This window comes from Lissotriton helveticus, chromosome 10 (genome assembly GCF_964261635.1).
Source record: "Lissotriton helveticus chromosome 10, aLisHel1.1, whole genome shotgun sequence".
Lineage (NCBI taxonomy): Eukaryota > Metazoa > Chordata > Amphibia > Caudata > Salamandridae > Lissotriton > Lissotriton helveticus.
Window position 1 is genome coordinate 1,210,669,671 of NC_136071.1, and position 283,151 is coordinate 1,210,952,821.

At 44.3% G+C, this 283,151-nt stretch overlaps 1 protein-coding gene across 1 annotated transcript; it reads left to right on the forward strand.

The window, feature by feature from the left end:
• Positions 1–70,183: 70,183 nt before the first annotated feature.
• On the forward strand, positions 70,184–242,263 carry LOC144784216 (vomeronasal type-2 receptor 26-like). The gene is made up of 4 exons (XM_078662870.1): positions 70,184–70,987; positions 144,120–144,347; positions 172,282–172,408; positions 241,356–242,263. Exons 1-4 carry the CDS (start codon positions 70,184–70,186, stop codon positions 242,261–242,263), a joined length of 2,067 nt encoding a protein of 688 aa, XP_078518996.1.
• Positions 242,264–283,151: the final 40,888 nt, after the last annotated feature.

The window sequence follows — 283,151 nt, forward strand, 5'->3', positions numbered from 1 at the left end:
GGGTCGGCCTGCTGTCTTAGTCGCCGATATGCCAGAATATCAGATTCTTATCGATCACTTTATGTTGCAGGAGTAGAAAACACAACAACCCTTGACCATTTATCTTTACTGCGTTCCTGCGTATTATACCTTTTACCCTTCATGTAATTCGAATGCTTTATTTCACTTGCCTTTTACTGATTCTAAAACAGTGACTATTATTAAAAACTTTACCAATGTAAATACTACTACCATGTTTTCTTTTAAAAACCTTTATTGTGAAAATGTCAGTATACAAATACGGGCCTATAACCACGTGGGCCGGCCACGGAGCAAACTGTAATCGTATATGATGAGTAGACATTTACACTGTAGAGGAACGTAACGGGCGGGCCATTAGGTTGCAAGAACTAAGGTGTCTAACAGTTGCGGAATCGGTGGACGTACATTTTATAATTAAAATACGACAGGGCCAGTTACAATAAAATTATCTAGATATACATTTGCGGGCAAGTACCATGGCTGACGTTAATTCGAACTTTCAATAGTACAGTAATCAATAACACATCAGAACTTAATATCAATAGGGATGTCGAAATATTCAATCAATTCTCGTCCCCGCCCGCCATGTGCTTCAAAACTGCATACGTATCTCGTGATTTCAATATTCTGCAACCAGTACACAACAAGGAGTTACGACTCCCATTTATTCTGGCGCCATTTTGGGCGAGGACGGGCAGGTCCAGGATATAGTCAAAATGTCTCTACCAACCATCGACTATGATGATGTTCATATGCTGTATTTATTAGAGTAACACTCATCTGTCCACATGAAATTAATTTGCCACAATCTAAACATGTCATTTTAATCTTTCCAAAGTTCTTCTAAATATTTGGGACCGTTTCCCTTGCCTCTGATGCTGTCAGTGCCAGTTCTTTGATGAATGTACTGGCAGGTCGGGGGTTCTCCTCCAAATCTCTCTTTTATGCAGCACTATAATTAATCGGTGCCACCTCTCCATATGACGATGCATGGTATAGTTACCATAACTATATTTTTTTTCGATTCCTCTGGAGAGTACATCGTGGCAGATGAAGCGTGTAACGTACCGGGAATTTACCTTTTTTGCATGTAGAGGAAAGGAAAAAAAATTCGAGCGTCCGAGTTCTAAGGTGTCCCAGGGCCATTTCAGTGGACCAGGCCCAAATCCAAAGGACAGGCCGCCATTTTGAGAGTCCTGTTGCAGACGCCTGTCGCTGTAGCATCAAGAGCGGCCGAAACTCAGCTGAATGGCAACTGAAACGGTAAAGGGGCGCCCCACTACAGCAGACGAGCCTCCACCTGGGAAGGCCCGTTCACACCGCCTCCCCCCCCCCCCCTTCGGGCACCCCACGCCGTTATTCGGAGCAGGATTGTAGGATGGCCACACCAATGCGGCAACTTGCTAGACACCACCTCGGTGCCAGCCGAATCTCAGCGCCTTGTGGTGTCTTCTATTCAGAAAATATTGTTGTGCTGCCTTCGACCTATCGCCGCAAGTGCGCATGCAACTCAGCTGCATAGCTTGCTAGACACCACCTCAGTGCCATCCGGATCTTGGCGCGTTGCGCTGCCTTTGGCCCCATTCGCACATCGGTCCGCTACTGACGCCACCTCACAGGCCAACGGAGCGCCCCACGCCCACTTTCAGCATTGTAGAATGGCCACACCAGTGCGGCAACTTGCTAGACACCACCTCGGTGCCATCCGGATCTTGGCGCGTTGCGCTGCCTTTGGCCCCATTCGCACATCGGTCCGCTACTGATGCCACCTCACAGGCCAACGGGGCGCCCCACGCCCACTTTCAGCATTGTAGAATGGCCACACCAGTGCGGCAACTTGCTAGACACCACCTCGGTGCCATCCGGATCTTGGCGCGTTGTGCTGCCTTCGGCCTATTCGCACATCAGTCCGCTACTGACGCGAACTCACAGGCCAACGAGGCGCACCACGCCGACTTTCAGCATTATAGGATGGCCACACCAGTGCGGCAACTTGCTAGACACCACCTCGGTGCCATCCGGATCTTGGCGCATAGTGAAGCTGCAGCAGCTGCAAATAAGCTTCAGACAGTGTTACAACCGCTGCTCAGAACTCTCAACTATGACACCACCTCGGTGCCATCCGGATCTTGGCGCGTTGCGCTGCCTTTGGCCCCATTCGCACATCGGTCCGCTACTGACGCCACCTCACAGGCCAACGGGGCGCCCCACGCCCACTTTCAGCATTGTACGATGGCCACACCAGTGCGGCAACTTGCTAGACACCACCTCGGTGCCATCCGGATCTTGGCGCGTTGTGCTGCCTTCGGCCTATTCGCACATCGGTCCGCTACTGACGCTGCCTCACGTGCCAACGGATTTTCTACGCTTTTTATACCCTATGCCGCATAACAGGTCATGTGACTTGTTTATAAAACTTTTCATTGGTTCATTTTACTTTTGGTTTCCTAGTGATGCAAGGCTTGATCATATGACCTAAAAATAACACTTTTCATTGGATGAAAACTTTTTTTTTCCCCAAACGATGAAAGCCCCACCTTGTTTCTGGATGTTTCAGACTGAAGCTGGCGTCAGCATGAAAGCACCACCATCTCGTGGCTCCGTCGTGGTCATTCCGCGAGCAATCATGGCAGCCGCTCCCCACCGGAAGCCTGCAGGAGTCGGGGGCCCCCAAGACTTTTGTACAATCCTCAAGGCTGAGGGAACGCTTTCGAGAATGGGGTCCAAGACCTAGCAGACTAGCGTCCGATTTCCAAGGTGTCCCAGGGCCATTTCAGTGGACCAGGCCCAAAAAGGAAAGAGCCTGCCGCCATTTTGAGAGTCCTGTGGCAGCCGCCTATCGCTGCACCGCAAGAGTGGGCGCAACTCAGCTGAATGGCGGATTTTGACACAGTGGACCAAAAGCGGACGGAATGGCAACTGAAACGGTAAAGGGGCGCCCCACTACAGCAGACGAGCCTCCACCTGGGGGCCCGTTCACGCCGCCTCACCCCCCCCCGGGGCGCCCCACGCCGGTATTCGGAGGGCGGCAACTTACTGGACAACACCTTGGTGCCATCGTTCTAATGCCTTGGAACTATTCGCACAACAGACCGCTACTGATGACCCACCCCCGCGACGCCCCACGCCGGATACCGAAATCAGTGCGGCACCCAGGCAACATCACCTGGGTGCCGTCCAGAAATCTGGACGTTGTGCTGCCTTGGAACTATTCGCACAACAGACTGCTACTGATGACCCACCCCCCGCGACGCCCCACGCCGGATACCGAAATCAGTGCGGCACCCAGGCAACATCACCTGGGTGCTGTCCAGAAATCTGGACGTTGTGCTGCGTTGGGACTATTCGCACAACCGACCGCTACTTCCTTCTTTTTCCCTAAAAATGTTTAAATGTTTTTACTGTTTTTGTTTTGTTGTATATATTTATAAGTTATTAAAGTTTTATAATCCTACTACTTTGTTGGAGTGCTATATATTTTTAATGTGACACATAATTGTAAAAACTTTGATGTACAAAGAGGCATCCCTGGAATCTTCCGCTTCAGGCTCGGTCCCCTCCCCAATCACAATACAGAATGGTTTTCAGATAGTAGGAACGCGTGTGGTGTGACGGATCTCATCGGGTGTGGGCCTTGATCTACTATAACTCCTTTGAAGAGGGGTGATTCTTTACAGCTGGGGCCATAAACTACATCTGCAGGGCTAGCTGATAGCCTGGACAATCGGACACAGAGGAAGAGGAGTGTCAGAGGGTGCGGTAGTGAATAGGGCGAAAGGGAGGTGTCGGACAGGCACAGGGTGTGATTCTCAGGGAAGAGCAGCGCAGATGGGGGGAGGTTTATTGCCCATGCGTAAGACAGAGAGCCGGGGTGACCAGTGCCTGGGAGAGATGCTTGCGAGGGTGGGGAGCCATGCTAAGGATCGACAGCGTGCAGAGAGTGGGTCTGGTCAAGGCATCTAAAATGGCTGCCGTGCATGACAAAAGTGTGGCTTTTGAAAAAAGGCAAGATGGCGCAGACAATGTTTATCAACACTTCCTGATTTCCTTCGAATCGAACGTTAACAGACGTTATCTCTACCACACTACCGGTCCCCCTGGGATTAAACGCCGAGATGGTAGGGACTGCATCCCGTGGAGATAGGCCGAGACGTCACTCAGCAGAAAAAAAAGAACTTCGCCACAACCTCATAAATTAAAAATAAAAATGAATAATGTCTCAAACAATTTTTGATTTCTAAATATAAATTTATTCTTCTGAATTTTCATAATTTGAAAGAACTAGTAACATGTCCTCATCAGGAATTTCCTCTTCAATCATCTCATCAGGAATCTCCTCATGAAAAGTCTGCAATAATGATTCTTGTAACTCTATGGTCTCCAAACATTCGATAAATTCGCCGTCAAGAGATTGATCAAAAAAATCATTCAAGTCATCTCCTCCTTGTGAGAATATTTCATTATTGGTGCTGTCAATTTCAATAAATGTAGTGGATAATTCAAAAGAAATTGCCACGGTCTCTTCATTGTGATCCATTTTATTTTGAAATTGCTTGCTGTAAATTGCAGAAAAAAATAATCACTTTCATTTATCGTTTTTAGTAATACATAATATAAAACTAACTTTATCAAGTATTTAGTATAACAGAAGGACTGTAAATAAATAACAGAAAACATTTTTCAAATTATCTTAAAGTGTACAACATAGTTCCCCTTACAAATTAACAACTCACCTTTTTGAAAGTAGGAGAAGCGTTAGTACTGTGTAAATCAAACACCAGAAATTGAGCACCAAAAATTCCTCACAAATGTACCTCAGACAGTAGTATCACAAAATGGCTGTGGTTTCCTCTCATTTTAGATATATACATAACCAATTAACTTTCATCACACACAAATACAAAACCAAAGTAACATTTTAATTGGTTCTAAATTTCAACACTTTCAAATGTGTTTTCCCCATGCAATTTTCCATAGGACATTTAGATATGTCTACAGCCTGAATGGCTGAACGGAATTACACCAAACTTGGCAAAATGGTACATCAAACCTAGGGGGTCAGGGAGGATCTACTATGCCCCCTTATGGTCATTTGCCCCTTCGCTTTGGCCTCCTCTTGTCTCTCGATCCTACCGAGAGACAAGATGGCGGCCGCTACGGACTGTTTGGAATGTTTACAGACGCCGGAGAACCAATCAGCTTCGCTTCACAAAGCTCCGTAACGCGAAAAGTACGCGAAGCGGAGCGCTGCCCGGTACGCTGTCACAGATATATATCTTTTTTTGAACGTTAATTTCTCAAAATCCACTGGAGCACATATATTGAGACCTAGCAAAGGCACATCGGGCTACCAATCCCTACAATTTTGCCAAGTTTCGTGCAAATCCATTCAGCCGTTCGATTATTATTATTTTATTTTTTTTTGCCCCGCGGGGCCCTTTTAAAACCTCCACATCAAACCTAGGGGGTCAGGGAGGATCTACTATGCCCCCTTATGGTCATTTGCCCCTTCGCTTTGGCCTCCTCTTGTCTCTCGATCCTACCGAGAGACAAGATGGCGGCCGCTACGGACTGTTTGGAATGTTTACAGACGCCAGAGAACCAATCAGCTTCGCTTCACAAAGCTCCGTAACGCGAAAAGTACGCGAACTGGAGCGCTGCCCGGTCCGCTGTTACAGATATATATCTTTTTTTGAACGTTAATTTCTCAAAATCCACTGGAGCACATATATTGAGACCTAGCAAAGGCACATCGGGCTACCAGTCCCTACAATTTTGCCAAGTTTCGTGCAAATCCATTCAGCCGTTCGGGCTAAAAGTGAGGCCAACCGCCCTATGGAAAACTCAATGTTAAAAACACGTTTTGGGACCCCCTTTTTTCTCGGCCCCCCCTTGACGAAACCCCCCCTAATTTTCAGGGGCTGCTCAGAAACAGAATGTTCCATTTTCCTGAAAATTTGAAGCCAATTCCGTCCACAAACGCCCAAATTATTAGACATAGAATTTACAAAAATCCCATAGAGAAAAAATCCTAACTATATATACCTACTGGCGACCGCCAGTAGGTAATATATATAGGTAATATATATATATATATATATTACCTACTGGCGGTCGCCAGTAGGTATATATAGTTAGGATTTTTTCCCTATGGGATTTTTGAAAATTCTATGTCTAATAACTTTGGCGTTTGTGGACGGAATTGGCTGAAATTTTCTGGAAAATGGAACCTTTTGTTTCTGAGCAGCCCCTGGAAATTTGGGGGGGGTTCGTCAAGGGGGGGGCCGAGAAAAAAGGGGGGTCCCAAAACGTGTTTTTAACATTGAGTTTTCCATAGGGCGGTTGGCCTCACTTTTAGCCCGAACGGCTGAATGGATTTCCACGAAACTTGGCAAAATTGTAGGGACTGTTAGCCCGATGTGCCTTTGCTAGGTCTCAATATATGTGCTTCAGTGGATTTTGAGAAATTAACGTTCAAAAAAAGATATATATCTGTAACAGCGGACCGGGCAGCGCCCCGGTTCGCGGACCTTACGCGTAACGGAACTTCGCGTAGCGAAGCTGATTGGCTCTCTGGTGTCTGTCAACATTCTAAACAGTCCGTACCGTCCGCCATCTTTTCTCTCGGTAGGATTGAGAGACAAGAGGAGGCCAAAACAAAGGGGGAAATGACCATAAGGGGGCATAGTAGATCCTCCCTGACCCCCTAGGTTTAATGTGGAGGCTTTAAAAGGGCCCCGCGGGGCAAAAAAAAACAATTTTATTTTTTGTTTTTTTGCGTGGGTAGCGCCCGGTTCGCGAACCGGGAAGCGTTCTGGGCAGCGTACTATAATGAAAAATGAATGATAGACTTTTCAAATACTGTATGTTAATTGATTGTTGATTTTGTTGATTATTTTTTATTTTTTTTATTTTTTAAGCAATTATTTATTATTGTGATTGTGTTTCAAAATTTAATAACATTTCTAACATTTAACTAGTTTATGAATTACATATAAAATGATTAAAGACTCAAACAATTTTTTTATTTTACATACAATTTTATTTTTCAGATTGTTTTTCAAAATTTAAAAGAACGTCTAGCATTTGACTGTCCGATATGTCCTCTTGTTGAGTGAACATAAGTTCCCACATTTGACCGTCATCATAATGGAGTAAATGATCGACAGATTCTACACATTGAAGTAATTCATAGTCCCGTGACTCATCCATGAACTCTAAGTCATCAATGGGTTCCATAACTTGTTCATTGTTGCTGTCCAGAACAATTTTGAAGGAAACATTCTGCTCACCTTCCATTTTATTGCTGTAATTTGCATAAAAAATAAATATATCAGTAGTGATAGGGCACTGTTGGGTTTAAGTTCAGACAGGTACTTGTGAGTTTATAACAGAGAAGTAATCTATTGGCACTGTATGGTTTCAGGCGTGAAGTAGTACTATTAAAAAGTGCCTGTGAAGAAGCCTAAGTAAATTCATAATTAATAATAATAATAATAAAGGGGCTTGTAAAGCGCCTGGTGACGCCATCCCGGCGTGTCCCCGCGCTGTGGAAAAAAGAGTCAAGGCCAGGAGATGGACTTACAGGGAAAACATATGGGTTTTCAGAAGTTTTCTGAAGGTGGTTTCTGAATCCGCTAGTCTGATGCTTATAGGGAGCAAGTTCCATTCTTTGGCGGCCATTACACGAAAGGAGCGGCCCCCCATTCTGGCTTTCTTAACACGGGGAATTTTCAGCAAACCGGTTCCCCCAGAACGGAGAGTTCTGTTAGGCTCATAGGGGATAGCCAGATCAGTCATGTAAGGGGGAGCTGTATGTGAGATGATCCTGTGGCACATGAGAAGTGCTTTAAATAGGACTCTCTTCTTTATGGGAAGCCAATGCAAAGTGGCTAGGGCAGGTTTAGAAGCGGCTCTTTTTGGAAGTCTGAGGACTAGGCGTGCTGCAGTATTTTGGAGTACTTGGAGTCTCCTGATGTTTTTCTGCGTTGTTCCGAGCAGAAGCACATTGCCATAGTCCATCCTCGAGGTCACAAGAGCTTGGGTCATAGTGCGCCTGGCTTCATGGGGGAGAAGGTCTAGGGTGCGATTTAGGGTCTTCATAACACCAAAGCATTTCCCTACCATTTTATGCACATGGCTGTCAAAGGAAAGTCTGGGATCAACCCAGATCCCCAGATTCTTGGCTGCTTGGCAGGGGGTGGGTAACGGCCCCAGACATGATGGCCACCACTCCTTGGTCCAGCTCGTGTCCCTGCCTCCAATTACCAAAACCTCTGTTTTTGAGCCATTGAGTTTCAGGCAGTGCTGGGTCATCCATCCTGCCAATGCCTGCATGCAGGTTTTAAAGTTGTCGGCAGCACTGCAGGGGGGTTGGGACAGGGAGATGAGAAGTTGGGTATCGTCGGCATATGAAACTAGTTCAATGCCGAACGATTGAACCACTTCAGCCAGGGGGGCCATGTAAAGATTGAACAGGGTGGGGCTCAGGGCAGAGCCCTGAGGTACCCCCTGTTCTAAGGCTATGCTATCCGAGAGGTACGTGCCTCTCTGAACCTGGAAGCAGCGGCTGGTGAGGAACGCTTTCAACCAGCCCAATGCTTCCTGGGTGACCCCGGCTTTGTTCAGACACTGCAGCAAGATGGAATGTGCCACAGTGTCGAACGCGGCACTAAGGTCCAGCATAATTAGTGCCATGGTCTGGCCCTTATCAGCGCCGGCCCGTAAGGTTTCCATCGCTCTCAACAGGGCGGTTTCAGTAGAATATCCTGACCTAAACCACATAATTATACCACAGAAACCAAAATCAATCCATAATTATAATAAAGATGCCTTTCTCAATGTCTAACTCTTACAGAGGGATATTATATAACTATCTGAAAATGTTTTCAAATTTATAAAATAATATCTCACCTTCTAAAAACAAGTTTAAGTTGTGAGTGAAAATGATCTTGCAATGTAATTCAGGAAGTAGTAGTCAAAATGGCTGTGTTTCTCTCTCTTTCTTTATATATATTCAGGTACATAACCAATCAAATGTCAGGTAAAAAAAGTAGAAAATGAAAGTAACATTTTAATTGGTTGTCAATTCCAACACTTCATATGTGTTTTGAGAAGTAATTTACCTCAGGGTATTTAGAGAGGTCTACAGGCTAAATGGCTAAATGGAATTCCAATCAAATTTGTGAAAATGGTAGGGATTGGTATGTAGTATGAGCTAATCTATATTTGGTGAAATTGTCTCCAGTCGCTTTTCTGTAAACTACTTTCCCACCTCTTTTGATGGTGCGCTTCCCAGGGAGCGACCCGGTACGCGAACTGTTGAGCGCCCCGGTTCGCAAACCTTAAGCGTTACGGGAGTCCACCATTTTGTGTTTCGGTCGAATTAAGATACAAGATGGAGGGCAAATAATGTTCAGAATGGGTAGAAGGGGGCACGGTAGACTTATTTTGACCCCCTAGGTTTTCTGAGGGTGGCTGAGGAGGCTTATATGTGCGAAAAAAAACCATTTTTTAAAAATATTTCGCGAGGTTAGCTCCCGGTTCGCGTACCGGGTAGCGCCCCAGGGAGCGTACTTTGTTGAAAATTAGTGAAAAATGTTAGAGTAAAATAATAATTGTGAGTGATCAGATGTAGGGTAGCTCTGAGAAGAGCTTTTGGGTTTATGGTACATTTAGGTACTTATAAGTAGGTACCAATGCACAGTCTTAAATTCAGAATGAAAATTCTGTTGCCCTCATCTGAGAAGTGAACTCCATCTCCTCTGTAGAAATCTTGCATGTAGTAACGCAAGTTATTGTTGTACATGGAGCCCATTCCATGGCCTCTCATGTAAGCTGAAACAGATTTGTTTACATGCTTCCTCGACTTCTCAATTTGTGGACAAAATTGGTTTGACCACCTCCATTTCTGTCTTTGGCATATATTTGAATATACCAAGGCAGTTTGAGGAAAAAGTGCCATCAATTGCTCAAAGGTGTCCTTTAAAAGCATTTCCAGACCTACCCCAGTCAAAGTGCCCAAATCATTACCTCCACAGTGCACAATTAACAGGTCAGGTTTTGGCAAATGCATAAAGGTTTTCACCAATGGTATCAATTGGTGACATTTTAATCCTCTGTGGCCAAACCACTTAATTTCCACATCTTGTAAATTGAGGTTAGGTAACTTTCTGTTCTTAGCATACCTGTGAGCCCAGTGGATATAACTATGTCCAACAATCCAGACAGAAAACATGGTGAGAGAAGGTTCTGCTGCAGTCAGATGAAGTGTGGCAATGAAATGGCAGTTGAAAAAATGAGAGTTTAAAATGAAAAAAACTGTGGAGTTTCTGTGTTAATGAAGCAGTAACAGTGATTGGTGGATTTTGATTGCTGAAAACAGAAAGTTAGGGTGCATGGATGAGTTCTTTGAAAGATGTATTTTGAATGGTCAATAAAAAATCATTAAATGAAAGATTGCAGTGGATACGCAGGTGCACTGAGAGTTCAGAGTTCAATTGCAACATTGTTGTGTGAACTTGCAAACACCAGAGGTCTTCCAAGAGGTGGTTGCCATGCAGAAAAGGCATGAAATGGCAGAGGGGGGAAGGGTTTTCATTTGAAAAAAAGTGAGGGAAGAGTTTTGATTGGGTGACATGAGAGATATGTGTGAAGAATTACAGCATTTCTGTGCTTTTGATAGCTGCAGACTCTGGAGTGCATACCTTTTGCTCTGCTGAAGACAAATTGGTGTGTTTCTGAGACTGTTTTCAAACTCAAAGTATTTGCTAAGGTGAGAAAATATTTCTTTAATTTAGATAGAGAATAGTGTGCTTTAAGGAGAAAATTATGAAGAAAGTTGTGTTTTTCAAATGTTGCTTTGTCTCAAGTATTTTACAAATAGATTTTGTTTCTTTGAGAAAATGTAATTGGAGAAAATGTGAAGTATTAGTACTGACAGGGTGTTTTTCTGCATAGGAGCTGTGGAGTCTTTTCAAATTATGACTTGAAAATCGTTTTTGAGGAAAATGAATGGTTATAATATTTCTGACAAGGACATAATGGTGTATGCTTCTTTATAATGCAATTGACTGTCTCTGATGTTATTTTTCCCATTTTAATGTAAGACCTTTCTCTGTGGCGCAAATTGCTTGTAAATATGCTCCCACCTGTGCATGGCAAATTTAGATTTTGAATGTTTGTGTTACATAGCCATGTTAAAAGTGATACAAACATGCTGCAAAGGCAATCAAAAAACGCTTTTATGTGTCTTAAGGACATTTTAAGTAATTTTCCCATGTGCAGTGTTTTGAAATTATGATTTGAAAATCGTTTTTGGGGAAAAGGAATTGTTTTTAAATTTATGACAAGGACATAATGGTGTATGCTTCTATATAAGGCAATTGACTGTCTCTGATGTTATTTTTCCCATTTCAATGTAAGACCTTTCTCTGTGGCGCAAATTGCTTGTAAATATGCTCCCACCTGTGCATGGCAAATTTAGATTTTGAATGTTTGTGTTACATAGCCATGTTAAAAGTGATACAAACATGCTGCAAAGGCAATCAAAAAACGCTTTTATGTGTCTTAAGGACATTTGATGTCATTTTTCCCATATTACATTAAAAGACCTTTCTCCGTGGGGCACATTCCTTGTAAATATGGTTACACTTGTGCATGGTAAATTTAGATTTTGACTGTTTGAGTTACATAACCATGTTAAAAGTGACCCAAAAAAATTGCAAAGGCTTTCAAAAAACACTTTCATGTGTCTTAAGGACATTTTAAGTCATTTCCCTGTGGGCAGTGTTTTCAAATTATGACTTGAAAATCGTTTTTGAGGTAAAGGAATGTTGTTAAAATTTATGTGCGCCATATGCCCTCAAATTTCTTTTTCAGGGGTGCAGCAGGGTGTTCTTGAGACACCCCTGCACCTTTGGAAAAATTCCTAATTTGCGATGAGCTAATTGCTAATTGCAAATTGCACCTTCATTCCTATGGGCATCCTGGCCCATGGAAATGAATGGGTAATTTGCAATTAGCAATTTGCTCATCGCAAATTAGGAATGGTAAAGAATCGCTATTTATTCCTTAAAATTCGCTACTTTGGAAATGCAAAATAGTTTGATGATACATATGGCGGTTGATCTCTAACAAGATAAGAAGCTTAGGGATACATTTATGATGACTGGCGCAATGAAGTGGACATCACTTACTTCATTGGTAGAGCTTTACATGTATTATCTCCTCTGTATTCTTCATCAAGCGTAACTTTAATCTGCAATCCTGAGTAGGCCTCACCTTAAACAAACCTCTGGATAGGCCACACCTTATCGTCATCATGAATTAATCATTTAAAATGCTAGGGACAGATTTATGATAGGTGTATGCCTCTTTTGCGCCACTTACAAAACACTGCCCATGGGGAAATGACTTAAAATGTCCTAAAGACACATGAAAGTGTTTTTTTAAAGCCTTTGCAATTTTTTTGGGTCACTTTTAACATGGCTATGTGACTCAAACAGTCAAAATCTAAATTCACCATGCACAGGTGGGGGCATATTTACAAGGAATGTGCTCCATGGGGAAAGGTCTTATAATGTAATATGGGAAAAATGACATCAGAGACAGTGAAATGCCTTATAAAGAAGCATACACCATTATGTCCTTGTCATAAATTTACAAACCATTCCTTTTCCCTAAAAACGATTTTCAAATCAAAATTTGAAAACACTGCACATGTGGAAATGACTTAAAATGTCCTTAATTCAAAATTTGCTATTCCTTATTTTGCGATTGCACTGAAGGATTTGCAAATTTTGCGATTCCTTAAATGCAATGTATCAAACAAAAAATATGTAAAAAATGACATTAAGGATTTGGAAACTACCACCAACTTCTAGTTTGTGGTAATTTGCGAATTCTTTTCAAAAAGCTTTTTTTCCAAAAAACAAAAGGTGCCATATGACACCAATACATGCCCTTAGGGCATGTATGTGCGCCATATGCCCCCAAATTTCTTTTTCAGGGGTGCAGCAGGGTGTTCTTGAGACACCCCTGCACCCTTGAAAAAATTCCTAATTTGCGATGAGCTAATTGCTAATCGCAAATTGCACCTTCATTCCTATGAGCCTCTTAGCCCATGGAAATGAATGGGTAATTTGCAATTAGCAATTTGCTCATTGCAAATTAGGAATGGTAAAGAATTGCTATTTATTCCTTAAAATTTGCTATTTAGGAAATGCAAAATAGTTTGATGATACATATGGCGGTTCATCTGTAACAAGATAAGAAGCTTAGGGATACATTTATGATGACTGGCGCAATAAAGTGGACATTACTTACTTCATTGGTAGGCCTTTACATGTATTATCTCCTCTGTATTCTTCATCAAGCGTAACTTTAATCTGCAATCCTGAGTAGGCCTCACCTTAAACAAACCTCTGGATAGGCCATACCTTATCGTCATCCTGGATTAATCATTTAAAATGCTAGGGACAGATTTATGATAGGTGTATGCCTCTTTTGCGCCACTGTGCGTCACTTTTATGATGCAGCGGCGGTGCAAAAGATTTGCTATGAGGCGACAAAATTACAAATTGATGCATTTAGGCAGATGTGTCATGGTGTAAAAAAAACGTGCCACATGAAACCGATGCAGCAGTGATGCAAAAAATGCACCATGTTGCAAGACAGGCCTCACTTGGGGCCATATGTATCAAGCTAATTAGCATTCGCAAAGATCAAAATTCTGCGAATTTCGGCCTTTGCGAATGCTAATTAGACAAATGGTATGTATCTAACAAGTTTGATGCAAAATAAGGAATAGCAATATTTGCTATTCCTTATTTTGCGATTGCACTGAAGGATTTGCAAATTTTGCGATTCCTTAAATGCAATGTATCAAACAAAAAATATGTAAAAAATGACATTAAGGATTTGGAAACTACCACCAACTTCTAGTTGGTGGTAATTTGCGAATTCTTCTCAAAAAGCTTTTTTTCCAAAAAACAAAAGGTGCCATATGACGCCAATACATGCCCTTAGGGCCTGTATGTGCGCCATATGCCCCCAAATTTCTTTTTCAGGGGTGCAGCAGGGTGTTCTTGAGACACCCCTGCACCCTTGGAAAAATTCCTAATTTGCGATGAGCTAATTGCTAATCGCAAATTGCACCTTCATTCCTATGAGCCTCCTAGCCCATGGAAATGAATGGGTAATTTGCAATTAGCAATTTGCTCATTGCAAATTAGGAATGGTAAAGAATTGCTATTTATTCCTTAAAATTCGCTATTTAGGAAATGCAAAATAGTTTGATGATACATATGGCGGTTCATCTGTAACAAGATAAGAAGCTTAGGGATAGATTTATGATGACTGGCGCATCACCAGGGATGTGCCAGTCATCCTGCGCCGCTGTTCCGCCACCCATGGTGTGCTGCATTTACAATGCGGCGCAGCATGGGGCAAAAATGGCACAGATGCGTGACGTATCTGTGCTGTAAAGGTGGCGCATTGCTGGAGTTGTATCGCAAGTGCGATGCAGCTCCAGCAAGGCTCAGGGGTGCCCCATCTCCACAATGTTGCGTCAAGACCTATGCCTGCTTAAAGCAGGCGCAGGGTTTTGACGCAGCTTTCTCCTATCTGATTGTAAATGCGGCACACCATGGGTGGCAGAGCAGCAGTGCACGTTAACTGGTGCATGCCTGGGGATGTGCCATTTAACATAAATCTGCCCCTTTACATTTAAGTATGTGCAGGGGACACAGAGTCGGTGAGGCTTATCCAAGGTTAAGAAGAGATGAGTCCTGTTCACTGAAAAATTAGACATAGGCTTCACCTGCTCAGAATCGCTGGACATGGCAAAATAATAGCTGCAAAATGTTACTCTTGTTAAACAATTTTACTATTATAATCTCTGAGATTTGTCTCTTACTCTGCAACATCTCATTGTTGTTATCCCTTCTTTAAAGATAAAGACAACATCAACATGAGCGATAATCTGCAATCAGTTGATTTTGACCTCATCATTGAACTTGTAATTGAAACATCAGTGGATGTTGATCCCTTGGATGATTTAAATCCTGAGGATGAAGAAGAACGTGATGAGGATGCAGATTTGTCCGAATTATATGACATAGGGTGGGAAGCTGACCTGCTTGATGCTATGGAACTATAAACATTTATTTTTAAAATTTATAATAAATAAAAAGTAAAAATGTAAACCGTTTAATTTAAAAATAAAGACACCTTCAAAAACAGGTTATGTGTAGTGTCTTCAATAAAATATTAAAATATGCTCATAAAATTAGATCAGATTCACATATAAGATAGCACAGGTAACATGAATATAAATTCCATTTCTTTTCTGCTATTTCTGTATTCTAAAATTGCCATGCACTAAAAAATCTTATATGTAAAAATGTAAAGTAGTGTTTTAAGTTTTTGATTACTGTTATTGATGTACTGTTGGGTAATAGTGGTTAATAACATTTTTTAATATATTTTACCACAGATTCAACTGCAGATCATTTCAACATTTCACCATGCCAACGAAAGAAAGACTGAGAAAGGCTGCAAAAAGTCAAAGACAGCAGGTGATTGAAAAAAAGCAGCAGTCCTCTAACAAAAAGATTTGTCAAGTCAACAAGAAAGCACCGGGTAAGAGTACAAAAACATTCATAAGAAATATTTGCAGTAAAAAAAATATTACTACAGAAAATGTTTCAGTCCAGAAAAAGAGAAGCAATTCAAATGGAAAGGAAAGGCCAATCAAAAATGTTACTGCTAGAGCAAGAGATAACTCTGTGCATGATAGTAGAAGGAAACAACAGTTTAGGGACATTCGTAAACGAATGTTCCGCAACAGGATAATTGGCAATTTGTTAAAAAATATTAAGAAAGGTCAACAGAAAGTGGTTTTTTATAAGAGAAAAAAAAAAGTTGAGAAAGTTATTGATCAGGCATTTGAAATTAAACGTAAGTTATTTATTTTGATAATCAATAGAATTAGGAAGCTAAACAAGACAATTTATGATTTCAAAAGAAATAGTAGATGGAAGAGAATAGTTAATCGTAGTAATTTTTGTGAAGTTTTTTCTGGAGAATGGATGCATAGTTCAAGCTGTGAGGCATTTTTTAATGAGGAGAGTTATTTCCAGGATAATGATTTGGTGCATGCAGTTGACACCAGTGGTCGTGCTTATGAAGTGAAAGATGGTTGTCCAGTTGAAAAAGAAAAACTTGTGACAACAGAGGCAGAAGAGGTGTTAGGTAATGAGGTTTTAGGAAGACGTGCTAAGGGTCCTGTGTACACCTGGAAGTGTAGTAGTATTTGCAGTGTGCGACAGGATTCCATCAATTTGCTTTGTGATTTTGTACGGTCATTTAATAAGAAAAGTTTGAAGCAGAAAATAAGGTTGTTGCAAGAATTAGATCCTTGCAGAGTGAGAGAAGTGACAGGTTTGCATGGTCATTCACTGGCTTGTCTTTCCAGGAGAGTATGCCAGAGTGTTTTTCATCATTTCAGGATGCTAGCAGTGCATCATAATAAAGTGAGAAAATTAGTTAGAATGTTGTATTATGCTAAGAGTCCAGCAATTATGCTTAAAAAATTATGTGCTGCTCTTTTGCATGGTTCTGAAATAGATGTGAAGAATATATGTGAAGAAATTGAGTTTTGTTACTTTGGAAGTAAAGAGGAGAATGTTGAAATTGACCAAGAAGAAGCGGGTAATGTGGAAGATAGTGTACAGGTTTCCAGTACAGATAATTTCCAGAGGCCAAAATTTGAGAGGCCAAATTTCACTTGTGTGTGTTGTCGACGCACTTATTATAAGAATCAGACTAAGTTAGTGGATTTATATGCAAAAAGTGAAAGGGAAAATAATAGTGAATGGAAGGATTTCGCAACATACTTGATGGTAGAAAATTGTTTTGATTTGGGATTGGATCAACGTGTGTGTACTTATTGTTGTAGCAAATTAAATCAAAACCAGATGCCTGCTAGAGCAGTTCATAATAATCTGGAATTGGTTGAGATTCCTTCTGAATTGAAGGATTTAAATACTTATGAATCTATTTTGATTCAAAGTATCCATCCCTTTCAGGCTATTGTAAGAATGGAGCCAAAGACAGGGAAATTGCCTCCATCATATTTACAGAGAGGATTAAAGGGAAGAGTTGTTTATTTGCCTCTAGATTTGAAGAAAAACATTAACACAATTGGAGTAGAAAAAGTGGACGAGGAACCTCTGGTTATCTTAGTTAATGGGGTTCCGACAAAGAATAAGAAAATATGGCAAGATTTAGTAGATGTTAGGAAAGTCAAAAAGGCAACATTGTATTTGAAAAAAATAATAAGTACTATAAGAATGTATATATTGCAGAAGAGGAAGTAAGTGAAGAAGAGGATAGCAATTTGTGTGCTGGTCAAATTGAGAAAGTAGAAACTTCTACTAGTGAAGAAATATATGAACATTATAGTGTTCATCCTTTGCATTCCAAGGAAGTAATGGGGAATGCTATTGAGTTGTTTCAAATGAAACAAGCCAAAGGGAGTCCCATTAGTGTTTGGGAGGAAAGTTTGGAAGCTCGTGTTTCCCACAGCTTTTTCCAACAGGTCAGGGAGGAAGATATGATGAGCGACCTCATCAAATTCCTGCTTCTGAATACCGGACTTTGCGATTGTATGCAGGAGATGCTAGGTTTCGACAATGCATTCCTTATTTGTTTCATCTCCTGTTTGAAAGCGATCTGTCTGGACTGTCATATGCAGTGAACCACATCTTGAAAAGTGGTATACACATGCAAAACATCTCGGCAAGTGACTTTATGGATAAAGTCAATGTCCAAGACAGTATTTTGGATTCTCACCTGATTAATCTCATGGCGTGTCAGCGTGGTACTAATGAGTACTGGTACCGTCGTCATGGTGATTTAAAATCTATGCTGAGGAACTTAGGAACTCCCACATGGTTCCTCACTCTGAGCTGTGCCGAGTATGGCTGGGAAGACTTACTTGAATTTCTACGAGAGGCAAATGCTAACGTAGAAAACATCGAATTCAAGACACCCGGAGAACTGTGCTCTTTGGATCCAGTCAATGTATGTAGGTACTTCAATCATAGATTTGAAGCTATGATGTCTTTCATCATGAATAAGAAGAATCCACCTCTTGGAGAGGTGTTGGATTTCTTCTGGAGAAAGGAGTACCAAGCAAGAGGTGCTCCTCATATACATATGTTGCTGTGGATCAAGGATGCACCTAAATTTGGAACGGATCCAGAAGACTCAGTGATGAGTTTTATACAACAGTATTCTACGTGTGCTGTTCCAAACGCAAAGGAGAAGAAAAGCCTAAGAGAAAAAGTTCTGCGTTTCCAAAGCCATCGATGTGGAAAGTACTGTCGTCGTAAATTCCAAAACAAGGACAAGTTTTACACCAAATGTCGTTTCGATTTTCCACGACCGGTGATTTCTAAAGGAAGAGTAAACAGTTTGATGTCTTCGCTGCGACATAATGTGATGAAGAAATCACCTAAAAACACATACAATTTGAAGAGGAACGAAGAGTCCAAGTACATCAACGACTACAACCCGGTGATTTTGTCCATGTGGAATGCTAACATGGATATACAGTTTGTGGCTGATAACTGTATGGCTGTGGCTCGGTATGTGACGTCTTACATCACCAAAAAAGAGAAGACAGAATTGAAGGATATGTGGGAGGACATTTCCCATGAAAAGAGCCTCAGCAAGAAGTTGTACAGTTTCAGTCTGAAGATGTTGTCGCATCGAGAAATCGGAGCGTACGAATGTTCTGACCGGTTGTCTTCAGCAAGTCTCTATGCCAAGTCCAGGAGTATCATTTGGGCGAGTCTTGGTCTTGCTGCAACGCGTAATCGAGTTCTCAAACCTGTGCGGGAAATTGAGTATTTGGCGGAAAAGGAGCCAAACAGTACCGACATTTTGAAGACCAACATGTTGGATACATATTATCCAAATCGAAGTATTCACCTCGAGAATGTTTGTCTGTATGAGGTTCTTCAAAATTACATATTCAAGAGGAACATCAAAGAAGATACTGAGAAAGGAGTGTATGCTGTAATAGGAAGTGAGGGATGTCTGGTCAAGCAAAGAAAATGCCACTTGGTAAACCATCGAAAATTGAGTGACGAATCTCCTGAAAAAAAGGAGTTTTTCTATTTAGCACTTTTGCAACTTTTCAAGCCTTGGCGTGCAGAAGAGGAACTGCTTGGAGATTTTCTCTGTTACGAAGACTCTTTCAATGCCGCCAAGGAGACCATAGAATGTCCTGCTTTTCCCAAATATGTACAAATGTTGAATGCGGAAATTGAGCAGGAAGCAATGATTGCAGCCGAGATTGCCAGAGACAGTTCTCAGGACAGTCAGAGTTCTGCTTCATTGAGTCAGGATCCACTAGGAGGACCTGTTATCGAAAATGAAGCTGCCACTGCTATGAATGAAGTGGAAAGAGCCATGGCACATGCTCAGGAGGATGCGGTTAACTTAGAAGAGTTGGAAAGACAACTCAACGTTGAGCAGAGGAAAATATATGACGAAGTTACCATGCAAATTGATCATGGATTAAGTCATGACAAGAAAGAGTGCTCATGTACGTCGTTGAAGCCTGTCCGACTGTACGTGAGTGGAGAAGCGGGAACTGGAAAAAGTTTCCTCATTAAAGCAATTTCATGCTATTTGCAGGAAAGGACAGAGTCATCGCTGTCTTGTGTTGTCACCGCTCCAACTGGACTGGCAGCACATAACATTAAAGGGATTACTTTACATCGTTTACTGATGCTGCCAGTGGAGCATGACAACAAATTACAATATCACAAGCTATCTGGAGATGCTTGTTTTGAAGTTTCAAGAATCTTGAGGAAAATGAAACTTCTTATCATTGACGAAGTAAGCATGGTTTCCAATGTCATGCTTGCCTTTGTGCATTTGAGAATGCAAGAAGTTTGTGGAAAAGTAAAATTCTGCCATGTTCTGTGTCCCTACGTGTCATCCATCATATGTTATGTGTGCATGATTAAATATGCATATGTATTCCCCATGTTCGATTCAAGACGCAATTATAGTTGTGTCCACCTCTAGTATGCCAGTTTCCAGTCTTCGTGAATACTACGAATATCAGGCCTATGTAAAGCTACGTTGCCACGTTTCCCAGTGTGCACGTTATTTCATTGAAAAGTCCCCGTTTCTAGGCCTCAAAAAGGGCCCGGACATCAGATTCAGCTCCTGTCTCCTGAACCCTCGCTGAGGAGCGATCCAGCCCCCACCTGTATCCTCGACCCTTCACTTACTTCCTGCCTTGCAGTGCCCGGTTCAGCCTGGCTTTGCTTCTGAGCCTGCCAAGAGTATGTTATGGTTCCAGTTATCAGTTCAGTCCTCCTTCTCTGCATTCCTGAGCTACTGAATCGCATCAATAGTTCCGTCATTGTCTAGCCTATACGGCTCTATGTAAGAGAAATACTGTATTTAATGGTCATTTAATACTCTTCATCACGCACTACATGTAGAATAATGCATGCTTCAGTCTTAGAGTCCGTTAGCCTTTCCCCCTCATGACTTCTAGTTTATATCAACATGTTCCCTAAACATCAGATACTAGATACTGCTTGGGTACATGTCGCCCTGACTCTCCAGACTTCAGTCTCTGCTCCTAGCACAGAGTTCATAGCCCCCAGCTTCTCCTGGTAACACGTCATTGCCAAGTTTGCGCACACCACCAGGTTAGAGGTCCCGGCTCCTTAGGTAGCCCCCTCCAATGTTTCCGCCCATTCATGACATATTCTGTTACGTTTGCATCACATGTCTATGTATACGCCCAGTTACACCTACTTTCTCCCTTATCTTTCGCGACTGCTACGCGTCACACCTATTGCTCCACCCACTGTTACGCCTATTGCAATGTAATGCTATGTGTTTGCGTTATGTATATATGCTCATGTATTGTTATTAAAAGCCAGCGCGCTCATCCCAGATCCAGCCCCGGCAGCTGCCGGGCCACGCTAGTCCAATCCGGCCCCCCCTGGCGGGCTTTGTCATCCTATTCCTGTGCAGGTTGTCCTGTTCCTGTCCTTATGCTGTATTAAACCTGCAAGAAACTCCTACTACCTCGAATCTTGACTCTTATTTATTGAGCTATCTGTTATTCATCTATACATCCAAAAATAGGGTATTATTTATTTATTTACCACATAATGGCGCCCGAATAGGGACTTGCCCTTTCCCCACGCGTCGGTGAAGCCACGCCGACCCCCTGACCCTCTGCAGTCGTGACGGAACTCTTCTGCGCAACGGCAGATATTTCTGCTCAAGTATCCCTCAGGCCCACGGAGGAGACGGAGGAGGCGGTCCAGCATCCAGACGAGACGGTGGAGGAACGCGGCGAGTCCCGACCAGAGCCCAAGCCGAGAGTCCAAGGTCCGAGGTATCCGGAGGTCCACCCGTAACTGAAGTCCGAAGTCCGTCGTCGTCGAAGCAGTCTAATCCAGTCCGAGGCCTTCCGTTCTTGCTGCCCGGTGAGTACCATTACTGGGGTAGTATCTAGACAGGGTCAATCTAATTGACTCTGGTCCGTGGGTTGGTGGGACCCAGACACACAAACGAAGTGTCCACTTCGGTGGATACGGGTCCTGACGTGTCTCTTTATGAGACCGGTAAGTTTCGTACTGTTTCAGCAGTGCATCTAGTTCCTGTTCTAGTCAGTTCAGTTCTCGAGAAAATTCATGCATTCTGTTTCCCTGAGTCAGTATTTCCGTATTCCAGGTGGTATCCTGTTCGAACTGTTATTTATAATGTTCTTTATGTATTTTAATGTCGTGGTATGAATGGGGAATAAGTATCGTGTTTATTGTGTATTGTACTGTGTCCAGATTATAGTTCAGTCATGCCGCTGTTTTCAAAATTACGTCAGTTAAAGACTAGAAAAGGTCTGCTGGAAGCAGCAGTTCCTGTCCCGCCTAGGGACAGTCCAGGTCACTTTATGTATCAGAAGCATGGCATAAGCGCCATATTATATCTAGATTTATGGGTAGAGTATACCAAGGAGCTAGAAGAAAAGTATAGATGGCCTGTATCAGGTACGTGGGATGCCGAGTGCATTATGAGAGTAGAAGAGGCATTATGGAAAAAGAAAGCCAGACAATCACAGAAGGATGCCATCGAGCTATGGCGTAAAGAAGCTCATAAAAGAACCGAAAAAGAAATCAGAAAGTCAGAATTAAGTAGAGAATCTTCAGAACGAGCACAAGAAAAAGAATTAATCGAGATAGGTGAACGAGTTAGAACTGAGCAATCAGACAGACAGAGGAATGCCCTCATTAAGGGTATGTACCCTCTTCTTGCCGAAGGCTTGCCAAAAGCGACCCCGGAGACATCTAGCAACTTTCCGCCACCATTGGTTCCGACCAAGCTACGTCACAAACCGACCGCAGCTGATATTTTTATTTCGTCCTATCTGGACGACACAGTCCCTGAATATGCAAATCCTGTCCGCGCTCTGCCAGTCCCTGTAAATCAGGTACTTCCCGCTCCTCCAGACACCGGGGCACCCCATGCAGTACCTGCTACTGTGCCCCCGGTCCAGCCAACATTTCAATTTCCCACTCTGCCACGAAGAGTATCAGTCGACGATTCTAGTTTAGGGGTCGCAGGAGGAGGTCCTCCTCAAACCCCGCCGCCACACAAACGTTTATCAGCAGTCGAATTACATGCTCAAGCATCACAGCGTACGCCCAAGTGCAATAAGTCCATTGCAGAAATCAGGCGAGCCCTTAGCGAATGTGGCTATGATCCAGTTCCAGGCGAGAATAATATGGTTTTATATTCAGTACGCATAAGGAGGGTGGCCGAGTATCTAGTCACCCTGCCGAATATGAAACAAGATCTAGACAGAATATATCGTTTCATCCGTACAGGGGATGATCCAGAAAGTATTGGCGAGGCTATGTCTCAAAGGAAAGCTGAGATCCAGCGCATGATATTAAGGTTTTTTATTAACTGTCTAATAAGAGAACAAGATTACCCGTCTAAAGACCCGGACGAAATGAAAATTCTAACAAAGTGGAGTGATAATATAGCCGAGGGTAAGCACAATACCATCAGTGCTATGGAGAGTATGTACAAGAAAATCCGTAGAGAAATAATAAAGATACACGACCAGCGTAAAGCAATACAAGTAAGCGAGAAAGAAAGTAACTCTGATACTGAAGAGATAGACGACGAGAATTCTGCCAGAATAGCGTATGTAGGAAATCTAGATTTCCAGATCGCCATTTACGTCTAGAACCCAAGTCCACTTTTCACCATCCAGTACCAGATCAAGTTTCTCTAGAACAAGTGTTTCAAGCTACCGATCACATTCTGAAATCACGAATCGGTTACAGTGAGTTAAGTACTATGCGTGAACAAGAACTAGCCCGATCAGCAGTCCGATGGACTACTGATTCTACCACTTTTCCAGACGAAATAGTGGCACAAATGTTCCTGAAAATGCCCCCAGCCGAGCAGCGACTGGTGGGTATGTATATGATCCAGCACCTCATTACTCTGTATGAGGGTCAACATTCTGATCCAGGTCCGTTACATGATATTCTGAACGAGTTACTCCAGTATAGATGGAGAGGTCTAGGTACCGATTTAATTAGTGTCATTCTAGAACAGCGCCACAAATATAGAACGTTCTTGAACCCGCATTTTGTTCATGTCTCACCCCCAGAGAGTAAACCATTTTACATAGAAAGACAGAACCCGTTACGAGAAGTGCATCCAGTTAAGGCAGAGGATGGTGAAATGCAACGAGTGTTTGTTTACACCCCGATTACAAAGATGGAACTCCTTGAGATGAAGAAATTAATTCCCTGTCATGACAAAGATCCAGCAGGGTTCCATAGAGAATTGAAAGACATGCTCCGTATGGGAGAATACACTTATCCAGATATAATAAAAATGTTAAAAGTTCTGTTACCCGCAGGGGTGTATGAAAAGCTCAAAGAAAAAGAATGGGAGGTGGGAGAGAAAAAGATAGATTGGACAGTTCTAGAAGCTGAAGACAAGTCACGTGTACCAGGTACCGGTCTCGGAGATAAATGTAAAGAATTACCTGAATTATTGATTCAAGTTTTACCTAGATTATTAACAACGAAAAAGGAAGACTGGGATGCAATCTCAGCCTGTAAACAGAAACAAGATGAAGATATTAGTGATTTTTATTCTAGATTTGAAAAATGTTTTAGTATTAACAGTGGTCTCAAGACGAGTAGTGAGTCATACCCTCACCTTTTTGTTACTAAATTAGTCGAGAATTCAAGTCCACCAATTAAAAATCGAGTTCTGAAAGTCGAAAGTACCTGGCAAGCTAATACCCCGTCCCAGATGCTCCAGATGCTCCAGTATCACCAGAATAGAATCAGAGAAGAGCAAGAACACGAAAGAAAACGTATGAAAGACACGAAAATGAAAGTGCTAGTTGCACAATCCGTTCCTCAAGACAGTCAGAAGAGGGGTCCGAATCAAGCCAGTCATCCTGCAGCTCCCGTTAAAGGGAACTGCAACTATTGTAAACAGCCAGGTCATTTCATAAACGAGTGTGCAGTTCTGAAACACAACATAGCTACTGGTAAAACTAAAGAAAGACCACGTCCGCCTAGACAAGAACAAGTTTCACAGACTCCTCAGTCACAGAATGCACCACAGACAGTTACAGTACCGCAGCCTATTGCTGCAACACAGCATGTTACATCGCAGATGTACCAGTATGCACAGTCTGAGTATCCAGAGTATCAGCAGTACTCATGAAACAGCCTAGAGAGGGAGGTAGGCTTGCCTCTCATCGAGATACCTGTAGATCAAGAAGGTCCCTATGTTCACAGTCAAGTATTAGGGAAAGATAGAAAGTTTTTGATTGATACAGGGGCAAGTAGGACCACAATTAGTCATGCCGAAGTTCCAGGGGCTCCGCTCTCAGGCTCTAGAAATGTTTCCCTTGGATTTTCAGGAAAGCCTATCGTAAATGAGATCTCAAAGTCAGTTACTCTAGAAGTAGGTCCATTGTCCCGCACTACTGATCTGTTACTTACTAAGTCATGTCCAGAAAACCTATTAGGCATTAAAACACTGAAAGAATTAGGTGCAGTTATATGCTGTTCCCCAGAGGGAATACGATTGTTCCTACGTGACTTTAAGGGTCACTATGTATTACGAGATTTTGATCCCAGACTGTCTAATGTCCCGCAGCATCTATGGGCGCAAGGTCCAACTGATGTAGGTTACATGCAAATCACACCCCATCGTGTGACTCTCAAACCAGGTGTAGTGTTACCACGAATCAGACAGTATAGATTGCCACCTGAGGCTGTAGCAGCCTTATCCAAAATTGTTGACGAGCTCAACGCTCAAGGAGTAGTTGTAGAAACTGACTCCAATGTATGCAACTCTCCGATCATTCCAGTCATGAAACGTACTGATCCAAATGCACCCCCAGTATATCGATTAGTGATTGACCTACGAGAACTTAACAAATGTATTATTCCGCAATATCCAGTTGTTCCAGATATCTCTTCCCTATTGACAGCTATTGATTCTGAAGCCATGTTCTTTACAGTAATAGACCTTAAGAATGCATTTTTAGTGTCCCCATTCATCCAGACAGCCAGTTTCTTTTCGGATTCTGTTTAAATGGAAGGAGCTATATGTTTACACGAGCTCCTCAAGGGTTCACAGAAAGTCCTAGTATTTACAGTCAAGCACTTAAGAGACAACTTGATAATGTTCACATGCCAACTAACACTGCCCTGCTCCAGTATGTCGATGATCTACTGATCACAGCCCGTTCTGAACGTGACTGCGAGCGAGCGTCACTGACGGTTCTGTATTTCCTAGCCGAGATGGGGCACAAGGTGTCCCCTTCGAAGCTTCAATTCTGTGTCCAGCAAGTGGTCTACTTAGGACACTTACTGTCCAAGAGGGGTAGGCAGTTGACATCAGACCGTATCCAGTTGATAGCGAGTCTTCCTCAGCCCAGGACCCAGAAGGAGGTACGTGCTTTTATTGGCCTTACTTCTTATTGTAGACAATGGATTCCGCAGTATGCATTTCTAGCCAAGCCACTGATACAGTTAACGACACAGGAGGCAGCCGCACCGACTGTTCTCCCTTGGACATCTGAACATACACTTAGTTTCAATGAGTTAAAGAAAGCCCTATGCCAAGCTCCAGTCCTAGCTACACCGAACTACAGTAAGCCTTTTACACTTTTCGTTACTGAACGCGAAGGTACAGCATTATCTGTTCTTACACAAGATCAAGCAGGACAATACAAGCCATGTGCTTATTTTTCTAGCACATTAGATCCAGTCGCCCAGGCTTTGCCTGCGTGCCTCAAGTCAGTTGCAGCCACAGCACTAGCTATCAGACAAAGTGATTCCATAGTCTTAGGACATTCCTTGACAGTACAAGTTCCACACTCCGTGGAAGTCCTTTTAAATCGAACACAAACTCAGCACTTGACAATTGCACGTTTAACAGGTTATGAACTGACACTGTTCCAGCCTCACATAGAAATCAGACGCTGCAACATCCTTAATCCTGCTACACTGTTGCCATCAGTTAATTCAAATTCTGCCGCACACGACTGTGTGGAAGTAGTCAACATTACGACAAAGCCAAGACAAGATCTGACAGATATTCCATTACCAGATCCCGACCTGACACTTTATGTGGATGGTTCATGTATGAGAACAAGTACAGGAGAACTAGTCGCCGCGTATGCAGTGACTACTGACACTGAAGTTATTGAGACACACCGCATTGACATCCTGTCCGCTCAAGCAGCAGAGCTAGTTGCTCTGACACAAGCCTGTATACACGCCAAGAACCTGAAAGTTAATATTTACACAGATTCACGCTACGCATTTGGAGTCGTCCACGACTTTGGAGTGCTCTGGCAGGAGAGAGGTTTCATGACTTCTCATGGAACCAAGATTCAGCATGGTCTCCTTATTCAAGCTCTGTTAGATGCAATACATTTACCGACATCCATTGCTATCATGAAATGCAAAGCACATACGAAAGTCACTGACATTATTTCCCAAGGTAATGATCTAGCAGATCGCACAGCCAAGCTTACAGTACAGACTCCAGACATTCAAGTTAATCCGACACAGACACATACTCCAGGTCCGACTACATGTATGACAGTTAAGGACCCTACACAAGATGTCATAGACATACAGTTACATGCTACTCCCGAGGAAATCAAGAAGTGGTCCGAACAAGGAGGGGTCCAGACAGATCAAGGATGGTTAACGAAGGGTAGAGCCACATGGTTTCTCCCCGACTCCATGGTTCAAGTCATTATTAATACCGCACATAGTCCAGCACATTTAGGAGAAAAAGCAATGTTAGACAGTATCCAGAACATTTGGTTCAACAAGCATTTACGAGCTGCAGCCAAGCAGAAAGTCCGTACCTGTATGATATGTTGTCAGTTTAATCCAGGTAAAAGTGTCCCGGTGGAACAAGGTGGATTCCAGCCTCCTGACCACCCTTTTGAGGTCCTCCAGATGGATTATATTCAGATGGAGCGATGTCGAGGTTTCAAGTATGTCCTTGTAGTTGTATGCGCTTTGTCCAGGTGGACAGAAGCATATCCAGTCCCAGATTACACAGCCGCGACCACTGCCAAGCAGTTGGTTCGTGAGTTCTTCCCTCGTTATGGACTCCCTAGAGTCGTATATTCTGATAACGGCCAGCCATTCTCATCTGAGTTGATGAAGCACGTTTCCCTGTTGTTAGGGTACCAGTGGAAGTTTCATTGTGTACGCCATCCTGAAGCAGCCGGTCTCGTAGAGAGGCATAACCAGACTCTGAAAATCCGAATCGCAAAAATATGTAAAGAAAAGGGTGTGGACTGGCTAGTAGCTCTGCCAGTTGCTTTGTTTTATATGCGCATGGTCGCACATTCCAGATCAGGTCTGTCCCCGTATGAGGTCGTATTCGGCCGCCCCCCAAATATGTGGGGTACTCCTAGACCCCGAAGTATTACCGATGTTTCAAGTAATATGCTGACAGATTACCTAGCTTCCTTGATGTCTGCCCTCAACTCATGTCGTTCACAGGTTGCCGCCGCATTTCCAGACAATACCGAGGTGGCACCGCATGAAATCGTTCCAGGATCCATGGTGATGGTCCGCAACTTTGACAGATCAAGTCCGCTGGAGCCCCGCTGGAAGGAGCCCCGACAAGTCCTCCTCACCACCCGTACAGCCGTGAAGTTGGAAGGACGCAAAGGCTGGGTGCACCTTTCTCATATTAAACTTTTTAATGGACTGAAACCCGTCTTAAAGAACATTTCCCAGGATTTAAAGGATTGCCAAAATATTGTTCTCAAGGACTGTCCCGCAAATGACATTGTTACTGCACCCCCCCTGTTAGAGAAAACTCCGCAGCAGGAGTTCAAGCTAAAACTCCGGTCTAGTAAAATAAGTCAGTCAGTTTGATTGTATAAGTCCTCCCCTAGGTGAAACGGTTAGACTGTTTCTGACATGTATAAAATAGACCCCCATAGTGAGAGAGTCAGTCAAAACTCAATCCGATGTATCGTTTTTCTAAGTTTCATATTATTTCTCAGCATTATGATTTCCTGCACCAGTTATGCGTTCTATCTGTATCTTCCAGTTCCTCATGTGAATAAGTCTGCTAATGTTACAGTAGAGCACACGTTTAGTGATCTGCCTCCTCATGAATTCTCTTACCGCCTCGCTATGCGCAATAATACTTTTATCCGCATGTTACATTATTCACACCAGACCAGCAATGCCACTAATTGTTGGGTGTGTGGTCGACTCCCCCCTTTTCAGACACCGAAGGGAGTTCTGCCACTCTTTCCTTATCCTTTTTCACATAATGGTTCGTGTGGAGCATGGTCCACGTTAACGTCATCCTCAACAGATATGACTTTTAATAACAATACATGTTTCCCAGACAAGCAAGGTCTCCCCCACAGAACAGGTTTAGATCTAGAAAATGAAGTGTACAATTTAGGTAACTATTCGTCGAATTTCATGGTCCTGAATGTTCAGTCTGATACCACTCCAGACTTACCTGCTATGTCAGTACTACCAGTTAAAGGCGAATTATGTATCCGAAAGAATGGTTCCGTACATGTAGGCCATAGTGATTGTACTACTATCGTCAAGTATAGTGACAGTGGGAAATCTATTTTCAAAGCTTCACGTCATTCTTATTTTGTTTGTGGTCAGACCGCATATGTTCGTCTGCCCCTCGATTGGGAGGGAACCTGTTACATTGTCTTCCTACTGCCACCTGTTTTTCTAGCCCCACCTGATTACCATAGGAATTCCCACCTAGTACATACTAGACACAAGAGAGACCTCCCGATTGTCGATTATACTGAAACTGCTCTAGAACAATATATAGATATCAATAAAGGTGTCTTCCCTTATTTAGGTACTGTCGTGAATAGTAAACTGATACGTAGATTAACAAGAACCTTTGAAGCAGTAGTGATCGAGACTGCTTCTGCTCTAAGTAACTTAACCGAAGAGCAATCCTTTATGAGAATTGTCGTGCTCCAGAATCGTCTCGTCCTTGACGTCATACTGGCCGATAGGGGCGGGGCCTGTAGAGTCATCGGATCTAGTTGCTGCATTTTCATTCCTAATAACGCACCGTCTGTTTATTCAGCTATAACCAGACTCCATAAAATTGCCCATATGTTACATCAAGATCCAGGCACCTGGACATGGTCCGGTTGGTTCTGGAATATAATTTCCGCATGGGGATGGAAAATATTGTCCTTTCTAGGTATTGCAGTAGCGATCATATTCAGCTGCTGCCTCTGTATACAATGTGGCCCTGCGATTTGCGGCATTTGTGCTACCTCTTGTATTCCTAGTCCCAAGCCCCGTTCTAAATCCCGTTCCAAGACAATTCGAGATGAGCAAATGATACTGTATGAAATGATAGATGGTATCATGAATATTGATGTTTCCTGATGGAAACGTAGTGACAAGGAGGGAATGTGGAAAAGTAAAATTCTGCCATGTTCTGTGTCCCTACGTGTCATCCATCATATGTTATGTGTGCATGATTAAATATGCATATGTATTCCCCATGTTCGATTCAAGACGCAATTATAGTTGTGTCCACCTCTAGTATGCCAGTTTCCAGTCTTCGTGAATACTACGAATATCAGGCCTATGTAAAGCTACGTTGCCACGTTTCCCAGTGTGCACGTTATTTCATTGAAAAGTCCCCGTTTCTAGGCCTCAAAAAGGGCCCGGACATCAGATTCAGCTCCTGTCTCCTGAACCCTCGCTGAGGAGCGATCCAGCCCCCACCTGTATCCTCGACCCTTCACTTACTTCCTGCCTTGCAGTGCCCGGTTCAGCCTGGCTTTGCTTCTGAGCCTGCCAAGAGTATGTTATGGTTCCAGTTATCAGTTCAGTCCTCCTTCTCTGCATTCCTGAGCTACTGAATCGCATCAATAGTTCCGTCATTGTCTAGCCTATACGGCTCTATGTAAGAGAAATACTGTATTTAATGGTCATTTAATACTCTTCATCACGCACTACATGTAGAATAATGCATGCTTCAGTCTTAGAGTCCGTTAGCCTTTCCCCCTCATGACTTCTAGTTTATATCAACATGTTCCCTAAACATCAGATACTAGATACTGCTTGGGTACATGTCGCCCTGACTCTCCAGACTTCAGTCTCTGCTCCTAGCACAGAGTTCATAGCCCCCAGCTTCTCCTGGTAACACGTCATTGCCAAGTTTGCGCACACCACCAGGTTAGAGGTCCCGGCTCCTTAGGTAGCCCCCTCCAATGTTTCCGCCCATTCATGACATATTCTGTTACGTTTGCATCACATGTCTATGTATACGCCCAGTTACACCTACTTTCTCCCTTATCTTTCGCGACTGCTACGCGTCACACCTATTGCTCCACCCACTGTTACGCCTATTGCAATGTAATGCTATGTGTTTGCGTTATGTATATATGCTCATGTATTGTTATTAAAAGCCAGCGCGCTCATCCCAGATCCAGCCCCGGCAGCTGCCGGGCCACGCTAGTCCAATCCGGCCCCCCCTGGCGGGCTTTGTCATCCTATTCCTGTGCAGGTTGTCCTGTTCCTGTCCTTATGCTGTATTAAACCTGCAAGAAACTCCTACTACCTCGAATCTTGACTCTTATTTATTGAGCTATCTGTTATTCATCTATACATCCAAAAATAGGGTATTATTTATTTATTTACCACAAGTTCTCAAAACAGAGTATGATGTGTTATTTGGTGGCAAACACATCATTGTTTTTGGAGATCTTCTGCAGCTGACACCAGTGAAAGGGCAACCTGTGTTCAAAATGCTCACGCATGAAGATACGAGGAAGTGCCTAGGCAGCATTGGCAACGTCAATATATGGTTAAACTTCAATTATGCTGAACTGCATGAAAATATGCGTCAGGCGAAGGATGAAGTTTACAAGACTATTCTACAAGATGTTAGAATTGGAAAAGTGACCGAGCATGGGAAAGAAGCTTTACATGCACGATTACTGTCAAATTTATATCCAGAACAAGATGTTGTGCCTGAGAATATTTTTCAGAAAATTACTGAGAAGAAATCTGGAATATGTTTGATGCCAACTCTTGCAGAATGTGCCAAATTCAACAACAAAATGTTGCATTTAGAAAAGCAAGAGATTGTGAAACTGGAAGCTATTGACAGAGTAGAGCATATGGGATCAACAATTATTTTGTCTGAGAATCTGAAAACAAAATTGGATTCATTAGAGAAGAGTATATCTAAAACTGCAGGTTTTGAAAAGACTCTGAATGTGTGCTTGAACTGCCGTATAATTTTAAGAAGGAATTTACATGTTGAAAGAGGTCTGGTAAATGGATCAATGGGTAATGTTGTTGATTTTGTAAAATACAGAAATAGAGATGGAATTGAATTTTTAAAAATTAAATTTGATGGCATTGAGGAAGTACAGCTAATTGGTCGTTGCTCTGCTAGATTTTTGCTTGTAAAAGACTTATATGTTCGCCGTAAGCAGTTTCCTGTTTGCTTGGCATATGCGGTGACAATCCATAAATCGCAAGGTTTAAGTGTAGACAGTGCATTGGTGAATATTGGCAGTTCTGTGTTCAAGGAGGGTATGGCATATGTGGCATTGTCACGAGTTAGAACTTTATCGGGATTGTACTTGATTGAGTGTGATGTCACAAGCATTTGTGCAGATCTAGATTGTGTTAAGGAATACAATAGGTTAAGAAGAGAGTATGCGCCACATTTGCCTCAATATCCTTTGTTTGAGAAACGTGTGGTAGGCCGGAAACGAAGAAATGTAACCAATACTGGGGAGGTTGTAGCAAAAAGACGAAAAGTCGATGAACCTGAAATTATAAGCAGAAACAAAAAGAATTCTGTTGAAGATGTTGTTGGTTTTCAATTTGAAAACAGTTCTGGTGTCAACTGCTATGCTAATGTAGTGGTTAATGTTTTGTTTTCTCTAGAAAATGTAAAAGAAGAGATTGTGGTCAATTCTGATCAAAGATTTTGCAGTTTGTTAAATTCTGTGTTAGAGAAATGTAGCACTGATACAACAAACATAGAAAGTGTGTCTGAAATTCGAAATCTGTTAGACAGATGTTCAGGCCAAACACAATTCTCTCAAAATATTCAGCAAGATTGTCAGGAGTTTTTAATGTATATGCTTGATGTATTGCATGCTGAAGGTGTAGATGTAGATCAGCTGTTTGGGCTTTCTTATCAATGGCAGCATGACTGCGAGAACTGTATGGTATCAAGTACTACTAGTGTAGACTCAGAAAGATTTATATATTTAACTTTGCCAGACAGTAAATCAGTCTCCTTTAATAAGCTAGTAAAAGCAGCTGATCACAACATGGAGTGTAGCCAATGTAAATCTGAAATTATGTCCACATTATTTATACGAACATATGGCCAGTATGTCATTTTAATGTTCCAACGATGTAGGCCTGATGGAACAAAATTGACAACTTTAATTAAAAATTTTGTGGCTTCGCAGTTGTCAATATCAGGAAGGACTTTTGTAACTGCAGCAATTATATATCATGACGGTCCTTCAATAACATCAGGACATTACACAGCTTATTTAAAGTCTAGAAATGGCTGGTCATTTTGCAATGATTCTGTTTTAATTTTCAAAAAAAAATTGCCGTATGACCTTAAAAACTCTTACCTGGTGTTTTTAAAACCAAAATTTTAGGGAAAGAATCTCGGGATGTGCTCTGTGGAATTTCAAGAAGTTCTAATGGCTCCTACACGATTTGGCCTTGAGGATAAGTGTAGTTCAGAGACATAACTTCTAACCATAAGACTGGACGTCATGGAGAAATAAGTGCACTTTGAATGAGTTCAGAAAAACTATTTCTTTTTATAAGCTAATTGAAGCAGCCAATCAAAACATAGAGTAGAGGGAATGTAAGTCTGCAATGCTGTCTACTGTTTTACATTGCTTTGTGATTAAAAGTGATGTAGAGAATTAAATAATTGTAGTAGTCATAGAGGTAGTGTAAGTTTGCTTCATAGTAAGCAGTATCAGTGTCATAGGAAATGTAGAACATGACTGAGCAAGAAGGGGAAGATATTACTATTCCAGGATTGTGAAAATGATCTTCAACATTTTAATTCTGAAAGTTGCAGAAATGCCAAATGACGGGATTGGCTTACAAGAAATCCAAGAGTTATAAATGGCTCTGACAAGATTTGGCTTTGTGGAAACTTGTGGTAGAGAGCAAGAAGTCATTTATTGCATGTAACATGTTTTTAAAAACGATGGAGGTTTTCTTTCAGAAAGTGGCGGGCTGAAAGTAATAACAGCACAACAGAGTGTAAGCTGTTCATAGGACATCCTTTGACGTCATGGAAAGTAAGTTAACTTTAAGGAGTTCTGAATTCTGATTTGCTATGTTGTATGGGTTTTTTAAACACAATCATTTTGATTGTGTTTTTTTTCCCCGCTGTTATATGATGAATACCTTCAAGTCACTGTTTTTAGTGAATTTTGATACATTCTGAGAACAGCAAAAATAAACCATTTAACATGTATAATTAATTCTGTACTGTTTGCATTTATGATGTATATGTAGAACTGTGTAGGAGGCATGGAGAAGGTGAGGCTTCTGTAAGTGTCAAAGTTGTTGCATGCAGTGCTGCACTTCTGCGTACTCTTTCATATGCTGGACTACATCTGCACAATGAGATACCTAAGCAAAGGAAACACAAGTGATGTGATTGTGAAATGAGCAAAAGAAATTGCACGTATTTCAATTACATCCCCTTTGTTTCCTATCATTACGAATCACATTGTGCAGATCAAGTTTAGGTCTGTCCAGGGAAACAGAGGAGGTTTGGCCTTTGTTCAAGAGTGCAGTGGACATGACTCACTTCATTGGTAGACCTTCACATGTATTATGTCCTCTATTCTCTTCAACAACTCGAAATTTCATCTGCAACCCTGAGTAGGCCTCACCTCCAACAAACACTCACTGTTGGATTCACTCTAGAATCAGAAATTACCTAGGTGCTTGTCGGTTGACTTGCACCATCCGTCATTAGAAGACCAGACGATTCACATACCTTATTAAAAGGTGAGCTTAAGTAATAAAGGCATTCCCCCTTTTTATCTTTTTACACTGACACACAATGGGCCCTGACCCTATGTTATTTACATTAATAGGCTGTCCAACCATTATCCAGTCCTGTTGAAGACCCGCCCTAGATGCGCATAAATCAGCACATTGGCCCCAGGGTCGAAACTTCGACGTTCTATGTCATATATCCATGTGCACAAAGATCAACGGGACAAAGGTAATAATTTGTACCTCCTGTTACTATTGTGTTGTATATATTGGATATTCTGAAAAATTGTTTTTTTACGTTTACTTATATTTTGTTCTGTCACTTGTTTTACCCAGTCACCAGTCACGACCTAGACACCTTATGTATTTACATCCCATGTTTGTGTTTACATATATTCTGGAGAGCATATCTGATTTATTACAGAAACAACATATTTGAATATATCAAATGCCTAAACATACAAGTTGATTGTGTTTTCTCCCTTTTGTTTGTGGTCAGTTTACAATGATTGTATATATCCTTTGTGGGATATATGGCTATTTTCATGTATTGAGTACTTTCGTGAATTAACTATTGTTGTCCGACAGAACCATTGTTTTTCGTTTAATTACCCGCCCAGGTTGTGAGGTTTAGAGGGTCACCCCATTATACTTAATGGGATGCGGAGGATGTGGGCTGTACCACTGCAGTGCTGGGGACAGGGGTACTTTGTGTACCACTACCAGATAGAAGGTCTCCCTCTTCTTCTTCCTGTTAGACCGTGAGTGGATCTTCTAATACTTCCCCACCAACATTAATGGTTCCTGCTTATATGCTTCGAAGGTGGTCCTCCCACTTGATTGCGTGGTGTTTTTTCAAATGGGTCATTTGGCCTCCGGTACCATAGTTTGTACCAAGCTTACCACGACTAACAGAGGAATGACAAATGGAGCATATAGCAATGTTGTCCTCATTTGCGCTAACAGTAAAGAAGTCCCACACTGGGGAGATTAACTTTTGTCTCCTGCTAGAGGTGCCACTTCCAATGCCGGATGAACTGGAGGATGTGTGTTGATTTTCACTATGTGGCTGCGCAGTAGTACCACTACCTACTTCTGCTGAGGTGGAGCTTGTGCTGGATGTGGGAGGCTGCCGGTCCTTTGCTAATGTAAAAATGGAAGCTGGAGGTCATTTTGGTGTTGCCTGTATTGGAGGTATGCGTGCTACATCCCTACTAGTCGCAGCTGTTCGCGATAGGGTGAAAATGTTGGTCTCCATTCCTCGGGGCCAGGAGTAATGCTTGTGATGACTGGGTCTGACTCATCATCATCATTATCCTGCTGTTCTACATCAACCTCCATAAGTGTAAGGCTTGCTGGAACCTTCCTTTTCCATAGCCTGCTCTTGGGATGTCTCTCCCTCTCAATGGAGATTCCGACCAACTGGCATCCAACTTTGCGGATGGTTTGAGGGCAGTTGCTAGCTGGCTAACGACCAACTGCTTACAGCTCAACGCCCTAAAAACCGAGGTGATGGTACTGGGTAAACAGCCAGATCTGTGGGGTGCAAATTGGTGGCCTAAGGAGTTAGGACTCCCCCCAAAACCGGTGTCTGAATTAAAGAACCTTGGCGTCTGGCTGGATTCCAAACTTACCTTCTCATGTCACACTAAGAAGGTGGCATCTATGTGCTTCGGCATTTTACGTGGGTTGAGGCCTATCCTCAAATTTTTTGATGCCCCCACTCGCCAGATGGTAGTTCAAGCGAGTGTACTATCTAGACTTGACTACGCAAGCTCACTGCTTCTGGGCGCTAATCAGGCGGAAGTCCTGCGGTTTCAACGGGTCCAGAATGCGGCAGCTAGGGCCCTGGTAGGCCTTCCACGGTTCTGCTCATCCCGCAGTACAATTGCTAAACTACATTGGCTGCCAGTCATCAGACGCATTGAATTTAAAGCATCATGCTTTGCTTTTAAAATCTTGAAATCTGATACTCCTGCCATTCTTCAGCACCTCCTGACTCCCTACACCCCTTCGCGCAGTCTGCGCTCTGCTGGCCAAAATTTGGCATCTATTCCCCGATTTCGCAAATGCAGATTGGGTGGACGATCGTTTATGGTGCTGGCCGCCAAATTGTGGAATGCACTTCCAGTCCACATTCGCTCTTTAGAAAACCTTCTTGCTTTTAGGAAAGCTATGAAAACTCATCTTTTCCCACTCCCCTATTAGCTTCCTACTTTGTTGTTTGTTATGTTCCTTTTCAGATATAGCGCCAGGACGCCCCTTTGCTGGGGCAGCTGTGCGCTCAAAAATACATTTAACATAACATAACATAACATCATGGTCAGATTGTTGTGGCTCCCAATTGAGATCTAGATCATCAGAAGGGATGCTTGGCGAAGAACTCAATGGACTAACCCTCCTTTTCCTTGGTGGGGATTTGGAAGACAATAGATCTCCTGCATAAGTGGCTTCCTCTTCTTCTTGCTCTGCATGAGGCTCAATTTCCTGAACTGCCCCGACTTCGGGAGGAACAACAACTACTATTGCGGCCGGTGGTTGTGTTTGTTTTTGTTGAACCTCTACTATTGCGGGCGGTGATTGTGGTTGTTGTTGTTGAACATCTACTATTGTGGGCGGTGGTTGTGGTTGTTGTTGAACATCTACTATTGCGGGCGGTGGTTGTTGTTCACCACTTTTCTGCTGTGTTCCCTCTTGCGTTGATTGTGTACTACTTTGAGATAGCGATACGTTTATGTCAGGCTCAGTATCACTGCTTTCCACCATTAGGCTGGCTACCTCTTCCACACTCATCTGCTTGTGCCTGGGTTGGTGGTTTGGGCCCACTGCTGCGGAGGTGCTGGCCCCAGCTTGCACCCCGGACACCGCTGCTGCAGGCGTACTTTTCTTTTTCCTAAAAAAGGTTTTGGGGTCAACACCAGACCTAAGTGTCACTTCCTTCTTCTTCTCAGCAACTTTCTTGGTCTTGGTGGACCTGGTACCTGCTTTCTTTGGGCCCATCTTCTTCAGATGTCAGCAGCAGCACTCAGTTGCACAAGTTGCAGAGATGTCTGGTCAGGTGAGTCACACCACATGTGACGTAGAACAGAAGGACGTCCGTCTGGCAGTACAATGGCCGATGAATGATGACAGCACCACCTCCTCCTCAGTCTTTTGTGCACCTACAAGCAAAGAAGGCAGAAGAACATCAGTCAAATGTGGAATTTTTTTAGCTTTAATTTTAATTACTAGTATTATTAGTACACTCAGTAAGAGTAAGAATAGCAATGAACGAAAATACAAATATAGTGGAAATGGAACTTGTTTATCCTTAATTTGTGCATCATGTCGGATGGATGCAGCATCAGTGAACTGCAGCAGATTGCAATGGGGATGTAAACAATTGTAAGCCAACAGGAACAATGGAAAGACACACAGGCCTATGTGGCAAAAACAAATCAGCACACTACTACTACCATCACCACAGCTCACAGCCACATGGGCACTCATCACAGGCACATGGGTAAAGCCCAGAAAACAATAAACTCAAGCAGGCCTATATATCCCTATATGGCCAGAAAAAGGAGGATGCCTGTTACAAATCACAGCTTAATGTAAAAAAAAATCCCAATGGCTAAAAGGTTGGAAAGTTACACAACAACAACACATACAAAGGCATTTATTAACACACACCCAAAAAGTTAATTACACCCCAAGCACCACATTTGGAAATTCAATCCAATGCCATCCATGCCCTAAATGATGTTAAAATTCAAAAGACAAAATGGAAACAGCTACATCAAGCACCCCCGCTGACTACCTGTGGGACTCTAGGCCTACTGGCAGAATAGCCCACAAGTTTGGAGGCCTATGGCAAAAGCACGATGAAAGGTCACACAAAGTGGCCGCCACCACATGGCCTGGCCACCCCCAACAACATGAAAAGAAAGAGAAGACAGACAATACATGCCTATGGCAAAAATACAATGCTTTGCTTCACAAAATGGCCGCCCCACCAGCTCACCCTCAAACAACAAAGTGCATAGAAGACAGAAACAGGATGTGGTCCATGCTCCAAAAACTAAAACCAAATGACAACCTGAGGACATTTTTTAGCAAAATGAACAGAATCAACATTTTCAAGAAGGTTTTATGCAACTGGAAACATATTGCTCGCGAGATTGCAAATTCGGCGTGTTTGGCAGCACGAATTGTCCAAAACATCGTTATCGCATGCCTGAGCACACAGATTGAGCACGCGAAGAAGACAAAAACTGTAAGGTTGCGTTGTCTCACTGTGCAAACTTACCAAAACTAAGCGAGCTGAAATCCTAGGGTTACCTAGTAGGCGGAAAAATCCATATTATTCAACACACACCCAAAACCTGCAATTCAACACCAAAAAAACATTTTGCAAATCAATCCAAATCCATCCATGCCGTACATGATGTTACACTTACAACTTAAACAAACACCACAAGAACAGTTGATAAACTTTCATGCACCCATGAGTACTCTAGTAGTACCCTTGGGCCTACTGGCAGAGTAGGCCACAAGTTTGGGGGCCTATGGCAAAAACACAGTGGCTGGTCCCACAAAATGGCCGCCACCACATGGACAGGCGCTCACAAAAAAAAAGAAAAGGAATCAAAATAAGAAAGGAATAAAAAACAGACAAAGCAGGCCTATGGGAAATGCACAATGCCTGGCTTCACCGAATGGCCACCACCCCCATGGTCAGCCCACCAACAAGAGAGTACATACAATATAAACTCAAGCAGGCCTATATCCCTATATGGCCAGACAAAGGAGGATACCTGTTATTTTATTTACACATCACAGCTGAATGCAAACAATTAAATCCACATGGCTAAAAAGTTTGTCAAGTTACACAAAAACAACACATACAATAAAGGCATTTATAACACACACCCAAAACGTGAATTACACCCCAAACACCACATTTGGAAATTCAATCCAATGCCATCCATGCCCTAAATGATGTTAAATTCAACATACAATGGAAACAGTTACATCAAGCACCCCCGCTGACTACCTCTGGGACTCTAGGCCTACTGGCAGAATAGACCACAAATTTGGAGGCCTATGGCAAAAGCACAATGGAATGTCACACAAAATGGCCACCACCACATGGCTTGGCCACCCCCAACATCATGAAAAGAAATAGAAGACAGACAATAAATGCCTATGACAAAAGGACAATGCTTGGCTTCACAAAATGGCCACTCTGCCACCCACATGGTCAGCCCACCCTCAAACAGCAAAGTACATAGAGGACAGAAACAGGAAGTGGTTCATGCTCCAAAAACTACAACCAAATGACAACCTGAGGAGTTTTTTTAGCAAAATGAACAGAATCAACATTTTTCGAGAAGGTTTTATGCAACTCGAGACATATTGCACACATGATTGCAAATTCAGAGTGTTCGGCAGCGCGAATTGTACAAAATGTCGTTATCGTGTGCCCAAGCATGCAAATTGAGTACACGAACAAAACAAAAACTGTAAGGTCGCGTTGTCGCACTGTGCAAAGTTACCAAAACTACACGAGCTGAATTCCTAGGTTAACTTACTGTCCGAAAGTGCCATATTATTTAACACACACCCAAAACCTGAAATTCCACACCAAAAATCACATTTTGAAAATCAATCCAAAGCCATCCATGCCATACATGATGTTACAAATTAAAGATACACCACAAAAACAGTTGATTAACTTTCATTCACGCATGATGGATCCAGTAGTACCTCTGGGCTACTGGCAGAGTAGGCCACAAATTTGGAGGCCTATGGCAAAAGCACAATGGAATGTCACACAAAATGGCCACCACCACATGGCTTAGCCACCCCCAACATCATGAAAAGAAAGAGAAGACAGACAATAAATGCCTATGACAAAAGCGGAATGCTTGGCTTCACAAAATGGCCACTCTGCCACCCACATGGTCAGCCCACCCTCAAACAGCAAAGTACATAGAGGACAGAAACAGGAAGTGGTTCATGCTCCAAAAACTACAACCAAATGACAACCTGAGGAGTTTTTTTAGCAAAATGAACAGAATCAACATTTTTCGAGAAGGTTTTATGCAACTCGAGACATATTGCACACATGATTGCAAATTCAGAGTGTTCTGCAGTGCGAATTGTACAAAATGTCGTTATCGTGTGCCCAAGCATGCAAATTGAGCACACGAACAAGACAAAAACTGTAAGGTCGCGTTGTCGCACTGTGCAAAGTTACCAAAACTACACAAGCTGAATTCCTAGGGTAACTTACTGTCAGAAAGTGCCATATTATTTAACACACACCCAAAACCTGAAATTCCACACCAAAAATCACATTTTGAAAATCAATCCAAAGCCATCCATGCCATACATGATGTTACAAATTAAAGATACACCACAAAAACAGTTGATTAACTTTCATGCACGCATGATGAATCCAGTAGTACCTCTGGGCTACTGGCAGAGTAGGCCACAAGCTTGGAGGCCTATGGCAAAAGCACAGTGGCTGGAAGCACAAAATGGCCGCCACCACATGGCCAGGCCACCCACATAAAGTAAATACAATGAACACAAGCAGGCCTACACTAACTACATGAACTACTAGGGTTACCTATTGGCTGAAAAAAGCCAACATTTAATTACACACAAAAACTGAAATTCCACTACAACAGAGTTTGCAATTGAATCCAATGCCATCCATGATGTTTAAAAACTTGAAATTTACCAGACACCACAGAAACATGGTTGGACCCATGGGTACCTCTAGGCCTACTGGATGAAATTTCAAATAAATACAACTTGGCCCCTCATGAAAGTACAGGCCTCCCTCAATAATAATTTTGAACAAGGATTGAAAAGCCCAGAAAACAGTAGTTAAAAAAAGCCCAAATCAAACAAACATGTACACCAATTCTCCAACTTACTTGTAAAAGAAAATTTCAAACCCAAAAGTCCTCAATAAATCCAATCAAATGCTATGATGCAGCAGCCATACACAAAAAGTGATCCTTCCAGCTCCAAATCCAAATGAAAGTGAACAGCACATGGACAAAGCACTGGGAGGAGCCTGGTGGACAGGAACAGGAAGTTGGGGACTCAGGGGCACTTCCTTACTCTTGAAAAAAAGAGTAGAAACAAAAAGAGGACTCCTTGCACAAAGAAATACAGCCAAATCACAATCTGAGGGGTTTTCCTGAGCAAAATGATCATTTTTTAGAAGGTTTTATCATGCTTGAGAGATTTTCTGTGACAGATTGCAGTTTCTGCGTGTTCGAAAACACGATCTTACCAACATGGCGCCGCAAGGAAGATCGCGCGTCCTAATGACGTGATCTCGTGTCCGAATGATGTGATTGAGTTCGCACAGTCGCCCGGGAATGTGCGGCCGGATTCCAAACATCGTGGCGCACACGACCAGGAGAGAAAATAGAGAAGGCAAACGCAGAACCACTGTAAGTCATTACCGCACACGCAAGAACGCTATTGAGCGCACGAGGAAGAAAAACTACTACGCTACGCTGTAGATTGCAAAGTAGTTGACAACTTTGAGCTCACTGCGATGCGCGAAGTTGTCGCTACTTCGCAGACTCCGCGAATGGAGTGTAGTACAACGCCCAGGGTTACACAAGAACCCTTCCCTTCCTGCCCTGGTTCAAGCCTCAGTACGGGAGGTTTTGCAGTTCTTTGTGTGAAGACAGGCTAAGCCCTATTCATGTGCAAGTGTCATCTCCTCCCTGCCATCTTGCTCAGGAAGACCCATCAGCCTGGTAATGGACCATCAAAATGTGAGTGACACACCTCAGCTCTCTTTGTGTGTGACTGCTTAGAGGTAATACACAAAACCCAGCTGTCACCCACCCCAGACGTATCTTCAGAGACAGTCAGAGGCACAGAATGTCTAAAATAAGAAAATGTCACCTTTCTAAAAGTGGCACTTTCAAGACTTATAATTTAAAAACTAACGTTACCATAAGTTTGTGATTCTAAAATGTGAGTCTAGAGACACCAAACTTTAAATATCCATCTTGTCCCAAATGGAAATTATACTTATAAGATTTAATAATTGTATCCCAATGTTAACCTATGTGGAATGCAGACCCTCCAGTAGTGAAAAATTTATTTTATATTTTTTCACTATCAGGACGTTTAAAAGTTAAACGTACACATCCTAATGTTTAAATACAATACTAGGCCTGGGCGGTAAATTCCGTTCCGCTCGCGGAATTTGCGGAATTTGGGTAATTTAGCGTTCCGCGGAGAACGCAAACTTGGCCAAAATTCTGCGTTCTGCGACTTCACGAAATGTTTTGCTTGTTCGCGTTCTCAAATGCGTGTTTGTAAGATATTTCCCCCCAAGCATGTAAACAGCGATTGCGAACAGTAAAAACCCATTGCGAATTAGCAATTCTGCGTGTTCATGGAATTTTTGCGTGTTTGCAGAGATTTTTAACAGTTTCGCTGAGATTTGCGTAACGCGATCATGCAAATTCCTCCCACCCCTATACAATACCCACCCTGCTGTTGGGGCAGTCAACAGCCTACTTTTGGTATGACTAATATATATCAGAAAGGAAGATTTAGGCCTGGCAAGTACATAATCTTGCCATGTCGACATGGCAGTTTAAACTGTACACACAGACTCTGCAATGGCAGGCCTGAAACATGTTTAAAGAGCTACTAAAGTGGCTGGTACAATCATTGCTGTGTAGCATTTAATTTTCAGGCCTTGGGCACGTGTAGTGCACTTTTTAGGGACTAATAAGTAAATTAAATATACTAATTATGGATAAGCCAATGTTACGTTGTTTTAGAGATAGAGCATCTGCACTTTAGCACTGTTTAGCAGTGGTAAAGTTCCCACAATCCTAAAGCCTGCAAAAATGAAGTCAGAAAAACAGGAGGTCAAAAAGCAAAAAAGTCAGTGAAAATTAGATCAAGGATTCCAGGCTAACATGTGTCCCCCTCAGCTGAAAATGGGGAGAGGTACACGACTCTAGGGGAGTTCTCTTTACTAAGGCAGAAGAACCTGAAGAGATGGTTAGTATTTTAGTGATCTATTCCAGGATGATGTTCCACCGTAAAGTCCATTCCCTGTAAGAGGTTGGACCACCTCAAAAGTTTAGGATTCTCGCTCCTCATCTGCATTAACCATCTGAGGGGCCCGTGGTCTGTCTGAACCTGGAAGTGAGTGACAAACAGGCATGGCTTTAGCTTTGTCAGTGCCCAGATCACAACAAAGGATTCCCTTTCAATTGCACTCCACCTCTGTTCCATGAGAAGTAGCCTTCTGCTACAGGTTGATCTAGGCCCTGTTCACTTATTTGTGACAGCACCGCCCCTACACCTACCATACTCTGAGGCACTTGTCTGAATAAAAAATTCCGATTAGACGCCAGGAGCCTTGAGCATGGGTGCTATTCACATGGCCTCCTTCAGGGTGTCAGAGACTTTCTGGAACGCCTCTCTCCAGATCACCTGATGGGTCTGCTTCCTAAAAGTCAGCTCTGTAAAGGGGGTAGCAATGGTGTGAATCTCCTGTAATACCTATGGAGGCTTAAAAAGACTCTCACCTCTGTTTGGGTCTTGGGGGTTTCCTATTAGGAATTGTCTCTAGCTTGGCATAGAGGGGCTGCTCCTTGCCATCTTGCAATTGGTGACCCAAGTAGACCAGAGCTCCCTGCCCTGTCTGGCACATAGTGACCTTGAAAATCACGCCTGCCCTCTGCATAGCCTGAAGCACTTCCTTGAGGTGACACAGGTACTCCTCCCAACTGGAGCTGAAGACCGCAATGGCGTCTAAGTAGACAGCATTGAAGTTCTCCAAACCAGCCAGGACCTGGTTGACCAAACCCTGGAAAGTGGCAGGGGTGTTCTTTAACCGAAGAGCTTGACTCGGAACTGGAAGAGCCCTTTTGGACATTCTGATTCTATGCCAAGTCTCCGCTATGCCCACTACCACTTTTAATCTAACTTTCTTGAAATATTTTGGATCGGCATAGTTAAACATTAAACCGCTTTGTGCTCCTTTTTCTTTACTTAACATCTCTTTAAACATTCTACCTATCCCTGTATTCATAGGGGTATCTACTAACATCCTTCCATTTTTCAAAACAAATGCCCACACGTAAATTAACAAATCTGGAAGAGCAAAACCCCCCTTCACTAACCTCCTTCTAAGCTTTTTCCAGGCTGGTCGGGGAACTTTAGATGCCCAGATAAAAGAGCTAATTTCACCTTGCAGTTTTATCAACCATTCTTTCTTAAAGGGTAAAGGGATTATTTCAAACAGAAAATTTAGCTTCAGAAGAACCACCATCTTCACCAAATTTACTTGCCCAAATAGTGTAAATGGGAGTTGCATCCAACCTCGTAGACTAGCACTAATTTCCTTTTTAACACTATCAAAGTTTGCCTTAGTGCCTAAGTGAGTTCTGTGATGTTCTGGATTATCCTGACTCCTAAGTATCTCATTTCTTTTTTTTATTCGATGCCCTCTGTCTCCATTTGAGGAAGGCCTCAGATGCGTACTGAGGGTCCTGTCCTACCTTCCAGTTCGTTATTTTCAGAAGACAACTCATGGTTTGTTATAAATTGGTTGTATAAATTACAATATCAGCATACAGCCCAATTTTCCTGCTCCAATGATAGAATTTAAAAGGCAGTATACCCTCACAGCTCCTTATTTTCCTCACCAGTGGCTCAATATAAAGATAAAACAAAGGTGGGGACAGGGGGCACCCTTGTCTTGTACCCTTCATAATACGCACCTGCTGTGTCATACCCTGTGAACCAGTACTCTAACCACCGGAGCAATATATATACCTTTTAACGTTCTGCAAAATTTTCCCCCCAAATTAAGATATTTGAGTAGGGTCTGCAGATATTCCCAGTTAACACGATCAAATGCTTTGGCAGCATCTAATGCTATTACTGTCAGCGGAAGATTGTAAGCCGTAGCCATGTTTATGGAGCCAATAAGAGAAAATGTCAGCTCTTTCAATGCTCTTTCTCTAATAAAACCCTTCTGATCTTCGTGAACCATATTCGACATAATACCATTTAACCTCCCTGCTATGACCTTTGTAAACAGCTTGGGCCTGTATGAGTCAGCATTTTTAATGACTTTCCAGGCTTAGGAATCAAAGCTATATTAGCCTTTTTCCAAGAGTCTGGTATAGCAGAGCCTGAAAGGAAGACAGCATTAAAGAGCTGCCTCATAGCAGGTATTATGGCACTGGCCAAAGTTCTATAAACCTTCACCGGAACGCCATCTGGCCCTGGAGCCTTTGCCTTTTTGCCCCCTCTAATGACCTCCTCCAACTCTTTAACAGAGATCTCCCTGTTAGACACCTCCAGCACTTCCTCCTCTCGAAATATCAGATCTTCCTTATTTACCCCCCCAAAGTGTCTATAGAATGCTGAAGCAATTTCTCTATCACTGAGGAGCACACCTGAAACTTCACATCTGATTTTTTTACTCAAACTTCTGACCTGATCAGTTTTTGCCTTCCAAGCTAGAAGCTTGCTACAGCCCTCGCCATATTCAAAATGTGCTAGCTGGCTGGACTCCCATTTCTCCTTGACTCTATCTCTCTGAACTCCTGTTAGATTCACTTTTAAATGTAATATTTCGTCCATCTCCTTTTTATGGCTCCCTGCAATAATCAAAACCTCTTCCAGCCCCCGAATCTGTTCTTCTAAATCCAACACCTTTCGATGATAGATTCACCTTTTCGCTGCTGCCAAAACACCTAGTCTTCCTTAAGTAGGCCTTATAGGCCTTACAGGCATCTCATACATTCCCAATCTTAGCTGAGCCTTGAATCCTTTAAAAAAATTCCTGGGATTCCTCTTACAAATTTCCATCGTCTCATCTTCAGACAACATCCCGAGATCCAGCCTCCATATTGAACTAGTAATCCCCTCTCCCACCCTCATCCGAAGAAAGATAGCTGAATGATCTGATAGGCGACTCCAATATGTTTAACCTCCAAAACAGAATCTTTCACTGCGCGGTTTTTGTAACATGTGAAACCCATACAGGAGCCTACCTCACATCTCCATTTATCACAGAGACCTCACTGCGCCATCAAGCCTCTCGCCCTATCTGACATCTTGGGGTTTACAGCCGCTCTACTGTTCAAAGACCTTTCTAAGTTATGGTCCAAAACTGTTTTAAAGTCTCCTGCCTTAATCATATGACCAGAGAAACTCAAAAGTTAATTTGCTATTTCATCCAACTGACCTGTGTCTTCCTGATTTGGACCATAATAACCCACCAGATGGAGATCTGCCCAAGAACACTTAGCTTAACTATTAGCCACCTTCCTGTAATACTTGAAACATTGCCTTCTATCAACATATTCAGCCCATACTTAACTAGTACAGCAGCCCCTTTGGTAACTGCTGCCTGCCTCGTGTAAATTGCATGTGCAACCCATCTCTGCGCCTTAAAGAGTGCCCTGCTGTTGTCCTCTGTCAAGTGTCTCCTGTAGAATAATGATTTGTGCAGGAGAGTCCTTCCGAGACTGCATTATTTTATCTCTCTTACTCTTCACCCGAAGACCGTTTACATTCCACAACATCATTTTTTTAAATTTGTTTTTATTGAAATTTTAAAGACAAACCATAAGAATAAAGACAAAAAGCAATACATATCTGAAAGGAATAAACAAGACAATAAACAGTAAAAACAAATGCATATATCTAATATCACCACTGTTGGATCAAAGAAACAATACTGATAAAGAGGGGATGGGGGGGCAATAAGCAGACAGGCAGGGAAAAGCGCCTTAGGTGGTGAAGCAACTCTGTGGTGAGAAGGCAATATAGCACTTAGTTGTAGTGGGGTGTCAGACCGTCGTGTAGATCAGTTACAGCCAGAAAAGGGGGATCAGCAACAATGGGCAACATCCACGAGTGTATGCATGGAATGAAAACAACCCTTGACAGCAATTAGTCTTCGGAAGCATTACGATCAGTCATTTGGCGTGCATTGTATTGAGCAAAAAGACCCCAGAAACTCTTCGGGTGATTGCTCGGTGGCCTCAAATAAACCTCTGATTCAGTCTGACAATATATTATATCTCGCTCCCATTCCACCAGCGTGGGCAGTGGCTCTCTCATCCATCTCATCGCCAGTCTGCACTTGGATAAGAGGAGACCTAAAGCAACCAATGTACGCATTACCTTTTTAAGAGGTTTAGTGTATCCTAGCAAGGCTAACAATGCATCCGGGGATAGGGGTGATCCAATGATGTCGCTGAGTTTATGAAAGATCGAAGCCCAATACTGCTCTACTGGTGAGCAGATCCAAGCCAGATGGAAAAACCCGCCTGGGGGGGCGTCACACTTCTCATAGCTGTCAGTTTTCTGTAATCCAAAAGGGCACAGGCACAATGGGGAATGATAAACCCTATTCAGAAACTTAAAATGGGCATGCCGATGTCTACCATTTATTGAAATTTGATGAGTTACTGTGCAACAGTAGAACCAGACATCGTCCGAAATAGGGGAGTCGATGTCTGATTGCCACGCTTGTCTAGCTTTGTTTAGGGGGGTATCTTTGTGGCAAGAGACAGGAGTATTGAATTTGGAGATCAGCTTGCTCGGGCTCTGGGTGCCCAAAAGTAGAGTTGGAGGGGGAATGTCCAAGGGTTCCTGAAGGTCCTCACCGAGGACCGCCTGCAAGGCGTGACAAGTTCTAAAAAAATGAAATTTTGTCAGGGCTGTGTGTACTTCGGTAGTACCCGCTACCTCCCTTCATGTGCGCACCCGCCCACCACGAAATAGGTGTCCCATAGACTGTATATGCAACTTGTTAAGGAAGTTAGGGATGCCCCTATCCGAGCTAGGTGGGGTAACTCTCGGGCCCATGTACCCAACTATAAGCGTGCAAGGCCTGAGCAGCTCTGTAATACAATTCCATGTTCGGGGCGTTTAATCCCCCAGAGGAACATAAGAGCATTAGCCTGTCCAACGCCACCCTCGGGGTACCACCCGCCCATGCTAGTTTAGTCATTAATGAGCGGGAGGACAATAGGTATATTAACAAAGAGGAAAAGTAGGCGTGGGAGGACCACCATTTTCATCAGTGCGATACAGCCCGTCAAAGAGAGAGGAAGACGTATCCAGCTATCAATGTCATCTGTGAGTTTCTCTTTCGCTGTCCCATAATTGGCCCTCAAGACCTGAGTGGATTTGGGTGCCCAGATATCGCACAGGTTCTGTAGTCCACTGCAGCGGATATTCTAACGTGAATTGCTGCCTCGCAGGTGTCAAGGGGAATATGAGAGACTTATCCCAGTTAATCAATAGTCCCGAAAGGCCCCCAATGCGGAGGACTTCCGGATTACCGGAGATAGATTGACTTTGGGGTCCCTAACATATAGGAGGGTGTCATCAGAGTACGCAGCTGTAATGAGCTGATATTGGGGGAAGCGCAGTCCCCTGTGATTGTGGTATTCTCGTAAAGCCTGCAGCAGTGGTTCAGCTGCGACCACGTATAATAGCGGAGACAGCGGGCACCCCTGACGGGTGTCCCGGGAAATTGGGGGGCATATTACCAACGATTAGCGATATTTATCGCTAACGAGGCTTTGCAACAAATGTTTTATCGCTAAGCATTGCCGGAAATTATCGCAGAGATAACTTGCTATTAGCAAGGTTTATCTCAGAAGGGATAAAAATCCTCGCGCTAACTGCCAAATGAGAGATTATCGCTGGAAAACTAACGATAATCTCTCGAAGTTTGGTGTTAGCTTGATGATAGGGGCTCACAAACTTAGCCATGATATCCACCTTCCATAGGATATCATGGCTAAGTCAGGAAAATACCATGTGTAAAAAAAGCAGCGCTAACCGCGGTTAGCGCTGCTTTTTTTTATCACTAACAGTGTTAGCGAAATCCTTGATAATAGGAGAAATGTCGCTTAACAACATTTCTCCTATTATTTTTCTCTGGAACGCCCCCTTTGCATCTCATTAGAGATGCAAGGGGAAGCGTAGAGAAAAAGGGTTCTAACATGCAAATTTGCGTGTTAGCACCCTGTTGCTGAGAGGGAGATCATTTTATCTCTGCTTTCTTGGCTTTTAAAGGCAAAAAAGCGGCGATAATTCCCTTGATAATATGCCCGTTGGAACTTATCCGACACTGCATCGCCGGCTCAGACTCTGGCCACAGGAGCGTGATACAGTCCTGAAATCAACTGCAGGTATACTCCGCCAGTACAGCCTTCATAAATTTCCATTCGATTGAATCAAAGGCCTTTTCAGCATCAAGAAAGACTGCCGTGGCCTTGAACTCCGGCTTCACATGCTGCAGGGTGCCAAAGACAGTGTGGTATATAAATAAATAATACCGGATCTAGGTTTTACTGGACATAGCAATAACAGATAGCTCAATAAATAAGAGTCAAGATTCGAGGTAGTAGGAGTTTGCAGGTTTAATACAGCATAAAGGACAGGAACAGGACAACCTGCACAGGAATAGGAGGACAGGGCCCGGCAGCTGCCGGGGCTGGATCTGGGATGAGCGCGCTAACGTTTAATAACATTACATAGGTATATATACTAAAACAGTTGCATTACAGTGAATTACAATAGGCGGAGCAGTGGGTGTGGTCAATAGCAGTCGCGAAAGATAAGGGTGAAAGTGAGTGTAACAGGAGGTGTATACATAGACATGTGATGTAAACGTAACAGAATATGTCATAAATGGGGCGGAAACATGGAGGGGGCTACCTAAGGAGCCGGGACCTCTAACCTAATGGTGCGCGTAAACTGGCAATGACGTATTACTAGGAGAAGCTGGGGGCTATGAACTCTGTGCTAGGAGCAGAGACTGAAGTCTGGAGAGTCAGGGCGACATGTACCTAAACAGTATCTAGTATCTGATGTTTAGAGAACATGTTGATAGAATCCAAAAGTTATCGGGGTAAGGGCTAACAGACTCTAAGACTGGAGCATGCATTATTCTACATGTAGTGCGTGTTGAAGAATATTAAATGACCATTAAATGCAATATTTCTCTTACATGGAGACGTAAAGGCTAGACAATGACGGAAACTATTGATGCGATTCAGTAGCTTAGGAATGCAGAGAAGGAGGACTGGACTGATAACTAGAATCATAACATACTCTTGGCAGACTCGTAGGCAGAGCCAGGCTGAACCGGGCACTGTGAGGCAGGAAGTAAGTGAAGGGTCAGGAATACAGGTGGGGGCTGTATCGCTCCTCAGCGAGGGCTCAGGAGACAGAAGCTGAATCTGGTGTCCAGGCCCTTTTGAGGCCTAGAAACGGGGACTTTACAATGAAATAACGTGCACACTGAGAAACGTGGCAACGTAGCTTTACATAGGCCTGATATTCGTAGTATTCACGAGGACTGGGAACTGGCATACTAGAGGTGGACACAACTATAATGGCGTCTTTAATCAAACATGGGGAATACATATGCATATTAATCATGCACACATAACATAAGATGGAGGACACGTAGGGACACAGAACATGGCAAAATTTACTTTTCCACATTCCCTCCTTGTCACTACGTTTCCATCAGGAAACATCAATATTCATGATACCGTCTATCATCTCATACAGTATCATTTGCTCGTCTCGAATTGTCTTGGAACGGGATTTAGAACGGGACTTGGGACTAGGAATACAAGAGGTAGCACAAATGCCGCAAATCGCGGGGCCACATTGTATACAGAGGCAGCAACTGAATATGATCGCTACTGCAATACCTAGAAAGGACAATACTTTCCATCCCCAGGCGGAAATTATATTCCAGAACCAACCGGACCATGTCCAGGTGCCTGGATCTTGGTGTAACATATGGGCAATTTTATGGAGTCTGGTTATAGCTGAATAAACAGACGGCGCGTTATTAGGAATGAAAATGCAGCAACTAGATCCGATGACTCTACAGGCCCCGCCCCTATCGGCCAGTATGACGTCAAGGACGAGACGATTCTGGAGCACGACAAATCTCATAGCAGATTGTTCTTCGGTTAAGTTACCTAGAGCAGAGGCAGTCTCATTCACTACTGCTTCGAGGGTTCTGGTTAACCTACGGATTAACTTACTATTCTGGACAGGTCCTATAAAGAAGAAGAAACCTTTGTTGAAATCTGTATACTGTTCTAGAGCAGTTTCAGTATAATCGACAATTGGGGACTCGATCTCCCTTCTATGTCTAATGTGTACTAGATGTGTGTTTCTATGATAATCAGACGGGGCTAGGAAAACTGGTGGCAGTAGGAAGGCAATGTAACAGGTTCCCTCCCAATCGAGGGGCAGACGAACATATGCGGTCTGACCACAAACAAAATAAGAATGATGTGAAGCTTTGAAAATAGATTTCCCACTGTCACTATACTTAATAATAGTAGTACAATCACTATGTCCTACATGTGCGGAACCATAATTTCGGACACATAATTCGCCTTTGACTGGTAGTACTGAAATAGCAGGTAAGTCTGGAGTAGAATCAGACTGAACATTCAGGACCATAAAATTCGAAGAATAATTACCCAAATTATAAACTTCATTTTCTAGATCTAACCCTGTTCTGTGGGGAAGACCTTGTTTGTCTGGAAAACATGTACTGTTAAGAAAAGACATATCTGTTGAGGATGACGTTAACGTGGACCATGCTCCACACGAACCATTATGTGAAAATGGATAAGGAAAGAGTGGCAGAACTCCCTTCGGTGTCTGGAAAGGGGGGAGTCGACCACACACCCAACAATTAGTGGCATTGCTGGTCTGGTGTGAATAATGTAACATGCGGATAAAGGAATTATTACGCATAGCGAGACGGTAAGAAAGTTCATGAGGAGGCAGATCACTAAACGTGTGCTCTACTGTAGCAATAGAAGACTTATTTAAATGGTAAACTGGAAAATACAAATAAAATGCATAACTGGTGCAGGTAGTCATAAGGCTGAAAAACAATATGAAACTTAGAAAAATGATACATCGGATTGAGTTTTGACTAACTCTCTCACTATGGGGGTCTATTTTATACATGTCAGAAACCGGTCTAACCGTTTCACCTAGGGGAGGACTTAGACAATCAAACTGGCTGACTTATTTTACTAGACCTTAATTTTTGCTTATACTCCTGTTGCGGAGTTTTCTCTAACAGGGAGGGTTCAGTAACATTGTCTTTTGCGGGACAGTCCTTAAGAATAGTACTTTGGCAATCCTTAAAATCCTCGGAAATGTTCTTTGAAACAGGTTTCAGTCCATAAAACTTCTTTATATGCGATAGATGCACCCAGCCTTTTCTCCCCTCCAACTTCACGGCTGTACGGGTGGTGAGGAGGACCTGTCGGGGTTCTTTCCAGCGAGGCTCCAGCGGACTTGAACGATCAAAGTTCCTGACCAAAACCATGCATCCAGGAACGATTTCATGCGGTGCCACCTCGGTATTGTCTGGAAATGCGGCGGCAACCTGTGAACGACAAGAGTTGAGGGCAGACATCAAGGAAGCTAGGTAATCTGTCAGCATATTACTTGAAACATCTGTAATACTTCGGGGTCTAGGTGTACCCCACATGTTAGGGGGGCGGCCGAATACGACCTCGTACGGGGACAGACCTGATCTGGAGTGTGCGACCATGCGCATATAGAACAAGGCAACTGGCAGAGCTACTATCCAGTCTACACCTTTCTCTTTACATACTTTTGCAATTCGGATCTTCAGGGTCTGATTATGTCTCTCTACGAGACCGGCTGCTTCAGGATGGCGTACACAATGGAACCTCCACTGGTACCCTAACAACAGGGAAACGTGTTTCATCAACTCAGATGAGAATGGCTGGCCGTTATCAGAATATACGACTCTAGGGAGTCCATAACGGGGGAAGAACTCACGAACCAACTGTTTGGCAGTGGTCGTGGCTGTGTAATCTGGGACTGGATATGCCTCTGTCCACCTGGACAAAGCGCATACAACTACAAGGACATACTTGAAACCTCGACATCGCTCCATCTGAATATAATCCATCTGGAGGACTTCAAAAGGGTGGTCAGGGGGCTGGAATCCACCTTGTTCCACCGGGACACTTTTACCTGGATTAAACTGGCAACATATCATACAGGTACGGACTTTCTGCTTGGCTGCAGCTCGTAAATGCTTGTTGAACCAAATGTTCTGGATACTGTCTAACATAGCTTTCTCTCCTAAATGTGCTGGACTATGTGCGGTATTGATAATGACTTGAACCATAGAGTCGGGGAGAAACCATGTGGCTCTACCCTTCGTTACCCATCCCTGATCTGTCTGGACCCCTCCTTGTTTGGACCATTTCTTGATTTCTTCAGGAGTAGCATGTAACTGGATATCTATGACATCTTGAGTGGGGTCTTTAACTGTCATACAGGTAGTCTGATCTGGAGTATGTGTCTGTGTCGGGTTAACTGAAATGTCTGGAGTCTGTGCTGTAAGCTTGGCTGTGCGATCTGCTAGATCATTACCTTGGGAAATAGTGTCAGTAACTTTCGTATGTGCTTTGCATTTCATGATAGCAATGGATGTCGGTAAATGTATGGCATCTAACAGAGCTTGAATAAGGAGACCATGCTGAATCTTGGTTCCATGAGAAGTCATGAAACCTCTCTCCTGCCAGAGCACTCCGAAGTCGTGTACAACTCCAAATGCGTAACGTGAATCTGTGTAAACATTAACTTTCAGGTTCTTGGCGTGTATGCAGGCTTGTGTCAGAGCAACTAGCTCCGCTGCTTGAGCAGACAGGGTGTCAATACGGTGTGTCTCTATAACTTCAGTGTCAGTAGTCACTGAATACGCGGCTACTAGTTCTCCTGTACTTGTTCTCATACATGAACCATCCACATAAAGTGTCAGGTCAGGGTCTGGTAATGGAATATCTGTCAGATCTTGTCTTGGCTTAGTCATAATGTTAACTACTTCCACACAGTCGTGTGTGGCAGAATTCGAATTAACTGATGGTAACAGTGTAGCAGGATTTAGAACGTTGCAGCGTCTGATTTCTATGTGTGGCTGGAACAGTGTCAATTCATAACCTGTTAAACGTGCAATTGTCAAGTGCTGAGTCTGTGTTCGGTTTAAAAGAACTTCCACGGAGTGTGGAACTTGTACTGTCAAGGAATGTCCTAATACTATGGAATCACTTTGTCTGATAGCTAATGCTGTGGCTGCAACTGACTTGAGGCACGCAGGCAGAGCCTGGGCTACAGGATCTAATGTGCTTGAAAAATAAGCACAAGGCTTGTATTGTCCTGCTTGATCTTGTGTGAGAACAGATAATGCTGTACCTTCGCGTTCTGTGACGAAAAGTGTAAAAGGCTTACTGTAGTTCGGTGTAGCTAGAACTGGAGCTTGGCATAAAGCTTTCTTTAACTCATTGAAACTAAATGTATGTTCAGATGTCCAAGGGAGGACAGTCGATACGGCTGCCTCCTGTGTCGTTAACTGTATCAGTGGTTTAGCTAGAAATGCATACTGAGGAATCCATTGTCTGCAATAAGAAGTGAGGCCAATAAAAGCACGTACCTCCTTCTGGGTCTTGGGCTGAGGAAGACTCGCTATTAACTGAATACGGTCAGGTGTCAACTGCCTACCCCTCTTGGACAGTAAGTGGCCTAAGTAGATCACTTGCTGTACACAGAATTGAAGCTTCGAAGGGGACACCTTGTGCCCCATCTCGGCAAGGAAATACAAAACTGTAAGTGATGCTCGCTCGCAAGCACGTTCAGAACGGGCTGTGATCAGTAGATCATCGACATACTGGAGCAGGGCAGTGTCAGTTGGCATGTGAATATTGTCTAGTTGTCTCTTGAGTGCTTGACTGTAAATACTAGGACTTTCTGTGAAACCTTGAGGAGCGCGTGTGAACATATAGCTCCTTCCATTTAAACAAAATCCGAAAAGAAACTGGCTGTCTGGATGAATGGGGACACTGAAAAACGCATTCTTGAGATCTATGACTGTGAAAAATGAGGCTTCGGAATCAATGGCTGTCAATAGGGAAGAAATATCTGGGACAACTGGGTACTGGGGAATAATACATTTATTGAGTTCTCGAAGGTCAATCACTAATCGATATACTGGAGGTGCATTCGGATCAGTACGTTTCATGACTGGAATGATCGGAGAATTACATACATTGGAGTCAGTTTCTACAACTACTCCTTGAGCCATGAGCTCGTCAATAATTTTGGATAAGGCTGCTACAGCCTCAGGTGGCAATCTGTACTGTCTGATTCGTGGTAACACTACACCTGGCTTGAGAGTCACACGATGGGGTGTGATTTGCATATAACCAACATCAGTTGGACCTTGCGCCCATATATGCTGCGGGACATTAGACAATCTCGGATCAAAATCTCGTAACACATAGTGACCCTTGAAGTCACGTAGGATCAATCGTATTCCCTCTGGGGAGCAGCAAATAACTGCACCTAATTCTTTCAGTGTCTTAATGCCTAATAAATTTTCTGGACATGACTTTGTAAGTAACAGGTCAGTAGTGCGGGACAGTGGACCTACTTCTAGGGTAACTGGCTTAGATATCTCGTTTACAATAGGCTTTCCTGAAAATCCAAGGGAAACATTTCTAGAGCCTGAGAGCGGAGCCCCTGGAACTTCGGCGTGACTGATGGTGGTCCTACTTGCCCCTGTATCAATCAGAAACTTTCTGTCTTTCCCTAATACTTGACTGTGAACATAGGGACCCTCTTGATCTACAGGAATCTCGATGAGAGGCAAGCCTACCTCCCTCTCTAGGCTGTTTCATGAATACGGTTGATACTCTGGATACTCAGACTGAGCATACTGGTACATCTGCTGTGTAACATGCTGTGTTGCAGCAATAGGCTGCGGTGCTGTAGCTGTCTGTTGTGCATTCTGTGGCTGAGAAGTCTGTGAAACTTGTTCTTGTCTAGGCGGACGTGGTCTTTCTTTAGTCTTACCAGTAGCTATGTTGTGTTTCAGAACTGCACACTCGTTTATAAAATGACCTGGCTGTTTACAATAATTGCAGTTCCCTTTAACGGGAGCTGCAGGATGACTGGCTTGATTCGGACCCCTCTTCTGACTGTCTTGAGGAACAGATTGTGCAACTAGTACTTTCATTTTCGTGTCTTTCATACGTTTTCTCTCATGTTCTTGCTCTTCTCTGATTCTATTCTGGTGGTACTGAAGCATCTGTAACATCTGGGACGGGGTATTAGCTTGCCAGGTACTTTCGACTTTCAAAACTCGATTCTTAACTTGTGGACTTGAATTCTCGACTAGTTTGGTAACAAAAAGATGAGGGTATGACTCGCTACTTGTCTTGAGGCCACTGTTTATACTAAAACATTTTTCAAATCTAGAATAAAAATCACTAGTGTCTTCGTCTTGTTTCTGTTTACAGGCTGAGATTGCATCCCAGTCTTCCTTTTTAGTTACTAATAATCTGGGCAAAACTTGTATTAACAGTTCAGGTAATTCTTTACATTTATCTCCAAGACCGGTACCTGGTACTCGTGCCTTATCTTCAGCTTCTAGAACTGCCCAATCGATCTTTTTCTCTCCCACCTCCCATTCTTTTTCCTTGAGTTTCTCATATACCCCTGCGGGCAACAGGACCTTTAACATTTTAATTATATCTGGATACGTGTATTCTCCCATACGGAGCATGTCTTTTAATTCTCGGTGGAACCCTGCTGGATCTTTATCATGACAGGGAATTAACTTTTTCATCTCTAAGAGTTCCATCTTTGTAATTGGGGTGTAAACAAACACTCGTTGCATTTCACCTGCTGTTGTCCTAACTGGGTGTACTTCTCGTAACGGATTCTGTCTGTCTATGTAAAACGGTTTACTCTCTGGGGGTGAGACATGAACAAAATGCGGGTTCAAAAACATACTATATTTGTGACGCTGTTCTAGAATGACACTAATTAAATCGGTACCTAAACCTTTCCATCTATACTGGAGTAACTCGTTCAGGACATCGTGTAACGGACCTGGATCAGAATGTTGACCCTCATACAATGTAATGAGGTGCTGGATCATATACATACCCACCAGTCGCTGCTCGGCTGGGGGCAATTTCAGAAACATTTGTGCCACTATTTCATCTGGAAAAGTGGTAGAATCAGTAATCCATCAGACTGCTGATCGGACTAGTTCTTGTTCATGCATAGTACTTAACTCACTATAACCGATTCGTGATTTCAGAATATGATCGGTAGCTTGAAATACTTGTTCTAGAGAACCATGTTCTGGTGCTGGATGATGAAAAACTGACTTGTGTTCTAGGCGTAAATGGCGATCTGGAAATCTAGATTTTCCTACATACGCTATTCTGGCGGGATTCTCGTCCTCTACCTCTTCCGTAGGAGAGTCACTCTCTTTCTCGCTTACTTGTGCTTCTTTACGTTGGTCATGTAACCTTATTATTTCCTTATGAATTTTCTTGTACATACTCTCTATACTACTGATAGTCTTGTGCTTACCCTCGGCTATATTATCACTCCACCTTGTCAGGATTCTCATTTCGGCTGGATCTTTAGTCGGGTAATCTTGTTCTCTTATTAGACAATTAATCAGAAACTTTAATATCATGAGCTGGATTTCAGCTTTTCTCTGAGACATGGCCTCGCTAATACTCTGTGGATCATCCCCTGTACGGATGAAACGATATATTCTGTCTAGATCTCCTTTCATATCCGGTAGGGTGTCCAAATACCCGGTCACCCGTCTGACACGTACGGAATATATAACCGTACTATCATCACCTGTAACTGGATCATAGCGGCATTCAGTGAGAGCTCGTCGGATATCTGCAACGGACTGATATCTGGGCGTACGCTGTAACGCACATTCATGTAACTCGGCCAACGTTCTACGTTGGTGTGGTGGCGGGGTACCAGGAGGACCTCCTCCTGCGGCCCCTAAACTGGAATCGCCGACTGATACTCTTCGTACTGGCGCGTCGGGAAATTGAAACGTAGGCTGGACCGGGGGTACCGTAACAGGTACTCCGGTGTCTGGAGGAGCAGGAATTGCCTGATTCACAGGGACTGGCAGAACAGGATTTGCATATTCTGGGACTGTGTCGTCCAAATAGGACGAGATGAAAATATCAGCTGCGGTCGGTTTGTGACGTAGCTTGGTCGGAACTAAGGGTGGCGGAAAATTACTGGATGCCTCCTGGGTCGCTTTTGGCAAGCCCTCGGCAAGAAGAGGGTACATACCCTTAATAAGGGCATGCCTCTGTCTATCTGACTGTTCGGTTTTAACTCGTTCACCTATCTCGATTAATTCCCTTTCTTGGGCTCGTTCCAAGGATTCTCTACTTAGTTCTGACTTTCTGATTTCTTTTTCGGTTCTTTTATGAGATTCTTTGCGCCATAACTCGATGGCATCTTTCTGTGACTGTCGTGCTTTCTTTTTCCATAATGCTTCTTCTACTCTCATGATGCACTCGGCATCCCACGTACCTGATACAGGCCATCTATACTTTTCCTCTAACTGTTTGGTATACTCTACCCATAAATCTAGATACAATATGGCACTTATGCCATGCTTCTGATACATAAAATGACCTGGACTGTCCCTAGGCGGGACAGGAACTGCTGCTTCTAGCAGACCTTTTCTGGTTTTTAACTGACGTAATTTAGATAATAACGGCATGACTGAACTGTAACTTAGACACAATACGTAATTACAATACACAATGAACACGATAATTACTCCACATTCATACCACGACATTAAAATACATGAAGAACATTTAAAATAACAGTTCGAACAGAATACTACCTGGGATACGGAAAACAGAATATATGAATTTTCTCGAGAACAGAACTGACTAGAACAGAAACTAGATGCACTGCTGAAACAGTACGAAACTCACCGGTCTCATAAAGAGACACGTCAGGACCCGCATCCACCGAAGTGGACACTTCGTTTTGTGGGTCTGTGTACCACCAACCCACGGACCAGAGTCAATTAGATTGACCCTGTCTAGATACTACCCCAGCAATGGTACTCACCGGGCAGCAAGAACGGGAGGCCTCGGACTGGACTGGACTGCTTCGACGCCGGACGGACGAACTTCGGACTTCTGTTACGGGTGGGCCTCCGGATACCTCGGACCTTGGACTCTCGGCTTGGGCTCTGGTCGGGACTCGCCGCGTTCCTCCACCGCCTCGTCTGGATGCTGGACCGCCACCTCCGTCTCCTCCGTGGGCCTGAGGGATACTTGAAGCAGAAATATCTGCCGGTGCGCAGAAGAGTTCCGTCACGGCTGCAGAGGGTCAGGGGTCCGGCGTGGCTTCACCGGCGCGTGGGGAAAGGGCAAGTCCCTGTTCGGGCGCCATTATGTGGTATATAAATAAATAATACCGGATCTAGGTTTTACTGGACATAGCAATAACAGATAGCTCAATAAATAAGAGTCAAGATTCGAGGTAGTAGGAGTTTGCAGGTTTAATACAGCATAAAGGACAGGAACAGGACAACCTGCACAGGAATAGGAGGACAGGGCCCGGCAGCTGCCGGGGCTGGATCTGGGATGAGCGCGCTAACGTTTAATAACATTACATAGGTATATATACTAAAACAGTTGCATTACAGTGAATTACAATAGGCGGAGCAGTGGGTGTGGTCAATAGCAGTCGCGAAAGATAAGGGTGAAAGTGAGTGTAACAGGTGGCGTATACATAGACATGTGATGTAAACGTAACAGAATATGTCATAAATGGGGCGGAAACATGGAGGGGGCTACCTAAGGAGCCGGGACCTCTAACCTAATGGTGCGCGTAAACTGGCAATGACGTATTACTAGGAGAAGCTGGGGGCTATGAACTCTGTGCTAGGAGCAGAGACTGAAGTCTGGAGAGTCAGGGCGACATGTACCTAAACAGTATCTAGTATCTGATGTTTAGAGAACATGTTGATAGAATCCAAAAGTTATCGGGGTAAGGGCTAACAGACTCTAAGACTGGAGCATGCATTATTCTACATGTAGTGCGTGTTGAAGAATATTAAATGACCATTAAATGCAATATTTCTCTTACATGGAGACGTAAAGGCTAGACAATGACGGAAACTATTGATGCGATTCAGTAGCTTAGGAATGCAGAGAAGGAGGACTGGACTGATAACTAGAATCATAACATACTCTTGGCAGACTCGAAGGCAGAGCCAGGCTGAACCGGGCACTGTGAGGCAGGAAGTAAGTGAAGGGTCAGGAATACAGGTGGGGGCTGTATCGCTCCTCAGCGAGGGCTCAGGAGACAGAAGCTGAATCTGGTGTCCAGGCCCTTTTGAGGCCTAGAAACGGGGACTTTACAATGAAATAACGTGCACACTGAGAAACGTGGCAACGTAGCTTTACATAGGCCTGATATTCGTAGTATTCACGAGGACTGGGAACTGGCATACTAGAGGTGGACACAACTATAATGGCGTCTTTAATCAAACATGGGGAATACATATGCATATTAATCATGCACACATAACATAAGATGGAGGACACGTAGGGACACAGAACATGGCAAAATTTACTTTTCCACAACAGTACGGATATTCTGCGTGAGTTTGCGAACAGGAATGAACCCGGCTTTCTCAAGTCCAATCAGTTGAGGGAGAAGCGGGGATAGATGGTTTGCAAGAATGTTGGCGTATAATTTGGTTTCGATGTTCAGGAGCGAAAGGGGGCGGATGAGCATTTACGTGAACCTTTATTGGGTTTTAAGAGAGTTATAATCAGCGCCTCACACATGGTAGGGGGCATAGAACCATCAGCAGCAATGTCATGAAATGATGTGATAAGATGGAGAATAAGAATGTCACTGAAGCTTTTATAAAATGCTTTTATAAAATGCTTTTATAAAATGCGACCGTTAAGCTCTCCATACAAGGGCACTCCCTTCACGTATGGAACCAATGCAAGCCAAACCTCAGCTACCTCAATAGGTCGCAGCAAGAATTCACGATGCCAGTTCTGCAACCATGGGAGTTGTATGTATTCCAGGTAGTTAGCTATGTCCTCATCGCTAGGGGAGAGCTTAAAACTGTACAGATCTTGAGATTAGGAACAAAATTGTGCACTGATTGAAGCATTCTCTGTCAGCAAGAAACCGTCCTCGTCCTCAATCTCAACGACTGCCCCAGCTCCTGCCCAGTGCCATGCTATTGCCGCCAGTACCGAGCCCGGGGGATCAGGTAAACCATAGGTTCTGGCAGATGCGTATTTGCCCATATGTTTGATTTCCCGATCGGCTTCCTCGTGGAATTCAGCTAGAGTGGACTTAAAATGTTCCCTAACTGCCGTGTCATCAGCACTGGTCCGCCGCGTCTTAAGGTCGGCCAGACGAGACTCTAGGAAAGTTGAGTGGTCCCAGATAGCACAAAGTACTCCTGCATGTTTACTGATAGCTACTCCTCGGATATATAGCTTAAACGCCTCCCATACCGTAGCAAAGGAGTCAACCGTGCCCACTTTATTAGTAAAGAATTCAGAGATAGCTTTTTGCAGGTCAGAGCGGAAAACAGTGTCCAATAAGGAGTAAGGGGGGAATCGCCATAAAAATAGGGGAAGGGTGAGGGGAGGGGCAGCAAGAGAAAACAAAACTGGGTAATGATCCGAGAAGGTGCGGGGAAGGACTGAGCAGTCTAACACCCTAGGAATCAAGTCGCGTGAGATAAACCAATAGTCAATGCGGGAATAAACGTCATGTGGTGCTGAATAGTGCGTATACCCTCCCTGGATCTGCGAATGCGACCTCCAGACATCCACTAAATGTAATTGCAGGGTGACATCTAACACAGCTTTAGCAGAAGCAGAGAGCGGGCGGGGAGGTCTTCGTGACCGGTCAAGAGCTGTGTCCATGATGCAGTTAAAGTCACCACCCCAGATAATCAGAAGGGAGCTGTGGCTCTGGAGTGATGTGAACAAGGATCTGTAGAAGCTGGGGTCATCATAGTTAGGGCCGTACGTGTTAACTATTAAGAATTCCCATAAAGGGCCATAATACTGTGATACTGTGTATCTGCCCGCTGTGTCTGTATGCAAAGGTTCGAGTCGGAGGCCTGCTTTAGGATTAATCCATGTTAAGACCCCCCTGGAGTGTGAAGTAAAATAAGCCGCATGGGAGGTGTTCGCTAGCCCGTGCTTTGCAGGGAGGGCTCCGCCCGGACGCAGGTGCGTCTCCTGCAGCAGTGCTATGTCTATTTCCCTGCGTTTCAGGTATGTGATGATATTACACACTTTGCGACCATCGTTTAGGGCCCTCACATTCCAAGTTAAAAAAGTTAGGCACCGCAGCGCTTCAGCTTTAAGTTGCATCTATGACATGAGGTGTACGTAAACGGAGTGAAGAACAACTATACAGGGGTAAGCCTCGCCCACCACCCACCACATACTGTAAATGAAAAAAGATGATCAAAGCATAAAATGTCAAGCAATAAATTAAAACAGTACATAAACACACACCGCCCCCGTCCTACGCCCTGCATAGCCCAACACTGCAGAGGCAAGCCATCACCCACCCAACCCTCACTAAGAAGGAAATCAAATGTGAGGGAGTCCCACCCACCTCTCCCATGAAACACCCGACAACAAAAAGTAAAACAGCAGTTTACGCAGTGGGGCGGATGTTACCCGGGTACACAAACTGAACCAAACACCGCATGCAAATACTAATCCCACAACAGCTTATCTGTAATTACTTAAGAGCAAGGAGTGTGCAGAACAACTCTGTTTTAGGGAAAGCAAGATATCGGTAAGGAGGCAAGTCTCCCAAGAACTGGCCGATGTCCAGGCCCCACATCACGAGTACCCAGAGGGGCATATTAATAAGCAACTCCAAAACCGAGAAGATAACTCAAATCAGGGTAACATGTGGTCATGTACATATCTCTTGCCACAGGGCCCAGTGAGCCATTAGAAACTGCTGCAACCAGACTAGAAACCATTGACTATAAGAGTAAGATAACAGTATTACAAACAAAGGAGATATCACCAGGTACTCAGTCATTGTCATCCATAGTTCCAGCGTCTGCATTCGATGGTGAGGAGGCTCGTTGAGTGTTCCGACACTTGTTGGCCCTTTCCCATTCTCAGAGGGCCTTCTGAAGGGATTGCAGGTCTTGATATATACCCGGCTTCCCATCAAAGAGGACTTTCAGTCTGGCGGGATAGAGCATAGCGTATTCGATGTGATGGTCCCGCAGTTTACATTTCATTGGAATGAACTGCTGCCTCACCTCCTGTACTATTAGGGTGAAGTTGGGAAACAGAGAAATGTCTGATCCTTCATACCGTGGGGGACCCAGCTCACGTGCCTTCCTCAGTGCAGCATCCCTGTCCCGATAGTTCAGGAGTTTTGCAATTATAGGGCCAGGCGGGGCTCCTGGCTGGGGTCGAGGGCCAAGCGACTGGTGCACCCTCTCAACCACAAAGAGATGAGAGAATGTTTCTGCGCCTAGAAGGGAGGTCAGAAGGCGCTCCACTTATTGCTCCATGCCCCCTTTGGCAGTGGACTCCGCCAGGCCCATGATGCGCAGATTTCTGCGGCGCGACCGGGCCTCAAGATCCTCAGCTTTGTCTAGGAGGGCCATGAGGGCGTGTTCTATCTGCTTCTGCATTTCTCCTGCGTCCATCTGGGCCTCCTCCACCTCGTTATGCAGCGCTCCGCCATGTACAGGCACTCAGAGTGTTTGTCGAGAAGCTCGGAGACTCGGTCCATTTGGTATGCCAGCGAGTCTATCTTGGTGTCAATAGCAGTCAGGCCCTGTTGCATGTAGGTAATGATCTGTTTAATGTCCCCCACCGGGTCATCTGTCGCAGCGTCCGTTTGTGAAGGGGGGCCCCCTTCCGCTCCCTCCTCATTGTGCCTGGACTTGTGTTGCTTGAATTGAAGCTTAGGCTGGGTCCTATCAATTTTCCCCATGTCGCCAGGTGGAGCAGGTAGGTACTCGCTACAATAGAGATATTAGGGACCCCAACGCACCAGGGAAGTTCTCCGCTCCATGGCCAGCCGCCCAGACCCAAAGTTAGAGGGGCAACTCAGGGTTCCGGTGTAGTCTGAGGCAAAGGCGGAAGAGGGCCGACGGTGGTGGGGAGGGCAGTATCTGTGACAGCAGCAGCCACAAGGGAACCAATGCCAGTAAAGTCCGCCCACTATGGCTCAGTCATCTCGAACAGTGTGAATTCCAGCTACCACCGCACCCCCAGGTGGGCAGACGGTGAGGGCAGGCACCAGGAAGACCCCGAATCCACCCCAGGAGCTGTGGAGCAACCCGGCTCACAGCGCGAGGACCACATACCTTTCAGCAGGCCCTCCAAGCTGGTATTCAAAATGGCCGCTCCTTCGGCTCCGGGGAAAAATGCAGGCTAGAAAGCCACAGAACAGGCGGAGCCTGGCCACAGGAAGCCCCAGCAGGCAATGAGGAGCCGCCGCCGCCCCCGCCATGTGCCCCTCCGCGGCACCGCCGCCGATGTCACAGATGGAAGCACATCCGCAGAGGCGCCCAGTGCGGCACCAGGGAGCGCGGCCCAGGGGTCAGGAGCACCAGGCAATCCCAAACTTTAGCCTGGGGATGTGCAAGCTGCACCACACCCTGATCACCGGGCTCTTGCAGGTCTCTGTAGACAGGCACTCGGTTGCAGGCGGGTGCTAATTTTTGGATCGCTGTCAGCCAGGGGACAAGTCCCTACATCCAGTAAGTTGCTGCTGCCTAATTTATGACAGATTGTGAGGATATGGTGGCGGTGTACAGCGGAACTCTAGCGGAATGCAGCCATCTTCCGGCCGGGCAAGCTCCGCCCCCCCACGACAGAATGTTTAACTCCTTAAATCCATTCCCTGTCACCTCCTAAAAACCCTCTCCACCCACAAACTATTGATGAAAACCAGACAAATTAGGCATTTTTTACCCCTAAACCCCCCTCCCTGTGCAGCCTACACCGCACCCCCCTTGGAAAACCCTAACAAACTTCCCATGGCAAAAGCCCGATGAGTTACCCTTCAGCGTGCAACGGACTTACATACACACCTATACACTCTCATACAAATTTGAAACATACACAAAGTAGTAAATCTTTATCTATAAAATATACCACATAACCTAGAGACCCATCTTACTGCTTCCAAAAATGTGAACTCTTAACGATTCCCAGCCTCGAGCTGTTCAATGAAGCTATCGATCTCCTCAACAAACCGAAAGGAGTGCTTCTTATTATTCAACATCACTGCAAGCACCTAGCTTCCTTAGCGGCCCAATTCTTTTCCCCAGCTCCCACTGCCTATTAGCTGTTACTACTGACAGATCTGATCTTACTTCAATTCTTACTCCATCCACCTGCAACACTTTCTTCTTCAGAACTTTAGCTAGCATCTTTTCCTTCAAGCAATAAGTTAGGAAATTAACAAGAATTCTCCTAGGCTCAGATCTATTCGTATTTAACCTAAAAGGGTCTCTATGTATCCTCTGAATGTCTCTGGTAATTTCCTCCTCAGTCTCTTCCAGCTGAAGCTCACTTTTCAGCAACTGAACGACAAAGCTTATAATATCTTCTCCTTCTTTACCCTTGGGAACTTATAAATAAGTGTGGGCGCAAAATCCGTTCCGCTTGTAGATTTTGCGGATTTTCGGCAATTTCGCGATCTGCAAATCTCGCGAAATTGCCGAAAAATTTGCGCATCCGCTCGCGGGCAGATTTTGGGCAGTTAAATAGAGGTATCGCACAAACCGGTGGCGTCTTCTTGGATAAATATGAAGGGCAGGGTTCATTCTGGCACGATGCTCCTGTCACAAAAATTAAACCTCAACAGGAAGCACTTACAGATATAAATAAAGCAGGTGCCCGAGTTGAAGCTCAAGTTCAGTTCCAAAAACAATCGTGAGCTTTGTCGAGGCTGGGCAGGTGTGCTTTCTCCCCATATCTACCGTTGAAAATTAGCTGTGATGCTGGATAGAGGCCTTTGCATCTTTCACTTTCACAAGCGCAATCCCCTTGCAGTTCCTGTGCCCAGGAGCTTCTTTCTCCTCATCTGCTGCTCTGATCGGTCTCTGACCTTTAATACACACAAGAGGCAAGTGAACTTGCATAGAAGCCCTGCCCGTTTGGCCCCGCCCACACACTAGCGGTGTGCACCGTATTCCCGCCATTTACCCACTATGATGGACAGCCCACTCAAGGGACCCCTGTGCCCTTCTGCACGATGGCATAGTAACACACACATGGTCACTGGAGACAACTCTTCTAGCACTTTACGCAGCTGTAGTGTAGGAAAAGCACTATACATTTACCCAACGAGGTAGCACTTACTGATTAGCCAGTAGACAGTGGGAAACAGTCTATTTGTGCAAATCCGCGAGTTTGCTAATATTTTCACGAAATCGCCGATTTTTTGGCAATTTCGCGCAAATTTGCGGAAATTCGCCCATACTTACTTTTAAAACCTTCAAATTGTTCCTACTTTGAAAGTTTTCCACTCTTTCCTTGTGCTCTCTCCCCCTAGCTCTAAGCCCTTTGATCTCTTCCCTGTTAGTCTGTATCTCCTCCTTTAGGTCCCTAACTTCGCCCTCTACCGCCAATGTTCTTCCACTCAGGTCATCCATTTTTTTCTCTAACAACTCACATGCAGACCTGATGCCTTTCTGATTCAGCTCTGAAGTCTTGAATCTTCCTCGCATCTCAAGGGTAAGAGTTTTGAGCAATGTACCATTAGAAAGATCGCGACTCCCTGAGGCTGCTCCCTCTTCCCCTAGAGCCTCGTGCCCCAATCTATAGTCCTTCCCGGGCACTGACTCTCTTTGTACCTCGTCCGGTACCTGCGATTTCCCTCCTTCTTCCGAAATAGACTCCGCTGGAGGATTAAAACTACCTTCTGGATCATTCACACTAACTTCATCCCTTGTGGCTCCCACTACCTCCCCCATCTCAACAGACAGCACTTGAATTCGGTTTGGGCTTAAATGTGCAGACCAGTCTTCCAGATTTGTTATCTCCTCCGGGCTGCCCCCACCTCCTGAATAATCACTATACTTCTGTTTTTGTTGAAGGTCCGCCACTGCTGCTGACATGGGATTAAAATGCCTTAAAACAAGTCCTACGGGTCGGTGTCACCTTAATCTTGCACTCCACAGAACTCCCTCTTGCCAGTTTGGTAGGTACCTTGGTCACCTTACTGCACCATCGGCCCATGGGCTTCACCACCTTCACCTCCTCCACCACCTTCTTCACACCTGCTCTTTTCCAGACCTAGGCGAAAGATCCATCAACTCCAGGACCTAAAAACGGTGTAAAAAACTTGGGTGTCTGGATGGATGCTAACCTTAGCTTCCAGACACACACCAAAAAGGTGGCTGCAACCTGTATAGGTCTCCTGAGAAACCTTAGGCCTATACTCGGATTCTTTGACTCTAAGGTTCGCCAGCTGATTGTCCAGGCAACCATCTTGTCACGCCTGGACTATGCGAACATCCTTCTACTAGGAGCAAACAAAGCAGAAACGGCTAGGTTCCAACGAATCCAGAACGCGGCGGCGAGAACGCTGGTCGGTCTCCCACGCAGATGCTCAGCCAGAGCCACCATCCGCAAACTCCACTGGTTGCCTGTGGAACACAGAATTAAATTTAAAGCGCTCATCACGATCTTTAAAATCGTCAAACTGGGAAACCCCCCGTTGCTGCGAAACCTGGCCTGCCCCTATGTCCCTGGCCGTAAACTACGCTCCTCTAGCCAACTTCTCTTGGAAGTTCCCAGAATTAAGCTCTGTCGTACTGGAGGCCGATCCTTTAGGGTTCTCGGTCCCAAAATATGGAACGATCTTCCTCTCAGCATACGCTCCATAGACTGTCTCTCTGTCTTTCGCAAGACAATCAAGACCTTCCTTTTCCCCCCTCCCTAGTGCATTTCTAATTCCCCTCCCCCTCCCTGTCCTGTACGGTGTGTGTCTGTCTTTCAGCGCCGGGACGCCCCATTGCTGGGGTAGCTGTTGCGCTTCACCAAACCCAGAATAGAATAGAATAGAATAGGAAATCCGCTGCACCCCCTCTCGCCGCACTTCTCAGTGAATACCTTGAAGAACCAGTAAGTAGCCCGGCCACCTCACCAACACTACATCCACTCTTTCCATTTGTCCCCTGCTCCTGGGCTGTTTAAAGAAAATGGGCAAACTGTACCTCAGCGTTTTTAGAACACAATGAATGCTCCACTCAACTCCTACAAGCATGCTCCTCGCTGGCCCCACTAGGCCAACTGGCTCCTCGACTGCTACCTCCAAGGAGGACCCTGGCAGCAGCACAATGCCCCCTCCGTAACTCCAGTGCTGCTCTCCATCATGGGTGCTCCGCCGTGTCCCAGACTCTGTCTCCAGCCTTGCTGCCTCGCTGATCCACACTCGGCTCCAGGAGCTCTCTACCTCAGTGGAAGCTCCCATAGCTCTCTGGAACGCTCAAAACCCCATAAGTTCTCGCTGAATCACAAATTTAGTACTCGGTTAATACCGCATAAACCGGCAACTACCACCGCTTTCACCACCGCTCGCCATCCGAATCGCATCACCTTCACCGCACGCCTCCAGGTGAAGTGGGGGCAAGAAGTTCTTGTGTAACTTCTCCACTCTATCTGAGTTCCGAGGTCATGGAGAGCTCTGTGTTGTTAGGAAGAACCTGCATAGGGGAAGTCCATGTGCCAATGCTTGAGGACAGATATGCCTTTGGCCTGCCAACAGCACGCCCGCTGGGTGCCCTGTACATGTGTCCAAAGCCCATCTCCCAATACATAGGGTGGGATACACGGTGTGCAAAATAAACTACAACTACCATGATGGTATCTAGTGGGAGTGCTTCTGGCAGGGATAACAATAGATGCCCATTGGAAAATGCCTTGCTTCAGGCAAATGTGCAACAGTCTATCAGCAGCTGGTTATTTTATGTAGCAACTGATTTTTAAATAAAAGTGGACTTGATCTAGCTCGTAATTTTCAAGTGCAGATTTTTAGTGCCGAGGGCAAGATTTCCAGCAATTCACTTAGCAGGGATTTTTAAGGCTGTATCATTAGCACAGGTGAAAACAGCATACAGCACAATCAAACAAAAATGTTAAAAAAAAACATGATGTGGATTAGTTTCTGCGGGGTGTCCATTTCACCGTTAGGAGGTAGAAGACATCTGGTACTGGAATGAGAAAGCACTTTGGAACTGAAGGGATTTGTTGTAGGCGCATAAACTGCAGCACTTCTGTGAAAAAACACCCATTGCTTTGTACAGTGTCTCATAGCTCATGTCTATGTCTTCCTCAGATCAGCTATGGTGCCATGGATCCAGTCTTCAATGACAAAAATCAGTTCTCATCCTTTTACAGCTCTGTCCTGAATGAGAGCTCTGAAGCATGGGCCATCAGCCTCTGATACTCTTTAGTGGAGGGTGGTGCAATATGTCTCATAGCTCATGTCTATGTCTTCCTCAGGTCAGCTATGGTGCCATGGATGCAATCTTCAGTGACAGACATCGCTTCCCATCCTTTTACCGCACTGTCCCCAATGAGATCCACGAGGCAAGTGCCATCGCCCGGCTGCTCCAGCACTTCGGATGGACCTGGGTTGGGATCCTGATATCAGATGATGAGAGCGGCAGGAGGGCTGGTGAGGAGCTGGAGAGAGAGATCAGCAACAGTGGGGGCTGTGTGGCCTTCTTACTAAGAGTCCGCAAGTCCTGGGACCTTGAGCAGGAACAGATTTCTAAAACAATCAGTGTTTCTTCTGTCAATGTGGTGATACTTCACTGTTCACATGCTTACATGTTACCAGGCCTCCTATACCACTTGCAAGGTCTGCCTACTATAGTTTGGATCACTTCAGCAGTCACATCACATCTGAAAGATTTTATAAATTACTATGGAATGGATATTTTCAGTGGTGCACTGGAATTTTCCATTCCTAAGGGACAGATTCCTGGACTGACAGAATTCTTGTACAGTGTGAACCCTTTACATTTCTCAGACAATGACATGTTTGTGTGGTATTGGGTGCTAACATTCTATTGTTCTCCTGATTTACTGAATAGGACTTTTGCCTATGAAGCCTACTACCCTCATTGTACAGGGAACGAGACAATGAGAGATTTGGACCCCCTTATGTACGATGCTTACAATTTCTACATTACTTACAGTGTTCACACTGCGGTCTACGCCGTGGCTCACGCCTTACACAACATGATCTCATCCAGGGCCCACTCAGGACATCCCTCAGAGAGTGAAAGTCTAGAGAAGGACTTCCAACCATGGCAGGTAGGAGAGTCACTTTCTAATTCTAAATATATATGTCAATCAAATATAATATGACACACATAGAGCACATTTGATGTCATTCCCCGAGAGGTAAACTCATTTCCTCATTAGGCATTTTGTACGGTGTTGTTTGTCAGTATGAAGTCACTTCTGAGCCCCTGTCCCAACTAGTAAGGATAGGTTTATAATTTAAATACAGTTTGCAGCTATTCATCAAGCCTTTGATTTAAACAATTCCAAAGGCTTGATATGAGATTACTGTACAGTACAAAGCTGCATTTGTGTTTTAAAATAGTCCTAAAGTACGGAATGCTAGTGCTTTGAGCTACTTTGTTTGAATGAGGCAGCCCACCAATCCATAGATTTTGATGCAAATCACTATTTTTTGAGAATGATAAACACAACTTTTAACACAAAATGTTTGCCTGCATGAAGAAGGAATAAGGTTTAAGGAACCTTTTCTTTTCTCAGACCTCTTTCAACTTCGCATGTGTGAACTGTACAAATAGAAACTTCAAAAAGTGTTCAACTTGGCAAAAGCACAGTGTTTTTTACAGGAACAGTCTCCTTCCAATATACACTATACTTAACATTAAGCACACGCTCTCTCTAGTTTAAGAGCGTGTATATTGGCACAAGGCATCCTAAATTTTGGTACCACATTGGGAGAGAGGAACAGCACCAAATAGTTGTACCTTTGGTACAATTCTGCCCCCTACATTTAGCACAATACAACGTTGGTTGCTAAGAATACGCCTATAACATTTTATTCCTCAATATTGTTTATAATATTTATATTTATTTTAATAATGTTGGTAATTTAGAGTCTTCTTTGGAACAGGAGAAGGGCATTGGTGCAAGCTTAACTCAGACAAGACATAGGTTGTCATCTTCAGGACCAAGCCATTCCGTGGAGTGACACTTGGCAGTCCACCACACTCAGCACCCTCCCCAGGCTGCCCATCCAGGAAGATGCCTCTTCAAACATGACACACACATCTACAGAGCCCACCTCAAGTCCGGACCCATGTACATCAACAACTGCCTGACATTCCACAAATTGACCATAGAGCTCTGATCCTCCTCTCTCGCCTTGGCCCACATACCCCACATCTGTTGGAGATGCTGCAGTTGCCACTCCTTCTCCTACCTCACCACAAAGTCCTGGAACAACCTCCCACTCCACCTGCATGCCTCCTCAACTTCAGGAAACAGCTCAAGACCTGACTCTTCAAATGCCACCACACTCCAACCAAGGCTCGCAGTCCCCAGTGCCTGGAGACCTCCCAAGGTGACAGCCACACTCTACAAGACCCTCTGATTGATTGATTGATTGATTGATTGAGTGATTGATCAAGGCTCTTGACTCCTAATATGCTTCTGCACATATTGCTGGGTGAAATGTGAAGTTGTGAGGTGTAGATGTGTTGAAAGAAGGAGTAAGATGCTGACCGGCAGGTATCCCAGGCCTTTGCAACCGACGCACGCCACGACCGCACCAACGCCCCCCTCCACCACCCTCCGCGCCTGGACCCAGATCAACACAGAAGACACCATCAGCACGATGAACTCTATCCACTCCGGATCTCCGACCGACCCCTGCCCTCACCACGTCTTCAACAAGGCCGACGCTGTCATCGCACCCCACCTGCGGGACATCATCAACACCTCCTTCTATACCGCCACCTTCCCGGAGAGCTGGAAGCACGCCGAACTCAGCGCTCTACTAAAGAAACCATCAGCGGACCCCACCGAACTCAAGAATTACCGCCCCATCTCGCTCCTCCCGTTTCCAGCCAAAGTCATCGAGAAGACCGTCAAGAGACAGCTGGCCGCCTTCCTCGAGATGAATGGATCCCTCGACCCCTCACAGTCGGGCTTCCGAGCCAACCACAGCACAGAGACCGCCCTCATCGCTGCCACCGACGACATCCGAGCCCTGATGGACAACGGAGAAACAGTGGCCCTCATCCTCCTAGACCTCTCCGCGGCATTCGACACTGTCTGCCACCGCACCCTAGTGCAGCGCCTCAGCAACATCGGAATCCAGGAGAAGGCACTGGAATGGATCATCTCCTTCCTCGACGGAAGAACACAAGTCAGAGGCCACCGGAATCATCTGCGGCGTCCCTCAAGGATCCTCGCTGAGCCCCACCCTCTTCAACGTCTACATGAGCCCCCTCGCGGCCATCCACGCCAACACAACCTCAACATCATCTCCTACGCCGACGACACCCAGCTGATCCTCTCCCTGACCAACGACCCCGCCGCCGCCAGAGCCAACCTGCACGAAGGGATGAAAGACGTAGCCGAGTGGATGACGACCAGCCGCCTGAAACTGAACTCGGACAAGACGGAAGTCCTCATCCTGGGCTCCTCGCCCTCCGCCTGGGACGACTCCCGATGGCCCCCCGCCCTGGGCACCGCACCCAAACCGACAGACCACGCACGCAACCTGGGCTTCATCCTGGACTCCTCCCTCTCCATGACCAGACAGGTCAACGCCGTCTCCTCGTCGTGCTTCAACATCCTGCGCATGCTACGGAAGATCTTCCGGTGGATCCCCACCGAGACCAGGAAGACGGTCACCCAAGCCCTCGTCACCAGCCGACTGGACTACGGCAACGCCCTCTACGCCGGAACCACCGCCAAGCTCCAGAAGAGACTCCAGCGGATCCAGAACGCCTCGGCCAGACTCATCCTCGACATCCCACGACACAGCCACATCTCCGGACATCTGAGAAACCTGCACTGGCTCCCCGTCAACAAAAGAATCACCTTCCGTCTCCTCACCCACGCACACAAAGCCCTACACGATCAAGGCCCGAGCTACCTCAACAACCGCATCAACTTCTACGCTCCCAAACGCCACCTCCGATCAGCCAGTCACGCCCTCGCCGCCGTCCCCCGCATCCGAAGAACGACAACAGGAGGAAGGTCCTTCTCCTACCTGGCCGCCAAGACCTGGAACTCCCTCCCTCCCGACCTGCGCCTGACCCAAGACCACCTCTCCTTCAGGAAGAAGCTCAAGACCTGGCTGTTCGAGCAGTAGCAGCACCCCCCCCCCCAAGCGCCTTGAGACCCTCCGGGTAAGTAGTGCGCTCTATAAATGTCATTGATTGATTGATTTGTTCTAGTAGCTAATATGATCAAATCTATAACTTTTTAATAGATATTTGATTCTGCCAGTGATCTGCTTTCAAGGCGTCTTTCTTGTGATCTTGGTCCTGAAGGATCAGGCATTCTAGGAACTTGATTTATACAGTTCTGAGGTTGCTCAATGAGCTGCTTAAATAGACACAGCAGAACAAACTTTTTCTGAAGCATGGATCCTTGCATGTTGACATCTGAGAGCACAATATTGATGTGAGCATGACATGGGCTACAAAGCAGCGATCTGCTTTGGAAGTGCTTCCTAGGCTCTTATCTTTCTGAGACATCGCTGGTGGAGTTCCCATTTAAACGTGTGCTATAGATTATATAGCAATAACCAAACTCGCTCATCTATTCACTGCAGTGGACAGCTAAAGGAGGCTAATGGGAGTGTGAGGTTAGCTGCGATGTTGCCTCCACATCCCTGGCGGAGTAACATCTGCCTGATTTGTCAATCCTGCCCACCTACCTGGCTGGTATCTCTAAGCCTACTATAGAGGGAGCCCATCAGCAGCTTCTCTGTAGGCTAAATGAATTGTTAAGCAGGTGCTATCTTGTTTCGAATCCTGCTCAGCATGGCAGTCTATATTAGATAAACAACCCAAAAGTGGGAGTTTGAGTAAAACAAACAGTCAACGAGCCTGATAAAGAGTGAGAATTCTTCCTGCACTTTGGGGTTAGTTGATGGATTTCCTTTCTGGGACCATCATGCTTCCCATGGAGGCCTGACGAAAGGAAATCTAATGCTTATAGCCTCAACCTAATGAAGGGTTCAAACACATATATGACAAGTCTAGAGGAGCCAGCTGAAGCTCTACTAGTAGAAACTCAGATGTTCGCTCACCCCTTAACATGGTACCGAAACAGTAAATTTGGCAGATGAGTGAACTGGCAACTCATGGCTGTTTATTTGCTTCTCCAAACTTTAAATGGCACCGCTAGTTCACAAAAATACTTGTTAACTTGTTAGCTCACTCACCAGGACACTCATACTACTGCCCTCTATCCTTCCACACTGATTCACTCACTCTCCTAGATTCTCAATCATCTGATCACTCACTTACTTTCTTCTCACTGACTCACTTTGCTCACTTTATTTGTTACCCACAATATGTCTAGAAATGAACCCTTCAGTCTGATCAAATCAGCTTATACTATGCCTGCAGCGTTTGAGACTTTTGGAAGTCGAAAGGAGGAGGAGACTTTCAAGTTATGTTTCATCAGCAGACTACGAATCTTGATGTTATCTGTGAGAACAGTGCCAAGCAGTTCCATGTGAAATTTGAAGATAACATTGGCCTGCATGGAAGACTGGGTACCCAATGTGTGATAGGGATCTTTTAAGACATGGAGGTACCCATGTGAACAACCCTGTGTTGGGTAGAAAGATAGGAGGAGAACCAATTAAGGACACTGCTTCTGAATCCCATTCGATATTTCAGGATGTCAAAGGCAGCTAAGGAGTCTAACAATATCAGCAGGAGAGGTCATCTTCAAATGATGTTAATAGGGCATTGGCTCAATGTGTAAAGGAGCAGTGTTGGTGCAGCCATGTGATTTGAAACCAGTCTGGCACTTATGGTTGGTAATCCTCCCCTCCCTCCTCTAAGGCTTTTACATAATTCACGACATTGCCCTTTCTGCCTGGTTTCCCCCATTTCTTTTAAAATAATGCTGCTGATTTTTAACAGTGCACACTAAGGCAATTATGTCCAGTGTGTGTGCTATGGCTCTTAAAACATGATAAATTGTCTAAATCCTACTTGACATATGCAGCTCCCAATATACCAATGGCTTGGGAAAGGTAAATTATTGCTCGCGGGCTGCAGCACAGCTTGTTGCATGCACTAATTTGCATCCTTTACATTTGTAGGGGAACTTGTCAAAATAACCCTTTTTGACTGCTAAAAACCTTACTTTTGAAAATTAAACGTCACCTCTAAGTAGGCCATTTAGCCCACAAGACAGAGTACCTGGTATTTAAAAGTGGAACATGCAAGGGTTTAATATTTGCATCTTATTACAGTGAATAGCCCCAAAACCTTGTTTCATTATTATGGCTGCACCTTTCCTATAAGAAAATACCACAGCTAAAATAAAGGCATAATGCTAAAACGTTTGAATTAGGGGAAGCTACAGAGCTACTTAAACAGCTATTTTTAATATGTAATAAAAAATCTAATTCAGTGGTGAAGTTGATTTTTTAATAAGTATTTAGGAAAAGTGATTTTCAAAAGGTTACCTTTAACCTGCCTAAGTCTTTAGTAGGTTAATTAGCATTACCCTACTGGCAGATGGCTTGCCCATGTCTTCCCTTAATGAGGTCTGAAAACAGCTCCCAGAGAGCAAACAAAAGCTTTGGCTTTGTTGAGAGGATATATTTTGATGAGTAAGGTGACTCATTCCCTCTTAGGAAGTTCAGCCAGAAGAATCTAAGAACTTAATAATATGAAATGGTGCACATCAGCGAGTTTGGCCGTTGGGTCAACCACCAACTGTATGGCTGTTCATTAGCTTTTCCAAACTCTAAATGACACCCTCATCACACACTTACTTATCAACATGGTAACTCACTTACCTGACATCTCAATTACTACCCTCCAGCCTACCTCACTGATTCACTCACCGTTATATGCTCCATCATTTGATCGCTCATTCAATTTCCACTCACTGACTGAATGTCTTGCTTGATTTTTTTACCCTCAACATGTCTTGAAATTAGCCCTTCAGTTGGATAAAACAAACTCAGTTGTGCACAAAGGGTAGAGTTCAGTGTTGACACTCAAAGGAGTTTGCTTCTATCCAGGGCCATGAAGGGATCTTTCAAACCTGCATGGGCAGTGTGTGAAAAATAAAAGTGCTTACAGTATCTTCCATGCCATCAGTCCCTACTCACCCTAAGACCAAGTGGACCCAATGGCTGCCAAAGCTGTCAATGTTCTGGCTGGGGGAATTATTTCATACTGAGATCAACAGATCAACATGGCCTCCATAGCAACTTTATAGACTCGCCCAGAGAAGAGCAGAAACAGGTTAAAGAATGGCCACTGCAGATGTCCAACATGTACCCCAGTGTGAGACCAAAATCAAAAAGTGCGGCTTAATCAAAAGAGAAAGAGAGAGCAGGAGAAAGAGAGAGAGTACATTGAAGTTGAATTGTAGTTGTAATGTTTTCAAAACAACCTCTGATTAAAGTAAAACATATCATGCAACATATTATTGTGCTACAGGTGAGTCATACTAAGGAGTTAGAGATTCATAAATATTGTCAGCAACTATTACTTTGCTTTCACCAAGAAAAGCACACAGATTGAAGTTCAATACTGGTATACGATGGGAGAGTTCTGAACAAGCTCGCTTAGTTCTGCTTCTCAAAAACAGTCATACAGGTCATATTGTTTATCTAATATACTCACTTTGACAAACACTCATATATGTAGGTATACATGCATGTATGTATGTACGTATGTTGTATTTCTTTATTGCAAACCTACCCAAAAGACAGTGGAGCACTGTACAAGGGCATATCCAAGCATGACGTCAATAACTGATAGAAGAGGTGGCAGGTGTGTGGACTGTTACTGCATTGTGATGTAGGGTTCTTTAAATATGAGATTCATCAACTCTTTCCTTTGTGCATAGATGAAAAAGACCTGTTGTCTTTTTTTCTTCTTTGCACTTCTTAATCTGTAGTTTAATGGTGTCCTGGACGCAGGTGTGCTACCATCCACCAGAGATGCTGAGATTATGTCAGATGCACCAACCTGAGATATCCTGAACCCAGCAGGAGAAATGATTGTAATTATTCTACCACGCAGGTCACTGTTATGTGGACTGCATTTCTGATAGCCTGTGTCACAATGAAGAGAATGGGACAAAATAACAAAGAAATATGACGATGTCCATTGGTTCAATGGACACCCTTACCTATGGTTAAAGTAATAAGAGGTGAGCGTTGAGGATGTGGAGCACACTATCATATAAAGGTAAACATAAACATAATTACCCACAGATCTTCACACCCAATGCAAGCACTCCACTGTGCATCCACCCCACTCATTCCAGTGTCTGTATTACGTTTTCATGCAACCCCTTCAGCAGGTAGCAGAGGAACTTTGCTCAGGAAGATGACAGTTTGTTGCACTCCGTTGTCACTGAATAATCACATGAAGGAGTGGAGCTCTTCTCGAATCCAAAAGTGCTGTGGGGCAGCTCTCACACGTGTTCCAAAATAATGAACTGGCCAGACCTGGACATTGTAGGAAGCTGGGCATATGGGGCCCGATTCACAGAACTAACTTAAGACAAAATCCTAAACTTACTATTTTTGGTATTCACAGAAGTGAGGATTTTGTCTTAAGTTTGTCTTAAGACAAACTTAAGACCGACTTAAGACAGACTTAAGACAAACTTAAGACAAAATCCTAACTTAAGTCTGTCTTAAGACAAACTTAAGACAAAATCCTAACTTCTGTGAATACCAAAAGTAGTAAGTTTAGGATCTTGTCTTAAGTTAGTTCTGTGAATCGGGCCCGAGATGCTGAGGGCAGTGTGATATGTGCTAGCAGTTCCAATCCTGTATATACAGACTTGTTACATTTGCCTAGAACTGCTGTAGCAAGATTCTATTGTAAGGCATTAAAGATGCCCCCTTGGGATTGTGTGACTGGCAGTGTGACTTACTGTACAGTTTGAGATGCACCGATGTTCACTATAGGTCCGTTGCACAGGATGTCATGCATACATCCACTGCAGACTCATGAAACAGGATGAAGACGTACACTGCAGACTTTGTAATATGTTTATCGAGGGACCTGTATTGATACTCCTATTTTCTGACCCTTGTCCGGTTATTATTCACTAATGTCCATACAACGGCACAGAAACCCGTTTTCAGATTAAGTCATAGCGCATGCTGTCACGTTAAGCAAGCACTATTCCTCCAGCCCCCTAGAAAGCACACCGAGTTCTCTAAACAAACCAAGCCTCCAGCAGACCTGGGAAATCCCCGCTGCCATTGTTTTGATTTCGTTCGAGAACTTCTGTAAAGACTGTAAGAACGACCAGTTCTTAATGACATCCTTACTGACGTCTCATGTCCATCCTTACGTCAAACTCGGCACCTTTCAGGTATAAATATACCGACGCTGCCCTAAGCAAAGACACGGTGGTGATGAGCTTGGAGCAGTGACTACTTGCCGGAGAGCCCAGCTGATGCAGGAAGCCCACGGACGCTGCCCCTCCCTTTTGACGCGCTGAGAGAGACGCTGTCTTTTCTCCTGCCGAGAAATCCAGCCTCCGGCGTTTCGAGCTTGCCCTCGCGGGTAACTGGGATACCGAGTCCTGAGAAAGAGATACCAGCCCTCCAGCCTTCTAAATCCCAGGTACTGAACTGACTAACCCCGTACAGAGAATTCTTGAGTCAGATTCTTGGCAAAACAAACGTAACTTAAACTGCTACTTACTTACTCCCTCCCACGTATTAGGCTTAGGTCAGGTACACCGGGGTAGGCGTAGTTAGAAGCACCAGTTGAGTACGATTAGTCAATGTATATATGTATGTATATCTTTTATCCATTTTAAAGTATCATATGGCTAAGAAACCATATCAATGCTTTTACAGTATTGTTTTATAATCCTGCTTTTACTGTATGCACTTTACTTAACTATAAGTATTGCAATTGTAGCGATTCATTTCTCTTGTATGAGAAAAGAGACTGATCAATAAATAACACCTTTTTATTGAACACGCCCGTCTCTTCTTTTCTCTACAATCTGGTGAAACTAAGTATGCACGTATTGACTGAGTAAAATAACTGTCTTTTGTTTTCACACGACTCTAGAGATATACTCTTGATTAGGGAGAGCAAGGTTGTCATGTTCTATGGTTGTCAGAAACTAAATCCCTTCTTGTCTATCCAGGGAGGTTAAACTCCTCCTTGCCTATTCGAGAAAGTTTCCAGTGAACTCTGAACTAGCTGGCACACAAAACTTTAAGTCTAATATCGTCAGTATAAGACCTAGTTAACCTCTGTCCTACGTCTATACTATTGAAGATATTATTCCATTGCGCAGAGCCTATTGGGAAAATAGGAACTACACTACATGGCGCCCAACGGTTTAGATAGGCGATTAATCTAACGCAAGACATTAGAGTAACTTAGTCGTGCTTTTTCACACAGACCCTTTCTCCCATAATACTCCAAAGACGTCTGGAGTGGGTCAAAGGTTAAAATCCGCCAAACTTAGTAGGAGGAGACTCCTATGTACGGTTTTTGGTTTATTCAACGTTGAAGGATACAGTGTTCCAAAATATTGTGCACCTCATCTTTGTTTCCTTGGAAACCTGATCTGCAACAAAAAACCTTCCTGTCAGTAAAATGTCAGACAGTGAAGTAGAAAGGGAGACAGCTAGAATGAATGTCTGACATAATATCGACAGACAGAATATCTACATACAAAAATATCGACACAAAAATATCGAAATCAAAAATATCGAAGTTATATCTACACAATGGTAAGTACAAAAATATCGAAAAAATAATATCGTAGTACAAAAATATCGAAATTAAAAATATCGTTTTTTTAAATGTATTAATAATAATGTAAAAATAATTTTAAAATACATATAATTTAACAAATATTAAATAAAAACATTAAAACATAATTAAAAAATTAAAAGTAAAACATATACATTTAAAATAAATTAAAAACTTAATAATTTAATGTAATTTTATTTTTTTTAATTTCATTTAATTGATTTAAAATAAATTTAAATTTATTTTATTTTTACGCCTGTACCCCAAAAACCCAAAACTGACCCTGAACCCTAAAAATACCCCTGTACCCCAAAAACCCAAAACTGACCCTGAACCCTAAAAATACCCCTGTACCCCAAAAACCCAAAACTGACCCTGAACCCTAAAAATACCCCTTTACCCAAAAACTGAAAACTGACCCTGAACCCTAAAAATACCCCTTTACCCAAAAACTGAAAACTGACCCTGAACCCTAAAAATACCCCTTTACCCAAAAACTGAAAACTGACCCTGAACCCAAAAAATACTCCTTTACCCAAAATTAATTAACATTATTTAATTACCAATTAATTATTAATTAAAAATATATACAAACATATATTAATTAATTAATTATTATTAAATTACTTCCCACCCTATTCCCCTATAAACCCACAACCCGCTCTAATACTAAAACGCAAAATGTTAACAAAATTACTAATTTTCAAACATACATTTCTAAACATATTTAGCAAACATATAAACAACAAAATAAAATACATAACACTAAACAACAAAATTTCGATATTACTAACATACATACCTTAATCTCGATATTCTGTCTGTCGATATTATGGCACATCGATATACTATACCATCGATATTAAAACATCGATATTATTGTATATCGATATTTTAATTTCGATATTTTGTCTGCCTACCAGCTAGAATAGCAGCTCAACTCCTAGCGGATGACACAAGTCTCCTGCAGACTGAACCGGGTGCAATACTCATCCCGGTCAACATAAGAAAAACTATAACTTTAAAACTTATAGAAAATGGACTAACATCGAGAGGTGGTACTGTCATATTCGTAATTGAGGCACATGAATATCGGCAGACAGAGGTATTCTATTCATGGATAAACTTTCCAGCAGCAAACGCTGTAACAAAGGAATTCCACTATTACAAGATAGAGGAACCTCCGGATGAGTACACTCCTTTCGAGGAGATGGAAATACCACTAAAATACCAAGAGCACCTGCTCTGGTTTAAAGGCGCCCTAAAACATAATAATCACATCACCAGGCTCGGTCCACTAGGTAGACCAGGAGCAACATGGCCGGTTCTAGCCAGCTACACATCACATCTTGACATTAATAGAATGTCAAGCGAAGAATTCTTAGTTAAAAAAAAAGAATTAACACAGGCATATAGAGACTTAGTTCAATTGGCAACTGAGGATATAAGTTTACTCCAGAAATTGAAAGAAACATATATAGCAGAACAGCCATTTGAACTTGCCAGAATCATAGAAAAATCCTATGAAGAACTAGGAAGAGATAGTTTAGGTGGAAAACCAGTGAAACCCCAACTAACTGAAAATCCTGAAAAGGTATTTATTAAAAATATTCTTAACACTTAAAAAAGAGCTGGAATGTAAATAAACAATCCACTCCCAAAGAAAAAAGATTCCAGTCCAGAGGAAGGTTTCCTCGGCGGAGAGAAAGATCTCCGGACCAAGGACACAAGTCTCCCCAAAGGGAGCCCTCTGAGAAAAGATACAACCTTAGAAATAGGGATAATTTAAAGAAACCTGATAGATATCAAGATATTGATACACGTCCCTCTCGATCTTTTCAGACTTCCTCGCAGAAATCGGAAAGAAGCGGACGGTCAGAACACAGGGAAGAGCACGTCAAGTCCAAAGACAAGGAACCTGCTCATCAAAGTAAAAAATTACAATTTCCAAAGAAGAAGGTAGCCAGTATTAAAGTAATCAAACATGCTGAGGATACTGAGGACACAGCTGAAAAACGGAGAATGGGCTCAGACAATGCTAGACAGCGCAGCAGAAGTAAGCATAGCTCGCAAGATCCTGATGAATCATCTGGAGACAGTGGACACGAATGAATACATTCAGGTGGAAACTGCAGATACCAGAGTTAGCAAACCTCATAAAATATACAAAATAACATTGCGTATAGAGGGAGATAAGACTAGGAAAATAAGGGGTCTATTTTGGGATAATCTCTCCAAAGGCTATGATATCCTTCTAGCTGAAAAAGACTGGCCACCGGAGTTTGTCAGGGAGTGCCCTCAAGGCGAAGAAGTGATTATGCCTGCCTTCTCAAATCACATTTCAACTCATAAAAAAAATTTATATGCAAGAAAGTGGGCAGTAGCCCAAGCTCCTGCATTATATAAAAATCATGTAGGATGGGATGAGGACTCTCCTCCTCACAAAATCCAGTTACAATCTCAACCTACTGCACAGAGGCAGTACCCAATTAAGCAAGAAGCTAAAAAACAGGTCAGGGAGATCTTAGATCAACTTGAATACCAGGGGGTGATTGAAACTTGCACCTCACAAATGAACAATCCTTTGTTTCCTGTCTCCAAGCCAGAGGATTCATATCGTCTAGTTTTGGACTACAGACACCTAAACTCATGTTGCAAAACTTTTGCAGTACAAAACTCACATAGTGCAGCACTAATGAATAGCATAGTGCATCTATCTAACAGATGATGACTTGGATACTCACTTGAAAAGAGTGAACACCATCATACTTGGGTTCGCAGCAGAGGGTTACAAATTCAACTTCAGAAAGTCAAGAATTGCCCATCTAACTGTCCTTTTTTTAGGATATGATTTATCAAGTGAAGGCAAAAGCCTGGCTGACAATTTCTTAGAGAAATGTGCTGTAATCCAAGCACCAAGAACGCTGAAAAACTTACAATCAATTCTAGGTTTCCTGAATTTCGGAAGAACTTACATTATAAATTACGCAGAGAGGGTTAAACCCCTCTACGACTTAATAAGACCAGATTTTAAAAGAATCATTTGGACTCAAAAACACACAGAAATTTTGAGATCATTACAAACAGACATGTTAACTAAAACAAAACTGCAAACACGTGATAACACACACAACCTTGTAATCCGAGTCATCCCAGGAAGATGCGGATTCACATACCTAACCTCTAATGAGGGAGAAACTGTACCAATAGCATACAAATCTCATTTGTACACAGAAGCTGAAAAAAAGTTCAGCATTAAGGAAAACATTGTTCATGCGGTTCAAACAGCTGTAGCAAGAGAAAAAAACCAAGCTGACGGCAGACGTATTATAGTCAGATCAGCAGAATCAGCTTTTGAGGCATTAACAAGCCCATGTAATTTACCTACTATGGCACTAAATCCAAAATGGATACAATGGGAAAATTCTCATGCTACAGACAAAGTAAAATACTATTTTGATCCGGAAATTAAAAAATTAAAAAATCTAGAATATGAAAGAGAATATCCTCTGCCAATCGACATTCTGCCCATACGAAAGTACGCCTGTGTAATATATACAGACGGACATGCTCAACCCTCAGTTTGGGGAAAGCAAGCCCACAACGCCACATGCGAGATTGTAAAAGACGTGTTGCGCGGAGGTAAATTAAGACCTCTGTTAACAAAAACACACTCAGTGGAAAATAATTCAGAACAACAAACTGAAATAATAGCGTTAAAAATGGCGCTGGATAATGCCAATCGCGAATTCCCAACACTAATAGTGTGCGATTCGTATTACTGCGTCAAAACATACAATAACGATTTACAGAAATGGATTCAGAACGGTTACAAAGATGACACAGGTGCCACAATAAAGCAAAAAGCGCTTTGGGAACAAATAGTTCTTTTACAGAAAGAACTACCAAAGACTCGGGGGCGTGGCTTGGACGCCGTGCGGGATGGCCGGCTAGGTGAGGAGCTCCTCCGCGCCGGAACATCTCCTTCTACTTTTCCTGCTGTAAGGGAGACCGGACTTCTTCCAAAACACTGGAATTCGAGACCTGAGCGTACCGTCAACATGAGGTGTGTTTTCTCAACTTCTACTCACCAGCCTTAAGGACTTTTCTACGGCTTTGAATTTCAAGCTGCCGGGAGCTGCCGGGACCCGCCATTTTGGAACCTGCCTCAGTGCCGGCGGTTTCCTTTCGGATTTGCTCTCCTTCTACTTTTTTGTAGATACCGGCCTCACACCATCGGTATCCATGGAACCTGGACCCTGGAGGTGAGCTTTTGGGCGCATTTGGATTATTTATGCCCCTCTTCCTCCTCAGGTCGCTCTGCCTTTCTACTATGCGTCCGCCATTTTGTGACAATCGCGGCTGATTGCGAGCCGCGGTTTCTGTTCCGCTCCTCACACTTTCTTGCCGACTACAATGTTTTTCTGCTATTTACCGTCTCATACCCTGCTCTGATCTTTACGGCCCGCACATAGACTTGCCACATGTTATATTTTATGACGTGCGCTTTTCCAGTGTCACCGCGCTACTCCTGAGGCACTGCAATTCTAATTGCCACCTCACGTCATAACATTGTTTCTCCTGCAAAAGCCGTATTTACTGCCTTATTGATTCTGGTGACTGTTTCCTACCCATCGGCCCTACCATAATAACTGACTGAGCACCCTGGCTACGAAGCGTTTGTCACTGACACGTCTAATTGTGCCTGCTTTTATCACTGAAGATGGTGTTGTGAAAGATCCTTTCATTCTGAATGAACGCCTTTTCATCTGTTGACCTGCAGTAATTTCATCACTACTACGCATAGTCTAACAGTTTCAGGGCACAGTTGTCATCATCGAATCATCATCGAATGGGTCTCATTCCTATAGCTAATGTATACTATTAAGATTTTTATCTCATACTAAAGACATCTTCTGTCAGATTTTTCCGGAATGTTGGTTCCCTCTTGGTAAGCATACTGGATTGCGCTGCTCACATGACTATAGAGCAGGCCCTCCAGTTGTCAACTACAATGGCGATTCTTTTCTAATCAATCCTCAACAGTAATGTGCAGACCAGTCTAAACTGAATATTCAGGATCACCAGCTCACTCTTGTTCTCAGTGTCTCAGCTTTCTACTTTTCCATCCAGACTCCCTTACATATACTATTTCCGGCAGTACTTTTCTGACTTATTCTCCCCTATGGTGAATCTGCGCAAGTCCAAATTTGTCTTCAAAGCCTCTGCAGATACTCCTGTACATTCTTCCACCTTGGATACCTCCTCACGTTCAGTCGTGATGGCGACTTCCTCTTCTCAACGTGCAGCTTCAGGCCAACCACCAGCGAACAGATCATCACCTTCTACATCAACCTCCAAAAGACTTAAGCAAAACTCTCCTACACCGGATTCTCCTCCTTCGCACTCCATTGACTTAATTCTGGAAGAAATCCGTGCGTTGCGTCCATTCATTGAGGAAACAAACAAAGATATGCAACTCTTAAAGGACAAATGGGAGGTCATGGATACTCGTATCTCCTCCATGGAACAGCAGTTTCCTGAGATTCAGTCCAACTCACGACGCATTGACTCGTTGGAAAAGACTGTCCTCTCTTTACAGCGTCATACAGAGGATTTGGAGAATCGTAATAGACGGAACAACCTCCGTATTTATGGTTTGCCGGAAACTCTTGAGGGGGATGACCCTGTCAATTATTGGACATGCCACCTTCCACATCCCTCAGCATTGAAAGAGCACATAGACTTGGGGCACGCTCATCAACATCTACTAAACCTCATGGTGTCATCATCCTTTTTCTGAGATTTACAGACCTGCTGTCCATTCTTTCTGCCGCCAGAACCAAAAAACATCTATCTTGGCAAGGTCAACGTGTCTATATCTCCCAGGATGTCTCTTCTGCCACTGCTGCACGACGAAAGGAATTCCTGGCTCTGCGTCCCTCTCTGCGCTCTCTTGGAGCCCGATATGGCTTGTTCCACCCATGTACATTCAGAGTCACCCATCAGAACAAGTCTTGGGGCCAGATGTAGGAGCCCTAATACCGGCCGGAAACGGCCGATTTCGGCCGTTTCCGACCGGTATTAGGGTTTTCAGATGTAGGGGGTATATATACCGATTCTGTAATTACAAATGTAGGTGGCACACTTTACAGTGCCACAGGCCCTTAAGAGTCGGTATTTTACCACACAATCCTATTGTGTGGTAAAATACCGAATTCAGGTGTGCATGCACATCTGTGCATGCATACCTGTGCAATGTGACACACAGACATGCCCTTAGGGCATGTATGTGTGCCACATGGCACACAAGCCTGTACTTGGGGTGCTAGAGGGTGTCAAAGTGACACCCCCTGCACCCTTGCAGGATTCGGTATTTACTGATTCTGTAAATACAGAATCGGTATTTCCCATTGATTCCTATGGGCTTCAAAGCCCATAGGAATCAATGGAAAATACTGATTCTGTATTTACTGAATCGGTAAATACCGAATTTTACAGATTCGGTAATTCGGATTTTAAAATTACCTACATCTGCCCCCTTCCCATTTACAGACTCTTAAATACCGAATCGGTAAAATTCGGTATTTAACCACATCGATGCTGTGCATTTTCCCGCTGTGTGCTGGAAAATGCAAAAACAAATGTTCCATGACGAGCTGGGCTCGTCATCAGCGTGGCAGGAGGCTACCTCATGACGAGCCCAGCTCGTCATGAGCGTGGAAGGGGTTAAGAGTCTGTAAATGGGAATTACCTACATCTAGCCCTTGGTCTTTTCAAGATCCTAATGAACTCCGTAATTTTCTTCTTTTGCATGACAATGATGGAATGGAATCTTCGCCTTCAAATAGTGGCTGATGCATGTTGTTATTTATCTTGATAGCTGTTTCCTGTTTTTCGCTATGAATGGTCTTTCGCTGTTATCCTCCCATTCTACCTGCTTCTACTTTGTTCTTAATCTTACTAATTCCTTGTTACTTCTCTCCATTTGTTCCTCCGGTTTTTCTCTCTTTCTCTGCATTACTTCTGACTTATTTTATATTGCTTAGAATATATATATTATGTTCCTGAGTTAACTGTTGTTCTCTCTTTTCTTCCCCATGCAGATATGTCTCGGTTTCCCCCTTCACCATGTGTCATCCCTTGTACCCCTGTGAGATTTCGGTGTGGTTGTGCTTCTGATCCTGGTTTAGCCGTCTTGCCCTGCGTCACCACTTCCCCACCTCCATTGTGTACCCCCCCACCCCCTTCAGGTATGTTTCTTGCAGTCATCCTTCTGGATTTGTACTGTCTTCTATGTATTCTCTCTTTTCTTTCCTCTTCCCCCTTCTCAGATCCCTTTCCTTTTTCTCCGCTTCTCATGTTCCCACCTATTTTTCATTCTACTCTCTCACTAGTTGTGATAGTTCTTTCCCTCTCTGATTTGACTTATTGCATGTACAGTATATTTTTGCACATGTTGTTTTTGAACAGTTTTATACGTTTTCATATTTAAAGTTATTTCATGGAATGTGAAAGGATTTAATCATCCTATTAAGCGGCAGAGAGTACTTTCCCACCTCTCCTCTTACAACCCTGATATTGTCCTCATTCAAGAAACCCATCTTTCTGATGCTGAATCTTTGAAACTAAAAAGACTTTGGGTGGGCAATGTTTTCTTTTCACCTGCCTCTCATAAAAAGAATGGTGTTGCTATCCTAGTTCACAAACGTCTCAAATGTAAAGTACTCCTTGAGGAGAGGGATGAAGAGGGTCGTTGGGTTCTCGTTAAATTACTTATCAATGCTATTCCGATTACTTTATTGAATGTTTATGGTCCTACATGCTGTGACTCTTCTTTTTGGCCCTCGATCACAGCAAAATGTATCCAATACAAAGATGATTCCTTTTTACTAGGCGGAGATTGTAACCAGATTGTTGACCCCTTTTTAGACCGTAGGTCTTCTGTTCGTTTCTCCCCTCACAAGCCCCACAAGCAGTTCCTTGATACTATCTCTCAGGTTCATCTCGTAGACTCATGGAGGATCACACACCCAGAAACCATGGATTTTTCCTTTTTCTCTCCCCCACATGCTTCCTTTTCCCGCCTGGATTACATCTTCCTCTCTTCCTCCTTATCTCAAAACCTTCTCTCCTCTTCCATTGAACCTATTGTCATTTCTGATCATGCTCCTATTATTACTATCTTTGATCTTCTTCCTCCTGCTCCTAAATCCTCTCGTTGGCGTTTCAACTCCTCTCTTCTCACTGATCCTCTTTTCTCTTCCTCCTTTCGCTCTTTCACGTCAGAATTTTTCCAAATCAACTCTACTCCTGATACCCCTCTGCATATCCTTTGGGACTCCTTTAAAGCCACGGCCCGCGGCTTCATTATCGACTTTGTCTCCAAAAAAAAGAAAGCATTCCTTCAGAAACGCAAGGTCGCCCAAACACATATTAAGTCACTAGAACACCAATTTTATACCTCCTCTCCAAATCAGATGTCTCCTGAACTTCTTCGATCTAAAATTGCCTTTAACAAACTCACTACAGATTCAGCCTCTTCCTATCTCCTCCGAAGTAGTGCTCGTTACTATGGCGGTCGTAACAAATCAGGTAAACTGCTTGCTAATTATCTAAAATCACGAAAAGAACGAACTATTATTGATTCTATTTATTCCCCTTCTAACACTCTTTTACATACAGACAAAGACATTTTGGAACAATTTCAATCTTTCTATGAATCTTTATATTCCCCTGAAAATCCCCCTACCCCAGATCTTCTTCAATCATACTTTGATCGTTTGCCTACGCCTGATACCTCCCAGCTCAACTTTTCTACTCTAGACTCTGACCTTAGCCTCTCTGAATTGTCCACTGCATTGACGTCTCTCACCAAAGGCAAGACCCCCGGCCCCGATGGCTTCCCGGTTGATTTTTATCTGCATTTTTCCGACATTCTCTTACCTCATCTTCTCCTCCTTTTTCAGTCTTTTTGTTCCGAGGGCCTGGCTCAAGGCTCCTTCCAAGACGCTACTATATGCCTCATCCCTAAAGAAGGACGGGATCCTAAATTTTGTAAAAATTATCGGCCAATATCTTTAGTCAACGTAGATTATAAACTGTTTGCTAAACTTTTAGCTCTTCGCCTTGATCCCCTTATGCCACACCTCATAGGGAAGGAGCAACGTGGCCTTGTTAAAGGTCGCCTCACTTCGGATAACTCCAGACTACTCCTCAATGTCCTTAGTAAAGCCTCCTCACTATCTATCCCTCTTGCAGCCATCTCAGTTGATGCTGAAAAGGCTTTTGACCGAGTTGATTGGTCCTTTTTGATAGCTTCACTGAAGTGGCATGGTTTTGGCCCGAAATTCATTTCCTATATTTCCTTAATCTATTCTATGCCCAAAGCATCTGTTTTAGTCAATGGTAAACTTACTTCACCCTTTACACTTAAACGCGGTGTCCGCCAGGGTTGTCCTCTTTCCCCTCTTTTGTTTATCCTGGCTCTTGAACCCCTTTTGACCTCCATTCGCAATAATCCTTCCATTTCTGGCTTTCCGTACGGACCCCACCAACTTAAACTATCTGCATATGCTGATGACATACTTCTATTTATTTCTGACCCTACTACCTCGGTCCCTTCCTTATTAGCTGAATTTGAGAACTTTTCTTTGGTCTCCGGTTATAAAATAAATTCGGATAAGACAGAGATTCTCCCCTTAACTAAATTCTGCCTTCCACACTTCTTTTCTTCCACTGGTTTTGCTTGGAATAGTAAGAAAATAAAATATCTTGGTGTCCTTTTTTCCAACTCTATTTCCTCTTCTGTCCAGCTTAACATGAATGCAGTTCTATCTAGGATAGACGCTCTACTTTCATCCTGGAATCCCCTTTTCCTCTCTTGGTGGGGTCGTCTTGACTCCATCAAAATGATGACTGCCCCAATTTTAATTTATTTACTTTCCATGCTCCCTATCCATATCCCGGCTCTTTACTTTCGTCGTATTGACTCTGTCTTGTCCAAGTTCCTCTGGTAACAGAAAAAAGCACGAATATCACTCTCATTCCTTCGTAAACCCAAAATTAATGGTGGAACTAATTTCCCGGATTTCCGTCTTTACCACAAATCTTTTTCCCTCCGTCAAGCATCTCGTTGGCTGTCACAGGACATTTCCCTTTTTTCACCTCTTTGGCTTTCTGTTGAACGTGACCTGTTACTCCCTTATTCATTTCAGGAAGTTCTCCATTTTACCGCTAAAGCTCCATGTCTTCTCCCCCCTTTCTTTAGGCACACTTCCTCTCTTTTACGACCCTTGGTATCCACTGCCCCTATTTCTCGTGAATCCTTTCTGTTATTACCCATCTGGTATAATTCACTCATTCTCCTACGAAACAGACCCATTGCCTGGCCTACCTGGAGGTCGAGGGGTATTGTCTGGGTCCACCATCTTTTCGATGGTTCATCTCCTCGTTCCTTTCCTCAATTTCAATCCTTCTTCCACTGCCCTGCCTCCTTTGCAAAGAAATATTTCATTCTTATGGAAACTGTTCTTGACCGATACTACTCTCTTGAATCGGACATCTCACCCTCATCATCCTCTTCTCTACTTACACTTCTATCCAATGTTCCTAAGGCCTCTCTTATCTACAGATATTTCTCTGCTCCTGACCCTGATCGCCCCAAATCAAAACTGGAACTCTCTTGGGAAAAAGATCTAAATTCCACATGGCCGATTTGTCTTTGGGATAAAGTCTGGGCTAAATCTCTGAAAACTTCCCGCAATGCCTCTCTTACTCAATCCCTCTTTTTCTTCTATCATAGACTCTATCTTTCTCCCCTCTCCCTGTCTCGCTTTCTCTCCTCTTCTAGTGCTAATTGCTGGACCTGCAATGCTACTAATGCGGATTCCTTTCATCTTTTCTTTCTCTGCTCTTCAGTTCGTCTCTTTTGGACACAGGTGTGGACTCGTATTTCTCATATCTTTCACCTCTCTATCCCTTTCTCAGCCTCTTTGGTATTTCTGGGGAGTCTTTCGGAATCTCTTGACCTTCCTTCACACTCACGTGGTCTCTTAGACCTCATGCTTGCCCTTGCACTCCTACACATTTCTTCTAATTGGAAGTCTCTAAACAACCTTTCCATACTATGTTGGTGGAACTTACTTTGTCACTCCCATAGGCTTGATGTTGCCTTTGCAGCCTCTTGCAAACCCTCTTGTAATGTTGACTTGTACTGGTTACCCCTTACTCTCCATTTGGATCAATCTGCCAAAAAGAAGCCCTCTACGTTCTCCTCTGCCAATTTTAAGCCCCCTTGAATACTTGTACTCCTGCTTATAAGTACATTCCTTCATCTTTCACTTATGCTGTTTTATTAGCTTCATGCATATTTTCTCTAATGCCCTTAGGCCACGTATTTGCTGTTATTTGTGCATTTACTGTACTTTATTGTGATTGCTGTTTATGGAGAAGTGTGGCTCAGGGGTTAGAGGCAGCAGACCCGGAAGCTGAGATCGGTCCTGGACCAGGGTTCAATTCCCGCCTCGGCGGGTCTTGGGCTAAAAATTCCACGGACTCGATAATTCTCGCCCCGGTGCCTCCTCGACTCACGGGTTCACACTCTGCGACTCTGGGCAATAGCTTGCTTAATCTCCACAACGGCCCCTCGCGGCGGGATGCCTGACTTTCACCTTGTGGATACCCTGATATCTCACAGGGGAATACCAGGACGGGTTCCCTATGCAAGCGCCGGGACACCCACTGCGGGTAGCTGTGCGCTATATAAGCTCAACTACATTTACATTTACATTTACATTTACATTATTGCAATTTTTCCATTTATGACTTATTAATAGGTTTTTACTCATCCCCCTCCCCCCTCCCCCCTTTTCCCTCCCTCTCTTAAAATTTAAAATGCTTTGTCCCTCATTTGTGCCATCGGCTTTATTATGATTATCTCCTCATATTTCCTCTTCCTCATTTATTTATGCCGATGTCACCTTGCTGTACTGATTATTTATTTTAATAAAGCTTTCAAACATAAAAAAAAACCTACCAAAGACTCATGTGATACATTCACTGAGTCATCAGCGTGATGGCGTTCACGTTGCAGGGAATTCATTGGCTGAGACAGCCACAGCGGAAACAACTAAATCGGCTTCCGTAGCTACAAAAAAGCGTTCCGAAAAATACATTGACGGGGATACAATGCTGGCGGTGAAAACGTCATCAAAAGGCGACTGCTCAGCGCTACCTATCAACTATCCACTCAATTATACATACATAATCGATCCAAACTCCGTTCCTTTTGCTCAAATCCCTGGAGTGGGAGATAGAGTAATTCCAAACACGAACAGGAGAGTCTTGTTAATAGCAGACGCACATATGGGTGAGGGTCTTAGACACCTTAAGCTTAAGGATTCTCTGGAAGAATTACAATCAATATACTGGTGGCCAGAAATGAGCCTGCAACATCACATATTTTCAAAAAACTGCCCAGACTGCAACAGAGATCGCAGTGGCGAGAGAGACGGTATATTACCATGGCGTTTCGCTCCAGATTGGATTAACAATAAAAACAAAAAACCCAGTATGAATAATGCGTCATATTAACAAGTAGAGACTATTTTCACTTATAATGTAGACCCCAGCTCTCGGCTGACGTCTGAACTGTTATGAAAAGATTTGCGGGTCTATAATGGCATATACGCTAGGAGCATGCTACGATCTGACCAATGTCTTGCCTTTAGCTCTCGAGCTTATAGGGGGGGCATGGCCAGCATGAGCATTGCATTGCGGCACTCTTCTCACTTCCTTCCTGAGGGAAACGGGATGGTGTAAAGAAAAAACCAAGGTATAGAGCAATCTATAATGGCAAAGGTATTAGGTTCGGGAGCTGGGTGGGTCAAACATTTAATAAGTGTCCAACGTAGTCTTAATAATCTGCCAAGAAATTCTCTGAGAGGTCTCAGTCCGTACGAACTATTGTTTGGGACTAGAATGTTAATCCAGGACCTCGATAGTCAAACTTCAGTGGTGAAAAATAAATGCTTTGATATCAAAGATTGTTTGGCTATTTTACAGGACTTAAATGAAAAAAGAAAAGACCTGAGCAACATAAAGTTGAACCAACAGCCAACAGCCACTGAAGAGAAACCACCTGTCCCAGCAAGGCCTGTCTGGATACCAAAAATCGGGGATCTGGTCAGAGAGAAGATCACGGTAAAGAAGGAATTTGGGCCTTCTTACAGAAAAGCAGTACCTGTCTTGTCTGTCAACGGAACAAGATCAGTAGTATTACCGCCCCTTGCTGGTAAAAAGGAGAACCGAGTTGTATCCATTGACCTGGTTAAACCACACTCATGTGGCCGATAACAAGTAGTAGACAAAGTGGACTCCCAAGAAGTAGTAGAACACCAAAGTTTGCTACAAATACAGAGGTTCAAACTGAGAGACTAATCACATTTGATAAACCTACAGTGATTCAACAAGGACTATGCAACAAAGCCATGGAACTTAAACCTCTTGAAACCCAAATCAAAGCTTCTCATCAAGAAACACCAACCTACAATTATGTAACTGCAGACTATTCTAATGAAACAAAGCAAATTCCAAAAGCAAAAAGGAATCCTGAAGCAATTGAAACAATTGACAGAATAGCATCAGGCTACTTCATCAACTTCGATGATTTTTCTGAGGATCCAAGTGAACCTGGGTAACAACCAACAACAAAAACTTTTAAAGACAAAGCAAAGGAACTCTTTCATCAACTAAAAGAAACCTATCTGATTTCTCCATGGATTGAACTTTGGGTGGCACTAGGTGTATTCATCCTCATACTTTGGCTCATCATGGTACTATGCTTGGGACATTTTATTGAGGGAAAATATGTTACAATGGACACAGCAAGTCAGAAAATCAACTTGGTCCTGAAACCTCACAAGTCTTCACACATCGAGAAAAGAGAACTTTCTTCAGTAAACTTCACAGCCAATCCTATACCCGGTGGGGTAGCATGGGACAAAACTGATTACGAAATCTATGGTCCGGTCAAGTTCCTGAAGTATCCTCATCAATTCAAGATTTCATTGAGTGACTTTGTAAAACCAAGCACATTCGCTGATGACTGGGACTTTGAAAGTATTAATGATATGATGTCAGATCTAGTGATGTCAGCTAAATGTACAGAACATGATTATTTGCAAGGTTCATCTAATTATGACCAGATGTATTGTTACAACCACTATGGTAACCATTATCTGCATAAATCTGCTCAACCTAGAAATGTTTTAAATTATAACCAATGAGAACATTGTGCAACTCCACCAAAAGGCAGTTCATACTTTTTAGGGTTTAACACAAGTAATGCAGAAACATTTTATTTTAGAATGTTAAATAAGACAGGAATGAAAACCATGCTTACAAACACAAAGTTAATCTATTCAGAGACATTTTTTGAAAAAATGAAATCATTCGGTTTTGATTTCTGGAACAATAATATTGAAACGAAAACGATCTGGGGTACAAAAGATTGGCAAGTGCAAGGTATAGAATCATTATTTAGAGCCTGCATGATCCCAGAACAAATTATATTTTTGAATGATACAATTCAACAGACAACCTGTCTTGGCCTAGCCAAAATTAAAGACTTGAACAAACCGTCTATTCCAAAACCAATACCTGATAGTAATAGCACTACAGATGTTGAGATTGACGTATCCCATATTTTAAACCAAAACAGAACACATCCTGATTGGAAAAAAAATGGTTGATCTGACCCACAGACTCAAATAACTGTCAAGATAGATTCCTGAACAAAATACAGGGGTTCACAATGACCAGGCCAGACCCTAGATACTCTCAGAGACAGCATCCAGGGATTGTAACTACTTACAGTGTAGGGAAACTCTGCCTCGAATGGCTATAAACATCCACACTGGTTGAAATTAAGCAACACTTGACTTTACTTAAAGAAGGTGCTGACTTGCGTGATTTCATTATGGGACCACGCAAACAGCGTCAAAAACGTTTCATAGCGGCCTCTATATATGCAGCTTACAATGAAGCTTGGAAAGAAACTCAAATTGAGACAGCAGAGAAAATACGGGAAATTGACCGTGTTAATTTGGAAAAATCACTTTCTGTTGTGCACAATGGGTTAATGACTCTGTCTTCCAGAATATATTCACTGGACAGTATTGTGTCATCTGCAATCGATATAATAGAGCAAGACTTACTGATGTTGCAACACGGTCAGTCCCAATTACGTTCTATTGTACAGCTTGGCTGGACGTTACAAAATCTGCCTTCAGGCTACGTGCCTTGGCGTTTAATCAACACAACGTCATTATTCAGTATCTTTAACCTTACTGATACACAAATCAGCTTGGCTCAAAAGGGTGCAGATTATACAATTCTAAGCATTGAAAAACTTGAGAGATTACCATTGACAATGTCAGAACGACCTGTCATTGAATGGATAATACATGGAATCATAACTAGTCCAATAACAACTTTCCAGTTTCGATACTGCCAAAAAAATATACAGGCAGGCCAGTATGAAAGGTTGGGTAAAGGATACATTAATTCAACATGGAACTTACCTTATACACACATATGTTACAGTAATAAAGGACAGAGTGTATTTCTTAGTGGTAATAATTGCGAAAAATCACTAAGTGGTATACTTCTGTGTCAGGGTATAAGTTTGCATGGGGCCTGTGAAGGGACTTCAAATAACCTTTCATGTCACCAGCTAGGCACACCTGCAACACAAATAGAACCATTCTTTAGAAGACTTTATAATGGGAGTTACATTCTAATTGTAGATCACAGATGTTGTGGCTTAATGCCAGGAAAACCTTATCTCATAAGCGTGAGCTCCATGGTCACTTGTTGTGAGAGAGTATTGTTTCCAAATGACGCTCCAGACAGGGAGGCAAACATTTGGCCCAGTTTGAATAGCTCTTCTATTCGAATTGATACTTTAAGCAGAATGAAGACTGTGCTCCTACAGACGCCAGTTCACTTGACGTCATCAAAAGAAACGTATGATCTCCAAGTTGCAAGGACAACGACAGAGATACATGCATTGTTATCAACAAATTGCCCCCTACACTTCGCAGAAATGCTAAGCGAAATCTTAAATATTTCTGCTACAAATGGTATCGCGAGTGTATTTAAGACCGTTTTTGGGGACTGTTAACACCATTCAAAGCAGTCCTGGGTATTTTTCCTAATTTCGTCCATTCCATCTTTGGCAGACTTCCACTCCTGTTGGGACTCGTAGCAGGCATTTTATTTTTGCTACTCCTGCTTCGTTATGGCAAGCCATGTCACAGACAAGTCTCCAGCAACAATGGAAGAAACGATCCTAGCTATACGCTACCGGGACCGCATAACTAAAGTCCTTGGATTAGCCCGGCTAAGAGATCTGAATATGACTTGGTTTCTTTCGTTCAGACCGATATGGCAGAATTGTGTTATGCCTGTATTGAGGTGCATGCTATCCGGCGAAGAATGCGTGTTGGACACCTGTCTTACACTACAATCAGAAGTACCATTGGATGCAGATACTTTGTTGGGTCCAGTAAAGACTCATGCATTGTGCTGTCCCCAGCGGCTACCTATCCTGATGACGGCATTCGTGGAGACTTCACCACTACGATTGAAGAGTAGTGAAGTACAGGATGAAAGCAGCATCAACCAGGTACGACCTTCTGTAAGCAATGCTGATCGAAACATCACTGAAAGCGAACATGCACATGACTGCATGGTAGCGACATTTTCCAACTTGGTCGAACTTTCACCAGAAGCGGTAGACTGTTTTTTCGAGAGTCTGTCTGAAATGATGTTTTCACCAGAACAGAGAGAATGACTTTAAGCAAAATTGCACACAACGTTCTCTGAACTCTGAATTTGGCCTTCAGCTTTGAAAAAACAAAGCAACTGTGAAATATTTTTTTCTCTTCTCCCCTGAAAAGCGAAAACTTTTTCCCAATCCAAAATATTTACCTTTTTGGCACTTATCTTCTGCTTAAAGTAGACCTATTCTTAGAGAACAGAGCTTCTATTTTTAGGAACTCTAGAGACAATACATTACCTCAACCTTTAGCATATGTACAAGTAACTGTATTTATATGTGATGAAGTGGTCTCGCAATTTTTTTCTGTATTAAGAGCCATTTCATGTGTTATTTTCGCAAATCATTCATGCTGATTTAAAATGTGCATCCTTCTTTGAATGATTACACTGCTTGAATGCATACAGTACCTATACTCATTTTCGTGTATTTCGAATGAGCCATTTTTCGAATACAAAAAATTTATTTTGGGGTGGTTCGGTATACACATGCACTATTAGTTATGTTTACTATTGCTTAGGTTAGTAAATAGGGACATAAAAGCGTGGAGTGGGTGTAGTATGTTTATCTAGGGACCTGTATCGAAACTCCTATTTTCTGACCCTTGTCCGGTTATTATTCACTAATGTCCATACAACAGCACAGAAACCCGTTTTCAGATTAAGTCATAGCGCATGCTGTCACGTTAAGCAAGCACTATTCCTCCAGCCCCCTAGAAAGCACACAGAGTTCTCTAAACAAACCAAGCCTCCAGCAGACCTGGGAAATCCCCGCTGCCATTGTTTTGATTTCGTTCGAGAACTTCTGTAAAGAATGTAAGAACGACCAGTTCTTAATGACATCCTTACTGACGTCTCATGTCCATCCTTACGTCAAACTCGGCACCTTTCAGGTATAAATATACCGACGCTGCACTAAGCAATGGAGCAGTGACTACTTGCCGGAGAGCCCAGCTGATGCAGGAAGCCCACGGACGCTGCCCCTCCCTTTTGACGCGCTGAGAGAGACGCTGTCTTTTCTCCTGCCGAGAAATCCAGCCTCCGGCGTTTCCAGCTTACCCTCGCGGGTAACTGGGATACCGAGTGCTGAGAAAGAGATACCAGCCCTCCAGCCTTCTAAATCCCAGGTACTGAACTGACTAACCACGTACAGAGAATTCTTGAGTCAGATTCTTGGCAAAACAAACTTAACTTAAACTGCTACTTACTTACTCCCTCCCACGTATTAGGCTTAGGTCAGGTACATCGGGGTAGGCGTAGTTAGAAGCACCAGTTGAGTACGATTAGTCAATGTATATATGTATGTATATCTTTTATCCATTTTAAAGTATCATATGGCTAAGAAACCATATCAATGCTTTTACAGTATTATTTTATAATCCTGCTTTTACTGTATGCACTTTACTTAACTATAAGTATTGCAATTGTAGCGATTCATTTCTCTTGTATGAGAAAAGAGACTGATCAATAAATAACACCTTTTTATTGAACACACCCGTCTCTTCTTTTCTCTACAATCTGGTGAAACTAAGTATGCACGTATTGACTGAGTAGAATAACTGTCTTTTGTTTTCACACGACTCTAGAGATATACTCTTGATTAGGGAGAGCAAAGTTGTCATGTTCTATGGTTGTCAGAAACAAAATCCCTTCTTATCTATCCAGGGAGGTTAAACTCCTCCTTGCCTATTCGAGAAAGTTTCTAGTGAACTCTGAGCTAGCTGGCACACAAAAGTTTAAGTCTAATATCGTCAGTAGAAGACCTAGTTAACCTCTGTCCTACGTCTATACTATTGAAGATATTATTCCAATGCGCAGAGCCTATTGGGAAAATAGGAACTACACTACAACTTGTGACACATAATAATTTGCTGATGTTTTCTGCAGAATCGTGACTTAGTATCTACTATATGCCATTATCATGAAGCTGCTCTGAAGATGCAACCGAGGCTGCACAGACTCCAGATTGCCTAGCATCTGAGAGCAGGCGGGGAGTGCCTTTATAGTCCCGGTCCAATTAGGATGACTGCTAAGTGGGGGATTAATTTCCTAGTTGTATAATTACAAGGCTCATACTATAACATGTTCTGGGTGACTAATTTCCTGATTGTATAATCATCAGGCCCAGTCTGGGTGACTAATTTCCTGATTGTATAATCATCAGGCCCAGCCTATAACCAGCCTATAATGCAATGGTGTCACTATAAGAACTACACACAAACTATATGAGGTTAGAGCCCACAAATACTTGACACAAATGCATATGGGTTATAAATGTGGGTTTATGGAGAGCACATCCACCAAGATCGTACAGCACCTGTTCAGGCATGCGCATCATGACAAGCATCATATGTGGTGTTGTATGTACCCAAGACAGCTTGTCTGCATGATAAGTGCGGGTGCTGGTTATGAAGGGTATGTAAATGATGGATATGGTTTTCAAGAGTAGGTGGGCAGCCAAGGGAAGCTTGTGGAGATTCATCATGATTGGGTGATGTGATTATATTTCTAAAGACCATGGATGAGGCATGATGCATTTATTGAATGCCCTTAATGGGTGTCAGTGTGGAGTCTAGAAGGTCATGGAGTAGTCCATCACCACTATCCATATGTGAGAGTGTGCAGACTTGAACAGCTATTCTGAAGTCACATTCTGGAAGACATGGTTTTATTTACTTTAGACGAGAGAGCTGGTAGCAGGTCAGGATTCGATGTCTGAGGCATTGGCCTTTCTCTTCGGTTCTCTCAAATGTCTTTGGTAGTGATTGAGGGCTGTCTTGAATGCGGTCTTGCCAGTCATACCTTTGCTGGTGTGCCATCTCCTTTCCAGTTGTTTCAGTGTACCCGATAGCCTGCTTGGTGGATCTTTTGTGGTTGTTGTTGTTGATGGGAGAGATGCTGTGGAGCACTTGGTGATTGATTACTAAAGTTTCTGAATTTTTGGTCTAGGTTGTTGGAGGAGATGGAGTGGGTGGTGTTGGAGGCATTGATCACTTGTCCTTTAAGACTTTGTTCCAGCTGGAGTGGGGGGTGTTAGGTAGACTGGGGCGAAGTTCAGCGAGTTGGTGATGCTGAAGTGAGTTTCATGGTGTGGTTGTACCTGATGCAGTCACTGATAGTGAAGATGGGGTCTAGCATGGGGTCTGCAGTGTGAATGGAGTCATGGTTGAGTTGGGTTAGTCTGATCTTATTTATGTTGGTAGTGTTAATGTTATTGTGGTCATCAAGATGGTAGCTGTAAGAGTCCATGGCAAGGGAGGAAATGAAGTCAGCAATGAAGTTTCAGAAGGCTGGATGTGGTCCTGGATTATGGTATGTGAAGGTGCCCCTAGTTCTACTGTCTGTTTGGAGTCAGAAGTTGAGGTATTCCATGGCTGGGATGATGTTGTAGTTTGTGGCGGTGCATTTGATGGTTTCCTTGTGCATGATTGTGATCCCTACATCAGGTGTGTTGATGTGGTCATGGTGGGGGATCTTGCATCCTTTGGGTATTGTGGTGTTGATGTTGGGAGCAGAAGTGGGGTTGAGTCAGGCCTCAGGTCAGAAGAGGACATTTGGTGTAAGGGTGGAGATGAGGCCCCAAAGTTCAGTACTGTGTTTGCATAATGAGTGTGTGTAGAGAAAGGCTCTTACAAGGTGGTGTTTTTGTTCAGGTGGTGTCTGTGGTGTGCTCAGGGTGGGGCTGGTCAGTGAACTGGTCTGTGTGCTATGGCATGTGAAGTGGCCTTGAGTGAAGGTAAAAGATGCTACAGTGGAGTGTGGGTCAGCACAGTGGCCTTGTTTGTTATGGTGTCCAGGGTTGAGGATGTATAGTTCAGTGATGGTGTATCTTCAGGGGCAGGAGGGCCAGGGGTCATGGCGCTGGGCATGGTCCACATGCGAACAGATACAGAGGGGCTTACCTTTGGAGTACCTTTACCATACCAGCTGCATGCCCTCTGCACGCATCTGCTGAGCGGTTGCACTGTGGTCTGCATTAAGTAGGTCCTGGTGTGGGCAGGGCTTCTGCTTGCGGGAAGAACGGTGTGCAGGAAAACTCAGGTAGAGGCTGTATCACTGGATCAGGCTGGGACAAGGAGCAACTGTGCTGTCTGGGAGGTTAAAGTCACCCAAAATGGTAGTGTGGACATGTCAGATGGATCAGGGGGTGAGGAGATGTGAGAATTGGTAAATGTAGTCCTTGTTCTGCCTGTGAGGTCTAAAGAAGACATGGAAGGCACTATGAGTTGCAGAGAGTGAGAAATGGCATGTCAGTAGCTATATGGAGTTGAGTGTTATTTGCTTGCCAAGGAAATAGGCACAGATTATTTGTTATCTTGTAAGTTTAAAAAGTAGAGAGGTACTTTCCCAAGGTCCTGGGATGCCTTGAAGAGTCCACTGAAAAGGGAAGAGCCAGAAAGTGATATCAATTCCTGTACAGATGGATAATAGGAACTCCAGTGATGTCACTTCCTGTGCAGATTTCTAATAGTAAATGCAGTGTTGTCACTTTCTTTGATGATGGATGATGGGAAATGAATTCCTCTTGCCTGGTATCTTCTTTTATCAATGGTTTTGATGAGACACCAGTGATGTCACCTCCAGTGTGGATGGATGATGGTGAATCCAGTGATAATGGATAATGGAAACCCAAGTAATGTCTCACTTCCTGTACAAATGGATGATGGGAAAAAATGTGTGATGCATGGTGGACTGTGATGCATGACTTGGTATTTTGGGTGATTTTGTGCTTCCTTGCTCAACTGTGGGCGAACAAAGCATAACCAAGGAGATGATGGGCGGAGCGCTGAAACTTTTCAGACACTCACCCCCAGTCACAGACCTGGTTTGAATCCATCATCATTATTTTGCTCGCTTTGCCACCCTAGTTTGTACCCAGCCATATGCAAATCAGTCTTGACCGTGTGCCTCATAGGAGCAGTCCAGCCCGAACAGCCAGGCTAGGTCATCCCTGGACCGTAAAAAAGAATCCTGGTACCACTCTCAGAGTAACACTTCTCATCATCCAGGCTAACTTGAATCCAGTGACAAAGTTATCAAGCGACCCATGTCTGGGCATAGTAAAGGACTGGACTTTTTAACAGTACCAGCGGTGCCAGGGAACAACACCTATAACCTTCATGGGATACCTGTTTCGGCGCACAAACTACAGAGACACGGGACACTTCCTTCGGCGTCAAAGATTCAAGGTTTATTTACTGCAGGGAACACAGAAGTCACAACAAGTACAACACGTGCAACTTGGGGAGACTGCTTCAAATTGGTTCTGTGGATCGCTCCTTTTATACAAAATTAACTCATAGGACAACATGGTACACAAAAGTTTACAACCTGGTTCCCATAATTATCCCTCAGAGGGGTCGCTTTGGTCACTTTGGTACACATAAGGTCCGGAACATAAGTGCGGAAACATTTGGCGGTTCCCAACTGTAAAAACCCATCTTCCCAACATTAGTGAATTCCAATCGGCAGTAAAACAGATTGAAATAGGGACAAAGACAGGTGCAGAGGGAGATGGAGACAGTGGGGAACTCGAAAAGGGTGTAAAAGGGGAGGTATCGGGAAACACGAGATACAGGCATCAAAGGGACGTGCCTAATGAGATGCACGGCTGAGACAATAAACCGGACTGCAAGATGAGCCTCGAGCGGGGCCATCTGCCTTACAGTATCATCCCCCTCATCGTAAAAGATATTTACAAAGTACATGTGTCTTCCACAAATATCCTGAGAGTCCCAGGGTGACGAAGCGGACAGTGTCCGTTCGCTGGCTACTTGAGGGCAAGAGACAAAATGGATGCCGTATCTAAGATGGAACCCGTGGGTACAGATGAAAAACCCACATATCAAACGAACGGTTTAAGTTAGCACAGCGAAACTGCGCACACTTACTAAACTCGTCATTTGCGGTTCTTAGATACCAGACTCGACCATATTCGTGCGAGTCGAAAACATCACTTAAAATTGTCACGGAACCTCAGACGCTCCTTTTGCCCTCATGTAGGCAAGCACTAGTCGGAATCATATTCGATATTCATCAGACCCTCGAGATGTTGCTGTAGCATAGCTCTGTCCAATCGAGACCCTTTGGTAACAGGTGGCTGTCTCATACACGTTGTAGCACAGAGGTCACATAAGGCAGGACCGCACTGCACGCAAAGGCAACACGTGAACAGGAACACTACAACGACTCCAATGATCGTCAGAATTTTCCAACCCCAAGTCGACATCAGGCCCCAAAACCATCCAAGTAGCGTCCAATCCCCTACATCCACGTGTATGGATTCGGAGATCTTATGCAACTTCGAGATGGCTTGATAGACAGTCGGAGCGTTATCAGGAATGAAAATACAGCAGCTCGAATGGATCACCTTACATACCCCACCTCGATCTGCTAAGATCACATCTAAAACCATACGGTTTTGTAACGTCATAAGTCTATCCGCCTGAAGTTCTGTGGTGATATTACCAAGGGCACTGGCAGTAATATTAGCTGTCGATTCTACCACTCGAGTCAACTGTCTCAGGTTCCTACTATTAACCATAGGTCCCCAAAATGGGAGGAAACCCTTGAAAAAGTCTCCTGCCTCTTGACCGGCAGTATCCTCTTCGCTAATTACGCCTCTCACAACTCTAGTTTTGTGATAATCTGCATCTACAGTAAATGTCGGAGGCAACAAGTTTGCGATAAAACATGAGCCCATGAAGTCAGAGGGCAACCATGCATACGCACGATCATGACAAATAAAGTATGTACCCTTGGCAGCCAAAAACACAGGGGACGAGACCATTGGCAAAATATAATTTTCAGTGCAAGCACTCTCTCCAAGTCGGGCTTTCGATCTACGGCCGCGACCTATTAAACAAAAATTGCCAGTGTGGGGTACGACCCATATCGGAGGCGAGCTTTTAAGCTGTTTTTCACCAGTGAACACACTATATTCGCCTCTACTTAGGACCCTATAGGCTTGTACCTCTTCTTCAGGGATAAGCGAGGGATCATAGATATCGCTATCTAAATCCTCTATTGCTATAGACAAAGATTTTTGGTACGAGGTAGGACCAGAGTAGGGGGAACGTGGTTCTCGAATGGGGTGGAAACCCAGTGCGCTTCGAAACATTGTTTGAAATGCTCGAGCAGACCCTTGGGAGCTATACGGTAACACCAGATATGGAATTCCCTTATCCGTAGTATGTGGCATCAACCCACACACCCAACAATTAGTAGTGTTAACCACTAACTGATGCTGATGAAGGAGCTGAATAAAGGAATTGTTGCGGAATTCTGCACGTCTAGCCTGCTCGTGTTCAGGTAAGATGTGAAAAGAATGAGGAGAAACAGTGGAGGTGAGTTTAAAGTCAGGGGTAGGAGTAGGTATGATAGAGGGCAAGAAGTAAGACATTGTGTAATACACTCCACCCGCCAATAACGCAGAAACAGTCACAAACAGTACGAATATTTGGAACACACAACATTTGGTACGACTGAGTTGCTGCAGCTTGAATCTTTGTGCTTGAGCTCTTTCCAAGTCCATCAGCTTTGAAAATGCCATTTCCTATGACCGTCCGCAACGTTTCTTGACGCACTTCGTTCTGTGTAGCAATAGTCAATTCCTAGGAGTTCCCAGGAACCGACGGTCTTTAACCTAGCGTCAAGACCTACTAACCAGGAGGAAGTACACGCGCGGCCCTACGGCCTTTATTTCATATATATATATATATATATAAAAACAATGTCTCTCAGCTGTGGAAACAAAAATGTAAGGAACAAAGCTCAATGAATATGTACGAAATAATTATAATAGAATGAGTGTTCAAACTGATCATGGAAAACGGGATAATGCATTTGTCAAGGGACAGAACGGGTTTTTTTATTAGTCTTTAGTGCTGGATCTCAAAAAATATCGGGTTTTCCCAGGACGTGTCTGTTCGTTAAACAAAAGATCCGTTGAAGGGACAACGCCCTGTTGATCAGCTGAATGTTCTGGTCTTGAGTCTTCTGATGACAAGTGTTCAATAATGCCTTTTTGCTGCACTGAGGATTCTACGACAGGTTGTGCGTCGCTGAAAGGTACAAACGCCGGCAATCCTTCGGTTTCAGTTGATGCAATGCCTTTCCTTACCCACGAGTCTGCTGGCAACGGAATGGGGACTTTCTTGGTATGGGTGGCATGCACCCAATTTGTCCGCCCCTCAAGACGAACTGCAGTTCTCGTGGCAAGGAGGACCTGATAGGGTCCAGTGAACCTGGGATCCAAATTGTTCTTGCGTGAAAAATTCCGCGTTACCACCCAATCTCCGGGCTGGAGCTGGTGGCCTGGACCCTCCGTCTGTGTCGGCAATGCTTCGTGAACCTGTTGGTGAATTAACCTCAGTTTAGCAGTCAAGTCATGAAGATAATCGATCAACATTGGATACTCAAGATCACAAAAGGCACCCGGTCTAGGGACCCCCCAAACATTGGCAGGACGACCGAACACTATTTCATAGGGACTGAGCCCTACTCGGGAGTGTACAGTTGCCCTTGTTGACAGTAATGCTAAGGGTAAAGCGTCAGGCCACGAAAGACCTGTCGTAGCCTGAATCTTTGCTAGTTTTAGTTTAAGGGTGCCATTGTACCCTTCAACCAAACCGGCTGACTGAGGATGATTGGCACTATGAAATTTCTGTACAATCCCTAACCCGCGACACACACTCTTCATCACGCTCCCAACAAACTCACTTCCGTTGTCTGACCACACAACCCGAGGCATTCCGTAGCGGGAAAAATACTCTTTGAGTAAAATTTTTGCCGTGGATAAAGCCGTATTATCCTTAAGGGGGTAGGCCTCAATCCACCTAGAAAATGCACACACCACAACCAGCACATACTTCAAATTATTACATCTCTCCATGTGGATAAAGTCCAACTGGATAACTTCGAAAGGGTACGCAGGAGGGGCAAAATGGCCAGGTGGAGTGGGAGTGCCCTTACCAGGATTGTGCATCAAACACACCATACAATTCTTAACCAAGCGTTCAGCACATTTCGTAATACCATCATTCTTCCACACAGGAAACAGCAATTTACAGATACCTTTCGCGCTAATATGTGCTAACCCATGTGTCATAGTCACAACAGCCAGCACATATGCATCAGGCAACATCCATCTTTTCTGTTCCGATAAGTCAGTCCAACAACCATTCGCATCCAACTTTCCCGTACTTTCTTTCCACTTCGCCTTTTCAGTCTCGGTGGCCTCATTCTGAATTGCTTTCACACTCTCGATAGTGTTCTCACACATACTTGATTCTGCAGGCCACCTAACCGAACTCGTCACATACATTCGAGTGCTAAGGTTCCGGGCAGTCTCCTTAGCAGTCTCATCCGCAAACGCATTACCACGACCAACATCATCCGTCACCTTACGATGCGCACTACATTTAACAATTGCCACTTGCTTAGGCAACGTAAGTGCATCCAAAAGATCATTTACAAGCTGTCCATGTTGAATCTTCGTACCATGTGACGTAAGGAATCCTCTCTCTCTCCACAGTCGTCCAAAACTATGTGCCACACCAAACGCATACTGGCTATCTGTAAACACATTCACCCGTTTATCCTTAGACAACACACACGCTCTCGTCAAAGCAATTAACTCAGCAGCCTGAGCCGAATTCTGACTTAATCTTGCACTTTCCACAATTGTTTTCAATGTAACTACAGCATACGCAGTCGTCACATCACCGTTCGGTAACTTGAAACAAGAACCATCCACATACAAAGTACCATCGGGATCTGTCAATGGAGTATCTTTTAGGTCAATGCGACCCTTAGTTTCCTCTTCAGTTTTGAGATAGCATTCATGTACTGCTTCACCACTTGATTCTGTGTCGATCGGCAGCAATGTTGCTGGATTCAACACATTACATCGTTTTATCCGTATATGACTGGCCAGCAACGTCAACTCATATCCAGACAATCTTGCGCTCGTCAGATGTTGAGTTTTCGTTCGGTTCAATAGAGTGTCGACTGCATGCGGAACCATTACCGTGAGCATATTATCCATGACTAGACCTGCGGACTGTCGAATGGACGCCGCAGCTGCCGCTGTTGCCCTTAAGCAACTTGGCAAAGCTCTTGCTACTGGGTCTAAAGTCGAAGAAAAATAGGCACATGGGCGTTGCTTACCACCAAAAGACTGTGTCAAAACACTCAATGCGCAACCATCCCTCTCGTGAACGTATAGTGTAAACGGCTTACTGTAGTCAGGGGTACCCAACACAGGAGCCGAACAAAACGCATCACGCAATTCCGAAAAACTTTTCTGACATTCTTCAGACCAGGGTACTGGGGATGAAACATCTTTGCATGTAAGGGCTATCAATGGTTTCGCTAACAATGAAAAATTTGGAATCCATTGTCTGCAGTAGGACGAAATACCTAAAAAGGCACGAACATCTCTTTGGGTTTTTGGCACAGTCATTCGGGAAATCGCTGCAATTCTCTCTGGGGTCAACCTTCTCCCTTCTTTTGACAATAAGTGACCTAGATAGGTAACTTCTTGACAACAATACTGTAGCTTTGAAGGCGATACCTTGTGGTGCAAGTCATGTAGATAGTGCAATAATGATACTGTAGCCGTTTTGCAAATGGCCTCCGTATCAGCTGCCACTAAAAGATCGTCAACGTATTGAATCAAAGCTGCACCTTTAGGCAATACAAAGGCATCAAGCTGACCTTTAAGTGCTTGGCTGTAGATTGACGGACTCTCACAGTAGCCCTGTGGAGCGCGTTTTAGCCTAAAACTGCGACCTCCTAATGAGAATCCGAACAGGTCTCTGCTTTCCTCTGCAATCGGAATGCTAAAGAAAGCATTCTTTAGATCGATCACTGTGAACCAGGAGGCAGATGCCGGAATCATTGTTAATAAGGCTGTAATGTCAGGGACCACAGGAAATTGCGGAACCACTATTTTGTTTACCTCTCTCAAATCTATTACAAAACGATACACAGGAGGTTTAGTTGGGTCAGTTCGTTTCAGAATTGGTAATACAGGGCTATTGCACACGTTTCCATGCGTTTCTTCAACAACACCTTTTCCAATGAGATCATGAACGATTGCTAACAGCGCTCGTTCGCCCTCAAGAGAAATACGATATTGAGGTAAACGCGGTAATCGCGCATTTTGTTTTAATTGAATCACATAGGGTGGAATGTCTAACAGGCCCACGTCATTGGGACCTGTGGCCCATAGAGACGCAGGGAGGGAACTCAATTCCGATGGGAATTTACCAACCGATAAATACATAGGAGAGATCACTCTCCGTCCCAATGTAAGTTCCACTCCTTCGGGGGAACAATACAATGTTGCATATAATCGTTTCAACAAATCCAGACCCAAAAGATTTTCACCACAACCTGTAGATAGAATCAGTGGAGCGGTTAGCTCACAAGGCCCAATCATAAGAGGCAAAGGATTAGAGACTGGGTTACTAACAGGGGCGCCAGAGAATCCAACGGAAACATTCGTTAAGCCAGACAAAGGTGCGCCAGGGAGTTTTGAATGCATGATGGAACTTTTCGTCGCACCAGTGTCTAACAGAAAAGGCTCAACTACACCCGATGTAGCCACTGCAACGTAAGGCCCACTCTGATCGACCGGAACTGACACTACTCCCTCTCTTTGTCGTTGGCTGTCCTAGTAATGGTCATTTACAACAGTCTCGTGCTCTACGTAATAATCATCCACATTATACTGTGCAGATCGAACTGACCCCGCATTTCGCTGGTCAAAGTAATTATTTGCATCTGATTGATTTTGATAACGATCACTCTGATTGTGGGATGAACCACGACCTCTACCACGTGGTGCCTGTTGAGGACCACCACCACGGTTTCCACGTGTCGACACACCATTCAGGCGGTCCCGTAAGGCAAGACAATCATATTTTAGGTGTCCCTCTTTCCTACAATATGCGCACTGATTATACCCAAGTGAAGATCTGGAATCAAAGTTGTCAGAGCGCGGCTGTGTCCTATCGGGCTGTGCTCGCGGTCGATACTGCTGTTGTGCATCATTTTGGTTTGATCGTGGAGGGTATGCTTGTTGCAACAAAACCTTTGTTTTGAGTTCTTTCGTTTTCTTTTCTACACGATCACTTTCTTCCTTTTCCCTATTCTCATAATACTGAGCCGTTGCTAGTATTTGCGCAGGGGTTGAAACTGCCCACGCACTTTCTGAATTCTTTAATTTGTTGCATAGCTCAGGCAGCAAATTTGACACAAATTTGTCAACGAATAACCGCTGACCTCCCTCAGCGCCCATGTCCTGGCCGCTGTGGTCGACAAATGCTTCCTCAAACCTTGTAAAGAAATCCGAGACACTCTCGTCTTTCTTTTGTTTACAAGCTGATAACTTATCCCAGTTCACCTTCATCGCTGGCATGAGAGTTTTCATGAGCGTAATGATTTTCTGAGGTAAATCCAAGATCAACTGTTCAGGTTTAGCCCCACCGACTTGTAATGCATCAGCTGCTAGTAGTGCAGCCCAATCACCCCCTAATTCAGCTGCGTGATTGGCTTGACGAATTTTAGCCCAAACTGGTTGCGGTACAACATTGCCAAACAACATGTCGATGTCGGCAATATTCATAATAGAAGCTTCTATTAGTTGTGATAACTCCTTATAATAACCAGCCGGATTTTTACGCGGATCGGGTAAGGATTGCTTCACTTGCAAAACTTCCGATCGTTTCCATGGAAGATGTATCCACACCCTTCGAAAATGCGGTAGCACCACAGGGTTCGCATTAGGATCACCAGGCACCCACAGTGGCGGAACTTCTCTCATGGGATACTGACCAGGAACCGCTTTCCAGTTCTCAGTGGTATCATCTAATGATATCCGAGAATGTGCTGTGGGTCTGAATGCTAATAAGCGTTCCACTGCACGTCGTACATCGTCTCCTATAATCATACCGTTCGAAAAGTGACTCTGAAGTTCAATTATGTCGGACGGTACATCATCTACATCATTATTGTACCATTCTTCCCTCAAAAAGTTACACATTTCCTCAAATACGAATCTCTGTGTAGGCTCATTAAACTGAGAAAACGTATCAAAGACTACACGTGGAGTGTAATTAGCAGGATGTCTTATCCACTTATGTGCCATTGTTACTAACGTCTCTTTCTCCCTACCACTAGGGATCTGACTCCGTCTCTGAGGAGTGTCAGATGAATCAGACGAAAATAACGGACCAGAAAGAGGTGAATAAAGGGTAGCAACAGAGTTAGGAACACGCTTACGAACAGAAGGAGAAAGAAAAACAGGGGCAACAACACTAGAGGTGAAGGAAGGCATAGTAGGAACGGACAAGGTAGTTGGAGTAGCAGAAACAACAGTCTGCAAAGGTACAGGTACGGGAGCAGTAGGAACGAGGACAGGTGGTGGAACAAACGTAGGGTTAACAGCGGGCTGGCCCGCAGCCGCTGGAGCAATAAGAGGAACAACAGGAGCTACAGGAGCAGTAGCACCCTGTACATAAGGAGGTGGTGATTTCATCAAGTATGATAACAAGGAATCCTCCTTCAAATCTTCTTCTTTCTTTTCTAGATTATTCGGTAAAACTGGGTAACATTTATCTATTTTCATGTGATGCAATCTAGTAGCAATTTCCATATCTTTTTCTTCTTTGTCTTGTCTACATTCTTTTATAGCTTGCATTATCGGAACAAACTCTTGCTTTTTATCTTTTTTAAGTTGTTTGATTTCTTTCTGTTTGGCCTCTTTACGCCATATCCGAAAGGAATCAAACATAGCTGGCCTAGCTTTCTTTAAAAATAATTTAGCCTCAAGATTATCTAAAATCGAAAGTTCAAAAGTTCCGTGTGGTGGCCATCTAAGGTCACCATCTTTCTTTGTATAGCGGATCCACTAATCATTATATATTATAGGACCCACCCCATGTCGACTATAAAGATCATGTATCGGAGTTCCAACTGGAGGTATCGGACATGAGTCCTCCAACCGGGAATCCATTGCGCAACATTTGAAAATACGAAACAAATCACTATGGCTAGGCATCGTGCACACTAACCTAGTATCAAACTTCAAGGATTACCTAAGCAATAAAACCTCGTGTAAGTCAAAACCCTCGGTTTTTGGCAATTGCAACTGTCAAATAATACTAAGGACCAATACTAAGAACCACAAATGCAATGGAACCATGCAACACAACAAAGCCTTAAGGCTATCACGAAGCTCGGAGAGCTAACCACAAAGCCCGAGGAGGCTATTACAAAGCTCAGTGAGCTATTACCACAAAGCCTTAAAGGCTAACCACAAAGCTTTCAAAAAAAAAAACTAGAACAACCACTAAGGACTGGGAGCGACCCACAAATACTTAACTCAGAACTTCAATGGCGTCACCAGGAAGGCCCGTCTATCGTCTCGCTTGTACATAAGGTCTACGCCGGGCGTCGAAGACAGGTCGACAGTCAGGGCATCGGTCCGTTGCCGCCGTCAGGAGGCGGGAATCTTCGCAGGGAAAAACTTCGGGCCACTTATTTCGACAACAGGATCGATGAAGCGGGGTGCACCTTCCCTCGGAGATTTCACACGAAGTTCCTCACGATCATCAGGCTTTGGACCGGACCGGTACCGCTGAAGTCGCCCCACGTTGGGCGCCAACTGAAGGACTGGACTTTTTAACAGTACCAGCGGTGCCAGGGAACAACACCTATAACCTTCATGGGATACCTGTTTCGGCGCACAAACTACAGAGACACGGGACACTTCCTTCGGCGTCAAAGATTCAAGGTTTATTTACTGCAGGGAACACAGAAGTCACAACAAGTACAACACGTGCAACTTGGGGAGACTGCTTCAAATTGGTTCTGTGGATCGCTCCTTTTATACAAAATTAACTCATAGGACAACATGGTACACAAAAGTTTACAACCTGGTTCCCATAATTATCCCTCAGAGGGGTCGCTTTGGTCACTTTGGTACACATAAGGTCCGGAACATAAGTGCGGAAACATTTGGCGGTTCCCAACTGTAAAAACCCATCTTCCCAACATTAGTGAATTCCAATCGGCAGTAAAACAGATTGAAATAGGGACAAAGACAGGTGCAGAGGGAGATGGAGACAGTGGGGAACTCGAAAAGGGTGTAAAAGGGGAGGTATCGGGAAACACGAGATACAGGCATCAAAGGGACGTGCCTAATGAGATGCACGGCTGAGACAATAAACCGGACGGCAAGATGAGCCTCGAGCGGGGCCATCTGCCTTACAGTATCATCCCCCTCATCGTAAAAGATATTTACAAAGTACATGTGTCTTCCACAAATATCCTGAGAGTCCCAGGGTGACGAAGCGGACAGTGTCCGTTCGCTGGCTACTTGAGGGCAAGAGACAAAATGGATGCCGTATCTAAGATGGAACCCGTGGGTACAGATGAAAAACCCACATATCAAACGAACGGTTTAAGTTAGCACAGCGAAACTGCGCACACTTACTAAACTCGTCATTTGCGGTTCTTAGATACCAGACTCGACCATATTCGTGCGAGTCGAAAACATCACTTAAAATTGTCACGGAACCTCAATAGCCTGCCAATTTAAGGCAAACAAAGCAAAGACAAGGATATGATGGATGGAGTGCTAAAGTTTTTCAGACACCCACACCCAGTCACGGATATAGGTTAAATCCATCATCGTTCTTTAGCTCACTTTGCCATCCCAGTTTGGACCCAGCCATATGCAAATCAGTCTTGCCACTGTGCTTCATGGGAACAGTCCTGTAGTATCAGGAAAAGGGGATAGCCTTATTACTCCGCATGCATCCGGGCATATATAATCTTATAAATACAAAAAATAATGCATCGGAATGAATACTATAGTCACTTTTACATGGATAGGACAATATTAGTGAATCCTTCCAAGGAACCAAATCCTCACAATTATTTAAAATAAATGCATGTCACCAATACAAACTGTAGTTCTCAAAAATGATTTTTTATATATACATATAATTAGAAAAGGTGCATCCTCTATACATAATTTCAACAAAAAAACCATCCCTTATTACCCTGCTCACTACTAGAGATGCAACTCATATGTACTCAAAAGCATTCTGATTAGAGATCGCCCCTTCTTATCTTTGGAAAGTACATCAATGGACAACAATTCATGAGTCCTTCTTAACCTATTCGTACTTCTCACACATTTTTTTGCGAATATTTCAATTTATATTGGGCCTCTCCGGAAAAGGTAGACGCGTTTCAGCCCGACATATCTTGGGCCTCATCAGGACACCTATAATATACAAAATGCATTCCATTTATATATATACACACCTCACTATATGATTATAACTTACACAGATTATGTCTACACGACCTTAGTGCACACTCAACTGGTGTATACATTAAATTTACAAACAGTTCATCAATGATTTCTCGGAGGAGCAGTCCGTAATTCTTTCTACATGTGCAAATCAAATCAACTCAAACCAATTTTGCAACTCTATTATAAGGTGAACATGCTAAACCCATTCATTATACCTGTGTACCAGTTCTAAAGTAAAAAGTGAAGGATTAAGAGTAAAAACCTTAACCCAAATTCCAAAGGGTCTTCACTGTGCTCTCATCACTTATTACTTCTATATCTCTTATTGGCTCTTTTTAAAGATAGGCAGAGCTGAACTAACGATCCTCCAGTCGCCACGCCTAGTCTGGTGTTGTCAAAAAAGTGGTGCTGCCCACTATAGATTCTATAAGGATAATTATAATCAATTAAGGATGTTTGTATAATTAATGTTGACCATTCTAATAATCAGAAATCTACGTCTTCAAGATTCTTAGTTGAACCCACTGTGGGCATAGGATCTCACCAAGGAAGCGAGTTATTTTCAGAGGTTAGAAGCCCCTCCGCACAGGCCCTACTTTAATAATGGACAAGATGAATTTCATCCTATTCTTTTGCCCCAATAATGTTCAAGAGAGTCAAGAAAGTCAGCCTATCATGGCTCAATACCTTGTCAGGGGGCGGATCCGGATCTGGTTATAAACTTTAGGGTCTCTCTGTATTTATATGCAACCTGGCTCTGGTGTGGATTTCTTTAACTCCATGCGGAATAAGGAGACAAATAAAGGCATACAGCCCGCGGTATCTCTTATCTACACAGTATATACTTCTGTGTCCTTCCTGTGGCCTCAAATATAGGTTTTACCTCATGTCTTTCCAGCGTGCTTCCGAATGTTTTAAAGGGTTAAAGGTTCAACATCCGCGGCTTCTAAACAGATGCAACTTGTTTCCTTTTTCTTGTATCTAGACAGAACAAGGGACCTTATTCAAAATCTATCAGGCGGACGATTCTTTAGTTCATATCTTGCAAAATACTGTCTACGACTCACCTTTAAATGACCCCGCTCTGACCTCGGTAGCCATGATCCCGGCATTCCAGCGCTCGTAAGGAACCCACGTGACCGGGCTGCAGCATTTCCACGTAATTAAAAACACTATGGGCCTCATTTATGAGGCCTTGCGTAAGTTTTGCGCTTCCTATGCGTCAATTTTTGTAACGCATCGGTGGCGTAAAACATGCGTCCTGTTGCGCTCTATTTACAAAGTGACGCCTCTAAGCAGATGCGTCACTTTGTAAACCCTTGCGCTACATTATACCTGCGCAAAAAGCCTCATAATAGTGACACAGTGAAATCTATTTCACTGCGTCACTTTTAGGACGCTGTTGCGTCAAAATCTTGTGCCTGCCTCAGAGCAGGCGTAAGGCTGACGCAGGCCCTTTCACATGGGTCTTGCCCCTTGTGAAAGGACGCATTGCTGGAGTTGAGTCACTTTTGTGACACACTCCAGTAATGCGCCACTTTTGCGCTTACAGATACGTCAGAAATACTGACGTATCTGTAACTCCTTGCGACATGATGCGTCATACTGTAAATATGACGCATCAGGTATGTCGCAAGGAGGGCGCACTGAGAAGTGACGCATCGCTGCTTTCGCAGCGATGCGTCATTTCTCATAAATGAGGCCCTATATCCGTTTAAGCCTTCATGCAGCCGTAGCGCGGGAAGCACTCCACTGCGATGGTTTATTACAGACATATTATTATTGATCACAATCAAACAAAATCATGTCGATAGTTATTTACCCACAACTATCAAGAAAAATCGCTTCAAATGGGAAAAGATCCAGCTGGTGGGTTTAGCGAACTGAACTTAAGCAACTGGTGACCACCCCCCTTAAAGTTACTAATAATACCACTAATAGTAACAAGAATAAATCCGAAAAAAGTAATGATGATTCATAAATAATCAAAGTAGGAAATATGCAGTAAAAAAAAAAAAGTGTAAAGTGAAAATATGCAATTAAAAAACTACTATACCCAGGTGAAAACGACAACCAACACTGTGCATAATCACTTCCTGCAGCTCCTCACAATCTATTGTTTCTCAGACCTGACCTTCAGGGTACACATGTTCCTGTGACGAGAGAATGACACAAAAACTGCCATTAAATCACACATAATGTTATCGATCTTGATAAACATTCTTATACAGCTTCCACATCTGGATCCAATAGATTTCATAAATTGTTCTATAAGCGACCACATTCCATCGCCTCTGGGAGCGGTATGATGTTTCTCGAATCATTTTGCTTCTAGATTACTGAGGTTCTCCTGCATTTCTTCTTTTCTTATATTTTGTAGAGTCATTAAAACAGACCAACGTATATCATTCTCAGTCTGGTTCTCTGCCTGAACGTGGTGTACCAATGGGGCCCTGGCGTTTTACACTTAATTCTAGATTTATGTTGTAGGATCCTATGTTTGACCGGTTGGATTTTTGACCAATATAAACTTTTCACAAGGGCATATTACACAATAAATCGCATTCTTTTTATTGCAATTGGAAAAAGTTTGCTGTATGTGTTTCTGCCATTTATATAGACTTCTTTTGAATCTGTCGTCAATCGACAGCAGCACAATGTTGACATCTATATCGCCCCACCACCGGAGGCAAACTCAGGAAACTCCTTGGGGCAGATTTACAATAACTGGCGCATCCCCGCATATCAGCAGGGATGCGCCAGTTATTGTGCGCCGCAGCTCCGCCACCCATGGTGCGCCGCATTTACAATGCGGCGCACCATGGGGCAAAAACGGCACAGATGCGTGACGCATCTGCGCCGTAAAGGCGACGCATTGCTGGAGTTGCGTCGCAAGCGCGATGCAGCTCCAGCAATGCTCTGGGCGGCCCTATTCTTACGATGCTGCGTGAAGCCTTGCGCCTGCTTCAAGAAGGCGCAGGGTTTTGACGCAGATTGGACCCAAAAGTGACTGAGTGAAATCTTGTAGATTTCACTCAGCCACTTTTAGGAGGCGTTCCTGCGCAGGAACACCCCCCCCCGTGCAGGAAAACCTTCTTCTGGCGCAGGTATTTACAACGTGACACATCTCCCAGATGCGTCACGTTGTTAATACCCCGCACCATGGCGCATCTTTTGCACCGCCGCTGCGTCACAAAAGTGACGCAACGGCGACGCAAAAGAGGTGCAAAGGGCTTGAAAATCTGCCCCCTTGTGTCTTTTTTAGGGGGATCACTGTTCCTTGTTGCTCGCACTAATTGATGACACAGATTTCTTCCTTTTTTAAAAGCAAATAAAGGTTTGGGAATTTCCAACCGTTCTACTAGTTTCCAATTTTTTAGAATAATCTTCTTGATTTTATTTGCTTTGGGCCCATATGTTAATACACAGGTTAGAGGGGCAGTCTTTCGGCGTAGTTTATGAGTCAATAAATCCCCTCTAGGTGTATAACAGGCTCTTTTGAGTGCAGCTTCGACTATCTTTTTCCGATATCCTCGATTTAGCAATTTTGTTTTTAATGTTTCTGCATTTTTAGAGTAATCCTTCTTTTTCGTACAATTTCGCCTAATACGGAGAAATTGTCCATAGGGAAGGTTCTCTTTTAAACTGCGTGGATGTCCGCTAGAAATATTGCAACAATGTATTTCTGTCTGTTGGTTTTGTATACAACTAACATCTAGATGAATATTAATATGTATAATCCATACATCCAGAAAATCGAGTTTTTGATTGTCTTTGGATACAGTACATTTTAAATCATTAGACCTCATATTCAACCATCTATGGAATTCCATCAGTGTGTTGTCATCACCTTCCCAAATCATAAAGATATCCTCTATATAGCGACATCAAAACCCAATTTGCGACTTAAAAGGGCTGGTGTCGCCATATATCCATACCTTTTCGAATTCCTCCATCACAAGATTGGCAATTTCTGGTGAAAAACTGCATCCCATCGCTACTCCTTTTACTTGTACATAGAGAGCGTTCTTGAAGTTAAATACATTATTCTTGAGACACAATGTTGTTAAAGCTACTATGAAATCTGTAGGCACCTGATGTGGTCGTTCTATTTGATCATTACAGCTAGTGCCTCGTCTTGTGGTATATTAGTATACAGTGATTCCATATCAAAGGATACTAAAAGCTGTTTGTCTTTATCATAAGGTAATTGTTCTATTTTGGATATCAGGTCCATTGTGTTCCTCGCATAGGATCTTGTTTCTTTACCTAATGGTATCAGAAACGTGTCGATATATTTCGCAAGCGGCTCTAATAAAGAGCCACAGGCTGACACAATTGGTCTACCAGGAGGACTTTCAATATGTGTATGTATTGTAGGCAATACATATATATTTGGTGTCTTATATGTATCGGTATTTAAAAACTAAAACTTATTTTTGCATATCGAGCCTTCTTCTAATGCATCAGGAGTCAACTCTAATATTTGTGATTTTAACCTTCTGGTGGGTTCTCTGCCAAAGATCTATAATGTTTAGGATTAGATTGTTGTTTCATGACTTCTTTATCATAAGCATTTGTATCCAAAAGTACAATCCCTCCCCCCTTATCCACTGGCTTTATACGTATAGCCGCATTTTCAGACAAGAATTTAAGGGCCTTGAGTTCTTTTCTTGTAAACAATCTAACTTTCATAAAATCAAGTCTTCAAAGTGCAATATTTGAGATGGCATTAAGGCACGTTCTGGGCAGAAGGTAGACTTGTTCCTTAGTCCACTGACATCGATCTGTTCTCTTGATTTTCTTTCTAGAAAAATAACTCCCTTCCTTGGTGAGATCCTATGCCCACAGTGGGTTCAACTAAGAATCTTGAAGACATTGACCCATTATATAATGTAGTCAGCTTTGTAGATTTCTGAGTATTAGACTGGTCAACATGAATTACACAAACATCCTTAATTGATTATAATTATCCTTATAGAATCTATTGTGGGCAGCACCACTTTTTTGACTATACCGGACTAGGTGCGGCGAGAATCGTTTTTCAGGTCTGTCTATCTTTAAAAAGAGCCAATAAGAGATATAGATGTAATAAGTGATGAGAGCACAGCGAAGACCCTTTGGGTTAAGGTGTTTACTGTTTATTCTTCACTTCTCACTTTAGAACTGGTACACACATAAGAAGGACTCATGAATTGTTGTCCATTGATGTACTTTCCAAAGATAAGAAGGGGCGATCTCTAATCAGAATGCTTTGAGTACATATGAGTAGCATCTCTAGGAGTGAGCAGGGTAATAAGGGATGTTTTTTAGTTGAAATTATGTATAGAGGATGTACCTTTTCTAATTATATGTATATATAAAAAATCATTTTTGAGAACTACAGTTTGTATTGATGACATGCATTTATTTCAAATAATTGTGAGAATTTGGTTCCTTGGAAGGATTCATTAATATTTTCCTATCCATGTAATGGTGACCATGGTATTTATTCCAATGCATTATCTTTTGTATTTATGAGTTCATGATAACAGTCCAGCCAGAACTGCCAAGCCAGGTCTTCCCTGGACCAGAAACAAGCATCCTGGGACCGGTTTTGGGGTAACACCCCGCATCAACCAGGCTAGCTTGAATCCAGTTGCGAAGCAAGCAAGGGACACACGTCTGGGTATACCCAGCCAAAGTACAAACGCAAGCCAAGGAAATGTTTGAAGGATCACTGAAACATTTCAGAGACTCATCACCAGTCACAGATCTGGGTTGAATCCATCATCATTCTTTAGCTCTCTTCGCCACCCCAGTTCAGACCCATTCATATGCAAATCAATCTTGACCCTGACCTCAGGGGAACAGTCAGGCCCGAACTGCTATGCCAGGTCTTCCCTGGACTGAAAACAAGAATCTGGGGGTCTGGTTTTGGGGTAACAACCCTTATCAGCCAGGCTAGCTTGAATCCAGTGGCAAAGTGAGCAAGGGACCCACGCCTGGGCATGCCCTGCCAATTAAAAATGCACATACGGGGTGTACTATGGACAATAAATTATGCCAGGCATGTATTGTTGAAAATATTGAGCTAAGTGCACTGTGACACCTCAAAGGGCACATAAAGGAGCCTGAGAGAGGTAAAGGGGGTCTGCTGTTTCCCTCTCAATGTACAGATGCAGCAAGTTATATGGGCCATAAAGCCAGTAGAGAGCATGCAAACTCTGAGCTGCCCTATAGTATAGCTCCAGCTCTGATGTATTCAACCCCCCCATATTTATATGCAAAGTAAGAATGTCCCACTTAACCCTGGGTTTTTTACCAGCCCAGGCCAACCTAATAATTAGTGAGCATTGGGTAGCAATTAATGACCTCACGAGTAACATTGCAATATTATGAAACAGGAACCTAGGAAGTATAACCCCTGTCATTAGGGCTATACGCCCCATTAACCCCTTGGCCGCAGCGCTAATTCCGCCACAGCCCGGGGTGGGGTGAGCACGGCGCCGCTATGCTCGCGAAGGAACCATGGCATCATGAGTCACGGGCAGGCTGTGCTCATGATGGCGTGGTTCCGTCATGGCCCCGCCCGCTCATTAATGCTGCGTGGGCGGAGTGGCAGCCGCATGACGGAAACATGCCATCATGAGTACCCGTGTCCCGTGGCTCATTACGGCGGGGTTCCATCATAAGCGGGCAAGGGGTTAAAAATACTGGCACCCTGATCCAGCAATCAACATCAGTCTCTAGTTTGTGAACCTCGGTGCCATAGTTATCATTCATTACTATTTCCGGGTCAATATGTATTTGGATGCCAAGGTACCGCACTGAGTCAGATTTCCATTGCAAGGGAAATTCAAATGTTGAGGGACTCATGGATGGAGTGAGAGGAAATATTATCGTGTTCTCCCAGATAAAGCACAATCCAGAAAGGCCATCAAAACAAGTCACCTCACTGAGAACAGGAGAAAGATTCATCTCTAATTTCTGAATTTACAACAAAGTGTCTTTCGCATAATCTTATATGATGAGGTGGTAACCAGGAAAATGCATCCTTTTTGGCCTTGATATTCTCTCAAAGCACAGGCCAGTAGTTCTGAATTATTCATTTGTAGCAAAGGTGATAATGGGCAGCCCTATCGTGTACCTATAGTAATCATAAGGGGTCTGTAACCAAAATACCAATGCAAACCCAAGGGCTCATATTTAGCACATTCACTAATTTCAGAAATATTTCCCTAACTTCAATGAAGCGCAGGACAGTCCTCATAAAGACCCATTCAACGAAGTCGAACGCCTTTTTGGCATCTAAAAAAATGGTAGGTGCCTTTACCTCAGGGTCAACGCGTTGTATTACAAAGAATAGGGTTCTAAAATTAACCTTTATGCTATGGCCTGGCATGAAGCCTGTTTGGGGCTGATTATAAATGGGACCAGTGAAGCTAGTCTATTTGCCAAGATTTTAGCAAAAATCTTGTGTTAACATTTAAAAGTGACAGTGATTTATAGGAGAAACATAGGTTGAATTGCTTACATGGTTGTAGTATTTCATAGTATTTCATTAGGAATTAAATATATATTTGTATAGTCACTATGATGTATTAGAATGTTAGGTATGTAAGATAGTTTCCAGGCTTAGAGGATTCTGAGCTTGTGGAATGTTGATTTTAGCAATAAAAAACAATGGAGAGAAAATCATGGCCAATTTTCATCACGACATGTTGATTATTAGTAACTGGATGACAACTAACTGTCTCAAGTTAAATTCCAATAAAACGGAAGTAATGATATTCGGAAAGCTTTCTCCTAATTGGCCAGGAGCATGGTGGCCCACTGAATTGGGCCCTCCGCCCATACCAGTCACCAAAGTAAAAAACCTAGGAATACTCCTGGACGATAAACTAACATTTGCTGCACATGCAAACTCCATCGTCTCAACCTCTTTTTACAAGCTTAAATCCATCAAGAAAATCCTTCCCTTCCTTCCCCCCAACTCAGGTAAAACATTGGTCACTGCTTTTGTCATGTCATCCCTTGACTATTGCAACGGACTTTTCATCAATGCCCAACACAAAGTTATTCATAAACTACAGTCTGTACAAAACGCAGCTGCAAGAATGCTTTCTGGTACCCCAAAGTTCAAACCAATCGCCCAAGTGATCAAAGACTACCACTGGTTGGCGGTAAAAAATCGAATTAAATTTAAGGCACTCTGCATAGCCTATAAAGCCTCCGGCAAACTAGGGCCCCATTTCCTCTTGAAATCCTTGGCATGCTATACCCCCAATAGAGCACTACAATCTATGAATGCCTTGCTGATGACCGTGCCCCGGACTAAAACAGCTTCGTGGGGTGACCGCCGTTTTACTGTCGCTACAGCTAAACTGTGGAACTCCCTTGATATGGACATTAGATCTTGCCCCACTCTCAATGTTTTCAGAAGAAAAATAAAAACCTGGTTATTTAACCAATAATTTTCATTGCCATTTCTCTGGTCTGCCTCCGTTCACAGCTCCGAGACGCCCTTGGGCATTTGTTTGCACTTAATAAATTTCATAAATAAATGTTTTAATGTGATTTGAAGCTCCCAAATGGCTTGTGGTGTATGGGATCTTCCTCCCAGAATAAACTGCATTTGATCTGCCTTCCTGTGTCCACATCATCATTAACTGGATTACTTCACTGGCGTAGTCAGCAGTTGATGGGTGGAGAAGATTTCAACTCGAGTCTTGATGAGACTTTACAATTTTCTACTTAATTCTCATCAAACAATAAGCTGTGTCTCATCTGAAACAATTTGGAGGACTTTAAAACGTTTTGGAGAACTTTAAATCATTTGAACTATTATTATTCCATCACTTGAATATAGTTTAATTGGTTTTGAATCGTTTCTACGCCTAATATGAAAATAATAGATGGAAATATTTGTTAGCAGAACTTTGGTCTGGATGGATTCAATTGTACATCTATGAACTTCTTCATTTTGATAAGACCGACATTTTATTGAAGTTGATTTATCAGCGTTCTTAACAGTTTCTTCAAAATCATTCTTAATTGAATATGACTGTTTGATGCTCAAAACTTGTCTAAAAAGGCTGAAGCTTCGCATGCTTTGTAAGGATGGAAGATGAATTAATTTGTCATTTATTATCGTCATTTTATAAGTTTGCATGTGAATTGAGCTGTGTACAGAGCAACCGATTCAACCGTCTTGGGTCGCTTAAGATTTGAATGTACACTACTCACCTCGTGCTGATCTCCTCGTGCTCTTATTTTTTTTTCTTTCGTCAGCAATGGTTCTTCACGGTGTGAGTCATTCCTCTTCAAACATTGGCTACGTTCTCTCTGCTAGCGTCCCATTGAAGGTCAGGTTATTTCCTCTAATCGCTGCTAGCGTCATCACGCATTGCAGGGAACCATTGTGATTTTCCTAAAGTTACCTCAGGCTCTTTTCTCTAATACCATCTGTGACATCATCATGCACTGATTAGAAACTATCGTAAGTTCGTCAAGCAATTTTTACAGTTACTGGGCTGCAGCGGAAGAATGATAAAAATACATTTTTCTTATTAAAACTGGAATCGGTCTTCGTTTAAAAATAAACAATACTGTTTTATACCTTGGTGTATTTGTGATACTTTTATATTTTGGTGATTATTTCAGCGTGCACTACAAGGATGATGCTGCAGTGACACGCACACTATTTTACAGCGTGCACCAACAGATAGTACTGTGTAATAAGTTGATGTGATTTGTGTCTCCTTACATTTTTGTGGTTATTACAGCGTGCACTACAAGAATGATACTGCAGTGAAATGTACACTATTTCAGCATGAAGCTTATGTTTTGTTTTTAATGAGATAAATGTTCTGCTTATGTTATTTTATTGCTTTATATTGCAGGTATTTTTCAGTGACATGCACATTATATTTAGTGTGTTCTACATTTTAGGGTATCTTTCAGTGTATCACATTTATATTTTTGTGATTATTTCAGCGTGCACTACGAGGATGATATTGCAGTGACACGCACATTATATTATCAGCGTGTTTACTGTAAGGAATTTATCAGTGGTACGCACACTCTTATCTGCATATTCAAGTTGACATTTAAGTAAATAGGTGTAATGACATTGTATTTTTAATTTCAGTGGCATACACAGTTGGTCTTTTCCACGTATTGATGGTTTAATTTAGTGAAAATGCAAAACGTCACTGCTGCTGCATTTTTTTGACAGATCCAGGAGATCCTCCTATTAGGTGGAAAATGTGGAAAGTAGTCTTTGAGAGATATGCCAGAGTGTGTGGTCCATCACTCAGTGCAGAAAGGAAATCTGCTCTTCTTTTACACTGTTTAGGATCCGAGGGACAAGATGTGTTCCTTCATCTTCCTGATCTCTCAGCTACTCATGCTAGAGGTTTAAATGATTATGAAATCTGTATAAAAAAATTGGATACTCATTATCTTCCCAAGGTTAGCACGATTTTAGAGAGATACAAATTCGCTAAAGGTATGCAGGCAGAAGAAGAATCTATTGAAACGTATATCACTCATTTAAGGAAGCTTGCTTCCTCGTGCAAATTTGATAATCTTACTGATGAAAGAATACATGATCAATTCATGTTTGGTTGCAACATACAAAAGGTCAGGGAAGAACTTTGGTTTCGTGATGAGCCATCTTTAGAGGAAGTTTTAATGGTGGCTAAAGGAATTGAAGTGTGTGGCGGTCATCAAGAAGGACAGCAATAAAGATTTAAAGGTTTAAGTGGTCAAACAGAAGCCTGAAAGAAAAGGTAAAGTGTTTGTTGGTAATAAGAATGAAACCAGTAAATTTGATATCAAAAGAAAATGTTTTAGATGTGTAAAATCTGATCATCTAGCTAATGATAAGAAATGTCCAGCTATTAATCAAACGTGTAGCAAATTCAAGAAAAAAGGGCATTTCTCATAATTTTGCCGAACTAAGCCAAAGAACAAGATAAAGAAGGTTGAAGTGTACAACGAGTGTGAAGGTAAAGAGAGTTCTGAGGATGCTGACTGTGGTCAAGTTGTAGTACAAGGTTGTTAGCAATTCAAAAGGCAAACAGAGTTCCCTTGATTTGATTCAGGGGCAAAGATTACCCTAGTGTCAAATGACTTTTATGTTAAAAAACTGAAGGGAAAAGTTCAATTGTTGAAACCTGACACAATCCCACTTGCATACAGTGGTAAACCAATTAAATTGCATGGATATTTCATGGGTTTAATTGAAGATAAAAATAGATTAACCTCTGGGAAAATATATGTGTCAAAGAGTGGTGATAGTCTTATAATTTGGTTACATCAAGGAGATTTAAGGGTTTATCTTGATCCAAATTCCAATCCTCCTATTTGTATCAGAGAAGATATTTGTTCTGTTTCTAAATAATATGTTGAGGATTTTATACGCTCATTGAAATCTGAGTTCAAAAATATTTTTAAAGAAGCTTTCCTACATGCTCTAAAGTAAGAAATGTTCCTATTTCTGTAAGGGACGACATGAAAAAAGAAATTCAAAGGTTATTGGAAGGTGGAATTATAGAGGAAGTTGAGGGCACAGAATGGTTGGCTCCGGTCGTCGCAGCACGTAAAGCCAATGGGGACCTTCGTCTCTGCATAGATTTGAGAAGTCTAAATAAAAATGTAGTTGTCGATAGGTATCCCTTGCCCAATATCAATGAGCTTATAGTTCTCCTCGGCGGTGCAAAGATTTTCAGCACAATCGATTTAACATCTGCATATCACCAGATTGAGTTGCATGAGTCCTCTAGAGATCACACGTCTTTCATCACTCCATTTGGGACATATAGATTTAAACGTGTGCCTTTTGGATTGGTGTCAGCGTCCTCAGTGTTTCAGCGAGTGATGGAAAAAGTTTTAAGGGATATTCCTGGTGTATGTGTCTATTAGGATGGCATCTTGATATTTGCTAAAGACATGTTTGAACATGACTCAAGATTGAGGAATGTGTTAAATAGCTTGAGTGTACACAATCTTATGGTTAAAGTTGAAAAGTGCAAATTTCGGTCAGATTCCATTAACTATCTTGGTCATAATATAACTGGTGTTGGCATTAAACCTAAAATGGAATTAGTCACAACAATTAACAATGTGTGTGCTCCGGTTAATAAGAGTGAGTTGATGAAGTTTCTAAGCATGATAGAATATTATGCTAAATTTGTGAAGGATTTTGCTTCTTCGACCATTAACATGAGAAATTTATTATGTAAAGGTGTGGACTTTATGTGGTCTTCACAATGTGAGGAGAAATGTGTTGACATTAAAAAGAGACGTAATGATGCTCCATCTTTGAAAAGTTTTGATCACTCTGCCAAGTCCATTGTGATCACTGATGCGAGTGAAAAGGGAATAGGAGCGGTATTACAACAAACAGATGCTTCAGGAATTCAAACGGTTATGTTTTTGTCCAGATGCTTGAGAGATCCTGAAAAACGTTATTCAGTAGTGGAAAGGGAATCTCTTGCTGTAGCATGGGCTATAAAGAAATTGAAGAAATTGTTGTAGGGAGTTGAATTTGAGGTTCATTCTGACCATAAACCTTTGGTTGAGATTTTTAACAAAAAGGGCTTAGATTCCCTCTCGGGTAGGATATCAAAGTGGATTATAAGTTTACAGGAGTATGATTTTGAGTTGAAGTACTTGCCTGGTGTTAATAATGGGGTCGCTGATGTTTTATCTTGTCTCGTTTCTTCTGAGGTTTCTTGTGAAGAAGATGCAGACAATGATGATGAGTGGGTTTGTTGTGTTGATCATTAAATCATTTCGGAAGAAAAATGGCATGAAGAGGTGGACCAGGACCCCACTTTGGTTGAAGTTATGTCTTTGATTCAAAAAGGTTGGACTACTACTAAATGTGGTTCCCAAGACTCTAAACCATTTTGGGTTTTGAGAAATGAGTTATTTATAGATAAAGGTTTGTTGTTTAGAGGATGTAAATTAGTTCCTTCTTGTAATCTTAGAAAGGAACTCATTGATATAGTTCACTCTGCTCATACTGGAATTTCAAAGTGCAAAGAGCGTTTGCCTATGTCTTATTGGTGGCCAGGAATGGACAAAATGGTTGAGAGGGTCATTAGAGGTTGTGTTCCATGTTTGCTTAGTGACAAATCCAAGTGCACATATGGACAATCAATGATGTTAAGAAAGCGTCCTTGTATGGCCTTGCAAGACATTGCATTGAATATAATTGGTCCTATACATGGCAAAGCTTCTGTTTCTTATGCTCTGACGATTATTGATATGTATTCGAGATTACCCATTATTTTCTTCTTATCTAGTATTGATACTAGTTGTATAATTAGCTGCTTGGATAAGGTTTTTGCAGAAGAAGGGTATCCTGAAACATTGTTGAGCGATAATGGGGTACAATTAATCTCTAAAAAAATGGAAGATTATTTGGCTTCAAGGGGTATTGTTCATAACACTTCTTCGTTATATCATCCCGGGGCAAACGGTATTATTGAGAGATTCAATAGGGTTGTAAAAGAATCTGTTGTGTTGGCTAAATCTCAATCATTAAACTGGAAAGAAGAAGTTCAGAGGAAAATTGAGGAATACAGGTTGTCTCCTCATTCTACCACAGGCAAAACACCTTTTCTCTTGTTTAGAGAAAGGGTACCCAACACTGTGGTTGAACCTACTTGGGTAAACAAGTATGAATTATTTAAAGGGAAAGAGAGTTTATGTGATGGTGAGGTTGTACAAATGAAAGATGAAGAAGAAGCGAAGCATAGATAAAGGTATTTTGATGCTAAAAAGGGTGTAAAGAAAACCATTGTAAAGATTGGTAATTGGGTAGTGATAAAGCATCAGGTTGTGTTAGGGGGATCTTTTCCTAAATTTATGAAACCTATTAAAGTTATTAAAGTATTTAATGACGCTATTCAGACACAGGACCATCGGATATGGAACTTAAACAGAGTTGCAATTGTCAGAGGTAAATTTGATCATATTATCAAGGATGACAATGTCATGGTGGATGCTCGTAATACTTTGAGTAAAGGTAATGATCTTTCTCTGAATATAAGACGGTCATCAAGAAGCATCAAAGCTCCTATTCGTTATAAAGATTTTGTATGATGAAAATGTATTTGTTTTCTTTTTCTCTTCTTTGTTGGTAAATTGTTTGTTGATAAAGAAGGGGGATGTGAAGTATTTCATAGTATTTCATTAGGAATGAAATATTTATGCAAAGTGCTTAAGATATATCTAAAGAGATAAACTTGCTAAGTAGAATTCTTCATTGTAAATATTGAAAACACAGATTGTATTCCGTGGACCCTGCTATGAACACTTCTTGTACAAACCAACATTATAGACGGTGTCTGCTTGATCATGGTGTCCTTTGCAATTCATATGCAGGTCATAGGAAGACAATATTGATATTCTGCGCTTTTCAATTTGTTTATTTCATATACAAGAAACCGAGTGACTGATGAGCGCTTCTACAGATTAATGGTATATAACCAGTATAGTACCTCCTATTTTATTAACATTATAAGTTTTACACACATGAGGAAATACAGCCCTTTCACAAACTCCATCTCTATTACACATAATGTATGTCCTGCAATGTCTCCCTGTTGTGTCCAGGTCTTACGAGTACTTGTGAGTGCCTAGGGGGACAGTATTGAACGCTCTTTGTTTTTTAAAATTTTTCCGGACTACAATTTCTAGTCCGATGACGTCATTTTGTAGTCCTAACTTCCCATTGGTCTGGCACCTGTGACGTCATGTTTCACATGATCGAGCCCGGTTAGCACTAATGGCGGCTTGCTATGGTGAAACGCTACCTTCCCCTCCCTCAGGATACAACCTGGGGTATCGACGGATAGGTAAGTGCTACTATGACCTTAGGTTTAGTTTTTGACAGTAGAGCGGAGCGCTCCTACACTGCACTTTGTTACATTTCGTTCTTGTGGTGAGTGGCTAAATAAATATCACGAGTCATGCAGCATGGGTTTTGAGCTATTACTATGATCTTGCAGACAACATCGTTTTCTTACTTTCAAAGAGCTGATTGGAGCCGTTTTTGCATCGTTTTTTTACATTTTTTACTTTCAAAGATATTGAAGGTATTATTTTCTGGCTCATTATGATTATCACAAATGCTCAAATGTAGTTCTTTTGCCTAGTTCTAAACACTTTTCTCTCCTCTTTTTCCGCGTTTTTGGAAGACATGCCTTCTTTGAGTCTGATCAAGTTTAAGTTTGATCATTTTAACTTGGAGGACACATGTAATTGTATCTATATAATATCAGCCCGACCACAACAATTTGTCCACGCATATCTCTGCTTGGACTTCTGGTTCACTGGGTTGTTGTACTTTTTACTCCTACTTTGTAGGGCGGTGCCTCCTTCAACCCGAGTCAGAGCCAGTGGAGGTGAGGCTTGTTACCTCACACAGGATAGGTGAGTGGACTACTTGTGTATTTTCTTTTCTTTTGTAATCACAGAACAGGTTAGGCAGTGAATGTGTGGAAAAGTAAATTTTGCCATGTTCTGTGTCCCTACGCCCCATCCATCATATGTTATGTGTGCATGACCAATATGCATATGTTATTCCCCATGTCCGATTAATGACGCAATTACAGTTGTGTCCACCTTTAGTATGCTAGTTTCCAGTCCTCGTGAATACTACGAATATCAGGCCTATGTAAAGCTACGTTGCCACGTTTCTCAGTGTGCACGTTATTCCATTATAAAGTCCCCGTTTCCAGGCCTCAAAAGGGCCCGGACCACAGATTCGGCTCCTGTCTCCTGAAGTCTCGCTGAGGAGCGATACAGCCCCCACCTGTATCCTCGACCTTTCACTTACTTCCTGCCTCGCAGTGCCCGGTGAAGCCTGGCTCTGCCTCTGAGTCTGCCAAAAGTATGTTATAGTTCCAGCTATCAGTTCAGTCCTCCTTCTCTGCATTCCTAAGCTACTGAACTGCATCAATAGTTTCCGTCATTGTCTAGCCTTCTCGTCTCCATGTTAGAGAAATACTGCACTTAATGGTCATTTAATATTCTTCATCACGCATTACATGTAGAATAATGCATGGTCCAGTCTTAGAATCAAGTTAGCTTTTCCCTTCATGACTTCTAGTTTATATCAACATGTTCCCTAAACATTAGATACCAGATAGGGTTTAGGTACATGTCGCTCCGACCCTCCAGACTTTAGTCTCTGCTCCTAGCACAGAGTTCATAGCCCCAGCTTCTCCTAGTGATACGTCATTGCCAGTTTGCGCGCACCATTAGGTTAGAGGTCCCGGCTCCTTAGGCAGCCCCCTCCTATGTTTCCGCCCCATTCATGACATATTCTGTTACGTTTGCACCACATGTCTATGTATACGCCCAGTTACACCTACTTTTACTGTTATCTCTCGCGACTGCTACGCGTCACACCTTCTGCTCCACCCACTGCTACGCCTACTGCAATGTAATGCTATGTGTTTGCGCTATGTATATAAGTTCATGTATTGTTATTAAAAGTTAGCGCGCTCATCCCAGACCCAGCCCCGGCAGCTGCCGGGCCACTCTAGCCCTGCCATTCTGTTCCTATGCAGGTTGTCCTGATCCTGTCCTTATGCTGTAATAAACCTGCAGAAACTCCTACTACCTCGAATCTTGACTCTTATTTTATTGAGCTATCTGTTATTCATTCATTCATTCAAAAATAGATCCGGTATTATTTATTTATATACCACATAATGGCGCCCGAATAGGGACTTGCCCTTTCCCCACGCGTCGGTGAAGCCACGCCGACCCCCTGACCCTCTGCAGTCGTGACGGAACCATACCGTGCACTGGCAGATATTTCTGCTTCAAGTATCCCTCAGGCCCACGGAGGAGACGGAGGAGGCGGTCCAGCATCCAAACGAGACGGTGGAGGAACGCGGCGAGTCCCGACCAGAGCCCAAGCCGAGAGTCCAAGGTCCGAGGTATCCGGAGGCCCACCCGTAACTGAAGTCCGAAGTTCATAGTTCGTCGTCGTAGAAGTCCAGTCCAGTCCGAGGCCTTCCGTTCCGTGCTGCCCGGTGAGTACCATTGCTGGGGTAGTATCTAGACAGGACCAATCTAAATTGACTCCTGGTCCGTGGGTTGGTGGTGCCCAGACTCACAAACGAAGTGTTCACCTAGGTGGATACGGGTCTTGATGCGTCCCTTTCATGGGACCGGTATGTTCCGTACTGTTTCAGCAGTGCATCCAGTAATTCTAGTCTGTTCCGTTCTCGAGAAAATTCTTGTATTTCTGTTCTCAGTATTTCAGGTAATATTCTGTTCGAACTGTTATTTATAATGTTCTTTATGTATTTTAATGTTGTGGTATGAGTGTGATGTGATTTCGTGTTTTTATTGTGTATTGTATTGTGTCTAGATTACAGTTCAGTCATGCCTATATTTTCCAAGTTACGTCAGTTAAAAACTAGAAAGGGTCTGCTGGAAGCAGCAGTTCCTGTTCCGCCTAGGGACAGTCCAGGTCACTTTATGTATCAGAAACATGGCATAAGCGCCATATTGTATCTAGATTTATGGGTAGAGTATACCAAACAGTTAGAAGAAAAGTATAGATGGCCCGTATCGGGTACATGGGATGCCGAATGTATCATGCGAGTAGAAGAAGCATTATGGAAAAAGAAAGCCAGACAGTCACAGAAAGATGCCATCGAGTTATGGCGTAAAGAAGCGCATAGAAGAACGGAAAAGGAAGTCAGAAAGTCAGAGTTAAGTAGAGAATCCCAAGAACGAGCCCAAGAAAGAGAATTAATCGAGATAGGTGAACAAGTCAAAGCCGAACAGTTAGACAGACAGAGGCATGCCCTCATTAAGGGTATGTATCCTCTCCTTGCCGAGGGCTTGCCAAAAGCGACCCCAGAGGCATCCAGTAATTTCCCGCCACCATTAGTTCCGACCAAGCTACGTCACAAACAGACCGCAGCTGATATTTTTATTTCGTCCTATTTGGACGACACAGTCCCAGAATATGCAAATCCTGTTCGCGCTCCGCCAGTCCCTGTAAATCAGGCACTTCCCGCTCCTCTAGACACCGGAGTACCTGTTACGGTACCCCCGGTCCAGCCCGCCATACAAGTCCAGCCTACATTTCCATTTCCCACTCTGCCAGGACGTAGAGCCTCAGTAGACGACTCCAGTTTAGGGGCCGCAGGAGGAGGTCCTCCTCAAACCCCGCCGCCACACAAGCGTTTAACGTTAGCCGAATTACATGCACAAGCATCACAGCGTACGCCTAGGTATCAGTCTGTTGCAGAAATAAGAAAATCCCTTGCCGAATGTTGCTATGATCCAGTCCCAGGCGAGGATAATATGGTTTTATATTCATTCCGCGTAAGAAAGGTGGCCGAGTATCTAGTCACCTTACCGAATATGAAAGAAGATCTAGACAGAATATATCGTTTCATCCGTACAGGGGATGATCCAGAAAGTATTAGCGAGACTATGTCTCAAAGGAAAGCCGAGATCCAGCTCATGATATTAAAGTTCCTGATCAATTGTCTAATAAGAGAACAAGATTACCCGTCTAAAGATTCCGCCGAAATGAGAATCCTGACAAGGTGGAGTGATAATATAGCCGAGGGTAAGCACAAGACCGTCGGTGCTATGGAGAGTATGTACAAGAAAATCCGTAAAGAGATAATAAAGATACACGAACAACGTAAAGCAGCACAAGTAAGCGAGAAAGAAAGTATCTCTGATCCTGAAGAGGAAGACGAGAATCCCGCCAGAATAGCGTATGTAGGAAAATCTAGATTTCCAGATCGCCATTTACGCCTAGAACACAAGTCTATTTTCCATCATCCAGCTCCAGAACAAGGTTCTCTAGAACAAGTATTTCAAGCTACCGATCACATTCTGAAATCACGAATCGGTTATATTGAATTAAGTACCATGCATGAACAAGAACTAGCCCGATCAGCAGTCCGATGGATTACTGATTCTACCACTTTTCCAGATGAAATAGTGGCACAAATGTTCCTGAAAATGCCCCCAGCCGAGCAGCGACTGGTGGGTATGTATATGATTCAGCACCTCATTACTTTGTATGAGGGTCAACACTCTGATCCAGGTCCGTTACATGATATCCTGAACGAGTTACTCCAGTACAGATGGAGAGGTCTAGGTACCGATTTAATTAGTGTCATTCTAGAACAGCGTCACAAATATAGAACGTTCTTGAACCCGCATTTTGTTCATGTCTCACCCCCAGAAAGTAAACCGTTTTACATAGACAGACAGAATCCGTTACGAGAAGTCCACCCAGTCCAAGGGGCGGGTGGCGAAATGCAACGAGTGTTTGTATACACTCCAATAACAAAGATGGAACTTCTTGAAATGAAGAAATTAATTCCCTGTCATGACAAAGATCCAGCAGGGTTCCATAGAGAATTAAAAGACATGCTCCGTATGGGAGAATACACTTACCCAGATATCATTAAAATGTTAAAGGTCCTGTTACCCGCAGGGGTGTATGAAAAGCTAAAGGAAAAAGAATGGGAGGTGGGAGAGAAAAAGATCGATTGGACAGCTCTAGAAGCTGAAGACAAGGCACGAGTACCAGGTACCGGTCTTGGAGATAAATGTAAAGAATTACCAGAATTATTGATTCAAGTTTTACCCAGATTATTGACAACGAGAAAAGAAGACTGGGATGCAATCTCAGCCTGTAAACAGAAACAAGACGAAGATATTAGTGATTTTTATTCTAGATTTGAAAAATGTTTCAGTATCAACAGTGGTCTCAAGACAAGTAGTGAGTCATACCCTCATCTTTTCGTTACTAAATTAGTCGAGAATTCAAGTCCACAAATTAAAAATCGAGTTTTGAAAGTCGAAAGCACCTGGCAAGCAAATACTCCGTCCCAGATGCTCCAGATGCTTCAGTACCACCAGAATAGAATTAGGGAAGAGCAAGAACACGAGAGAAAACGTATGAAAGATACGAAAATGAAAGTACTAGTTGCACAATCTGTTCCTCAAGACAGTCAGAAGAGGGGTCCGAATCAAGCCAGTCATCCTGCAGCTCCCGTTAAAGGGAACTGCAATTATTGTAAACAGCCAGGTCATTTTATAAACGAGTGTGCAGTTCTGAAACACAACATAGCTACTGGTAAGACTAAAGAAAGACCACGTCCGCCGAGACAAGAACAAGTTTCACAGACTCCTCAGTCACAGAATGCACAACAGACAGTTACAGCACCGCAGCCTATTGCTGCAACACAGCATGTCACATCACAGATGTACCAGTATGCACAGTCCGAGTATCCAGAGTACCAGCCATATTCATGAAACAGCCTAGAGAGGGAGGTAGGCTTGCCTCTCATCGAGATACCTGTAGATCAAGAAGGTCCCTATGTTCACAGTCAAGTATTAGGGAAAGACAGAAAGTTTTTGATCGATACAGGGGCAAGTAGGACCACAATTAGTCACGCCGAAGTTCCAGGGGCTCCGCTCTCAGGCTCAAGAAATGTTTCCCTTGGATTTTCAGGAAAGCCAATAGTTAACGAGATCTCAAAGCCAGTTACTCTAGAAGTAGGTCCATTGTCCCGCACTACTGATCTGTTACTTACTAAGTCATGTCCAGAAAATCTGTTAGGCATTAAGACACTGAAAGAGTTAGGTGCAGTTATTTGCTGTTCCCCAGAGGGAATACGTCTGTTCCTACGTGACTTTAAGGGTCACTATGTATTACGAGATTTTGATTCCAGATTGTCTAATGTTCCGCAGCATTTATGGGCGCAAGGTCCAACTGATGTAGGTTATATGCAAATCACACCCTATCGTGTGACTCTCAAGCCAGGTGTAGTGTTACCCCGAATCAGACAGTACAGATTGCCACCTGAGGCTGTAGCAGCCTTATCCAAAATTATTGACGAGCTCATGGCTCAAGGAGTAGTTGTAGAAACTGACTCCAATGTATGTAATTCTCCGATCATTCCAGTCATGAAACGTACTGATCCAAATGCACCCCCAGTATATCGATTAGTGATTGATTTACGAGAACTTAATAAATGTATTATTCCTCAGTACCCAGTTGTCCCAGATATCTCTTCCCTGTTAACTGCTATTGATTCCGAAGCCATGTTCTTCACTGTCATAGACCTCAAGAATGCATTTTTTAGTGTTCCCATTCATCCAGACAGCCAGTTTCTTTTCGGATTTTGTTTAAATGGAAGGAGCTATATGTTCACACGCGCTCCTCAAGGTTTCACAGAAAGTCCTAGTATTTACAGTCAAGCACTCAAGAGACAACTAGACAACATTCACATGCCAACTGACACTGCCCTGCTCCAGTATGTCGATGATCTACTGATCACAGCCCGTTCTGAACGTGCTTGCGAGCGAGCATCCCTGACAGTTCTGTATTTTCTAGCCGAGATGGGGCACAAGGTGTCACCTTCGAAGCTTCAATTCTGTGTCCAGCAAGTGGTATACTTAGGACACTTGCTGTCCAAGAGGGGTAGGCAGTTGACACCCGACCGTATCCAGTTAATAGCGAGTCTTCCCCAGCCCAGAACCCAGAAGGAGGTACGTGCCTTTATCGGCCTTACTTCTTATTGTAGGCAATGGATTCCCCAGTATGCATTTCTAGCCAAGCCACTGATACAGTTAACGACACAGGAGGCAGCCGTATCGACTGTCCTCCCTTGGACATCTGAACATACACTTAGTTTCAACGAGTTAAAGAAAGCCCTATGCCAAGCTCCAGTTCTAGCTACACCGAACTACAGTAAGCCTTTTACACTTTTCGTTACTGAACGTGAAGGTACAGCATTATCTGTTCTCACACAAGATCAAGCAGGACAATACAAGCCCTGTGCTTACTTTTCTAGCACATTAGATGCAGTCGCCCAGGCGTTGCCTGTGTGCCTCAAGTCAGTTGCAGCCACAGCACTAGCTATCAGACAAAGTGATTCCATAGTTTTAGGACATTCCCTGACAGTACAAGTCCCACATTCAGTAGAAGTTCTTTTAAACCGAACACAAACTCAGCATTTGACAATTGCACGTTTAACAGGTTATGAATTGACTCTGTTCCAGCCACACATAGAAATTAGACGCTGCAACGTCCTGAATCCTGCTACACTGTTACCATCAGTCAGTTTGAACCCTGACCCACATGACTGTGTGGAAGTAGTTAACATTACGACAAAGCCAAGACAAGACCTGACAGACATTCCGTTACCAGATCCCGACCTGACACTCTATGTGGATGGTTCATGTATGAGAACTAGTACAGGAGAACTAGTCGCCGCGTATGCCGTGACTACTGACACCGAAGTTATTGAAACACACCGTATTGATACCCTGTCCGCTCAAGCAGCAGAGCTAGTCGCTCTGACACAAGCCTGTATACACGCCAAGAACCTGAAAGTTAATGTTTACACAGATTCACGTTACGCATTCGGAGTTGTACACGACTTCGGAGTGCTCTGGCAGGAGAGAGGTTTCATGACTTCTCATGGAACCAAGATTCAGCATGGTCTCCTTATTCAAGCTCTGTTAGATGCCATACATTTACCGACATCCATTGCTATCATGAAATGCAAAGCACATACGAAAGTTACTGACATTATTTCCCAAGGTAACGATCTAGCAGACCGCACAGCCAAGCTTACAGCACAGACTCTAGACATTCCAGTTAACATGACACATACTCCAGATCCGACTACATGCATGACAGTTAAGGACCCTACTCAAGATGTCATAGATATCCAGTTACATGCTACTCCCGAGGAAATCAAGAAATGGTCTGAACAAGGAGGGGTCCAGACAGATCAAGGATGGTTAACAAAGGGTAGAGCCACATGGTTTCTCCCCGACTCTATGGTTCAAGTCATTATCAATACCGCACATAGTCCAGCACATTTAGGAGAAAAAGCTATGTTAGACAGTATCCAGAACATTTGGTTCAATAAGCATTTACGAGCTGCAGCCAAGCAGAAAGTCCGTACCTGTATGATATGTTGTCAGTTTAATCCAGGTAAAAGTGTCCCGGTGGAACAAGGTGGTTTCCAGCCCCCTGACCACCCTTTTGAGGTCCTCCAGATGGATTATATTCAAATGGAGCGATGTCGAGGTTTCAAGTATGTCCTTATAGTTGTATGCGCTTTGTCCAGGTGGACAGAGGCATATCCAGTCCCAGATTACACAGCCGCGACCACTGCCAAGCAGTTGGTTCGTGAATTTTTCCCTAGGTATGGACTCCCTAGAGTCGTATATTCTGATAACGGTCAGCCATTCTCCTCAGAGTTAATGAAGCACGTTTCCCTGTTGTTAGGGTACCAGTGGAAGTTCCATTGTGTACGCCATCCTGAAGCAGCCGGTCTAGTCGAGAGACATAATCAGACCCTGAAAATCCGTATTGCAAAAGTCTGTAAAGAAAAAGGTGTGGACTGGCTAGTAGCTCTGCCAGTCGCTTTGTTTTATATGCGCATGGTTGCACATTCCAGATCAGGTCTGTCCCCGTATGAGGTCGTATTCGGCCGCCCCCCTAACATGTGGGGTACTCCTAGACCCCGAAGTATTACCGATGTTTCATGTAATATGCTGACAGATTACCTAGCTTCCTTGATGTCTGCCCTCAACTCATGTCGTTCACAGGTTGCTGCCGCCTTTCCAGACAATACCGAGGTGGCACCGCATGAAATCGTTCCAGGTTCCCTTGTGATGGTCCGAAATTTTGACAGATCAAGTCCGCTGGAGCCCCGATGGAAGGAGCCCCGTCAGGTCCTCCTCACCACCCGTACAGCCGTGAAGTTGGAAGGCAGAAAAGGATGGATCCATCTGTCTCATGTTAAACTTTTTAAAGGACTGAAATCTGTTTCTAAAAACATTTCCCAGGATTCGAAGGACTGCCAAAATATTGCTCTTAAGGACTGTCTCGCAAAAGACATTATTACAACCCCTCCCTTGTTAGAGAAAACTCCGCAACAGGAGTATAAGTTAAAGCTCAGGTCTAGTAAAATAAGTCAGTCAGTTTGATTGTATAAGTCCTCCCCTAGGTGAAACGGTTAGACTGTTTCTGACATGTATAAAATAGACCCCCATAGTGAGAGAGTCAGTCAAAGTTCAATCAGATGTATCGTTTTTCTAAGTTTCATATTATTCATCAGCATTTTGATTTCCTGCACCAGCTATGCGTTCTATTTGTATTTTCCAGTTCCTCATGTAAATATGTCTGCTAATGCTACAGTAGAGCACACGTTTAGTGATCTGCCTCCTCACGAATATTCTTACCGCCTCGCTATGCGTAACAACACATTTATCCGTATGTTACATTACTCACACCAGACCAGCAATGCCACTAATTGTTGGGTGTGTGGTCGACTCCCCCCTTTCCAGACATCAAAGGGAGTTCTGCCGCTGTTTCCTTATCCATTCACACATAATGGTTCGTGTGGAGCATGGTCCACGTTAACGTCATCCTCAACAGATATGTCTTTTCTTAACAGTACATGTTTTCCAGACAAGCAAGGTCTCCCCCACAGAACAGGTTTAGATCTAGAAAATGAAGTGTATAATTTAGGTAATTATTCGTCGAATTTCATGGTCCTGAATGTTCAGTCTGATACTACTCCAGACTCACCTGCTATTTCAGTACTACCAGTCAAAGGCGAATTATGTGTCCGTAGTTATGGTTCTGTACACGTAGGACATAGTGAATGTACTACTGTTATCAAGTATAGTGACAGTGGGAAATCTATTTTTAAAGCCTCACGTCATTCTTATTTTGTTTGTGGTCAAACCGCATATGTTCGTCTGCCCCTCGATTGGGAGGGAACCTGTTACATTGCCTTCCTACTGCCACCTGTTTTTCTAGCCCCACCTGACTACCATAGGAATTCCTTCCTAGTACATACTAGACACAAGAGAAATCTCCCGATTGTCGATTATACTGAAACTGCCGCAGAGCAATTCATTGATATAGATAAAGGTGTTTTCCCTTATTTAGGTACAGTTGTAAATAGTAAGCTAATCCGTAGGTTAACAAGAACCCTTGAAGCTGTAGTAGATGAGACTGCCTCCGCTCTAGGTAACTTAACTGAAGAGCAATCCTTTATGAGAATTGTCGTTTTACAGAATCGTCTCGTCCTTGACGTCATACTGGCCGATAGGGGCGGGGCCTGTAGAGTCCTCGGATCTAGTTGTTGCGTTTTCATTCCAAATAACGCGCCGTCTGTTTATTCAGCTATAACCAGACTTCATAAAATTGCCCATCTGTTACATCAAGATCCAGGCACCTGGACATGGTCCGGTTGGTTCTGGAATATAATTTCCGCATGGGGATGGAAAGTCTTGTCCTTTCTAAGTATTGCAGTAGCGATCATATTTAGCTGCTGCCTCTGTATACAATGTGGCCCTGCGATTTGCAGCATGTGCGCTACCTCTTGTATTCCTAGTCCCAAGCCCCGTTCTAAGTCCCGTTCCAAGATAATTCGAGACGAGCAAATGGTACTGTATGAAATGATAGACGGTATCATGAAAATTGATGTTTCCTGATGGAAACGTAGTGACAAGGAGGGAATGTGGAAAAGTAAATTTTGCCATGTTCTGTGTCCCTACGCCCCATCCATCATATGTTATGTGTGCATGACCAATATGCATATGTTATTCCCCATGTCCGATTAATGACGCAATTACAGTTGTGTCCACCTTTAGTATGCTAGTTTCCAGTCCTCGTGAATACTACGAATATCAGGCCTATGTAAAGCTACGTTGCCACGTTTCTCAGTGTGCACGTTATTCCATTATAAAGTCCCCGTTTCCAGGCCTCAAAAGGGCCCGGACCACAGATTCGGCTCCTGTCTCCTGAAGTCTCGCTGAGGAGCGATACAGCCCCCACCTGTATCCTCGACCTTTCACTTACTTCCTGCCTCGCAGTGCCCGGTGAAGCCTGGCTCTGCCTCTGAGTCTGCCAAAAGTATGTTATAGTTCCAGCTATCAGTTCAGTCCTCCTTCTCTGCATTCCTAAGCTACTGAACTGCATCAATAGTTTCCGTCATTGTCTAGCCTTCTCGTCTCCATGTTAGAGAAATACTGCACTTAATGGTCATTTAATATTCTTCATCACGCATTACATGTAGAATAATGCATGGTCCAGTCTTAGAATCAAGTTAGCTTTTCCCTTCATGACTTCTAGTTTATATCAACATGTTCCCTAAACATTAGATACCAGATAGGGTTTAGGTACATGTCGCTCCGACCCTCCAGACTTTAGTCTCTGCTCCTAGCACAGAGTTCATAGCCCCAGCTTCTCCTAGTGATACGTCATTGCCAGTTTGCGCGCACCATTAGGTTAGAGGTCCCGGCTCCTTAGGCAGCCCCCTCCTATGTTTCCGCCCCATTCATGACATATTCTGTTACGTTTGCACCACATGTCTATGTATACGCCCAGTTACACCTACTTTTACTGTTATCTCTCGCGACTGCTACGCGTCACACCTTCTGCTCCACCCACTGCTACGCCTACTGCAATGTAATGCTATGTGTTTGCGCTATGTATATAAGTTCATGTATTGTTATTAAAAGTTAGCGCGCTCATCCCAGACCCAGCCCCGGCAGCTGCCGGGCCACTCTAGCCCTGCCATTCTGTTCCTATGCAGGTTGTCCTGATCCTGTCCTTATGCTGTAATAAACCTGCAGAAACTCCTACTACCTCGAATCTTGACTCTTATTTTATTGAGCTATCTGTTATTCATTCATTCATTCAAAAATAGATCCGGTATTATTTATTTATATACCACAAATTACATATCCTTTTAATATGTATTCTGGATTTTATGATGCTTGCTTTGTCTCTACAGGTATGAATAATCATCAATCCTGCGTAGAGGTATTGTGACTGGTCACACGTAATAACACTGTGATACTTTTATGCTTTTTTATTTTCACTGTTTTCCAAAATTGAACTTAATGCAATAGCCATAACAACTAGGTCCTGAAGAAAGCCGGGATCTCTTAACCCACTACGGCTGAAAGTAGTAGACCATTTCTTTCGGTAGATTAATTCAAAACCGAGACTGTGTTTTTTAACAAGTACACCAGTGGTCATTAATAAATGTCTTTGGACCACTTCTGTATCTTTTTTAATTCACTCACACTTTCACTTTTGTCTTTGCACTGCATCAGTATACTTTCTGAGATACTTAGTCCTTTCCATCTTTGTCACAATACGCCTAGCCTACCAGCGTTTGGCTTGTTGCCAGAAGAGCTGAGGTGACAGGGGCACTTTTGGTTTTCCAGATGATGACACTGGCCACGAAGGGCAGATGATGGAAATCCTAACTGACTTTTTCTCCCCTCCTCAGGGTTTCTCCTGGCATGAAGTCGCATTGGCGCCATTATCTTTTTACTACTATTAATTGTCTGACATTCAATATTATCTGGTTTTGATCCTGCTCGTACCCTTATTCTGTGTCTACTTTTCTCTTTTTTCCTAGACCACCAGTTTTCTAATATCAAGGGCTCACAATAAGACGAGTGCAGGGTGAATATCATACAAATATTTCGAGTATTCTTAACAAGGTTTTAAAAACACATATTATTCCTTATCAGTGTTGTATAAATACCCTTGTACACATATAAATATTAGCAATCTAACTACTCAAACATCCCATCATTCATGACCTCATGCATTCACCTCACCTGACACTAAAGGAACAAAACATAGAATGTGTGTAATGTAGGCTTATATTAGGTTTTGATAATGATTGCAGGTAACTTGACAGTACTTTTTTTCATAAGAGCGCATAGATTAAATAAATATATAAGGAAAGAGGATTAAATAAATGTGTATTTAGAATCTGCTAGTTGCTTCGATCTACCCACGTTTCAACACAATGAGAGGAAAATGTGTTTTTTCAAAGTTTGAGGTTTGCAAGGAATTCTGGGTAACAGACCTTGGTGAAAGCCAGACAAGTCACCCCATCCTGGATTTCCCTGGGTGTCTAATTTTCAAATATTTATAGGTTTCCTAGGTTTACTTAGGTGCCGGCAGAGCTAGGGTTCAAAACCTACAGCTAGGCAGTTTGGGCCGTTTCCTGACGCGGGCCTTGGGCCTACTCACACAAGTGAGGTACCACTTTTTTTCTGAAGACTTTGTGGAATGTGGGGTGGGCGGAATTTTGTGGATCCATGCAGATTCCAGAACTTTCCATCACAGAAATATGAGGAAAATCTATTTTCTTTTACAAAGTTTGAGGTTTGCAAGGGATTCTGGGTAACAGAACCCGGTGAAAGCCAGACAAATCACCCTATCCTGTATTCCCCTGGGTGTCTATTTTTCAAAAATGTATACGTGCCAGCTGCGCTAAGGTTCAAAATCTACAGCTAGGCACTTTGCAATAAAAAGGGTCCGTTTTCACTGTAAAAGTGAAGTGTGTCCACGTTGGGTTTTGAGCCGATTCCTGTCGCGGGGGTACTAGGCCTACCCACGCAAGTGAGGTACCATTTTTATTAGGAGACTTAGGGTAACACAGAATTGTAAAGCAACTGTTATTACCTATTGACTTTTGATGCATTACTGCCTTTCTAATGAAAGACAATGTGCAAAAAAGAAGTCACTTATTATCATGCTACTATGGGTACTTACAATTTCGGAAATGTGCAAATAGCTACTGTTTATAAACTCTATTTTTTTTATAATTTCAGAAATACATAGGTGTCTTTCATCCCGATTTCTCACTGTATTTTTTTTCTCAAATCAATTGCTATATACCCGGTACATAACAAAACTTTGCAAGATGCTGCTCAGTTATTGGCTTTGGGTACGTCGGGTTCTTGGTGAACCTACAAGTCATATATACCCCCACAACCAGGAAGGTCTAGTGGATGTAACTGTATATTTGTTTCAAACATCTGTCATAATTAGAAGAAGTTACAGATGAAAACGTTGGTACAAATGGCTGTTTTTTCAACTCATTTTCAATTTTTCCTATTTTCAACTTTGTTTCTGTAAAGAAACCTTGAAGGATCTACACAAATGACCCCTTTGTGAATTCAGAATTTTTGACAAATTTTCTAAAATGTATATCTTTTCAGGATCCATTATTGCTTTCATACCCATTTCTACCATTAATTGGAAGAAAGTTGAAAGCACAAAAATTGCAAAAATAGGTTATGGCCCAGTGAAATGCCAAAACTGTGTAAATATTTTTGGTTTTCAGACAAACGTCTCTCAGTCCCTGAAATATGGAAAAATTGAAATTTCAGCCCAACAAACCCTTTGTTGATACAATTTGCAGGGGGAAAAACAGATGCTTTCGTTTGCAGCACTTTTTATTCTCATGTATTTTCTTCCCATTTTTCCAAAAAAAAGAAAAATGTTGCTGTATTTTGACTAATATCTCAGTCCCTTCCAGGGGAATCCACAAACCCTGGGTACCTTTAGAATTCTCATGATGTTGGAAGAAAAGGACACAAACTGCCGTGGATAACTTATGTGGTCAAAATGTTACAGGGGCCTAAGCGCAAACTACCCCAAATAGCTAAAAAGTGCTTGGCACGGGGGTGGGGAGGGGGTGGGGGGGTGGGGGGGGCGAGCAGCGAAAGGGTTAAAACTCTTTGCACTTGCTGTGAACTGTCGTCATATGGGTGTATTTTCAAAAGATAAAATTATCAGAGTTTGACCGGTGATGATACTGAAGCTCGGAGCAGGGAGCCCAGTATGTACGAGAATCCCTTGATTGATAAACAACTACCTATGCCTCCTCATGCAGGTGAATAATCATATAACAGCATTAGAACAAACATGTTCAGAAAATATAGAATCCATTATATTTTAATATGTTGATGAAAATGCATTAATAGGCACTGTCCACTGAATAGCTCCAGTTATTGCCTTCATGGCCTGCCATCATGACCAACTCCTGCAACACCTCTCACTTCACTCTGCCCTGTCTGCCCAGTGCCAGCATCCAACGCGCTTCAACAGGGGCGGTGCGGTCACTACCACTGATGTCCATCTTGTATCAATAGCACATTCATTGCCTCAAACCCAGTGCAGCAGCTCATTCCCTGCATGCTCTGTCTACATGACTAAACTGGACAATATAGTTACCATGTGGTGCATTGATCTGGAACCTTTATTACCTGTGACCCACCAAGCAGGCTTTAATCTCAACCTCCAGTGCAACAATGAAAGTAGCAGCTTAGTCAGGACCCTACTGTAGGTATTATTGCAATGTGTGGTTATTTATTCGCTGTGTCCTCTTTCTGTTTCTCTGTCTTCTTCCAGTTACATCATTACATGAGGGATCTTCATTTTAAAACTACCTCTGGTGATGAAATCTACTTCGATGATCTCGGGGACCCGCCCACGCACTTTCACATTTTTAACTGGCATTACCTTGATTGGGGTAATTCTACAAGAATCAAAGTGGGAAGCTACCATCGAAGCCCTTCCGGGGAGGAACAGCTCACCATTGATGACCGAGCCATTCTTTGGCACCCCGACTTTAAGCAGGTAATGTCTCCTGTCTGAACTGGGAACAGACTTGGAAAAAAGGTGAGAACCATATGGATGTGCAAGAATAAGAATAATCAACAGAGATGCAATTGTTGCCTCATTTTGAGTTTGTATTAGCAGGTGAACCACAATCTATCACAGTTCAGTTGCCCCACTTAACTCTCAGGGACATATTTACAAGCCATTAGCGCCACTGGAATGTCACTATTTTAATGCTCCGGTGGTGCTCTCTGCCACCCCATATTTAGAAGGCTGCGTTAAGCCATTTTGCATGGCTTAACAGTGACTTGCTAATCTGGCCCTCCCCAACACAGATTTTCTGCAGCAAAGGGACATGCAATGGGTGTTGCTATGGGCGTTCCCAGCAACACACAGGGCTTTTTGACACTGCCCCAGATGTACAAGGATCTGTAAATCTGAGGCAGCACCAACAATGTGCCTTTCAAAAAGATGACTTAATGTGGTGTAATGAGTGGAAATACTTCAATTTCTCCTAATTTTTGCTCTTTCTATGGGCCTCATTTACTATATAATATTTTGATGCACTGCAGCACAGCAAGCCTTCCTGCTGCGCTACTGTGCATCAAAATAGAAGGGTAGGAATGTGCAGTATCTATGAGGGCGCCTGCGTTGACGCATGTCATCCCATTGTGCACCAGGGCAGGGGAGAAGGACAGGAATGCACCACATCTTGTAGATATTGCACATTCTTACCCTTTTATTTTGACGCACGGCAGCGCAGCAGGAAGGCTTGCTGTGCCGCAGTGTGTCACACTATGGTAAATGAGGATCATAGAAAGAGGTCAAACAATGTGAGTTTTCTACAGGTAGAGCCTAAATGTTCTCAAGTGGCAGAAACCTTTAACCTGATAGCTTGTCTTCCACTTGACCGCCAGCTTACAGTAGCAAATGCCTGGGCTGTATTGGGCAGAATGAAGGTCACAATGTTTCCCAGTCCTGGCTTACCATGTCAGGCTTGGCGACCCATGGCAGGGAAATTGTCAAATGATGCCCACACTCAAGGACAAAATTCCTCAAATTCCAGGACCATTTACTTTATTGTTTTTCATGAAAAAACTCATGAACTATAACATAAAACGCAAAAGTTTGTATCTTGCAAGTTCTTATGCCTTCAAAGCAAACACCACTGCAGTGGATGCTCTGAAGGCTTAGAGGTCCCCACCAGGAATGCGGGGTCTCTAAATGCAAGTGCCAGCACTTTATCAGAGAAGCAGAGAGTGTAGCCTTTGCTGACCTCATGGGTAAGCACATTTTCCACCACCGTCTAAATGCCAGTTGTCATGTGTGCAGGATTGACCACATGCTGATGACGCTGCTAATATAATCAAGTGTACTAACCACGTACAATGGTTGTTGTTAACAAAATAATACACTAAGTGCCACAAGTACAACCAATTCATGTTGTGACTCTCAAAACACAATTTGCAAGTTGCTCATTGAAAGTACTGTGTATAAGACACATCTTGCAATTCCCAATGGGATTGCAGTGACCTATCTCATTCATTTTCTTGAGGTAGGTTGCAATGTGTGACCCATTGGGCATGCCCTGTGATCACAGGGATGGTGGCCCACTAGGGTCAGCCGACCACCATGAGTGTGGTTGCTTTTTAATTAAAGCAATATTCTTTATAGTTAAATACAGCCCATTTTCCTTTAAGGAAAACAGGATGAATTTAAAAAAGAAAAACAAACAGTGTCCTTTTCATTTTAGAACAGGCAGTGATCCGTGGGACCACTGCCTGCTCTTAAGAAAAACAATTGCTACCATTCACTAGGGGGAAGGGGTCCCCTTACTGTTTGCAACTGGCTAACCACCTACTTGAAGTAGGCAGTAAACTGAAAATATTTTGTGGTCGCAAAACAGTGTACATACCCCTGTGACCCGCTGTTAAGAAGGAACACCCTTGGCACGCTCCTTCCTAATAGCAACTAGCAAACCCTATTTACCAAGTCAGAAATAGGTTACTGAGGGTTGGTACATGGCAAAAGCCATTTTACCGGTGACAAATGGGCTGAATCTCCATTTGCAACAGATAAAAATGGTCGTATATGTGCCAACTTCCAGTCCTTGTAAATTACTCTTTCAATTAGCCATTTGTAACTGGATCCAAATAAACTTAATTACTCAATTTTAAGCTTCAACTATGATTTATAATGCTTAGCTAATATTTGAGAAACAATTCCTGGGCTATATCTTTAGCTGTCAAGCTTTTGTTTTATGCCAAAGATCAGACAATTTGATGAGTACAGCGAGAGTCCGGACCAGGGTGGGTCTGCTCAGTTCTTTTGCAGAGATTCACCCAAGGAACCAGATCCTCAAATGTTTTGGAAACAACAAATTCTTGCAGTCAGAGATTTGGGGGGTTAGAAATTGAGAGTGCATCAGAATCATACTCTTCTTGTTTCCTAAGAAGGTTACGTTTAGGTAATGTAAAGTGGTGATTCCTCTCCGAGGGCACGAGGAGAAGGTCCAGCAACGATCCTGTGCCCTATGTGACTGGGTGTAGCAGGTTTATTTTCTGTGCATTCTTTAGAATAGTAGGTGTTGATGGGACTGCTCACTTCACATCAGGGTAGCAGTCTTACAGATTAAATACTGAGGTGCAGTAGTCTGGTGGACTTCTCACAAGATCTGAGTGGACTGAGACAATGTGGCTCCATGCCTCAAAGACCAATCAGCAAATCCTTATTAAAACACAAAGTTGAGCTCAGCATCTGGGTTGGATGCCAGGCAGCAGCTTTGTCCAAATAAAACAGGGTGGCGAGCTGTGAGGTGATACCAAATCCAAACAATCACTACTGCACTTTGGAATAGAGATGCATGTTATGAAATGTTATGATATGGTTTTGTTATACTATGTCATGCTATGTTGTGTTATGTTTATTTATTTATTTATTTAAAAGTTTTATATAGCGCTGGCTAGACCCGGAGGTATCAGAGCGCTTTACATGAGCATCAGATCATGGTTACAGGTTACATCGTTACAAAGATTACACAATAACACAGTTCTTAGAGAATGGTAACATAGTTACATGTAAGGTTGAGATAAACAATACACAAATACGTAAGGGGAAAAGCAGGCAAGGTGAGAGATTCCGGGGAGGGGGTTGGAGCACGGGAAGTAGACAGATAATGAGGGCGGGAAAGGGGAGGGGCGGGTGAGAGACACAGCATGGGAAGAGGAGAGGAAGGGTGAAGGAGACACAGACCGGTAGACGAGTCAAGGCAGCGTCCAAAGTCCAGTAAGGTGTGATCCCAGGGCAGACAAGGGGAGAGATTCAGGGGAGAGAGGATAGGAGCTAGGGAAGAGACAATAAGGAGAGACGAAAAGAAGTCTGCCTAAAGACCGACTGGGTAGGTGACGACCAAGGAGGGAATCCACGGCCCATCTCCTCTATAGCTAAACCAAGTAGCTCCATCGGGCATCAGACAAAATAGTTCAGTCTCAATACATTGAGAGAGGAGGGAAGGAGAGCCATAAACAGAGGGAGGATGCGGGAGGAGACGACAGGAGAGACGAAAGGAAGTGTAACTATGTGGTTCAACAATAAACCAGAAAAGATCAACAAGTAAACATTATATCAAACAATCAGCAATACAATTATGTTCATTTGTGTAGTGCACTAATCACCCATGAGGGTACTGAGGCGCTTGAGCAGACGTGTAGGCATGTAGTGCCTGTGGTGTTATTCAAGGAATAAATACAAAACAGGGGGTGCGTGTTCCTATAGGAAGAAACAATGTCAAATATAATAAAATGTATGTGGAAATGATTCAATTAAGGAGAGGGTCTTCCTACATGGAAGATTGAGTCCTCAAATACCCCGAGGGGTATCATGATTCATCGTGGGGCTTTGCTCCTCGTGGGGCCAGGGCTGCAATTACGCACGGGCCTTACTAGAGGGCTACTTGGAAGAAATCTTCTGTTTAAGCCGTATAGGTGAGGGGAGGTCTGTGAATCTAGGGTTGAGTGTATGTGGAGAGAACTGAGATTACAACTACCTAAGGAAATTAAGGAAGGAATTCAAAGAGCCAAGTCTTATCCTCTTGCGGAACTCAAGCAGTAAGGAGGAGGCTCAGATGTGATGAGGGAGGTTGTTCCATGTTTTTGTGGGATGTAAGAGAATGAGGGACCTTCTGCTTCGCTTTTACAGATATGCGGGGTGCGTGCAAGTAAGAGTGAAGTAAAGCAGAGTTGTTTGGCAGGCTGGTGCAAGTGTATGTGACTTTTGAAGTAAGTTGCTCCAGTATTGTTTAAAATGTATGTGTGCGTGAGAAGCTGGAATTAGATGTGCTTGTGCATGAGGAGCCAGTGAAGCTCTTTGAGGTGAAATGCGATGTGGGTGCGGTGTGAGAGGTTCTATTTCAGTCTTGCAGTAGTGTTCTGGAGGATCTGAAATCTGTGAATAAGTTATTTGGAGATTCCGATGTATAGTGCTTTGTCGTAGTCTAGACAGCTAGTAAAGCCAGCTAGCAAAGTGTTCTTGCATAAGTGTCCTTCTGGTGTTCTGGGGAATCACCTTGAAGTCGTTCATAGTATATGTAGGATGTGGAAGCAGGAGGCACTCTCTGCATTGAGCTGTGCCATCATTGGATCCTCTAGAAAGACCCCCAGGTTTTCTGCATGGTTGGCAGATGTTGGTCCAAGCTCCAATGGGCGAAAGTTGTAGCCCTATGAAAAGGTCCTGGTTGCAAAGATCAGAACCTCTGTCTTGTTAGAGTTGAGCTTAAGACAGATAGTTTGCATCCATTCTGCTACCATTGTCATGCTTTTGGTGAAGTTGGTTCTAGTGGTAATTGTATTGCCCATCAGGGAGAGGATGAGTTGGGTGTCATCGGCACAGGAGATGACGGTGATGTCTTGTGATTGGATGATGTTGGTGAGCAGTGTCATGCAGATGTTGAACTGGGTAGGGCTGGGGGACGATCCCTGAGGGACTCTGCAGATCAGGTGCTTGGTTTCTGAGGTGAAAGTGGCAGTCTGACCCTTTGTCTTGTTCTTGTGAGGAAGGAGCAGATTCAGGTAAGCGTGGATCTGTGGATGACAATGTTATGGAGTTTTCTGATGAGCGTGTTGTGAGAGACAGTGCCCAAAGCCATGGAGAGGTCAAGGAGAATGAGGACTGCTGTGCTTCCTCTGTCCAGGATGGTCTGGATGTCATCGGTGGCTGCCAAGAGTGGTGTTTCTGTACTGTGGTTCTTACTGAGTCCTGATTGGGCATTGTCTAGCAAGTGGTAATGCAAGAGGTGGGTTGAAAATTGCTTGTTGATGGCTTTCTTTTGCAGCAAGGAACAGCCACATACAGAAACTATTCAGAAAAGGGGGTGGTGATGGACAGAGTGTCTGAATTAAGCAGACAACTCTTACCCAGTCCAAAGATCAGGGCTTGATCCATCACCATTATTTATCTCACTGCCCCATCCCAGCTCAGAACCTGGCTATATGCAAATTAGTCTGTCCCTGGCCCAGTGCATCATGGGAACAGGGCAGACCAAACTACCAAGCCAATTCTTCACCAGAAAGGAGATAATCTACCGGGGACCGGTTTCTGGCATTTCAGCCTCTTCGGCCCGGCTTGCTTGAATCCTGATGGAGCAGTGAGAAAGGGACTCATGTCTGAGTATACCCTGCCACACCTATAGTGGCCAAAAACGATTCAGAAAAGGGGGTGGTGATGAACAGAGTGTCTGAATTAAGCAGACCACTCTTACCCAGTCCAAAGATCAGGGCTTGATCCATCACCGTTATTTATCTCACTGCCCCATCCCAGCTCAGAACCTGGCTATATGCAAATTAGTCTGTCCCTGGCCCAGTGCATCATGGGAACAGGGCAGACCAAACTACCAAGCCAATTCTTCACCAGAAAGGAGACAAGCTACCGGGGACCGGTTTCTGGCATTTAAGCCTCTTCGGCCCGGCTTGCTTGAATCCTGATGGAGCAGTGAGAAAGGGACTCATGTCTGAGTATACCCTGCCACACCTATAGTGGCCAAAAACGATTCAGAAAAGGGGGTGGTGATGAACAGAGTGTCTGAATTAAGCAGACCACTCTTACCCAGTCCAAAGATCAGGGCTTGATCCATCACCGTTATTTATCTCACTGCCCCATCCCAGCTCAGAACCTGGCTATATGCAAATTAGTCTGTCCCTGGCCCAGTGCATCATGGGAACAGGGCAGACCAAACTACCAAGCGAATTCTTCACCAGAAAGGAGACAAGCAACCGGGGACCGGTTTCTGGCATTTCAGCCTCTTCGGCCCGGCTTGCTTGAATCCTGATGGAGCAGTGAGAAAGGGACTCATGTCTGAGTATACCCTGCCACACCTATAGTGGCCAAAAACGATTCAGAAAAGGGGGTGGTGATGAACAGAGTGTCTGAATTAAGCAGACCACTCTTACCCAGTCCAAAGATCAGGGCTTGATCCATCACCGTTATTTATCTCACTGCCCCATCCCAGCTCAGAACCTGGCTATATGCAAATTAGTCTGTCCCTGGCCCAGTGCATCATGGGAACAGGGCAGACCAAACTACCAAGCCAATTCTTCACCAGAAAGGAGACAAGCTACCGGGGACCGGTTTCTGGCATTTCAGCCTCTTCGGCCCGGCTTGCTTGAATCCTGATGGAGCAGTGAGAAAGGGACTCATGTCTGAGTATACCCTGCCACACCTATAGTGGCCAAAAACGATTCAGAAAAGGGGGTGGTGATGAACAGAGTGTCTGAATTAAGCAGACCACTCTTACCCAATCCAAAGATCAGGGCTTGATCCATCACCGTTATTTATCTCACTGCCCCATCCCAGCTCAGAACCTGGCTATATGCAAATTAGTCTGTCCCTGGCCCAGTGCATCATGGGAACAGGGCAGACCAAACTACCAAGCCAATTCTTCACCAGAAAGGAGACAAGCTACCGGGGACCGGTTTCTGGCATTTCAGCCTCTTCGGCCCGGCTTGCTTGAATCCTGATGGAGCAGTGAGAAAGGGACTCATGTCTGAGTATACCCTGCCACACCTATAGTGGCCAAAAACGATTCAGAAAAGGGGGTGGTGATGAACAGAGTGTCTGAATTAAGCAGACCACTCTTACCCAGTCCAAAGATCAGGGCTTGATCCATCACCGTTATTTATCTCACTGCCCCATCCCAGCTCAGAACCTGGCTATATGCAAATTAGTCTGTCCCTGGCCCAGTGCATCATGGGAACAGGGCAGACCAAACTACCAAGCCAATTCTTCACCAGAAAGGAGACAAGCTACCGGGGACCGGTTTCTGGCATTTCAGCCTCTTCGGCCCGGCTTGCTTGAATCCTGATGGAGCAGTGAGAAAGGGACTCATGTCTGAGTATACCCTGCCACACCTATAGTGGCCAAAAACGATTCAGAAAAGGGGGTGGTGATGAACAGAGTGTCTGAATTAAGCAGACCACTCTTACCCAGTCCAAAGATCAGGGCTTGATCCATCACCGTTATTTATCTCACTGCCCCATCCCAGCTCAGAACCTGGCTATATGCAAATTAGTCTGTCCCTGGCCCAGTGCATCATGGGAACAGGGCAGACCAAACTACCAAGCCAATTCTTCACCAGAAAGGAGACAAGCTACCGGGGACCGGTTTCTGGCATTTCAGCCTCTTCGGCCCGGCTTGCTTGAATCCTGATGGAGCAGTGAGAAAGGGACTCCTGTCTGAGTATACCCTGCCACACCTATAGTGGCCAAAAACGATTCAGAAAAGGGGGTGGTGATGAACAGAGTGTCTGAATTAAGCAGACCACTCTTACCCAGTCCAAAGATCAGGGCTTGATCCATCACCGTTATTTATCTCACTGCCCCATCCCAGCTCAGAACCTGGCTATATGCAAATTAGTCTGTCCCTGGCCCAGTGCATCATGGGAACAGGGCAGACCAAACTACCAAGCCAATTCTTCACCAGAAAGGAGACAAGCTACCGGGGACCGGTTTCTGGCATTTCAGCCTCTTCGGCCCGGCTTGCTTGAATCCTGATGGAGCAGTGAGAAAGGGACTCATGTCTGAGTATACCCTGCCACACCTATAGTGGCCAAAAACGATTCAGAAAAGGGGGTGGTGATGAACAGAGTGTCTGAATTAAGCAGACCACTCTTACCCAGTTCAAAGATCAGGGCTTGATCCATCACCGTTATTTATCTCACTGCCCCATCCCAGCTCAGAACCTGGTTATATGCAAATTAGTCTGTCCCTGGCCCAGTGCATCATGGGAACAGGGCAAACCAAACTACCAAGCCAATTCTTCACCAGAAAGGAGACAAGCTACCGGGGACTGGTTTCTGGCATTTCAGCCTCTTCAGAAACTATGCTAGACAGTTGCATCAATTTTCTCTGTCTTTGGAAGCTGTTCCGGTTACATAGCCTGTTTGACTTGGCTGGCTCAGGTACAGACACTGGGACCAATTCATCTGGACAAGGAAGAAAAGGCAGAAAATCTGAGAACAATATATTTTATCTTGGGGTAGGAGAAAATCAGGCTTGTGATGTAGAAAAACGATCCAAATTCTGGCAAGTGTTCATTTCGGTTCAGTTTACATTTTTAATTAGAAGGCTCTCTTCTCTTAACACTCCCGCTTGTCCACATTTTTGGGTGACACAGTTATCAAATACTGCTCTGGACCTCCAATCAAACAATTTATTGTACTGATAAAGTCATTTCAGAGACAAAGGTCAGTCTAGACAAGGTTGTTTCTACTATTAAAAACAGCCTAGTAGGGAATGCCCTGGCCCTGATGGTATCATTTTGAAATTCTACATATTATGTTACAATAATTTATATTGCACACAAATCACCCCCAGTGGTTTATCTCGGCACAAGGATCCTCCTGACACCATACCGCTGTCACCACAAAAACTATCCCCAAAAGAGTTCAGTTTCAAGTGATTTAATACAATTGTGATGATCTGTAATGAGGAAAATTGAATTTTGCCCTGTCATGTGTCCCTACGTGTTCCCCATCGTATGTTAAATGTGCATGATCGATATGCATATGTTCCCCCTATGACCGAATAAAGACGCAATTATAGTTGTGTCCAACGTTAGTATGCCAGTTATCCAGTCCTCGTGAAAGCAACAAGTATTAGGCCTATGTTGCCAACGTTTTACATTATGCACGTTAATTCATCGAGTTGCCCCCGTTTCTAGGCCTCGTAAGGGCCCGGACACCAGATTCAAGCTCCAGTCTCCTGAATTAACTCCAAGGAGCGATGCAGCCCCTCCTGCATCCCTGACCCTTCACTTACTCTCTGCCAAGCAGCGAGGTGCCCGGCCTGGCCTGCCTGCCTGTCTGCCAAGAATATGTTATGCCTCTAGTTATCAGTTCAGCTCCCCGGCTTCACATTCCTAAGCTAACGAACCGCATAAACATCTCCAGCTATAGTCTAGTCTTCCTGTCTCCATGCAAGAGAATTACTGAATTAATATTCATAGAAGATTCATAGCACACGCAATACACTAAGAAATATATGCATGCACCAGCCTTAGTGTCAAGTAGCCTTTGCCCTGATGACTTTTAGATTCTATCAACATGTTCTCCAAACACGAGATAGCAGATATGCTATAGGTACATGTCGTCCTGACATCCCAGACTTTAGTCTCCTCTTCTAGTGCAGAAGTCAGAGCCCCCAGCTCTCCCCAGTTACACGTCATGGCCCGTTTGCGCGCACCAGTAGGTTAAAGGTTCCAGCTGCCCAGGTAGCCCCCTCCATGTATCCACCCATTTATGACACTTCTGTGACGTTTACATCACATGTCTCCGTGCACGCCCTGTGCACGCCTTCTTTTCACGCCCATATGTTCTTATCTTCCGTTTGTCACTTGTTACGCCTACTGTATGCCATGTAATTGTACTGTTTTACTATATATACTGTATAATGTTAATGAGACGGGGCAGCTGCCATTCCATTCCATGCCAGGCTTTTTCTTTCCCCTTGTGTCTGTCCCTTCCTGAACCTTTGCAGGTGATGGAACCCGATGGTACATTGGCTCGAGCCATCTAATTAAAGCCTGTTTGACTCAGATTCCACGGATCCTGCCTCTTATTTATTGAGCTATCTGTTTTTAGTTAATGTATAGAAAAATAGTACCGGTAATTAATTATTTATTTACCACATAAAATGGCGCCCGAACAGGGACTAACCTCTTCCCCACGCGCCGGAGATGTAACGCAGGCCCCCTGACCCTTCTACAGCCGTGACGGAACCCTACGTGCACGTGCAGATATTTCTGCTTCAAGTCTCCCTCAGGCCCACGGAGGAGACGGAGACTGCGGTCCAGCATCCAGACGAGGCGGTGAGGAAGGCGGTTCGTCCCGACCAGAGCCCAAGCCGAGAGAGCAAGGTCCGAGGTATCCGGAGGCCCACCTGGAACCGAAGCCCGAAGCCCGAAGCGCATGCGTAGTGCGTAGCAGTAACCAGACGTCGTAGCAGTCCAGTCCAGTCCGAGGCCTTCAGTTTGCTTCCCGGTGAGTACCGTTGCTGGGGGTATCTAGACGGGTTCATTAATTTGTCCCCGGTCCGACGGGTTTGGGTACACAGATCCGGTCCGACGTGTTCACCTAGGTGGATACGGTATGACGTGTCTCTTTAGGAGACCGGTATGTTCTGTACTGTTTTAGCAGTGCATCCAGTAATTCTAGTAAGTCTGTTCTCGAGAAGTTCAAGTATTATGTTTTCAATGTATCAGGTAGTATTCTGTTCGAACTGTTATTGATGTGTTCTTTATGTTGTGGTATGAATGATTGTTTTGCTATTCATTACTGTGTTCATTGTGTATTGTGTTCAAGTTCAAGTACGGTTCAAATATGCCACTGTTCTCGAAGTTACGTCAGATAAAAACCAGAAAAGGGTTACTCGAAGAATCAGTTCCTGTCCCTCCCAGGGACAGTCCTGGACATTTCATGTATCATAAGCATGGCTTAGATGCCATACTGTATCTAGATTTATGGGTTGACTACACCAAACATCTCGAAGAGAAATATAGATGGCCTGTTTCAGGAACATGGGATGCCGAGTGCATCATGAGAGTAGAAGAAGCATTATGGAAAAAGAAAGCCAGACAATCCCAGAATGATGCCATAGAATTGTGGCGTAAAGAATCCCATAAAAGAACAGAGAAAGAATTCAGAAAAGCAGAATTAAGTAGGGAATCCTCCGAAAAAGCCCAAGAAAGGGAATTACTAGAAGAAGGTAAACGAGTTAGAGCAGAACAGTCCGACAGACAGAGAAATGCTCTTATTAAAGGTATGTATCCTCTTCTCGCCGAGGGTTTGCCTGAAGCGACCCCGGAAACACTCTGTAATTTACCGCCACCCTTGGTCCCGACTAAGCTGCGTCATAAACCGACTGCAGCTGAAATTTTCCTTTCTTCCTATTTAGATGACACTGTCCCAGAATATGCAAATACGAATCCTACTCCGTCTGTTCAAGTTCAACCTCCTGTTAATAACGTAATTACTGTGCCTCCAGTGGTTGGTCCCGGGAATCCTGTCCATGTGCCAGTACCCCCGGACCAACCCACGTTACGTACTCCTACTTTACCAGTCACATTACCAGCAGCCGCACATTCAGTATTAGCTGACGATTCCAGTTCAGGAGGAGCAGGGGGAGGTACTCCTATCACCCCGCCTCAAACAAAGCGCCTGACGCTGAGAGATGCAGCATTACAGCGTACGCCAAAAGTGGCTACGTACGAAGCCCTCAAAAAGTTCCTTACTGATTGTAGATATGACCCGGTGCCAGGCGAAGATCACATGATATTATATTCCGTACGTTTACGACGAGTTGCAAACTTCTTGATCACCATATCAGATATGAAAGAACATTTAGACAGAATATATCATTTTATCCGAACAGGGGAGAACCGAGAAAGTATTCACGAAGCTATGGCACACAGGAAAGTCGAGACTCAAGGCATGATTTTGCAATTTCTAATAAATTGTTTAATAAGAGAACAGGATCGTCCTGATAAAAGTCCAGAAGAGATGAAAGTCCTGATAAGATGGAGTGACAATATAGCCGACGGAAAACACAAGACACAGAATAGTATAGAAACCATGTACAGAAAGATTCGGAAAGAAATTATAGGTATACACGAGAGGGAGAAAGCAAGAATAGTAGCAGAGAAAGAAAATGATTCTTCAAACGAAGATATAGACAACGAGAATCCAAGCAGAATAGCGTATGTAGGTAGAGCGAGACCGTCAGATAGACACCCACGTCCAGACTACAAGAAAGCTTTTCCTCCTCCCGTGCCAGAACAGTGTTCTCTTGAACAATTATTCCAGGCTACAGATAAAGTTCTGAAATTACGAATAGGTTATAGTGAGCTTAGTACCATGCATGAACAAGAACTAGCCCGATCAGCAGTCCGATGGACTAGTGATTCTACCACGTTTGCAGACGAAGTAGTGGCCCGAATGTTTCTGAAACTGCCCCCAGCCGAGCAGCGACTGGTGGGTATGTACATGATCCAGCACCTCATTACACTGTATGAGAGTCAGCATTCTGATCCAGGTCCTTTATATAAGGTACTAAACGAGTTACTCCTAAACAGATGGAAAGGTCTAGGTACCGATTTAATTAGTGTAATTTTAGAACAGCGCCACAAATACAGAACGTTCCTGACTCCGCATTTTGTTCCTGTCTCATCCCCATTCTACATAGATAGACAGAATCCGTTGCGAGAAGTGCATCCTGTTAAGAGAACGGGGGGTGAGCTCGAGCGAGTATTTGTTTACACCCCTATAACGAAAATAGAACTACTAGAAATGAAAAAGTTAGTGCCCTGTCATGATAAAGATCCCGCAGGGTTCCACCGTGAATTAAAAGACATGCTCCGTATGGGAGAATACACGTATCCTGATATCATCAAAATGTTAAAGGTCCTGTTGCCTGCGGGCATATATGAAAAACTTAAAGAAAAAGAATGGGAGGTGGGAGAGAAAAAGATTGATTGGACCGCGTTAGAGAACGAAGATAATACACGAGTCCCAGGTACTGGTCTTGGGGAAAAAGCTAAAGCATTGCCCGAGTTATTAATCCAAGTCTTGCCAAGATTACTAGCCACGAAAAAGGAAGACTGGGATGCCATCTCAGCCTGTAAACAGAAACAAGATGAAGATACTAGTGACTTTTATTCCAGATTTGAGAAATGTTTTATTATTAATAGCGGTCTGAAAACAAGTAGTGAGTCATATCCACATCTTTTTGTTACTAAACTAGTTGAGAATTCGTTACCACAAGTTAAAAATCGAGTATTGAAAGTCGAGAGTACATGGCAAGCTAATACCCCGTCACAGATGCTCCAGATGCTACAGTATCACCAGAATAGAATCAGGGAAGAGCAAGAACACGAAAGGAGACGTATGAAAGACACGAAAATGAAAGTACTAGTTGCACAGTCTGTTCCAGCAGATAGTCAAAAGAGGGGTACGAATCAAACCATCCATTCTGCAGCTCCCGTTAAAGGGACATGCAATTACTGTAAACAGCCAGGTCATTATATAAACGAATGTGCAGTTCCGAAACACAACATAGCTACTGGTAAGACGAAAGAGAGACCGCGTCCTCCTAGACAAGAACATGTTCCGCAGAATCCGCAACCGCCGCAGAACGCACAACAGACAGATACAGTACCGCAGCCTATAGCTGCCACACAACACGTTATACAACAGATGTACCAGTATGCACAGTCAGATTATCCAGAATATCAGCAGTATTCATGAAATAGCCTAGAGAGGGAGGTTGGCTTGCCTCTCATCGAGATTCCTGTAGATCAAGAGGGTCCCTATGTACACAGTCAAGTATTAGGGAAAGACAGAAAGTTTCTGATTGATACAGGGGCAAGTAGGACTAACATCAGTCATGACGAGGTCCCAGGGGCTCCACTCTCAGGCTCAAGAAATGTTTCCCTGGGATTTTCAGGAAAGCCTATTGTTAATGAAATATCGAAACCAGTTTCCCTAGAAGTTGGTCCATTGTCCCGAACTACAGACTTGTTACTTACGAAATCATGTCCTGAAAACTTACTTGGTATTAAAACATTGAAAGAATTAGGTGCAGTCATATGTTGCTCTCCGGAAGGAGTGAGATTGTTTTTACGTGATTTTAAAGGTCATTATGTTTTACGTGATTTTGATCCAAGATTACTGAATGTACCACAGCATTTATGGGCGCAAGGTCCAACTGATGTAGGTTGTATGCACATTACACCCTATCGTGTCACTCTGAAACAAGGTGTTGTTTTACCACGAATCCGACAATACAAATTGCCACCTGAGGCTGTAGCAGCCTTATCGAAAATTATTGACGAGCTCATTGCTCAAGGAGTGGTTGTAGAAACTGACTCCAATGTATGTAATTCTCCTATCATCCCGATTCTTAAACGTACTGACCCAAATGCACCTCCAGTTTATCGATTAGTGATTGACCTCCGAGAACTTAACAAATGTATCATACCCCAGTACCCAGTGGTCCCAGATATCTCTTCCCTATTGACTGTCATTGATTCTGAAGCAGAGTTCTTTACTGTTATTGATCTCAAGAACGCATTCTTTAGTGTCCCCATTCACCCAGACAGCCAGTTTCTTTTCGGATTCTGTTTAAATGGAAGAAGCTATAAATTCACCCGTGCACCTCAAGGTTTCACAGAAAGTCCTAGTATTTACAGTCAAGCACTTAAGAGACAACTAGACAGTATTCACATGCCAACTGACACTGCCCTGCTCCAGTATGTCGATGATCTATTAATCACAGCCCGTACAGAACGTGACTGCGAACGTGCGTCACTTACAGTCCTGTATTTTCTGGCAGACATGGGGCACAAGGTGTCCCCTTCTAAACTACAATTCTGTGTCCAGCAAGTGGTATACCTAGGACACTTACTGTCCAAGAGGGGTAGGCAGTTGACACCTGACCGTATCCAGTTAATAGCACATCTTCCACAGCCCAAGACACAAAAGGAGGTACGAGCTTTTATCGGCCTCACTTCTTACTGCAGACAATGGATTCCTCAGTACGCATATCTAGCCAAACCACTGATACAGTTAACGACACAGGAGGCAGCCACATCGACTGTCCTCCCTTGGACCCAGGAACATACACTTGTTTTTAATGAGTTAAAGAAAGCTTTATGTAATGCACCTGTATTAGCGACACTGAACTACAGTAAGCCTTTTACACTTTTTGTCACTGAACGTGATGGTACAGCATTATCTGTTCTCACGCAAGATCAAGCAGGACAACACAAGCCTTGTGCTTATTTTTCCAGCACATTAGATCCAGTAGCCCAGGCTCTGCCTGCGTGCCTCAAGTCAGTTGCAGCTACAGCTCTAGCTATCAGACAAAGTGATTCCATAGTGTTAGGACACTCCCTGACAGTTCAAGTTCCACATTCCGTGGAAGTTCTTTTAAACCGAACACAGACTCAACATTTGACAATTGCACGTTTAACAGGATATGAACTGACACTGTTTCAGCCACACATAGAAATCAGACGCTGCAACATTTTAAATCCTGCTACACTGTTACCCTCGATTACATCAAATCCTGCCACACATGACTGCGTGGAAGTTATTAACACCATGACGAAGCCAAGACAAGACTTGACAGACATTGCATTACCTGATCCAGACCTGACACTTTATGTGGATGGTTCATGTATGAGAACAAGTACAGGAGAACTAGTAGCCGCGTATGCAGTCACTACTGAAACTGAAGTCATAGAAACACATCGTATTGACACCTTGTCTGCTCAAGCAGCAGAGCTCATCGCTCTGACCCAAGCCTGCATACGAGCCAAGAACCTGAAAGTAAACATATATACAGATTCACGTTATGCATTCGGAGTCGTACACGACTTTGGAGTCCTCTGGCAAGAAAGAGGTTTCATGACTTCTCATGGAGCCAAGATTCAGCATGGCCCCCTCATCCAAGCTCTGTTAGAAGCAATACACTTACCGAAAGCCATTGCCATTATGAAGTGCAAAGCACATACGAAAGCCACTGACACCATTTCCCAAGGTAACGATCTAGCAGATCGAACAGCCAAGCTTACAGCTCAGACTCCAGACATTCCAGTTAACACGACCAAGACAGATGTTCTCGATCAGACGAATTGTATGACAGTTAAGGACCCTACACAAGATGTACTAGACATCCAGTCACATGCTACCCCAGACGAAATCAAGAAAAGGTCTGAACAAGGAGGGGTCCAGACAGATCAGGGATGGTTGACGAAGGGAAAAGCCACATGGTTTCTCCCCGACTCTATGGTTCAAGTCATTATTAATACCGCACATAGTCCAGCACATTTAGGAGAAAAAGCCATGTTAGACAGCATCCAGAACCTCTGGTTTAACAAGCATTTACAAGCGGCAGCCAAGCAGAAAGTGCGTACCTGCATGATCTGTTGTCAATTCAATCCAGGTAATGGTGTCCCGGTGGAACAAGGTGGATTCCATCCTCCTGACCACCCTTTTGAAGTCCTCCAGATGGATTATATTCAGATGGATCGATGTCGAGGCTTCAAGTATGTCCTCGTAGTTGTATGCGCTTTGTCCAGATGGACAGAAGCATATCTAGTCCCAGATTACACTGCCGCGACCACTGCCAGGCAGTTGGTTCGTGAGTATTTCCCCCGCTATGGTTTGCCCAGGGTCGTGTATTCAGACAACGGCCAGCCATTCTCATCCGAACTCATGAAACAAGTATCTCTTCTGTTAGGGTACCAGTGGAAGTTCCATTGTGTGCGACATCCCGAGGCAGCTGGCCACGTCGAGAGACATAATCAGACCCTGAAAATCCGCATTGCAAAGGTTTGTGCCGAGAAAGGCGTAGATTGGATGGTAGCTCTGCCAGTCGCCCTTTTTTATATGAGAATGGTCGCTCACTCCCGATCAGGTCTGTCCCCTTTCGAGGTTGTTTTCGGTCGTCCCCCGAACATGTGGGGTACACCAATGCCACGTAAAATTACAGATGTTGACAGTAATATGCTGACAGATTACCTAGCTTCCTTGATGTCTGCACTACTCTCTTGTCGTTCACAGGTCGCGGCTGCCTTTCCAGACAACACCCAGGTGAAACCGCACGAGGTCGTTCCTGGAGATCTTGTTTTGATTCGCAATTTTGATCGTTCAAGCCCGCTGGAGCCCCGCTGGAAAGAGCCGAAGCTCGTTCTGATGACCACAAGGACAGCCGTCAAAGTGGAGGGCCGCAAGGGCTGGCTTCACTCCAGTCACGTCAAGCGTTTTCATGGACTCCGTCCAAAGACTTTTTTCAAGGACTGCCCAGATACTGACTCTAAACTTCCCCTGTAAGAGAAAACTCCGCAGCAGTAGTATAAATTAAAACTACGGTCTAGCAAGTCAGACAGTTTAATTGTTTAAGTCCCTCTCGGGTGAAGCGGTTAGACAGGTTCCTGACATGTATGAGATAGACCCCCATAGTGAGAGAGTTAGTCGAAACTCCAAGAAACTACGTTATTGTAAAAATCTGCGCAGCAGATGCATTGTCACTTTATTGTTTATGTTATTTCTGAGTCTTACGGTTACATGCATAAGTTATGTTTTACATGTATTTTTTCCTCCTATTGATTCGCATGTACATTTGTCTTCTAATGATACAGTAGAGCACACTTTTAGTGAACTACCCCCTCACGAGTTATCCTACCGACTTGCCATGCGCAACAATACTTTTATCCGAATGTTACACTATTCACACCAGACCAGCAATGCCACTAATTGTTGGGTGTGTGGTCGACTCCCCCCTTTCCAGACACCGAAGGGAGTTCTGCCACTCTTTCCCTATCCTTTTTCACACAATGGTTCGTGTGGAGCATGGTTTACGTTAACATCATCCTCAGACGATAAGTCCCTTTTGAATAGAACATGTTTCCCAGGCAAGGAAGGTCTTTCCCACAGAACAGGGTTAGATCTAGAAAATGAAGTATATGATCTAGGTAATTTCTCCTCCAATTTCATGATTCTGAATGTTCAGTCTGAGACTACTCCAGATTTGCCTGCTATTACAGTTCTACCAGTGAAAGGCGAATTATGTGTCAGAAAGAATTGTTCAGTACATTTAGGACACAGTGATTGTAATACTGTGGTCGAGTATAGTGACAGTGGGAAGTCTACTTTCAAAGCCTCACGTCATTCGTATTTTGTATGTGGTCAGACCGCATATGTACGTCTGCCCCTAGATTGGGATGGAACATGTTACATTGCCTTCCTACTGCCACCAGTTTTCCTAGCCCCATCCGATTATCACAGAAATACACACCTAGTACACGTCAGACATAGAAGGGAGATCAAGTCCCCAATTGTCGATCAAACTGAAACTGCATTAGAACAGTATACAGATTTCAATAAAGGTTTATTTTTCTTCATAGGTCCTGTCCAGAATAGTAAGCTAATACGTAGGTTAACCAGAACCCTTGAAGCAGTAGTGAATGAGACTAATTCCGCTCTAGGTAACTTAACAGAAGAGCAATCTGCTATGAGATTTGTTGTCCTTCAGAACTGCCTTGTTCTTGACGTCATACTGGCCGATAGGGGCGGAGCTTGTAGAGTCATCGGATCTAGTTGTTGCATTTTCATTCCTAATAACGCACCGTCTGTTTATTCAGCTATAACCAGACTTCATAAAATTGCCCATCAGTTGCACCAGAATCCAGGCACCTGGACATGGTCCGGTTGGCTCTGGAGTATAATATCTGCCTGGGGATGGAAAGTACTGTCATTCCTGGGAATAGGAGTAATGATCATATTCAGTTGTTGCCTATGTTTACAATGTGGCCCTGCGATTTGCGGCTTGTGCGCTACCTCTTGTATTCCAAGTCCTAAGTCCCGTTCCAAGAAAATTCGAGATGAGCAAATGATGCTCTATGAACAGATAGATGGTATCATGAATATTGATGTTTCCTGAAGGAAACGTAGGGAACAAGGAGGGAATGAGGAAAATTGAATTTTGCCCTGTCATGTGTCCCTACGTGTTCCCCATCGTATGTTATATGTGCATGATCGATATGCATATGTTCCCCCTATGACCGAATAAAGACGCAATTATAGTTGTGTCCAACGTTAGTATGCCAGTTATCCAGTCCTCGTGAAAGCAACAAGTATTAGGCCTATGTTGCCAACGTTTTACATTATGCACGTTAATTCATCGAGTTGCCCCCGTTTCTAGGCCTCGTAAGGGCCCGGACACCAGATTCAAGCTCCAGTCTCCTGAAACCACTCCGAGGAGCGATGCAGCCCCTCCCGCATCCCTGACCCTTCACTTACTCTCTGCCAAGCAGCGAGGTGCCCGGCCTGGCCTGCCTGCCTGTCTGCCAAGAATATGTTATGCCTCTAGTTATCAGTTCAGCTCCCCGGCTTCACATTCCTAAGCTAACGAACCGCATAAACATCTTCAGCTATAGTCTAGTCTTCCTGTCTCCATGCAAGAGAATTACTGAATTAATATTCATAGAAGATTCATAGCACACGCAATACACTAAGAAATATATGCATGCACCAGCCTTAGTGTCAAGTAGCCTTTGCCCTGATGACTTTTAGATTCTATCAACATGTTCTCCAAACACGAGATACCAGATATGCTATAGGTACATGTCATCCTGACATCCCAGACTTTAGTCTCCTCTTCTAGTGCAGAAGTCAGAGCCCCCAGCTCTCCCCAGTTACACGTCATGGCCCGTTTGCGCGCACCAGTAGGTTAAAGGTTCCAGCTGCCCAGGTAGCCCCCTCCATGTATCCACCCATTTATGACACTTCTGTGACGTTTACATCACATGTCTCCGTGCACGCCCTGTGCACGCCTTCTTTTCACGCCCATATGTTCTTATCTTCCGTTTGTCACTTGTTACGCCTACTGTATGCCATGTAATTGTACTGTTTTACTATACATACTGTATAATGTTAATGAGACGGGGCAGCTGCCATTCCATTCCATGCCAGGCTTTTTCTTTCCCCTTGTGTCTGTCCCTTCCTGAACCTTTGCAGGTGATAGAACCCGATGGTCCATTGGCTCGAGCCATCTAATTAAAGCCTGTTTGACTCAGATTCCACGGATCCTGCCTCTTATTTATTGAGCTATCTGTTTTTAGTTAATGTATAGAAAAATAGTACCGGTAATTAGTTATTTATTTACCACATAAAATGGCGCCCGAACAGGGACTTACTTCTTCCCACACGCCGGAGATGTAACGCAGGCCCCCTGACCCTTCTACAGCCGTGACGGAACCCTACGTGCACGTGCAGATATTTCTGCTTCAAGTCTCCCTCAGGCCCACGGAGGAGACGGAGACTGCGGTCCGGCATCCAGACGAGGCGGTGAGGAAGGCGGTTCGTCCCGACCAGAGCCCAAGCCGAGAGAGCAAGGTCCGAGGTATCCGGAGGCCCACCTGTAACCGAACCCCGAAGCCCGAAGCGCATGCGTAGTGCGTAGCAGTAACCAGACGTCGTAGCAGTCCAGTCCAGTCCGAGGCCTTCAGTTTGCTTCCCGGTGAGTACCGTTGCTGGGGGTATCCAGACGGGTTCATTAATTTGTCCCCGGTCCGACGGGTTTGGGTACACAGATCCGGTCCGACGTGTTCACCTAGGTGGATACGGTATGACGTGTCTCTTTAGGAGACCGGTATGTTCTGTACTGTTTTAGCAGTGCATCCAGTAATTCTAGTAAGTCTGTTCTCGAGAAGTTCAAGTATTATGTTTTCAATGTATCAGGTAGTATTCTGTTCGAACTGTTATTAATGTGTTCTTGATGTCGTGGTATGAATGATTGTTTTGCTATTCATTACTGTGTTTATTGTGTATTGTGTTCAAGTTCAAGTACGGTTCAAATATGCCGCTGTTTTCGAAGTTACGTCAGATAAAAACCAGAAAAGGGTTACTCGAAGAATCAGTTCCTGTCCCTCCCAGGGACAGTCCTGGACATTTCATGTATCATAATTATGGCTTAGATGCCATACTGTATCTAGATTTATGGGTTGATTACACGAAACATCTCGAAGAGAAATATAGATGGCCTGTATCAGGAACATGGGATGCCGAGTGCATCATTAGAGTAGAAGAAGCATTATGGAAAAAGAAAGCCAGACAATCCCAGAAAGATGCCATAGAGTTGTGGCGTAAAGAATCTCATAAAAGAACAGAGAAGGAATTCAGAAAAGCAGAATTAAGTAGGGAATCTTCTGAAAAAGCCCAAGAAAGGGAATTACTAGAAGAAGGTGAACGAGTTAGAGCAGAACAGTCAGACAGACAGAGAAATGTCCTTATTAAAGGTATGTATCCCCTTCTCGCCGAGGGTTTGCCTGAAGCGACCACGGAAACACTCTGTAATTTGCCGCCACCATTGGTCCCGACTAAGCTGCGTCATAAACCGACTGCAGCTGAAATTTTCCTTTCTTCCTATTTAGATGACACTGTCCCAGAATATGCAAATACAAATCCTACTAAGCCTGTTCAAGTTCAACCTCCTGTTAACAACGTAATTACTGTGCCTCCAGCCATTGGTCCAGGGAATCCTGTTAATCCGCCAGTACCCCAGGACCAACCCACATTACGTATGCCTACTTTACCAGTCACTTCATCAGCACATTCAGTATTAACTGACGATTCCAGTTCAGGAGGAGCAGGGGGAGGTACTCCTATCACCCCGCCTCAAACAAAACGACTGACGCTGAGAGACGCAGCGTTACAACACACGCCAAAAGTGGCTACGTACGAAGCCCTCAAAAAGTTCCTTACCGATTGTAGATATGATCCAGTGCCAGGTGAAGATCACATGATATTATACTCCGTACGTTTATGACGAGTTGCAAACTTCTTGATCACCATATCAGATAACTTGAAACTTTGACTAAAACTTTTGTGTCAGGAAGCAACTAACTTCCTATGATCAAACATTCCCCTACGTCTCCCAATAAAAACTGTACCTCATGTGGGTAGAGTTAGTACCTGGGACAGAAAAGGCCCCAAAATGCAACAAGCACACACCACATTTTTCCACTAAAAACTGATCCTTTTTTTTTTTTGCAATGTGGCTGGCTGTGGATTTTAGGCCCTAGCTCAGCCAACACCTAAGGAAACCTAGCATACCCGTACATTTTGCAAAAATGCTGACAAATCCTCATACAAATGGTACCTCACTTGTTTTGCAAGGGCTAGTTATCTGTGACACAATAGGCCCCAAAACACAACATGGATATATCAAATTTTTCCACTGAAAGCGGACTCGTTTTTTTTAAATCTGCCTAGCCACGGATGTTGGGCACTAGCTCAACCAGCACCAAGGGAAACAGCAGTACTGTACATTTTTGCAAACTGTACCCCTAGTAGAATTCATTGTGGGGTGACTTGTTTGACTCCCATCAGGTTTTCTTACGCACAAATCCTCATAAATATTTGCATTGAATTTATTCTAAAAAACAAGACATAAAAGATTACAAAACTGCAGTATACAATGTGCATTGGGTCACATTAATAATCATAACAATGCTGTTACAGTGAGTGTTACCTTATTCTGTTGAACTGAGAAGGAACAGGGAGAGAGAGGGGGAAGTGGGGAGTAGAGGATGAAGTGAAGGAAAGGAAGGAGAAGGAAGGGTGGAAGGGGGAGCGGGAGCCACTCAGTCAATAATAACTAAGTGTATAATGACTTATAAAAGTCCCTAGTAGTCTCTAGTTGTTGCCTCAGGATCACTTTTGCAGACATCATTTGCGCCCAAGACCAACAGCTCAGAGTGGCCAAAGGCTCCAGACGGGATATTTCCAACAAAGACCCCTCTTCGGGGTTCGTACCAGTTGCATCACCTCCATTCTCTATGTGCATGCCAAGGTACATCTCTAGAGGGTACCAGATAGTCGAAGTCGATGCCATGTCACCTCCAGCGGCAGTGGACGCCTTTCCCTGTGCTTCGGAACTTGTTACTTTGCAAGGAACAGGAGCATAGGAGTAACTTTGCACATGTCCAACGGGAAGAAGCATCATCCTGGATCAATTCCTTCTCAACTATTAGGATGAACTTGACAAAATGCACTGTTAGGTTATTGTTAAGCCCTAAAAGGCATGCTATAATTTCTTGGCGGAACATTCTCAATCCTTTGTCCTTAAAAGCTGATTTTACCAGTGTATGCCTCTCTTGCCGCGATCTAGGGCATATACATACAATATGCAGTAATGTTTCATTGACATAGCCACATAGTCTTCAGTGTTGTGATTGCCAGTTTTTCACCCATCTTGGGTAGCGACCGAATCTTAAAGTGTATACCTCACAACTGGCTTAAAATAAGTGGTTAGATGTTGTTGGGACTCGATTTTATTATATGCGTTAATCATTGACCAGGCATGCTTTTTATGTGCGATCGCCTCCTGGTCTAATAAAAATGATAACATTTTAGTAGATTGATTGAAAATCTGTTTTATTTCCATGTTCAAATAATGGGGACTTAAAAGTGTTTAAAATCTCTGTTAAATATAATCTCCAGGTGCTGACTTACTCTTACTTTTTTAGGTCGAGCCTGAGTCAGCGCGCATGCGCTTCTCCGGCGATCTGCTGTTGTAGAGTATGGGAGAGAAGCCCCGCCCACTCTCGGCCATTATTTTTCATTGGCTTCTGTATTTGTCCTTTGTAAATGCAGGCTTTTGATTAAGTAATTGGTTTGTTAGTCCCTCCTTAGTACCACCTTTTCTTAATTTCTATCCTCCCATGGCTACTGGCCCCTTTACTTGGGTTGTTACACGGTACGTGTTATTCAGTCTTGAAGGAAATATTTTCTTGATTGTTTTCTCTTCCTGCAAGCATGATTTGCTTTGCTTACATTCAGTGCCCCCGCATCCTTGTTTTAACCTCATGCTCTAATAGTTACACGCCCTCCCTGGCCTCATTCCCGCCCTGCTTATCTCTTCACTTTTCCACTTTTCTCTCTCTTTGTTCTAAGGAAAATCAAAAGTAAGTTCCCCAGCGCATCAGTTAACAAAGTGCTGCACCCTTTGTTACCGTGGTCTGGTGGTGGCTGGCCCAATGCTTGCACGCAATTAAGTGAAAAACTACACTTGCCTGTGCCAAAAACAGTGAAATAAGTGAATTTATTGCAGTGATCGCATGACGCTGTTCAAGCAGCGGGCAGAACTTTCTTGTTCGGTTGTTTATTTTAGAAACATAAATGTGTTAAATGCCTTCTGCTTTACCCTAAAGTGCATCCCTGTCTCAGGCAAGCAGAACAATGGAGGTGACATTGAGGCAGGCACTCCCTGCCTCCACTGTAAGGTTTTATTGCACCAACTGCCAGAGTGTGAGGCTCACAGATACAAGGTACCACTTTTACTACTGCTTGCCGCCACCAAAAGCTTCACACAGTTATGGCTCCTATTGTGGCAGAAACAGGGCATTTAGATCAGAACAGCACAGAAAAGTTAGGTACATTTGAGAAATGGAATTGAGTCTGGAGTACCTATGCTAGAAATCAGTTTGTGTCAGCAACAGCCTAGGCAACAGAAGAGTGGAAACAAAATATAAAAAGATAGTGCATTGAATAATGGTGTACACAAAATGTGTGTAATACCAATACAATCGCACACAAATGTGTGGTGAGTTAAGGGAGGGAGGATATACCGCTTTCTACAAGCGGGGCTGTGCTCACCTCTTAGTCAATAGCTATTCTGGTGTGCAAATGTTAGGGTGCACAATTTATCAATCTATTTTGCACATATACACTTATTTGACATAAATTATCTTCTACAAATACAGAAACAGTTCTGCACATTTAAACACAGCACGGGGTAGGATGTCACACACCCGCCTCCACTCTACATTGTCAGCAGAAGAGGCCTCGTCTGGGATAACAGGGGCAAAGAAACACATGAATCGCAAATATCTGGATTTTCTGTCTAGTAACTGGTCAAATACCGAGAAAATGCTCAAAAGTTTGACAAGTATGCATATCATGAGGTTATTACACTCACAGTGTGCATATCAAAATACTACTACACTCACACTATTGATAACAATTAAATTATTTTTTATAATTGTCAGCTCTATTGTTATTATTAGTCCTACTGCTTTTAGTGCAATTGTTATAGATGATATAAACATTAATGAGGATGTGGCATAAGGTCTGGAGCGGTCGACATTCCAGCTGGGAACTAGGAATCTCGGCAGGGACACTCAACATCCTGTGATTCTTGGCAAATCACGTAATTTCCCTGTGCCTAGAAATGAATGTGTCCATCTGTAACGCAACTGGTGCTCATGTAAAGTGCTCTGATATCTTCGGGTCGAGCTCATGCTACATAAAATTCAAATACATAATAATAACTTTATATAAGACGCTGAATGATCTTTGGGCGCCTAGATAACACAAACTGTTACTAGCACAGTCGGGCTCCCGCCCTCAGTCTGGTTGAAATTCTGCATCTGCCTTGCCTAGTCCTCATGTCAGCACCGGAGTCATTGTGTTCTCTCTGAGGCCTAGGACATATGGGAACTCAGTCTGGATGGTTCTACATTACTTGGTGTGGAGTGCTTAAAAGTAACACAAGATAAGAACCTTACATTTAGGCTACATCTTGTAAACAAGAGAGGACCCTTGAACTAGTCTGGAGCTTTAGATTATGTAAAGCTGGGGGTGGAGTCTCGACACTAAAGGAAATCCAGTAGATGTATGACAATCCGGAGTCTATGTGTTTAGGCTTATGAGGGTGGCGGAGAAAAGATTTCTCGCCTGATGTGATACTGTGCGTAATATGATCTATGTTACAAGATGATGCTGAGTGTAGTGTTTGCCAGTAGTTACTGGTTGTGGCATGCTTATAATATATTCTTACTTGTACTATTTTTACTTGTGGGCACTATCATGAGTGTCTTGTGGGCTTCTTAACAAAAGGGTTGATCCCATTTTAAACAAAATTCTATGATGTATGGTGGGCTTCCGCCAACCATGATGGAAGAACAGCCAAAAAATGATTAATTTTCCCTTATGGGGGAGGTATAAATACAAAGAAAAAGCCCCAAAGTGGAGCGACCCATGCCCACGGAGTCGCTCCAGTCCCCACAATAATTGCAAATATCACATCCCTGGGGTCCAGTTGGCATTGATTCCCTTCATCTCTCTCTCCCTCCAAGGACTTGTTAGGTGACTGTTACATACACAAATTAAAATGTAAAACTACTTCAACAGGTTCCTCCTACATTTTATTAAGATTTTAATTATTTGTGGAATTCACAAATACTTTCAGAGTAATCCAGAAAGTGATTGTCGCACTACTGTTAATATCAATGTAGAAATCCCATCTTTGAAAGAGAAATTGTACACATACATTCATCAGAAAAATCCTGAGGAAGTGGAAGCTTACTTGCTCACTTTTCATTTTCTCTATGCAAAAAAGATTTTTCCTAGGGCAAAAACACTTTTTCTGCATTTTCACCAATTTGGGGGTTGTTTCCTGCACATTCACACTTTGCAAATGGATTTCCACCTGCCCTTGACAGATGTGTATCTCCACCATTTACCAGGTGGTTATGGATCAGCAAAATCTTGTCAACCCCTTCAAACAAGAATGTTTACTCTTCAGAAACTCTAATTTCTAAAGTATTTTTACACTTCATAAGGGTTTGTATATGTAAACTACACCTACACGTTCATATAGGTCTGTGAATTGACAGCCCTGCTCCTCATCCTTTGGATGCTAGGTCTCTTAGTATTGTCTGTTAACCTGTTGTCCTCAGACCTCCTGGCTCTGTAATACTATGGCATGTACCCTGTGTTTCTTCCCCATGAAGACCCTGACTCTGTTATATCAAGTGCCCTTAAATATGTCCTCTGTGTTTCACTGATGTTATCTCATCTGCCCCACACCTCTTCCTTTCTGGATCTCTCACACTAACATTATCACGTCTCCCCTGGCTCTCTGGCCATCGGATACCTCACACTGAGTTATCACATCTTCCTCACACCTCATTCTCTCTAGACACTCAACTGATAGTATCACATCTGTCCTGCATCTCTCTCTACCTGGATCCCTCACACTGATAGCATCACATCTGCCCTGCATCTCTCTCTACCTGGATCCCTCACACTGATGCTATCACATCTGCCCTGCATCTCTCTCTACCTGGATCCCTCACACTGATAGTATCACATCTGCCCTGTATCTCTTTCTACCTGGATCCCTCACACTGATAGTATCACATGTGCCCTGCATCTCTCTCTACTTGGATCCCTCACACTGATACTATCACATCTGCCCTGCATCTCTCTCTACCTGGATCCCTCACACTGATGCTATCACATCTGTCCTGCATCTCTCTCTACCTGGATCCCACACACTGATGCAATCACATCTGCCCTGCATCTCTCTCTACCTGGATCCCTCACACTGATGCTATCACATCTGCCCTGCATCTCTCACTACCTGGATCCCGCACACTGATGCTATCACATCTGCCCTGCATCTCTCTCTACCTGGATCCCGCACACTGATGTAATGACATCTGTCCTGCATCTCTCTCTACCTGGATCCCTCACACTGATGCTATCACATCTGTCCTGCATCTCTCTCTACCTGGATCTCTCACACTGATGCTATCACATCTGTCCTGCATCTCTCTCTACCTGGATCCCGCACACTGATGCTATCACATCTGCCCAGCATCTCTCTCTACCTGGATCCCTCACACTGATAGTATCACATCTGCCCAGCATCTCTCTCCTCCTAAATCCCTCCCACTGAACCTATGACATCAGCCCCTTATTTCTTTCTTCTCTGTTCTCTCAAATGACAAACTATGCAAATTCTTTCTCAGTCCGCAGGATGTGTGATAATGTTGCATGTCCCCTTTGTTTCTTCCCCTGTTGATGTCTCACACATCTCCATCTCTTCCCCTCCAGATCATCCCTACCTCTGTGTGCAGTGAGAGTTGTCCTCCTGGATTCAGGAAGATCCCTCTAAAAGAGAAACATATATGTTGCTATGACTGCGCCCTCTGCTCAGAAGGAGAGATTACCAACACGAGTGGTAGGTGATAAAGCATTGCGTGACAACCAAGGTTCTCTTCCAGGGGATCCTCATCAATAGTCATAAGCATTAGAATATTCCCGCCCATGTGCGGGACCCCGGAAACACTATATTATATGTGCCCCACATATATATATACTCATATATATATAAATACATATATATATATAACATGCAATAGCAGCCAATAGAATCAGAGCTGAAATATGCTGTGTAGAATTTCCACCATACATGTAATAATAATAAGCATTAGAAACATGAGAAACAACAAAAAAGTTTATTTAGAAATTGTTTTAATGCTCAGAAAGCAGTAGAAATTCTTATAACTCACTGGAAGCATAGAAAGCTCCAAGGCTGCATTGCAAACACACAGTCTAAAAAGACTGAAAAGCTAACCTGTAGCTGCATAGCAATAAACTGACACCGTGCCTTTAAGGCACTCATGACCCCCAGTATCCCATCATGCCTCAGGGGTGACAGTTAGGTCAGTTGTTCTTTCCGGCTCCTTCAGAGAAGGACCCTGGTTACACAGCTCCACTAATTTTCCTGTTTTTTGACAAAAAAACTCTTCACTTTTGACAATTTTTTGTTCTTACTCGACATTTAACATCTAGTCAAGTAAGATACTGTCTTTTTCTGTCAATATGGTGAGCATTTTCTCCTGAAAATGCCTTCACTCTTTGACAAATGCCCTTCTTGTGGCAACAAGAAGGCCAAGTCAGACAACCACGACGTCTGTATCCTGTGTCTGCCTGAGGAACATGATCCAGGCACCTGTCCTCATTGTGAACACCTGTCAGGAAGAACTTTAAAAGACAGGGAGAGGATTCGCATTAATGGCCTAGCTCATAGGTCATCAAGAGGAAGATCTCCGGTGAGGAAGGGCTCCAAGAAGACTCATTCATCTTCCAGAAAGAAGTCTTCACACCCCTCACCCTAAGCTTCGGGCTCGGCGCTGAGAAAAGAACCACCGGTGGATCATTCATCATCTAAACTACCGTCGACGGCGGGCTCGCCGTCGAAGAGAAGACCAGGTACGTCGACGACGTCGAAGGATCCAGTTCCATCGTCGAAATCCCCTCCGCCGGCGTCAACCGGGCGACGTCCGACGTCGAGGAAGGGAACTCCGCCGCCGTCAACCGGGCGACGGTCGGCGTCGAGTTCCAAGACCCCTCCGCCGTCGTCAACCAGGCGACAACCGGCGTCGAGGGAGGTCACCCTTCCGCCGTCGTTATCCAGACGTCGACCGGCGTCGAGAAGTGTGACTCATCCGCCGTTGTCGAAGAAGCGACGTTCGGCGTCGAGGACCAAGACCCCTCCGCCGTCGACACGGAAAAGTCGATCGGCGTCGAGGAGGCAGTCTCCGTCGGTGTCTCGTCAGCTCTCGGCGTCGAGGGTGTCCAATACCCCTCCACCGTCGTCACACAGACATTCGATGTCGAGGCAGAAAACTCCGTCGACGGCTGATCATCACCGTTCGACGTCGAGAGAAAGACCTCCGTCGACGATTGGACATCGTCACTCGACGTCGAGGCAGGGTGCTTCGTCGAAGACAGGACATCGTCGTTCGACGTCGAGACTTCCGTCGATGACTGGGCATCGTCGTTCGACGTCGAGAGAGAGGGCTCCATCGACGGCCGGTACTCGCCGTTCGACGTCGAGACATGGAACTCCGTCGGCGGCTGCTCATCGCCGCTCGACGTCGAGAGACCATACATCCTCGCATAGACAATCAAAAACAAGATTGTTTGATCCGCCGACTCCCCGAAAGCACTCGACCACGAGGGAAGATCGCTCGACGTCGAGATGTTCAGATGTGGTGATGGTAACGGAGTTAGCTTCCCGTCATTCCACCTCAAGGTCCTCTGGCTCCTCAACTGCATCTTCGAAGTCCAGAAGTCCGGTACGCAAATCTCCTGAGCGTCGGACGGACCCTTGGGCGGATAAAGTCAGACTGTCACCTAGATAGTACAGGTCTTTGGACCATTGGAGAGATTCTGGGGCTGCAAAACGTATGCAAGACTATGCCAGCTCGCAGCACAGGTCTCCTCTTCAGGATCTGGTGGAGGAGATGGACAAGCATAGCCCTCCCAGGTGCAAATCTCCTGTGAGAACACCAACCAGATCTCCCAGAAGGCTCCGATCTCCCAGAAAAGAACCAGAGGAGCGGGTCAGGTCTCACTCTCCTAGACGAGAAGAGCGTTCGAAACGATCAAAAGAGAGGAGGCACAGTGTTCACCGTAGACGTCGACGAACTCCGTCTACTTCATCTACCTCTTCTACCAGGTCTTCCAAGAGGGACTACTCCCCTACTTTGACGGACAGTCCTACGTCCCGATCCTCCCCAGGGATTACATTGGCACGTATCTGGATGTCTTGCAAAGAGGAGCACAGAAGCTGAGCATTGAAATGTCTGTCCCTCAGGTTACAACGACAGTCATTTTTGAGACTTTACACAAAAAGGCGATCACCTGTCCTCTACTACCATTAGTCCCGGGGATTATGGATCCTGTCAAGGAGGTATTCCTAACTCCGGCGGCTATCAGAGCTGTGCCAGCCCGCATTCAGAAGAAATACAAACCGGCCTCTTCTGACCCGGTTTTTGTAAGATCTGACCCTCCAGCAGACTCTGTTATTGTGGCGGCAGCGAGGAAGACACACACAGTTGCCGGTTCTTCTTCAGTCCCACCAGACAAGGACAGCAAGACTCAAGACTCCTGGGGTCGCAAAGTTTGCAACTCAGCTGCGTCGACTCTTAAGGTTTCTAGTGCGGCTGCACTTCTGGGTGGATACGACACAGCCTTATGGGACTCTATGGAAAGGTTCAAAGCCAAGCTGCCAAAAGAAGACCAGCAGGATTTTGAAGAGACCGTGACTGAAGGATGTCTGGTGGCGAATCAGATGATAAACACGGCTGCGGATGGTGCTGTCCTGGCGGCGCACTCCTATTCACATGGGGTTTGTGCCAGGAGATCGGCATGGTTGCGCCTGACTGGCCTGAAACCGGATGCTCAACATCGCATCCTTAATCTCCCCTTTTCGGGTTCCGCTCTCTTCGGGGTGCATGCTGACGAAGAAATGACCCGAATGAAGACGGAACTGGACACAGTGAAAGCGGTGGGCTTGGAAAAGAAGAAAGAGTACAAGCGCCGTTTCAAGCCCAACAGGGGGAGAGGGGCTCAACAGAGGGTTCAAACCCCTCAATGGTCCCAAAGTAAAACCCAAGGGAAACCCCAGATTCAAGATAAACCTGGCAGAGGTAGAGGAGGTCAACAGCAATCCTCTAACACCACAAGAGGAGGAAAAGCCTGATCAGTGGCTTCCTCTGGCGCCGTTGCCCACTCCAGTGGGAGGAAGTGCTTCACAACACCTGGCAGAGTGGGTCAGCATCACCAAGGATCAGTGGGTGCTGAATATACTGCACAATGGATACAGGCTACGTTTCCGTGCCCCTCCAAAGAGCATTCCTCCAAAGAGCGCTTACCCTCATCAACTAAGCTTGCTCCGAAGAGAGGTAAAAGTCCTACTACAAAAAAGAGCGATAGAGGAGGTTCCTCTCGCTCAAAGAGGAAAGGGAGTTTACTCCAGGTACTTTCTTGTCCCCAAAAAGATCAGGAGGACAAGTTCAGACCAATACTCGATCTACGACTTCTAAACAAGGTCATCGTCAGAGAAAAGTTTTGCATGTTGGCACTTCACCAAATATGCCCACATCTTCAAGTCGGAGATTGGATGTGTTCGGTGGACCTACAAGATGCGTACTTTCACATCCCTATTGCTCTACAACATCGCAAGTACTTAAGGTTTGTCGTAGGGAATAAACACTATCAGTACACAGTGCTACCCTTCGGTCTCAAGTCCGCACCACGAGTCTTCACCAAATGCATGGCAGTGGTGGCGGCTTTTCTTCACAAGAAGGGGCTCTTCATCTACCCGTACCTGGACGACTGGCTCCTGAAAGGTCCATCTCCAGTGCAGGTAAAACACGATCTACATCTGTGTCTACTCCAGTTGCACAGGCTCGGCCTCCATGTGAACCTGGAGAAGTCAGTCCAGTGGCCTACTCAATCAATCCACTACCTAGGCTCCGTTCTGGACACAAAAGTGGGAAAAGCGTTTCCTTCGGAGGAGAGACTTTTTTCCATGAGCCAGAAATGTGGAATCCTGCTGAAATCTCGGCTTCCAACAGCCCGGCAAGTAGCATCCCTGCTAGGTTCCATGGCGTCCTGCATCTTTCTCATCCCAAACGCCAGGCTGAGAATGCGTCCTCTACAGCAGGCTCTGGAGGATCAATGGGACCTGGCTACAGATCTTTGGGAGGATCGCATGAAACTCTCCCAAGCGACGAAAGATGCCATCAAATGGTGGACACGGAAAAAGAATCTGCTGGTGGGGGTTCGGTTTCACCAGCCTCTTCCAACCCAGTCGATAGTGACGGATGCCTCTCTGCAAGGTTGGGGAGCGCATATGGGTCCGCTTCAGATTCAAGGCCTGTGGTCTGCGCAGGAGCAGACATACCACATCAATATGCTGGAACTCAGAGCGGTATTCCTGGCTCTCAAAGCTTTTTTACCAGCGATAGAGTCTAACTCAGTCCTAGTTCAGACGGACAACACGACCACCATGTTCTATCTGAACAAACAAGGAGGCACAAGGTCTCGCCCTCTGTCTCGAGAGGCTCAGGCAATCTGGCATTGGCTCCTCTCTCGAGGCCTCACGATAGTGGCGGTGCACCTTCCAGGCGAGTTGAACGTAAAAGCAGACGCACTCAGCAGGCACTTCGAAGATCAGCCAGACTGGTTGCTAAACGACGAAGTAGTGGAAGAGCTTTTTCGTTGCCGGGGTCGTCCAACCATAGATTTGTTTGCAAACGATGAAAACTCCAAATGCCACGCCTTCGCGTCCAGGTTCCACCGGCCAGGGACTCAGGGGAATGCTCTGCTGATGGATTGGTCAGGGACATTCGCTTACGCGTTTCCTCCCCTGGCTCTGATTCCGAGAGTAGTTTCCAAGCTCTGCAGGTCGAACATGGAAATGATCCTGATAGCTCCGGATTGGCCGCGGCAGTGGTGGTACCCGGACCTTCTACATCTGTCTGTGTGTCCACACAGACGACTCCCTTGCAGGCCGGACCTGTTGAGCAAGATGAACGGGAGGATAATGCATCCCAACCTCCCATCATTGAACCTAACAGCATGGCTCCTGAGGTCCTGCAATATGGACATTTGAACTTGCCTCCTGAGTGCATGAACATTTTAAAGGAGGCTAAGAGACCTTCCACGAGAGCGTCCTATGCGTTTAAGTGGAAGCGGTTTTTCCTATGGTGTAGGGATCATCACCTTGATCCGACTAAAGGACAGGAGGACGTCATCTTGCCATACCTCCTTTCCCTAGCTACTGCTGGTTTAAAATACGCTTCTATTAGGGTGCATTTGTCAGCCATAGTAGCATACAGAAAATCACCAGATCAGGTTTCTTTCTTTCAGATTCCAGTGGTTAAGGACTTCCTCCAGGGGTTGAAGAAAGTGTATCCCCCTGTGCGAAATCCTTCTCCTCCATGGGAATTGAACCTGGTGCTATCCAGGTTAATGTCACCACCTTTTGAGCCCATCCACAAGGCCTCTTTGCAACATCTCTCTTGGAAGGCGGCCTTTTTGGTGGCGATTACCTCTGCTCGCAGAGTCAGCGAGATTCAAGCTCTCTGTGCGAAAGAACCATACACTATCTTTCATCACAATAGGGTAGTCCTAAGGGCTCATCCAGCTTTCTTACCTAAAGTCATCTCTGATTTTCATATAAATCAGTCCATTTCCCTCCCGTCATTTTTTCCAAATCCTACGACCCCAGCCGAGCGGTCACTTCACTCCTTAGATCTTAAAAGAGTGCTCAAGTTCTATTTGGAAATGACCAAAGGGATTAGGAAAACGGATCAACTGTTTGTGAACTATGGTTCAATGCGAACAGGTTTTCCAGCGGCCAAGAGGTCCATCGCGAGATGGATTGTCTCTTGCATTAAATTGGCTTATCAGCTTGCAGGCAAGCCTTTGTTGCAGTCACCCAAAGCGCATTCCACTAGAGGGAAGGCCGCTACAGTAGCCTTCTTGCACGACATTCCAATGTCGGAGATATGCAAGGCTGCGACTTGGAAATCAGTTCATACCTTTACGAGACATTACTGTCTCGAGTCTGATTCCAGGGCCGATACTCAAGTAGGACAAGCCTCTTTGAGGAATCTATTTGGGTAGCCTACGGCCTGTACAAGCTTAGTGGTTACTAGGCTTAATATGGTTTATTACTGTATTGTTACTCCTTTGCCCGCAGGGAGATGAGGTGAGGCTCGCTATTCTATTCTAATGCTTATGACTATTGATGAGGATCCCCTGGAAGAGAAGGATAAGTTACTTACCTGTAATCCTAGTTCTCTTCCAGGGGTATCCTCATCAAAGTCATAAGCAACCCTCCCGCCTCCCCGGGCAAAGGACATTCTTTAATAAGGAGATATTGTTAACCTATTTGTTATTGGGTTTATTTTCAGTCTCCGAAAAGAACAACTGACCTAACTGTCACCCCTGAGGCATGATGGGATACTGGGGGTCATGAGTGCCTTAAAGGCACCGTGTCAGTTTATTGCTATGTAGCTACAGGTTAGCTTTTCAGTCTTTTTAGACTGTGTGTTTGCAATGCAGCCTGTGAGCTTTCTATGCTTCCAGTGAGTTATAAGAATTTCTACTGCTTTCTGAGCATTAAAACAATTTCTAAACAAACTTTTTTGTTGTTTCTCATGTTTCTAATGCTTATTATTATTACATGTATGGTGGAAATTCTACACAGCATATTTCAGCTCTGATTCTATTGGCTGCTATTACATGTTATATATATATATGTATTACCTACTGGCGGTCGCCAGTAGGTATATATAGTTAGGATTTTTTCCCTATGGGATTTTTGAAAATTCTATGTCTAATAACTTTGGCGTTTGTGGACGGAATTGTCTGAAATTTTCAGGAAAATGGAACATTTTGTTTCTGAGCAGCCCCTGAAAATTTGGGGGGGGGGGTTTGTCAAGGGGGGGCCGAGAAAAAAGGGGGGTCCCAAAACGTGTTTTTCCAATGTTAATTTCCATAGGGCGGTTGGCCTCACTTTTAGCCCGAACGGCTGAATGGATTTGCACGAAACTTGGCAAAATTGTAGGGACTGTTAGCCCGATGTGCCTTTGCTAGGTCTCAATATATGTGCTCCAGTGGATTTTGAGAAATTAACGTTCAAAAAAAGATATATATCTGTAAGTGCGCTCTGGGCAGCGCTCCGGTTCGCGTACTTTACGCGTAACGGAACTACGCGAAGCGAAGCTGATTGGCTCTCCGGTGTCTGTCAACATTCTAAACAGTCCGGAGCGGCCGCCATCTTGTCTCTCGGTAGGATTGAGAGACAAGAGGAGGCCAAAACAAAGGGGGAAATGACCATAAGGGGGCATAGTAGATCCTCCCTGACCCCCTAGGTTTGATGTGGAGGCTTTAAAAGGGCCCCGCGGGGAGCGTACTATAAGGAAAAAAGAATGATAGACTTTTCAAATACTGTATGTTAATTGATTGTTGGTTTTGTTGATTATTTTTTAATTTCTTTATTTTTTAAGCAATTATTTATTATTGTGATTGTGTTTCAAACTTTAATAACATTTCTAACATTTCACTGTCTGAAATGTCGTCATTTTCATTGAACATAGTTTGTAATCTCTGAGGGTGTAAAATGTCCTCATTTTGAAGGAGGTCATCTACTGCTTGCACACATTGCAGTAGTTCTTGGTCCCAAGTTTCATCCATAAATTCTATATAATTTGGATCAATTAATTCTTGGCTGCTCTCTTGCAGGACAATTTGAAATGAAGCTTTCTGTTCGCCTTCCATGTTGCCTGAAATTTGGATAAAAAAAATATATATTAGTAGAGATAGGGCACTGTTGGGATTAATTTTAGATAGGCAGTTTTTATCAGTGAATTTATCTTTGGGCAGTGTATAGTATCAGAGTGGAAGTAGGAATATAAAAAAGTGTATGTGATTTAACGTAAGTAATTTCATAATTATACAAGAGAAACCTAACTCCATCCATATCTATAACAGAGAAGTCTATCTAAATCTATAAGTACTACAGAGGGATAGTATATAACTATCAGAAAAAGTTTACCATATTAACTTTTGGTGCACAATATACTTCAGTTTTAAAAATAACAACTTACCTTTACAAAGAAGTTGAAGTGATTAGTGAAAATCCAATTGAAATGTACAACAAGAAGTAGTAGTCAAAATGGCTGTGTTTCCTTCTCTTCCTTTATATATATTCAGGTATATAACCAATCAAATGTCAGGTAATAAAAGTAGAAAATGAAAGTAACATTTTCATTGGTTGTCAATTTCAACACTTCAGATGTGTTTTGAGAAGTAATTTACCTCACGGTATTTAGAGAGTTCAGTTCAAAGACCTTTATTCGAATTTTTTAAAATTCATAAAAGTACCGATCACAATAACAAACACAAAATAATTATATATATACATACAACTGATAAAATAACATGTGGCGTTGAATTTCATTGCAGTAACAATACGATGTACATCAGATCATTATACTACGTTCCCATTGTGACAAAAATTAATTGCTATATTCATGGATTTTCCATCATTTTCCGTGCTTGTACAGCCAGTCTTAAAAAAGAACTGGTGCGAAAAATTAATTCATCGCTATCCAAAACAATTAGCATATTATATGAATCTTTGAGTGACAATGGTCTGAATTTCTTAAAATACGGAGTTAAAAACCATTTAATAAATTTGAGATAAAATTTGCAGAAAAATAAAAAGTGCAAGTCATCCTGTGGGCTCACACCATCACATGGACATGGGATAGAATCTGCACTATGGCGATATCCCAATGGAAAAGACAGCATAAATTTTACAGAGCCTGCCCTTAGACGAAACAATAGTGATCGCTCCCATCCAGTCATAGGCAGGGAGAGATAGGGCGGCAGAGTTTGGGTACACAATCCATTTCCTAAATATTTTCTTACACTTGATTTTTGTGATTCACTTTGTACCCTTTCACTATTATAAAGTGCATATAGTGCATGTTTAACCACACATTTGTCCTTTAATTCTATTGTCATAGGATCGGTAAACAAAGTGCCTCTGTCGACTTCATTAAGTGATTTAGAAACTTCCTGAAGCCATGGAATCTTCATTCCATGTGCACTACTTAAACAGTCTTTTATAATATCTTGAGTAAGAGCAGCCGCATCGTTCCTCCAGATTCTAATCCAGAACAATGCTGGTCTTGCTCTGATAAAGTCACTTATGTATGAAAGATTTAATTCGTTGTGACAAATAAAATTTGATGAGGAAATTGGTGCACCCAGGACTTTCCTGCAAAAACGATTTTCCTCCCTTTGGATGCAGAGGCTATTTCCTGATCCCCACACCTCTGCTCCATACGTGGCAACAGGTGAGCACTGTAATTTAAAAATCTTTAAAATAGCCCTAGTGGCACCTGTCCCCTTTGGGCGAGGGAGACTCAAAGCAGAATTGTTGGCTTTCGAGAACTTGCTCGTGGCGTGGGCCAAATGCCCACTCCACGAGCCGTTCGCAGCGAAAACCAACCCTAAGTAAGGAAATTTGGGAACAGATTCCAATTTGTCTGTGCCCAACTGAATAGTATTGAGTTTCCTTTTGCCTGGGCCACAGGACATGATAAAAGATTTTTTTAAATTTACCCTCAGGTCCAAGTCCCTCATAAAATTTACAAAACTATTTACAAGCAGACGAAGGGCAATAGGAGTGCGGGCCATAAGCACCGCATCGTCTGCGTATAAAAGCACAGGAAGTGGTTTCCCTAAAATAGTTGGAACATCTGTGGTGACTTTTTTCAGGCAGGTGGATAAGCCATTAATGTAAATAATAAACAACAGGGGTGCTAAAACGCACCCCTGTCTCACCCCCCTACCTATATCAATGGCTCCTGAAACCTCACCATCCATACCAATACGTACCCGAGCTTTCAGGTCAGTATGGAGATAGGCTAGAAAGCTTACGAGGGTAATATCAAGACCATTGATTGAAAGAATAGACCAAAGCTTCGATCTATTCACTAGATCGAAAGCGGATGAGAGATCCATAAACTCAAGATACGTGGGGCAGGAGCGGGCAACACTATATTTGTCAATTATCAATTTTAAATTTAAGCATTGCTCCACTGTTCCTACCCCACTACGGAACCCCATCTGACATGGATCTAGAAAGTCAGTATCGTTTGCCCATTCTAATACTCTGTGGTATATTATGCGACCCAACACTTTTAACGTATTGTCCAAAAGGGAGATAGGGCGGTAGTTTGCGGGGTCAGACCTGTCTCCCTTTTTATAGATTGGGACAATAATACTAGTTGCCCATGTGGTTGGCATACCTGTTTTTGGAAGGCTATTAAAGATATTAAGAAATATGGGTGTCCATAGGTCAACATCATATTTAATAATATCAATGGGCAGGCCGTCGGGTCCGGGTGCCTTATTACCCAGGCTTTCTTTGATAGCTAATTTGACTTCGTGTTCCAAAATATGTAGACCATCTGAATGACTAAAGATGAGAGGAGAGTGCTCCTCTGAGGGGGCGGCATAAATTCTAGAGAAATGAGTCTCCCATGCTGAGCTTGTTATATTACAACTAATTTGGGTTAGCTTTTTTCCCATTTCCCTCGTTTTCCTAACAGCTGACCAAAACGGGCCGCTGCCACCCAAATTTGCGCTAATAACCAGAGAGTCCCATTGTTCGGTAAGCAAATTAGATTTCCGTTCGAGTATTTTAGCTTTATAATTTTTCCTAGCTAATTGAACGGTGGCTTTGCACCTAGGTTTTTTAGAGAGAGCCTTTATTAATTCTCTGTTGGCCAAGGAGCAAGATGAATCAAACCACCTTGGCTCTTTACCTTCCTTAGGTAATGGGACTGACAAAAGGGTTTTAATGGTTAAGCATAAAGTTTCAAAATCAGCAATCAGTTGGTCATAGTTATCGCTTGGGAACAAACACGAATCAATCAGTTGAGGGTGTAGCGTTTGTAAGCTATCTAAAATAGCCCCACAATCCACTCCCCTCCATTTTAGGCGAAGGCCATCAATTGATGGAGTTATATCCCTGGCACCGTTTATATTCGCGAAGATCGGACTTGGGGCGAGATCCATAATTACAACCAGTGGGTTGTGGTCACTAAAAGATGTTTGTACCACAGAGGATTTGACTATGCAATCTATCAACAGTGGTGACGCAAATACATAATCTACAGGCTAAATGGCTAAATGGAATTTCAATCAAATTTGTGAAAATGATAGGGATTGGTATGTAGTATGAGCTAATCTATATTTGGTGAGAGTTTCTCCAGTCGTTTTTCTGTAAATTACTTTCCCACCTTTTTTGATGGTGCGCTTCCCGGGGAGCGCCCCGGTACGCGAACTGGCGAGCGCCCCGGTACGCGAACCTTAAGCGTTACGGGAGTCCACCATTTTGTGTTTCGGTCGACTTAAGATACAAGATGGAGGGCAACTAATGTTCAGAATGGGTAGAAGGGGGCACGGTAGACTTATCTTGACCCCCTAGGTTTTCTGAGGGTGGCTGAGGAGGCTTATATGTGCGAAAAAAAACATTTTTTTTTAAAATTTCGCGAGGTTAGCTTCCGGTTCGCGTACCGGGTAGCGCCCCGGGGAGCGTACTTTGTTAAAAATTAGTGAAAAAAGTTAGAGTAAAATAATAATTGTGAGTGATCAGATGTAGGGTAGCTCTGAGAAGAGCTTTTGGGTTTATGGTACATTTAGGTACTTATAAGTAGGTACCAATGCACAGTCTTAAATTCAGAATGAAAATTCTGTTGCCCTCATCTGAGAAATGAACTCCATCTCCTCTGTAGATATCTTGCATGTAGTAACGCAAGTTATTGTTGTACACGGAGCCCATTCCATGGTCTCTCATGTAAGCTGAAACAGATTTGTTTACATGCTTCCTCGACTTCTCAATTTGTGGACAACATTGGTTTGACCACCTCCATTTCTGTCTTTGGCATATATTTGAATATACCAAGGCAGTCTGAGGAAAAAGTGCCATTAATTGCTCAAAGGTGTCCTTTAAAAGCATTTCCACACCTACCCCAGTCAAAGTGCCCAAATCATTACCTCCACAGTGCACAATTAACAGGTCAGGTTTTGGCAAATGCATAAAGGTTTTCACCAATGGTATCAATTGGTGACATTTTAATCCTCTGTGGCCAAACCACTTAATTTCCACATCTTGTAAATTGAGGTTAGGTAAATTTCTGTTCTCAGCATACCTCTGAGCCCAATAGATGTAACTATGTCCAACAATCCAGACAGAAAACATGGTGAGAGAAGGTTCTCCTGCAGTCAGATGAAGTGTGGCAATGAAATGGGAGTTGAAAAAATAAGAGTTTAAAATGAAAAAAAACTGTGGAGTTTCTGTGTTAATGAAGCAGTAACAGTGATTGGTGGATTTTGATTGCTGAAAACAGAAAGTTAGGGTGCATGGATGAGTTCTTTGAAAGATGTATTTTGAGTGGTCAAGAAAAAATCATTAAATGAAAGAATGCACTGGATATGCAGGTGTACTGAGAGTTCAGAGTTCAATTGAAACATTGTTGTGTGAACTTGCAAACACCAGAGGTCTTCCAAGAGGTGGTTGCTATGCAAAACAAGCATTTGCAATGCAATAGGTCTCGCATTAGGAAAGTTTGAGCTATTGGTATTGTAAATGACAAATTTTGCATTTATGTGTTGGTTTTGAAAATAGCGAAATTAATAGCTTTGTCATTTGCAATGCCAATAGTTCTAACTTTTGCAAATGTGACACTTATAGCATTTGTAATGCAATATGTGTTGTATTTACGTGACTTAGATGTATTACAAATAAAAATGGCTTTTAATTTTTTTAATAATTAATACTTTAAAAAAGTTATTGTAATTTATAATGGCAATAGCTTTTGTAAATAACTTTTGTGAAGATTATGTTTATTGTAATTTATTGTGACGAAAATCCAAGAACAGAAGTGAAATATTAACATCTTTTTGTGAGTGAGGGCGATCGATGGATAGAGTGATAGCGATAGATAGAGCGAGTGCGATAGACAGATAGAGTGAGGGCGATAGATAGATAGACAGATAGATAAAGTGTATTTATGTTGCATTGAGTAGAGTGTAAGTATGAGGTGTGTAATTATATGGCACTGAGTGGTATTATGTGGTGTGTATTTACGTTGCATTGAGAAGAGTGTAATTGTGTGGCGTGTAATTATGTGGCACTGAGTGGTATTATTTGGAGTGTATGTTGCATTGAGTGCAGTGTAATTATGTAGCATATAATTATGTGGCACTGTGTGGTAATATGTGGAGTGTATTTATGTTGCATTGAGTAGAGTGTAATTATGTTGCATGTAATTATGTGGCACTGAGTGGTATTATGATGAGTGTGTGTTGCATTCAGTAGAGTGTAATTATGTAGTGTATAATTATGTGGCACTGAGTAGCATTTGGAGTGTATGTTGCATTGAGTGCAGTGTAATTATGTGGTGTGTAATTATGTGGCACTGAGTGGTATTTGGAGTGTATGTTGCATTGAGTGCAGTGTAATTATGTGCTGTTGAGTGGAGTACTGTGTTGTCGAGTGGAGTGCTGCACTGTAGAGTGGAGTGCTGTGCCGTTAAATATAGGGTTTCGTTGTATAGTGAGTGATGTGCTGTAGACTGGAGTGGTGCGCTGTAGAGTAAAGTGCTGCATTGTTGAGTAGAGTGTTGCATTGTAGAGCAGAGTGTTGCGCTGTAGAGTGGAGCGTTGCGCTGTAGAGCAGAGTACTGCATTGTTGAGTGGAGTGTTGTGCTGTAGAGTAGAGTGCCACTCTGCAGCGCAGCGCTTCACTCTGCAGCGCAGCGCTCCACTCTGCAGCGCTCCACTCTGCAGCGCTCCACTCTGCAGCGCTCCACTCTGCAGCGCAGCACTCCACTCTACAGCAAAGCGCTCCACTCTACAGCGCAGCGCTCCACTCTACAGCGCAGTGCTCCACTCTACAATGCAGCGTTCCACTCTACAACGCAGCGCTCCATCCTACAGTGCAGCGCTCTACTCTACAGCGCAGCACTACAAAACGCAGTACTCCACTCTACAGTGTAGCACTTCATAGTCCAGCGCTCCACTCTACAGCGCTCCACTCTACAGCACTCCACTCTGCAGCGCTCCACTCTACAGCGCTCCACTCTGCAGCGCTCCACTCTACAGCGCTCCACTCTACAGCGCTCCACTCTACAGCGCTCCACTCTACAGCGTTCCACTCTACAGCACTCCACTCTGCAGCGCTCCACTCTGCAGCGCTCCACTCTGCAGCACTCCACTCTGCAGCACTCCACTCTACAGCACTCCACTCTACAGCGCTCCACTCTACAGCGCTCCACTCTACAGCGCTCCACTCTACAGCGCTCCACTCTACAGCACTCCACTCTGCAGCGCTCCACTCTGCAGCGCTCCACTCTGCAGCACTCCACTCTGCAGCACTCCACTCTACAGCACTCCACTCTACAGCGCTCCACTCTACAGCGCTCCACTCTGCAGCACTCCACTCTGCAGCGCTCCACTCTACAGCGCTCCACTCTGCAGCGCTCCACTCTACAGCGCTCCACTCTACAGCACTGTACTCCACTCTACAGCGCTCCACTCTGCAGCGCTCCACTCTACAGCGCTCCACTCTGCAGCACTCCACTCTGCAGCGCTCCACTCTGCAGCACTCCACTCTACAGCACTCCACTCTGCAGCACTCCACTCTACAGCACTGTACTCCACTCTACAGCGCTCCACTCTGCAGCGCTCCACTCTGCAGCGCTCCACTCTACAGCGCTCCACTCTACAGCGCTCCACTCTGCAGCGCTCCACTCTACAGCGCTCCACTCTGCAGCGCTCCACTCTGCAGCACTCCACTCTGCAGCGCTCCACTCTACAGCTCTCCACTCTACAGTACAGCGCTCCATTCTACATTGCAGCGCTCCACTCTACAGCGCAGTGCTCCACTCTACAGCGCAACACTCCACTCTACAGTGCAACACTCCACTCTACAGCGCTCCACTCTACAGCGCTCCACTCTGCAGCGCTCCACTCTACAGCGCTCCACTCTGCAGCGCTCCACTCTACAGCACTCCACTCTGCAGCACTCCACTCTGCAGCACTCCACTCTACAGCACTCCACTCTGCAGCGCTCCACTCTACAGCGCTCCACTCTGCAGCACTCCACTCTACAGCGCTCCACTCTGCAGCGCTCCACTCTACAGCGCTCCACTCTACAGCACTCCACTCTGCAGCACTCCACTCTACAGCGCTCCACTCTACAGCGCTCCACTCTACAGCGCTCCACTCTACAGCGCTCCACTCTACAGCACTCCACTCTACAGCACTCCACTCTGCAGCACTCCACTCTACAGCACTGTACTCCACTCTACAGCGCTCCACTCTACAGCGCTCCACTCTGCAGCGCTCCACTCTACAGCGCTCCACTCTACAGCACTCCACTCTGCAGCACTCCACTCTGCAGCACTCCACTCTGCAGCACTCCACTCTACAGCGCTCCACTCTGCAGCACTCCACTCTGCAGCACTCCACTCTACAGCGCTCCACTCTGCAGCACTCCACTCTGCAGCACTCCACTCTGCAGTGCTCCACTCTACAGCACTCCACTCTGCAGCGCTCCACTCTACAGCGCTCCACTCTGCAGCGCTCCACTCTGCAGCGCTCCACTCTACAGCGCTCCACTCTGCAGCACTCCACTCTGCAGCGCTCCACTCTACAGCGCTCCACTCTACAGCGCTCCACTCTACAGCGCTCCACTCTGCAGCGCTCCACTCTACAGCGCTCCACTCTACAGCGCTCCACTCTACAGCGCTCCACTCTACAGCGCTCCACTCTACAGCGCTCCACTCTACAGCGCTCCACTCTACAGCGCTCCACTCTGCAGCACTCCACTCTACAGCGCTCCACTCTACAGCGCTCCACTCTACAGCGCTCCACTCTACAGCGCTCCACTCTACAGCGCTCCACTCTACAGCGCTCCACTCTGCAGCGCTCCACTCTACAGCGCTCCACTCTACAGCGCTCCACTCTACAGCGCTCCACTCTGCAGCGCTCCACTCTACAGCGCTCCACTCTACAGCGCTCCACTCTGCAGCGCTCCACTCTGCAGCGCTCCACTCTACAGCACTCCACTCTGCAGCGCTCCACTCTACAGCGCTCCACTCTGCAGCGCTCCACTCTACAGCGCTCCACTCTACAGCACTCCACTCTACAGCGCTCCACTCTACAGCGCTCCACTCTACAGCGCTCCACTCTACAGCACTCCACTCTGCAGCGCTCCACTCTGCAGCACTCCACTCTGCAGCGCTCCACTCTGCAGCGCTCCACTCTGCAGCACTCCACTCTACAGCGCTCCACTCTACAGCGCTCCACTCTACAGCGCTCCACTCTACAGCGCTCCACTCTACAGCGCAGCGCTCCACTCTACAGCGCTCCACTCTACAGCGCTCCACTCTACAGCGCTCCACTCTACAGCGCAGCGCTCCACTCTACAGCGCTCCACTCTACAGCGCAGCGCTCCACTCTGCAGCGCTCCACTCTACAGCACTCCACTCTACAGCGCTCCACTCTACAGCGCTCCACTCTACAGCGCTCCACTCTGCAGCACTCCACTCTACAGCGCTCCACTCTGCAGCACTCCACTCTACAGCGCTCCACTCTGCAGCGCTCCACTCTACAGTACAGCGCTCCACTCTACAGTGCTCCACTCTACAGCGCTCCACTCTACAGCGCTCCACTCTGCAGCACTCCACTCTGCAGCACTCCACTCTACAGCGCTCCACTCTGCAGCGCTCCACTCTACAGCGCTCCACTCTACAGCGCTCCACTCTACAGCGCTCCACTCTACAGCGCTCCACTCTACAGCACTCCACTCTACAGCGCTCCACTCTACAGCGCTCCACTCTGCAGCGCTCCACTCTGCAGCGCTCCACTCTACAGCGCTCCACTCTACAGTACAGCGCTCCACTCTACATTGCAGCGCTCCACTCTACAGCGCTCCACTCTGCAGCGCTCCACTCTACAGCGCTCCACTCTACAGCGCTCCACTCTACAGCGCAGCGCTCCACTCTACAGCGCTCCACTCTACAGCGCAGCGCTCCACTCTGCAGCGCTCCACTCTACAGCGCTCCACTCTACAGCGCAGCGCTCCACTCTGCAGCACTCCACTCTGCAGCACTCCACTCTGCAGCGCTCCACTCTGCAGCACTCCACTCTACAGCGCTCCACTCTACAGCGCTCCACTCTACAGCGCTCCACTCTGCAGCACTCCACTCTACAGCGCTCCACTCTACAGCACTCCACTCTACAGCGCTCCACTCTGCAGCACTCCACTCTACAGCGCTCCACTCTACAGCGCTCCACTCTACAGCGCTCCACTCTACAGCGCTCCACTCTGCAGCGCTCCACTCTGCAGCACTCCACTCTGCAGCGCTCCACTCTACAGCTCTCCACTCTACAGTACAGCGCTCCATTCTACATTGCAGTGCTCCACTCTACAGCGCAGTGCTCCACTCTACAGCGCAACACTCCACTCTACAGCGCAACACTCCACTCTACAGCGCTCCACTCTACAGCGCTCCACTCTACAGCGCTCCACTCTGCAGCACTCCACTCTGCAGCACTCCACTCTACAGCGCTCCACTCTACAGCGCTCCACTCTGCAGCGCTCCACTCTACAGCGCTCCACTCTACAGCGCTCCACTCTACAGCACTCCACTCTACAGCGCTCCACTCTACAGCGCTCCACTCTGCAGCACTCCACTCTGCAGCACTCCACTCTACAGCGCTCCACTCTACAGCACTCCACTCTACAGCGCTCCACTCTACAGCGCTCCACTCTACAGCACTCCACTCTACAGCGCTCCACTCTACAGCGCTCCACTCTGCAGTGCTCCACTCTGCAGCACTCCACTCTGCAGCACTCCACTCTGCAGCACTCCACTCTACAGCACTGTACTCCACTCTACAGCGCTCCACTCTGCAGCGCTCCACTCTGCAGCGCTCCACTCTGCAGCACTCCACTCTACAGCGCTCCACTCTACAGCGCTCCACTCTACAGCGCTCCACTCTACAGCGCTCCACTCTGCAGCGCTCCACTCTGCAGCACTCCACTCTGCAGCGCTCCACTCTACAGCTCTCCACTCTACAGTACAGCGCTCCATTCTACATTGCAGCGCTCCACTCTACAGCGCAGTGCTCCACTCTACAGCGCAACACTCCACTCTACAGCGCAACACTCCACTCTACAGCGCTCCACTCTACAGCGCTCCACTCTACAGCGCTCCACTCTGCAGCACTCCACTCTGCAGCGCTCCACTCTACAGCGCTCCACTCTGCAGCACTCCACTCTGCAGCGCTCCACTCTACAGCGCTCCACTCTGCAGCGCTCCACTCGACAGCGCTCCACTCTACAGCGCTCCACTCTACAGCACTCCACTCTGCAGCGCTCCACTCTACAGCACTGTACTCCACTCTACAGCGCTCCACTCTGCAGCGCTCCACTCTGCAGCGCTCCACTCTACAGCACTCCACTCTACAGCGCTCCACTCTACAGCGCTCCACTCTACAGCACTCCACTCTACAGCTCTCCACTCTACAGTACAGCGCTCCACTCTACATTGCAGCGCTCCATTCTACAGCGCAGTGCTCCACTCTACAGCGCAACACTCCACTCTACAGCGCAACACTCCACTCTACAACGCAACACTCCACTCTACAGCGCAACACTCCACTCTACAACGCAACACTCCACTCTGCAGCGCAGCGCTCCACTCTGCAGCGCAGCGCTCCACTCTCCAGCGCAGCGCTCCACTCTCCAGCGCAGCGCTCCACTCTACATTGCAGTGCTCCACTCTACAGCGCAGTGCTCCACTCTACAGCGCAACACTCCACTCTACAGCGCAGACCTTCCCAATTTAGCGCTCCACTACAGCGCAGCGGTCCAGTCTGCAGCACAGCGCGCCACTCTACAGCGCAGCGCACAGATCTACAGCGCAGCGCGCCGCTCTACAGCGCAACACTCCACTCTACAACGCAACACTGCACTCTACAACGCAACACTCCACTCTACAGTGCTCCACTCTACAGCGCAGCGCTCCACTCTACAGCGCAGCGCTCCACTCTACAGCGCAGCGCTCCACTCTACAGCGCTCCACTCCACAGCGCAGCGCTCCACTCCACAGCGCAGCGCTCCACTCCACAGCGCAGCGCTCCACTCCACAGCGCAGCGCTCCACTCCACAGCGCAGCACTACAAAATGCAGCACACCTCTCTACAGTGTAGCACTATACAATGCAGCACTCCACTCTACATTGCAGTGCTCCACTCTACAGCGCAGTGCTCCACTCTACAGCGCAGTGCTCCACAAAGCACACCACTCCACTCTACAGTGCAACACTCCACTCTACAGCGCAACACTCCACTCTACAGCGCAACACTACACAACATAACACTCCACTTTACAGCGCAGACCTTCCCAATTTAGCGCTCCACTACAGCGCAGCGGTCCAGTCTGCAGCACAGCGCGCCACTCTACAGCGCAGCGCGCAGATCTACAGCGCAGCGCGCCGCTCTACAGCGCAACACTCCGCTCTACAACGCAACACTCCGCTCTACAACGCAACACTCCACTCTACAACGCAACACTCCACTCGACAGTGCTCCACTCCACTCTACAGTGCTCCACTCTGCAGCGCAGCGCTCCACTCTGCAGCGCAGCGCTCCACTCTGCAGCGCAGCGCTCCACTCTGTGGTAAATAAATAATTAATTACCGGTACTATTTTTCTATGCATTAACTGGAAACAGATAGTTCAATAAATAAGAGGCAGGATCCGTGGAATCTGAGTCAAACAGACTTTAATTAGATGGCTCGAGCCAATGGACCATCGGGTTCCATCACCTGCAAAGGTTCAGGAAGGGACAGACACAAGGAAAAGGGGACTGGCATGGAATGGCAGCTGCAACGTCTCATTAACATTATACAGTATATATAGTAAAACAGTACAATTGCATGGCATACAGTGGGCGTAACAAGTGACAAACGAAAGATAAGAACATATGGGCGTAAAAAGAAGGCGTGCACAGGGCGTGCACGGAGACATGTGATGTAAACGTCACAGAAGTGTCATGAATGGGTGGAGACATGGAGGGGGCTACCTGGGCAGCTGGAACCTTTAACCTACTGGTGCGCGTAAACGGGTCTTGACGTGTAACTGGGGAGAGCTGGGGGCTCTGACTTCTAGCACTAGAAGAGGAGACTAAAGTCTGGGATGTCAAGACGACATGTACCTATAGCATATCTGATATCTCGTGTTTGGAGTACATGCTGTTTGAATCTAAAAGTCATCAGGGCAAAGGCTACTTGACACTAAGGCTGGTGCATGCATATATTCTACATGTATTGCGTGTGCTATGAATCTTTTATGGATATTAATTCAGTAATTCTCTTGCATGGAGACAGGAAGACTAGACTATAGCTGAAGATGTTTATGCGGTTCGTTAGCTTAGGAATGTGAAACCGGGGAGCTGAACTGATAACTAGAGGCATAACATATTCTTGGCAGACAGGCAGGCAGGCCAGGCCGGGCACCGCGCTGCTTGGCAGGAAGTAAGTGAAGGGTCAGGGATGCGGGAGGGGCTGCATCGCTCCTCGGAGTGGTTTCAGGAGACTGAAGCTCGAATCTGGTGTCCGGGCCCTTACGAGGCCTAGAAACGGGGACAACTCGATGAATTAACGTGCACAATGTAAAACGTTGGCAACATAGGCCTAATACTTGTTGCTTTCACGAGGACTGGATAACTGGCATATTAACGTCGGACACAACTATAATTGCGTCTTTATTCGGTCAAGGGGTAACATATGCATATCGATCATGCACATATAACATACGATGGGGAACACGTAGGGACACATGACAGGGCAAAATATAATTTTCCTCATTCCCTCCTTGTTCCCTACGTTTCCTTCAGGAAACATCAATATTCATGATACCATCTATCTGTTCATAGAGCATCATTTGCTCGTCTCGAATTTTCTGGGAACGGGACTTAGGACTTGGAATACAAGAGGTAGCGCACAAGCCGCAAATCGCAGGGCCACATTGTAAACATAGACAACAACTGAATATGATCATTACTACTATTCCCAGGAATGACAATACTTTCCATCCCCAGGCAGATATTATACTCCAGAGCCAACCGGACCATGTCCAGGTGCCTGGATTCTGGTGCAACTGATGGGCTATTTTATGAAGTCTGGTTATAGCTGAATATACAGACGGTGCGTTATTAGGAATGAAAACGCAGCAACTAGATCCGATGACTCTACAGGCTCCGCCCCTATCGGCCAGTATGACGTCAAGAACAAGGCGGTTCTGAAGAACGACAAATCTGATAGCAGATTGTTCTTCTGTTAAGTTACCTAGAGCGGAAGTAGTCTCATTCACTACTGCTTCAAGGGTTCTGGTTAACCTACGTATTAGCTTACTATTCTGGACAGGACCTATGAAGAAAAAGAAACCTTTATTGAAATCTGTATACTGTTCTAATGCAGTTTCAGTTTGATCGACAATTGGGGACTCGATCTCCCTTCTATGTCTGACGTGTACTAGATGTGTATTTCTGTGATAATCGGATGGGGCTAGGAAAACTGGTGGCAGTAGGAAGGCAATGTAACATGTTCCATCCCAATCTAGGGGCAGACGTACATATGCGGTCTGACCACATACAAAATATGAATGACGTGAGGCTTTGAAAGTAGATTTCCCACTGTCACTATACTCGACCACAGTAGTACAATCACTGTGTCCTAGATGTACTGAACCATTCTTTCTAATACATAATTCGCCTTTCATTGGTAGAACTGTAATAGCAGGCAAGTCTGGAGTAGTCTCAGACTGAACATTCAAAACCATGAAATTAGAGGAAAAATTACCTAGATCATATACTTCATTTTCTAGATCTAACCCTGTCCTATGGGAAAGACCTTCCTTGTCTGGGAAACATGTTCTATTCAAAAGGGACTTATCGTCTGAGGATGATGTTATCGTAAACCATGCTCCACACGAACCATTGTGTGAAAACGGATAGGGAAAGAGTGGCAGAACTCCCTTCGGTGTCTGGAAAGGGGGGAGTCGACCACACACCCAACAATTAGTGGCATTGCTGGTCTGGTGTGAATAGTGTAGCATACGGATAAAAGTATTGTTGCGCATAGCAAGTCGGTAGGATAACTCGTGAGGGGGTAGTTCACTAAAAGTGTGCTCTACTGTATCATTAGAAGACAAATGTACATGTGAATCAATAGGAGGAAAATATACATGTAAAACATAACTTATGCATGTAATCGTAAGACTCAGAAATAACATAAACAATAAAGTGATCACACATCTGCTGCGCAGATTTTTACAATAACGTATTTTCTTAGAGTTTCGTCTAACTCTCTCACTATGGGGGTCTATCTCATACATGTCAGGAACCTGTCTAACCGCTTCACCCGAGAGGGACTTAAACAATTAAACTGTCTGACTTGCTAGACCTTAACTTGTTTTTATACTCCTGCTGCGGAGTTTTCTCTAACAGGGGAAGTTTTCCTCAACTCTGCAGCGCAGCCCTCCACTCTGCAGCGCAGCGCTCCACTCTGCAGCGCAGCGCTCCACTCTGCAGCGCTCCACTCTACAGCGCAGCGCTGCACTCTACAGCGCAGCGCTCCACTCTACAGCGCAGCGCTCCACTCTGCAGCGCAGCGCTCCACTCTGCAGCGCAGCGCTCCACTCTGCAGCGCAGCGCTCCACTCTGCAGCGCAATGCTCCACTCTGCAGCGCAGCGCTCCACTCTGCAGCGCAGCGCTCCACTCTGCAGCGCAGCGCTCCACTCTGCAGCGCAGCGCTCCACTCTGCAGCGTAGCGCTCCTCTCTGCAGCGCAGCGCTTCACTCTGCAGCGCTCCACTCTACAGCGCAGCGCTTCACTCTACAGCGCAGCGCTCCACTCTACAGTGCAGCGCTCCACTCTACAGCGCAGCGCTCCACTCTACAGCGCAGCGCTCCACTCTACAGCGCAGCGCTCCACTCTACAGCGCAATACTACAGCGCAGCGCTCCACTCTACAGCGCAGCATTCACTCTACAGCGCAGCATTCACTCTACAGAGAAGCATGCACTCGCCAATCTACAGCGCAGCGCGCCGCTCTACAGCGCAACACTCCACTCTACAGCGCAACACTCCACTCTACAGCGCAGCGCTCCACTCTACAGCGCAGCGCTCCGCTCTACAGCGCAGCGCTCCGCTCTACAGCGCAGCGCTCCGCTCTACAGCGCAGCGCTCCGCTCTACAGCGCAGCGCTCCGCTCTACAGCACAGCGCTCCGCTCTACAGCGCAGCGCTCCGCTCTACAGCGCAGCGCTCCGCTCTACAGCGCAACGCTCCGCTCTACAGCGCAACACTCCGCTCTACAGCGCAACATTCCGCTCTACAGCGCAACACTCCACTCTACAAGGCAACACCACTCTACAGTGCAGCACTACACAGCGCAGCACTCCACTCTACAGCACAGAACTTCCCAGTATAGCACTCCACTCTACAGCGCAGCGCTCCACTCTACAGCGCTCCACTCTACAGCGCAGCGCTCCACTCTACAGCGCAGCGCTCCACTCTACAGCGCAACACTACACAACGCAGCATTCTGCTTACAGCGCTCCACTCTACAGCGCAGCGCTCCACTCTACAGCGCAGCGCTCCACTCTACAGCGCAGCGCTCCACTCTACAGCGCAGCGCTCCACTCTACAGCGCAGCGCTCCACTCTACAGCGCTTCACTCTACAGCGCAGCGCTCCACTCTACAGCGCAGCGCTCCACTCTACAGCGCAGCGCTCCACTCTACAGCGCAGCGCTCCACTCTGCAGCGCTCCACTCTGCAGCGCAGCGCTCCACTCTACAGCGCAGCGCTCCACTCTACAGCGCAGCGCTCTACTCTACAGCGCAGCGCTCCACTCTACAGTGCAGCGCTCCGCTCTACAGCGCAGCGCTCCGCTCTACAGCGCAACGCTCCGCTCTACAGCGCAACACTCCGCTCTACAGCGCAACATTCCACTCTACAGCGCAACACTCCACTCTACAAGGCAACACCACTCTACAGTGCAGCACTACACAGCGCAGCACTCCACTCTACAGCACAGAACTTCCCAGTATAGCACTCCACTCTACAGCGCAGCGCTCCACTCTACAGCGCAGCGCTCCACTCTACAGCGCAGCGCTCCACTCTGCAGCGCAGCGCTCCACTCTGCAGCGCAGCGCTCCACTCTGCAGCGCAGCGCTCCACTCTGCAGCGCAATGCTCCACTCTGCAGCGCAGCGCTCCACTCTGCAGTGCAGCGCTCCACTCTGCAGCGCAGTGCTCCACTCTGCAGCGTAGCGCTCCTCTCTGCAGCGCAGCGCTTCACTCTGCAGCGCTCCACTCTACAGCGCAGCGCTCCGCTCTACAGCGCAGCGCTCCGCTCTACAGCGCAGCGCTCCGCTCTACAGCGCAGCGCTCCGCTCTACAGCGCAACGCTCCGCTCTACAGCGCAACACTCCGCTCTACAGCGCAACATTCCGCTCTACAGCGCAACACTCCACTCTACAAGGCAACACCACTCTACAGTGCAGCACTACACAGCGCAGCACTCCACTCTACAGCAAAGAACTTCCCAGTATAGCACTCCACTCTACAGCGCAGCGCTCCACTCTACAGCGCTCCACTCTACAGCGCAGCGCTCCACTCTACAGCGCAGCGCTCCACTCTACAGCGCAACACTACACAACGCAGCATTCTGCTTACAGCGCTCCACTCTACAGCGCAGCGCTCCACTCTACAGCGCAGCGCTCCACTCTACAGCGCAGTGCTCCACTCTACAGCGCAGCACTCCACTCTACAGCGCAGCGCTCCACTCTACAGCGCTTTACTCTACAGCGCAGCGCTCCACTCTACAGCGCAGCGCTCCACTCTACAGCGCAGCGCTCCACTCTACAGCGCAGCGCTCCACTCTGCAGCGCTCCACTCTGCAGCGCAGCGCTCCACTCTACAGCGCAGCGCTCCACTCTACAGCGCAGCGCTCTACTCTACAGCGCAGCGCTCCACTCTACAGTGCAGCGCTCCGCTCTACAGCGCAGCGCTCTGCTCTACAGCGCAACGCTCCGCTCTACAGCGCAACACTCCGCTCTACAGCGCAACATTCCGCTCTACAGCGCAACACTCCACTCTACAAGGCAACACCACTCTACAGTGCAGCACTACACAGCGCAGCACTCCACTCTACAGCACAGAACTTCCCAGTATAGCACTCCACTCTACAGCGCAGCGCTCCACTCTACAGCGCTCCACTCTACAGCGCAGCGCTCCACTCTACAGCGCAGCGCTCCACTCTACAGCGCAACACTACACAACGCAGCATTCTGCTTACAGCGCAGCGCTCCACTCTACAGCACAGCGCTCCACTCTACAGCGCAGCGCTCCACTCTACAGCGCAGCGCTCCACTCTACAGCGCAGTGCTCCACTCTACAGCGCAGCGCTCCACTCTACAGCGCAGCGCTCCACTCTACAGCGCTTCACTCTACAGCGCAGCGCTCCACTCTACAGCGCAGCGCTCCACTCTACAGCGCAGCGCTCCACTCTACAGCGCAGCGCTCCACTCTACAGCGCAGCGCTCCACTCTGCAGCGCTCCACTCTGCAGTGCAGCGCTCCACTCTACAGCGCAGCACTCCATTCTACAGCGCAGCGCTCCACTCTACAGCGCAGCGCTCCACTCTGCAGCGCTCCACTCTGCAGTGCAGCGCTCCACTCTACAGCGCAGCACTCCATTCTACAGCGCAGCGCTCCACTCTACAGCGCAGCGCTCCACTCTACAGCGCAGAGCTCCACTCTACAGCGCAGCGCTCCACTCTACAGCGCAGCGCTCCACTCTACAGCGCAACATTACACAACGCAGCATTCTGCTTACAGCGCAGCGCTCCACTCTGCAGCGCAGCGCTCCACTCTGCAGCGCAGCGCTCCACTCTACAGCGCAGTGCTCCACTCTACAGCGCAGCGCTCCACTCTACAGCGCAACATTACACAACGCAGCATTCTGCTTACAGCCAGCGCTCCACTCTACAGCGCAGCGCGCCACTCTACAGCGCAGTGCGCCACTCTACAGCGCAGCGCGCCACTCTACAGTGCAGCGCGCCACTCTACAGCGCTCCACTCTACAGCGCAGCGCTCCACTCTACAGCGCAACATTACACAACGCATCATTCTGCTTACAGCGCAGCGCTCCACTCTACAGTGCAGCGCTCCACTCTACTCCACTCAGTCACACGCTATAAATCTTAAAAAGCCAGCTGCCCCTGAACAAGTAAGAACGAAACTGAAACTTTCAAACTGCAACAAACTAACAAACTGTGGAAGTGTGTGTGTGTAAATCTGATTCTGCGCTGTAGAGCGCGGGGCGCTGTAGAGTGCAGGGCGCTGCGGGGCGCTGTAGGGTGCGGGGCGCTGTAGGGTGCGGGGCGCTGTAGGGTGGGGGGCGCTGGAGAGTGCGGGGCGCTGGAGAGTGCAGTGTGCTGTGTACTGTAGAGTTGTGTGCTATAGAGTGCAGAGTGCTGTGTGGCGAGTGCTGGGCACTATTAAGTACAGAGCGCTGCAGAGTGCGGGGCGCTGCAGAGTGCGGGGCGCTGCGGTGCGCTGTAGAGTGCGGGCGCTGTAGAGTGCGGGGCACTGCGGGGCGCTGTAGAGTGCGGGGCGCTGTAGAGTGCGGGGCGTTGTAGAGTGCGCTGTAGAGTGCGGTGCGCTGTAGAGTGCGCTGTAGAGTGCGGTGCGCTGTAGAGTGCGCTGTAGAGTGCGGTGCGCTGTAGAGTGCGCTGTAGAGTGCGGGGCGCTGTAGAGTGCGGGGCGCTGTAGAGTGCGGGGCGCTGTAGAGTGCGGGGCGCTGCGGTGCGCTGTAGAGCGCGGGGCGCTGTAGAGTGCATGGCGCTGCGGGGCGCTGAGAGCGTGGTGCGCTGTAGAGTGCGGGGCGCTGTAGAGTGCGGGGCGCTGTAGAGTATGGGGCGCTGCGGTGCGCTGTAGAGTGCGGTGCGCTGCGGGCGCTGTAGAGTGTGGGGCGCTGTAGAGTGCGGGGCGCTGTAGAGTGCGGGGCGCTGTAGAGTGAGTTGCGCTGTAGAGTGCAGGGCGCTGCGGGCCGCTGTAGAGTGCGGGGCGCTGTAGAGTGCAGTGCGCTGTAGAGTGCAGTGCGCTGTAGAGCGCGGTGTAGAGTGCGTGGCGCTGTAGAGTGCGTGGCGCTGTAGAGTGCATGGCGCTGCGGGGCGCTGAGAGCGTGGTGCGCTATAGAGTGTGTGCGCTGTAGAGCGCAGGGCGCTGCAGAGTGCGGGGCGCTGCGGAGCGCTGTAGAGTGCGTTTCGCTGTAGAGCGCGGGGCGCTGTAGAGTGCGGAGCGCTGTAGAGTGCGGGGCGCTGTAGAGTGCGGGGCGCTGTAGAGTATGGGGCGCTGCGGTGCGCTGTAGAGTGCGGGGCGCTGTAGAGTGCGGGGCGCTGTAGAGTGCAGGGCGCTGTGGGGTGCTGTAGAGTGTGGGGCGCTGTAGAGTGCGGGGCGCTGTAGAGTGCGGTGCGCTGTAGAGTGCAGTGCGCTGTAGAGCGCGGTATAGAGTGCGTGGCGCTGTAGAGTGCGTGGCGCTGTGGAGTGTGGGGTGCTGTAGAGTGCGGGCGCTGTGGGGCGCTGTAGAGTGCGGGGCGCTGTGGGGCGCTGTAGAGTGCGGGGCGCTGTGGGGCGCTGTAGAGTGCCGGGCGCTGTGGGGCGCTGTAGAGTGCGGGGCGCTGTGGGGCGCTGTAGAGTGCGGGGCGCTGTAGAGTGCGGGGCGCTGTAGGGCGTTGTAGAGTGCGGTGCGCTGTAGAGTGCGGTGTGCTGTAGAGTGCGGGGCGCTGTAGAGTGCAGGGCGCTGCGGGGTGCTGTAAAGTGCAGGGCGCTGTCGAGTGCAGGGCGCTGCGGGGCGCTGTAGAGTGCGGGGCGCTGAGAGCACGGTGCGCTGTAGAGTGCGGGGCGCTGTAGAGTGCGGTGCGCTGTAGAGTGCGGTGCGCTGCGGTGCTCTGCAGAGTGCGGGGCGCTGTAGAGTGCGGGGCGCTGTAGAGTGCGGGGCGCTCTAGAGTGCGGGGCGCTGTAGAGTGCTGTACATTGTAGAGTGCTGTATGCCGCAGAGCGTTGTGTGCTGCAGAATGGTGTGTGTTGTAAAATAGTGTGTGCTGCACTGCCCCTGAACCAGTAAGAACAAAAAAGAAACTTTAAAACTGCAACAAAGTAGCACACTGTAGAAGCCGTGTGTGAAACTGAAACTGACGAGGCAGGAGATGGGCTGTGCTCGCCCACGAGGTGAAATCCGAGCTCTGCGCTCGTGCACCCTCTGTGTCCACATTCCCAAATACGGGCAACATTAGTTGTCTTGCTGACAGCTTTCAATGCTTTCGCATTGAAAGCTAGGTCAGCTCGACCTAAAAAGCAGAGAGGGCAGAGGGGGGAAGGGTTTTGATTTGAAAAAAGTGAGGGAAGAGTTTTGATTGGGTGACATGAGAGATATGTGTGAAGAATTACAGCATTTCTGTGCTTTTGATAGCTGCAGACTCTAGAGTGCATACCTTTTGCTCTGCTGAAGACAAATTGGTGTGTTTCTGAGACTGTTTTGAAACTCATAAAGTATTTGCTAAGGTGAGAAAAGATTTCTTTAATTTAGATAGAGAATAGTGTGCTTTAAGGAGAAAATTATGAAGAACGTTGTGTTTTTCAAATGTTGCTTTGTCTCAAGTGTTTTACAAATAGATTTTGTTTCTTTGAGAAATTGTAATTGGAGAAAATGTGAAGTATTAGTACTGACAGGGCTTTTTTTGTGCATAGGAGCTGTGGAGTGTTTTCAAATTATGACTTGAAAATCGTTTTTGAGGAAAAGGAATGGTTTTAAAATTTATGACAAGGACATAATGGTGTATGCTTCTTTAAAAGGTAATTGAGTGTCTCTGATGTTATTTTTCCCATTTTAATGTAAGACCTTTCCCTGTGGAGCAAATTGCTTGTAAATATGCTCCCACCTGTGCATGGTAAATTTAGATTTTGAGTCTTTGAGTTACATAGCCATGTTAAAAGTGACCCAAAAAAGTTGCAAAGGCTTTCAAAAAACACTTTCATGTGTCTTAAGGACATTTTAAGTCATTTCCCCGTGGGCAGTGTTTTCAAATTATGACTTGAAAATCGTTTTTGAGGTAAAGGAATGTTGTTAAAATGTATGTGCACCATATGCCCCCAAATTTCTTTTTCAAGGGCTGCAGCAGGGTGTTCTTGAGACACCCCTGCACCTTTGGAAAAATTCTTAATTTGCGATGAGCTAATTGCTAATCGCAAATTGCACCTTCATTCCTATGGGCCTCCTGGCCCATGGAAATGAATGGGTAATTTGCAATTAGCAATTTGCTCATCGCAAATTAGGAATGGTAAAGAATCGCTATTTATTCCTTAAAATTTCCTATTTAGGAAATGCAAAATAGTTTGATGGTACATATGGTGGTTCATCTGTAACAAGATAAGAAGCTTAGGGATACATTTATGATGACTGGCGCAATAAAGTGGACATTACTTACTTCATTGGTAGGCCTTTACATGTATTATCTCCTCTGTATTCTTCATCAAGCGTAACTTTCATCTGCAACCCTGAGTAGGCCTCACCTTAAACAAACCTCTGGATAGGCCACACCTTATCGTCATCCTGAATTAATCATTTAAAATGCTAGGGACAGATTTAAGATAGGTGTATGCCTCTTTTGCGCCACTGTGCGTCACTTTTGTGATGCAGCGGCGGTGCAAAAGATTTGCTATGAGGCGACAAAATTACAAATTGATGCATTTAGGCAGATGTGTCATGGTGTAAAAAAAACGTGCCACATGAAACCGATGCAGCAGTGATGCAAAAGATGCACCATGTCGCAAGACAGGCCTCACTTGGGGCCATATGTATCAAGCTAATTAGCATTCGCAAAGGCCTAAATTCTGCGAATTTCGGCCTTTGCGAATGCTAATTAGACAAATGGTATGTATCTAACAAGTTTGATGCAAAATAAGGAGTAGCAAAATTTGCTATTCCTTATTTTGCGAATTGCACTTAAGGATTTGCAAATTTTGTGACTACGTGAATGCAATGTATCAAACAAAAAATATGCAAAAAATGCCATTAAGGATTTGCAAATTACCACCAACTTCTAGTTGGTGGTAATTTGTGAATTCTTTTCAAAAAGCTTTTTTTCCAAAAAACAAAAGGTGCCATATGACGCCCATGAATGCCCTTAGGGCATGTATGTGCGCCATATGCCCCCAAATTTCTTTTTCAGGGGTGCAGTAGGGTGTTCTTGAGACACCCCTGCACCCTTGGAAAAATTCCTAATTTGCGATGAGCTAATTGCTAATCGCAAATTGCACCTTCATTCCTATGGGCCTCCTGGCCCATGGAAATGAATGGGCAATTTGCAATTAGCAATTTGCTCATCGCAAATTAGGAATGGTAAAGAATCGCTATTTATTCCTTAAAATTCGCTATTTAGGAAATGCAAAATAGTTTGATGATACATATGGCGGTTCATCTCTAACAAGATAAGAAGCTTAGGGATAGATTTATGATGACTGGCGCATCACCAGGGATGTGCCAGTCATCCTGCGCCGCTGTTCCGCCACCCATGGTGTGCTGCATTTACAATGCGGCGCACCATGGGGCAAAAACAGCACAGATGCGTGACGCATCTGTGCCGTAAAGGTGGCGCATTGCTGGAGTTGTATCGCAAGCGCGATGCAGCTACAGCAAGGCTCAGGGGTGCCCCATCTCCACAATGCTGCGTCAAGACCTATGCCTGCTTCAAGCAGGCGCAGGGTTTTGACGCAGCTTTGTCCTATCTGATTGTAAATGCGGCACACCATGGGTGGCAGAGCAGCGGTGCACGTTAACTGGTGCATCCCTGGGGATGTGCCAGTTAACATAAATCTGCCCCTTTACATTTAATTATGTGCAGGGGACACAGAGTCGGTGAGGCTTATCCAAGGTTAAGAAGAGATGAGTCCTGTTCACTGAAAAATTGGACATAGGCTTCACCTCCTCAGCATCGCTGGACATGGCTAAATAATAGCTGCAAAATGTTACTCTTGTTAAACAATTTTACTATTATAATCTCTGAGATTTGTCTCTTACTCTGCAACATCTCATTGTTGTTATCTTTCTTTAAAGATAAAAACAACATCAACATGAGCGACAATCAGCAATCAGTTGATTTTGACCTCATCATTGAACTTGTAATTGAAACATCAGTGGATGTTGATCCCTTGGATGATTTAAATCCTGAGGATGAAGAAGAACGTGATGAGGATGCATATTTGTCAGAATTGTATGACATAGGATGGGTAGCTGACGTGCTTGAGCCTATGGAACTATAAACATTTATTTAAAAAATGTATAATAAATAAAAAGTAAAAATGTAAACCGTTTAATTTAAAAATAAAGACACCTTCAAAAACAGGTTATGTGTAGTGTCTTCAATAAAATATTAAAATATGCTCATAAAATTAGATCAGATTCACATATAAAACAGCACAGGTAAAATGAATATAAATTCCATTTCTTTTCTGCTATTTCTGTATTCTAAATTTGCCAAGCACTAAAAAATCTTCTATGTAAAAATGTCAAGTAGTGTTTTAAGTTTTTGATTACTGTTATTGATTTACTGTTGGGTAATAGTGGTTAATAACATTTTTTAATATATTTTACCACAGATTCAACTGCAGATCATTTCAAGATTTCACCATGCCAACCAAAGAAAGACTGAGAAAGGCTGCAAAACGTCAAAGACAGCAGGTCAATGAAAAAAAGCAGCAGTCCTCTAACAAAAAGATTTGTCAAGTCACCTAGAAAGCTCCGGGTAAGAGTACAAAAACATTCATAAGAAATATCTGTAGTAAAAAAAATATTACTACAGAAAATGTTTCAGTCCAGAAAAAGAGAAGCAATTCAAACGGAAAGGAAAGGCCAATGAAAAATGTTACTGCTAGAGCAAGAGATAACTCTGTGCATGATAGTAGAAGGAAACAACAGTTTAGGGACATTCGTAAACGAATGTTCCGCAACAGGATAATTGGCAATTTGTTACAAAATATTAAGAAAGGTCAACAGAAAGTGTTTTTTTATAAGAGAAAAAAAATAGTTGAGAAAGTTATTGATCAGGCATTTGAAATTAAACGTAAGTTATTTATTTTGATAATCAATAGAATTAGGAAGCTAAACAAGGCAATTTATGATTTCAAAAGAAATAGTAGATGGAAGAGAATAGTTAATCGTAGTAATTTTTGTGAAGTTTTTTCTGGAGAATGGATGCATAGTTCAAGCTGTGAGGCATTTTTTAATGAGGAGAGTTATTTCCAGGATAATGATTTGGTGCATGCAGTTGACACCAGTGGTCGAGCTTATGAAGTGAAAGATGGTTGTCCAGTTGAAAAAGAAAAACTTGTGACAACAGAGGCAGAAGAGGTGTTAGGTAATGAGGTTTTAGGAAGACGTCCTAAGGGTCCTGTGTACACCTGGAAGTGTAGTAGTATTTGCAGTGTACGACAGGATTCCATCAATTTGCTTTGTGATTTTGTATGGTCATTTAATAAGAAAAGTTTGAAGCAGAAAATGAAGTTGTTGCAAGAATTAGATCCTTGCAGAGTGAGAGAAGTGACAGGTTTGCATGGTCATTCACTGGCTTGTCTTTCCAGGAGAGTATGCCAGAGTGTTTTTCATCATTTCAGGATGCTAGCAGTGCATCATAATAAAGTGAGGAAATTAGTTAGAATGTTGTATTATGCTAAGAGTCCAGCAATTATGCTTAAACAATTATGCGCTGCTCTTTTGCATGGTTCTGAAATAGATGTGAAGAATATATGTGAAGAAATTGAGTTTTGTTACTTTGGAAGTAAAGAGGAGAATGTTGAAATTGACCAAGAAGAAGCGGGTAATGTGGAAGATAGTGTACAGGTTTCCAGTACAGATAATTTCCAGAGGGAAATTGCGACGTTTCAGGTGAAATCAAGTGAGAGGCCAAATTTCACTTTTGTGTGTGTTGTCGACGCACTTATTATAAGAATCAGACTAAGTTAGTGGATTTATATGCAAAAAGTGAAAGGGAAAATAATAGTGAATGGAAGGATTTCACAACATACTTGATGGTAGAAAATTGTTTTGATTTGGGATTGGATCAACGTGTGTGTACTTATTGTTGTAACAAATTAAATCAAAACCAGATGCCTGCTAGAGCAGTTCATAATAATCTGGAATTGGTTGAGATTCCTTCTGAATTGAAGGATTTAAATACTTATGAATCTATTTTGATTCAAAGTATCCATCCCTTTCAGGCTATTGTAAGAATGGAGCCAAAGACAGGGAAATTGCCTCCATCAGATTTACAGAGAGGATTAAAGGGAAGAGTTGTTTATTTGCCTCTAGATTTGAAGAAAAACATTAACACAATTGGAGTAGAAAAAGTGGAAGAGGAACCTCTGGTTATCTTAGTTAATGGGGTTCCGACAAAGAATAAGAAAATATGGCAAGATTTAGTGGATGTTAGGAAAGTTAAAAAGGCAACATTGTATTTGAAAAAAAATAATAAATAGTATATGAATGTATATGTTGCAGAAGAGGAAGTAAGTGAGGAAGAGGATAGCGATTTGTGTGCTGGTCAAATTGAGAAAGTAGAACCCTCTACTAGTGAAGAAATATATGAACATTATAGTGTTCATCCTTTGCATTCCAAGGAAGTCATGGGGAATGCTATTGAGTTGTTTCAAATGAAACAAGCCAAAGGGAGTCCCATTAGTGTTTGGGAGGAAAGTTTGGAAGCTCGGTGTTTCCCACAGCTTTTTCCAACAGGTCAGGGAGGAAGATATGATGAGCGACCTCATCAAATTCCTGCTTCTGAATACCGGACTTTGCGATTGTATGCAGGAGATGCTAGGTTTCGACAATGCATTCCCTATTTGTTTCATCTCCTGTTTGAAAGCGATCTGTCTGGACTGTCATATGCAGTGAACCACATCTTGAAAAGTGGTATACACATGCAAAACATCTCGGCAAGTGACTTTATGGATAAAGTCAATGTCCAAGACAGTATTTTGGATTCTCACCTGATTAATCTCATGGCGTGTCAGCGTGGTACTAATGAGTACTGGTACCGTCGTCATGGTGATTTAAAATGTATGCCGAGGAACTTAGGAACTCCCACATGGTTCCTCACTCTGAGCTGTGCCGAGTATGGCTGGGAAGACTTACTTGAATTTCTACGAGAGGCAAATGGAAACATCGAAAACATCGAATTCAAGAAACCCGGAGAACTGTGCTCTTTGGATCCAGTCAATGTATGTAGGTACTTCAATCATAGATTTGAAGCTATGATGTCTTTCATCATGAATAAGAAGAATCCACTTCTTGGAGAGGTGTTGGATTTCTTCTGGAGAAAGGAGTACCAAGCAAGAGGTGCTCCTCATATACATATGTTGCTGTGGATCAAGGATGCACCTAAATTTGGAACGGATCCAGAAGACTCAGTGATGAGTTTCATACAACAGTATTCTACGTGTGCTGTTCCAAACGCAAAGGAGAAGAAAAGCCTAAGAGAAAAAGTTCTACGTTTCCAAAGCCATCGATGTGGAAAGTACTGTCGTCGTAAATTCCGAAACAAGGACAAGTTCTACACCAAATGTCGTTTCGGCTTTCCACGACCGGTGATTTCTAAAGGAAGAGTAAACAGTTTGATGTCTTCGCTGCGACATAATGTGATGAAGAAATCACCTAAAAACACATACAATTTGAAGAGGAACGAAGAGTCTAAGTACATCAACGACTACAACCCGGTGATTTTGTCCATGTGGAATGCTAACATGGATATACAGTTTGTGGCTGATAACTGTATGGCTGTGACTCGGTATGTGACATCTTACATCACCAAAAAAGAGAAGACAGAATTGAAGGATATGTGGGAGGACATTTCCCATGAAAAGAGCCTCAGCAAGAAGTTGTACAGTTTCAGTCTGAAGATGTTGTCGCATCGAGAAATCGGAGCTTACGAATGTTCTGACCGGTTGTCTTCAGCAAGTCTCTATGCCAAGTCCAGGAGTATCGTTTGGGCGAGTCTTGGTCTTGCTGCAACGCGTAATCGAGTTCTGAAACCTGTGCGGGAAATTGAGTATTTGGCGGAAAAGGAGCCAAACAGTACCGACATTTTGAAGACCAACATGTTGGATACATATTATCCAAATCGAAGCAGTCACCTCGAGAATGTTTGTCTGTATGAGGTTCTTCAAAATTACATATTCAAGAGGAACATCAAAGAAGATACTGAGAAAGGAGTGTATGCTGTAATAGGAAGTGAGGGATGTCTGGTCAAGCAAAGAAAATGCCACTTGGTAAACCATCGAAAATTGAGTGGCGAATCTCCTGAAAAAAAGGAGTTTTTCTATTTAGCACTTTTGCAACTTTTCAAGCCTTGGCGTGCAGAAGAGGAACTGCTTGGAGATTTCCTCTGTTACGAAGACTCTTTCAATGCTGCCAAGGAGACCATAGAATGTCCTGCTTTTCCCAAATATGTAGAAATGTTGAATGTGGAAATTGAGCAGGAAGCAACGATTGCAGCCGAGATTGCCAGAGACAGTTCTCAGGATAGTCAGAGTTCTGCTTCATTGAGTCAGGATCCACTAGGAGGACCTGTTATCAAAAATGAAGCTGCCACTGCTATGAATGAAGTGGAAAGAGCCATGGCACATGCTCAGGAGGATGCGGTTAACTTAGAAGAGTTGGAAAGACAACTCAACGTTGAGCAGAGGAAAATATATGACGAAGTTACCATGCAAATTGATCATGGATTAAGTCATGACAAGAAAGAGTGCTCATGTACGTCGTTGAAGCCTGTCCGACTGTACGTGAGTGGAGAAGCGGGAACTGGAAAAAGTTTCCTTATTAAAGCAATTTCATGTTATTTGCAGGAAAGGACAGAGTCATCGCTGTCTTGTGTTGTCACCGCTCCAACTGGACTGGCAGCACATAACATTAAAGGGATTACTTTACATCGTTTTCTGATGCTGCCAGTGGAGCATGACAACAAATTACAATATCACAAGCTATCTGGAGATGCTTGTTGTGAAGTTTCAAGAATCTTGAGGAAAATGAAACTTCTTATCATTGACGAAGTAAGCATGGTTTCCAATGTCATGCTTGCCTTTGTGCATTTGAGAATGCAAGAAGTTCTCAAAACAGAGTATGATGTGTTATTTGGTGGCAAACACATCATTGTTTTCGGAGATCTTCTGCAGCTGACACCAGTGAAAGGGCAACCTGTGTTCAAAATGCTCACGCATGAAGATACCAGGAAGTGCCTAGGGAGCATTGGCAACGTCAATATATGGTTAAACTTCAATTATGCTGAACTGCATGAAAATATGCGTCAGGCGAAGGATGAAGTTTACAAGACTATTCTACAAGATGTTAGAATTGGAAAAGTGACCGAGCATGGGAAAGAAGCTTTACATGCACGATTACTGTCAAATTTATATCCAGAACAAGATGTTGTGCCTGAGAATATTTTTCAGAAAATTACTGAGAAGAAATCTGGAATATGTTTGATGCCAACTCTTGCAGAATGTGCCAAATTCAACAACAAAATGTTGCATTTAGAAAAGCAAGAGATTGTGAAACTGGAAGCTATTGACAGAGTAGAGCATATGGGATCAACAATTATTTTGTCTGAGAATTTGAAAACAAAATTGGATTCATTAGAGAAGACTATATCTAAAACTGCAGGTTTTGAAAAGACTCTGAATGTGTGCTTGAACTGCCGTATAATTTTAAGAAGGAATTTACATGTTGAAAGAGGTCTGGTAAATGGATCAATGGGTAATGTTGTTGATTTTGTAAAATACAGAAATAGAGATGGAATTGAATTTTTAAAAATTAAATTTGATGGCATTGAGGAAGTACAGCTAATTGGTCGTTGTTCTGCTAGATTTTTGCTTGTAAAAGACTTATATGTTCGCCGTAAGCAGTTTCCTGTTTGCTTGGCATATGCGGTGACAATCCATAAATCGCAAGGTTTAAGTGTAGACAGTGCATTGGTGAATATTGGCAGTTCTGTGTTCAAGGAGGGTATGGCATATGTGGCATTGTCACGAGTTAGAACTTTATCGGGATTGTACTTGATTGAGTGTGATGTCATAAACATTTGTGCGGATCTAGATTGTGTTAAGGAATACAATAGGTTAAGAAGAGAGTATGCCCCACATTTGCCTCAATATCCTTTGTTTGAGAAACGTGTGGTAGGCCGGAAACGAAGAAATGTGACCAATACTGGGGAGGTTGTAGCAAAAAGACGAAAAGTCGATGAACCTGAAATTATAAGCAGAAACAAAAAGGATTCTGTTGAAGATGTTGTTGGTTTTCAATTTGAAAACAGTTCTGGTGTCAACTGCTATGCTAATGTAGTGGTTAATGTTTTGTTTTCTCTAGAAAATGTAAAAGAAGAGATTGTGGTCAATTCTGATCAAAGATTTTGCAGTTTGTTAAATTCTGTGTTAGAGAAATGTAGCACTGATAGAACAAAAATAGAAAGTGTGTCTGAAATTCGAAATCTGTTAGACAGATGTTCAGGCCAAACACAATTCTCTCAAAATATTCAGCAAGATTGTCAGGAGTTTTTAATGTATATGCTTGATGTATTGCATGCTGAAGGTGTAGATGTAGATCACCTGTTTGGGCTTTCTTATCAATGGCAGCATGACTGCGAGAACTGTAGGGTATCAAGTACTACTAGTGTAGACTCAAAAGATTTATATATTTAACTTTGCCAGACAGTAAATCAGTCTCTTTTAATAAACTAGTAAAAGCAGCTGATCACAACATGGAGTGTAGCCAATGTAAATCTGAAATGATGTCCACATTATTTATACGAACATATGGCCAGTATGTTATTTTAATGTTCCAACGATGTAGGCCTGATGGAACAAAATTGACAACTTTAATTAAAAATTTTGTGGCTTCACAGTTGTCAATATCAGGAAGGACTTTTGTAACTGCAGCAATTATATATCATGACGGTCCTTCAATAACATCAGGACATTACACAGCTTATTTAAAGTCTAGAAATGGCTGGTCATTCTGCAATGATTCTGTTTTAATTTTCAAAAACAAATTGCTGTATGACCTTAAAAACTCTTACCTGGTGTTTTTAAAACCAAAATTTTAGGGAAAGAATCTCGGGATGTGCTCTGAGGAATTTCAAGATGTTCTAATGGCTCCTACATGATTTGGCCTTGAGGATAAGTGTAGTACAGAGACATAACTTCTTACCATAACACTGGACGTCATGGAGAAATCAGTGCACTTTGAATGAGTTCAGAAAAACTGTTTCTTTTTATAAGCTAATTGAAGCAGCCAATCAAAACATGGAGTAGAGGGAATGTAAGTCTGCAATGCTGTCTACTGTTTTACATTGCTTTGTGATTAAAAGTGATGTAGAGAATTAAATAATTGTAGTAGTCATAGAGGTAGTGTAAGTCTGCTTCATAGTAAGCAGTATCAGTGTCATAGGAAATGTAGAACATGACTGAGCAAGAAGGGGAAGATATTACTAGTCCAGGATTGTGAAAATGATCTTCAACATTTTAATTGTGAATGTTGCGGAAATACAACATGACGGGATTGGCTTACAAGAATTCTAAGAGTTATAAATGGCTCAGACATGATTTGGCCTTGTGGAAACGTGTGGTAGAGAGCAAGAAGTAATTTATTGTATGTAACATGTTTTTCAAAACGATGGAGGTTTTCTTTCAGAAAGTGGCGGTCTGAAAGTAATAACAGCACAACAGAGTGTAAGCTGTTCATAGGACATCCTTCGACGTCATGGAAAGTAAGTTAACTTTAAGGAGTTCTGAATTCTGATTTGTTATGTTGTATGGGTTTTTTAAACACAATCATTTTGATTGTGTTTTTTTTCCCCGCTGTTATATGATGAATACCTTCAAGTCACTGTTGTTAGTGAAATTTGATACATTCTGAGAACAGCAAAAATAAACCATTTAACATGTATAATTAATTCTGTACTGTTTGCATTTATGATGTACATTTAGAACTGTGTAGGAGGCATGGAGAAGGAGAGGCTTCTGTAAGTGTCAAAGTTGTTGCATACAGTGCTCATATTCTACGTAGTCTTTCATATGATAGACTACATTTCCACAATGAGATACCTAAGCAAAGGAAACACAGGTGATATGATTGTGGAATGAGCAAAATAAATTGCACGTTTTTCAATTATATTACCTGTGTTTCCTAACATTACACATCACATTGTGTAGATGAGGTTTAGGCCTGTTCCTGGAGACAGAGGAGGTCTGACATTTGTTCAAGAGTGCAGTGGACATGACTCACTTCATTGGTAGGCCTCCACATGTATTATCTCCTCTGTATTGTTCAACAAACCTAAATTCCATCTGCAACCCTGAGTAGGACTTACCTGAAACAAATCTGTGCATAGGTTACACCTTATTGGCATCTTGAAACAATCATTTAAAATGTTAGGGTCAGATTTATGGTGGCCGTGCGCCTCTTTTGCTCCCTTGTGGGTCACTTTTGTGTAAAAGATGCACCATGTTGCAAGATAGGTTTCAGTTCATCTCCAGCAAGATACCATCAGTTTAAAATGTATATAATTAGCACTGTGTAGGGGGCATGCAGAAGCTGAAGCTTTTGTAAGTGTCAAAGTTGTTGCATGCAGTGCTGCACTTCTGGGTACTGTTTAATATGCTGCACTACATCTGCACTATGAGATACCTAAGCCTAGGCAACACAGGTGATGTGATTGTGAAATGAGGAAAAGAAACTCCACATTTTTCAATTACATCACCTGTGTTTCCTAATGTTACGAATGACATTGTGCAGATGAAGTTTAGGTCTGTCCACGGACACAGAAGAGGTCTGGCCTTTGTTCAAGAGTGAAGTGGACATGACTTACTTCATTGGTAGGCCTTCACATGTATTATCTCCTCTGTATTCTTCAACAAGCATAAATTTGATATGCAATCCTGAGTAGGCCTCACCTTAAACAAACCTCTAGAGAGGCCACACCTTATCGTCATCCTGAATCAATCATTTCAAATGTTAGGGACAGATTTATGATAGGTGTATGCCTCTTTTGCGCCACTGTGCGTCACTTTTGTGATGCAGCGGTGGTGCAAAAGATTTGCTATGAGGCAACAAAATTACAAATTGATGCATCTAGGCAGATGTGTCATGCTGTAAAAAACCCGTGCCACATGAAACCGATGCAGCAGTGATGCAAACGATGCACCATGTTGCAAGACAGGCCTGACTTCATCTCCAACAAGATAAGAAGCTAAGTCTTCTGTAAATGTCAAAATTGATGTATATACTGCTCAACTTCTATGTACTCTTTGATATGCTAGACTCCATCTGCACTATGAGATACCTAACCAAAGGCAACACAGGTGATGTGATTGTGAAATGAGGAAAAGAAACTCCACATTTTTCAATTACATCACCTGTGTTTCCTAAGTTTACGAATGACATTGTGCAGATGAAGTTTAGGTCTGTCCACGGACACAGAAGAGGTCTGGCCTTTGTTCAAGAGTGAAGTGGACATGACTTACTTCATTGGTAGGCCTTCACATGTATTATGTCCTCTGTTCTCTTCAACAACTCGAAATTTCATTTGGAACCCTGAGTAGGCCTCACCTCAAACAAACCTCTGGATAGGACACATCTTATTGGCATCCTGAAACAAACATTTAAAATGTTAGTGTCTTGCGACACTTTTGTGAGACAACAGCAGTGCAAAAGATGCACCATTTTTTAAGATAGGCCTCACTTCATCTGCATCAAGATACTGTTAGTTTAAAATGTATATCTTTAGGACTGTGTAGGGGGCCTGGAGAAGCAGATGCTTCTGTAAGTGTCAAAGTTGTTGAAAAACTGTTTGTCCTTAAAACTTTTCCCTTGTCTTTTCTAATTTTTAAATACATGTTTTAATATTTTTCAAATGTTTGTTCTCTCTTTCACAGATTGAAAGTATAAAAACAAAAAGTGAGTAAGTTAACGACAATTATAAGGTAAATGTTTTGTACTCTTTTCGTTACATTTCTATCACATTCACCTACTAGTAGTTCGACAGCTTCATTTCTTTAACCCTCAGTTTCCTGCCTTTGCTACTTCCCTCATTCCTTTCTCTATTACCTACTTACTCTACTCCTTCCACTCCTTTTCTCAGTCCCTCTCTTCTCATAGTTCCTCACTCTTGTTCACTCACTACGTCTCTATTACTCTTAGTGTCTTTGACTGATCACTCTTTCACTACTTGTTCATTATGCTTCTTCTGTGTAGTTGAAGCACACTAAGGGGCATATTATGAACACAGCCAATAAAATTATTGCTGTTTATATTGGCAGAAAAGTGTTGCAAAAGTGGTTTTAGCGGCAATTTTCCGCCGCAAAAGCGGCTTTAGCGACACATTTCTGCCGATAAAAGCTGCAAAACTTTTATTGCCTATGTTGATGATATGGCTCTATGTTATTTACATTTCTTTGCTGTTTCAATTAATCTTTTTCTGTTATTTTTTCTTTTTTGTTTTCTGTTTTTTCTCTCTGTTATTCCAAATGTTTTACTCTGATTTTGAACATTCACTCACATTCTCCAAGAAACTCTTCTTTGTTATTGTTCTACTCTCTTTTTTTTCTTTCACTTCCTTATCTATTTTGTTTTTCACAATTATACCCTCTTCCATCTTTTCTTCGGTAAATAGATCTATTAAACAGTATCTCTGGTTTACTCCCTATAGCTGTCTTTCTTTTAACATTACTCTCTGTTTACTTCCCTTATACTTACTCTTCTTTTTTTTTTTTTTTACATTTTTGGGGTTCGCTCCCGGTTCGCGAACCGGGAAGCGAACGGGGAAGTGAACTAAAAGAAATAGAGCTTGCCAGAGTGCTAAACATTCTAGCAATTTTTTTTTGAAAGGGGAGGTAGTTCTGAAAATAACTTTTTTTAAATGTTTTTGTTGTTTTATATATTTTTTTTTTGTTTGTTTTTTTTTGTTTTTTTTGTATTTTTTGAACAGTTTTATGTTTTTTTTTGTTTTTGATGGAGGGGAAACAACAAAAAACAGGCATTGAAAAGGGCTCAACAGGAGCAAAAAAAAAATTACTGTCTGGGGCGGTTAGGGCAATTGTGATTTACATAAGCTAGGTTTATTAACGTAATGCTCATGTTACCACATGACAGCAATGCACCGCAGTACATACAAGTAAATTTCATATGAGCAAAGTTCTCCTGAATGTTTGGCACGGTTTCCCGTGCCTCTGCTCCTGTCAATGATATTAGTGATGTTGACCTGGCCACAGGAGTTGTTGTTGGGTTATCTTGCATGTCACGTATCTCCGCCTGGCTGTAGTTCAATGGATGCCACCTGTTCATGTGACGATGCATTGTATAGTTTCCGTAGCTATATTTTTTATCAGTGCCTCTAGATAACCGGTCTTTACAAATCAGGCAGGTGACATACCTAGCATTTACTTTTTTTGCCTATGAGTCTATGAGTGTCTGTTTACACTGAGTGTATCTAAGGTTATATTAGAGTCTGAAGAGGTTCATCGTATTATCACTTGAATGATGTCATCAGTGATGTGATCAGTAATGTCAAATGAGATGTCATCAGTGATGTCATCAGTGATGTCATTTGAGATGTCATCAGTGATGTCATCAGTGATGTCATTTGAGATGTCATCAGTGATGTCATCAGTGATGTCATTTGAGATGTCATCAGTGATGTCATCAGTGATGTCACTGACCATGTCATGAATGATGTAATATGTGACATCATCAGCAGTGGATTGCGGGTGCGCGATATATAGTTAGTACAACTAACTATATATGGAATTTCAAAGGTTTTGTGTGAGTAAAATAAGGTTTTTTAAATGCTAATTCCTAACTATATATGGTCTATAACCTATGGTTTTTTCAGTGAATTTATATATATATGAGTATATATATATATGTGGGGCACATATAATATAGTGTTTCTGGGGTCCCGCACATGGGCGGGAATATTCTAATGCTTATGACTTTGATGAGGATACCCCTGGAAGAGAACTAGGATTACAGGTAAGTAACTAATCCATCCTTTTCAAATGAGAAGATGTTCAATTTCCTCATGAGTGTTAGTTACCTTGACAAATAGCCCTCTTCATTTTAAATACTTACTTTACATATGTTCACCATGTCAGTCACATGGAAATAAAGTTATTTGAACAGAATGATAATATAATTTAAGGATCCGCCAAAGCTAGAATTAGTCCATGGTCATCAATTAAACCACACCTTTCTTTCTTTTATTCCCTCTCCCTCTCCATTCTCCCAACCCAATGATGGCTTTGAGGTGCGGCCACTGGTACAGTGGCACCAGGTGCCAATGTCAAGGAAGTGCCCTCTGCATGGCAGACTGAACTGAGATAAGAGGATCCTGCAGAGATCTTTCTGTGAGCAGCATTTTCAGGGGGTATTTACAACAAAATGACAACTGTGGTGGTAAATGCACTTTAGGGAGGATCTTAGATTTGTCTATCACAGTTTTGACTCATGATAGAGTAGCATAGAGGGTTAATGTGCCTGCTGCAATGCACAACATGTGACATGCAGATCACAGATTAGTATTTTATGTAGATAGCTTACTGGGTTATCGCTTTTATCACATAGATCCTTTTGTACTTGGAGTTCAAAAGTGACAATCCTTCAGATATAACCCATTGAGCTATGAACTGGCCTCAACATCTTGCATGGAAATTGAAAGGCAGAGGTTTAGAACATCATTGTTTTTCTTCTCAAACTTTTGTTATTCCAACATTGCTAAAAAGGCATCCTTTGGGGAGCAATGCAATTTTATTAGCTTGAATCCTCGATCATGTGTTACATTTATGGGCATATTTACAAAGACTTTGTGCCTGGTTTGCTGCACAAAAGTGATGCAAACCTGGTGCAAAGTATTGTTTTGGGGCTTACCATGGGTGGCACATTGACCTTCCCCTGCACTCACCCATAGATTGTGATTTCCATTTACAAACGTTGGTATGAAGGGATTGACATAAATAAATCACGCATCAATGAGACAGACATAAAGTTTAAAGAAGCATTTATTTTCTCCAAACCTTTCAAACTTTACACACGTGCTGCACAGTAAAACTCACATACAAAGTGGTAAAGGGTTGCACTTTGTCAAATATAGAATTTTGTGCTGGAAGGGAACCCTTCCAGTATAAAACCTAAGTTTGAAATCACCTGAACTCCCTTGCAGCATGGTGCAAGTGTGTGTGCATTGGTGCAAGGCAACCTAAAGTATGCAACCACTGGAGGAGAGAGCAACAGCATCATATCTTAGTGCCCCATCATTTCCCCATGGCAAGCACTATAAAATGTAATGCCTACCTGTGAGAAAGTCATCCTTTTAACCCCGATCAGCCCCATTGTTTGATTGACCCTGGTGGTAACTCACTCTGATTGTGCCCTGGGCCATGCTAACCAGACCCAGGCTGGTAGTCTGTGTCACCCCCAGGTGCCCCAGTGGTAGGGTGCCTTGCAACTATAAACAGGAACCTTATATAAGAGATGTTTTATATGCCCAGGTGTAATAGAAACTGCATATTTCCCCATTTTAGCACATGGGCTCCAAAGGCTAACATAGGAATACTTTGATAGAAGCCAGCTAATAATGCACTTCAAATATTACCATGATCATTAGAATACATCCAACAACTTGCCATGGTTAGATGTATTATAACTATCACAGAAAATAACTTATAGAACTATGTTTTATGATGTAGTAACAAGTCAGCCCTCCAGCAGTCTCTCCTGATTGGCCAGCCTTCCAGCAGTCTCTCCTGATTGGCCAGCCTTCCAGCAGTCTCCCCTGATTGGCCAGCCTACCAGCAGCCTCCCCTGATCGGCCAGCCTTTGACAGGCTGGTCCACATTGCTCAGATGAGGTGTCAAGTGGCCTGAGCTGAGACAAAGGGCATCGGGTCGGAGGAGATCTGCAAGCTGCAGAGCAAAAGGCAGGGTGGGCGTGGAGTAGCTAAATTGGTCTTTAAAGTGGGAATGAGAGTTAGGACAGGGCACAAGCTCACACTCACTTCCTGCACCCCAAGCCAGACAGGAGTCCCAATAATTGAATTAGCAGAGGGGCTGGAAGGGAAGTGTTAAGGAAACGTAGCCATGCCTGTTGTTTGGCTTAGCCAGATCTTAACCTCCAGAGACAATTCTCCATTTTCGATTTTTAAGAAATAGTGTTTCTGGGACAAGAATATGCCACACATTGGAGGAAGTGATCATACCTGAGGGGGGCACCCTGCACCCCATTGATCAGGAGAGCCCTCCTGCTTATCACCCAAGAACACTGGATACATATGGGAGAGCTGCCCAGCAACTTAGATCCCTGCTTGAAACTATAAGAAGAAGGACTGACCCGCTGGGAGTCTAGCCTGCACCAAGAGGATTGCACTCTGAATGACTGCACCTGCTGCACACTTTTAGAACTACATATTTAAGGTCTTTGCCTTGCCTTAAAAACAGAAGGAGTGGACTCCCTGAAAGCAACATGTTAAAAGAGCTCCACCTGCATCATCTCCACCAAGAAGAAACCAGCTGACAACCTTCGACTGGACTTTAGAGGGTTTGGCCAAATGTATTGTGGGACACATAGTAACAACATCCCATGGAGATACTCAGAGCTACTGGAAACTTTAATTGGTGGTTCTACACTTCAGTACCCCAAAAGTTCATTCTGGAAAAATGTCCAGAAGTTTGGAGACAATTAGAGAATTTTTGGTAAAAATCACCATGATGATGACCCACCCATCGACGGGAGTCAAGCCAGAGATGTTGAATTACAACCCGGCCTGATATTTACAATTGCCCTGCTGAAGCTCTGGAGCTTTTTTGTTGCTCACAAGACTTCCAGGAGATGACGTAGGCATCGCAGTGAGCCATACGTCTGACATTAACTCGAAACCCAGCCTGACAAGGTTCCTTGCTTGACCTCAAGAGAGAAAGCTCCGAAAAAGTGACGTAGGCAGAAGGTAAAAACTTGACAGGGCCCTACTGCTAAGTGTCAGTCCAGAAACTTGGACTTTGCTCTGGTTAATCACAACCAGAAGTCCCAAAGTGGTGCTTTTAGCTTTTAGGCATTAGAAATTGTTTATTCTTTAAAAAACAATGTCTCTGGTTCCCTACATTGGGTTTTTTGTTGTCTTGGTGTCATTTTAATCATAAAATGATTTTCTATTTTTATAAATTGGTGCTGGGTTTTTCTTATTTAACATATTGGTGTTTTTAAAATGCTTTACAAACCTATCGCCTAAGTGAGGCCTGTATGCTCATAGCCAGCTTATAAGGGTTGAGCAAGGGGATAATTTTTCCAGACCTTGATTGGATCTTATATTGTTATTGTGGCCTTATTACTAGTGGTAGGTACCTACCTTCATCTACTAATAAACTCCATTCCAACCCTAAAATGGGGGTGACACGTGACTCCTACATATTTTAGTCATTATCGTTTTAAGTGACATTTCCTATTCATTGGTTTACAAACTTTTATGGTTCTCTTTATATGATGTGAAGCACTATGACAGCCTACGTTGGGATGATTAGCGCTATAAAATAAATACATGCCAGGTAGTGGCTAAGGAGATGTGGGGGCACCATTGGCAGGTGGCAGAGCGGGAATATATGAAGAATAAGGTTATGGCGGGGTCAAACAAAGATTGTTGCACCGGGCAACACTAATGATGATGCCGGCCCTATTTCAACCCCTCACTGAAAGACCTTCTCTCCCTTTCCTTCAGTTTTCAGGATCATGGATCACTCACTTGACCCTCTTCTCCTGTCAGCACAGCACACTCTCTTCCTTTCCATTTTCTCTGTGCAGTGATCTCTCATTATTCCTTCTGTCCCCTCCTTGCAACACATTTTTCTTCGATGAATCAACCGCAATGGATCGTACACCGCTAGCCCCTCCTCCGGATCGCCCCTAAGGATTCTGGTACATCTAGTTCGTAAGTGGTTCACCTCAGTAGGTGCAAGTAAGTACTTGTTGATTTTCGGAAGATCTCTAGACCCGAGACATGGCCCGGGTTTCGGGATATCTTCCCTCATCAGTAGAGAACGTAGTTGGGGTGGAGAAGAAGGCCGCCAAGCAACCGTCACAGGCCTCGATGCCTAACCGGCACGCAGGTGCGTCATCCAGAAGCTCGTCAGCTTAAAGGCTCAAGGGAGCCCATTTGTAGTATCAACCGCAATGGATCGTACACCGCTAGCCCCTCCTCCGGATCGCCCCTAAGAATTCTGGTACATCTAGTTCATAAGTGGTTCACCTCAGTAGGTGCAAGTAAGTATTGGTGATTTTCTGAAGATCTCTAGACCCGAGACATGGCCCGGGTTTCGGATATCTTCCCTCATTAGTAGAGAACGTAGTTGGGGTGGAGAAGAAGGCCGCCAAGCAACCGTCACAGGCCTCGATGCCTAACCGGCACGCAGGTGCGTCATCCAGAAGCTTGTCAGCTTAAAGGCTCAAGGGAGCCCATTTGTAGAATCAACCGCAATGGATCGCACACTGCTAGTCCCTCCTCCGGATCGCCCCTAAGGATTCTGGTACATCTAGTTCGTAAGTGGTTCACCTCAGTATGTGCAAGTAAGTACTTGTTGATTTTCTGAAGATCTCTAGACCCGAGACATGGCCCGGGTTTCGGGATATCTTCCCTCATTAGTAGAGAACGTAGTTGGGGTGGAGAAGAAGGCCGCCAAGCAACCGTCACAGGCCTCGATGCCTAAACGGCACGCAGGTGCGTCATCCAGAAGCTCGCCAGCTTAAAGGCTCAAGGGAGCCCATTTGTAGAATCAACCGCAATGGATCGCACACCGCTAGCCCCTCCTCCGGATCAGCCCTAAGGATTCTGGTACATCTAGTTCGTAAGTGGTTCACCTCAGTAGGTGCAAGTAAGAACTTCTTGATTTTCTGAAGATCTCTAGACCCGAGACATGGCCCGGCTTTCGGGATATCTCCCTCATCAGTATAGAACGTAGTTGGGGTGGAGAAGAAGGCCGCCAAGCAAATGGCCTCAATGCCTCACCGGCATGCAGGTGCGTCATCCAGAAGCTAGTCAGCTTAAAGGCTCAAGGGAGCCCATTTGTAGAATCAACCGCAATGGATCGTACACCGCTTGCCCCTACTCCGGATCGCCCCTAAGGATTCTGGTACATCTAGTTCGTAAGTTGTTCACCTCAGTAGGAACTTTGTTTCAACTCTTCAAGCTACACGCACTTCACATACAAGAGTGCTTAGGGGCGATCCGGAGGAGAGGCTAGTGGTGTGCAATCCATCGTAGATTTCTGTTAAAGGGCTCCCATGAACCCCCAAGCTGACGAGCTTTTGGAGACACACCTGCGTGCCGGAGAGGCATCGAGGCCTGTGAAGATTACTTGGCGGCCTTCTCATCCACCCCAAATTCTTTCTCTAGTGATGAGGGAAACTATCCCGAAACCTGGGCCATGTCTCGGGTCTAGAGATCTTGGGAACAACAAGTATTTACTTGCACCAACTTTGGTTAACCACTTATGAACTTTGTTTCAACTCTTCAAGCTACACGCACTTCACATACCAGAGTGCTTAGGGGCGATCCGGAGGTGAGGCTAGCGGTGTGCGATCCATCGTAGATTTCTGTTAAAGGGCTCCCATGAGCCCCCAAGCTGACGAGCTTTTGGAGACGCACCTGCGCACCGGAGAGGCATCGAGGCCTGTGACGGTTACTTGGCGGCCTTCTCATCCACCCCAAATTCTTTCTCTACTGATGAGGGAAACTATCCTGAAACCCGGGCCATGTCTCGGGTCTAGAGATCTTGGGAACAACAAGTACTTACTTGCACCAACTTTGGTGAACCACTTACGAACTTTGTTTGATCTCTTCAAGCTACACGCACTTCACATACCAGAGTGCTTAGGGGTGATCCGGAGGAGAGGCTAGCGGTGTGCGATCCATCGTAGATGTCTGTTAGAGGGCTCCCATGAGCCCCTAAGATGATGAGCTTTTGGAGACGCACCTGTGCGCTGGAGAGGCATCGAGGCCTGTGACGGTTACTTGGCGGCCTTCTCATCCACCCCAAATTCTTTCTCTACTGATGAGGGTAACTATCCCGAAACCTGGGCCATGTCTCGGGTCTAGAGATCTTGGGAACAACAAGTATTTACTTGCACCAACTTTGGTGAACCACTTACGAACTTTGTTTCAACTCTTCAAGCTACACGCACTTCACATACCAGAGTGCTTAGGGGCGATCCAGAGGAGAGGCTAGCGGTGTGCGATCCATCGTAGATTTCTGTTAAAGGGCTCCCATGAGCCCCCAAGCTAATGAGCTTTTGGAGATGCACCTGCACGCTGTAGAGGCATCGAGGCCTGTGACGGTTACTTGGCGGCCTTCTCATTCACCCCAAACTCTTTCTCTACTGATGAGGGAAATTATCCCGAAAACCCGGGCCATGTCTCGGGTCTAGAGATCCTGGGAACAACAAGTACTTACTTGCACCAACTTTGGTGAACCACTTACGAACTGTGTTTCAACTCTTCAAGCTACACACACTTCACATACCAGAGTGCTTAGGGGCGATCCGGAGGAGAGGGTAGAGGTGTGCAATCCATCGTAGATTTCTGTTAAAGGGCTCCCATGAGCCCCCAAGCTGACGAGCTTTTGGAGACACACCTGCACGCCGGAGAGGCATCGAGGCCTGTGATGGTTACTTGGAGGCCTTCTCATCCACCCCAAATTCTTTCTCTACTGATGAGGGAAACTATCCTGAAACCCGGGCCATGTCTCGGGTCTAGAGATCTTGGGAACAACAAGTACTTACTTGCACCAACTTTGGTGAACCACTTACGAACTTTGTTTGATCTCTTCAAGCTACACGCACTTCACATACCAGAGTGCTTAGGGGTGATCCGGAGGAGAGGCTAGCGGTGTGCGATCCATCGTAGATTTCTGTTAGAGGGCTCCCATGAGCCCCTAAGATGATGAGCTTTTGGAGACGCACCTGTGCGCTGGAGAGGCATCGAGGCCTGTGACGGTTACTTGGCGGCCTTCTCATCCACCCCAAATTCTTTCTCTACTGATGAGGGTAACTATCCCGAAACCTGGGCCATGTCTTGGGTCTAGAGATCTTGGGAACAACAAGTATTTACTTGCACCAACTTTGGTGAACCACTTATGAACTTTGTTTCAACTCTTCAAGCTACACGCACTTCACATGCCAGAGTGCTTAGGGGCGATCCAGAGGAGAGGCTAGCAGTGTGCGATCCATCGTAGATTTCTGTTAAAGGGCTCCCATGAGCCCCCAAGCTAATGAGCTTTTGGAGATGCACCTGCACGCCGTAGAGGCATCGAGGCCTGTGACGGTTACTTGGCGGCCTTCTCATTCACCCCAAACTCTTTCTCTACTGATGAGGGAAATTATCCCGAAACCCGGGCCATGTCTCGGGTCTAGAGATCCTGGGAACAACAAGTACTTACTTGCACCAACTTTGGTGAACCACTTACGAACTGTGTTTCAACTCTTCAAGCTACACACACTTCACATACCAGAGTGCTTAGGGGAGATCCGGAGGAGAGGGTAGCGGTGTGCAATCCATCGTAGATTTCTGTTAAAGGGCTCCCATGAGCCCCCAAGCTGACGGGCTTTTGGAGAAACACCTGCGCGCCGGAGAGGCATCGAGGCCTGTGACGGTTACTTGGCGGCCTTCTCATCCACCCCAAATTCTTTCTCTACTGATGAGGGAAACTATCCCGAAACCCGGGCCATGTCTCGGGTCTAGAGATCTTGGGAACAACAAGTACTTACTTGCACCAACTTTGGTGAACCACTAACACACTTTGTTTCAACTCTTGAAGCTACACACACTTCACATACCAGAGTGCTTAGGGGCGATCTGGAGGAGAGGCTAGCGGTGTGCGATCCATCGTAGATTTCTGTTAAAGGGCTCCCATGAGCCCCCAAGCTGACGAGCATTTGGAGACGCACCTGCGCACCGGAGAGGCATCGAGGCCTGTGACGGTTACTTGGCGGCCTTCTCATCCACCCCAAATTCTTTCTCTACTGATGAGGGAAACTATCCTGAAACCCGGGCAATGTCTCGGGTCTAGAGATCTTGGGAACAACAAGTACTTACTTGCACCAACTTTGGTGTACCACTTACGAACTTTGTTTCGACTCTTCAAGCTACACGCACTTCACATACCAGAGTGCTTAGGGGCGATCCGGAGGAGAGGCTAGCGGTGTGCGATCCATCGTAGATTTCTGTTAAAGGGCTCCCATGAGCCCCCAAGCTGATGAGCATTTGGAGACGCACCTACGCACCTGCGCACCTGAGAGGCATCGAGGCCTGTGACGGTTACTTGGCAGCCTTCTCATCCACCCCAAATTCTTTCTCTACTCATGAGGGAAACTATCCCGAAACCCGGGCCATGTCTCGGGTCTAGAGATCTTGGGAACAACAAGTACTTACTTGCACCAACTTCCGTGAACCACTTACGAACTTTGTTTCAACTCTTCAAGCTACACGCACTTCATATACCAGAGTGCTTAGGGGCGATATGGAGGAGAGGCTAGCGGTGTGCGATCCATCGTAGATTTCTGTTAAAGGGCTCCCATGAGCCCCTAAGCTGATGAGCTTTTGGAGACGCACCTGCGCGCCGGAGAGGCATCGAGGCCTGTGATGGTTATTTGGCGGCCTTCTCATCCACCCCACATTCTTTCTCTACTGATGAGGGAAATTTTCCCGAATTCCGGGCCATGTCTCGGGTCTAGAGATCTTGGGAACAACAAGTACTTACTTGCACCAACTTTCGTGTACCACTTACGAACTTTGTTTCAACTCTTCAAGCTACACGCACTTCACATACCAGAGTGCTTAGGGGCGATCCGGAGGAGAGGCTAGCGGTGTGCGATCCATCGTAGATTTCTGTTAAAGGGCTCCCATGAGCCCCCAATCTGACGAGCTTTTGGAGACGCACCTGCGCACCGGAGAGGCATCGAGGCCTGTGACGGTTACTTGGCGGCCTTCTCATCCACCCCAAATTCTTTCTCTACTGATGAGGGAAACTATCCCGAAACCCGGGCCATGTCTCGGGTCTAGAGATCTTGGGAACAACAAGTACTTACTTGCACCAATTTTCGTGTACCACGTACGAACTTTGTTTCAACTCTTCAAGCTACACGCACTTCACATACCAGAGTGCTTAGGGGCAATCCAGAGGAGAGGCTAGCGGGGTGCGATCCATCGTAGATTTCTGTTAAAGGGCTCCCATGAGCTCCCAAGCTGACGAGTTTTTGGAGACGCACCTGAGCGCCGGAGAGGCATCGAGGCCTGTGACGGTCACTTGGCGGCCTTTTCATCCACCCCAAATTCTTTCTGGACTGATGAGGGAAACTATCCCGAAACCCGGGCCATGTCTCGGGTCTAGAGATCTTGGGAACAACAAGTACTTACTTGCACCAACTTTTGTGAAACACTCACGAACTTTGTTTCAACTCTTCAAACTACATGCACTTCACATACCAGAGTGCTTAGGGGCGATCCGGAGGAGAGGCTAGCAATGTGCGATCCATCATAGATTTCTGTTAAAGGGCTCCCATGAGCCCCCAAACTGACGAGCTTTTGGAGGCACACCTGCGCGCCGGAGAGGCATCGAGGCCTGTGACGGTTACTTGGCGGCCTCCTCATCCACCCCAAATTCTTTCTCTACTGATGAGGAAAACTATCCCGAAACCCGGGCCATGCCTCGGGTCTAGGGATCTGGGAACAACAAGTACTTACTTGCATCAACTTTGGTTAACCACTTACGAACTTTGTTTCAACTCTTCAAGCTACACGCACTTCATATACCAGAGTGCTTAGGGGCGATCGGTAGGAGAGGCTAGCGGTGTGCGATCCATCGTAGATTTCTTTTAATGGGCTCCCATGAGCCCCCAAGCTGACGAGCTTTTGGAGACGCACCTCTGCACCGGAGAGGCATCGAGGCCTGTGACGGTTACTTGGCGGCCTTCTCATCCACCCCAATTTCTTTCTCTACTGATGAGGGAAACTATCCCGAAACCCGGGCCATGTCTCGGGTCTAGAGATCTTGGGAACAACAAGTACTTACTTGCACCAACTTTGGTGAACCACTTACGAACTTTGTTTCAACTCTTCAAGCTACAAGCACTTCACATACCAGAGTGCTTAGGGGCGATCCGAAGGAGAGGCTAGCGGTGTGTGATCCATCATAGATTTCTGTTAAAGGGCTCCCATGAGCCCCCAAGCTGACGAGCTATTGGAGACGCACCTGCGCGCCGGAGAGGCATCGAGGCCTGTGACGGTTACTTGGCGGCCTTCTCATCCACCCCAAATTCTTTCTCTACTGATGAGGGAAACTATCCCGAAACCCGGGCCATGTCTCGGGTCTAGAGATCTTGGGAACAACAAGTACTTACTTGCACCAACTTTGGTGAACCACTTACGAACTTTGTTTCAACTCTTCAAGCTACAAGCACTTCACATACCAGAGTGCTTAGGGGCGATCCGGAGGAGAGGGTAGCAGTGTGCGATTCATCGTAGATTTCTGTTAAAGGGCTCCCATGAGCCCCCAAGCTGATGAGCTTTTGGAGACGCACCTGCGCACCGGAGAGGCATCGAGGCCTGTGACGGTTACTTGGCGGCCTTCTCATCCACCCCAAATTCTTTCTCTACTGATGAGGGAAACTATCCCGAAACCCGGGCCATGTCTCGGGTCTAGAGATCTTGGGAACAACAAGTACTTACTTGCACCAACTTTCGTGTACCACTTACGAACTTTGTTTCAACTCTTCAAGCTACACGCACTTCACATACCAGAGTGCTTAGGGGCAATCCAGAGGAGAGGCTAGCGGGGTGCGATCCATCGTAGATTTCTGTTAAAGGGCTCCCATGAGCTCCCAAGCTGACGAGTTTTTGGAGACGCACCTGAGCGCCGGAGAGGCATCGAGGCCTGTGACGGTCACTTGGCGGCCTTTTCATCCACCCCAAATTCTTTCTGGACTGATGAGGGAAACTATCCCGAAACCCGGGCCATGTCTCGGGTCTAGAGATCTTGGGAACAACAAGTACTTACTTGCACCAACTTTTGTGAAACAATCACGAACTTTGTTTCAACTCTTCAAACTACATGCACTTCACATACCAGAGTGCTTAGGGGCGATCCGGAGGAGAGGCTAGCAATGTGCGATCCATCATAGATTTCTGTTAAAGGGCTCCCATGAGCCCCCAAACTGACAAGCTTTTGGAGGCACACCTGCGCGCCGGAGAGGCATCGAGGCCTGTGACGGTTACTTGGCGGCCTCCTCATCCACCCCAAATTCTTTCTCTACTGATGAGGGAAACTATCCCGAAACCCGGGCCATGCCTCGGGTCTAGGGATCTGGGAACAACAAGTACTTACTTGCATCAACTTTGGTTAACCACTTACGAACTTTGTTTCAACTCTTCAAGCTACACGCACTTCATGTACCAGAGTGCTTAGGGGCGATCGGTAGGAGAGGCTAGCGGTGTGCGATCCATCGTAGATTTCTTTTAAAGGGCTCCCATGAGCCCCCAAGCTGACGAGCTTTTGGAGACGCACCTCTGCACCGGAGAGGCATCGAGGCCTGTGACGGTTACTTGGCGGCCTTCTCATCCACCCCAATTTCTTTCTCTACTGATGAGGGAAACTATCCCGAAACCCGGGCCATGTCTCGGGTCTAGAGATCTTGGGAACAACAAGTACTTACTTGCACCAACTTTGGTGAACCACTTACAAACTTTGTTTCAACTCTTCAAGCTACAAGCACTTCACATACCAGAGTGCTTAGGGGCGATCCGAAGGAGAGGCTAGCGGTGTGTGATTCATCATAGATTTCTGTTAAAGGGCTCCCATGAGCCCCCAAGCTGACGAGCTATTGGAGACGCACCTGCGCGCCGGAGAGGCATCGAGGCCTGTGACGGTTACTTGGCGGCCTTCTCATCCACCCCAAATTCTTTCTCTACTGATGAGGGAAACTATCCCGAAACCTGGGCCATGTCTCGGGTCTAGAGATCTTGGGAACAACAAGTACTTACTTGCACCAACTTTGTTGAACCACGTACGAACTTTGTTTCAACTCTTCAAGCTACACGCACTTCACATAACAGAGTGCTTAGGGGCGATCCGGAGGAGAGGCTAGCGGTGTGCGATCCATCGTAGATTTCTGTTAAAGGACTCCCATGAGCCCTCAAGGTGACGAGCTTTTGGAGACGCACCTGCACGCCAGAGAGACATCGAGGCCTGTGACGGTTACTTGGCGGCCTTCTCACCCACCCCAAATTCTTTCTCTACTGATGAGGGAAATTATCCCGAAACCCGGGCCATGTCTCGGGTCTAGAGATCTTGGGAACAACAAGTACTTACTTGCACCAACTTTGGTCAACCACTTACGAACTTTGTTTCAACTCTTCAAGCTACACGCACTTCACACACCAGAGTGCTTAGGGGCGATCCGGAGGAGAGGCTAGCGGTGTGCGATCCATCGTAGAATTCTGTTAAAGGGCTCCCATGAGCCCCCGAGCTGACGAGCGTTTGGAGACACACCTGCGCGCCGGAGAGGCATCGAGGCCTGTGACGGTTACTTGGTGGCCTTCTCATCCCCCCTAAATTCCTTCTCTACTGATGAGGGAAACTATCCCGAAACCCAGGCCATGTCTCGGGTCTAGAGATCTTGGGAACAACAAGTACTTACTTGCACCAACTTTGGTGAACCACTTACGAACTTTGTTTCAACTCTTCAAGCTACACGCACTTCACATACCAGAGTGCTTAGGGGCGATCCGGAGGAGAGGCTAGCGGTGTGGGATCCATCGTAGATTTATGTTAAAGGGCTCCCAGGAGCCCCCAAGCTGACGAGCTTTTGGAGACGCACCTGCGCTCCGGAGAGGCATCAAGGCCTGTGACAGTTACTTGGCGGCCTTGTCATCCACCCCAAATTCTTTCTCTACTGATGAGGGAAACTATCCCAAAACCCGAGCCATGTCTTGGGTCTAGAGATCTTGGGAACAACAAGTACTTACTTGCACCAACTTTGGCGAACCACTTACGAACTTTGTTTCAACTCTTCAAGCTATACGCACTTCACATACCAGAGTGCTTATGGACTATCCGGAGGAGAGGCTAGCGGTGTGCGATCCATCGTACATTTTTCTTCGATGTCTGTCTTTGTCAGTCTGTCGGTCTGTCTCTCTATACTCCATTAAGTTTCATCCCTCCTACCCTCTTTCTCGTTTCCCCAGTTGTCTCTGTCTATATCCATCTTAACCATGTTTTCACTTCTCTCTTTTTCATTCTTTTTACTCTCTCTCTTCCTACACTGCTTTGTCTCCATTTGGTCTTTTGTTTACTCTATCCACTGTTGTCCTCCCTTTCTTCTCTCAATTCTCCTAGGTTCCCTTTCATTCTGCTACTCTGTCTCTCCATGTTGTGCTCTCTTCCTCTCTCCATTGTCTGCCTTTCTCTTCATCTATGTTTTATTTCTTCTGTCTTTCATCTGAAACCGCCTATGCCACACTACTCCCCATGCGACCATCTATACATATGAGCAAGCGACAGAGGTGAAGTATAAAGACACAGAGGTTTGAATAAGAGGGAAGAAGCAAACACCTATGGTATCAAGCAAATAGGAGAGATAAACTAAGAGAGACAGAAGGGGCCAAGGAAAAGATCAAAGATCAGACAAAGATGTTGATACTCGGGTCAATTCACAAGCTGCATTTGGTAGCACAAACGATAGTACTAATCACATATTACAAAATACTATTCAACAGTCTACATCCAGAGGCCTACGTCTCTGTCTCTCCTAATATTTAAATGCCGAGACCTCTCTCTCGTTGGAGGAGATCTCCATAAACATACATCTATGTTTTTGTTGTAAATGTGGATTAGGGGCAGGGTGCAATTACTTACTACAAACTGAGAGGGGACTAGAGAGTGTTAAGGAGGAGTTAAGGGAGGCTCAAGGATGGATTTTGGGAGGGACAAGCATTATCCCACTAAAGAGTAAGGCCATTGCTATTCACAGACCTAGAGTAATCCCAGCAGCACGCACAGTCAACCACTGGTACTGCAACACTCCTAGAGAAATAATAGAGACAGAGACTTAAAATAATACTATACAGCAAATACTGTTAAAATAAATTAATGTATTTTTAATTTTTATATACTGTAATTCTCAATGCAAACCTATTTCCAATGTGTTGTACACATAAGAGGTCCCACAAACACCCTATACTCTCCCCATGGGGTCAGGGGACTTCTACCCTGACCCTTTCTATCACTCTCATTGGTTAATTTCAGCTCCCGGGGACCGCGTCCTGCTACATAACATGGTGGCCGCAACTTTCTACAGAGGTTGCTCCCAGCCAATCACAGCATTCCTGTTGGTCCTCAAATTTGTGATTCATTGCAAAATAGGCCCAAAGGATCTGTGCATATAGATCTGTAAATTTATTTTTACATTAGTATCTCAAAGCCTACAGAAAGAACCCTTTTTGTTGTTTGGTGTAAATTCATTCAGTAGTTTTCGAGATATTTTAGGAAAAACAAATGTCTATATCAAAGATGCAATATTAATTTTGTATTCATATAAAATAGTTTAGCAACAGTTTAAATGTAATAATAAATGTAACCTCAGTTATTAAAAAAATTAATTGATTTAAATACATTTTCTCTATACTTTTTGGTCATTTTTTACTACATAATAAATAAATAAATATAAACATGTCACGTTTGGTAGGGTTTTAAAAAAATAAATCTATAAAAAGACATCTTTGTTAAATTTAATATATTTTAATTAATTAAATATTTAGTTCAAAATTAGCCTACTTGTGCTGTTGTATTACTTTATTTTGTTCTACTGAGAAAATACATAGTTAATATTAAGTTATATTAATAGTAACCATAGGAATATGTTTTATATGTTTTTTTAATGTTGAATATATTTTTTTAAGTTTCACTCCACTTTACCATGGGGAGATATCTGCCCAGTGGTTAAGAACTCCGCCTATATGTGAAAAGTTATTAGTTGTGACTTTCCACTTATAAAATGAGGCTCTTCCTCCGTGCTTCATGGAGTGGGAACACATAATTTTACACTATGGGGCCGATTACGATGAGGCTCGTTAAGGCTCTGACCGACAGTCAGAGCCTTCAGGGCCGCATCGTAATGGGCTGCTTGGTTTTGGTTCTAGGTGGTCCGAAAGTAAACCAGCTGGTCATACCGGCTGGCTTCCGACGGCCAGTATGAAGCCAGCCAGTAATCTCAAGGGTGGGCCTTTCCGCCCTTGAGAGTACGATGCACAGTTTTCAGCAAGGTTTCCATGCCAGCCTATCCGACATGGAAACCATGTCAGAAACATGATTGTAAGCCCACAATGGGGCCCCCTGGGTGTGCAGACTCCTGTTGGGGCCCAAAGAGGGCACCTATGGTGCCTCTCTGTTGCTCCCTGCATCCGTGGCAGGCTCCTAACCTGCACCCCGTGGCAGGCACCTGTAGGTGCCTGCCACGGGCTGCAAGAATGAACCACCCCTCCCATTTCCCTATGGGAGCATGCATTACGGCCATAATGCATGCTCCATAGTGAAATGTAGGAATGTGACTGAACAGCGTTAAGTCGCATCCTAATTATGGGAGTGGGACCGCTGACCGGGTGTGTGTCAGTCCCAGGACCGAGTCAGTGTCAGGCGGAAGGAATTCCTCCCGACATCAAAATAAGACCCTATGTAGTACATTTACACTCGGAAATAGTGAAAAGCCAAAATGAATACATTTACTACAAAGTGTAAGAGTAAATTTAAATGTGTGGATTTTCTCATTTGTAAATTTCCTACATTTGGTTATTCACCATGCCCAAATGTAAAATGAATACATAATAATTTTTAAATAACATTAAAGAAAAGAAACAACCTAGCAATTTTATTTTCAGTTACTATTTATTAAACTTAATCAAAAATTGTATTTAATGAATGGATTTTTTTTTAATTGAATTTGAAAAAAAACTGTTAATTGCTAAACTAATTAAATATTTAATTATTAATTGTGTATACTTTTTAAGGCACGCACACAAAAACACATACACACATATGCACATAATTTAAAAGTAAACCTAATTTAATTATTTTGACATTTTATTTTTCTACAGAGTGTTTTATTGCATCTCTGCCTCCATTATTTTCTATGGGAGTGTTTCGCACAAACTGTGAGTGGTTTTGTGTGGAGCTGAACTCACTTCAAGGCTTTGATGGCTTTCGTTTGCTGCAGTTGTTTATGTTTTTTGAACTTTTGAAAGTATCTTTTTTTTATTTGTATACATCTGGGTAGAAAGCAGATAGCCTACCACAACTAATCCATGACTTGTCTCCAGACTCCCCACACTTTGTCGAATTTCTTAGGACATCCCTGTAGTTTGTACACCATTAATTTTTTCATTGCCCATACACCAATCCACGTTGGTCTCCCAACTTGTCTCCTTGAGGACCTCACTACCACGGTGGGTGATAAATTCTGCAAGGCTGAAGAATTTGTAGAGTTTTGCTCACTGTGAATTCCACTTGGAATGTGGAGTTCAGACAAAACTCTGTCAACTGCAGTGTGGTGGAGGTTTTTCTCATCTGCGGCTCCTCAATGGCGTGCCAAATTCTGACTGCTCACGAAACTCTACATCATTACACAAAAACTGCGTGAGTTCCTCTCACCCCTAATCACTACCCCCCACATTCCAAAGACATCCTGCTTGGCTACCATAAGAGCTGTACTGCAAAAGAGCAGGGCGTATCTGTCTAGGGACTTGTTGCTCCATATGCCCAGGGCTACCATCTGGGGGGGCGTCAGTTCGATCGTACAGTCTAGGACTCTGAGAGCCACCTCCAAATACCCCCCCCCCAGTATTTCCAGAGGAATGGACAGTCCCACAAGATGTGGACTATGGTTTCACTCTATCCACAGCCTCTCTTACAGCTGTACCACCATTCAGAACAGTCTGAAATGGATATAATAAGCTTGGTGGGGCAGCTTCAGTTGTATTAGCAGAAACTGTCCCAAATGGCTACTTCTTGTGGGTATCTGCAGGTTGCCCCCTCAGTTGTCATCCTCCATTTTACCCAGGACCACCTCCCACTTCTCCCTGAGGCTATCCAGTGTGGGAATGGGTTGGTCTTTTGTTGTAGGGTGGAATGTATTTGAGACACCACAAGGCTGGTAAGGGGGGGACTAACAATCTGTACTCTAAGGGAGATTCAGCTGGGGCCTGTATCAGGGCCTCCACATGTGGGCGAAGGAGGTAACTTAGGGCCTCATTACAATGTCAGTTAAAAAGCAATCAGACTGACCCCTTGTCGGAATCATTACTGACTGACTCAGTTTTGGGGAGTTTGACTGATCGAATACGATGTTTCGAAACACCGTTCAGTCGAACTCCCATTGACTTCAATGGGAGCCTGTGTTCTGACCAACAACACAGGCTTCCATTGAAGAAAGGGGTGGTTGCAGAAAACCTTGCACTCTGTGGCGGGCACCCCATGATGCCTGCCACACAGTGCATGGTTGTGACGAGGGGTCCCATGAGTACCCCCATGGCCCACAACCGGAGACCTTTGAGTGAAGGGGGGACGGCTACAGGTCCCCATAGTCAGTTTCTGACAGCAGTTCTGTGTCAGACAAACTGAGTTGGAAAGGCTGCCCGAATCGGATATAGTAATACATTTGTCAGAAACGCAGTTCATAGACCTTTCCAATTCGTCTCCGACCGACTCGGTTTCTCCGAATGCCGGTCTGAACCAAGTCGGAAAGATCAAGTCCGAACAGTTACCTTCTATCGTAATTGGTCAGTCGTAAATTTTAAATGCAATAAACAATCAGAAATCCGGGGTCTATAAAAACCAACTACTTATTAGAAGAAGAAACTACACTCCTATCACCTCAAAAAAGTATACCTCAGGAGAAAGAGAAAGTAGAACAGTGGAGAATCAGAGGATGAAAGAACCCTTGTTGTCAACAACAAGGGTTCTTTCATCCTCTGATTTTCCACTGTCCTACTGTCTGTTTCTCCTGAGGTATACTTTTTGGAGGCAATAGGAGTGTCGTTTCTTCTTCTAATAAGTAGTTGGTTATTATAGACCCCATATTTTTGATTGTTTATTGCATTATAGAGTTGGGGATTGAACCTGGTTTGTGTCTTTAAACTCTCTTGGACCCTCTATTACCTATTTGTTTAATTACAGTTGGAAATGTTTCCAAGTCTGACTGAGCATTCTCTTGAGCCCCCATAGTTGCTTTCATTCTCTTCTGAGTCCTTCATCAATGCCTCCTTTTAGTTGCTTGACCCCCAAAATCTGCAGCTCTGGATGTCCGCAACCACCTTGACTTATTCCCCCTCGGGCTCCAAGGTCTTCTGTGCCTCGGTTTTTGCCTCCTCCACTTTTGATTAGTAAATTGTTTGCCTCGATACGGGAGGGGGTAGCAACCCGACTACCAGGCATTCCCAGGTGCGTGGAAAAAGCGGGTTTAAGGTTGTGTGGAGGTGTTGCTTTACCCCACAGAAATTATTTCTTTGTTTTTGGATGGCATTGGCATAGTTAGGAAAAATATTCACTTTGGCATCCTCCATTTGCCAGGGTCTGTGTGCCCATGCCAAATGCAGGATATGGTCCCTGTCGTGGAAGTTATACGGGGATTCCACCATTGGTTGAGATAGTTTGGCTTGTTTAACCATCAGCATTTTGGCTGTTTTGCCTTTGAGAACCTCATTGGGGAGCTAGTCCTCCAGAAACATGCATGGCTCCTCCTTTAACTCTGGGACTCCCACTCTTCTCACATTGTTCTGTCTTGAACGCCCTTCTGTATCTTCGTCATTTTCCTAAAGTTGGGCAACTGTTTGTAGAAGGGCCTGAAATTCTGAATTGCTGCCCCTAACCCGAGGCCCCAGATCTCCCCGGATTTGCTCTGTTCCATCCACTCTCTCCACCAGTTTCTTATTGTCTGTCCTCGGGAGACCAAGATCCAAGGCTAAGGCTTTCTTCTTCTTGTCTGGGGCTCGTTTTGTGTTCTTAATTGCTGGATAGTGGCTATGTGATTCTTTAGTCCATTCTCTGGTGGACTACCACCATCCCTGCTGTATGGGAGTCTCGGAGGGTCTGACATGGCACCCATATTCCTTGGCTTTGAGGCGACTGCCTCCCTAGGTCTCAGGGGCACCCCTTGGTCATCCATCATTCAGGGTGGGTTGCAGTGTGAGGTCTGATGTTTGGTCAGACTCCGTCTTTAAGGCCACCTTACACAAGGGAAGTGTGGGTCTTCTGCCCCAACCAGGGACTCCCTTCTTGAACCCCTTTGGGGCCAACCGTGTAGCTGCAATGTTTACAGTGCACTCCCCAGCAGGACGTCAACCCACAGCCCCTCCCACAGGCACAAGCACCCTCCGCCTACCTCTTAGCTCCACAGCCCGTCACTGCATCAGTCTCAGCTCCAGCTCTCATGATATCCAGTGTCTCCCCTCTTTTGCGTCTCACCTCCTGCTCACAGCCAAGAGGGACAAGTGTGCTTCAGGGGGGCTGCTCTGCGCTCCATCAAGGTCCTTCAGTACCCCCATGTAGACACCACCTGAGCGGGCCTCTTCACACTGCTCAGAGGTGCCTCTTTATGGTACTCATTTCTTGTTAACCTCTCTAGAGGTCATTCTTCAGACGGTCGCACTACAGGGGGGGGGCCTTCCCTGACTTCCCGGAGTCTGCTGGGCTCCAGTTGGTCCCTTCTATGGCCTCCTGTGGTCTGCATCAAGTCCGTGGCCCCACAGGCCCTCAAGCCGCCTGGATGTCATTGTGCTGTTTGCTCAGTCAGAGCCCCAAATCTCAGGGTCCCCCCTGCCTCCATTGTCCCGCTAGACCAATCAGGGTTCTTTAAGTGGCACAGGCACCCAGACGGCCCCCACACTTTGTACATTGGTCACCACCTATCGTCTTGGCCTCCCTCCTGGCTATGTTGGAACCTGCTTTTGCCCGTTTCAGTGGCCCCCTCCACTCTGCTTACATATGCCTGCCACTCTGGGGGCACATTGTGGAGGGGGGCTTGTATATCCAGGATGTTGGGCCAGGCCATGAACAGAGCTCCTCAAAATGCCTCATTCCTGACGGCCATCTTAGCCTTGCCCCCATTTGCTACTATTGTGTCACCATTAGGGCAGTAGGAACCTTAGGCATGAAATTTGTGAATAACAATGGTCTTATTTATTTGTGAATGGTTGCTGGTATTAGCATGTTCATTAATAAACTTCTCCTTACCTCATCCTAATCCCCTCCTTTCTCCTCCCTAAACTACTCCCATTTACCTGCAGCTATTCCCTATTTTTGCACCGCTCCCAGATTCCCTTTTACATTAACAACAAAAGGGCCCAAATCCGATGTCGGACGGTCCGGAGTCCATCCGACATTAGTTGGGAACTGGAACCGAATGACCTCCTGTCTTTGGTTCCAGCTTCGCAAATAGGGTTGGTCGCAATCCTGTTCTTTACAATGGGAGCATGCATTCTGGACGGAATGCATGCTTTCATTGCAAAGAGCAGAGGTGCAGTTCATCCATGCACCTCAAAGTGCCAGTCACCGTGTGCACGGTTCATCAGGTGGGCACGATAAGTGCCCTCTAGGCTACCATTTGGCGGCCTTGCACCCATGGGGGTCCTGCTGGGGGCCCCAAAATCAGATTCCCAAAGCCTTTCTGTGTCATAAAGGCCAGCACAGAAAGGTTGTGGGAATCAGCCGTTGTAATCCCTCTGCTGGAAATAGCCGACCGAGGGATTACTGAATGCTTCGGAATGGCAAACGGTGTCTCTGAGCCCATCAGAGACCATTCAGAAATTCGTTTCAGATTCCCTTTTGACCGACCCTATCAACATGGGTCGGTTGGAAAGGAATCTAACCTGCCGATTATGATGCGGTCTGAAGGGCTCCAACAGATGGTCAGAGCCATTTCAGCTTGCATCATAATCGGGCCCTTAGTAGGGGTGGGCGGAATTTGTGAAATTGCCTTTCGCAAAATTCCGCGAAACGGCAAAAAACTGAGCAAACACGCAGAATTTTGCTTGCAGGGATTTCGGGGGTGGGACTTCTTTGCGAGTTCACATGCCTCTTGTGTTTATAAAAGGTTAGAGACCGATCAGAGCAGGAGATGAGGAGAAAGAAGATCCTGGTCATATGAACTGTACGGGGATTGCGCTCGTGAAAGACAAGGATAAAAAGGCCTCAATCAAGCATCACAGCTAATTTTCGACGGTAGATATGAGGAGAAAGCACACCTGCCCAGCCTCAACAAAGCTCACTATTTTTGTGGGCTGATTAATGAGTTACTGAATTTGAGCTAAAACTCGGGCACCTGCTTTATTTATATCTGTAAGTGCTTCCTGTTGAGCTTTAACTTTTGTGACAGGAGCATCGTGCTAGAATTAATCGTGCCCTGCATATTTATCCAAGAAGACGCCACCATTTTGTGCTATACCTCTACTCAACTGGAGTACGTTCTACTGATTAATCAGTAAGTGCTACCTCGTTGGGTAAATGTATAGTGCTTTTCCTACACTACAGTTGCGTAAAGGGCCAGAAGAGTTGTTTCCAGTGACCATGTGTGTGTAACTTTACCATCACGCTGAAGGGCGCCACAGTCCCTTGAGTGAGCTGTTCATCATAGTGGATAACGGGTGGGAAGACAGTGCACACCGCTAGTGTGTGTGGCGGGGCCAAATGGGCGGAGCTTCTATGCGAGTCCACATGCCTCTTGTGTTTATAAAAGGTCTGAAACCGATCAGAGCAGCAGATGAGGAGAAAGAAGCTCCTGGTCACAGAAACTGCACTGGGATTGCGCTCGTGAAAGTCAAGGATGCAGAGGCCTCGATCAAGCATCACAGCTAATTTTCAACAGCAGATATGGGGAGAAAGCACACCTGCCCAGCCTCACCAAAGCTCACGATTTTTTTGGGCTGATTAATGAGTTACTGAATTTGAGCTTAAACTCGGGCACCTGCTTTATTCATATCTGTAAGTGCTTCCTGTTGAGGTTTAATTTTTGTGACAGGAGTACTGTGCCAGAAAGAATCCTGCCCTGCATATTTATCCAAGAAGATGCCACCATTTGTGCAAAATAATTCTGATCCGCCGCGGATCGCCTAAGTTTTGACATTTTCGCTTTCTGCGTGGAACGTGAAAATGCCGAAATTTTACAATTTCCGCAAGCGGAACGGAATTTGACGCCCACCCCTAGCCCTTAGTAGAAAACACATGCATGTAAAACATACAACAGCTGGTGGTGGAGATTTTCAACCGAAGCTTTTTGACCTGCAATATGTAGGAAAGAAGGAGTACTACAGTAGTACTACTTTATGTACTACAAAGTGCAGTTTATGAAATAGACCCCTTTTGTGCCCTTCTCTGATTGTAAATGGGAAAATCATGCTTGAAGAAGGCAGAAGGAGGGCGAGTACGACCTGTACAAATTCTTTGCCCCAGGATATTCAGGATGGTGCCCCTTTTCTACCACACACACTCTTTTCTGCATTACGGTACAGTACCTTGCCCACTCAGGGCTCATACATCAGTTTTTTTCAGTAGAGTGAAATATCTTACTCACTCAGGCCACAGATCTCAATTACTGCACTACTCTACACTACTGTAGACACTCAGGCATAGAACAGTACAGTACATTGTACACTGATTGCACAGATGTTAGTGTCTGCAGCACAGTATGGTACTGTGCACACTCAGTGACAGATCTCACTTTCTGCAGCACAGCGCATTACCATGCAGACTCAGGGCACAGGTATTCAGTTTACAGATCAAAGGTGAGAGCTCCTAAGTTGCAGACATGTAACTGGAAGGTCATTTACGTAACATCTTAAATGGCAATCAAAGACCTCTTGGCATATGTGGCCCGGCTGCATTAAACTTCTGGTCTAAAGATAGACTTTAGATCTAAATTAAGGGATATATTTACAATGCCCCAGTGGCACTTTTACTGGGCATCTGTTTTGTGATTCTACGTAGGCGCAGTGTGCCGGCCTTTAGCCACAAGGCCAAGCAAAGACACCCTGTGTGGCTTTTCATGGCCTTGTAAATATGCATTAAGGCAATGCCTTACTCTGCCTGAAAGGGACGTTCCATGGGTGTTGTTGTGGGTGTTGACACTCCCTCAGACTTACAACATAGCGTAAATCTGAGTCAGTGTCAAAGCCAATGACTTCCCGAAGCATACAGAGAACGGGAACAATGTCCCCTTTGATGTCCCTTCCTGCTAAAAAATAATCATGCCAACGACACAGACTCCCTTACACCATTGTGAAAGGGTGCATGCATTGGCGCTCGGCTGCAGTTTGTGTGCCAGCGCTGACAGAAAGGACAGGAATGTGCTATATCTTGAAGATACGGTGCATTCCTCCCCTTATCTTTTGCTGTAGAGCAGCAGAGCCAAAAGGCATGTGGCACTGCCCTATGCATAAATATTTTAAATATGTGCCTCAGACTTAAGGTCCTAAGTTAGAATTCAGATGTAGAGTAAGACTTCAGGTCTAAACATAGAATTGAGGTCTACACGTTGATGTCAGGTCTAAAGATAGACTTTAGTTCTAAACTTAAACGTCAGGTCTAAGTTAAACTTTGTGAGTCTGGCCCCCTTCCTCTTCAGTTTACACATGTGACTTGGTCCATGCTACTTTGGTAAACCATACATCAATTAGTAGAAGAAATTGCCTCAAACACCCCCTTCTGAAGAAAAGCTTTCACTGGCACCAGTCAGAACAGAGTATCCCACCTGTGTGACAGGGGACAGGCAGCACACAACATGTGTCAATCCAAGATCTTTTGCACTATGGCATTCAAACATTATCCGAGGAATTCGTTCTAATTCGACTAGAATAAGATTTGTTTCCTCAAAAAAGCAACACTCTTTAGTCTGGAAAATACATAATAGGATTGATTCACATTAGATTTGATCAAGCAACCATTGGGAATATTTACAGGGGGATTGCGCCACTGGAACATCACTTTTACCAATGTTCCAGTGGCGCATTGCCCTGCATCAGATCTAGAAAGTGGCGTTAAGCCACTTTTTGTGGCTTAACGCCACTTTGTAAATATGGTACCCGTTTCTGCAGGTTTCTGCATGAAAGGGGTGTGCAATGGGTGTTGCTGTGGGTGATTCACCGCAACACCCATCTTTTTTTATGGTGCCCCAGATTTACATGGAGGCAGCTCCATGCAGGAGCGGGCATTAAAATTGCGAAACGAGGAGCGCACACATTGAAAGAACAAAATGACATTTTTTATTGTTTCTGTCAAAATTTATCAGAGGAAAACTTTGAGGGTGAGATAATTACCCCACAAACATGTGCTTGCACTGGGAGCAGAATTCAGACCTACACCTGCAAGCAGAGTCTAAATGAGAGTAGGGGACTCTCAAATCTGAGGTCAAAGCAGCCAAGCTGAGCAAGATTCCCTCCTCTCTGTAACACTCACCGACGGCGTCCCCCGACCTGAGGAGGTCTGACAGCAACAGAAGAACAATAAGAATAGCACAAGTCAGTCAAATTACAATGCTGATATGGTTTAGAAAGTCCACTTGTGTTTGAGAAGACAACATTCTGGAAAAAATTCTTTGGATTACTTGTGTACATTTACTCACAGTCTAACCCTTTAACTGATGCCATCAGCCGTTGGCTGTCGGGAGCACTACCTCGCTGGTGCTGCGAACGTCCAACGGCCGCCACGGCCCTGCCCACTCTGCACTGCCTCGAAAAAACGGCTGTGGCTAAACTGTTGAATACTGTTTTGTTGTTTACAGTATGATATTTATCTATTTATAGTCCAAACTTGACAGTGGAAACCTTAATTAGAGAACAAAGAGCTGTGAATGGAGGTATTGGGACGCAAGACCAGAGAGAGGAGACATTTCAAGATTGTGTCTATACGGCAGAGGAGGGGTCTTGAAGTTAATGGGGCTTATGTAAGTTCAGGAGATTAGATTAAAACATTGAGAAATTCACATAATGTGGCATAAGGGGCTGCATTTCCAACCCAGCAGCACCAGGGTAAATTCAGTAAGGAGACTTTTTCCAAGCAGGGGCCAGCCCCCTACATTACAGGTGATGCTAGATGATCCCTTCTCTAAAGATATTCTTTTATTGGCTGAGGACATGCCTCTGTGAAAAGGAGCATCTTCCTGTTGCCTATGTGCAGGACCCATTTAAGACTAATACACACATGTATGTAGACAGGATGAGTGTATCCACACCCTACAGCCAATCACTTCAAGAATGTGTTGGTATTACTCCTAGGTTTGTGATGGCACTCAAGCTCAGTATGGTGACTCCTGCAAGCTGGCAGTTGTGCCCATGTCTGTCCTTCTGGACACCTCAATGGAGATGCCGGGTCAATATCCTTTTTTAGTAATGACTTGCAAGGCCCAGTGTGCATGTTCCACAGACAGTACACCTGCACACAGGAACACATCTAGCCATAGGAAAGGTCTGAATAACTATAATGTGTCACATTCCACTCATCTCTCCCTGCTTGAAAGCATCTTCTGTGATACTGAACAATTTTCTTTTCCTGCAGATATGGCAAACTGCTTAGCATGCCCTGAAGATCAGTGGTCCAATCAGAAGAGAGATGCCTGTATTCCACGGATGATAGAGTTCTTGGCCTATGAGGATCTGCTGGGAGTTGCCTTAACTTCCATTACAAGTTTCTTCTCCCTCCTCACTGCTGGAGTGCTGGGAGTCTTTATTAAATACCGGAACACACCTCTGGTTAAAGCCAATAACAGGGATCTCAGCTACATCCTCCTCCTCTCCCTCCTGCTGTCCTTCCTCTGCTGTCTTCTGTTCATTGGACGCCCTTCAAAGACGTCCTGCCTCCTCCGGCAAACTACCTTTGGGATCATTTTCACTATTGCTGTTTCTTCAGTTTTAGCAAAAACTATCACAGTGATCATCGCCTTCAACGCCACAAAGCCGGGCAGCAAGCTCAGAAAGTGGGTGGACCCACGAGTGTCCAGACTTTTGGTGCTCTTCTGCTCACTTGGGGAGGTGGTGATCTGCACTGTGTGGCTCCTCCGCTCTGCCCCGTTTCCAGACATTGACACCAGATCAGAAATTGGGAAGATGATCTTACAATGCAACGAAGGTTCTGTGGCTGCGTTCTTTGCTGCGGTTGCTTATATGGGATTCTTGGCTCTTCTGAGTTTTGTTGTTGCCTCCATAGCTAGAAAGTTACCAGCTACTTTCAACGAGGCCCAGTTTATCACCTTCAGCATGCTGGTGTTCTGCAGCGTCTGGCTCTCCTTCATCGCAGCATACCTGAGCACCAAGGGCAGGTACATGGTGGCCGTGGAGGTCTTCGCCATCTTGACCTCCAGCGCTGGACTGCTGGGCTGTATCTTTATTCCCAAAGTCTACATCATCCTCCTTAGGCCTGAGCATAACACCAAAGAATATCTAATGGGGAGACAAGGGACCCTCTGAGACTTACAGGACTGGGATAGTTGTATCTCACAATACTGAGTGACAAATTATCGTTCTGTAACAATATCAAGTGCAGAATATTGGATAGCACTATATCGTCAAGTTAGGCATATATAAGTGTGTATTTAGATTTACTATTCTTAACTTCACATATATGGACCTAATTTGGATGTCGGACAGACTCATGTGCAACGCCTCCCTGTACTACGTGACAGGCACCATGCAGTGCCAGTCATTTGGTACAGGGATCTATTTGGGGGCACCATAGGTGCCCCCCACACCAAATGAAAAGGGCCTGGGGTGTAGGGGGCTTGTTACATGCTGGTTAACCGCCATGGAAAGGCTGGCTGGGTGGGACCATCCTAATCCAAACGGCTGTGCCTGGTGTACAACGCCACCATTTTAGGGATTGGGAGGCCCTCCACCGCATCTGTGGGCTCAAGGAGACGGTCGGATGCATGGCAGTCAGGATTTCCACCCGTCTGCAGCCCGCCGGCCATGAAAATATGGTGGGTGTAAAAGCTGCATTGGATGGCGGGGAGACTGCCACCAACAGCCTGTCAGTGTCTCCACCATCCTAATCAGCCCCTAAGTATCTTGACAACATTTATATCATCAAGGCACATCAGTGTGGAGGTAAAAATATTAAGGGGAGATTTATAAGGGTTATAATCACCCTTGGGCCACTCAAGTGGGTGCAAGGGCAATGTAAATTAAAGGTGGGATTCATCAAGCCATGCAAGGCCACCTTACGTGGCCCCGAGTGGCACGATAAATCCAAAGCGATGCAACTCAAATCGATGCGTTGCATTACTGAGCCCTTGTAAGGGATTCCATGGGTGGATGAGTGGTTGTTCCCAAGGGTAGGGTGTTAAAATATCGATAACAAAAATATAGCTGACATAAATATCGTTGCAAAAATATCGTTTACAAAAATATCGACACCCTATACTTAAACAGGTAAGTACATAAATATCGACTCCAAAATATCGTTGTAATTAATATAGATGCAAAAAATATCGACTTTTTAAAATAATTAAAATTACATTAAATAATAAATAAATATAAGTACTATTAACAAAATACATTAAATTACTTTTATTTTTTAACTATTTCAAACAAATTTACTACACTTTTTAATTATAAAATTAATAAATGTGGACATATAAATTAATTTTACACATTACTTTATATAACAACAATAATACATATATATAATTAAAATACCCCTTTACCCAAAAACCCAAAACTGACCCTGAACCCTAAAAATACCCCTTTACCCAAAAACATTTTCACTAAAAAAATCCTGTACACACACCTAAAATTAATTAAAAAATTAACATAATTAATGACATAATTATTATTCAATTAACTAATTAAAATTAATTAACTATTATTTATTACACTATTTATATTTATTTAAAACATTAATTAATCTATTATTTCATTATATTTAAAAACCCCTTTACCCAAAAACTGAAAACTGACCCTGAACCCAAAAAATACCCCTTTACCCAAAAACTAAAAACTGACCCTGAACCCTAAAAATACCCCTTTACCCAAAAACTAAAAACTGACCCTGAACCCTAAAAATACCCCTTTACCCAAAAACTGAAAACTGACCCTGAACCCTAAAAATACCCCTTTACCCAAAAACTGAAAACTGACCCTGAACCCTAAAAATACCCCTTTACCCAAAAACTAAAAACTGACCCTGAACCCTAAAAATACCCCTTTACCCAAAAACTGAAAACTGACCCTGAACCCTAAAAATACCCCTTTACCCAAAAACTGAAAACTGACCCTGAACCCTAAAAATACCCCATTACCCAAAAACTGAAAACTGACCCTGAACCCTAAAAATACCCCTTTACCCAAAAACTAAAAACTGACCCTGAACCCTAAAAATACCCCTTTACCCAAAAACTGAAAACTGACCCTGAACCCTAAAAAGACCCCTTTACCCAAAAACTGAAAACTGACCCTGAACCCTAAAAATACCCCTTTACCCAAAAACATTTTCACTAAAAAAATCCTGTACACACACCTAAAAATAATTAAAAAATTAACATAATTAATTACATAATTATTATTCAATTAACTAATTGAAATTAATTAACTATTATTTATTACACTATTTATATTCATTTAAAACATTAATTAATGTATTATTTCATTATATTTAAATTACTTCCCACCCTACTCCCCTATAAACCCACAACCCGCTACGGAACTATTAATACTAAATTCAACTGAAAATACATTATTAAATAATAATATACTACTAAAAATAGTACTTTGACTAAAAATAATCATTAAAAACACTACATTACTTATAATTATTTAAAAAACGATATTATTGTAAACTATGTTTTTGTAAACGATATTTATTACAACTATATTAATGTTAACGATATTACTTACGTGTCTGTCGATATTTTGGTCAGACGATATTTTTGTCATCGATATTTCTTCCTGTAGATATTTTTGCGGCAATATTTATGTTAGGCGATATTTTTGCGGCGATATTCCTGCTCTGTACCGTTCCCAAGTATCCACCCACGGATTCTGAAGCATTCCCTGATTTACCAATACTAGTAGACCTGGGAATACACGAGAACTGCCACGCCTTCCCAGGTGAGGCGAAACAAGGAGAAATATCTGTGTATCCCCCCGTGGCTTCAACTTTAATGTGTGCTGTACTCGGCAGCACACACAGAAAGAGGAGAAAGCCTCAGGGGAATGTTTTTGTGCAGGGAGAGTCCCTGCTCTACACACAGGCACCCTTGCACCATGGGGCAAGGGCGACTTCATTGGTGCTAGCCAGGACATTGTGTGCCAGTGCAGAAAAATGACAGGAATACACCATATACTGTTAAGTGTGCCACATTCATGCCCTTACTCCATCACACAGTGCAGCGCAGCACTGATATCTTGACTTACCAATGTACTTACCTTGACATTACAGCTGCAGACGCTGTCCTGACTTGATATTTTTGCAGGCCAATATTCTGCACTCAGTTTTGTGGTAGAAAATCCACCAGATCCCAACGTATAAAAAGCAAATAGGTGTAATGTTGCTCTGGTGTATTGTCACAGTTGATAACTTACACACAATTAGCTTTGTATTGTACACAGCAAAGTTTTACGGACTCGAAGATGTGATCCTTATTGAATACGTTATCAGCTTGTTGTTCTAGTGATCAAAGCTTTACTGTTGAGAGCGATGATTTTGATTTAAGTAAATGTGTGCCTAACATTATATTTCTGCGCTAAAAGGAATACACTGCACTTGGCAAAACTATGTGTTCCTGTTCTTGTCAGAACTTTGTGCAAACTAGGCCTAAACTCCATCTGGAATTCTAAAGCAGCCATGATGTGTGTTTTCATTTCTTCTCTCATCACATGTGACAAAATGTGCATCATGCGTTGACATGCTGTTATTTAAGAACGTCGAAGGAAGAATTTACTTCATTTCAAGGCTCCTACTGCCTGTGCTCCTGCAGTGGAACTTGATTTGCACTGATTATGATGTAGAGTAGTATACTCTGAGATTTGACTTCATGTCCTTCTCTTTGCTGCATTTGACTCATACAAATTGCCTGAATTGATGTACCATGCATTTGGACTCACTATTACATGTGGCTTCTGTATCACACTTTATTATTAGATAAACCTTCATGGGTTCAAAGGCTTGTTGCTGGTTTATTCAATCAACAATGCTGATTTATTTACTGCCACACTGTCATCTGTTGGGGACATAGACCCATATGTTCTTGAGATTAACACCATCTCCAATCCTGCACATGTGCTGAGTCTTAGATTATCTGATAAGATGGCGTCAACACTTTCTCAAACATGCGGTCACTTAGAGACCACCTTAACTGCATATTGTTGCAGGCGGATGGCATGGGTTGTATCTGGAAGTTGAGTTTCATAAACCCAATAGAAGCACCTTCATCTGAGCCTGTCTTAGGGACTCATTAGGATGGCGGGCAGACATCAGCCAGCCCGCCATCAGTGCATGCTGGGGACCAGGTGCCGGTAAGGCAGTGGGCCCGCTAAGTGAATTACGATGTGCCCCCCATTACGGGGGAACATCCTGGGCCCTGAACATTGTAGACAGTGCTGCTGGCTGCAGCACCGTTCGCAGTGAGAAAGTGCCACGTAGTGCATTTCCCTGTGGTGCCTGCCACTCTGTGCAGGGAAATGCAGGGGGTCAGTGCACAACCACCCTCCCCCACACAGAGGGGCCAGCAATGGACCCCCAAACACAATCCCTGCCAGCCTTTCCACGTTGGCACAGCCGCCATGGAAAGGCATTTTTAAACACACATCCTAATTTGGTGAACGGTGCCTGCCAGGCACCGTCAACATTTTCGCCATCCTGCACCTTCCGCCAGAAAATCGGACCGATTGCCTTTGGTGGTGAAGTGGCGGACGGACTTTGAGTATGCCACGGTACCCACCGCCATCCTAATTGGGTGGTGAGAAAGTCCTGTGCGATGGCGGAAGGACCGCCACTGCCGGCCCGATGGTGGTGGTCCTTCCGCCATCGTAATAACCCCCTTAGTGAGGTGCTGAGTTGGCCAGCCTTAGGGGAGCACAGATACTGGGTGATGATACTGGAGACCCACGAGGACATTGAAATCATTGCCTCCTCTGCTCTTTCTTGATGACATTAGGGTGAACATCAAAACTGATGACAAGTCAACTCATCGTGGCTGCAGAGTGTAACAACTATTGTCCAGGTATTGTGTATTCTTGTGCTTCACTGTCACAGCATCTGCTAACTGTACTGCAGCTCATGGTCTATCCAAAGAGCAACCTGGTAAGCACTGCACAATGCTGTCCCCATGCCACACTCAACCAAGACCTGTAAGCGACATATCCTGCAGTAGCTACTCACAGTGCTGATTACACGCACTATACATGACAAGTCACTGAGTTTTGGACTTACAATGGGTGGACCAGCATACTCCCCACCTGGCGACCACCAGCGGTAATTGAAACTGTTCATGTCAAGAGCCACACAAAAAAGAGATTAGCACTTTCTCTCCCCCTCTGTATCCATCCCTCTCTTCATTCTCTCTCTCCATATATCTTTTTACATTTACATTTACATATTCTCTATCTCCATTTTTCTTTTCTGTCTCTCTTCAAATCTCTCTCTATTTTTTTCTCTCCCTATCTCTAGCTCTCTTTCTCTCTCCCTCTAACTATGGCTCTCTTTTTCTCTATCGTGCTCCATCTCTCTTTCCCGCTCTATCTCTCCCCCTCTCTCCTGGCACTGAATGGATCGTAAACAAGTGATATTATCCCTTGCAAAGGAACCCTCTCTACCCAGATTTAGATGTATCGGTAAAGTGCATAGTTAATTTAAACCATTACACCAAAATGTATTTTAAAAACATCACAGTACGATATGTCCATGCTAAAAATGATAAATGCTTTCAGAACAACAATTTTCCATATTATATCAGTAAGGAAAGTGTTTCCAATGGGGTAGCTGCTTAATTTCCTGTGTCTCTTTTACCTGTAATTGTTTTACACTCACCAACTGGCCCTTTGCCATCACCAGAGACGAATATGCAAACTTAACAACCCTTATGTTCAAAGCGGTATTTTCTAGGTTGAGGGCCTGTATGAGTGCTTGTCTGCAAGTTCTACTTCCGACTTGGTTAAAAGAACATCTTAATAGTTTTTTTCCCTTTAGGCAGGTAATGCCAGGCAAACAGTTAACCGGTGAAGAATCAGCTCTGTACTCCCCCCCTCAGCCTGCATTTGTCCCCTTGTTTTTTCCTGGACCAGACAGGCATCTGATCCCAGGAGAACTGGTCACCAAAAACCGTCTGCATGAATTACAACTTCAAATGAAAAGGGTATCCTTGGATGTTGTAAGACTGAGGTTTTAAAAGTTTGTATGAGTTAAAAACTTGTCAGGTGTGCCACTTCATGGCCAGAGTGCTTTGTCATCCTAGAAGGAAAGTGCATTGGTGTTAGAATTGATATTGCTCTTAAATTATTTAGAAAAGCTTTTCAAGTTCCAAATGATTTTTTCAAGGCGAGATTATATTATATCGTTTAGAGCACCTCTTTTGAGTTGCCTGAATGTATTTCCTGCATGCATCACCCGAGATGTCACATATCAGCCTGGTGGAAGGAGTGACAGATTTTCAAGAAGCTTTTTTTAATAGACTAGCAATGCCTTGTGAGGTCACATTCGAGGAACACCTGGGCCTGTGATGTGTGGTTAGGCAATTTAACACCTGAGCGGCAGTTCTTAACTGTTAGTAGATCTAAAAAAAATTAAAAAAAATTCCTCCCACAATTTTGAATCCATATGGCTAAGGTTTACATAAGTTTGGCTACCGTCACCTTCTGCAGAGGACCAAGGATGGGATCATGCAAGGATTTGCGAGCTGCCAAAATCCTGTTGTTAAAGAGGCAGACTTTAGCTCCATGCTCTCCCTGTATGGGATGGAGGACCCTCCAGAATCAAATCTCGCCAAGATATTTATAATGGTCTAGGCCCTGGAGGTCAACATTTCATCGTGAAATCTACTACTTTAGCTTTAGAGAGGGTCACTTCTGTGTTCAAAATATTTTTTATTCAGTTTTTGATAACAGAAAACCTACCAAAAAGAATTGCGAAAAGGTACACACGTTAATCCAATAAAACAATATGTAAGTGGATAAACATTATAATTTATAAATAAGCATCAAGTATATTTTTAAAAAGTATCTATAACACAAAAATCATATCACTGTAAAAGAAATGAAAAGGACAACATTATAATTCTGTATCTGCAGCTTATTAGAGCTACTAAGTTAAGTGTTAAGCCTAACCATAGAAAGTTATTCTATACTAACACTTACTAACAATTCAAATTCAAATAATCATCAATAGATTTTCACAGTACTCACGGGTGAGTAGCGCGCTTACAATTTCCTCCCTGATTGATTGAACATTTTAATAATTCAGGTTATTATGAAAGATACCAGATAATGTCAAATTAGCATCACATCTAGTGACAATTATCCAATCCCACCACCTATGAACTGATATTAATAAGGTATCTTTCCAATTAGTAGTAATTTACTTTAAAGCTGTGGAAATGAGGAAATCAAAAAGTTCTTTGTTCAGCAGAGACATTTGAGTGCAGAGAGAAAAGGGTTTACAAATAACTATTCTATATGATAAAATATCTATAACATGCAATATATGAGTAATTATCTGCCAAACTTCATCTCAGAACTTCTTAACAATATGACACTCATATAACATATGTCTTAACAAACCTATTTTTAAGAACAGTTCCAAACAGTGGAAGAATTTAAAAGTGTTGCATTATATAATTTTAAGGGGGTCCATAGACAATTAAAAAGTATAAAGGAATTAGTTTGATATAAAGTTACATGCGACCATCCCGAGACAAAATTCAACCAAATCTTCCTCCATATACCAAAAGATAAAGACAAATCTAATTCTGTATTCCAAAAGGCAGAAAGAAAATTGACATTACCCGATCAGAATTCTTTAATTGGTTTATATAACAATGACACAATGTGGGTTGAAGATGCAATTGTTTGAAGATAGACTTCTAAATCAGAAGAAACTATTGAAAGAAAGTCATTCAGGAATGAATCAAGAATAGAGTTACAGAGCAATTCATACTTAACAATGTCTGACGGTTGCAAATGAAATCTTTGTTGTAACAAAGCCATTAAGGTTAATTATTAGGTTTCTAAATGCTATAACCATAAACAACTTTGTTTTAACATAAAAGCTTTATTATACACAAGTAAATCTGGTAAACCAAACCCATTGTTTTTAGACAATTTCATTTTTTTATAAATCAACCCGGGAGATTTGTTCTTCCAAATTAATTTAGAGAAACATTTGTTAAAGGTCTTATAACATTTAAGAAGGAGTTGAATAGCTAGCATTGAAAAAAGATAAAAAACTTTAGAAGCTACAATCATTTTAATTGCATCCAATCTTCCCCACTGAGAGAAACACAAGAATGACCTTTTTTTCTATACAATTTAAAATAGCAGTTAATAAGGGTTCAATTGCAAGAAGAAAACGTTAGGAAGATAACGGCCAACATTATCTAGATTTCCTAAAGAAGAAAAATTTATGGGAGAGTCGACCATTAATAAAAAGTTTGGCAGACTGACTAGAGTAAAGAGCTGAAATCATACGAACAAACAATATACCAAAATGTAAAGCAGACAAGGTGCAAAAAAGGTATTGCTAAGGAATTTTATCAAAAGCCTTTTCCGCATCTCATGCTAGAGCTCCTGCTGGAAACGGCAATAATGATCCAGCATCAATAGCATAAAATAATAATTTAGCATTATTTGTTGAATATCTATTTTTTATACAGCCAGACTTTTCCACATGTATAATATGAGGAAGAACAATAGCTAATTTAGTCACAATCATTTTAGCATAGAGTTTACAATCTTGATTTATTAAAGAAATAGAGCAATAATTTGTAACCAGAGAAGCGTCTTTATCTGGTTTGGAGAAGACTTTAATTTGCGCATCAGTGAACAACCTTGAAGTAGACCCGGTATTATTAAACTAAGAAAACAAAGAAAGGAGATGCGTTGAAAGCTGAGGTGAAAATTCCTTATGAAATTCCAGTGAAATACCATCTGGACCTGGAGATTTGTTTGTCTTCAGAAATTTAATTGCTGAAAATAATTCTTCTAAAGTAATAGGAAGATCCAATTTAGTTGCATTTGCTTGCAAAATCTCAGGTAAACCACAGCCTTTCAAAAAATTATCAATATGCACTATATCATTAGAAGATGGTTTATTATATACATCTGAATGATATTGCATACTTTCCTTATATATGTAACTGTGAGATAAATCAAATAAACCATTTGAAGGGTGAATAGCATTATTTCTTTTTAAATCTACCTTTGTTATTAGAGATTTGTATGCCTGCTCTATTGCTTAAAACAGAGTTCAATTCTTAACGACATTTCTGCATTTGGAGCTTATATTTGATGTTATTAGAGATAATATATAGACGTTCATATTTGGCTAATTTGTTTATCCAAGTCTTTAATTTTAGTATTAAATAATTTATTTTCATGTGCCATAATGGAAGTAGTTTCTCCTCTGATATATATTTAAATGCATCCCATTTATTAGTGAAAGATGTAGAACCTTCAGGGTTGAATGAAAAATACTCATCAATTGCAGACTTTGGCTTATTTTTGTCATTACGAACAATATTGGTATTCATGCACCAACGACCTTGCCCATGTTGACGGAAGTTGCAAGATAAAATGCATGATATTAGTACATGGTCAGAAATATCTATATTCTGAACAGTGGGATTAAAAATTAAGGATATTAGACTACAACATTTTTTTTAAAATTCAAGTCGAGAATAAGAATTATGTATGTTAGAAAAAAAAGCAAACATCTAACATTTAAGTAGTTTTAAAGAAGGGTTTGAGATTTTAAAAAGTTTTTGTAAGACGGAATTTGGTTTAGGAGATTATATCCAGTAATGGTTCAGAAATACGATTAAAATCCCCTCCAATAATCAGGGGATCATAACCCAATTTTAGAACTTCTGATGCAAATCTGGACCAAAAATCGGGATGATCATTTGTAGAACCATATACATTAATTAGGTGTTAAACCTTAGTGTCAATTTTAATACTGGCTGTAATGAAACAACCATCAGAATCAGAACGTTTATGCAAAATCTGAACATGTTATTTTTTACAAAAAGAATCACAACTGCATTTTTCCTATTGAGAGCCAGAGATGAAATATTAGAACTCACCCATTTTTTATTTATGTAAGATAAAACTGTATCATCTACATGAGTCTCTTGAAGTAAACATGTATCTGCTTTATGCCAAGCTAAATAATCTAAAACCTTAGTGTGTTTGACAGGGTGCAGTAAACCTTTAACATTAAATGAAACAATAATAATACCGTTAACGCTAGACATTATGAAAAAAGAACAAAGATAGATAAAAAGATTGACAAGTTAGATTGATTTAAACAAGAAATGTAGCTCTAACACCCTTAAACAGAAGAAAAGAAGGACACAGACTGACACAAAAATAAACATTAGACAACATAGTAACATAAATAGTCCTCTTGATTTGCACACACGCATGCCAAGAATAACTTTACTTTATATGCCCTTATAAAATACTCTAATCAAAAGGCTAGCAAAACAGAAATTCAAATATCACTAAGGTCAGGTATCCATCTCATTTTTTTCCCTGAAGGACTGTGAATGTTGACCCAAGAAGCGACGAAGATCATCTGGTTGCTGAAAAGACTTAGAAGTCCCATCTTTCCATATTCGGATAGTGGACAGATAAAAAAAAACATATTTATAACTAGAATTTCTCAGTTGAAGACCATTGAATTCCCTAAGATTGTTGACAGTTTCCTTAGCAAAATCTTGATGAATAAAAATTGTATCCCCCCTTTAAAGAAGTAAATCTCTCTGGCAGTCGTTCATTTCAAAACTAAATGGTGATGATGCAAAACTTTGAAAATCATTTGACAAGGGTTAACTTGTCTTGCATTACAACGAGGAAGAATTCTATGTGCTTTATCAATCTAACATTTTTCTGGAAATTGTATATGTAAAAGACCAGGTAATAAGTTTTCTAAATATAACCTGCAGTCATTACCTTCCACGTCCGCTGGTAAATAAAAAATGCGCAGATAACATTGCTTAGTGCAGTTTTCTATGTCCAGTAATAATTTATTAATTGGTAATATTTTAGCTGCAATAGGTAGAAGATGGTCAATTTTAGATGTATTATCCTGAATTTTAATAGCATTGTCAGAAATTTTGATGGAAAGACCAGCCATATCTTTTCCCAGGTTTTTAATTTTAGCCATTACCTGTGCTGGAATGCACAGCTTGCAATTCCCCTAGTAAAGTAGATCATGAAGGCTCGTTAAAATCCACACATTTAGACTAAACTGGTGTAGGGAGAGTTATTTAAATTTCGGTTAGAAGGCACAGTTTGAGAATTTTTGCCATCCATATCCCAAAAATAAATATAAAAATAAAAGAGCAAGGTTGTCACAATATTACTTGAGTAACAGGTAGGCAGGAGTAAAAATTCTACCTGAATAAGGGATGTGCAGTAGCTAAAACCAGCTGTGTGAGTGGCCATACCACAGCTATGCCCTTTCCTAGAAGTCTCTCCACCCTCCTGACAGGAAGATTCATCAGCACCAGCTCTCAGGACACCGTAGAGCAGCTCACCTCATGTTGTTCCACCTAACCATCAGGAAAAGGCTCAATAAGGTAATAGCCAGACAGTGCCTACCAAAAGAAACCTCCTCAATTCTTTTAAAATAGTAAAGCAAGCCTTATTATTGAGCAAATTGTCGATAACGGGCACCTACGCTGCTGTCAGCGGGAGGTGGCCATCTTGATCGGCACGCTCGCGCAACTGCTGAGACGCTCACTTCTAATTTCTTAAGCTGTATGTAAGAGAAAAGGATGTTTAAAAGGCGCTGTAAGCATTCTGGGGTTGGACTCATTAGTAGCAAGTCATCCGCGAGCAGGATGTGCATCGAAGGTGAATCATCAAGTTTTGGATGGGTGAGCTTTTAAGGTGTAGTGAATGTGGTAGGTCTGAAATGTATATGTTGAACAACACTGGGGTAAGATCACACCCTTCTTCAAATCCTTAGTTGTCTGTATCTTCTGTGAAAGTTTGGTACCATCTCCCAACTTCACCTGGAGCCAGGTTCAATTTACAAAAGTTGAATTGCTTTTAGAATATTGGTTGGGATTCCAGCTTGCATGAATTACTGCCATAATAAATCACCTGAGACCTATGAAACGCAGCTTTAAGTCCACAAAACAATTGAAAAACGTGGCTTTGGTGGTAAGGGTGGATCTCATATCAATATTGAGGGCAGTTCGATTTGACAACGTGCCCTGCCATGTTTGGAAACCAGATTAATTCCACAGAATAAGGTCCAGGAAGTTGGCCCACACTGCTAGGTCCTGAAAAACTAGACTTGCAAAATATTTGGCTTCAAGATATAAGATCAAGATCAAGATTGCTCATCCCTCCACCCTAATACTTTGGATGCATTATTGGTCCATGCCATGACTTCGGTGTTAACTGGTTCACCAGCACTGAGTTATATAAAAGATGAGGAGTTTTTACCCAGTATTCTATGTTGGATTTAAAGAGTGCAGTGGGCAAACCATTGAGGTCAGTAGCCTCATTGTCCTTGTTCCTCCTAATTACATCTTCAACGTTTTTTACATTTTGTCCAGTTGGTTTTGTGGGCCCAGTGTCAACATTAGCCAATGCTGGCAACATGCTTGTTTGATTACATGCTTATTCTTTAAACTCATTGTAAGCTGCAAGTTTTAGTCCTGTGCTTTTCCTGTAGTGCTGTGTGAATTTAATTCAATCGTTATCTTGTAATAATTCACTGATCGGGTCGCGGTTCCTCCGGTACTGATCCCATAACTCCTCAGTGACGTTAAAGTTGCAGGATAATGATTTATTCATATCATTTATGATTTCCCAAAAGGCTTTGTTTTTTTTTTACTTGTGTGGATGCTGGACCTGGGCCATCTTTTTTGGCTCTCTACACTGCACACTTATATAATTCTGGTACCTAGGGCCTCATTTATGAGGCCGTGCGCCACTTTTATGCCGCCGGTGCGTCACTTTCTGTGACGCACCAGCAGCGTAAATAATGTGCCTTGTTGCACCATATTTACAAAGTGACGCATCTAGGTAGATGCGTCACTTTGTAAACCCCTGCGCCACATTATACCTGCGCCAGGTATATTGTATGCAGGGGGGCGTTCTGACGCAAGAAAGGGTCATAGAAGTGACGCAGTGAAATCTATAAGATTTCACGGTGCCACTTCTGGACACAAATGCGTCAATTTCTTACGCCTGCCTCACAGCAGGCAAAAGACTGACGCAGGTCCTTTCACATGGGGCATGCCCCATGTGAAATAACACATTGCTGGAGTTGCGTCACTTTTGTGACACATTCCAGCAATGCGTCACTTTTGTGCCATACAGATGCGTCAGAAATACTGACGTATCTGTAACTCCTTGCGCAATGATGCGCCCTACTGTAAATACGACGCATCATTGGTCTCGCAAAAAGGGCGCAGTGAAAAGTGACGCATCGCTGTTTTCTTGCAGCGATGCGTCACTTTTCATAAATGAGGCCCCTAGTTCTGAATTTCTCCTGCTGCATTGTATTCATGGTATTCTTTTTTAGTTTAGGATTTTCTCTGTTAAGTGACTACCTTTCTGAGATTAGCTGTTTGGTTGCCCAAGGGTGAGGTTTCCCTTCGATAATCACCCTGTTCCCTGTAACATTGGAATTGCAATAATTCCTTAGCAGCGTTAGTCTGGAATATTCCAGATTAAGGGCCTAATTTAGATTGTGGTGGATGGGTTACTTTGTCACATATGGATGGTAAATTGCCGTCCAGCCTTAGTTCTAAGAGGTGTCGACGTTTCGACCCGACACAATGAAGGGGGCCACTGAATGCCTCATAAACATGCCTTCATCAGGACTAGAGAAGTGGGTGATGAGAATATTGCGACCTGGTTATAGGCGTCAACCAAGTTTGACAACTAATGCCGAAAACACGAGTTGAAACAGGCCACCAGTTTCCATATCATCAGGTGTTAACAATCCACCTGGATAACAAAATCATCCAAGACTGTCTATCACAAATCATTTCTGTGGCCAATACGAAATGAGATGAAGATGCTGGATAAGATAATTGAATTATCACATAAAGACCGCATATGGAACACTTGTGAATGGCTCTAACCCATGTTTACCTACAAGGTGGACACACATCACCAAGAAGTAACCATAAAACCCATTGGCCACAGAAGTGATTTTTTGAACATTTACTATCAGCATGTTGACAAAAGTAATGATTCAACTGTGCCTCCTCTATGATGGAGATAATGCCAAACCGATGCATTTGACAGGCTGTAGATGCACAAATATAATTAATAAAAGGATCAGGAACCCTCCAATTCCGATCTTCTTTCACGTACACCTTCCCAGAGCACCTTCCTATTACTAATTCCTTATAATCCTGAGCACTTATGTGATTGATTCAAATGTCCATGCATAAATTAGAGTGTTTTCCAGAAATTTCAACTAAAAACCGTTGATGCGCATATATGTGTATGTGTCTTTTTTCCGAATTCAATAGTTTTTTGCTGCCTTTCCCATAAATTGTTTTTTCATACATTGAGAAAGTGTTCATTATACAATCACCCCTCTTTGTGGTGTTTGCCTCCCACGATTGGACCATTGTTTGTTTGTATCCGGTAGGAATGTACACAAGAGGCACCGATCTTTGTACATATGAAGAAGCCATTTGTTTTATGATACCAAATGCAGTAAAGCTTCTAGGCCCTGTTAAGTTAACATTACACAGGATGGTGTATTTTTCTTAGCTTCAGAGCTTCAGAGAAACAGCTTAGGTAACGCAAGGCTTGCTAGAAGACACGATAAGTGGCACAAGGGAGGATGCTTGCTTAGGCACGTACACGTACATTTCAGCATATCCCATTTCAAAATATGTTTCTGGTCACTACTATTGTGTGCAAATATTAACTGGAAAGGCACCGGACTTATATCTTACATTACAGTGGAAAGTCCCAGAATCTGCCTACTTGGGGCCATGTGGTTGGCAACAGTATAGTTCGGACCTTACATGGTATATGGCTACTCAAACACTTGCTAATTGGTCAAATGAACTATGCTTAATTTGTGGTACGTATGTTATGATGCTACATCCTTTTGTGGTTTTGGCCTATATAAACTGTCAGACCCGTCACCTCTTTGGATATTCAGTGGCTTTGCTGATGTCTCCGTGTTGCACGTTAAATTGCTGTTTGTTGGTCTCCAATAAACCTTGCTATCTTATGTGCTGACTGAGACTTGTGTTATTTGTATTATTCCTTATTATTATTTTTTCAGCTTCCACACATACTCCACCTTCCATTGCGGTCATCAATTCCAATGGCTCTCAGTTCTTACTTGATTGATTGCATTAGGGCCAAGCACATTTTTGTTCATCATTTTGAGCATTTCCAACCAGGTTATTTGCAACCAGCAGTCCTTCACTTCTGTGTGCAGGGTGAAGAAGGATATGGACCCTACCACTGATACTTGTGCACCAGTGAGCAGTATGAATTACTCTGGAATCTCCTTGTATTGTGCCCAGCCAAAACATGCTATTTTCTCTAGAGCCTGATGCAACAGAGTTGTCTTCTTCCTTAGTAGTTGTTGATACAGTTGTGACACATTTTCTCGAGGGATGACAAGGATTGGGATGTGTATGGTGACAAGGAAACAGAGGCCATGCCACCCACGGAGGAGCTGAGTGTATGCAAACACGCTGCATTGCCAGTAAGTGTCAATCAGCATTCAAGTGCCCCATTGCAGGATTGTGCCACTGTTTTTGATCGTACCCAGTGGAATTGTTCCTTTGCCTCTGAAACATAAGCATAAAAAGTGCGAGTTTCTGTTCAATTATGGGTTGTTCCCCCCTTCTCTGAAGGTGTACCAATCTATCTCAGTGTCCTGGCACAGGGTATCTATGCTGTTATTCAACCCTCCCCTATGAGACACATTTCCCTTGAGATCATCAAGGTGGATGGCGCTGCACTGAAACTCCTTGGCCAGAGTCCACTTGTTGTTAACAAAGACACACCTAAATATGCTAAGGGCCACCTTGGGACCAAAGATGGAAATGGATATAGACATGTTTGTGCACTGGGTGGTTGTTTAGTTACCTCCAAGAATCTCTTCTCTGGGAAATGTCCGGCCAAACAGTATTTCTCCTATAGCTTCCTTTCTGTGCATTCTGTCTGGCACAGTTTGGATATCGCTAGGCTTAGTAAGTGCTGTTGGGCATGGTGTTTCAGTGGGTCAGATTTACTACTATTGGGCTCTAATCTCTTAGGCTGTATTGTGGCCCTAATTCGACATAGGTAAAGATGGAGAAGGCATTTTCTTATTTCAGGGGTTACCTCTAGGGATAAGTAAAACCTATCTGCGCCAACTGTATTTGGTATCAGAGAACATATCTAACATTACCATGTTGTGTAAAAGGGAGCTGTGTAATACATGTGGAATGCTAGTGTTGGGTGAGGTGTCATTATAGGTGACGTGGGAGAGGTCCCTACACAACTGTGATGACATTTTCAGAATAGACTCCATTAGTCTAGGCCACTGTTTGGAAATGCATGGATTAGTGCTACCCCTAGTACACAGAGGGTCTAGAAATATATACAAACACATAACTTCCAAAACATTGTAGGTCTTGAGATGATTCCAGCAGAGGTGTCCTTGGTCTTCTATTGATGGAAATTTCTTGGTGGTGAACAATAAAGTCTTTGGAGCAGTTCATAGTTTGGGATCCCTTTCGGGGTTATTGATGTATAAAGTTGTTGAAGCAGTTTGAAGATTTTGATCCTGCTGAGGGTATTGGTGATAAAAGTTCTTGGAGCAGTTTTTGGCTCTTGATTCTGTTGGGCGTACTCGTGCAGCCGTTGAGAAAGTGATGGTCCACTGTAGAGGTGGTGCACTAAAGACCTGTTAGACAAGAGCTAGGTTTGGTTGTTATGAAAGAAAAATCATTACATCCTTTCATGTCACTTATTATTTCTTAGAAATTCTTACATTTTCAATGATTTTCGTAAGGTACTGGAAGGTGGCCCCATTAGGGATACCTAGTTTGGAAAACAAATGGGTTATTGTTTATGAACCTACTTAATTTTATGGGTTGCTGGGCCTCCCTCATCTCCATGCCTAACTAAGTATACATTTCAAAGTGTGTTTTTTAGGGTGATTATTGTGAACATGTGGGTGATTTTACATTTTCAACTGGTGTTCTGTTGGTGTTACCAGCCCTCCAGTTACCTAGTGTGAGCGTGTGGGTGGTATTTCTGACCTGCACATGCACAGGGATGGATACAGAAGGGCGTGTTGGACTGAATGTTGATCGGCGATCACAACATGTACTGAGATCACTTGAGTACCCTCAGGTCCTGCATCTGGCATGCAACTGAACCTACCAAGTGGTGCCAGGTGTCTTGATCAACCCCTTTTCTAGAGGTTTCCTTTAGGTTAGGTTTGTGCATTTTTAATTTGTCACTTTCGTAGACCTTTGCATGATCTGTTATCCTAATTTTTGTGAACCAGAATGGGTTAGAGAGTTGATCTTCAGCCCCGTGCCTCTGCTTCACAGTGTTCAAAATTGTGATTACTGCTCCCTTCATACAGTGTGTGTGAGGACTTGAGTGTTAGCTGATTGCTAGGCATGATGTTGGGGTGAGCATACATCTGGGTTCTATTCTGCTTAAAGCTATGATGGATCTGTCAGACTCCCTTTTTACCTGGCACTCCCCTCTCCCTTGGACCATTTCTTATTTGGACCAGTGGTTCCTGGCTGTTACTTGGAAAGCTTTGAGGGAAAGGAGAAGTCAAAATATCACATGGAGAGTCTAGAGCAAGGCCAAAAGCTTGTCAAAGTTTACCCGAACTATGGGTATGAACTGGGGCGGCTGGAGGCTCTAATGAACCCTCTCTACTGACTTGGCGCTATGCTCTGCTTTGCTATCTGTCGGAACTCAAGTATGTGCTGTTGAGGCTATGGGGTCCTCACTATAACAAGCGTACGGGAAGCCTGACTCCTAACACTGGAGGACAGATTGTTTTGGAAATAAAAAGGGGCATCCATTAGGCTGGAGGCCGCTAACATTTGGGGTCAGTATTGCTCTTGGGACTGCACAACAAAGGCATTCCAGTCCTGGCCAGGTATCTAAGAATGGGGACCCTTTGACAAGGTAATTGGAATACGTCCCATTTGACTTGTGAATGTGGGGATCTTGGCGCCTGCTTTTAAACAGTGGCCAGGGAGCCGTCCTGCCTCCTCATCAGATTTCCCTCCCCTTGGAGTGTGGCCGACTAGCCCTGCCCCGGGTGATCATCAGAAGAGTGGGGCTTAGGCTCGAGCAGGCACGCAGAATGGTAAAGTTTTGTGAGGATACACAATCGGCAGAACACATACAGCAGCCCTGAATTTCCTGAATGCAAGTAAAGGCTTGAATCTCTAATGTTGTCTCATTTGCTTTTCTATTGAGTTTTAGTACAGCAAATGTTATAGGGTATGCAAAATGGATGCTTGGATGGGGGTATTAAACTACTTCACATTTGGGTTCTACATCAGTGCGAAGGCATCGCTTCCCCAAGTAGATACCCCTCCCTCCTGCGGTTGCGGTCCGGGTCCTTGTTGGACTGGTGTCCCTGTCTGTGGCTGTTAATACCATGTGTTAGTCCAACTAAGTCATCCTTGTTGTGGCGGTGAGGCAGTGGACTGACTTCCCTGCAGCTAAATGTAAGGTGCATTCAGGTTTTACCTGGGCTTGGTTTTGTGGATGGAAATTCTGCTGGGACAGACCCCGGATTATCAACGTCTGCTTGTGATATGCCCTTAGCCTGCATCTGTTGGCCATGTGTCCCATTCTGTGGCAAAAGTGACATTCTATGGGTCTGGCTGCTGTCATCCTCCCTGATTTCTCTTGGTATTGATATAGTAAAAATTGGGGTGGAGCCCCCTTCAGAACTGGTGCTTTTACCATATGCTTCCAGGGGCCTCATTTATGAAAAGTGAGGCATCACTGCATGAAAACAGTGATGCGTCACTTTTCACTGTGTCCTCCTTGCGACACCAATGATTCGTCATATTTACAGTATGACGCATCATGTGCAAGGAGTTACAGATACGTCAGTATTTCTGACGTATCTGTTAGCGCAAAAGTCACGCATTGCTGGAGTGTGTCACAAAAGTGACGCAATTCCAGCAATGCGTCCTTTCACGTGGGGCAAGCCCCATGTGAAAAGGCTTGCCTCAGTCTTACGCCTGCTGTGAGGCAGGCGCAAGATTTTGACGCAACAGCGTCCTAAAAGTGACGCAGTGAAATCTCATAGATTTCAACGCCCCCTCTGCATACATTATACCTAACGCAGGTATAATATAGCGCAGGGGTTTACAAAGTGACGCATCTGCTTAGATGCGTCACTTTGTAAATAGTGCGCAACATGAGGCATGTTTTACGCTGCCGATGCGTCACAAAAAGTGACGCATCGGAAGCGCAAAACTGACGCAAGGCCTCATAAATGAGGCCCCAGGTGTTTTATGTTCTCCATGCCTTTTTACTTGCTGTTGTTGTTTGACCATGTGGCTAGTGGCCATTTAGTGTAGCTAGCCAGTGTGCTTTTGCTGTAGACTCTTGCTCATTGTTGTTGTTTGACAATGTGGAAGGCTGCCATTTTGAGTAGCCAGCCAGTGTGCTTTTTCCATAGGCGTGCATGTATTGATTGCTCTCCATGCCTCATGTGGCAGGGATTCTGCACAAATGCAGAACTAGGCGCATGATTATAGGACATTGGTATATAGGGACTGTGTCTTCCTGCCACCTTCTTACCCAAGTGCCCAGTACCAACTAGCTATAGTGTCTCACTTGCTCTGCTCTCCTGCTCACTCACAGAGAAACAAATGATTAGACACCCCAGAACACAACACTCCCTGATCTCTCAAGAATTGCGGAAGCAAGACACAACCTTTCGCTAGCACTCTTGTAATTGTCCACAATAAAATCTGGCAGAGACAGTTAGAAACTGTTAAAATATTTATTTTAACTGACGTACCATAACATGCAGTACACGTGCCACAACAAGCAGGAAAATTCATAGTACTGTAGTGTAGTTCCTATATTCCCAATAGGCTCTGCGTATTGGAATAATAAATTCTATAGATGTGACATAGTACTTATGTCTAGTAGGTCTCTATCGAAATATATTATACTTAATTGTGAGTGCCAGCTAGCTCAGAGGTCACTAGAAACTTTCTCGAGTTCACAAGAAGGCATTTGGTTTCTGACAACCGCATAAACATGACAACTTTGTTTCCCCAAAATAAAACTGATCTTCAGAGTTGTGGAAACAATAGATAGATATTTTACTCAGTCATTTGTGCATGCTTCATTTCACCAGAGGTACAGAGAAATAGATAGACGGGCATTTTCAATAAAAGGTATTTACAGAACAGTCTTCTTTCTCAAGCAGAAGAAATGAACTGCTACGATCGTAATACTGGTTGCAAAGTAAAATGCATACAGTAAGAAGAGTAGAATAAAATAATAGTGTAAGAGCATTGTATGGATCCTAGACCATAGATAAATACATACATAAATAACAAAGGCTAAGAAGTACTCAACTGGTGCTTCTAAAATACACCTACCCCGATGTACCTAACCTAAGTCTAGTACGAGGGAAGAAGTAAGTGAGGTGTAGCATAAATGTTGTATTCTTTACCAGGAATCTATCTAAGATGTCTCTTAGGGTGTAATCAGCTCTGTACCTTAGTTTAGAATGAAGAAGGTCAATCTCACGACTCGATTTCCCAACAACCTGCAAGGGTAGCTTGGAAACACTGGAGCTGGATTATTCGGTAAGAGAAAAGACAGTGTCTTTCTCAGTGCGTCTGCTGGGGGGTCGACTTCCTTCAGCACTTGCTATAGCAGGATGGGACTGGCAAGTAGATAGTCGAACTGTTCCAAACCACTGTGTGTTTGCTATGGCAAGTGTGGGCATATTTATACCTTGAAGGTGCCATATGGCCGGGATGCCCGCCACCCCCTCCCCACACACATCCCCAAGGATGGGAAGTCGGACAATAGTTGACTTTTTTGGAAGACGGGAGGGAGTCACCCTCCCGGCCGTATTTATTAAAATATGAAACAAAATTTAAAACATTAAATTAAAAGTTTCATCATTATGCATTATGTACAATTTGACATTTATTACATTTCGATGCAGTCATGTACTTTTGGCTAACATCCTGAAAATGCATACACTCTAATTCAAATTGTACATCCTAGCATTAACGGCCAACGGCAAGGTCTTAACCGGTGTCAGATCCCTACTTCCAAACTCTCGCCCTCACTTCGTGTGAGCGGCGCATGCGCAGAGGGCTCTACCCTCCTTGCCAACTGTAACTTCCCTTATCGTGGTGGGGGCCCCCTTTCCACTCGACGCCATCTTAAGGATCGTCCGAGTTCCCGTATGAGGTCTCTGTAGGAAGGACAGCGTGGACTCTCCCCCCCACCCCATACTCTCTATCCGCCGTCGCGGATATCCGGCCCCCGGGAAATTCGTCAGGAGGGGCATTTAACCGCCTCCCCACCTGGGAGGGGCCCATGGCCATCTCCCCCTAGGCGCCCCATCCTTAGTGGGTGTCGCCTCCCCATGGTAGGGGCCAATGGCCGTCTTCCCCCGGGCGCTCCCATCCATTGTGGGTGGCGCCCCACTCTAGGGACCTTTAAATTCCTGCTCACCGATCATGACCTTACCGCCCGACAAATAAATACGACAGTTGTTTTACCTACTAAAAAGAAAAATTCACTTCATCTTACTGTTCTACTGATCATTCCTGCAAGAAGAACTTTCTCCAATGCAACCCATATTTACCCTTTCAACATTCCTTTATTCACTCTACTAAGGAAAAGAAAGGCCTATACTTTCATCACTCAGAAAACTTTATTTACTCCAAACATTTGCTATCAGGGGCTTGTGGGTGGGTCAAAATTGCTGCTTGTTCCGTCGAGGGCTCACGAGCAACGAGTGGGTGCAGCCTTCCGATCCGAGGAACAAGAGGACGATCTTCGGGGTTCCCGCTCCTTTATCCTTCTGCGGGAGGGCGTGTACCCGTCACCGATACGCCTACTGGGCGTGGTCTTCCTTCGAGGTGTCTAGGACAACCCCTCTCGGGCGGGGTGAAGGCGCGCTCCGGCTACGCCGCTTTGGGCATACCAGCCGGGCCACGCCCACCCCCGCCCAAAATGGTTTCCCGGGAGGCTCGGGCCCCCAACCATACGTTCGGGGGGACCTAGCGGTCGCCCCTTTCCATATGGCCGGGATGCCCGCCACCCCCTCCCAACACACATCCCCAAGGATGGGAAGTCGGACAATAGTTGACTTTTTTGGAAGACGGGAGGGAGTCACCCTCCCGGCCGTATTTATGAAAATATGAAACAAAATTTAAAACATTAAATTAAAAGTTTCATCATTATGCATTATGTACAATTTGACATTTATTACATTTCGATGCAGTCATGTACTTTTGGCTAACATCCTGAAAATGCATACACTCTAATTCAAATTGTACATCCTAGCATTAACGGCCAACGGCAAGGTCTTAACCGGTGTCAGATCCCTACTTCCAAACTCTCGCCCTCACTTCGTGTGAGCGACGCATGCGCAGAGGGCTCTACCCTCCTTGCCAACTGTAACTTCCGTTATCGTGGTGGGGGCCCCCTTTCCACTCGACGCCATCTTAAGGATCGTCCGAGTTCCCGTATGAGGTCTCTGTAGGAAGGACAGCGTGGACTCTCCCCCCCACCCCATACTCTCTATCCGCCGTCGCGGATATCCGGCCCCCGGGAAATTCGTCAGGAGGGGCATTTAACCGCTTCCCCACCTGGGAGGGGCCCATGGCCATCTCCCCCTAGGCGCCCCATCCTTAGTGGGTGTCGCCTCCCCATGGAAGGGGCCAATGGCCGTCTTCCCCCGGGCGCTCCCATCCATTGTGGTTGGCGCCCCACTCTAGGGACCTTTAAATTCCTGCTCACCGATCATGACCTTACCACCACAGACCGGACGGTTGACCGACCATCCGGTCCCCCCAAACTCCTCCTATAGGTCATGCTTCTTCAAGTTTCTCAGCCAAGCAACCAAATCTCCTATGAGTAAGTCATTCCCCTCCCTGGACAGGTGAACCCCATCGTTCAGATACATCTGGTCACCCCGGATACACCCATGTGGAATAACATGCAACTGTGCAGAACGGAACAATCTACCAATCTTATTATTCACCCGTTTAACTGAATGGTTCAGAGCTGACACCGAAAGGCCCCCCTGCCACCTCCTTCTAGGAATCATGTGGGACCAGGCAATCGTGCACCCGGGGACTCTTTTAGCCAACCAGCTAACAGTTGACAAGATACGTTCAAGTAACTACCCAGAGTCACCAAATCATTGCCACCCAGGTGTACTATGACTATAGATGGCGGTGACCTATGCCGCCCTAAAAGTCCCTCGAAAAATGACTCAAATTGGTCAAAAACGAGCCCACCTTTCCCATGGAAAGTCATTCTGAACCCGTATTCCCCAGGTGCGTGAATCGCGTCACCTTCTTTGAATACGTCACCAGCGCGCCTCACGTATGAGTGGCCCACGACCCATACCATCCTCTCCCCAGTCGGTGATCTCTGACCGCTGGTCACTTGATGTAGGGTCGACCTCCAATTCCGCCCTGCATGGCAGGCCCGCGAAACTGCAAAGTAAACAAAAGACAGAAAACGTGAGTGCATGTCAATTGATCACTTACAACATGTGCAATCGCACATACCTCTTAAAGCAATTCGAGGACCAACGGCCCAACTGTTTCACTTCCTCGGCACTCCGACCTCTGGCTGTAGCCTCAGTAGCAGCCCCTATCCTAAAGGAGTGGGTCCCAAAATCGCACGGGTCCATGCCCGCGTCAGCGATTGCCAGTGCCAGCACCCTCTGAAACTGAAATCTCGTCAGTGGGGTGCCATTCTTGTGTCGGAGCAAGCTCCCCCCCCCCAGGCAGCCACTCTTAGCGCCAAATAGTCTTCCACACACTTCAACGGACAGACGGGGGACCCATGCTTGCGCTGTACGACCACACTCTCTCCCATAGCCCCCTGGTCGGTCTTGGACCTGGCTATCATGATTATCATCGAATCACCCCTTATCTGGATGTGATCCCTGCACAAACCTCCCTCCATCTCTCTCTTGTTCCTTGCGACAAGCTCGCTCACCCTCATTGCCCCATGGAATGCCAATGTGAACGCTGCCCGGAACAGAACTGCTTCATAATGGGAGGAACACGTCTCATCCAGCTTTGCTAAAAGCAGAGACAGTCTGTCTAAGCCAATCGGGTGCCTCGTATCTCTTTTGCTACCCTCAAGGCGCTGCCAGCCGCGAAGGGCTTTCTTCACCAAAAAAGAACCTGTAGGATCTTTTATGCCGTGTACCTGGGCCATGAAGGAAATGGCCACCCTATGCCTACCGGCCGTTGCTGCTGATCGGCCCTCTCTGTGTAGTGCAACCAGGTACCCCAGGAAGTATTCCTCCTGACCCCAATTCTGACTCCCTGCAGGACCCAAATATGTGCAATAGGAACGAAACGCTCCTTCGTATGCTTTCCTCGTCCTGGGGGCTAGACTCGCTGCCACGAGGTCTTGTAATCCGAGGCCCCGATCAGCCACATTGCTTCCTGGAATGGTGCTGCCTCTAAGTCTGCTGTGGGCAGATAGCCCCTGAATGCCTGTATATGTGAACGAGAGAGTGCATCAGCCGCATGGTTCAGTACACCTGGCACATGTTTTGCCCTGAACAGTACATTCAACCTCATGCACAGCAGCACAATCTCTTTCAACAATCTCAAAATCATTTTGCAGCGTGCTGCCTGTTGGTTAATGCAATCTACGACAGTCATATTGTCGGACCAAAACACCACTGAGCGGCCCCTGTAATCATCTGCCCATGTCATCAGAGCCACCCAAATGGGGAATAACTCCAGGAACCCAATGTTACTTGTGATGCCGTCAGAGTGCCACCATGTTGGCCATGTTTGCGCCGACCATCGATCACCTAAGATGGCGCCAAAACCCACACTCCCCGCCGAGTCGGTCCATAGACCTAGTTCCACTGAAGACTCTGGCGGGGAACTCCAGACGACTCGACCGTTGAAGTCCGCCAGAAATGCCAACCAAATACGCATATCCTGGCGAACCTCTCCAGACAGTCTCGTACGGTGGTGAGCCTCCTTGAGACCACCCATAGCTTGCGCGATAGAGCGCGAAAACGGGCGGGCCATAGGAATCACCCTCAGGGCAAAATTAAGCTGACCCACTGTTCGTTGTAACTGGTGCAGGGTCACTTTCTCCCCATTCAGGCATTGCATCAAGGAAGCCCGGAACCTCATCACTTTGTCTACTGGCAGTCGGAAACACCCCTCCACAGAATCGAGCTCAATACCCAGAAACTCCAGTGAAGTAGATGGTCCAACCGTCTTACCTGGTGGAAATGGGACACCGAATTCTTTCATGAGGATGCAGAAATCATACAGCGCCTGTGCGCAATTCATATCATCGGCTGCCCCCAAAAACAGGAAATCATCCAAATAATGCATAACATGTCTATGCCCTGTGGCCACTGTAAATGCCCATTCCAAAAAACAGCTAAACATCTCAAAATATGCACATGAAATGGAACAACCCATGGGCATGCATTTATCCATGTAATACTTTCCCTGAAATGCAAAACCTAGCAGGTGCTGATCCTGCGGGTGCACCGGAAGCAACCGAAATGCTGATTCGATATCACATTTCGCCATCAGCGCCCCGGGGCCTAGGTGGTTCAAAATGGCCACGGCATCGTCGAACGATGCGTATCGTACCGAACAAACTTCTGGGTCTATGGCCTCATTCACCGAGGAACTCCTGGGAGCAGAAAGGTTATGTATGAGTCTAAACTCCCCCGGATCTTTCTTCGGGACCACCCCTAACGGGGAACATATGAAATCGGCCACCGGCGGGCAGGGAAAGGGGCCAGCCACTCGTCCTAAACTGACCTCTTTAGCTATTTTCCTCTCTGCCACGCCTGGGTTGTGCCGTACCGATAACTGATTTCTACAAAAGGAGTTCCCCCGAACTTCCCCCACTGGGATGTGGAAGCCATGTAAGAATCCCTCCCTCAACATCCCAGCGGACACATGATCAGGGTATTTGTTTAACCACGGAATCATAACCATTAGATCAACGGGTGTAGGCATACGGTCACAAAGGTCCACCTTACTCCTGCTTAGGTCCTCCTTTTCCAACCGCCCCGACATTCTTTGATCTACAAGTACTTTCCGGGTGCGAGGAATTCCCACACCCGGCACACACATGCTTAAACTTGTATGTCCCCTGCGGTCTGTTACAATTGCCTCGATTGAAGCCCCAACAGACCCCTCCTTGTCCGCCCTTCCCGCCAACTGTAGGCTGATAGCCCCCACCTGTGCCTGCTCGAAAGGGCACCCCAGGCTTTTGGCGGACAACTCCGGACCCGCTCCCGCCTGGCGAGGACGTACCTGTCGCCCCTGGCAGGAGTTGCTTGTGCCATGACACCGAGTCCAAACAATCCCAGGACAGAGATGAATCAAATTCTTTTGCTTTAAGGAACTTCATGTCATAGCCTTTCCATTCCTCCCCCTCATACATTGAATAAAAATCCATAATGCGATTCTGATAGCAAACCAACTCAGTCATAACATCAGGTTTACGTTCCACCAAAACTGCGGTAAATATAGAGAAGGCCTTCACCCAGTTCGTCACTGTCTCTTCCACCCTGAACTCGGCCATCTTGGCGCGCCATACACTAGGGTGCCACAAATCTTTCTGCGTTTTAGCATATTCCATCTCACGATGGTCCGTTAACAATGAAAACATGTTGACATACTTGTCTCCCCATATTAACTCCTTTGTGGCCAAGGGAACGTGCTGTGCAACTTTTTCCCGCCTCGAGGGTATCGAGCCCTCCCCCACCATTGGCAATGCGAGCTTACCCGGATCGGCCATTGTTGCCGCCGCCCTCTCTTGACCAGCTGCTGGTACTCCTGGCGCCACCTGTGGGGGAACAAGAGGAACACTCGCCCTTGCAACATCTCTCGATTGCCGCAACTGCTTTATTAACACTCTGGCCTCTGCGGCCGGATCACCCGGGGTCGCTGTGCCCCCCACCTTTGTCTTAAACCATGCCGTCAACTGTGCGGCCAATTCTGGGGGCATTTCATCATCCTCGGTCGAGGTGATCACCACTGGGATAGGCTGGCCTAACACTGGTTCCGGAACCGGGATACCAGCTGGTACTAGGGGGACGATGGGTGGCTCCTCCGGTGCCGGGACCCCCCCCGAGGCTGCCCTCTCTTTGACCCGCTTCCCTCTCAACGCGGGAACCACTCCCGGCAAGGCCGGGCCTATTACCTTTTTCGGCTGACCTGGGTCGTTCATTGCCGCCAATTGCTTCTTTACCTCCGCCAAACCTCTACCGAGCGATTGGACTTGACCGAGCTTTCGGTCCATACAGGCCATCCGATTCGACAACAGGCGTAACATCCTCTCCGTCTCGGAACCCTTTCCTGCTTGCTTGCTAGGCATGGTTACGAGTCCACCGCCTTTGGTCGATCCACGAGGTCCTGAAATCATGTGTAGAAACTGAAAGATAAAGAACAAGATTACCACGTTCAAAATTGCTGCTTGTTCCGTCGAGGGCTCACGAGCAACGAGTGGGTGCAGCCTTCCGATCCGAGGAACAAGAGGACGATCTTCGGGGTTCCCGCTCCTTTATCCTTCTGCGGGAGGGCATGTACCCGTCACCGATACGCCTACTGGGCGTGGTCTTCCTTCGAGGTGTCTAGGACAACCCCTCTCGGGCGGGGGGAAGGCGCGCTCCGGCTGCGCCACTTTGGGCATACCAGCCGGGCCACGCCCACACCCGCCCAAAATGGTTTCCCGGGAGGCTCGGGCCCCCAACCATACGTTCGGGGGGACCTAGCGGTCGCCCCTTTCCAAGTTTGACGTAAACGTGGACATAATAACGTCATCAAAAAGTCTTAGTTCTTTGAAAACTCCATGAGTTCTTGGATAAGTCAGTATTCGAGCAAGGCGAAGTCCCTAGCTGCTGAAGCCGATTTTCCAAGAAATCGTTGTTGATTTTCAGAACTAGTGGAAGTAGCCATGCCGTATTTGGACTGCATGAGCTATGCCTAAATATGGTTATGATTTCTATGCCTATCTAAGGATATGGTGATTTATACCTATATAAGGGCATGAATCGGGAAAATTACACTCGGGTCCTAAAATGCTATACAACAGTACCAATATAGTCCATTAATCATGAAGGGAGATGTCATCATGGAAAGACAATAGGGCCTAACCTCCCTCGCCTTGCCTTGGAGCAATATTATTATATGTTAGAAGATCTCTGGGCTTTGTCAGCAGACCCCATACCTTAGCCTATACATAGTATAGCTACATCATAGGTGCTTTCTCGCTCTTCTCCCTAGAAAGGTCCCTATCCATGCATGTGCTACCTATTAGTGCATCCCACTAATAAACCAAAGTATGTTGTCCAAACATCAGCTGCATCAGTATGTTTTGTCTAAGGGCTAAGGTCTGGGTGGAACAAAATAACAAGGGGCATTGTTGTTCGACCTTGCACATAATATTCAGTCACAATCCCAGAAACATGCAGAGAGCAAACACATCGATGAGTTCTCATGTGAAAGCAACCACAGAAAATTTTACAAAAAATAAAGACATGTAGTAACATGTGCAAATCAGCAGTTAGGCTGCAATGTGCTCATTCTAACTTAGTGAAGACTACAATGTCCCAATGGGTGACGTGACACTCATTGGTCACTGTTTTTGTTTGAAGAGGTGGCCTGAGGCCATTTTTACAGCCAGTCAGTGTGATTTTGTCATAGTGTGGAAAAGTAAATTCTGCCATGTTCTGTGTCCCTACGCATCCTCCATCATATGTTATCTGTGCATGATTAATATGCATATGTTATTCCCCATGATTGATTAAAGACGCAATTACAGTTGTGTCCACCTCTAGTATGCCAGTTTCCAGTTCTTGTGAATACTACGAATATCAGGCCTATGTAAAGCTACGTTGCCACGTTTCTCACTGTGCACGTTATTCCATTGTAAAGTCCCCGTTTCTAGGCCTCAAAAGGGCCTGGACACCAGATTCAGCCCCTGTCTCCTGAAGCCTCGCTGAGGAGCGATACAGCCCCCACCTGTATCCTCGACCCTTCACTTACTTCCTGCCTCGCAGTGCCCGGCTCACCCTGGCTCTGCCTCTGAGTCTGCCAAGAGTATGTTATGATTCCAGTTATCAGTTCAGTCCTCCTTCTATGCATTCCTAAGCTACTGAATCGCATCAATAGTTTCCGTCATAGTCTAGCTTTTACGTCTCCATGTAAGAGAAATACTGCATTTAATGGTCATTTAATATTCTTCATCACGCACTACATGTAGAATAATGCATGCTCCAGTCTTAGAGTCTGTTAGCTTTTCCCCTCCTGACTTCTAGTTTATATCAACATGTTCCCTAAACATCAGATACTAGATAGGGTTTAGGTACATGTCGCCCTGACTCTCCAGACTTCAGTCTCTGCTCCTAGCACAGAGTTCATAGCCCCCAGTTTCTCCTAGTGATACGTCATTGCCAGTTTGCGCGCACCACCAGGTTAGAGGTCCCGGCTCCTTAGGTAGCCCCCTCCATGGGTTTCGCCCCATTCATGACATATTCTGTTACGTTTGCATCACATATCCATGTATACGCCCTGTTACACCCATTTTTCACCCTTATCTTTCGCGACTGCTACGCGTCACGCCTTCTGCTCCACCCACTGCTACGCCTATTGCAATGTAATGCTATGTGTTTGCGCTATGTATATATGCTCATGTACTGTTATTAAAAAGTTATCCTTCCTAGCCTTCTTGTCCAGATCCTGGCAGCGCTGCCAGGGCTTACCATTCTGTTCCCGTGCAGGTTGTCCTGTTCCTGTCCTTTATGCTGTATTAAACCTGCAAAACTCCTATTACCTCGAATCTTGACTCTTATTTATTGAGCTATCTGTTATTCATTTATGCATTCAAAAAGAGAGGTATTATTTATTTATTTACCACATAATGGCGCCCGAATAGGGACTTGCCCTTTCCCCACGCGTCGGTGAAGCCACGCCGACCCCCTGACCCTCTGCAGTCGTGACGGAACTTTTCCGCGCACCGGCAGATATTTCTGCTTCAAGTATCCCTCAGGCCCACGGAGGAGACGGAGGAGGCGGTCCAGCATCCAGACGAGACGGTGGAGGAACGCGGCGAGTCCCGACCAGAGCCCAAGCCGAGAGTCCAAGGTCCGAGGTATCCGGAGGCCCACCCGTAACAGAGGTCCGAAGTTCGTCCGTCCGACGTCGAAGCAGTCCAGTCCAGTCCGAGGCCTTCCGTTCTTGCTGCCCGGTGAGTACCGTTACTGGGGTAGTATCTAGACAGGGTCAATTTAATTGACTCTGGTCCGTGGGTTGGTGGTACACAGACCCACAAACGAAGTGTCCATTTCGGTGGATGCGGGTCCTGACGTGTCTCTTTATGAGACCGGTAAGTTTCGTACTGTTTCAGCAGTGCATCTAGTTTCTGCTCCAGTCAGTTCTGTTCTCGAGAAAATTCATGTATTCTGTGTTCCGTATTCCAGGTAGTATTCTGTTCGAACTGTTATTTTAAATGTTCTTCATGTATTTTAATGTCGTGGTATGAATGGGGAATAAGTATCGTGTTCATTGTGTATTGTATTGTGTCTAGATTACAGTCCAGTCATGCCCTTGTTTTCTAAGTTACGTCAGTTAAAAACTAGAAAGGGTCTGCTGGAAGCAGCAGTTCCAGTTCCGCCTAGGGACAGTCCAGGTCATTTTATGTATCAGAAGCATGGCATAAGCGCCATATTGTATCTAGATTTATGGGTAGAGTATACCAAACAGTTAGAAGAAAAGTATAGATGGCCCGTGTCAGGTACATGGGATGCCGAGTGCATCATGAGAGTAGAAGAAGCATTATGGAAAAGGAAAGCCAGACAGTCACAGAAAGATGCCATCGAGTTATGGCGCAAAGAATCTCATAAAAGAACCGAAAAAGAAATCAGAAAGTCAGAATTAAGTAGAGAATCCTTAGAACGAGCCCAAGAAAGGGAATTAATCGAGATAGGTGAACGAGTTAAAACCGAACAGTCAGACAGACAGAGGCATGCTCTTATTAAGGGTATGTATCCTCTTCTTGCCGAGGGCTTGCCAAAAGCGACCCCAGAGGCATCCAGTAATTTCCCGCCACCATTAGTTCCGACTAAGCTACGTCACAAACCGACCGCAGCTGATATTTTCATTTCGTCCTATTTGGACGACACAGTCCCAGAATATGCAAATCCTGCTCGCGCTCCGCCAGTCCCTGTAAATCAGGCACTTCCCGTTCCTCCAGACACCGGGGTACCCCTTGCAGTACCTGTTACGGTCCCCCCGGTCCAGCCCGCCATACCAGTTCAGCCCGCATTTCAATTTCCTGCCACACTAGTACGAAGAGGATCAGTCGACGATTCTAGTTTAGGGGCCGCAGGAGGAGGTCCTCCTCAAACCCCGCCACCACACAAGCGTTTAACGACAGCCGAATTACATATGCAAGCGTCACAGCGTACGCCCAGGCATCAGTCTGTAGCAGAAATAAGAAAAGCCCTTAATGAATGCGGCTATGATCCAGACCCAGGAGAGGATAATATGGTTTTATATTCATTACGTGTAAGAAAGGTGACCGAGTATCTAGTCACCCTACCAGATATGAAAGAAGATCTAGACAGAATATATCGTTTCATCCGTACAGGGGATGATCCAGAAAGCATTGGCGAAGTCATGTCTCAAAGAAAAGCTGAAGTCCAGCTCATGCTATTAAAGTTTCTGATTAATTGTCTAATACGAGAACAAGATTACCCGTCCAAAGATCAAGCCGAAATGAGAACCCTGACAAAGTGGAGTGATAATATAGCCGAGGGTAAGCACAGGACCATCAGTGCTATAGAGAGTATGTATAAGAAGATTCGTAAAGAAATAATAAGGATACACGAACAACGTAAAGCAGCACAAGTAAGCGAGAAAGAAAGTAACTCTGATACTGAGGAGGTAGACGACGAGAATCCCGACAGAATAGCGTATGTAGGAAAATCTAGATTTCCAGATCGCCATTTACGCCTAGAACACAAGTCAACTTTCCATCATCCAGCACCAGAACAAGGTTCTCTAGAACAAGTGTTTCAAGCTACCGATCACATTCTGAAATCACGAATTGGTTACAGTGAGTTAAGTACTATGCATGAACAAGAACTAGTTCGATCAGCAGTCCGATGGATTACTGATTCTACCACTTTTCCAGACGAAATAGTGGCACAAATGTTTCTGAAAATGCCCCCAGCCGAGCAACGACTGGCGGGTATGTATATGATTCAGCACCTCATTACATTGTATGAGGGTCAGCACTCTGATCCAGGTCCATTACAAGATGTCCTGAATGAGTTACTCCAGTATAAATGGAAAGGTTTAGGTACCGATTTGATTAGTGTCATTCTAGAACAGCGCCACAAATATAGAACGTTTTTGAACCCGCATTTTGTTCATGTCTCACCCCCAGAAAGTAAACCATTTTACATAGAGAGACAGAATCCGTTACGAGAAGTCCACCCAGTTAGAGGAATGGGTGGCGAACTAGAACGAGTGTTTGTTTACACCCCGATCACAAAGATGGAACTCCTAGAGATGAAAAAATTAATCCCCTGTCATGATAAAGATCCAGCAGGGTTCCATCGAGAAATAAAAGACATGCTCCGTATGGGAGAATACATGTATCCAGATATTATTAAAATGTTAAAAGTCTTGTTGCCCGCAGGGGTGTATGAAAAGCTCAAGGAAAAAGAGTGGGAGGTGGGAGAGAAAAAGATCGATTGGGCAGTTCTAGAAGCTGAAGATAAGGCACGAGTACCAGGTACCGGTCTTGGAGCGAAATGTAAAGAATTACCGGAATTATTAATACAAGTTTTACCCAGATTATTGACAACTAGAAAAGAAGACTGGGATGCAATCTCAGCCTGTAAACAGAAACAAGATGAAGACATTAGTGATTATTATTCCAGATTTGAGAAATGTTTTGCTATCAACAGTGGCCTCAAGACGAGTAGCGAGTCATACCCTCATCTTTTTGTTACTAAATTAGTCGAGAATTCAAGTCCACAAATTAAGAACCGAGTTTTGAAAGTCGAAAGTACCTGGCAAGCTAATACCCCGTCCCAGATGTTACAGATGCTCCAATATCACCAGAATAGAATCAGAGAAGAGCAAGAACACGAGAGAAAACGTATGAAAGACACGAAAATGAAAGTACTAGTTGCACAATCTGTTCCTCAAGACAGTCAGAAGAGGGGTCCGAATCAAGCCAGTCATCCTGCAGCTCCCGTTAAAGGGAACTGCAATTATTGTAAACAGCCAGGTCATTTTATAAACGAGTGTGCAGTTCTGAAACACAACATAGCTACCGGTAAGACTAAAGAAAGACCACGTCCGCCTAGACAAGAACAAGTTTCACAGACTCCTCAGCCACAGAATACACAACAGACAGTTACAGCACCGCAGCCTATCGCTGCAACACAGCATGTTACACAGCAGATGTACCAGTATGCACAGTCTGAGTATCCAGAGTATCAGCCATATTCATGAAACAGCCTAGAGAGGGAGGTAGGCTTGCCTCTCATCGAGATACCTGTAGATCAAGAAGGTCCCTATGTTCACAGTCAAGTATTAGGGAAAGACAGAAAGTTTTTGATTGATACAGGGGCAAGTAGGACCACAATTAGCCACGCCGAAGTTCCAGGGGCTCCGCTCTCAGGCTCAAGAAATGTTTCCCTTGGATTTTCAGGAAAACCCATTGTAAATGAAATATCAAAGCCAGTTACCCTAGAAGTAGGTCCATTGTCCCGCACTACTGACCTGTTACTTACTAAGTCGTGTCCAGAGAATCTATTAGGTATTAAAACACTGAAAGAGTTAGGTGCAGTTATATGCTGTTCCCCAGAGGGAATACGATTGTTCCTACGTGACTTCAAGGGTCACTATGTGTTACGAGATTTTGATCCCAGATTGTCCAATGTTCCGCAGCATCTATGGGCGCAAGGTCCAACTGATGTTGGTTATATGCAAATCACACCCCATCGTGTGACTCTCAAGCCAGGTGTAGTGTTACCACGAATCAGACAGTACAGATTGCCACCTGAGGCTGTAGCAGCCTTATCCAAAATTATTGACGAGCTCATCGCTCAAGGAGTAGTTGTAGAAACTGACTCCAATGTATGCAATTCTCCGATCATTCCTGTCATGAAACGTACTGATCCAAATGCACCCCCAGTATATCGATTAGTGATTGACCTACGAGAACTTAATAAATGTATTATTCCCCAGTATCCAGTTGTCCCAGATATCTCTTCCCTATTAACAGCCATTGATTCCGAAGCCATGTTCTTTACTGTAATCGACCTCAAGAACGCGTTTTTCAGTGTTCCCATTCATCCAGACAGCCAGTTTCTTTTCGGATTTTCTTTAAATGGAAGGAGCTATATGTTCACACGAGCTCCTCAAGGTTTCACAGAAAGCCCTAGTATTTACAGTCAAGCACTTAAGAGACAACTAGACAACATTCACATGCCAACTGACACTGCCCTGCTCCAGTATGTCGATGATCTACTGGTCACAGCCCGTTCTGAACGTGCTTGCGAGCGAGCATCCCTCACAGTTCTGTATTTCCTAGCCGAGATGGGGCACAAGGTGTCCCCTTCCAAATTACAATTCTGTGTCCAGCAAGTGGTCTACTTAGGACACTTACTGTCCAAGAGGGGTAGGCAGTTGACACCTGACCGTATTCAATTAATAGCGAGTCTTCCTCAGCCCAAGACCCAGAAGGAGGTACGTGCTTTCATCGGCCTCACTTCTTATTGCCGACAATGGATTCCTCAGTATGCATTTCTAGCCAAACCACTGATACAGTTAACGACACAGGAGGCAGCCGTATCGACTGTCCTCCCTTGGACATCTGAACATACACTCAGTTTCAATGAGTTAAAGAAAGCCCTATGTCAAGCTCCAGTTCTAGCTACACCAAACTACAGTAAGCCTTTTACACTTTTCGTCACAGAACGCGAAGGTACAGCATTATCTGTTCTCACACAAGATCAAGCAGGACAATACAAGCCATGTGCTTATTTTTCGAGCACATTAGATCCTGTAGCCCAGGCTCTGCCTGCGTGCCTCAAGTCAGTTGCAGCCACAGCACTAGCTATCAGACAAAGTGATTCCATAGTATTAGGACACTCCCTGACAGTACAAGTTCCACACTCCGTGGAAGTTCTTTTAAACCGAACACAGACCCAGCACTTGACAATTGCACGTTTAACAGGTTATGAATTGACACTGTTCCAGCCACACATAGAAATCAGACGCTGCAACGTTCTCAATCCTGCTACACTGTTACCATCAGCGAATCCAAAACCTGCCACACATGACTGTGTGGAAGTAGTCAACATCACGACCAAGCCAAGACAAGATCTGACAGATATTCCGTTACCAGATCCCGACCTGACACTTTATGTGGATGGTTCATGTATGAGAACAAGTACAGGAGAACTAGTCGCCGCGTATGCAGTGACTACCGACACCGAAGTTATTAAGACACACCGTATTGACACCCTGTCTGCTCAAGCAGCAGAGCTAGTTGCTCTGACACAAGCCTGCATACACGCCAAGAACCTGAAAGTTAATATTCACACCGATTCACGCTACGCATTTGGAGTTGTACACGACTTTGGAGTGCTCTGGCAGGAGAGAGGTTTCATGACTTCTCATGGAACCAAGATTCAGCATGGTCTCCTTATTCAAGCTCTGTTAGAGGCAATACATTTACCGACATCCATTGCTATCATGAAGTGCAAAGCACATACGAAAGTTACTGACACTATTTCTCAAGGTAACGATCTAGCAGATCGCACAGCCAAGCTTACAGCTCAGACTCCAGACACTTCAGTTAATCCGACACAGACACATACTCCAGATCCGACTACATGTATGACAGTTAAGGACCCTACTCAAGATGTCATAGATATCCAGTTACATGCTACTCCCGAAGAAATCAAGAAATGGTCCGAACAAGGAGGGGTCCAGACAGATCAGGGATGGGTAACAAAGGGTAGAGCCACATGGTTTCTCCCCGACTCTATGGTTCAAGTCATTATTAATACCGTACATAGTCCAGCACATTTAGGAGAAAAAGCTATGTTAGACAGTATCCAGAATATTTGGTTCAACAAGCATTTACGAGCTGCAGCCAAGCAGAAAGTCCGTACCTGTATGATATGTTGTCAGTTTAATCCAGGTAAAAGTGTCCCGGTGGAACAAGGTGGATTCCAGCCTCCTGACCACCCTTTTGAAGTCCTCCAGATGGATTATATTCAAATGGAGCGATGTCGAGGTTTCAAGTATGTCCTTGTAGTTGTATGCGCTTTGTCCAGGTGGACAGAAGCATATCCAGTCCCAGATTACACAGCCGCGACCACTGCCAAGCAGCTGGTTCGTGAGTTCTTCCCCCGTTATGGACTCCCTAGGGTCGTATATCTGATAACGGCCAGCCATTCTCATCAGAGTTAATGAAGCACGTTTCCCTGTTGTTAGGGTACCAGTGGAAGTTTCATTGTGTACGCCATCCTGAAGCAGCAGGTCTCGTAGAGAGACATAACCAGACCCTGAAAATTCGCATCGCCAAAGTATGTAAAGAGAAAGGTGTGGACTGGCTAGTAGCTCTGCCAGTCGCTTTGTTCTATATGCGCATGGTCGCACATTCCAGATCAGGTCTGTCCCCGTATGAGGTCGTTTTCGGCCGCCCTCCAAATATGTGGGGTACTCCTAGACCCCGAAGTATTACCGATGTTTCAAGTAATATGCTGACAGATTACCTAGCTTCCTTGATGTCTGCCCTCAACTCTTGTCGTTCACAGGTTGCCGCCGCATTTCCAGACAATACCGAGGTGGCACCGCATGAAATCGTTCCAGGATCCATGGTTCTTGTCCGGAATTTTGACCGCTCAAGTCAGCTAGAGCCTCGCTGGAAGGAGCCCCGACAGGTCCTCCTCGCCACCCGTACAGCCGTGAAGTTGGAGGGACGCAAAGGCTGGGTGCACCTTTCGCACGTAAAGAAATTTTATGGACTGAAACCCGTCTCAAAGAACATTTCCCAGGATTTGAAGGATTGCCAAAATACTATTCTCAAGGACTGTCCCGCAAAGAACAATGATACTGCACCCTCCCTGTTAGAGAAAACTCCGCAACAGGAGTATAAGTTAAAACTCCGGTCTAGTAAAATAAGTCAGCCAGTTTGATTGTCTAAGTCCTCCCCTAGGTGAAACGGTTAGACTGTTTCTGACATGTATAAAATAGACCCCCATAGTGAGAGAGTTAGTCAAAACTCAATTCGATGTATCGTTTTCCTATGTTTCATATTATTTCTCAGCATTATGATTTCCTGCACCAGTTATGCATTTTATCTGTATTTTTCAGTTTCTCATGTAAATAAGTCTGCTAATGCTACAGTAGAACACACGTTTAGTGATTTGCCTCCTCATGAACTCTCTTACCGCCTCGCTATGCGTAATAATTCTTTCATCCGCATGTTACATTACTCACACCAGACCAGCAATGCCACTAATTGTTGGGTGTGTGGTCGACTCCCCCCTTTCCAGACACCGAAGGGAGTTCTGCCACTTTTTCCTTACCCGTTTTCACATAATGGTTCGTGTGGAGCATGGTCCACGTTAACGTCATCCTCAACAGATATGTCTTTTCTTAACAGTACATGTTTTCCAGACAAGCAAGGTCTTCCCCACAGAACCGGGTTAGATCTAGAAAATGAAGTGTATAATTTAGGTAATTATTCTTCGAATTTCATGGTCCTGAATGTTCAGTCTGATTCCACTCCAGACTTACCTGCTATTTCAGTACTACCAGTCAAAGGCGAATTATGTGTCCGAAATAATGGTTCTGTACATGTAGGACATAGCGATTGTACTACTATTGTCAAATATAGTGACAGTGGGAAATCTATTTTCAAAGCCTCACGTCATTCTTATTTTATTTGTGGTCAGACCGCATATGTTCGTCTGCCCCTCGATTGGGAGGGAACCTGTTACATTGCCTTCCTACTGCCACCGGTTTTCCTAGCCCCACCCGACTACCATAGGAATTCCCACCTAGTACATACAAGACACAAGAGAAACCTCCCGATTGTCGATTATACTGAAACTACTCTAGAACAATATATAGATATCAATAAAGGTGTCTTTCCTTATTTAGGTACAGTTGTGAATAGTAAACTGATACGTAGATTAACCAGAACACTCGAAGCAGTAGTAATTGAGACTACCTCTGCTCTAGGTAACTTAACTGAAGAGCAATCTGCTATGAGATTTGTCGTTTTACAGAATCGTCTCGTCCTTGACGTCATATTGGCCGATAGGGGCGGGGCCTGTAGAGTCATCGGATCTAGTTGCTGCATTTTCATTCCAAATAACGCGCCTTCTGTTTATTCAGCTATAACCAGACTCCATAAAATTGCCCATCTGTTACACCAAGATCCAGGCACCTGGACATGGTCCGGTTGGTTCTGGAATATAATTTCCGCCTGGGGATGGAAAGTCTTGTCCTTTCTAGGTATTGCAGTAGCGATCATATTTAGCTGCTGCCTCTGTATACAATGTGGCCCTGCGATTTGCGGCATTTGTGCTACCTCTTGTATTCCTAGTCTCAAGCCCCGTTCTAAATCCCGTTCCAGGATAATTCGAGACGAGCAAATGATACTGTATGAAATGATAGATGGTATCATGAATATTGATGTTTCCTGAAGGAAACGTAGTGACAAGGAGGGAATGTGGAAAAGTAAATTCTGCCATGTTCTGTGTCCCTACGCATCCTCCATCATATGTTATCTGTGCATGATTAATATGCATATGTTATTCCCCATGATTGATTAAAGACGCAATTACAGTTGTGTCCACCTCTAGTATGCCAGTTTCCAGTTCTTGTGAATACTACGAATATCAGGCCTATGTAAAGCTACGTTGCCACGTTTCTCACTGTGCACGTTATTCCATTGTAAAGTCCCCGTTTCTAGGCCTCAAAAGGGCCTGGACACCAGATTCAGCCCCTGTCTCCTGAAGCCTCGCTGAGGAGCGATACAGCCCCCACCTGTATCCTCGACCCTTCACTTACTTCCTGCCTCGCAGTGCCCGGCTCACCCTGGCTCTGCCTCTGAGTCTGCCAAGAGTATGTTATGATTCCAGTTATCAGTTCAGTCCTCCTTCTCTGCATTCCTAAGCTACTGAATCGCATCAATAGTTTCCGTCATAGTCTAGCTTTTACGTCTCCATGTAAGAGAAATACTGCATTTAATGGTCATTTAATATTCTTCATCACGCACTACATGTAGAATAATGCATGCTCCAGTCTTAGAGTCTGTTAGCTTTTCCCCTCCTGACTTCTAGTTTATATCAACATGTTCCCTAAACATCAGATACTAGATAGGGTTTAGGTACATGTCGCCCTGACTCTCCAGACTTCAGTCTCTGCTCCTAGCACAGAGTTCATAGCCCCCAGTTTCTCCTAGTGATACGTCATTGCCAGTTTGCGCGCACCACCAGGTTAGAGGTCCCGGCTCCTTAGGTAGCCCCCTCCATGGGTTTCGCCCCATTCATGACATATTCTGTTACGTTTGCATCACATATCCATGTATACGCCCTGTTACACCCATTTTTCACCCTTATCTTTCGCGACTGCTACGCGTCACGCCTTCTGCTCCACCCACTGCTACGCCTATTGCAATGTAATGCTATGTGTTTGCGCTATGTATATATGCTCATGTACTGTTATTAAAAAGTTATCCTTCCTAGCCTTCTTGTCCAGATCCTGGCAGCGCTGCCAGGGCTTACCATTCTGTTCCCGTGCAGGTTGTCCTGTTCCTGTCCTTTATGCTGTATTAAACCTGCAAAACTCCTATTACCTCGAATCTTGACTCTTATTTATTGAGCTATCTGTTATTCATTTATGCATTCAAAAAGAGAGGTATTATTTATTTATTTACCACAATAGGCTTACATTTATTCTTTGTTCTCTATGCCCCTTTGCTCACTGTTGTTGTTTGACCATGTGGCCGGCAGCCATTTTGTACATACATCCAGTGTGCTTTATTTCATAGGCTTGCAGGTGTTCTTTGTTCTCCATGCCTCATTGGTCGCTTTTGTTGGACAATGTGCATCCAGCCAGTGTGCTTTTATCATAGGCTTACATATATATTCTTTGTTCTCAATGCCTCCTTGCTCACTGTTGTTGTTTGACCATGTGGCTGGGGGCAAATTTGTGTAATCAGCCAGTGCGCTTCTGATAAGCCTGCATGTGTTCTTTGTTCTCCATGCCTCCTTGCTTGCTGTTATTTTTTGACCATGTGGCTGGTGGCCATTTTGTGCAGCCAGCCAGTGTGCTTTTTCCATAGGCTTCCATGTTTTTTTTGGTCTCCATGCCTCTTTACTCGCTGTTGTTGGTTTGAACACATGGCCAGAGGCCATTTTGTATACTCAGCCAGTGTGCTTTTGCAATAAGCTTGCATGTGTTCTTTGTTCTCCTTGCAACCATGCTCACTGTTGTTGTTTAATCATGTGGCCAGCAGCCATTTTGTGCAGGTAGCCAGTGTCTTTTTGACATAGGCTTCCATGTGGTATTAGTTTAATAGTATGCCTGAGATCATTGTAGTATATGTATAATTATGAATTTGATTATGATGAAGGGCTTTATATTATATGCAGTTTTTAACACTTTTCACCTGCACCTTGTTGCCTCCCAATACATTTCTCTTACTCCCTTAGTACAAACATTACTAATTATTTTTTCATTCTTTGTATTTTAATTTTTACTTTTTTTTAATGGGTTTTTTGTATTTAATTTCAATTTTTGTAATTTATTTTTACAGTTTTTTTAAAAAAATGTTTGCATTTTGTTTCCATTCATAATCCAGCCACCTGTTGGCTGCCATA

Coding starts and splice junctions, on each gene's coding strand:
- LOC144784216 (XM_078662870.1), top strand. CDS start 70,184: ATGGATGCAATCTTCAGTGACAGACATCGCTTCCCATCCTTTTACCGC. Junction 70,988..144,119: donor AGGACTTCCAACCATGGCAG/GTAGGAGAGTCA, acceptor GTCTTCTTCCAG/TTACATCATTACATGAGGGA. Junction 172,409..241,355: donor AGAGATTACCAACACGAGTG/GTAGGTGATAAA, acceptor CTTTTCCTGCAG/ATATGGCAAACTGCTTAGCA.